Source organism: Anabrus simplex, chromosome 1, assembly GCF_040414725.1.
Source record: "Anabrus simplex isolate iqAnaSimp1 chromosome 1, ASM4041472v1, whole genome shotgun sequence".
NCBI lineage: Eukaryota > Metazoa > Arthropoda > Insecta > Orthoptera > Tettigoniidae > Anabrus > Anabrus simplex.
This window is the reverse complement of record NC_090265.1, coordinates 712,106,315-712,317,602: the sequence shown is the minus strand read 5'-3', so window position 1 is coordinate 712,317,602 and position 211,288 is coordinate 712,106,315. Positions and strand designations below refer to the sequence as shown.

Below are 211,288 nucleotides of genomic sequence, written 5' to 3'. Positions count from 1 at the left end.
CCTTCCAACTCCTAGGCCTTTCCCATCCCATCGTCGCCATAAGACCTATCTGTGTCAGTGCGACGTAAAGCCCCTAGCAAAAAAATAAAATAAAAAATTGGAAGATCGTCTTTCATCGCAATGAATGCTAAATAGATTGCCTCTCATCGAAAGTAGTCTAAATAAGTCTGGTTTGCGAGGGAGACCGTGACGTAAGTAATACACTCATGGTTTCATGTCGAGTATCCTGTAGCTGGCTTCTACCCCAAGGTCAAAGGTTCAAACCTCACTGTGACGGTATATAATGTTTATTATTTTCTTCACGTACGGTCATTTTACTCGTTCTGCCATGAAATCACTTTCTCGTTATGCTTTTCATGTGTATTTGGATCGAGTTAAAATAATGGTCGACTTGCAGTGAATACCAGTCCCATGGTTTGTGCCAATGTATAAACAGTCCTTTTTTCCCTTGCACATGCACAATGTCTACTATCTGGGACTTCGACCATTCATGCCATTACTTTTTATTTCTAGTACTGTATACGATCATGGACTACAGCACCACCCATCAAGACTCGGAGGAGAGAACAACAGCTTGCAAGCCTAACTAAACGTACACAATCCTTATCTCTGTGTCTATCCCTTAGTCCTGTTTCTTGATGCTGGGTGGGGATGATGCGAGATGAATTTACACAGCATGTTTTATGGCTGGATGCCCTTCCTGACACCAACCTCAAGGAGCTAATGAAGATGAAATGAATGATGGTAAGTTAAGGAGGTGGAAACTATCTTCTTTTTCTTCTGTGGCTTCTTTGGACCACTGCAGTCAGTCATTTTCTGGTCATCTTCTTCGATAAGTTTTATTTCTGAATTTGTTTTTTAAGTTTTTTTTTAATCTTCTGTTTTGTTTTGCAAATCATCCCGAGCTATTTGTAATTCTTTCATATCCAATCTAATTTCCTTAATCCATCCTACTTGTTGCTTTAGAATCCAGAGTTTCTATATACTTTTTATTGGTAATCTGGTTTTTGGTGTCCTCATAATGTGACCAAAGAGCTCTTCTTCTGTATAGTATCTGTGATGGGCTCCATTTTATCTCTATAAATAAAATTTACATTTTGTTTGTGCTGTATGGAAATTATACCATTTTGTAATAGGATCAACACAATGACAGGTCATTCATAACACCGTTCATTTTCTAAAAAGTCATGCAACTCTTTGTAAACCTCTCACCTCATACTGACTTGTAGTTTATAGTGACGTTGCTTGTGTAGCATTTGCAATGTTTTCTCAAGTTTTTTAGCTGATGGTCGATGTTGCTAATGATGATGATGATAAGAAGAAGAATGGTGAAGCAGTACAAGCAATACCATATGTACTGTAAGTACACATTTGCAAATGCAAGTCATGATGGGGTCTACAACTTTGCACAATTATGAATATAATTAATCCTTGTCAGAAGCTCAATAGCTGGATTTAGGCATCAATAATAACATGATAATAATAATTTTGAAAACCCATGAGCTAGGGAAGCGGCTGGGAATGGAGAAGTATCCATGTTAGGTACAAAGGTAACACAAATTGGTCAAAAATTGTAGTTCAACAAGGAAGCAATAACATGCATTTTTGAACTAGCAAGAAATACATCAACAAAGAGGACAGAATTTCAAAGTAAGTTCTGAATGGCAAATATGTAAAACAAAGTACAAACAAGTTACTGTATTTAAGTGAATAATCCCTGCATAATTTTTTTTTTTTAATTGAGGCACGAAATTGGGGTGCAGGTTTTATTTGCATCAATGTTGGCATTTAATTTTTTCAAAATTTTTTCGCCGGTGGGGATTATTTGCGTAAATACGGTAATTTTAATTTAAATTCATCACATACAAAGCCAGTTACAAAACAACCTGTACACTAACAAAGATATTTAAAAAATGGATGGTTAACTTTATAGAAAATTCCTTTCAAAGGACTAAAATCACAAAGGCTGAAGAGCTATAAACAGTTTAAATAATTCGCAGAACACTACAGTGAAGAAAGGGAAGGGAAATAAGGCAGTTGTTTGGTGAGAGGAACCATCCTTCAAAGAACTGCAAAGACAAAATTAGAAATGAAGAAAACAGGAAGGAGACTGGCATCAAAATGCCTGTTACCAAGCTTTTAGGTAGATGCAGGCTGCAATGGTTTGGGCATGTTATAAGAAATTACTTTGAGAGAAATGAAAGGGGAGAGGCCAAGGAATCGATGGATAGGCACAATGAAATTAGAGGCTGGCAAGAGGAATTTCAAATGGGAGGACATAGAACAGAAACTATATTTTGACAGGAAGAAGTGGTGAGCGCTTGTACACAGCACCTGGGAAACTGGAGTTGGAAAATGATGATGATGTATTAGAGTTGAGGCAGTGCAGGAATGAGTCGAGTAGGTTTGCTTCATGGTGTCACAGGAGAAAGATATCAACAGTGATCCTCCACCAAACTAGGGGCTGCATCTTTCTAAAAGCTCGGTAACAGGCGTTTTGATGCCAGTCTCCTTCCTGTTTACTTCATTTCTAATTTTGTCCTTCATGGTCTTTTGGTTCATTGTTCTGATGAATTTCATTTCTGTTGACTGGATTTTACTATTAGCCCTGTTATGTAGGGTACATGTTTCGAGTCCATAGTGCGAATTGGAATGAAATAGGATTAATTTTGCTGTCTGGGGTATTCTATCATTCCCACAGTAGATTTCTCACTTGAAAATAAAATTGAGGAGCTTTCCGAGTCCTATTAGGTATTTCTTGGTTTATTGTGTTATCTTTTGGAAAGATTCTTCTAAGGTATTTGAAGTAAGAAGCAGATTGTAACAGAATTCCCTCCAGAAAAATGTTTGAATCTGTGCCTTTCCTCTTGATAGCCATTTTAGCAGTTTTCTTTTGGTTGCAAACCAATATGATCTTCAGTCCTCTTACTCTCCAATTGCTGTGTCCATTTCAGTTGGCAGATCCGACACTTCTGTACACTACAGGTTATAAATTTCGTTGTTTTTTTTTTGCCCATATTGAAGATCTACTTATGATACAAATTCTTATTTCATTAATTACCACCTATTCAATACATGATAAGCTAATGAGGACTTACATATTTATTAAATTGTTACTATTCGGTAATATTAACAATTTAATAAAGATGTAAGTCCTCATTAGCTTATTATGTATTGAATAGGTGGTAATTAATAAAATTATAAGAATCTGTATCACCTCTGTACATGTCAGACTTGCCAAAAATCAGCAGTTTTCACCCATATCATATGAAATGGTGTCTCCCATTCAGCCTTGCCATCCGAGGCAGTTGGATTTGTTCAACCCCTAAAGTCCATGCCTCCTATAATGACAACCTGAGAAGGGCCTTTACTGCTAGGTGTTACCCCACCCAGCTGGTTAACCGCCAGATCTCTGTCCCCAGATTCTCTAAGCAACTTAACTCCATACTTTTCATAATTACGTATCGCATTTTAAAACAAGCATTCAATCTTCTCTCACACCTTGCACCTGTGATCTTTCAAAAATCCCTAGTCACATTCAGGCACCTTTGTAACCTTCAGGGCCGATAGTATAAACATCATTGCCTAGAGATCAGTTTTAATCTAAGTTCAGAAAATGATCTAAGATCAGACCGGTGTTGTTTTGTATAACACTGATCTAAGATCAACTAATCGAAGTTCAGTTTTGATCCCAGTTCATATGTGAGCGCTTGGCAACAGCGCAAAAACAGCTGAGTATCGCAAGTCACGTTAAGCAGTGTGAATCTCTTTTCCTTCGTATTCTGTGTGCCGAAAGAAAGAAAGAGAGAAAGAAAACATGATTGAAATGAAGCAGGAAGAGAACCGTTCTAATTTTCCAAGGAGGACAAGGATGCCCTAGTTGAAATAATACCAGGTGAGTTGGCCGTGTGGTTAGGGGTGCGCAGCTGTGAGCTTGAATCTGGGGGATAGTGGGTTCGAGCCCCACTGTCGGCAGCCCAGAGGATGGTTTTCCTTGGTTTCCCATTTTCACACCAGGCAAATACTGGTGCTGTACCTTAATTAAGGCCACGGCTGCTTCCTTCCCACTCCCAGGCCTTTCCTATCCCATCATCGGCATAAGACCTTTCTGTGTTGGTGCGACGTAAAGCCAATTCTAAAAAAAACCATGTGGTAACTTCACTCTTAGCCCCATACTGAGACAAGGGAACCGTCTTTACACAGCCCCAAATGTTCTTTCTATTGCTGACTTGGTTGCGTCATAGGCTCGATTATAAGCTCGCTCTGCAGCTTTTTTGGCATGAAGTACCGGTACTAGAGTCAGCAGGAGCCATTATTTCCCAGGAGTAGGCCTATGCCTTCTGGAATATCTCCTGTTTCGAATTGAGCATGCACTTGTAAATTAATGAAGATATTGCTATCATGAGCAGATCCTAGCCATCTTGCTACGATATTTAGGAACCTGAGCTGAGCATCACAAATAACTTGAAAATTTCAGGAAAACCACCCATGACGATTCCTATAAACTTCTGCGTTATCACCCTCAGAAGATATTATAGGTATGTGGGTACAATCGATAGCACCTAGAACACCGGGGAAGTGTTATACATCGAAAAAATCACTCATGATTTTCCTCGCGTCAATTTGTTCGGAAGGCGTGTTGATAAACTCGTGTTTCAGTGCAGCAGTAAGATTAGATACACGATGAATGGCTCTGCAGACTGTCGCTGTGTCTACATGCAGTAAATCACCAACGACTAACTGAAAACTTCCCGTGGCATAGAATCTCATAGTTCGCAATAACATGTGCATTGGAGTTGGTAGGTTTAACTAGAATATCACGCAACCGGAGTTCTAGCTCTTCCACGCTATCTTTTCCCAAGAGATCCCTCAGTTTAAACTTCTTATCACTCAATTCTCTCATTGGATTTTCTCTTTCACAGAACACACAGGGAGCCCGACAAAATTAATCATTTTCATCATCAGAAGATATATCCGAGAAATCAGAGTAATCACACATCTATAAAATGCGAACGAGATAAATTAATAACGTAAGCAATTTATCGAGGTTATGTTATAGAATTATTACATTACACTGCAGTAAAAGAAGCATAATATTGCCTATATATGGACTACAGCTATAGCTAGCATTGTTTGAGGTTAGACTTCAGTGTATTTTTTTACCATTTATCGTAACAACACAGGTAATATCTTATTAACAATCAGCTGTTCTTGTATCTCAAGTAGAAAACAACTCCTTGAACTAAGATCAAAGAGTTTGATCGGAGAAATTTATCCATTACAAGTTACGAATCTCATTATAAAGTTGATCCTAGTTCAGTGCGAATTGATCTCAGATTAACGATTATACAGTACAAATGTCCGAGTTTTGTGTGAACCAAAATCAATTTCATCTCTGATCTAAAATCAAACGGTTTATACAATCGGCCCTAAGAGATATAAATTTCATTGTGAATGGTCCGTATTGACCTGTGATTACAATTAAAATTAAAAGTACAATAGTTCCACCTCTTCAATACAAATTCAAGTAAAGTGGGTTAATTTACAGAAGAAACATTTATTAGGTACTAGTTTCGACCCATTATCCGGGTCATCATCAGCCAAAAGCACAAGTTGCGCAATGTATCAAGTAGTCCATAGAAAGTGTAAAAAAGTCACAAAATCATAGTGGATTTGGCACTATAAAGATGAATAAGAAATAGTCACAATTATGATAATGCATAAATTAATGCTCTTAGCTGTCGTTGAAGGAAGAACTCAAGATGATCAATATGGATGTCTAAGAATCTTGAGATTTTAATTCTTTTGTAATGAAGTTCTGACAGCTTGTGCTGCGATGTGTTGGACATATTGCATAACTGATATGATGTGAAAGTCACAATGGTGATAACAGTTTCAGATTATGGATAAAATGCATAAATGAATGCATTTAGTTACCGTAGAAGGATCAATTTAATATGATCAGTCTGGATACCAAAAAATATTTTGAGTTGTGTATCACTCGTTATGAAGTTCTAACAACTGTGTGTCATCAAAGGTAGTAGTGGTGTTAGGAAAACAATTTACGCACATGTAGTGAACAATGTAGAAAGATGGTACAGTGATGTCATTCAAAGTGATTAAAGTCCTTACAAAACTGAAGGTAAAAGTAGCGCCTGAAAGTCGAAATATTTCTGTGATGTAGATGGAGAAGATTCACAGCTCAATTCAGAAATAAGTGAAATAAATAATATTGTTAGTAATAAAAGCCAAATTAGTAAAGGGGGAATGAAAAAAGTGGAATAAACAAATAGAAAAAATAAAAATATGTAATGTGTAATATGTGACTTGCCTTGCGCTGCAATGTGTTGGACATATTGCATAACTTATTTGACGGAAAGTATGAGTAAGGAAGATAAGGAAGGAAGGGGGAAAAAAATGGGTAGGACAGATCGGAGAGGAAGGGCTAATTTAAGGTGGGGGTGAGGTAATTGTTGTTGCTGAGGACTCCCTGTGGGTGGCAGACGCAGACGAAGAATACACCCACAGTATCCCCTGCCTGTTGTAAGAGGCAACTAAAAGGGGCAACCAAGGGATGATTGTATTAGAACCATGAAACTACTTGTGATTAGTACCCCCACGCGGGGAACACCATGGGTCGCTTTTACTTGTGCGTAGTACCACTGTGTTGGATACCAAATAGGTTTGTGATTAGTAGCAACATAGTGCGTTGCCGGCTTTTACAGTACCTGTGGTTATTAGCAACTGAGTGCGTTGCCGGTTTCTACAGTACCTGTGATTAGTACCACTTTAGGAGCGACACCATGGTTCTGGCTTGCCTATGATTAGTACCCACTATATGAGGAACACCATGGGATAGTGTGGGTCCCTGTGGTTAGTAAACGTATGTGATGATCACCGTAGGTTTGCGTTGCCTGTAAATGGCGCCGCAATGTGCGAAACACCGTAGGTTTGTATTCCATGTGCAAATTTCATTACCTGTGAGTAGTACCATACTATGTGGAATGCCACAAGTCTACGCTAATTTTCATTAGCATCGCAACATGACAAATACCATGTTTCTACTTTCCTAGCGATAAGTACTATTTTGAAGGGGCCGATGACTTGGATTTTGGACCCCTTTAGACTAAAAGCATCATCGATTCAGTATTATGCTATAGACTCAGTCCCTTGGTCAGTAATACTATTGTTTCATGTCACTTTCTGTGAATGTGAGACTTTGTGAGTCGGATCCACTGATTGTTTTAAATTCATATCCATCCATTCATTCTTCAAACTCACGTTTTCAATTCTGGTCAGTGGAGGTTTTTGGACTTTTAATTTGCCATCCCATTTCGTCTCATTTAGTACCATTAGCGGCCGATGACCTAGATGTTATGCCCCTTTAAACAACAAGCATCATCATCATCATCATCAATTGCTGAGGAAAGGTGCCGTGAATTGAATGGAAAATCTATTTTAGATTAGTTAAATTAAAATTTCTAAAAATAATAATCAGGAGGTCAAATAGAATGTTGGTTTTCTCAGAAATGACATTTAGGTTATAGTTTGAGTTGAAATATTGATCTAAATGTATGAAACAGTTTTCTGTTATATCAAGTAGGGGGCCTTTGTTTAATATCTTCAGGATTTCCATATCTTGTTCTATGTTAGTAAAATTATGGTTGTAATCTTGCATGTGTTGACCTACTGCTGAGAATTTATCTTAGGGCATTAATATATTCTGAATATCTTGTGTTGAAACTTCTCCCAGTTTGTCCAACATATGAAAAATTACAATTATTACACTTGGTTCTGTAAACTTCTGATTTTGAGAATCTATTAATTCTGATAACAGAAGTGGAATTGTATAAGATGTCTGCATTTTTATTATTTGTTTTAAAAGCTATTTTTACATTGTGTTTTTTACAAATGTTAATCTGTCCTATTCACATCCTGCACCATCAAACCACATTTGATGATTGTTTCACAGTTAAAAGTCGAGCTGGTGAGCATATCCAGCAACTGTATGAACTACGGCCTTGGCACTTTCTTTCTCTACAGCTGAATATGCTTATCCTGTGTGGGTCAATTCTATCCATTCCAAGAGAGTGGATATTGCTTTGAACGACAAGTGCCTTCCAGTTTCTGACTGCCTCAAACCAACAAACATCAATCCAACGCCAAGTAACAGCTAAAATTGAGAAACTCAAACAAGAGGTGAACAACAGTCATCCTCTCTATGATCATGAAGTAGTACAACAGTGTCTCAGATCACAGAGGATTTTCATTTAACAACACCAGGCCAGCAACAGTCCACACTATCTGACTGGAATCAGCCAAGAGAACGAACTCCAGCACACACTTTGCAAATCTTGGCCTGTCTGGAAGACTTTGAACAGGATAAGAAGTGGAATGCCCAGAACGAAGGCTACACTCTAAAGATGAGGTTATACACAGAATGCTGACTGCGACTATGGTGCAATTCAAGATCTTGAGCATCTATTTCACTATCCAAACTGCCCTGTGGAAACCCAACTTGAAGACATTTTTATAGTCAGTGATAAATCTATTATGGATGCTTCATATAAAGCACTTTCAAAATTTGAGGATACTTGGATACGATCATCACTGTCATCATCACCATGTTGATAGTCCTTAAATATTTACCTCCAACTTCCCAACCTCTTGCCCTTAGAGATTGTGAGGTTGGACATCAACTGCTGCTCACAGGTCTAGGAAAGCATTCAGCCTTACCATTAGATAACCACTTATTTGTTCCATTCTCTTGTTTGTCTCTCTCCCTGCTCCCATTACCTCAACCAGCATCTACAACAGAGGTGCTCACGCTGGGCATTCTTTCCCACAAGCGCCCAGCACTGTAAGTGGGCGGGCTGGCGACGACGAGCGTATGCTATTCAACCACTGTAACGTTGTGGCTATGTCAGGCCGTGAAAGTTGGGTGAAGTTCTCCCAGTCACTCTCAATCACTGCGATGATGTCCGAGTTTGAAATGGAGGCAGAAAATAATGAAAGAAAGAGGGCAGAAATCCACGTCATTTTCAATTTACGTTGTAAAAAAAAATTACTTATGTTCATTGCAGTTTATGTATTTTGACTGGATATGATAAAAAGTTAGGCCTACAGCCTCAAATAGTTTTATAATGTACATTATGAATTACAATATTCACTATTACATAAGAGGTGCTTTAAAAACAGTTCTAATATAATACAGAGTTAAGGTAGATAAGCTGTGGCTTGTGATTGTTTAGGTTTAAATGATCTGATATACTCACCAACAATCCAATCATGCTTCCTGTATTGTTGTTGTACTTTAATCTTGTATTGAAACTCCCCTCGCTATTTAGAGGCTAGCTATTATCACCGGATGCCTGTTAAATTTTAAATACTATTTTCAGAAATCCAGTGAAACGGGAAAGTCACACAACACTACAGCACTGTGCAAAAAAGCATTGTTGCAGTATGTAATTATATTACTTTTTGCGTAATGAATATCAGAAAATTTCCATTTTAAAAAATGGAAATACTGCCATTGTCATCCAAGGAATTGTAAATTGTAGCTTGAATCCTGTACGTTTGTAGACAGTAACACAAAAATTATAATGTGTCAGTTTTCTTTGAATGAATAAATATAAGGAAATAAAACAGACTGTTTATATCGAGTGCAGTATAAATCAAACCGGAATATCTTGAAAAGGTCAGGTTTTCACAATTGAAATTGCCTAGAGAGCTTAAATGGTTTCAAAGTCAGTTTTGTTCCGGTTATAAAGTTTTATTTTAAATAATCTATCCCAATCAACACTTCACTGAATAGTGGAGGAGAGCTTCATAATCACAGTCGAACGTCACTGCTCCCTCGCTTTACTGTAAAGCGTGTTTGCTTTCTCGCTTCATTGTAAAGTATGGTTCTTATGTAAGGTGCCCTCATTTATGTCACGCCAGCCCGGCCACTCTGGGCTAGCCTCAACGGGTACCCAGCTGAGCACCTCTGATCTACAATGACCAATATCATTATTATCGTCCACTGACAAATGGTGCAGCCAAAAATGTTGAATCGATCCATGTCTTTCTTTTGTGTGTATACTCTATCCACGCATACCTGCACGATAAGTTGCTGCTGTCCATTCAGAGTACAGGTATGTATTGCAGCTTGGTCTCGGTACCTTCTGTGCTTCCTGTGGCCATATGTGTGCACAGAGGTACCTGAATATGTTATCATTACAGCACTACCTCACACCCATCCACTTGGAGCGTTTTAGTCACACCCGTCTTGACTATGTCATTTCTATTTTCCATAGTGAATGTAACATCTTTCTTATTCATTCAAAATAATGAAAGCTTTAAAAATACTCTTGAAGCCTCCAATACAGTGATTTGAAGAAAAGCAGGTGTCCCGAAAAAGCACTAATCACATTCAGCAGTTAAAGAAAGAGAATGTTAAGGTCTGAAGTTGTGTTCTTCCATGATGTCTCAAGACTAAAATACCGCCCTATGATGTAGACGTCTGTGTTGTGCGATATCCATTGTCAGCCTAGTGGAATCTGTGGCCTTTTCATCGGCAGCATCTGTTTGAATGTTCCTCAATATTATTTTTAAAAACTGTTCTTTCCCTATGAGATAAGCTTGAAAATGTGTAAAATTAAAGATGATAGTTCATAGGTACTGTACCATGAATTTCATCACCCCCCCCCGGATTCTATGTCTCATATGTCACTCTTATTTTGTGGGCTATCTGAGCTTGCCCTTGTCAAGATTTGCTATCATTAATTGTGCCTTACATTTGAAGTGTTACGCCATTTAGTTAATTTCCTTATGCATTATTGTTCCTTCCGCAATTATGACTACAGAATAAAGGGATTTTATCCCACTCTGCAGTACTCCCTTCCCCTTACTTCTCGCTTGTGCCGCTTACCTCGATGCTCCGTGGTTATAGGCCCCTCCCCTCTTGGGTGACCAATGAGAGGCAGCGCGCTATGCATATTTAGTGAGGCTCTGGCCTTGTGATTCTTCCTTCGAACATCGTGTCATGAGTTGACTCTGCTCAGTGCATTGCGCGAGCTCCCTTGCTTGAGGCTTGTTTCCCTATCCTAAGAGGCATGGAGGTAAGATCTTGACTCTGTTTGAAAGTAAAGAGATAAAGGGGGATGAAAGGAGGAATTTAGTTGAACAGTAGTATGTGTATTGTTTAAACATGTTCTGGAATGATCTAAGTGCCCCATGTAAATTTGGCATTTTATTGCATCTGTCATTCCGTGACTAATATGCGTGTCAATTCTGGAACTTTAATATTTAATCTATGGTAGGATGAACTTGCTTCGTTAATTGGGAGTTTGCCATGCAAGTCTGTTGGCCAAATTCTATTGTTATAGGTGATATATGTCACTAAGTGGCCTTTGAAATTGCATGCCAAAGGTTATTTGTATAAACTTCTTGAAGCCGATGGGACCCGGCTAAGTCGTGATGAAGTTATGATGTGCGGATGAATTGTAAAGCATCAGAGCTTTCTGGACCCCCACTCTCCGGGGTTTTAAATTCTTTTCATTTAATTAGGATACCTGCTTCCTCACTTTTCTCTTAATGTGAATTAAGCATTTTTTGTGTAATGAGAAGAGAATTGTGGTAGGGTTACGTACTTCAATATTTATTGTTACTAGTCCAGAACTACCTGGTGCTCGCCCCGAGCATTAAATGTTGGGAATTTCTCTCCATGAGATTGTTAAATAGGAGTTTTATATGGGGCAGGAACCCTTTTAGTATATTGTTCGTTTTCGGTTCAAGAGACCCGGTATCTTAGTATGTTATTCATATGTTTTAAATCATACCTTGCTATTCTGCTTATTGGAATAAATAGTCAAAGTGAAGCAAGTTTTGGCTTTACAAGTTTAAATAAATGTGTGTGTGTGTGTCAAACCTTATTCTCGAGCCTTGGAGTAGGCCTACAGATCTCCGGCTCCTTCATCTTACTTAACGCTGCCGATGAAATTCCGGTACAAAACTGGTAGCAGAGTGTGGTTGGGTCTGACTAGGCTTTTTTGGGTCCGAACTCTAAAAGTTTTCCAAATTCTGTTTTGCTGTTAGTGTTATAGGATGGCTACTCAAGAATTGGCCTACGCAGTGTCCTTGCAAAAAGAGGAACTCTTGTATGAGTTGTCAATACGTGATTTAGAATTGAAGGGAACGGTCAAAAGTGACGAACTTTTATTGAAATCTAATTTAAATTAAGTCATTTCCGTGCCTTCTTATACGGAAATCGAGGTTGCGAGTTCGGTGTCCCTGATTGATGCTAATTTGTCCAATATTCTGTCTGTTATGGATTTCTTGGAAACTGATATAGCTTCCAGCCACCAGCTAAAAGGGGTCCAGGGTCGATTGACCCATTACTTGCATCGAAAGGAGGATTTGCTCTCCCTAGTGCTGAAGGAAGGATTTAGGAGTCAAGTGGAGTCGTTAAATACTAAAACGGCTAAGCTTTTGGAGAAAATTGAAGCATGGCTGGCAAAGGTTACGATTAAAAATAAAACCGCCTTTCCTTCTAAGATTCCTGTAGAAGATCAGTTAAATAAATCTATTGGTAGCATTGAGTTAAATGGGCGGTCTTGCCTGAGCCGCAATACTTTTTCCTTTAGATAATCCTCCCCAGGGTCAGCCCCCGGTTCAACAGCTTTCTGTGGTCCCTCATTTTTGGAGTTTTTCTAATTTGCCTTATCCGTTAAATCTGATGTTGAAAGGAGCCTCTCGTTATTCCGTAAATTCGGCAAGTGAGGTAGTTTCATTCCTCCATTTTCTGGTTGAATTTCAAGATCAGGTTTTGGTTTGACTCACGCTCAGTTTTTGCAAATAGCTTATCGTTATGCTACGGGAGTTCTTCCTGGTAAAATAATCAGCGCTATAACAGGACAAATTTCCTTACATCAGTGTCATGCACACTTGTTGACGCATTTTATTCCTGCCTGTGCCCTCAATTCTTTGGTTCAGAAATTTTATTCTAGGGTGCAACGCTTAGATGAAACCCTATCGGAATTTATATCAGATATTAAATTTTATGCTAGGGTCTTTGCCCATCATTATACCGAGGAACAGATGGTCTCAACTATTGTAGAGAGAATTTCCCCGTCTTATCGTTCCTGTTTGTTTTGTTGCCCAGCCTCGTAATTTCGGTGAATTAGAGGTGATGGTCGTATCTGTCGAAGGGGATCGTCATGCCGATTCCCTTCGCCCTGCGGGTGTACCTTCCCCTCTTAATATATCTGTCTCTCCCTTAAGGAAGTGTTATGCTTGTGTCTCGCTTGATCATTTGCGCAACCGGTGTCCTGCGCGCTCCTCGAGTGCACAAATGCCTAACTTTAGTTTTAATGCAAGGTTTCAGCCTAATGCCGTTAACATGGTATGTTTTCGGTGTGGGATTTCTGGACATTTGGCGAGGCATTGTACTGGAGTAGCGGGTAGCAGCTGACTAGATAAGAAGGCGGGGGTGGTTGGTTCCTCAGGTCCCTCTCCGCCGGATAATTGTGAAAATCATTTTCCTCTAGTCTGTCCCCAGTTGGTTGCCCTGCTGAGTGTTTGAGGATAACAGCCGAGGTTCATGGTTTCGCTCCTTTAATTAAGGCGGAAACGAACAATGAATTGGCCTCCGCCCTTTTGGATTCTGAGAGTATTGTTTCGCTTGTAAGTGAGAGGTGGTTTATCTCGCATAAATCTATTTGCACATTTCCTGATTTCGAGCCCGTTTCCTTGTCATGTGTGTCGGTTAATTCACCTAGAATTGAAGTTCTGGGCGTTTTAAAGGCAAAATCCGAGTTTCTAATTCTTGGAATCTTCCCTTATTCGTAGTAAGAAATTTGTCTTGCCCCATTATACTTGGGTCAAATTATTTTATTACTCTGGCTTGATTTTAGATATGCAGAATAGGTTCTGCTGGTTCAAATTTTGTGAAATTTCCTTTGCATATCTTTAATTCTGCTTCCTTGTGTCTCGCCTTTATCGGAGTGAAATGGTATCGGATCTTAGCTATGACCCGAGGAGCAGGCGGAGTGCATTAGGAAGATTTGTCATATTTTCCCTGATGTGTTGTCACGTGATTTGTTAGCAAGCGATGATAGTGGTTAATATGCCAGTTATTTTCGGAATAAGGTACCCAACCCTCCACTATACAGCAAGTCAGCAGAGTTAATCACGCGCACTGGGCCGTGCTGTGGGGCAAACCCAAAAGGCAAAGTCGTGGTAGGTACATGGACATGGAAAGAACAGGGAAAATAAAATAGCCCCTTTTCTTTTGGAAACAACCAAAGAGTTTGAAGCTATGCATTTTCAAAACTGACAACAAGATAAAGGTAAAAAGTTACATTTTTTTTCTTTTGGTAATACTAAGAAAAGCAGAAACTGTATACAAGATACAAGACCAACAAGCCCATTCAATGGAAATTCCAAGTAATATCTAAGCACAATAGTGATCCTGACTAGAATTTCTGCAAGCCTTTTCATTATTTTTTTTATTATTTCTATTATCTTTTTTTTTGTTACGATAGGAAATAACATGCTTGCGTCACACTAGAGAAATGCACAGAAGGGTCAAAATCTGAAAGGAAGGTACATAATTTGAAGGGACGAACACTGATAATAATACCTGGAGTATACATACAGAGTGAACAATATCTCAAAATAGTACAAGGGTTGTCGAGGAACGACTATATGGATCCTCACAATTCAAAGAAGTAGAGTAATAGTACACATCGGCCAATTAAAAGAAGGGACCGAAGCAAAATGAATATTGGCACACACTATATATATATATATATATATATATATATGTGTGTGTGTGTGTTTTTGAAACGACTAGATCAGCACCAACGTTGACAAAAAATGATAAAATGGCAAAAGTTAAAAGAAGTTGAGGATTTGTGAGCCACAATTTTTTTTTTGAATCCCATAATACAATCTCAATTAGCATATACTCAATCGTAAAAAAAGGTGTTAAAAGGGGCATAACTAATTAATGACAGATCAGTAACAATCATTACCACTTTTTAACTTTTGGTCCTTCACTTCTTTCTTTAAGGTTCAAAAGGGAAAAAGAATGGAAGGGGAAAGAGAAAGGATGATAAAAGTCCGCGCACTCAAAGTCCTAGACAGTTCCCAGAAAATACACAAGATTAAAACGATCTACGCGACACCCATTATTAAATTCAAAATTATGTGTCCATAGCTGAAGATACTTCCGCAACACTTTGGAAATATTATAAAACTTTCAGGGCTTAAAATAAGTCGAAAATAGCAAGTCCATGTTTGAAAGAGAGAGACTGAAAATAGAGTTTGTTATGTCAAGCCAGAAGGGCAAGACCAATAGCTGAAATATTTAAAAGTTTGTATGCATGTCCTTTGCTCACCCACCTCATCGTAGAAAATCCAGTTCGTAGAACAGCAGAAGTACAGACCAGCTGTACAATGAAAAATTAAGCCCTCCACACTAGAATCACATCATATCCCAACTCGTCACAAAGAAGATCAAGGTGAGCTTATATAGGCAGAGAGTAGCGATCACCGAACATGCGAGAAGGCCACTGATCTCTATACCTGGATGGCTGGTAGCTTGGGTAGCAGTAAGCCGAATAGAAGATGACTGGCGTCGTAAGATGGCAGCGAGCGCATGGTGCAATAGACCACGAGGAGCGCGCTTGATTTGTTTATGCTTAGTTCAGTGACACCAGGCCTCTTGATTGTAGTTTCACGAGTGTTCTGTGCTGTGTTATTGCAAAGTAAATAGTAGTGTATTTTACGAATTTAGGTTCGTTGCCTTGTAGTATGCTTGTGAATTACAAGATTAAATTTAAATATGTACGGTATGTGTTTATCTGAAATATGAATGAAGAAACATTCTACGGGGTATTAACATACCGCAGTGTTCAGCTTATGGATGTACAAACAGAACCGATCAGCAGAAGGAGAAATCATTTCATCGGGAGTTTTAATAATAATGTTATTTGCTTTACGTCCCACTAACTACTCTTAAGGTCTTCGGAGACTCCGAGGTGCCGAAATTTAGTCCCGCAGGAGTTCTTTTACGTGCCAGTAAATCTACCGACACGGGGCTGTCGTATTTGAGCACCTCCAAATACCACCGGACTGAGCCAGGATCGAACCTGCCAAGTTGGGGTTAGAAGGCCAGCGCCTTAACCGTCTGAGCCACTCAGCCCGGCTCGGGGAGTTTTATACTGTACATAAGAATCTTCCTAGGGTAGTGTTTTGAGTTTTAGGTTTATTGTATCTTATTTCGCATATTCCGGGAGCAAAATGGCAATTAATTTTTGTAGGTTTCCTTTCTCGAGACCCGAACATCTAAGATCATCGATTAGGAGTATCACGCGGGAGAATTGGGAGCCTTCTAAAACAGCTGTCCTCTGCTCGGATCACTTAGAGGAAGACTGTTTTGATAGAAATGGACAAACTGTACACCTTAGAAGTGATGTACAGCCAACTGTTTTCAATTTTACTGAACATTAACTGCAAGTAAAGATTTATATTTTTTTCTCATAATTCAACTGACGGTTTCGATGAAATAATTGACGTGACCTTATAACAATCTGAGAAAATTCCAAATTAGCAGTGGAGAGAGGGTTCCTCCTCTGGATTGGAGGAAAACTGTGCCTCCAGGTCAGATTTTCCCACTGCCAGTTTAGTGAATTGAGATTTTCCGACTAAACGGGTACTCCTAGGAAACGGATTAGATAAAAGGGCACCGTTTTTGCCCTGGGACTCTCCCCTATTCCGATCCTCCCCGCCGAAAAAGGACGAAGAGTGTTCACGGATCACGGCTGTTTGCGGCTTGGTCGTTCCAGGAACTTCGGACTTTTAAATCGGCAGCGGTAGTACCCATAGCGTAGTACTGTTCGTTGAAAGTGAGAACACGTGTGGTATTTCATTTGATTGAGTATCTCAAATGATATCGCGTCATTCCTACTGACGTCATTGTAATGACCTATGTTCATTTCAGTTGGAAAATCCACTAGGGCAGTCTTTCTGAGTAGTGTGCACATTCTATCTACAGTTATTCACAAATTATGCAGTGTTATTCAACTAAGATGTTCACACCAGATATGTCGTGATCAGTTTAATATACTGACATTCGGTTTTCACTTTCGTTAACGGTATTAAGGGGTTCATAGTTGAACATACAGTACTTTTCCAGGCTTTTGACAAAATGTATTGGCTCACACGTTTTCATATGAGAACGTTATTTCACGCAATAACTGCCAATGATATACTACAGTATACTGTAAACTTATCGTTCTGATATGAAAACGTGTGAGCCAATACACTTTCTCAAAAGCCTGGAAAAGTACTGCATGTTTAACTATGAATCCCTTAATACCATTAACGAAAGTGATAACGGAATGTCAGTATTTTAAACTGTTCGCGACTTATTTGGGGTGGACATCTTTGCTAAATAACCCTGCATAATTTGTGAATAACTGTAGATAGAGTGTACACCTACTTGGATACTAGAGGCGTGCATTATTCGAACTTGAGACAGGGAAGATGTGCTTTGCTACATATGCATCCCCCATTACATATGAGTGGAACGTGTAATCTAAAATGCCCGACTTTGCTCCAATTCTTTCAGCAGGGATGATGGGCAACGCTCTCGAGACCGATTCTCGTGTGCTGCGAGCTTTGCGACGCGACGTCCCAGTAACTACGAGTGTAAGCTTGATAGATATCATCAGCAGTTCTCATATGGAAACGTGTGTGGCGATAAATTTTGTCAAAAGCCTAGGAAAGCTCTGCATGTTGAACTATGAGCTCCTTAATAGCATTAACGATAGTGAAGACAGAATGCCAGTATCTTAAACTGTTCACGAGTTATTTTAGGTGGACTTCTTAGCTGAACAACCCGTATAATTTGTTAATAACTGTTATTAGGATGTAAACCTGCCTGGATGCCTCACAATCGTTGTTGGCAGGGAAGCTTCTTGTGATTCAGACCGGGCCAGAGGTGTTCTGTGACTATTCCTCTTCATTTATAATATGTGTTTTTAAGTGTCTGATCATCCCAGAAGTATTTCTGCCGATGTACCGGTATTTTACTTCTTTTGAATAAACAACACTGCGGGCTGTTCTATGTGGCATCTCTTCAAAATAACCGACATCCACGACTTGCGTTGCGTTTCGGACTTCGTCTTCAAGTTGTCGCGTACAACTATAGACAATTTCACATGGCACCGTCATATATCGAAGTACCTAATTATGACGCGAATACTCTATAACATTGTAAGGAATTATTTCCTTCGTCACCAAAATATGGGTAAACACAAGCAGTGGTCATAAGTTATAGAATGTGGGGTCTGATATCGATGTACACCTATCTGTCGAAAGAATTGGAACAAACTGAAGCACTTTAGATTACACATTTAACTCATGCGTAATGGTGGTTGCATATGGAGCAAGGCGCATCTTGCCTCGTCTCGAGTTCGAATAATGCACGCTTCTAGTATCCAGGTAGGTGTACCTACAGTAGCCGTCAATTTCTGTATTTAGCTTATTCATTCGTGTACCTACCACTGCGTACAATGCGAGAATGCGTATCCTGTATAATTATGTTATACTGCGTCAAAATAGACCTCGGTAATAATGAACGCCATAGTCGCTTATTGACATGTATTTACAAAATGGAGAAGGCATACTCGGCACAAACAACATTCAGCTCTGACTATCTGTACAGTAGGCTTACGACACTGCTTGCCGCACAATGCGGGGCAACGCTCTCGAGATCTCTCGAAATTTCTCGCGGGAAATAGTGCCTGCGCTAGTCTCAAGAAATCTCGAGACCTAGTTTCAGACTGCCCATCACCAATTGTTATGTGGTTCTATAGTTATGCCCATTAAAAAATCCTGATTTATATGAAAAACACTCCCAATATGTTTGTACTAAGGTCGACACTTATAAAATATGGTAGTCAAGCACGTATAAGCACTACATGTTTGATTCTAACAAGCGAAATTATGTACAGGAAACGCCAGTGATAACAGGAAAAACACTCCTTCACAGTTGATCTTTTTGACGATGATTGTGGGCTTCTGTATGATGACCAGTAAAAGATAGTTTTATAGGAGAAACACTCGCGGTGCTTTTATCCGTCAGACAGAACAACACGTATTGATTCTGATGCACATTCATGCATGGCACTATAATATTTATATCAAAATAAACAAAAGGTTGTACAGAAAACACGAGTGGAAGCGGGAGCGTGTGATCCGCCTGGACGGGAAGAACGGTACTGTGTATCACAATGCAAGTTTTGAATCGTCAAGAAAGTTATTGATCGCAGCAATCGTAGCAGGAGTCGGATTATATAGCAGACAAGAAACACTAGTTCGGAAAGGGTGCTTCAGACTAGCGAGTCGGCGCAAAAGTGTCTGGCTTGCGGAATGATGTAATGGACATCTCCACCTCGGTCGCCACATGCGCAATTAGGTAGGTTGGTAATTTGAAATCAATGATTATATTGAGGAGTGAACGCATGATTGAATCATAAGCGGATAATGTTAGTAATATGTCGACGAGAATAAGTTCCTTTCATAAACCAAGGTTTTTGAGAGATAAGGGGTTGTAATTGATATTAAAATCGTCCTCTTTCGCAGTGTTATGCCGCTCTGCTTGCCAGGCATGATATGCGGCATCATTTAAAAGTGGAAAATAATTTGTTGGAGGTATGACTACACGAAGAGGAGGTGTTGAAAGTCTAGCAGCACGTGTGGCGAAATAATTTGCCTGCTCATTTTCGAAGGTATCGGTGTACCCGGGCACCCAAACTAATATTAGATACACTTCGGGTAGTTCCAACGTATAGATTAGATGTTTAACATTATAGAGATACCAGATTGGAGAGAGGGAGAGAGAAGATAGAGATGGTAACACACTTAGGGAATCAATACAAATGGTTGGTTTGGAGGAAGCATGTTCTACCAATACAATCAAGTCCTCTCGCTCTGCGCTAAGCGTTGTGGAAAGTAATATTCATGTAAAGGAATCAAGAAAGCGTTAGCGTAATACACTGACTGACAGAGCAAATGCAACACCAAGAAGGAGTGGTTCGAAAGGGATGAAAGTTGGGGGAAAAACAGAGACGGCACGGACGAATAATTGATGTTTATTTCAAACCGATATGCAGGTTACACAATGCGCACGGCATCGACTCAGTAGGATGTAGGACCACCGCGAGCGGCGATGCACGCAGAAAAACGTCGAGGTACAGAGTCAATAAGAGTGCGGATGGTGTCCTGAGGGATGGTTCTCCATTCTCTGTCAATCATTTGCCACACTTGGTCGTCCGTACGAGGCTGGGGCAGAGTTTGCAAACGGCGTCCAATGAGATCCCACACGTGTTCGATTAGTGAGAGATCCGGAGAGTACGCTGGCCACGGAAGCATCTGTACACCTCGTAGAGCCTGTTGGGAGATGCGAGCAGTGTGTGGGCGGGCATTATCCTGCTGAAACAGAGCATTGGGCAGCCCCTGAAGGTACGGGAGTGCCACCGGCCGCAGCACATGCTGCACGTAGTGGTGGGCATTTAACGTGCCTTGAATACGCACTAGAGGTGACGTGGAATCATACGCAATAGCGCCCCAAACCATGATGCCGCGTTGTCTAGCGGTAGGGCGCTCCACAGTTACTGCCGGATTTGACCTTTCTCCACGCCGACGCCACACTCGTCTGCGGTGACTATCACTGACAGAACAGAAGCGTGACTCATCGGAGAACACGACGTTCCGCCATTCCCTCATCCAAGTCGCTCTAGCCCGGCACCATGCCAGGCGTGCACGTCTATGCTGTGGAGTCAATGGTAGTCTTCTGAGCGGACAGCGGACGCCGGGAGTGCAGGCCTCCTTCAACCAATCGACGGGAAATTGTTCTGGTCGATATTGGAACAGCCAGGGTGTCTTGCACATGCTGAAGAATGGCGGTTGACGTGGCGTGCGGGGCTCCCACCGCTTGGCGGCGGATGCGCCGATCCTCGCGTGCTGACGTCACCCGGGCTGAATCCTGGACCCCTCGCACGTGCCACATGTCCCTGCGCCAACCATCTTCGCCACAGGCGCTGCACCGTGGACACATCCCTATGGGTATCGGCTGCGATTTGACGAAGCGACCAACCTGCCCTTCTCAGCCCGATCACCATACCCCTCGTAAAGTCGTCTGTCTGCTGGAAATGCCTCCGTTGACGGCGGCCTGGCATTCTTAGCTATACACGTGTCCTGTGGCACACGACAACACGTTCTACAATGACTGTCGGCTGAGAAATCACGGTACGAAGTGGGCCATTCGCCAACGCCGTGTCCCATTTATCGTTCGCTACGTGCGCAGCACAGCGGCGCATTTCACATCATGAGCATACCTCAGTGACGTCAGTCTACCCTGCAATTGGCATAAAGTTCTGACCACTCCTTCTTGGTGTTGCATTTGCTCTGTCAGTCAGTGTATAAAAATATTGTTCATATTGGTCCAAGGTGGCTCAATAGTAATATTATCGTCTCAAATACCGTAAGCCAAACTCTTCATTCCTCTCCCTCCTAGGCTTTTATCTATCAGCGGACGACTGGTTTCAATTTTTTGGCAGATTTCAGTAAAAGAGCATGGCGCATTTGAAAAGAGTACCTGTATTTATATTTATTTTTTGCTAGTGGCTTTACGTCGCACCGACACAGATATGTCTTATGGCGACGATGGGACAGGAAAGGCCTAGGAGTTGGAAAGAAGCGGCCTTAGCCTTAATAAAGGTACAGCCCTAGAATTTGTCCGGTGTAGAAATGGGAAAATACCGAAAACCACCTTCAGGGCTACCGACAATGGGATTCGAACCCACTATCTGCCGGATGCAAGCTCACAGCCGCGCGCCCCTGAACGCACGGCCAACTCCCTGGTATATTTATATTCGTTGATATCATCTCCAATAATATTTAGTATGGCCTCCTCAATATTATGCATTCCAATCCAGAGAGAATGGGAGAAATATCTAATAGCGTTCTTTTCTTCGGACAAAGTTGTAAAACCAGTCGGTTGAAACAAGACCGACTAGAATATATCAGACCGTAATATCGAAACCAAAACGGCGGACGACGTGGGGGCAGTAACTGCCGACCCGATGAACGTTAGGGTAGCACGCAATAACTTAATTTCGATGATAAACCGACTACTCTTCACGGTTTTCAGAGATACCGTAATTTAGTCCGGCAGGTGTTTTTTACCTGCCAGTAATTCTACCGACACGAGGCTGACGTATTTGAGCACCTTCAAATACCACCGGGCTGGGCCGGGAGCAAACCTGCGAAGTTGGGGACATAAAGCCAGAGCGTCAACCGTCTGAGCCACTCAGCCCGGCGTCACATAAAATTGCTTTCGTTGATGCCACTGAAAACGCTACATAATACCTAGTTCCATCCACTAGAAATTACGAAACTATCTCGTATATATTTTGCCAACGGTGGTAATTTAACATGATAAATATAACATCATCAAAAAAGATCTGTGTTGCACCTATGAAAACGCCTCGTGAAAAACTACTCATCACATATAATAAACTAGAATCACACATATTCTACTAGAACAAGTGGAGAGCCCCACAGGAAATGAGGACAACAAGCCGATTATTTAGAAATTCTACTTAGTCAAATAACGTTTTCTCTTAAGATTTCACTTCGCTGGATAGATGGAAATACATTTTAAAATTGTTAAAATGATATTTATAACATCATTTTGAATGTTCAGAAATAATTTAAGGTTCGAAATTCTTCAATTTATTCACTCTCATGAGAACTGTGAAACATAACATGTTGCCCTAGTTTCGAAATGATGGACAATTTCTAATGTTCAGTTCCAAATGAAAGGGCAGTACACCCTAAATTATTATGCTAGCCCAATGAACGGCCCTGATGATGTTAAGCCTTCCTTACTGGAAAATCGCAAACCATATGTTTAGCAGCACTTCCAACAATGATGGTAAACTTGGTAATGAAATGTCCAGGTACTAAAAATATAATAGGATTTTCCCCATTGAAGAATATGAGTATTAAAAACTCGTTTGGACTCTAAACAATGATGTCCTTAACCCATATGGACCAGCTTCAATATGGTGTAGACTGCTTGATAACATATATCCATAGCATGAATCGGAAGGCATTGATAATAAAAAACCCCTGCTAATCCATGCAAGTCAAAATTTCATCTGTGTAACAGTGTACAGATTGCTCCATCGGTCACACTATAAGTTTTGTTATACCCCAAGATCCAGCCAAACGTTTCCGCAAGCAAGCACAGATTCTTGTAAAATACAATTTCATCTACTGTAAATCACGCGACACTTTGAAGAACATAGACACTGGCGGAACATCACCATATCAATTATCAGCTATCTAAATTAATTTTTCGAGGAATATGAATAGGTTCCCCATTTAGAATTAGAAAAAGTCGTCCCTAACGTCAGACTTACACTCAGGGGACATATACACACGACTGTTTTGTAGAAATATTCACGATGTATGTTCCTAATCCACTTCTCTCTTATGTTTTATTCCTTAGAAAACTTAAGAGGCATTGTACACTGTACAACTTGAGAGGCTGGATTATCGCTAAGGACTGTCGTTGGAAGTGTTAGCCGGCAGGCATCTACGGTACAACGTGTATGGCAGCAGTGGTCAAATGAAGGTACCCACACTCATAGACCTGGCAAAGGCCCAGCGCGACAGACAACTGTAAGAGAGGATCGCCGCATCATTCGGATGGACCGGATGGAACCCCATGCAACAGCAGCGCAAATTCGAGCAGCTGTGGCACTCCCACGTTACACAACAAACAGTTGGTAATCGCCTGCGTGCGGCTGGCTTACGAGCCCGTGTCCCTGCAGAAGGTATTCCATTGACCCCACAACAGCGACGTGTAAGGCTGGCCTGGTATCGAGGAAGATAGACGTGGGTCGACGAATGGCATAGGGTCGTCTTTAGTGATGAATCGCGCTTCTGTCTTGCCCGCAGTGATCGCCGGAATCGTGTGCTTTAATGTGAAATCACAATTAGTGCTTATTGAGGGCACTATGCCTGCTCGACAGTACGTTGGTAGGGTACTCAATCCAGTGATTATCCCTATGATGGCGAACATTGCTAATGGGATGTTTCAGCAGGACAATGCCCGGGTTCACACTGCACGCATCTCCAGAGAATCTCTCCACGACATCCCAACCTTAGAATGGCCCGCCAGATTCCCGGACCTCAGTCATATTGAGCATGCGTGGGACATGATGGGTCGACAACTGGTCAACCGTCCTCACCCACCCACAACTCTGGAATAACTGACCCGTGCAGTGCAGTAAGCATGGGCCACAATTCCTCAGGAAGCGATCCAGGGTCTTATTGACTCCATGCCTCGACGAATTCATCAATGTATTGCAGCTCGTGGTGGGCACATCTTGTATTGATTGTTTTCCAAACTTGCAGTCAGAGGGACCTGAAATTGTAATCATCGAAGCACAACCGAACACTCGGCCTACATATTCAATTGCAGTAATGTTGCACCACTCCTTCTGGGTGCTGCAATTTCCAGTAAACAGTAAACACGGATACGAACCAACCATATATCTCTGATTTATTCTAACCACAAAACGTTATTCTAAGTTTCTAAAATCGTTGTCCAAAAACAAAAATTAGAAGCCCGCCTGCCATAATGAGTATTTCAATAAATAACAAAGGTTAAGTGAAAAATTACGCTATTCTACACGATACTAAAATGGTATACACAGTCTCGATAACGATACGTGTATTAACACAACCACAGTTTCACTTTAGCTGATTTCAAAAACACATAAACAGTTATCGACAGCATCACTCGAAAGCACAACTGTTAGCCTAGGCCGTGTGCTATAATATATTAACTGGCAACGTGCAACTCGGATCAGCCCCCTCAAGCGCAGGGGATAGGGAAAAAATGCTCACGACTACCTGGGATTGGCTTAAACAAGAGGCGTGTACTGGTTGCCATACAAAATGCCATATGGAACTACGACGCTGCAAGCTGTCGGAACTCGTTAAAAATGATCTGGTAACGTGAATATTGAGCGCCAAGTATGTACAAGACCATCTTCAATATATCAGAACCAACGAGCTAGAATAACATAGAGAGGCGGAAGCGCTACCTGGGTGATCCTAATAGAACGAACGTCCGCCATGTTTCCTGTTGTCACACAAGCAAGGGGGCATGGCCTTTAAATGACGAAAAGTGTAGAAAATGCGCATTTTATAATCGCTGGGGAGAATTAAAGTCCGTTCCGAAAGCTTGAAGCATGAAAGCGAATACCGCCACTTCATCATATTGCGGCACGAGGCCAACATCACGATCAATTGATTTTAGGGTAGTTCGAAATCATCGCACAGTGACATACGGATATTCCTCGAAATCGGAACAAGAGCGTTACCCTGCTTGGCTGTTGTGGTTAAGCGTAAATTAGAATAAAAACGATGGACATAAATATTTATGACAGGAAACCTTAAAATTTTACGGACCTATAATAGGTTACAACTTCATTCTGTTAATATTTTTAAAATTATTGCATCCTCATGAGTACTGAGTTCCTTTCTTAATCTGTTTACCCTCCCGGGTTGGTTTTTCCCACGGACTCAGCGACGGATCCCACCTCTACCACCTCAAGGACAGTGTTCTGGAGCGTGATACATTGGGTCGGGGGATACAACTGTGAGGGAGGGCTGCACCTGCTATGCTGAACAGGGGCCTTGTGGGGGGGAGGAAGCGGTCGTGGTCTTAAGTTAGGTACCATCCCGGCATTTGCCTGGAGGAGAAGTGGAAAACCACGGAAAATCACTTCGAGGATGGCTGAGGTGGGAGTCGAACCCACTTCTACTCAGTTGACCTCCCCAGGCTGATAGAATCCCGTTACAGCCCTCGTGCCCCTTTTCAAATTTCGTGGCGGAGCTGGGAATCGAACCCGGGCTTCCAGGGGTGGCAGATGCTCACGCTAACCAGTGCACCACAGAGGCGGCCCATGAATACTTTACCGCAATAATCGTTTAGTGTAATTATTTATTATAATATAGAGGGGATATCATGTTTCTCCCATTACCATATCATACTGGGATTACTAGCTTGAAAGTTGTCCATTATGAAGTGTGGCGTAGTTTTAAAAACCAAGGCAACAGACATCTACAATAAAGGCTGTAAGTTATACATTTCAAAAATAGCAGTTATTAAATTAATTTCGAATGGCTATTTCTAGCCGGGTGCAGCCCTTGTAAGGCAGACCCTCCAATGAGGGTGGGTGGCATCTGCCATGTGTAGGTAACTGCATGTTATTGTGGTGGAGGGTAGTGTTATGTGTGGTGTGTGAGTTGCAGGGATGTTGGGGACAGCACAAACACCCAGCCCCCGAGCCATTGCAATTAACCAATTAAGGTTAAAATCCCCGACCCGGCCGAGAATCGAACCCGGGACCCTCTGAGCCGAAGGCCAGTACGCTGACCATTCAACCAACGAGTCGGACAAAAATAGCAGTAAAATGCTGTGTTTATCATACTTGGTGTACGTTTGAACGAAAAAAGTGATTTTTTGTGGTTACGTTTTCTTAGTGGTGGGCGTTCCATTTCCTTTATTTGTAAATGTGAATGAAAATTAAATAGGGCTGGAAATGTACAGAGCATAAGCAACTGAATTGAGTGGGATACCATTTATCTCTTTTCGCCCTCACAACGCATTGTTAATTCATTGTTCTTTAAACGAAATCTGAAACAAAATTCGACAAATAATTACCGTGGCTATCCGTACTTTCGCTAAGTAAACAATAAAATGGATTTAATTACAAACAGAAATTACAAAAAGGAATCTCGGCTATAATTCAGTAATACTTACTTAAAGTACGATATAGCCTTGGTTTTATTACTCCGATTAGTACAACCATACGCTGAGCTTACGGCTGGCATTCTTGAAAGCGAGAATCTATCTTTTCACTTCTTAAAACTTAGGGAATAAATTGGCATGCACGATCTCCCTGTCACCTCAACATATGCTCTCGCGCCAATTCGCTTTGTTTTGACAACCGTTAACATGGCTGCCCCTTATCAACTTGCTTCAAGCAGTGAGCGCTGATGTCAGGTATACAGCCCCTCTATGATATTCTAGCTCGTTGATCAGAACTTAATGCCGCTATCGATATTAGGTAAAATGGCGCTGCGATCGGTTCGTTCAACTGTAAACGTGAGCATGTGCGAAGCGTCAGCTTAGTTTCTTCTGTTAGTTTGCTTGGATTAAAAAACCTTTATGTAGCGATGTTCTTATTGAAATGTGGTTTTAAAATTAATATGATATACCAGAACCGTTTCGTTCGTGTTGTGTGCCTGCATGTAAATCATATTAAATCAGACGCACTCACAATCAGATCATGTGTACTCATCGTGATGATTTCGTAGTTACAAATAATTAATTAGGGTACTTTAAACATCTGTGTAATTAGTACACAACTAATTTTCTTACAAGGCCTATGCGTTAATTGTGTTTGGTGTCGACATTTGCTCTATATCTGCAGATGGATCTCCTTATTTTGTTATTTTAACTTAAAGCGATATATTGAAATTTGTCCGTTATTATTGTCAACTTAGCAATTCATTACGATAAGTAGAAGATTATGGATCACAGGTATGTTTACATTCAACCGATGCGTCGGCCGTGTTGATTTTGTATTAAGGTATGATACTATTTGAGATATAGCTTCCGTGGCTCATTTAATTTCATCTGTCAATCATTAATCATAGGCCCAGAGCAGTGCGACAGGCTTCGGCAGCCGACACGATTCCTATCCTCGCCGCAAGATGGGGGCTTCATTCATTCCACCCCTGACCCGGCCATTGACTGGAAAACAGGTTAAAGGTTTTCATTTTCACAATTGGAGATGGTTTTGGTATTTCCTAGCAGTTTGGAGAAGGCGGCCCTGCCTGTTGGTATATATGTGTGAGCACGAGAGTTAGTAGTTGGTCAGTTTTAAGGAAGAAATTCAAGTGTAAGCGTTTTATGTACCGATACTTAAATCCTCTTTTAAATAAACTATTCATTTTAACATGGCAGTATAGTGTGCTTAAACAAATGGATTATAGTGTCATTGGTTATTTTAGAAAAGTATTATTTCGTGAAGTTGAACATGGCTGACATCACTGTACTGGTGTTCGATGGCGAGGATTATGTGAACTGGAAAAAACGAATAATAATATATCTTATGATGAAAGAATTTGTTAAAGGAAAATTAAATTGGTGGACTTGAAATACAAAGACGGAAGCGAAGGTGCAAAATGCAATGTATTCGACGCTGAGAGAAGATACAATACAAGAAATAAAGACCAGTTGTGTTATGGATGCGGAAAACCAGGACATTTCAAGAGAGACTGTCATCAGGATCGAGCGAATGTTAGAGGTACGTGGAAACGTGGTGGGCCGTACACAAGAGACAGGCAAGCAGCAGAGGAAATTCCAAACATCATGGAGGTTATAACAACGGGCAGTGGAATAGGAGTAAGCAGTACGGATTAAGAGACGGCCGGTATCAAGGTGGCTGAACTTACCAGCAGAGCGAATATGGTATGAGAAGTGTTGTGGCATTGGTTAGGTCAATGGCGGCGCAAAAATGAAATTGACTTAGGTAATAAAGATCACAAACATATTAATTCGTTACTGGACAGTGGATGTGTACCGGCTCAAGAAATAGCCAGGACAGAACAATACATGTCAATGACCCGAAACCAACACACAGACTAATAAGAATAACACCAAAAACAGAATCTAGTTCAACTTCACTTGGCCTCAGTAATTTAAGTGAATACAATTGTGGAAGTACCCATAAAATTAAATTGAAGTAAAAAGGCCTGGATATATTAAGGAAACTAAACATTTGACAAGTTACCGGCAAGAAGAAGTATTACAAATGAGAAGTCAAGGCCGTGTAAAGTGAAAAGAATATCTTTAATGAATTTAAAATAAATTAAAATTTCAAGTAACCAAATAGGCAGCGATGATTATAGAGATGGTTCAAATAATTAAAATTATTAATTGAAGTTAGCAATAATCAGTAAGCAACGGTAACTTAGTACAATTTTTACAGATTAAAATGATTAACGAGGGTGCAAAACAATTAATGCATAATGCAAACCAAATGCCTTTTAAAATCATAAATAGTTAATAGGAAGTTTCCTTTCTAAAATAGTTAACGCGACTTTGAACTAACAGGTAATAAACCAATTAAGAATAATTTTGATATTATATATTCAGTTGATTGGATAAAATTTAAGTTGAAATCAAAGATACCGTTTAAGTTCTGACCTTACTGATAGTTGAAATTTGTTTCAACATAGTAAATCTTTCAAATTAGATTAATTAAACACATAATTCACAGTAAGACACTCCCTTGAGGTTATGACCTAATATTATAACGAAAAATGGCATGTTTCCAACTTAAATATACCTAAGGAATCACTAAATTAATGATGATAATCATAACAGGCTTTTAAAACTAGGCCAGACCAACAAAAGTACCCCAGCAAAATGAAATACCACCCCATAATAATGGGGTGAAAAGAAAAAAATTAAATGGTGTATCGCTTCTAGAGCCGGGAGTGTCCGAGGACAGTTTCGGCTCGCCAGGATCAGGTCTGTCGATTTGACTCCCGTTAGCGATCGCGCGTCGTGTTGCGGATGAAATGTTGAAGATGACACATAAACACATCTCCCGCGCCAGCGAAATTAACCATTAATGGTTACATTTCCTGACCCTGCCGAGAATCGAACCCGTGTCTCCTGTGACCAGAGGCCAGCACGTTAACCATTTAGCAATAGAGCCGGACGGGTGAAAGAACAAAACACTGATGTGGATCAGAATCATGAGTGGCAAAGGATAAAGGAAAATACAAGAATTAGGAGAATCAAATTTCTACATACCACGGTAATAATTATAATTAGTAGGAATTACAAATTAACTTGTTTACATGCATCATCATCTGATAGAAGAGAAAACAAAATCTTCGTTTTTGAACTTAATATAAAGTGACTGTGGGAACGATATAACAGATACACGAGGAAGAATAAAATACACAATTCCAGGAGGAGAAGAATAAGGAGGAGGAGAATAAAACCACATATAATAAAAGTAAAGAAAAAATAAGGGAACGGAGGGGTAAAGGGTGAGAAAAACAACCGAGAATGCAAAAAGATTAAGGGCGAAAACACAGCAAGATACCAAATCAAAAACAACAGGAAAGAAAAGAAGAAAATTAAGTCAGGAAGAAAAACAATAATTAGAGTCATAACAGGGGGATACATAAGAACCCACAACCAACAAGAATAAGAAGAAAGATACCACAAAAAGGGAATTAAGAGAAAATGCTGAAACTCAAACAAGATCCACAATTAATTAATAAGACTTTTAGAGTTAACTTTACACTCATACGTCCACATATTCGTGATCCCAAGATCACTTTAATTACTTTAAAAATGAAAGTGTCTTCACATTGAAGTTAGTATAATTAACAATTTAGTATAATTTATATAATATTTGAAGTGTGGATTCGGATAAACGTACGATGCGCATTCAAGTTCTAAGGCCTCCGATTTTTTTCTCCAGACTGGAAAGAAATAGAAACATGTGCATTGTTTTAAAAGGAGCCCGCGTTCGTTGTCAAAACGTCACAGAGATGGCAGCACTATACGACAGATGGATTTTTAGCGCCAGCCGCGAGAATGAGAACTGTTTTAGATACTTAAAATGGCGACGTTTTCCTTACGTGAACACCGTGCAATCATTCGTTTTTTGAATTTGCGTGGTGTGACACCAATTGAAGTTCATCGACAGTTGAAGGAGACATGTGGTGATGGAGTTATGGATGTGTCGAAGGTGCGTTCGTGGGCGCGACAGTTTAATGAAGGCAGAACATCGTGTGACAACAAGCCAAAACAACCTCGGGCTCGCACAAGCCGGTCTGACGACATGATCCAGAAAGTGGAGAGAATTGTTTTGGGGGATCGCCGAATGACTGTTGAACAGATCGCCTCCAGTGTTGGCATTTCCGTGGGTTCTGTGCACACAATCCTGCATGACGACCTGAAAATGCGAAAAGTGTCATCCAGGTGGGTGCCACAAATGCTGACGGACGACCACAAGGCTGCCCGTGTGGCATGTTGCCAAGCAATGTTGACGCGCAACGCCAGCATGAATGGGACTTTCTTTTCGTCGATTGTGACAATGGATGAGACGTGGATGCCATTTTTCAATCCAGAAACAAAGCGCCAGTCAGCTCAATGGAAGCACACAGATTCACCGCCACCAAAACAATTTCCGGTACCGCCAGTGCTGAAAAAATGATGGTGTCCATGTTCTGCGACAGCGAGGGCGTAATCCTTACCTATTGCGTTCCAAAGGGCACTACGGTAACAGGTGCATCGTACGAAAATGTTTTGAAAAAGAAGTTCCTTCCTGCACTGCAACAAAAACGTCCGGGAAAGGCTGCGCGTGTGCTGTTTCACCAAGACAACGCACCCGCACATCGAGCTAACGTTACGCAAACGTTTCTTCGTGAAAACAACTTTGAAGTGATCCCTCATGCTCCCTACTCTCCTGACCTGCCTCCTAGTGACTTTTGGCTTTTTCCAACAATGAAAGGCAATCTCCGTGGCCGCACATTCACCAGCCGTGCTGCTATTGCCTCGGCGATTTTCCAGTGGTCAAAACATACTCCTAAAGAAGCCTTCGCCGCTGCCATGGAATCATGGCGTCGACGTTGTTAAAAATGTGTACGTCTGCAGGGTGATTACGTCGAGAAGTAACGCCAGTTTCATCGTTTTCGGGTGAGTAGTTAGTTAGAAAAAAATTGGAGGCCTTAGAACTTGAATGCACCTCGTATATTTTACTAGTTACGTCAGAAAATGATATCCTGATATCATGTCCAGAATAAAGAAGAAAAATAGTTCATTTGATAACTATTTAGATGCAATAAATGTATACTTGCTCCATCCATGTAATAATTTTCGTAAATTATTTCAAGTGAAAATGCATTAAAATTACTATTCGAAGGTTTACTTGTCGAAAATAACTCCTTTTAGATGGTATTAAACAAGTAGTTTTATGGCTTCATCGATAGCTTGGGCAGGCAACATCACTGAATATGTCATCGTTGCACTTAATGAGTTGAGCTCGAGTTAATATCTTCTTGAAGTCATCCATCGAATAGTAGAATTACAGATATAGATATGGTTACTTACGTCTGCCAAGATTAAAATTAAGGACGCTAATCCAAGTATGAACTATGTCACTCTTACCAGCACGGCATAATAATGTCAATTTTAAATATTAGGAAAGTCGTATCATAAACTCATTATCCACCTCATACATTCAGTAATAGTTTCCATTAGGCTTTTGAACTGACAATAAGAGCTCGACGAAGACCCAGTGCAGTGGATTCGGTCAAAACTAGCGAAAAGAAAACTGCCAGGAACTGGACTCGGGCCTCTTACAGATAAAAAAAACATATAAGAGATGCAAAGAAACAAAAACACTACAGTAATAAAGGTAAGAACTAAATTGATTATGGAGTAAAAATCAAAAGAAAATAGTATAAGTAAAACAAGGGGACCAAAAATCAAATAGGTAATATAAATAAATAATATGTGGCCCGTGATTAAAATACACCAGACTCAATGACAATAGTATCTTCACACACGCTTACCTTCGTAAAGGACGTGACGAAAAGTTCGGTATAAGGATTTGGCATCTATATTAATTGGTTGAAGAATATTAATTTAGGTGGGTACAAAACATTTCTTTGTAGCACGTCAGGTCAAGACAGTCATAAGTTTAGAGAGTAATAGCATCATATAACATACTCTCATTCAATTCCTCAGTCAAGACACAAAGACTCCCAACAATAAAATCACGTCCCCAGAGAATACAATCACATAAAGTAAAAGGAGCATAAAATGGGAGAAGAGGGAAGGGTGCACCGAGCTCTTAAAATTCAACCAGAGAGAAAAACGGGAAATGGGGCGGTTACCATGGTTTCACGCAAAATAACAATAATGTGGAAAGGCACCCCTCAAGGAATAAAACATATTAAACTAGAAAATAGGTAAGGAAAGCTAATGACGGCAATGTGAAACGAGCAATAAATACATTAGGCACAAAAGGTATCACGAATAAAGCGTCAGAACCACCTACGCTCACACAGAGATCAAGGGGTCAGGTCGTCGCAAATAAAGGGATCTATAAGAGCGTCAACGCACAGCACATAATAAAATAAACAACTGCTCTCGAGCTCAGACAATATGAACCAGAAAGTGGTCCATCAAAGAGACGAAGTGTCTCCAACACCGAAACACACAGAAGCAGGCAAATCGCGTAGTTAGCTTGAACTCATACCAAGTCTATGAAATGGACATGAATTATACAGAACACGCGATAAAATAATACAACATGAGCTCAAGCGGAATGTTAATGAAGCGACCTGAGAAAAATGTCCCTGCCGGCACACAACAAACAATCACATACACACACACATGAATCCGTGTTCCCTTCAATTCACAAAATAAACATATTGGATCAGTAAAAGAAAATCAAGGCTAACACACGAATAAATTAGAAAAAAACACGAAATGAGGGAAGTCTTTCTAACCCAACTAAAAAAAAAGATTAAAGCAAAATAAATACCTTGATTATATAAGCAATTAACATTCACATAAGGTCGAAATGTGTACGAAGACATCTTGAATTTCTTAAAATATCGTTTATATGCCACAAAGGCAACTTGGAAATCCAGTCCTTCTATCTTCTCAAGTCAAAGAAAATCTCCCAACCACCGACCAGAAAAATAATCCAACAAGACGGGGCAGAAAAGAAATGCTTTGACCTATCCTATCGTATGAGATGCCATCTGCCGGAATAGGGAAAGATTACATAGTAACTACACATGATGGGAAGCACAACATGTGTCACCAAGGATACACAGGCGTATACATAAATCTTGAAGTGCTGACTCCAAGCGAGTACGCCTTAGTTTGCTCGCTCGACCAAGAAGCAGCTTCTGCAAATGCGCGCAAGTATACATTGGATGCATATGCGCAGGAACGTAATAATCAATAATCACATATTTGAATAAGTTGAAAGTGTAGAATGGCATTAATTAAACTGTCATAGCAAATAGGTATTTTAAATAAATGATAGTTTAAGAGAAGTAGTTTTCCCCAATTACGAGTTAAATACGTTCCAAGTAAAAGGGTCTCTCTTATGCAAGTTCCAGTTGTAAAGATCATGTTGTAAATAATGGCATGTATATTTCGCGTGAATAAGTGAATAAGCCTGTAAACTCATGTCCTCATCCCGAGGTTGTGCAGCTCTTTTCAGGCACACCTCCAATGGAGGTCAGTTGCATGAACCATTTCAACCACATACCAGCCCTCCTACCATTCTTAAATTTGTGGCAGTTCAGGGAATCGAACACGGGCCACCGAGGACGGCAGCTAATAGTGCTAACAATTACGCTGCGGAGACGGACAGCTATGTTGATTAAAATTTCATCGTCATACGACGTAATCGTTAGTACTGGAAAACGCCATTCCTAAAGATGGCGGCTAATGTGAGTAAGTGATGACTGTTGGCTGTGTCTAACGTTACTGTCTCTTTTCAAGTGAAGATCTCAACACAGCATGGCTATAGGAAATGCAAGTGCAGCTTATCGCCATCTCTCTGGCTCTATGAAAGGTCGAATCATGGACATGAAGAATATGGGAGCATCATACCAACAGATTGCGCAAACAATTGGCTGTAATGCAATGAATGCAGAACGAGTAGTGCGGAGATTGTCTCAGAACAGAACAGAACAGAACAATAGTGTGACATTAACAGCAGGCACGGGTCCTTCCGTAAGTACTATACGACGTGAATATCGTAGGATTGCTTATCTGCCTCTGACGAAGAGACGGATGACAACACCTGAAATCCGGGCATAGATTACTGGCAAAGTGTCACTACAAACAGTCAGGAACACATTACTGGAAGCTGGATTGAGATATCGAGTTGCCATGTGTTGTTTACCGCTGACACCAAACCACAGGCAAGTGAGTCTTGTATGGTGGTAGAACCAGAGTCAACTGGGCCATCGAGCGGTATTCTGTATGTTCAGCGATCAGTATGCATTCTGTTTGTGGAGATCAGATCGACGTGAACATGTCCGTAGACGACCTGGTCAAAGGTCGCAGGAAGAAACTATCCTCGAAGCACATACCCCTCCAACTACTGGAATTACTGAGTGGTGAGTAATTGGATAAGGCAACAGGATGGTTTTGGTACTTATTGAAGGGAGACTAAATGCTCGTCAGTATGTGGCAAGAATCGTAAACCCTGTTGTCATACCCTTCGTGACGAGGGTACCAAATTGTATATACCGGTACCTACAGGATAATGCATGATCCCACACTATAAATAAAACCAGAAACGCCTTTTGGAATGTATGGATCATTGAGTAACCTGCCCGGTCCACTGATTTGTCACTGGGATGTGTTGAGAAGACGTATACTGTCATACCAGCTTCCAGCCAGCCATCTTCATGAAGTGAAAACATGTGTTTCAGGCTCCCTCAAGATAATATTAGGGGGCTGTTTGCTTCCATTTCACACCGAATACAAGAATGTATTCGTGCCCGTGGGGGTCAAAACTCATACTGATGACGACGGTGATGGACAGTTCCGAATGGGTTTAAATTTTTGTCATTTAATACCGGTTTTGCCATGAACATCTCCACAAACTTTGATAAATATCGGAGTGGTACTTCAAGATGTAAAACTTTCCATTTTACCTAGTGTATAACGAGTTATTTTCCAGTTTTATGATATGATTAATCATATTGCAATGAAAAATGTATTTTATGTTCAAGACATGATTAGGAATTTGTTTATATATGCTAAAATAACAGATAATCACATAATTGTATCTACAGGAAATGTTTAAGAAGATATTGATAAAGATAACAGGCTAATTGCAATTGCTTTGTAAGAAGTTAGGTTGTACAAAATGACAGGTAACATAGCGTTTTTAAGAAAGAGGTTAATGTAAATATTGTTTGTAACAAGGATGGTAAGACGGTGAAAGAAGATTACATCGCATACTGAGTCATGTAAATGTTAACTATCAAAAAATTGTGTGTAAAAACAATTAGCAGATAGATTACCCGAAAATGTAGATTCAGAATTTATGAAATGTAAATTGTAAAAATGTAAAATAAAATGAACGGTTCCTATTTTTGTAAATAATAGAAGCAGACCAAATATATTTTAGAAATGTTTTACATTGATTAAAAAGGGTTTCATTGAATGCTCGGTGTGCATAGGGAAGATACTTCTTAACTTTTATTTATGATTATGATAAAGTAGCTCTTGTTTACACTATTAATCGAAAAATCAAGATTATGACTGTTTTGTCGAGTATGTTAGTGCAATTGAAAATTTGACAGGAAGGATTATGAAGAAAGTGAGATGTGATAACGGAAAAGATTAATTAAATTCATACATTTATCATTATGTAAAGGAAATGGGAATTGTTTTAAATGTTTGACTTCCCTATGTACATGAATTCAAAGGACAGCTGTCACGGTGAATGCTAGCTGAAGTGAAAGTAGATTGGAGAGGTTGGCCTGAAGTAGTCTGTGTGGCCTGCGTGTACCTTTAAAATATAACTTTGGCTAATACTGTTGAAAGGAAAACTACCTACGAAATCTTGTGTAAAAAACAAATGGTAAACATCTAAGTTATATGGGAGCAGGTTTATGTGCGCGTACCAGAGCAATTAAGAAAATCAAAATGGGATCGCAAAATTGATATGCATGGCCGGAGTACACAATAAGGCCGTGATTGTGGAGATCCCACCACGACGCTTGGAGTCAATCCAGTGACTTATGTGTCCGTAATTTGTAACGTAGTGTATTTGTCTAACATAGTGTATTATTATATTTCGTGTTGTGTGTGAATTAACTTGATGGCATTGTTTTAAATTCAGGCTGTACTGAAGATATTTTATGTGTCATAGTTTAAAAATGTATCCTACACTCTATTTGGTATCCTGGAACGAAAATAATTTACGGCAAAGGTGAGTTTTGTAATGTTGCAGTGGTTCGAATCCCACTGTCGGCAGCCCTGATGATGGTTTTCCGTGGTTTCCCCACTTTCACACCAGCTAAATGCTGGGGCTGTACTTTAATTAAGGCTACGGCCGCTTCCTTCCAACTCCCAAGCCTTCCCTATCCCATAGTCACCAAAAGACCAGTCTGTATCGGTACGACGTAAAGCCACTAAAAATAATGTTGCAGTATGTATAATAGTGACAATACACATCGTTCTTAAGGCCATATTTTGTTTGTATTGCAGCAGTTTAAAATGGCAACATGATTGTGTGTTTTATTTTACGTTGCACATGTATGACAACCACAAATAAAGCTGGGCTTAATTTCAGATTGCAAGGCATTTTTTCAAACTACAGCAACTATGATTCTAATCAATGAGGATACATTTCAGTATTCAGATTACCTAAGGATGATGCAATGAACCCTTCGTTGTATACATTGGCGGAACATGCCGGTCCATTGGTACTCGTATCAAAGAACACGAACGTAATATTCGTCTCAACCAACTAGACAAATCGGCAATAGCTGAGCACGCTCTGTCGTCGAATCATGATGCCATGTTCCAAGATGCTCGAGCTCTTACCCACACTAGACACTATAGGTCCAGGATTATACGGGAAGCTGTGGAAATACGTAGAAATCCTAACAATTTCATCATGGACACCGGCTATCAATTAAGTAATACCTGGTTGCCAGCCATTAAGAATTTACGTAGGTAGTTCCCTTCCCTGTTCTTTCACTAATGTTATTTCGTCTCGGTTTTTTCCAAATTCCTACGTTCCTCGGCGCCAGATGTCTCATTCCAGGCTTGTGTCTATATTATACACCTGTCAAATTCATATATTACGTTCACACGTTATGTGAACCGCTTAGTTTGATGGTTCAGTCAGCTTCCGCTTCGTTTTTGCCACGTGCTGGGAGCCATCTGATGGCGACTGAACGTACCATTTCCACTTCTATTATAACGTCTAAATGTTGAAGTGTCGTTGTTTAGCAAGCCTTTCTCGTGGACAGTCGAGATTTCATCTGAGGACACAGGGCACAGTTCCCTACGAAATATAAAGAATTTCACCTTATTTTCTTGACACGGCATAAGCCCAAAAGACTACAGCATCAGATAAAGTGTGTTAGTTGAATAAAGCATTTTTATGGTTTACTAGAAATTTCTAGAACGTGGTATGATTTTTTGAGGAATTTTTACGAAATCTAGGTTTTAACAGATTTGAATTTGACCATTGTCTGTAGACTTAGATGGACATGATGTAATTGATTTAAACATGTTTGTTGACGACCTATTCATTTGTTGTAGTAAAATGAAGAAAATAGAGAGGATTAAGAATATTTTGTCAAAGCAATTCAAAATTAAAAACGTAGGACAAATGAAATCTTGGAATGTATATAGAGTACAATCTTAGAGTATATGTTATGAGTTTGAGTCAATAAAATTATACCAATTCTTTGTCTTCAAAGTATAAAATTGTGGACTCAACGTTATATTAAACCATACTGTGTCATGGGTTTAGGGCCATTATTTAACGATTAATTTATATTATATATCATCACTGAATCTTGAAGGAGAGAACGGCAGGAAGCGCTCATTAGTATTCCGGAACGGACCACTCGCGTGTATTCACAATCTGTGGTATGGCAAGAGAGAAAGAGAGAGAGGAAAGCGTTATTGCCAGACAGAAAAGTACAACTCGGGGGTTTGCCTATCACCATGGCAACAAGAAGTATTGGGAGAATTCAGGAGCATAATGATACGAAAACTAGTCGTCAATGACGCCAGCAAGCCGATTTTTGCGAAGCTGAAATATAGAGAAATTGTTATTTAATTTTCCAAGTGTCTCTAGGTGATAAAATCCTGTAATTATAATCTAGCTAATTAGTATTCATATTCTAAAGAACCGTGGGAATAGTAGGTTGCTGTATAATACTCGTCACGTAAGGCTATACACTAAAAGGCAAATATCGCTGACCTATTCTGTTTTTTGATGGCTCATCACTGCTGTCAACGTGACTATTTACATATTGAAATCACAAGACATAACCATCAACAAACTAACCTCAATGTTTCAATAGTGTAGGTTCCTTTACCGAAGTAAATTATAACAAATTATCAATCAAGATGATCATAATTAAGTAGGTTTTCAAGATTAATGAGGAATTAAGGAAATACACACACTCTCCCACACCCTGTCAATATAATGTTATATATTTATGCCTTTATTTTGACATACGCATTATTATAACCGTATACTTCAGTGTTTGCTTTATGTAAATATTTCAGCTCCCTCCTTGAAATTTGCTGCTACTTGTCGTACTGAAGAGAAACCTTGCTGTAATAATACACATACGCATTTATAGTACATGTCAAAAAGAGTACATAAGGTCTAAGTATGCAAACCGTACAAAAGTCGTGACAAGATAGGGTTAGGTTAAGTACATTTTTTTTTACATTTTTATATTTACATACATTTTTATTCACAATCAGTATATTACATATACATACAAAGGTAGTATAAGATACAATGTGAATCCCACATAAGGTAAACTTGTGTGTGGGCTTCAAAAATACAATAGCTAGATTATGTACATCATGGCATCTAGTGAATATCATTTACTCCATTAACATTTTGGTGATATTAAATTAGAGTAACTTTATGAACTGTTTTTCTGTATTTGGTGTAATACGCCTAAACAAGAAGCTGGAAAGGAGGGGCATGGGTTAAGGAGAAGGTTGGTTTCTTAGTAGAGAGGAATAGTGTGCTCGTTGATTTAAATATTATAATGGAAATTTATAAGTTGATCTACTTTGTAATAATTGTTAATGAGCCAAGTGAATAGCCTTTTCTTCAATGTATTCTGATTGCCACTGATCACGTCCACAGGTAATGCATTGTATATCCGTGGTCCTAGACAACTTAGATTTCTTTGTCCAAGTAAAGTGTTCCGGCGTGGTATACTTACTCCAGTTCTGTCTTGCAACCTAGTGCAAATTTTTGGCTTGTGTTCTTTGCAGAAGAGCTTTAAATTTTTATGCATGTATAGGGTCACTGACTGTACAAATAGCTGCCGTATGTTAAGTACCATGCTTTGCTGGAACAGTTCGTATGTTGGAAATATCACTGGCTTTTTGTACATGACTTTCAGTATGTAGTTCTGGCATGTATTTACCTGAGCCAAGTGTGAATCAAGTATTCCACCCCAACTGTTAATTCCATATTGCAGTTGTGATTGAACTAAGGCAAAGTATACAGACTTCAAGGCTTTTGTTGAAATAACATTTCTAATTCTGTAAAATATATAAATAAGTTTCTGAAGTTTAATGATCAAATTTGATGCATGAAAATTCCATTTCAGATAACTATCTATAATTATCCCTAGGTATGAAACATGTATTGATTTCTGTAAAGTATAACAGTTGCAGCTTTCAGTATTTTTGCAAGTTGGTATGTGGAGTTTTAGTGTTTTAGTAAGGTTGAAACTTTTTTTTTCATTTGAAATGAACTGAGCTGAATTGAGGAGGTTATCGTGCTTTCCTTTTTGGAGGAGCTCTTGCAGATTTTTCTTGCTTCTTAGACATCCTAATCGAATTATCTACGTAAGTATTGGACCCAACGATCTAGAAGAACATCGAGAGACGGAAGCGCTGCCTGGCTGAAGCTAACTAAACGAACATCAAGGATGTTTCCAGTGGTCATACAAGCTAGGATGCGTGGTTCTCGAATTATGAAAAATGTTGAAAATACGCCTTATAGACTCACTGGTGCAAAATTAAAGACCGTTAACTGAAAGCTTGGAGTATTATAATCACGGAGTGTAAATAGCGCCACTTCATCAATGTTGCGGCACGAAGCCAGCATCACGATCAGCTCGCTGCAGGATAATTATAAAAGGATATCCCACAGCAAAAGGAAATATGCTTTAATTATGCCCAAAACTGTAACACTAGTGGTTTTACCAATGCGGCAGTGGCAATTCGTAATTCTCGCAAATCACGAAATAAACAATATCCGGGGTGTCATACAGTGATATAGTGTCATACGAACAGGCCACGTAATCGTAACAGGTGCGTTACTCTGCTTAACTGTTGTTGTTAAGCGTTAATTACCAAAATAACCGTGGACATAAATGTTATGACGAAAATATTTATAACGATTATTCTTTATTTCTTACAGTGTAGAGTACACATACTTATTTTCTCTTTACGGTGTCGTACTGGCGTTAGGTTTTTTGCTAATTGTTTAAAGTCACACTAACACATCGAAGTGTTTCGTTGATGGAGAGATGAGAAAGGGCTAGGATTTGGAAGATGACAGCCGTGCCCTTATTTGAGGTACAGCTGGTGTGAAAATTGGAAACCATGGAAAGCCATCTTTAGTGCTGTCGACGGTGGGATTCGAAACATTTAAATCCCAAACGCAAGCTCTCAGCGCCCTCTGTGAGAGGGGATGGTAGAATAATTTTTTGCTACGGGCTTTACGTCGCACCGACACAGATAGGTCATATGGCGACGTTGGGATAGGAAAGGCCTAGGAGTTGGATGGAAGCGGCCGTGGCCTTAAATAAGGCACAGCCCCAGCACTTGTCTGGTGTGAAAATGGGAAACCACGGACGAACATCTTCAGGGTTGCTGACAGTGGGATTCGAAACTACTATCTCCCGAGTGCAAACTCAGAGCTGCACGCCCTAACCCCACCGCCAACTCGCCCGGTATAATTACATAGAAGTACGGCATGATTATGTAATTAAAAATAATTTAGTATTTGAATACTCATTAATAAACTAACAGACACTAAAGAGACTGCCAGACTGATGAATGCGCGCGACAAGCGGGTAAATTATAACTCAGTGGCCACGACCTCGGCAAACAATATATATACCCCTACTACCCTTCCTCACAACACAGGCAAAGTCTCCATTATTTGCCGTAGTGCTATACAAATTGGTTACCGGCGACGAACAGCATTTTGTGCGTATTTCCGTCAATAATTATGTTAATAAGTAAAGAAAAGAAACGAAGGAATTAGCAGATAAGATAACAAGGTTTGTACAAACAGCTTTTTAAAATAATTCCTAGTTCCAGCTGGCTGAAGTGGAATGAAAATGTAATGTGTTCTCAACAAAGAGGACGGGGGGGAGCGACTGTCCCTCCTCGCCGCACTCCCTAATCGCCGCTACTGTTTGTATACACACCAAAGGTGTAGAAAAGGAAATCTAATAACTTATTTATTTATACACGTGTAGACATTCCACTCGATGGAAGAGTTGCATGTATGAAACAAAAACTAATACTGTTCGGTGAAGTACGTATGTAGAAGGCATACGTCTGTTTGGAGCTTCTGTTGCATTCCGACCAGATTGTCCAGATTAAAATAATGTCTGTGTATTCACCGCTGCTGATCACATTAGCTACTGCCGATATGCAGACAGCAAATATAGTCCGGCTGTAACATACACCAGCCTAGAACTATGCTGTCGAAAACGATGTTTACTAATGCAAGGGGTGCATTCGACGGGCAGCGCTGAGTAACATGCTGCGAGTGTGACTCTGTTTCTTATCTCTTCATATTCTGATGTAACCTGCCCGCTGGCAGTAGTTCTCCTGTTAAAATCAGTTGGTAGACACATCACTTATGCATGCCGGACATCTATAAGTAGAAAGTACGGCGTCCGTGAGCCACCTGGTATATATATATGCACATCTTACAACTGTCAAAAAACACGTGGCTTGTCAAAAAAGCACACGGAAATTTTCAAATTGCCCGCCACCACGTGCCTAAGGTGCTAGCTATTAGGATTTTGCTCCGTCAAGATGCCAGCACGATTCTCTCTTGTTTAAAGATGACCGCTGACAGCTGTCAAAAATCACGTGGCTTTATTTACAAACAAGGCCACGTGGAATTTCAAATGTCACGCGCCCACGTACCTAAGTTGTCACCCATGACGATTTAGCCCCGTCAAACAAGAGCACGTGGTCGTGACGCCACGGTCACGTGGTCATGACGTCACGAGGCTCAATGACCTCGGTTGCTGACGCAGCATAAAAAGTGCTGACGAGGTGGATTGGGACGTACCTAGCCGCTCTACTCACTGTCTTCGTGGCCAATATCCTTCTTAGGCAATTGCCTTCATTTTTTGAATTGTTCGACCCCTTCCATTTTGCCCTCTGTGTTCGACGCCTTCCATTTTCCCTCTGATTGGTGTTATTAGAGAATTGTTTACTTGATTTCTGAATTTTTATTACAACAATAAGCACCACCACAACTCTAAAATATTTACTTAACATTGTTGCTAAGCGCATGTTGTTGATTTATTACACATTCCTCTCAAGCATTCAGATTGCGTTATGGCGTTATTAATAGCCTACTCCTTGTCTTTACGGATATCTGGTGAAGACTTTCATCCCCTATTTTGAAGATATTCAATTTATAGTACCGATTGTCAAGTAGCGAGAGAGTGGATTTAAGCCTGCGACTCATGAGAGACGCTTTTGTTGAGCTTAGTAATAAATCATTAATAGGTCTGTTTGTCAGAGAATGTTGTTACATTTCGTGCCGGGAGGTACACCTCTACGCCGCACATTTAAATTTTGCGCCAATAGAACTCCTCTACAGGAGAAACACTGAACTTGGAACTAGATCTACTCAAACTTTTCCTCAGAAGATGTCACTACCGTAATGTTTGTATTGTAAAGTTTCCAGTACTGTGTGATTTTCAACTTGTTTTGTTTTCCGTTCATCAAGAAGTTTGGACATTCTCTCATAGACGTCACCACTAACAAACTCTGATCATGCACCCTGGTGCGAAGTGAAGGAACCTTTTTGAAGAAACTTTGTATTCATAAATTTTATCTTTACTAAATTTCGTAAATCCATTTTGGGGTTGGCAATTGTTATCTTTTCTTTCCGCTAGTTTTGAATTTAGCCAATCAAGAATTTCTGTCATTAATTTTCAACCAATCCCGTGTTTCTTTTTCGATTTTGAGTGTAACTTTTTCATTCACCAATAAAATTCTGTGGGTGTGTCTTGATTATTCACGAAAAGTCTCGAACCTTCCCCGAGGATTTATATACTGCGGGTTTTTACGGCTCTTGGCCATTTTGATCAACATCTAACTTAGTGTGTGTGTCAAGCAGGAGGCAGGAGGTGCCTCTTTCTTCAAGCAGCAGGTCTTCAGCAAGCTATTGGCCAGTTAGCATCTTATATCTTGCTAGCCCCGCAGTTTAACCTGAGGGAAAGGTCTGAAACCTTAAATATGTAACCTACTTCTCTATAAAGGTAATTCTCTGCCGGCTTATGTAAAAAGTTCATAAGATCTTTAAGTGTAAATCTGGGATAGATAGTGATGCACCCTCTCGAGCTCCCCTTCATTTGGTTTGAGGTGACTACGTTTGGTAAATGCTTTTCTTCCTTTCCGTAATTTGTTAAATTTCTTTATTATATGAGTCACCTCCATAGTTTGGGAATAACCCCTGTTTCAGCAGCCTAGTCTCGTTGGCTGAACGGTCAGCGTACTGGCCTTCGGTCCAGAGGGTCCCGGGTTCGATTCCCGGCCGGGTCGGGGATTTTAACCTTACTTGGTTAATTCCAACGGCACGGAGGCTGGGTGTATGTGTTTTCTTCATCATCATTTTATCCTCATCATGACGCGCAGGTCGCCTACGGGAGAGAATAGAAAGACCTGCACCTGGCGAGCCGAACCCGTTCTTGGATATCCCGGCACTAAAAGCCATAATACATTTCATCGGCCTAGTGCCTTTTAGGTTTTAAGAATGCATGGAAATTGGGCCGGGAGGTCAAGAAATTGCAGTCTGGAACAACCTCGTCTGAAGAAAGGAAGAAAGCACACAGTGAGAAGATGAAAGAAGTGGCAAGATATAGCAGATATCTTGGATTCAGTAGGTCAATTGGACTGTCTCGCGATTGACGTATCTAAGGCATTTGATAGGGTAGATCATGGGAGACTACTGACAAAAATGGGTGCAACTGGACTTGACAAAAGAGTGACTAAATGGGTGGCTATGTTTCTAGAAAATAGAACTCAAGGAATTAGAGTAGGCGAAGCTTTATCTGTCCCTGTAATAATTGAGATGGGAATTCCTCCAGGGAGTATTATTGGACCTTTATGCTTTCTTAAATATATCAATGATATGTGTAAAGAAGTGGAATCAGAATTAAGGCTTTTTTGCAGATGATGTTACTCGCACAGAGTAATAAAGAAATGACAAGATTGTGAGCAAATGCAAAATGGCCTCGATAATGTTGTGAGATTGACAGTAGGCAATGGTATGATGATAAACGGGGTTAAAAGTCAGGTTGTCAGTTTCACAAATAGGAGAAGTCCTCCCAGCTTTATTTACTGCGTTGATGGGGTGAAAGTTCCCTTTGGAGATCATTATAAGTACCTAGGTGTTAACATTAGGAAAGATCTTCCTTCATTGGGGTAATCTCATAAATATGATTGTAAATAAAGGATACAGATCTCTGCACATGATTATTAGGATATTTAGGGTTTGTAGTAAAGATGTAGAGGAGATGGCATATAAGTCTCTGGTAAGACCCCAAATAGAGTAAGGTTCCAGTGAATGGGGCCCTCACCAGCATTACTTGATTTAAGAATTGAAAAAATCCAAAGAAAAGCAGCTCGATTTTTTCTGGGTGATTTCCGAAGAAAGAGTAGTGTTACAAGAATGTTGCAAAGTTTGGGCTGGGAAGACATGGGAGAAAGGAGGCGAGCTGCTCGACTAAGTGGTATATTCGAGCTGTCAGTGGAGAGATGGTGTGGAATGACATCAGTAGACGAATAAGTTTGAGTGGTGTCATTAATAGTAGGGTTGATCACAATATGAAGATGAAGTTAGAATTCAAGAGGACAAATTGTGGCAAATATTCGTTTATAGGTAGGGGAGTTAAGGATTGGAACAACTTACCAAGGGAGATGTTCAATTAATTTCCAATTTCATTGCAATCATTTAAGGAAAGGCTAGGAAAACAAGAGATATGGAATCTTCCACCTGGGCGACTTCCCCAAATGAAGATCAGTAGTGATTGATTGATTGATTGACTTAGGAAATCTCACATCAGGTAGATGCTTTGCGTGGTCCATTAGTGGTTAATAGGAATAAATAAATGAAATGACTACTACTACTACTACTACTACGTGGACGTGCTGCTATTGAATGGCTGGTGTTGTTTAGTGCTCCGCGTATTTGCTTAATTAAGTGGTGTTTTAAAGGCTGTGTATGGATAAAATATATTGCGATTATAAGTGGAAATGCTGGCCTTCAGAACGCGGTATTATCTCTCTTTGATGAGCTAAAGAGGCATCCCTTTTCTGACAAGGTAAATAGGTCATTTATAATCCTTTAAATGATTTAAGGTTATGTTCTCAAAGAGAAAAGAGAGTAGAGGTACTGAGAATAGCAATGTCAAATCCAAAGAGGATGAAATAGATGCAGAAGACCAGAGATACTATGTCGGATGAGGAGCTGGACGTAACTATGGAACTACAGAGTACGAAGACCACAAACCAAAGAGTAGGATTAGAAGAGATGCGACTAGAAATTGATAAGTTAGTCAAGCATAGTGAAGACTTATTAACATTAGTTAAGATGACTCCTAATACCAAAGCGGAGATAAAGAAAGGTATTAAAGAAATGGGACAAATGGCAGAAATCTTTCGTAGTCGTTCGTGGGAATGGGAACAATTTGATGTGAATGAAGATCCAAAAGCTAGGAGTGATTTGGAACAGGGCACTACATCCAGTAAGAAAATAACCCGTGATGTTGGGACACAGGCGCAATTCAGTGACAGAGTGCTAGATATAGAGCAGACCCTCTTGGAAGCTACATGCCTGGACGAGTTTGCGAAGCTATTGGATAAGGAATGGCCTGACTGTGTTTACAGTAACACGCGCGTCATCTCTGGAAATATATGGAAATTGACTGATTGGGATATATCAATGATTGTAAATCCCAAACATCTTACAGAGGAGGATGGAATTATGAGAAGCATGAAGAATATGCATACCGCCCCTCTGACTTGCTGAACTCTAGTCTGGAGGAAGGTAAGGCGGAATTCCTGCGCACTGTTACGCAAACCTACACGAATCGAGGAGGAGAGCGGGAGAAGCTGCGATATGTGTATGTAATACCATATTCATTTAATCAGGATGGAGTAAATGACCTGCAGAACCTGTATTCATGTCTCACCCACTGGAGAGAGATAATTGAGACTCATGCAAGAAAGAAGGTGCTGATAACTATCCAGGATACCCTTGATCGGAATTATATAAGGAAAATCTTGGAATGGATGTTTCGTAAGAGTGATATTGAAATAGGACGCTTAGAATCGGGTAAAACACAGGTAAAACAGGCTGTTTCTGTGGGATTAACATCTAAAAAGAAATCCTTTAATGATAATACTCAGGAAACAGTTATGTGCAAAGCTGCGGGCAAAACGTACGCCGAATTACTTAAAACAGTAAAGGAAGGAGTAAACATAGAAAAAATTGGCGTCAAAATAAAACGAATAAGGAAAACAGCAAAGGATGACCTTATACTTACTGTAGAAGGCAAAGGAAAGGCTGACGTATTACAACGTGGGATAACTATAAACGTCAAGGAAATAGAGGTTTCAACAAAAAGGAAGGAGGCAACAATTCTAATGTACGGTATGGATCAGGATTTAAATGAAAATTATCTTAGAGCAGCACTCTCCTTAGAAGCTGCTGTTGAAGAATCTCAGATCGATATTACGTCCGTAAGACCGGGGAGGTTCGGAAATCTGAATGCTACGGTAATCTTGCCAACGGAACCATCGAAAATACTGTTAAAGAAAAAGAAAATAAATGTGGGATGGGCAACCTGTATGGTGAAGGAAAGAGTCACAGTTGCAAGGTGTTTTAAATGTCCTGGATTTGGATATAAAGCGCCACGCTGCAACGTTAAGGATGATCGGTCACGGAGCTGTCTAAAATGTGGACAAGAAGGCCATTTGGAGAAGGATTGTGGGAACATTTCGTTTTGCACCATGTGCCAAGTGGAGGGCAACCGCTCAGATCAAATGAAATGCCCTACTTACAGGAAGCTAATATTAGAGGCAAGGAAGTTGAATTTAAACGACCAGGCGAATCTCATGAGGAAATCCGACAGTCATGACATCATGTATGCGACAGCCTTGCAAAGAAAGTAGACTTAGTGCTTGTTAGCGAGCCAAACAGAAGGCGAGTAGCTGAAGGTGGTTGGTTCACGGACAAAAGATGTGATGTAGCTGCATATTTTTTAAATGATAAATTGGAGGTGCTACGTATAAGGGCAGAAGAAGGATATTTGTGTATTCAACTTCAGCAATATCAGATCTATTGTTGTTATATCTCTCCCAACATCCCTTTAGAAATTTTCAAAGCTGAAGTAGATGCAATAGTTCAGGACTGCATGGCGTCAGGTATTGAATCTATCATTCTCGGAGACCTAAATGTCAAGTCGCCTCTGTAGGGGGCTCCAACTGAAGATCGTAGGGGAGAATATTGTGCAGAATGGATAGCGACCCTAGACTTGGTGGTTCATAACACTGGAATCTTACCAACTTTTTCTAGAGGGAACTCAGAGTCTTTCATAGACGACACCTGCTCAACGCAGGGTATAGCATCATTCATTGTTGACTGGGAAGTTATGGAAGATGAATCTCTCAGCGACCATCGTTTTATTTACTTTCAAGTTAAGGGATCGAAGAAGCTTAATGATATCACGAAAACGGCGTGGAACTATAATTGGGAAACTTTAAGATTACAATCGAGTGGATGTCACAAACTGTAGATACAGTGCAACATACTCTAAAACATGTAACTGCTGTTCTTAAAGATGCTTGTAGGACCAGCCGATTGAGGGGATCAACAAAATATAAAACACGAGTCCCTTACTGGTGGAACAATGAAATAGACATGCAAAGGAAAGATTGCAATCGCAAGAGACGAATTCTTACAAGATCTAGGAAAAAATCAGCCAGGTCAACTTAATACAATTAGAACCTCACTATAAGGCATCTAAGAGGCAACTAATGAAGCTAATAAAGGATTCTAAGAGAAATCTCCGGCAAAAGCTATGCGAAGATCTAGACAGTGATATCTGGGGGCGGGATATAAGATAGTGACCGGTCGAATAATCAACAGTGTACCAGTTCAGCTCCCAGCTGATAGAAGGAAAGCCATAGCAATGGAGTTGTTCCCTTGTACTAATGACAGACTTGAAACGGAATCAGATTTTTGTGTTGCAGTACCGTTTACTGTGGTTGAGTTACAAGAGGTAGCACGCAATATGAAGACTGGTAAGGTACCAGGTGTAGATGGAATCCCACCAGAAGCCATCAAGTATGCAGTTGAGGTGGCACCTGGTTGGATCTTATCAGTCTTCAATGATTTATTAAAAAAGCGTGAATTACCCGATGAGTGGAAAGTAGCCAGACTAGTGCTGTTATTGAAGGCAGGGAAACTATCATTAGATCCATCAGCGTACAGGCCACTTTGCTTATTAAACACCTTGAGCAAACTTTACGAAGGATTGATTAAAACTAGACTAGAGAAAGAACTTGAACAACAGGGAGGACTTTCTTCGAACCAGTTTGGATTTAGAAAGGGTAGAACCACAACCCAAGCTATTGAGAGGGTGATTCAAATACAGGCAGAAAGCAGTGAGAAATGGGCTGCCTTGATAATGCTAGATGTCGAAAATGCTTTTAACACTGCTTCTAGGAGCATTATTTTGAGAGAACTTCGTAGGATGAACATTTCTCGGTATCTACAACAAATAATCGTTAAGTACTTCAAAGGACGAAGAATACGATTTCATGAGTTAGAAGACCTTGAAATGAGTGCTGGCGTTCCACAGGGATCTGTCCTAGGACCCACCTTGTGGAACATTCTATATGATAGTGTCTTACGCCTGCAGCTGACAAAAGGGACAACATCTATTGGTTATGCAGATGACCTTGCAATAGTGGTAATAGCAGAGAATGTAGAAGAACTGACCTTTCGAGTAAATGAATCACTGAGACGAGTTAACCTTTGGATGGTAAATAATAAGTTGAGATTGGTTCCACATAAGACTGAGGCTGTAATTTTGAAAGGTTCCAGGAATTGGAAAAATGTCCGTTTCTTATTAAATGATACAGTGATTATCCCAGGAAAGTCTGTACGATACCTTGGGGTTCTTATTGACAGGAATTGCACATTTGGTGCACATGTGCCAAAAGGCAGAGAAGAAGGCATCGGCATTAGCCAGACTTATGCCTAACATCGGGGGACCCAGAACAGTTAAGAGACAGATTATGTGCTCTGCAGTATATTCCATTTTACTTTATGCTGCACCTATCTGGCACAATGCACTCAGGAGGAAGATTCACCGAAGAGCTATGGAAAGAGTACAGAGGAAAATGCTGCTCAGAGTTACCTGTGCATATCGAACTGTTTCGACAGCAGCTTTACAAGTTGTAGCTGCCAGTATTCCCATTGACCTCCTTGTTGTAGAGAGAAAATTTTCGCATGAAAGGGGTGCGACTATATCTGCTGAAGAAAAGAAAGCCTCGAGGAACCAACTCTTACTAGACTGGCAAGACCGATGGGATGGCACAACCGATGTTGGCCAATGGACAAAAAAGCTAATACCCAACATAGGAGACTGGCTTAAATGTAGACATCGGCAGGTAGATTACTATCTGTCGCAGATCCTGACAGGACATGGAAGATTCGGCGTATACACCATGAAGATGGGAAAGACGCAGGGAGATGGTTGTCGGTACTGTTCTGAAAGGGATACAGTAGAACACTCTTTTTTCTACTGTGTTCGATGGGATGAAGAACGAAGGAAAGCCTGCCAACAACTTGGCCGACGACTCACGCCAGGGAATCTGGTTCAGATTATGTTAGAGAGCTCGTTTTCCTGGAACACACTAAAGGCAATGGCGACAAGCATTATGGGGATGAAGGAAAAAGAAGAGAAAGGAAGAACTTAATAATATACATCACTCCATTCTACCAATGGCCGTAGCCGTGTTGAAACACCGGATCCCGTGAGATCTCCGAAGTTAAGCAACATTGGGCGTGGTCGGGATTTGGATGGGTTGCCACGCGCTGTTGGTGGGGGTAAGGGAATGGTGGAGCGGAAAGGAACTGGCCACCCAGCCGCACGTAAACTCCGGTTCAGGAACACCTCTGCGGAGGATTGGACCTGCCTTCGGGCAGAATATCCCTTACCTACTCCATTCTGATGTCATGCCGACAAGCAGTTCCAGAATGGGCTGAGTGAAGAGGGCAGGGGTTTTTAGTTGGTGGAAATCCAACTCCCACACAGAGTGGTGTCTTTAAAAGATTTTCCCCTGCCACAACCAAAAAAACCTACTACTACTACTACTACGTATTATTGTTCACGTATTATTGTGTTCCTGATAATATTAACTATTTGATTAAAATATCTTGAAATAAAGTTCTTCGCTGAATTCTGGTATGTTGCAGTTATCTTATGGACTAGAGTACTTGCTGTATTGGCAATAGTCCGTACATTTAAGTTTTGTATTGAATATAATGTTCTGTCAAAATTTCCCAGGAATGTTTAATTTTTGGTTATTTTCGGGTTTAAAGGGATCGAAATTGAGTTATTTCAAGGAGGCAGATTCGTCAAGGAGCATCAAGGAGTGTTAAACATGTTATCGTCGTAGCCTTGTGTTTGTTTGGCAGTTCGGTTGCGCTATCGATTCGGTAGAAAAGTGTGGGAATAATAATAAGCAGTGCTTTTCGGTATTTGCATATGAAATTGCCGATTGTCTGACGAGTATCTTTTTTTTTTTTTCTTTCACAATTGGTACTTTTGATTCACCTTGATTATGTGTTGAAGATTCTACTATGGCATCAGCTTTGGAACAATTTGTTAATAATGTGCGCACACTATCTGCTCAAGGTAAGTATTGAAAGTTGTGGATGTTGTAGGTTAGTTGTGGAGAGAGACAGACCTTTTTGGGCAACTTTAGGACGTTGCGGAGTGTTCGTTCGGGAGAGACTTGCATTGTGTGGATTATTGTAGGTTTTTATTTATAGGTTAGGTTGCAACTGTGTGAATTGTGGGTAATACCCTCAAGGTAGACTCGTGGTTATTCTTCATAAACCATTTGGGTTATTTTTCTCTCTATCTAACCAGAAATAGCATTTAAACGTGATCGTGTTCAGCTGGTGAAGGATTAACTTCAGTTTATGGTGGTACTGGAAGGTTTATGCCATTCCTTAATTTTTGGGTCTAATCCCCCTGTGGGTAGAGGTAGTAGAACACATCCATAAGACAGCCCGCTTGTCGTTGGAGGTGACTTAAGAGAGTGACCCCTAGGATCTTTCAAGCATGGATTGATGATCACTATGCTTCTAGTGATGTGTAGAGTTTGAATAAGCCCCCTGCACCTTAAATTACATTGTAGTGAAATCTGGCCTTGTGTTACTCGTAGGGCAGATGTGGTTATTATGAATGCTAGGGACATACTAATCTGCCCAAAGAGGTAGGGCCTATATTTAGTTTTATTACCTAATATCGTTAATCATGCATCATCATCTATACTTTCTGCTCCTACTACCATAGCAATTGGTTTAAATTTTATGCAGTATGACATGACTGCAAGAAACTAACAGAGATAGATTTTTGTTACCAAGCACCCTGACCCGTCAGACCAATAATTTTTTTTGTCTCTAACCAGATTGTGTACAGACCAATAATGAAAAGCTGTAGTCCCATTTAAAAAAAATTATATTCTTCATGCGCCCCTATGTCTTTGTGTTTCCCACATGATCATAATGACCATGTGTGCGCGGTTATGCAGTTAACAGTTTGTTGCAAGTAATCTCATGTTACCTCTGGAGGTGGAGCACCTGCAGACTAGGAACAAAAGGTAATCCTGCTATAGCAAGATGCCTGCACTGCAGGTGTTACATCTAGCATATAGTCTGTGCGGGTCTGGTAATACTTGAACTGGTTCGGATGTTGGAATCGTACAAGAATAATGTTTTACAATGCCTGAAGTACCAGAGAGGAGAGATCCTTCTGCAGTGTTTGCTAGGGACCCATCAACATGCCCCAAAGTGTGTTCTTTTATATAGAAGAATTAAAACCAAACAGACTGAAAATATAAAATGCAGACATTTTCTTTGTTCCTATCGGGTTGCTGTGATGGAAGCGGTGTTGATATTGCCTACACTAGAGCTTGCATGACATGGGGCCACATTGTTGAAATTGGGTGAAAATAAATAGGCACCAATTCACATTTAATTGTCCAGACCAATCTCTGTCATAAAACAGGCAACTTTCCCTTCAAGTGACTCTTTTCTATGGCTGCGGTGCATGCTGTTTGCATGGCAGGAAAAATAAAGTCATTTAGTAGCTCTAACCTGTCTTTCATTTTTGTCACAGACCAATCTCTGTCACAAAACACTGGTCTCTTCGGCGCCATACTCCCTTCAAAATGGTCTTTTCTATGGCCGCAACGCATACTATCTATGGCTAGAATAAAAGGCATTTTGTAGCTCTTACCTATCTTTTGTCTTTGTCATTCATCTTTTGTGTTATATAGTAGCTATGCTTAATGCCGTTTCAGTGCTTTATGAGAATAAAAGGCATTTTGTAGTTCTTACCCATCTTTTGTCTTTGTCATTCATCTTTGGTGTTATGTAGTAGCTGTGTATAATGCCCTTTCAGTGTTTTATGAAATCGTCTGAGCCATCGCCATGTTGGATCTCTAACCTGGATTTCACAAATCGTCAACCAAAGTTTTACCGGAGGTCTTATTCAAACTGTACCTTCACACTGTTTTGAGTTACTAGTGTCAGGCTCCTCATTATCTTTTTATCTGACCTCCCTAGTCAACTCATGTTCTCTTCTGACTCTGATGGTATTAGTGTAGGTTTACGTAGCCTGTGGAATCATCAACGCCCTTTATTTACTGAACCTTCTTCTTGAAAGGATTAGATCTTTTTCATTTTACTCTGATTAGTGTTAAGAGGGAATGGTTATCCAGTTGTGGTTAAAACAATAATCACCACCACCATCTTAGGGTAAAAATCCAATGAATTCTAGTGGCAAGTTCCCTTATTTTAGTTTTCCTGAGGTCCTTACACATTCAGGGAAGGAAAATTCTGTGATAATATGTTTGGTAACTTGTACACCTTTTACATACTGTCATGCTATTCTGCTGTTTATATCTTACATGCTCATATTTAATCTGTAGATGATCATGAAGACCCTAACCATTATCATTTAGGAAAACAAGTGCTATCAGTCTTACTGCATTATTCCCTGAAATAGTCCTCTGTGTTTCTTGTTATTCCTCCCTATGTATGTGGTGCTGTGCGTCATCAAGCATCAATGTTACACCATAGTTTTTCCCACTCTTCCGTCACTCCGCTGTTTTCCATCCAGGATGTTGAGGGCAATGGTTTTACATGGCTGCCAATATACAGTAGTGTACACTAACTATATATGGACAAAGGTTACTGTTAGTTGTAAGACCCCCAGGGCAGCCCGGGCACGCTAATGACCCCTGTTCTGTGCTTGTTAGTGTCAGTGCTATTTGCTGCTGGAGAAGAACTACGTTGACAACTCCTTAACTTGTGCAAATCAAACTTGATGGCCATTGTAATGTTATCTAGGATTTTGTATTGAAGATAGTATTGTAGGAGGAGTGACCTCTATTATTATTATTATTATTATTATTATTATTATTATTATTATTATTATTATTATTATTATTATTATTATTATTATTATTTGCTGTACGTTGCACTGATACAGATAGGTCTTATGATGGAGTAGCCTCTTATATTCATGATGGAGTAGCCTCTTATATTCAAATAGATTCCAGAACTTAGTTGAGGTATGGTTTGTCAGTTGCATTTGAGATCATCCCTACTGAATTCACGTAAATTTTACCTTACAGTGTGTTGTTTTGGTAGGTAACTTCCGTGAGTTGTGTGAGCTGCTCAACAAGTCTACGGAAGTGCTGATGAAGAACGGCCAACACCTGGACAATGTTCTGGAGACTTTAGACTTACAACAACATTCACTGGGTGTGTTGGCAGTATTGTGCGTCAAGTTTTCCCTGCCTGTTCCAACCGCCACACCTGACCATCACGAGTTGCTTTTTGCTCAGGCACAAGAGTTCATCACAGGCTGTAATGGAGAGCAGGTCCGCTTTGCACCTGACACATGTACGTATCTGTATGCTGTTGACAATGCTATTTGTTCCTCTGGTATTTCTCTGTTTCAGATCATTCTTCTGTAATTTCTTTGATGTTATAACTAAGCTACCCAGGCCCGGTTTCTTCAACTCTGTGTTAAATTTTACTTAACAAATGTTAACTAACAATTATTATTAATTTTAAAGTATCCAGTTTCACGAACACATTTCCAACATTTGTTACAAAACGATTATTAAAGACAAATTAACACATTTCCGTAAGGTTTCTGAACGCGTTTGGCAGTGAGCATCTTTTGTTTCTTTACATAAAGCGCCCCTATTGGTGTGTTGAAATAGTATTTTGTCACACAGACATGTAGTTCACATTATTATAGGTTATGGTTAGCGGAGACCGCTGAGACGTAAACATGTCAAGTAAGAGGCAACAAAAGCATTATGATGATGAGTGCGAGACAAATGTTGTTATAGTTCTAATTTCAAATTATGCTAGAGTGCTTAAAAAATAAAATAACGGAGTGTTATCACAACATTCGATTTAGCCTATTATAGGAGTGCAATCTAAGGCCCTACATCACTGGGAAAATGTGATAATTGATATGTTTTGGATGATTTTCAGGCATTCTCTTATTGCGGGGAAAATAATGTAATGCCTTGTTAATGCTGCAATGGCAGCAGGAATTCTTTGTGGATTCTACACACTCTTTTCTTGCACTCGTAAACATAGTGGCCTATAGTTACAAGTCTCAAGCATAATATGTAACAAGTAGAGGCCAGACCCTGCAGTTAACCGATTTCACCGAGGTTCAATGTACCTGTGGGGAGACACTCAACAGTAACTCGTGTATAAGTGTTGAAGTCAATACGCTTTCGTTTTCGAAAAAATGAGGTCAGATGTCATTACACAGAATCCGCTTCGGACAAAATGGAGGTGATAGAAGACTAAAAGGCAACCTAATAACTTCTGAAAAATTGATGAATCCCCAATTCCAATGCAAGGCATATACACTTGGGAGTTACATCACAGTCAAACGGAGTGGTGGCATAGTGGTCACCGTACTTGTCTGCGAACCTCGTTGACGTGAGTTCGAGTTTCGTCGCAGCTATAATTGCTGTACAAAATAAAATTATATTTGAGGGAATGTTACTTAAAAATTGGAACAAAAATATTATGCAAATTGCAGTACACTTTATTTTCTACCTGAAATTAATATAGGCCTAAACGTTCTCAGAGTTACTGCTGGATCTCTTTCTCTCTCTCTCTCTCTCTCTGTAGGCTATATATATATATTTGAGGTAGAAAATAAAGTTCCACTGCAATTTGATGATTACTTTATTCACATTTTTACCTTCACATTCTCTGAAATAATAATTTAATTTATGCAAAAAAAAAAAAAGTATAGCTATGGCGGGACTCAAACTCTCGTCGTCATGGTTGGTAGACAAATACGATGACCACTTGGTCACTGCTCTTCTTCTCTGGGTTACAACTCTTCAAGTATATACGCGTTGCATTAGAATCAGGGGACTCATATTTTTTTTCGAAAATTATTAGGTTGCAGGCCTGACAAGTTTAAGTAAAATGTGTTCGTATTTTAGTATTCTACCACCTCCACGTGGTCCGAAGCGGATCCTGCCTCGTGACATTTGTCCTCATTTTTTTTTTTTTCCGAAAACGAAAGCTTATTGACCTTGACCATTATACACGAGTTACTGTTGAGTGTCCCCCAATAGGTACATTAAGCTCGTTGAAATCGATTGGATGCAGGGTCTGACCCCTCCTTGTAAAATCTATAAGCACCTGCTGCACTGGAGAGACTGATAAGTTTCAATCTATCAGTCTAGTACTAGTACCTTGTTCATTATGGCTTTGGTAATTAGAAATATTTCTTCTGACAACTCTAAAATACCGAGCTCGATAGCTGCAGTCGCTTAAGTGCGGCCAGTATCCAGTATTCGGGAGATAGTAGGTTCGAATCCCACTGTTGGCAGCCCTGGAAATGGTTTTCCGTGGTTTCCCATTTTAATACCAGGCAAATGCTGGGGCTGTACCTTAATTAAGGTCACGGCCGCTTCCTTCCCACTCCTAGCCCTTCCCTGTCCCATCGTCGCCATAAGACCTATCTGTGTTGGTGCGACGTAAAGCAACTAGCAAAAAACAAAAAAAACTCTAAAAAGTTGTTATATCTTAGCACGGGTCGTCCTTTGCCTTCTTCAGTTTACAAATAGTCTTCATACAGCAGTAAAGCTTCAGACTTATGTCTTCTACTTGCCTCCATTTTGAAATTTTAGTAGCTGTTAAGAGGTATAACACAGAGGTGGTGCCAGGTTAATTTAACCCTCAAACACACGCGTATGGGGTGGAATCCACCCCAGGTCATTTTATTTCCTAGCGAAATGTACAAATAACTTTTCTGTGCTCTCCCCGCTCTTGTACCTTTGTGGCTGGATCCCCGCAGAAAGAGTCATTCTTCACATAATCTATCTAAAAATCTCCAATTAATATAGTAATTCATATTTTACAGTACAATTATATGTGGGGTGGAAAGCACCCCCACGCTTGTGTCTGCGTCCTAAGATATGGCGTGTGTGCTTGAGGGTTAACACGAGTATTAAAAATTTGTTAGAGTTAACAATTCTTGACGAGATGACCATTTTGTTAAATTATGTGTTAAGTCTCTGGGGAGACGTAGGCAGAAAACATGAAAAAATCACAATTTCTTTTTATTGGTTTTCTTGAAGGTATATATCAAGGAGAATATAATCGCAAAATTTTACATTGATATTCGAACTACAAATAGCATTAAAGATTAAAGAATCATGCACTGCAGTATGACACGTCCACTACTCAGCCTCTGTGGCAGTACGAGATGTCCTCTTGCACAGTTCTGACAGTTAAACTTCTGGCACCGGGCGAGTTGGCCGTGCGTGTAGAGGCGCGCGGCTGTGAGCTTGCATCCGGGAGATAGTAGGTTCAAATCCCACTATCGGCAGCCCTGAAAATGGTTTTCCGTGGTTTCCCATTTTCACACCAGGCAAATGCTGGGGCTGTACGTTAATTAAGGCCACGGCCGCTTCCTTCCCACTCCTAGCCCTTTCCTATCCCATCGTCGCCATAAGACCTATCTTTGTCGGTGCGACGTAAAGCCCCTAGCAAAAAAAAAACTTCTGGCAACAATTTATAGAAGGCCAGATATTTTTTTCCTTCTTGACCAGGCAGTTGTAGAGCCAAGCCAGCATGATATAGAAGGCTGTGGATGACAAAGGACTTCATTCAATAATTGTGTGTGTATGTGAGTTTTATAATTGGCGTAATTCAGTGGTTTAGTGATCCCTTGGTGTAATTCAGCGCTTTAGTGATCCCTATATCTATTTACACAATGCCTAGGATTTGTAAAGTGTATAAGAAGTAATAACAATCACATATAAACAACACAAAGTCAAGAAGACATGGTGAGGTTAGGGACAGACCTGAAATTGTGAACCTGGATTCATCTGTAAGTTCTTCAAAGCAGAACGTCGGAGCAGGCCTTCTCCCAGAAGAAGAAAATGATGGAGGAAGGAGTGGGTTTAGAATTATTGATATTGTATTGTTAGCAGAAGTAATACAGAAAGCTTGCAGGTATTCTGCTTGTGGTGGGAAGGTGACTTCGATGGGTGATGAGAAGAGAGAAGGTTTAGCATGTACATTACACATTTTGTGTGAAAATTGCAACAGTGATATACCTTTGAAAACACCCAAGGCCAATAACAGAATTTATGAAGCACACATTAGGTTCGCTCATGGCCTAAGGTGTGTTGGTCTTGGTAGAAAATGGGAACTTGTTACGTGGTATTATGAACATGCCTGCTCTAACACCAAGATTCGCTGCTATGAACATGTCACTTTTGAATGCAGTGGAAGAGGTTAGAGAAGAGAGTATAAAAGTAGCAGCTAAGTAGAGGAGCAGAGCAGACAAGAAAGCAGCAGAGGATGCTAACGAAGAAGAGGAGTACGGTTATGGGCAGTATGAGGAGAGGTGTACTCTTGAAACTTTATTATGAAAAGTTTTCTTGGATTTTCTGAATTTCACAGTTTTCATACTTTAAGTACAACTATCTCAAGAACTACTTGATGTAATTTCATAAAATTTTGAACACAAGTCATCCAAGTATATATGAAGTTTGAAGTGGAGTAGAATTTTAATATGTTGAATAAGAAAAAACTTATACATTAAAATATTTTTAAAAAACTAAGAAAAAATTTCCATCAAGTGCAAAAAATTACAGAAAATCAACAAAAATATTTAGGAAAGAGTTACTGCACTGTAAAACCTCTATGCTTGTGTAGATTATTAACATATTTTGAATTTGAAATTTGAAGTCATATCTTACTCAAAATGTGTACCGAAAGACAGTGGCGTATGAAAAAATTAATACTTCAATAACTTCAGAGAAAATTATCACAGTGTTCCTTAAACATACACAGCAACTCACTAGGTCATTTTTAATGAGTGTACCGAATTTCAATTAGATTTGATGAAAATTGTGGAAGATATGTGTAATCAAACATGTGACTGTAATTCTGCCTACGTCTCCCCTTAACAGCAGAGTTAACACTTAACATTCGTTGAAGAAACCGGGCTCCAGTATAGAATTTAGAAAATTTAGAAAATACTTAACCTCTAGAGACCCAAGGCCAAATGTAGACATTTTGAAAAACATGTATTTAATGGGTTCTTAGATAATAAAATATGACAAATCTGCAAAAATAATATTGTAGGTGGGGGAGTTATCTTTTGGCCATGAGGGCCCTGGGGGTTCTGTGGGGAAAGATTTTGACATTAACTTCATTTCTTTTCTGTTCAGTTTGATCTTAAGGGGCAGAATATGACATGCCTGTAGAAGCAGTATTTTTTTGGAATATTTTGGAGAGGGGTTCTAGTTTTGTTTGGTTGTATCAGATATGATACGGAGGTCGAGTCATAAGTCATGGCAAATATTTTTTCCCTCACGAACAGGAGACAACACGGAAAATCTAAGATGTGCATTTGGAAATGTACGGTATGTACTTGCGTATGATGCCACTAGATGGTGTATGTAAACAACAGTGTGGGTCAAGCATGCCCCCAAGTTCAGTGTGTGAGTGAGAGCATCACAAAATGGAAGTCGGCAAGCGGGAGCAACGAACGTGTATTAAAATAGCAGTTCTCCACGGCAGAAATGCTCGTCCATGCCACGCAGAGCTGTGGGAAGCATTAGGTGTGCATGCCATGCCCTATAGAATAATGGTGAGGTGTGTGGAGACATTCAAACGGGGTAGAGTATCAACTGCCGATTTGCCTCGCCCAGGCCATCTAGTTTCCATGGACAAAGATCTACGGATAATGGTGATCGATCATTGTTTACATGAGGACAGGTGCTGGACACTTGGGTGATTATTTCGAAGGTCTGTAACCAGTGGAGACCTGTCCTTTGTACGTAGTCTTGTGTATTTGCTGTCTATACCATAATAAAACAATGTTTACCAATGGCCTGTGTTCTGTCACTTTCCTACGAGAATCTCCTGATGTCAGAATTTGTCTTCAGGCACTATGCATAAGTACATGCCCTATATTTCCAAATGCATATCTTAGATTTTCCCTGTTGTCTCCTGTTCGTGAGAAAAAAAAATAGTTGCCATTACTTATGACTTGACCCTCGTACATCCAGGACTATACCAAATTTTGACATTTTCACTGTGCAGCCACAAGTTGCACTAATTGTCTGAGCCTAAAAAGGATGACGTATCATGTACGATGCATAGGGTCACTATAGGTTAAGGGTTTTCATACACTGACAAAAATACATTTCAGAAAATACTCTATCTCTGCAACAGAAATGACAGATTTTCTTCAAATTTTGGCTATATGTACTTTATTGAACGTATGTATGGTGTGTGAGGGAAAGAAAAAATGATAGAGGTACACAATTTCCCATTACACAGTTTAGGAATGTGAATCATAGAAATCTTGCCTCATATAACATGCAGAAATTCTAGGGACCCACCAACTTGACCCAGAAATGTGTTTATTTCTATACCAAAATAATGGAAATTGTGCAAAATTTTCCATACATTCTGAGTGAGGAGCTGCTTCCATTGGCTTCAGTTTATTAAATGTGTCATCACTCCCAGAATTCAAAACAGAAAGATTTCTTTACCTGCCACAGACTGTCCAGAAAGTGCACTGACCAATAATTAGTGTTTGCACCTCAGAGTGTTTAGTACACAGTTACTTTACAAAATACTAGGTTGTTAAAATTCTCAGCACTAAGCTTCGATCACTTTGGGGGGTGAAATACATCTTTGCATTTAGTGAAAAGACGCCCTTCAGTTGCACTTGAAGGGAATTTTAAGAACATCCTCAGCTGTGATGGATATTGCAGGATAAGTATGTCGTCTTTGGCAATACTGGAGAAGTACGAAAGTACAGTTATCCCTTGTTACAATAGCATACTTCGTTCAATTTGCAGTTAGCACAATAAAGAAGGTGGCGTTAAATCAAGGTCACGTTTTAAAACAGTACGTGTGTGATGGAGAGGGATAAAAGTAGAATACAAGCAATGGAAATGAAGTTTCAAAGGTGTAGAGTAGGTTTAACCAGAATGGATAGAGTAAGAAATGAGAGAGTTCGGAATATGGTAAATGAGGTACCCTTACAGGAAAAAGATAGAAAAATCAAGGGTACAGTGGTATGGACATGTTAAGAGAACGGGAGGAGGGAGGATACCGAGAAAGATGTTAGAAATGGAGTTGAAGGGAAGGAGACCTAGAGGAAGACCGAGGGACAGATGGCTGAAAGGTGTAAAGCAGAACATCGAGGCAAGAGGAGGGAACTGGACGACAGTGACAGAAAGAGAAGTGGTGAATGGACAGAAAACAATGGAGAGGCTTATTTCAAGCAGACCCACCCTGTGGTTGGAAACTGCTCCAGATGATGATGATAGCGATTCTCTGGAGTAGTATTAAGCCATTAATGGCTAGAGAAAATGGTTTCGTCTAGATTCTTTGAAATTGTAATAAATAGTTGCAAGGTCAGTTGTGATGTAATAGGAGCAAAACATTTTAGATTTTTGTAACTCCAGAATAATGACCCGTAATGACAAATACCTAGGGAATACAAGCCTGGACATGGAGATTAGCAAGAGGGTGCAACAGGGTAATGTATTCTACCAGAGTGTAAAACACCTTGTCTGGAATAAGGAAGTGTAAAGAGATAATGTACAAAAAGTACTTTATTGCGCACAAGTTGTGCAGTATTAGGATAATTAATCAATACAGAGGTCTATGATTGATTTCACACGATTTTTACACGACAGTACGTGATATCGGTCACAATGTTTATCACAGAGTTCACATATGCACATCGAGTCCGGGTCGTGGTATGTCTTCGACCTACAGATTTTGTGATGGTAGCCATGGACTGCCATGGAATTTACAAAATGTCTCACTCCTGGTTTGTGCCGGTCCATGCTCTGTTCATCATGGCCTCTGAAGAGTAGAACTCTGGCCATATCTCCTTTTTCTTCTCCCTCCTCTAACCGCAGTTTCTTCCAGTTGTCTGTACAGGGCAGATTGAATTTCCATCTCAGGTCCTCTATTAGAAATGTTTCTCTCGCGAGTTCGTACGCTAGTCTTGACTTGGTGTACTTTGAAATTCCGAGGGCTGCTTTCAAGAATCTGGCTTTCACTTTTTCCATTCGTATTAGGTCTTTATAGCTTAACTTTTCCCATGTTATCTCTATTCCGTATGTTAGAATAGGAACGATTTTGGCTTCAAAGAGGGCTATAACTGTTTCCAGGGAAAGTTTGCTTAATGGCATGATGTCGTAGATGGCTTTGGTTGCGGCAGCTGCTCGTTGTGTTGTGAATTCTGAATGAGCGTGCTGTTGTCTGGACCGTTACGCCCAGATATTTGAAGCTGTTCGTAGTTTGTAGAGGTTCATGTTTGAGGTAAATTTTGTCCCTTGCGGATAGGCGTCCTCCTTTCCTGAAGACCATGTGTACTGTCTTTTCTGCGTTTATTTGCAGTCCGTTGTATTCAGCCCATGTTCCTAGAGCATTTATTCCTTTCTGGAGTTCGTTAGTATCGTGAGAACCCATTACCATGTCGTCTGCGTATATATAAATCTTAAGGGACGGAGCGGAAGTTCTTATTGCTTGGACCACGTCATGTGTGGCTACGTTGAACAGAAGGGGACTAAGGGGGTCTCCTTGTAACACTCCGTTTGTCTGTATAATTTCTTGCGAGGTTGTTACGTTGTCTGAAATTATGATGGTGTTTTTACTCAGGATGTTATGTAGCAAGACGCTTAGTTCCCTGTTTTGTTCCACCATCTGTTCTAGTTTGGCACATTTTAAGGTCCTGTTGAGATTGTCGAACGCTTTTGTAAAATCGACAAATACTGCGTGGAATTTTCCTTTTGGGAATCTTATATCCTCCTCGATGTCGTCTATGAGGTTTTTGACTGCCTGTAGGGTGCTTCGGCTTTTCCTGAATCCAAATTGTTCCTCTGGGATCTTGTTGTCGATTTCCTCTGTTAGTCTTATCTGCACAAGATTCGTCAGAATTTTGAGAAAGTTGTTCTCTAGCGCGATTCCTCGGTACGAGTTTGGGTCAAGTGGTTCACCTTTTCCCTTGTATATCATTCTAATTTTCGAGGTTTTCCAGCTCACCGGGATTTGTCCTTTATACAGACGTAAGTTCATCATGTTCGTGATTGCTGGGATTAAAACTTCCGAGGCTGCTTTGATGTGCTCGTTAAATATCCCATCCAGGCTTTCTTGTTTTTCAATGTTGATACAGTGTTTCTAATTTCCTCTGTTGTAAATCTTCTGATGTCATCGTATTGTCTTGTTATTTCATGAGCTTCGTTGACCCTTTGTTGGTTTAGGATGTTCGTGAAGTGAGCCTCCCAAATTGGCATCACTATTTTCTCCATTGTCTGTGACTGTCGTGGCTTTAGAGCAATGTAGGGGTTTTCGTTTGCTCTTCCACCATTCTTCTAGCCTCAAGTTCTGTGAAATCGTCTCGTTTCTTCTTTAGAAGGTTTTTATATTCTTTTCTGAGTCTGCTATATGTGATCAGGTCGTCCTGATTTTGAGTGCGTTTGGCCACGTGAAGGGCTGATATGACTCATGTTGACTTATGTGGCTGAGACCTGGACAATGACAAGTAGGGAGGAGAGAAGAATTCAAACCAGTGAAATGAAAGAAATACCTAAGAAATATGATGGGTAAGGCAGATTGAGAAACAAAGGTGAGAAAGGAGGTTGGAATGGAAAACCTAAATGAGAGAATTGATAAGAGTAAATTAAGATAGTTTGGACATGTAAAGAGGATGGAGGAGGAAAGAATACCAAAACAGATGATATAGGTGAAGTTTGAGGGAAGGAGACAGAGAGGGAGACTTAGAACAAGGTGGAAATTGGGACTGGGACAAAATGATGGGAGAGGAGGAGGATGATGATGATGAATGACCCATATGATATATCATGGGCATTAACAATATCAGAAATGTCTTGCTCAATAATAAACAAGTAAATTATTCACAATTATGTATTTATTACTCCACTAATGTACGTTTAGCCTCATTTAAGATAGTAGTGGACCCTACTGTGTGATACATCTTTTCAGTATGGTTAGCAGCAAAACAGTGTTCAGGTCCTAGGTCAACATTGCATTGAAAATGAAATTCGGTGCACTTTCCATAATATGCATAGTGCCAAGCAATCCAGTTATTCAATCGTATCTGATAGCTGCCTAACTATGGTTTCTTCCTTTAGGTGTTAGAGGTTTATACAGCCTGTCTTTGGGCCCCACAAGCAGTGCAGCAACAATTCTCTGGGAGAATTCTAGCAGAGGAAAATCATCAGGGAATGCTCTATACAGCATTCATTAAATTGACTCTAGACCTATTGAGATAGAACCTGAAGAACCAGGCGAGTTGGCCGTGAGGTTAGGGGTGCAGAGCTGTGAGCTTGCATCTGGGAGATAGTGGGTTCGAGCCCCACTGTCGGCAGCCCTGAATATGATTTTCTGTGGTTTCCCACTTTCCCACATGCAAGTGCTGGGGCTGATCCTTAATTAAGGCCATGGTCTTTCCTTCCCACTCCTAGGCCTTTTCCATCCTATCGTTACCATAAGACCTATCTGTGTTGGTGAGATGTATAAAACAAATTGTAAAAAAAAAACAGACAGGCCAGTATCTCTTCTTGGAGCATTTCCTCATTCTCTATAGGCCTTTCAATTTGTCCATTAGGTCTTCAACTTCCATACCTGACATAATGTACGTAAATGCCATATAATCCCGAATGCCATCCACACTTTTTTTCCCCAAAATATTGGTTCTAAATCTTGGGTGCGGGTCGTATTCAAGCCGTTCATTCTTGTAAATATTTACTACATTTACATGGAGTATTGAAATAGATTGGAATATGGTTACCGTACTCAATATACCACATGTAAACAACGGACATTCAGATCTTATTGTGTTTTAGTTGCGTTCTAGAAAACAAGATTGACTTTTTCTCAGTATGGTTTCAGTGGCATGTAAACGTGAAATGTAAGGTAATGAAATACGGTAAATCAAAGAATGTGGGGTAAATATGAAAGCCGCTGCTGCGGATGCTTGATCGTCATTTCTTTCACAAGTGTTCCTGGCATGCTGGGTGCGCGAATAGCTGATCTCACGGGATAATGTACTTAGCGAGAGTCGAGACTGTTGGTTACGGAAGTCTACCTAGCTCACATTCGAGTTCCGTATCTGTTCCGTGAAAGTGCTGTCTCGATAGTAAGCGATGGATTCAAAATGGCGTCTGCGGTCATTTCTGTGCGTGAGAAACTTAAAAGTTGTATGCGAAGCTGAAATATATGGCAATCGTGCCGTTGGCAGAAAGTACGATATTGATGAATCGTGTATTTGTGATTGGCGGAAGAAGGAAAAACTTCTAAAAATTAACGGTGATCGCAGAGCGTTCCGCGGGCGGAGTGCAGTGTTTCCAGAAATTGAAGAACGACTCCATAAATTTGTGATAGAAAAACGTGAGTTAGGATAAGGTTTTCTAGTGAAATGTGTCAATTGAAAGCACTAGAGATCTCAAAAGAACTCAAAACACAGGGTTTTACTGCAAGCTGCGGATAGATCCGAAACTTTTATTGGAGAAAGGGATTGTGCATTCGGAGATGCACGTCTATTTCACAACGTCTCCTTGGGGCGTATGGAGAAAAATTTTTTTTTTTGCTAGGGGCTTTACATCGCACCGACACAGATAGGTCTTATGGCGATGATGGGATAGGAAAGGCCTAGGAGTTGGAAGGAAGCAGCCGTGGCCTTAATTAAGGTACAGCCCCAGCATTTGCCTGGTGTGAAAATGGGAAACCACGGAAAACCATCTTCAGGGCTGCCGATAGTGGGATTCGAACCTACTATCTCCTGGATGCAAGCTCACAGCCGCCTCTACGCGCACGGCCAACTCGCCCGGTTGAAGAAAAATTAGCGGCCTTACAGTGTCACATTATTCATTTGAGGAAGCAGAATTATTATTATTTGCTGTCGCAAATTGGGAATGCTGACCAGACACCTGTCTATTTTGAAATGCCGTTGCAAAATACAGTGGATACGAAGGTTCTAAAAGTGTAACCATCAGAACAGGTGGTAACAAAAAGCAACGATGCACGGTAATGCGCGTATTAGCGGATGGAACCAAACTCCCTCCACATGTGGTTCTGGAAAGGAAAACCCTTCCGAAAGGAAACTTGCCGTCCAGTGTTCATGTTAGAACACGAGTCCGGCTGGATGGACAGTGCGTTAGTTGAGGACTGGATGAAGTGTGTTTGGCAAAGTTGCCCAGGAGCTTTGTTACAAAAACGAAATATGCTTGTGTTGGACAGTTACAGAGGACATACAACTGACGCTGTAATAAATATGATGAGGAAAGGAAAAACCGATCTTGCGATAATTCCTCGAGGACTCGCTTATATTCTAAAGCCGTTGGATGTGTGTGTGGACCGGCCTTTCGAAACTGCAATGAAACGTTGTACACCGATTGGATGTGCTGTTGTACACCGAATGGATGTCCGATGGTGATCATGCGTTAATACCAACCGGACGAGAGAAGAGGTCTGAAGTGGGACTAATATGCAGCTGGATCAAGACTGTATGAGAGCACATTCCCAACGATCTAGTGTCCAAAAACTTTAAGAAATGTGGAATTTCAATTTCAGTGGATGGTAGTGAGGACGGCTATTTGTGGAAAGATGCCAGCGACGAAAGTACCTATGGCGAAACTTCAAATGATGACGGTGAATTCTGAATGATCTGAGTATTGGACTGATTTTATTTACGATTTTTGTGATTCTTTTATTAATTGTAAGATGTAAGCCGTTTGAAATTATATTTATGGTATATTTGAAGAAAATGAAATAGGTACATAAGTTATTTGATTTTTTTTTTTTCCGTATTTTGCCACCTCAAATTGTGGGATACTGACAATCGAAGAAGTAGGCAATCAAACAGGTGAAACCACAATACCGCAGCCCAAGTCCTTGACTGTCAGCGCGGCCACCAAAAGATAAGAGGCGCCTCCCAGTACGAATCACGCCAACTATGGAGAGAAGGGCCTCGATAAAACACAGAATGGGGAAGCGAATGAATCTGGATGAGGCCAATAGGTCAACGACCATAACAGAGGGTGGAAGGAGTATGGGGTAAAGCTGTTCACTATAATGACACTCTCCGTCACACGTAAAAGACCAAAATTTATTATAAGGAAAAAAAGAAAATAAGTAGGGTGGGTGGTGCAATTCAAATATCCAAACAAATTAAAAACAATTAAGTTTCCAAAAAAAAAAGGGAAACTAATGACAAGGCTCATTTTCAGAATTACTACCAATCGTAGTCACCATACCAACAATTAAAAACAAATTTTTAAAAATTCAATAATATTTTCCAGGTGGAATTAACATCAGTTTGACTTAGAGGTTCATTACAATTTACTGTTCATTACAATTTGCTTGTTCATGTTCAAACGCTTTTTTCTTTAAAAGAAGTTAAAATAATGATAATTTTCCAAATCATTAATAACTTAGGTGCATATAATTGGGGTACGTGCGCGTCCCAATAAAATTACCCAAACAATTTACCAAATGTTTTTGAACAATTAAAAGCCAACAGGCACTAAAACAATAAATTATTACATGTTTGAAATTCCTCAGTGAACACGGAAGCGTTTCAAATTAAAACATTTAACCACATCCCCTAACAGACCGACAATGTCCTCAAGAAACATTAAGGAAGGCAAAAAATAAAATTAAGAAAGAGCCCACATCAAAAGAAAAACAATGATTGAGAGAAGGAAATCAGTAATAATAAGGTAGCACAAAAAATAGAAGCAATTAAACCTCATCTCCTGACCCAGTTCATCACATCAACAGCATAGGTACGCCACACAATTGTTGCAACACTGACCAAGCTGCGATAATACAAACTAATCAAATCGTTTTCAGAAAACAAAAGACAGAACATAATCCAACAATGCAATAAAATGGAGTGTAGCTTTAGATCAGCAACTATTAATCAAAATTTAAAGAAAGGAAAATAAAAAATAATATTATTAACCCTTTGGATGTCGACCCATAATAGGTCATCATATGCATAGAATGCCAAGCACGTTTCAATGGATTTTGCATCACTGTATAAAATATTTTATTTACGTCTCAGTTTAAAAGATATGGAGGTATAATTTGGTATGTGAGCTTGATATACTCCAAGGAATATAAACATGTGACTTGCATTTCAAAAAACTAAATTTCGTGGAATAATGTGCACAAAAATATTATTATTTTTATTTAAAATAAGGAAAAACATAATTTGAAATTAATTAGCACATTTTACACTAAACCCAAAGTGACTAAGTGAAGATATTTAATCTTAACTGATATCTGGGATCATATATACCAATTTATTTTGTTAATTTAGGTCTACTTTACAATTTATAAACTAATTTACAAACACATTGAACATGTGGAGAGAAAGACACGAACAGTGTAACCTGTCAACGATTGAATATTTTATGAATTTTTGGAGAGTAATAGTTATCATTTGAGAGAACTGTGTCTAGTAGCAGTATATGTTACTACAGAACAGTTCAGAAGATCAGAACAACATACAAAATCAACTAATAGTGTCAGAAATGAAAGTGTAAAAAACAGACTGAAATATTCTATGGGCGGAGCATCAGATTGAGGTAGGCCTACGTGTTTAGGCCCTGGGATTTGATAAAAATGGTGGGGATGGACAACATCACTTTCAGGGAATCTGCATTCAGTCCTTAATCATCTAATTCACTGTCACTGTCATTTTCATTAGCACTGTCACTATAACTCTTTGACATTGCACGAAATGTTGTAAGCCCATTAGCCAATGGCACGGCTCCATCATTCTCTGGTGCGCTACCTGAAGACCCCAAAAGTATCATAATCAACACTTTCGATAAAATTAGAGTCGCTTACATCTTCAGAGCAACCAAAACGTTCCTCAATTTCTTCAACCGAATTAGGCCTACGTGACAACATGCCTTGTTGTGATTATTGTACTATTTACAACTTTACTACGACCTAAATAAATTGCTAGGTAATTATAACTGCAGTAGAAATAATAATAAAGTTAATATATTACGATAAATAACTCAAATGCGTCAATTAGAACGTAAAATTATTGAAAACAAGTCACAACAAGCGGCATAAACAAACAAGGAAGCTGCCATTTTGGATCATAGATGTCAAGCGCTCACAGATCATACACTCGCAATCGACGAGTAAACTAACAGAAATGAAGCTATGTCAGTGCCATCTAATGACATAAGAAGGAATTACAAACATTCTACCTTCTTTCTACTTGATTTGTGACGCAATCTAGCGCCTTACTACATAACTACACCACTTATAAGAGGGTGCCGATGGAATCGGCATCCTGGCATTTTTCGTACAGAATGTAAGTGCCGATGCATCGGCATCTTGGCACTGTAAGAGTTAAGGGAGAATATTAATTTAAAAAGAAAATAGAATTAAATTCAATTCGACCCAAAGCATGCTTCAGTATTCACTTGGATTTAAAATCAACATAACATTACATTAATCTTAAAATTTCAGACACTCTTAGTAGGGTGACTATACAACCAGACTACATAGATTGTAAATACTTTTCCATTTGGTTTCTTTCCTTTCCACGGGGAAGAATTTTAAATTAATAACAACAGATACAGTGATTTAACTTGTCACAGCTCCTGTTAAAAGAACAGGTCGTTTTAAAACACCGGTTCTCGTGACGTAGGAGTATGTCCTTTCAATTAAAATTATACTTTGCCCGAAAATAACATAACAGCTTGGGCATGGTTAAATCTTGCGGAATCAGTAAATTTCAACCACAAAATGTTCACTCAAAAACTTAATATGATCGGATGGCGAACGGTATCTTCAGTCAAAAATAAAATATAATTAATAATACATCCCGATCTGACATTTTGGATTTCGTTCACAGAAAGCTTGACGAAGCCACTCTCCTCAAACTCGCTGAGACAATTTATATAACATATAAAGTTAGACTTACCGAGGTGATGAGGCCTTTTCACATTGTCAAGATTTTAAATCTTTTGTCTGTGGCGACATCCATGTATTGAGGCATGCTTTGGTGTGAAGGGAACAGTTACTTTAAACTTTTAAAATAAGAACTCCACACAAATACTAGTAATTTTCTATCATCCGCCCACCACTAACAACAATTTAATTCACCACGAAAGCTCGCATTAGGGTGGTCTGAACACACACACAGACCGTCTGTTAGCCATTGTAACAGAAGGCTGTCGCCGAGACATCCTTACTGAAGCAGAGATGGCCACCAACAAAAAATGGTACCAGCAGCTTACACAAGGGCGCGCTGTGGACAACAGTTAACAGTCGAGTCGCGCGCAAACCAATACCAACTTCGTAATAACAAAGCTCCATGGAATATCCAATGGTGTTGCATCAGCCCACCGTTATAGTACAATTCACACCAATAAGAATCATAATTGTACAACAATTAGTTATCGCAGAGTTCCGATCCATTGGGCAAGATTAAACAATAGTTTTCATTCACCTTTTCTTATAAATTCCACACAAACAATTTCTGGTGTGACGGTAATTTCACATAGTCCTGATAATTATACCGCTACAGCCTCACGTCCCAAAGGCACACACCAGAGTAGGGTAAGTTGAGTTTGAATACATAGGTAGATACATGTAGTGACTAGCGAAGCATGACGGTTCACACACATAGTTGATTCAGAATTGAAGCATCACAGGGCAGGTACTCATAGAGATGGAAGTTTTAACGGTCTTTAGCCTTATGTTGTAATGGCAACAGCACAAAGTCAATGTCGTTGACAGGATTATTTTGTGACACAGAAATGATGAATATGGTGGGGCCAGTACAATGTTCATACTGCCGAGTAGATGTAGTTTAAACACAGTCGATGCGAGCACAGGCAATGGCTACAGTCATACAGCATAGTAGAGTAGGTAATCTAGCCCAAATTTCAGCACAGATGGTGGAATTTACATAACTAAATAACGTGCGCACATTGCTGACGCTTATCAAAGGGATAGACACACTATGAGTAATACGAGTACGTAGCACCGGGGAACATCAATTGGTCACAAGACATGCATGCCCTCAGACACTGTTCATTAATGTCAGTTCACCCCAGTATTGTTAACTATTCGTGAAATGCCTTAGATAACACAGAGTTCAAAATTTTCGCTACACTATACCACAAAAAAATTAACTGGACTTATATTACTATAACTACAAGAAGTTACAATATTGTATTTACAATTTATAACAATACACTGTACCAAATTAAGTTCGGTTAGCACAGGTGCAAGCTTTTCACTCTCATACCAATGGGTTACAGAGAAGCAAGGAAGTCTCGAAAACTAGTACATGTACACAAATCCCGAGAGAAATACACTCTTAACCAGTTGACACAGTATCTCTAGTCGAGTACAGTAAAAGTAATAGGACACGGTAGCACGTTCTCTGGAATCGCCCGTGTGATTACAAAGTAATCAACCACGCTCTGCTACCACTCACTTTCTGTGGCATACTGACAATCGAAAACTCTCTGTGGCATACTGACAATCGAAGAAGACAATCAAACAGCTGAAGCCACAACACCGCAGCCCAAGTCTTCGGCTGTCAACGCGGCCACCAAAGAGATAAGATGCGCCTCCCAGCGCGAATCACGCCAACTACGGAGAGAAGGGCCTCGATAAAACACAAACACAGAATGGGGAAGCGATGGAATCTGGGCGAGGCCATTAGGTCAACGACCATAACAAAGGGTGGAAGTAGTATGGGGTGGAGGAATTCACTATAATGACACACTCTGTCACACTTAAAAGACCAAAATTTAATATAATAAAAAAAGAAAATAAGTAGGGTGGGTGGTGCAATTCAAATATACAAACAAATTAAAAACAATTAAGTTTCAAAAAAAAAGGAAAACTAATGACAAGGCTCATTTTCAGAATTACTACCAATCGTAGTCACCATACCAACAATTAAAAACAAATTTTTAAAAATTCAATAATATTTTCCAGGTGGAATTAACATCAGTTTGACTTAGAGGTTCATTACAATTTACTGTTCATTACAATTTGCTTGTTCATGTTCGAACGCTTTTTTCTTTAAAAGAAGTTAAAATAATGATAATTTTCCAAATCATTAATAACTTAGGTGCATATAATTGGGGTACGTGCGCGTCCCAATAAAATTACCCAAACAATTTACCAAATGTTTTTGAACAATTAAAAACCAACAGGCATTAAAACAATAAATTATTACATGTTTGAAATTCCTCAGTAAACACAGAAGCGTTTCAAATTAAAACGTTTAACCACGTCCCCTAACAGTCAGACAGTGTCCTCAAGAAACATTGTCTGTTAGGTCATCAGCCCAGAGGCTGGTTGGATCCTCAAATAGCACCACCAAAGGCTATGCAGTTATAAGGAAACCACAAAAACCAATGGCAGAGCCCAAATGAGGCGTACTGGGCAATAAGGAAGGCAAAAAATAAAATTAAGAAAGAGCCCACAGCAAAAGAAAAACAATGAATGATAGAAGGAAATCAATAATAATAATAATAAGGTAACACAAAAAATAGAAGCAATTAAAACTCATCTTGTGACCCAGTTCATCACATGCAACAGCATAGGTATGCCACACAACAGCGAATGTCAGCACATCTCGAGTATTGTTACAACACTGACCAAGCCGCGATAATGCAAACTAATCAAATCGTTATCAGAAAACAAAAGACGGAACATACCCCAACAATGCAATAAAATGGAGTGTAGCATTAGATCAGCTAAGGAGGAAAATTAATTTAAAAAGAGAATGGAATTAAATTAAATTCGACCCAAAGCATGCTTCAGTATTCACTTGGGTTGAAAATCAACATAACGTTACATTAATCTTAAATTTTCAGATGCCCTAAGTAGGGTAACTATACAACCAGACTACATAGATTGTAAATACTTTTCCATCTGGTTTCTTTCCTTTCCACGGGGAAAGATTTTAAATTAATAACAACAGATACAGTGATTTAACTTGTCACAGCTCCTGTCAAAGGAACAGGTCGTTTTAAAACACACTGTTCTCGTGACGTAGAAGTATGTCCTTTCAATTAAAATTATATTTCGCCTGAAAATAACATAACAGCTTGGGCATGGTTAAATCTTTCAAAATCAATAAATTTCAACCACAATATGTTCACTCAAAAACTTAATATGATCGGAAGGCGAACAGTATCTTCAGTCAAAAATAAAATATAATTAATATTACATGCCGATCCAACATTTTGAATTTCGTTCACAGAAAGCTTGACGAAGCCACTCTCCTCAAACTCGCCAAGATAGTTTATATAACATATAAAGTTGGACTTACCGAGGTGATGAGGCCTTTTCACATTATCAAGATTTTAAATCTTACGTCCATGGCGACGTTATCCATGTATTAAGGCATGCTTCGGTGTGAAGGGAACAGTCACTTTAAACTTTTAAAATAAGAACTCCACACAAATACTAGTACTATACGTGAACCTTTTCTTGAGCCCTGAGCTCACTAGTGCTGAATCGGTGGACCTCGGTTATCTTCGACAACCATATTGGCAACTTTTGAAACACAAACTATGAATCGCTTATTCATCGCTTTGCGATATCTGGCGTACACTTTACGAACTAGTACTGTTGTTTACACAGCAAAGCCAAACTTTATAATTCTTGCTGGTAATAAGATTTGCATCTAGAAATGTTATATAATGTTAAATAATGTATGTGTGACACAGTTGTTGACATAAGATAATAAATGTTTAGAAAATTCATATCGTTCGATCATATTATCGATTCAATTCAGATTTCATTTCTATCCAGTTGGCAGTATAACCAGAACCCGCAATGCTCCCTCCTTACTCCTCACCCCGTAAAAATCGGGCTCAAGAAAAGGTTTGCGTATAGTAATTTTCTATCATTCACCCACCACTAACAATAATTTAATTCACCACGAAAGCTCACACAGACCTTCTGCTAGCCATTGTAACAGAAGGCTGTCGCCGAGACATCCTTACTCAAGCGCAGATGGCCACCAACAAAAAATGGTACCAGCAGCTTAAACAAGGGCGCGCTGTAGACAACAGTTAACAGTCGAGTCGCACGCTAACCCATACCAACTTCGTAACAACAAAGCTCCACAGACTATCCAATGGTGATGGATCAGCCCACCATTATAGTACAATTCACACCAATAAGAACCATAAATGTACAACAATTAGTTGTCGCAGAGTTCCGTTCCATTGGGCAAGATTAAACAATAGTTTCCATTCACCTTTTCTTATAAATTCCACACGAACAATTTCCGGTGTAGCGGTAATCTCACATAGTCCTGATAATTATACCGCTACATGATTTAGGGCGCGGGTCTTATTCGGTGGTGGATGGTATTTGGGATTATACGGTATTGATACTGATTACTCATTTTCTCTTTCGCACTCAAATGTATGCAAGTTTCCAAACCAGGTACTTCAGGTGTCCAAATGTTGGTTGATATGGTAACTTGAGCATTGTCATTCCATCTTACTGAAGTAAGATTAATTGCTCGTCCTGAAAGGCATAGCAACTCCCTGTTGATGCCTTCTTCAGATTGTGTAGTGGTGCTTTTCCAATTCAATCTGCCCTGATTATATCTTTGTTTTTATATAATTAAAATAAATGCTTATCAGACCAAGAAGTATTGTGAGGCAACAGCCTCACAGAAAATGTAGTCATTCCTTGCTAGTATTTTTAAACCAATGAGCAGTACTGTTGTCTGTTTATGGCAGTGTTGCGTGTGGCCCACAGGAGTACTGCTGTCTACTTACTTTCTCGAAGTTTGCTCCTGAACAGTACCGCCGTCTATTCACTTTTGATGTTGAATGTTTGAAATTGTTTCCTGACATCATACTGGCGGATTTTTAGAACAAAGTTGGAGGATGTTTGACATGTTCAACAAACTTTATTCCGTATTTTATCACATCTTGTATGTTCTGTGATGAAGTTCTAATTTATGACGCGATTGTGCTACAATTTATAACACCTGGGAACTGTTTCCTGTGAGTGCATTGCATGAATATTCCTGGACAACACACATTATTTGTCCTTTCCCTCATCTCTGGTTTCCGTAGAGACAAATACTCTCTGATAGAAAACAAATACACGTAATGGCGGGATCAAATCAAGGATGCGAACTTGCTACGGAAGATATAAGTAATATTTCGACTAATGATTAGTCTAGTACAGTATAAAGATAATTTAAAAGTCACCACCTTATCAGTACATAGATTTATTTACTTCAAAATTGGTAAATTAGGTCAAGACCGGTTTCGATCCCTAAGGGATCCCGACAGGCAGCCACGCAGATTACATGGTCTCAACATTTAACATTCATTATTTTACAACACATAGAAGTCTCTACGCTACAACAAATGTGCAACTTTACCAAGACTCACGACATTTCAAACGCACTCCATTTCACAATAGTCACCCATTCAACTAGTAACGACACGCGAAAAGAAGGAAAATGTTTTCATAACAACATACAGAATCTCAAGATAACTCCAACAACAGCAGCAGCTTACAAAATTGCAACAAATACTATACTACAACACGTAATTCATTTGTAAAAAGAGGCAAAGCAACATAGTATAAATATGTATTCGGTCCTATTTATATAAACATTTCATACATTTCTAACTGACCAGTTATATCAGATTACAATCTCACAAACAGTAACAACCCATAGTACTGTTGTTAACCTATGTTAACCCTATCTTACGTTTGAAAAATGTGCACATATTGCACTACATATTAGTACTTTTAATGTAAAGAATTTATTTTAATAAGCTACCATATACCAATATTTTAGTTATGAAGAGTTCATTTTAACTAGATCATCCCATGCTTGTACCTAAGAAGCGGCAAAAATAAACAATATAAACAAGGGATTGAACCATTTCCCATCAGACTAACTTTAAACATTTCCAACTGGCCTTCATATTAGACCACAACTTTACAAATGGTAACAAACCATAGAACTAATGTCAATAAATGTAAACCCCATTTTAATATATAAAACAAGTACAGAAGGTACCACATACTTGTATTTTAGTATTAAGGATCTATTTTAATAATGTACTATATACCAGTATTTTAGTCATGAAGAATCTAAATTAACAAGGTTATTCTATGTTTTTTCCATTTGACCGAACTATAAAAAGTGAAATTTCATAACTTATATATAAGAATGTAATTAGGCTATTGGCATTTCAAAAAAGCAAATATACAGTGACATACCTCAAACAACGGTATATTTTTTTAAGATCCTACAATAGTCTCACTATTATCAATGTGCACAAATGCAAGAATAATTTTATTCTATACTTTGTAATATAAATTGTAATATGATAACATGTAAAAAACATGTACTTTTAACCTAAAAAATGTACACACTTTACCATTTCAGTAAGCAATATGCCAGTGTTTTCATCAAATAGATAAATTATATTGAATGTAATAATTTTGACACTGTATGTAAAGAAGTATAGGACCTATATATGCAATAATTTAGACATAGTGAGCCTATAAATCTCACACATATGTTTTCAAACTAAGATGTACCCACCAACATTCTAATACAAAAAAAAAAATTTTTTTTGACTCAATTGAATTAACTAAAAGATTAATATTTTACATGTGATGTTTTTGTAAATATTTTTTTTATATGTATGTCAACTGAAGATGATCCCTTAGGGATCGAAACTGGTCTTGACCTAATTTACCAATTTTGAAGTAAATAAATCTGTGTATTGATAAGGTGGTGACTTTTAAATGAAGCTAATAGATTATAATAACGATTAGTCTGACAATGAAATTGATATTCATGATAGTGATTGTATTCTGTCGGATGAGAGAGAAATTGTTTATTGCCCGAAAGATGACAACACTGAAATTGAGGACGAAGTGCAGCGCTCCGCTGTCCCAAAGAAGACTAAGCTGTTCAAACCAAAGGAAGTGGAGTTCTGTAGGCAGGTTTCTTGCTACACTTTCTGCTCATTTTGATCCATCAAATTCAGGGTTTAATGATAATCTTCATTTGAACGATAATGACAATAATTCAAGACATGAAGTGTCAATTTTCAAAGAATTTTTTGATCGTAATATTATGAACTTGATAGTGTCAGAAATGAACTAGTATTACTTATTTGTTACTGAAAATGCGGACGTAAAGGAAAAGTCTTAAGTTACATGAGTGGCAAGGCATAACCGTAGAGACTCTATCTTTTCCTGCCAACATTATTGAAGATTGTGGCTGAGTGAAGAGCATGAGAATAACGAGCACCTGTAAAGTGTGTATCAACTAGTGTCAGATCGAGACTTGCGAGTGTATCTGTGGTGTGATAATAGTGTACGGTATTTCACAACTACTACACAAGTGACATTATTCTGATTAACCAATAAACCCGAGTAATTTGAGAAATAAGGAGCACATAAACAACTCAGTGAAATGAGCGCCTGCGAAAAATGTGCAGTCGACTTGGGTAGGGCTCCCAAGGTTCAGTGCGTGGCATGTAAAAAGTGGTACCACAAGAAGTGTACGAACAGTGTAAACAGATACATGGAGTGGACTTGCGATAAGTGTACAAGACATGAACCAAGTAACAGTGTGCGGAAATAAACATCATTGACTACCACTAATGCCCCCTCTTTAGACAGCATTGTCCGCCTCCGTAGCGTAACGGTTAGTGTTATTAGCTGCCGTTCTCGGGGGCCCGGGTTCGATTCCCGGTACTGTCAGGAATTTAAGACTGGCAGGAGGGCTGGTATGTGGTTGAAATGGTACATGCAGCTCACCTCCAATGGGGGTGTGCCTGAAAAGAGCTACGCCACCTCGGGATGAGGAGACGAGTTTACATTTTAGACAGCATTTACGAATTATTGAAAGAGTTAACTGAAGAAATGAGGCAAATGAAGGAAGACCAGAAGACTCAAGAGACAGACTTAGTTAATTCCCTTGAACTGTGTCACAAGAAATTAGATGATACTGTACTTCTGATTTCCAAACAACAAAAAGATATGGAACAGTGTTTTCAAGATAAAGAAAACCTCACCCAGGAAAATCATCTTCTGAAGGATCAAATAAAATCCTTAGAAATCCGTGTGGGGGAAGCTGAACAGTATATGAGAAGGAATACCATTGAAATACATGGGATTCCGGATATACCTAATGAATTTGTTCTCGACACGGTAAAGAAAGTCGGGCGTGCGTTGGACATAGAACTTAAAGAAGAAATGGTGGATGCTTGCCATCGACTCCCTAAGGCACCAAACCAGAAACACTGCGGGATCATAGTGAAATTTGTAAGAAGAACGGACAAGGACCACTTCATGGAGCGGAGGCGAGTGAAGCGAAATCTCTCCAACAGACAACTTTCCTGGTGACAACATCATATATGTAAACGAGAGTCTGTCCCCTCAGGAGAGGAAGTTGTTTGGGTAAGGAATGGTATAATTAAAATATGCACAACCCAAGGGTCTGGAGTCATTGTTATCAATAACTAGGATGACCTATGTAAATTGTAATTGTAATGGTGAAGAGTAGGCTTTCCATTTATTACCAGAATGGAGAAGAGTAGGCTTTCCATTTATTACCAGAATGGAGAAGAGTAGGCTTTCCATTTATTACCAGAATGTACGTGGTCTTAAGACTAAACTAGATGACTTAAATGTAAACATTCTTGGTAATAATTTCAATGTTATAATGCTCACTAAATCGAGGCTAGATGCTAGTGTCTATGATAGTGAGGTCTGTTGTAATAAGTACAAAGTATACCGTGCTGACAGAGTAAGGGGCTCAACGGGACGGGGAGGTGGGGTAGTCATAGCAGTTAGAAGCGGATTAGCTGTCCACAAGGTTGAGCAAACAACGGAACACTTCGAGGGGTTATTTCTGATGGTAAATATTCGGGGAAAGGTCTGGTATCTAATTAACGTGTACGTACCTCCAAGTGCAAAACTAGAGGTTCATTGTGAGGTATTTAGGTCGATGGAATCTCACTATGAACTAATGGATAGTAATGTAATCATTACTGGCGACTTTAAAATACCAACAGTAATTAATGAAAACAGTGACTTAAATTTAACGAGACAAACCCAAGAACTAAAAAACTTCCTCAGTTCACACGACTTGAATTCCTATAATTCCGTTCCCAATAGTAATGGTAAAACTTTGGATTTAGTATTCGCCAGTCAGACAATAACGAATGTCACCTGTAAAAAGTACACTGATCCGCTGCTACCTAGGACTCCCATCACCCCGCCGTAGAAATAGAAGTACATATCACTCCATACCATGGAAACTGCAAAAGGGAAGCTCAAAATATTTATAATTTCAAAAAAGCTAAATTTGAACACTTGTTCACAGGACTAAGAGATCTTACTTGGGAAGACCTTTACGGATGCACTGATGTAGACAAAGCAGTAGCCTGTCTTTTTTCTAAAATTTACGCAGTGTTAAATGAGACTGTTCCTAAAAGCGGCTCGTGGAAGGTCAGGACATACCCAATTTGGTTCACGGAGAGCATAAAACAAAAACTGAAAGAGAAAGAATACTACCGAAAACAGAAGCACCTTTCAGAATATTACAATAGGCAATTTAAAACGTTAAGGTCCGAAACTAAGTCTGCAATTAAATCCTCATATAATGATTATATAAAAACTGTAGAGCAGGATATCACTGATAACACCAGAACCTTTTGGACATGGGTAAAGAATAAAAGAAAAAACAACAATAATCGCAATACCTATGAATACGACTCTAGAGTATTAGATAATGATAGGAACATTACGGAAGGGTTTACAATGTATTTTCAGTCTGTATATTCCCAAGATAGAGCTCAGTATAACATTCCAAACGTTCCATCAGGAACCACTGGTAATATCCACATTGACAGCATTACTGTAGAGGATGTTGAACTAGAGTTAAAAAAGCTCAAGCCAGTCTTCCACGGGACCAGATCAGATACCGCCATATGTTATAAAAGGTTGCAAAGATGTACTGAAATATCCTCTCCTCTTTATTTATAACTTAATTCTCAAAGCATCTGTATTTGCCACAGTACGGAAACTCTCCCGAGTATGTCCTGTGTTTAAATCGGTAATCCAATGTTAGTAAAAAACTACCGACCAATATCAGTTATTTCAGCTATAGCCAAGGTTTTCAAATTTATATTATATCGTAGACTCACATTCTATACAAGGCCTTTAATATCAGTCCAGCAACATGGATTTATTCCAGGACGATCTGCAGTAACAAATCTCATAAATTTTACACAATCAGTATCCTCAGAACTTGATAGAGGTGGCCAGATAGATGTAGTATTTACTGACTTCAAAAAGGTCTTTGACAAAATTGACCATGACATTCTCCTAAAGAAATTAAAAATGCTTGGATTATCTTACCCACTTCAGATTACGATCTGGCAGTTAATTCGATATCATGTAATTCGAAGTCCGATTTTTGCGTCCCAACGACTTCCAATTAACGAGGTTTTACTGAAAAATTACACTCATGAGCAATTGCATTACAGATACCTGGCTAATAGTGTGTAGCACCCCCTTTCAACTTGATGGCAGCAGCGCTGTGACATGGCATGGACTCAACGAGACAACGGAAGCAAGCATTGGGGAGCCATACTTATTCAGGATCACTGCATGGCTTCCCATAACCCACAAAGATTGGTCATCAGAGCATGGTTCAGAGCGCTCACATCCCTTTCAACAGCATCCCAGATGTGATCAATGGGACTGAAGATAAGAGGCTCTATGGGGGCCAGACAAGCATCTTCACATCCGTGGAGTGCTCACTGAACCAGTCTGTGGCCGCAATTCAGGAGCGATAAGCTGGAACATTGTCTTGCTGTAGGTACATGTTGTCTGCAGGATGCTGGAGGTGACCAAACAGGTGAATATGATCTGCCATTAGGTTCCTGTAATGCTCACTGGTGAGCGACATTGTCAAAAATACCGGGGGTTATATTTCATCCCATATAAGGATATCACCACCAGCCTAAACTGTACCATGCTGGCAAGAGGGGGTCTATTGCCTCACGCGGTTGATGACGCACTCATACGCAGCCATCGGCGTGTACCAGCTCCTACCTAAGAGATAGAAAGGAGTATGTGATTTATCAGAGAAACTCGTCCAGAGAATAGCCTGTAAATTCAGGAATAGTCTAGGGCTGTAATCTAGGCCCGTGGATGTTCCTGGTGCTAATCAATGACTTACCTGAACGAATAAAATTCTCGGACTCTCTCATATGCTGATGACTTTAAGGTATTCAAATTGATTGTCACCATTAACGACTGCGTACTTCTCCAGGCTGACTTAAGTAATTTACTACAATGGATGACTGAAAATCAACTATATCTAAATGCAGAGAAATGTGTATCCATGTCGTTCACTCAAAATAAAACGTGTATTTCCTTTAACTATAAACTAGGTTATGATGACCTGAAACCAGTAAATGAGGTTAAAGACCTCGGGATATTATTAGACCGAGAACTCACCTTCACCCCACATATACAGAAGGTAGTTGCTGAGTCATACAGGACATTAGGATTTGTGATGAGGAATGTCAAATCCTTTAAAAGCCTAAAAACCTGTATACACCTCTACAGCTCTCTCGTCAGGCCCAAAGTAGAATACGCAAGCTTTATATGGAATCCAGCAAACAAAATATATATTGCACAGATTGAAAACATCCAAAAGAGATATTTAAAATACTTGCATTTCTAAAAAAAAAACTGTAATTATCCACACATAGCATACAACGAACTTCTCCTAAATTTTGAAATAGAAAGCTTGGAACTGAGGAGACAAAAGGATGAGATGAAGTTTCTGTACAAAACTGTAAACTCTATTATTGACAACCCTGACTTTTTATGCCTCTTGAGTTTCCACGTGCTCCGCTTTAATGCGAGGACAAATGTAACTTTTCGTAATAAAATAGAACAAGTGCTCACAAAAACTCCCCACTCTACAGGCTATGCAATGTCTACAACAGTGCAGTTCAGAAAAATAATTCTTTAGACTTCTGTGTACCTAGACCTGTTTTTACAACAATTCACCATCTCCGTGAAAACTCTGTAATGCTGATTTGAACCAAAAAATGTATTATAAACATTCTACATTAAGCCGTATCCCATAAATGTAATTATAAGTGTCAGAACTAGAAGAAAATAATAGTTTAGATATGAAATTATGATTTTTATTTTTTTATTTTCCTCTTTCATGTAAAGATTAAATTAGATTAGACGTGAAATACTGTCCCTTTCTCATTGTAAATATAATATTAGAATAGTTTAGGTATTAGGTTATTAGACTAGTTTAGATACGAAATGTTTTTATATACTTGTTTCTTGTAAGGATTAGATATGTAATATTATTTATTTCTCAACGTAAATATAATATTAAAATAGTTTAGATATTAGGATATTAGACTGATTGAAACATTAAAAAAAAAAAAAAAACACGTGTAAACATTTGCCACTGTAATTGGGATTAGAAATCCTGTAATGTGCAGTAGATAAATAAATAAAAAATAACTGTTTTGTTGATGGGGCATGTGAAGAAAAAAATGAAAAACTATTGGTCAACAAATAAATTGTTCAAAACTCCGATGTTCGGTAAAGTGACCACTCTTGGACAATTTCTCCCTCCTAAAGGCTGCTTCACTTTTCTGACAACAATCTACAACACCTAGATGACAGACTTTACAAAATTAGGCCTATTTCAGAGAGAAATTCTGAGCTGTATTCTGTCCCAAAATATCTGTATTGATGAGAGCCTGGTTGCTTGGAAAGGTCACCTAAAATGGAAACAGTACATTCCATCAAAGCGACACAGGTTTGGTGTTAAGATGTTTATATTTTGCGACTGTGAAACTGGGTTTATTGCTTATTTTATTGATTATACTGGAAAGGATGCACCTGGCGAGCCAAACTTGTCCTCGGACACTCCCGGCACAAAAAGCCATACGCCATTTCATTTTTTTACTGGAAAGGATATGGACATTGAACACGACGAAAAACTCGAGTGCCTGGGTCAGTGCCATATCCTAAAGTTATTTTGATCAGTGAAACCGTTGAAAAAACAAATCAGTGTGTTGTAAAGTTTACAAACTTAATCACGTATTGAGAGTAGACTTAATTATATTTTTGTCAATTTTACTATTCCTTACATTATATATATGAGCAAATATATGAGTTGTATGATTGATTCATCCATTTTCTACGCCACTGATTTAAATTAAATTCAAGGTATCAGTTATATATCTAAGTGTAAATTATGTAAATTTATTAATAGAGAAAAGTTAGAATCAAAATAATTTAAAATTAAGAATTCAAAATTTTCAAGAATAAACTCACTCCTGGTGGCCCGTGAGTGTCACCAAAACTCAATGATCAAAAGATTAAAATAATTCTGACGGACACAGGAAATAAAACTGATACCTACACTTTACACTTACTATGTAGTCCTCTACTCTCAGCTTTATTCATATTGGGAAATTAGATAAGCCCACATATACTGGATGTATGTCCAACCCTTGTTCCGTATCTCTTCGGGGTTGGGTATGAGGTGAGGTGAATCTACGTAGCGAGTTTTTACGACCTGATGCCCTTCTTGGCTTCAATCTCATCAGAGGAGTTAATGAGATGAAATGAATGACGTAATATATGATAGTAGGAAGGAGAAGGAGCCTCCATATAGAGTGCCACAGAGAACATTTGGACATTCCCTGGAGGCAACAGCTTATCCTTCTAATCCAGACAGTGGACAGAAAACCGACACCGTGGTAACCAGGCAACCAGGCAACCAGTGTTAGTCATCTTCGTCCTCACATTTTTACCATGTGCCAGAACTCTGCCTTGTATATACAGTAAGTACAAATAAATTTCTGCTGTCTTTGAGTGGTGTTTTGTCTAGGTCACAGCAAAGCCCCTTACACATGGTAATGGCAGCAGAATTTTTCTCTTAATATCTTACAAATCTTACACATTCTTTACTTGTTCCCCTCTTAATTAGCCTCTTACGACGTGAAGGGGGTACTCCTTTCACTCCGCCCACAGGGGAGATAAGAGTTCCGATAAATCATGTCGTAAGAGGCTAATTAAGAGGGGAATAACTAAAGAATGTGTACTTGCTCTTTCGTCTTCTTAGCTCAAGAACATACCCATGATTCTATGATTTTCTGTGTAGCCAAGGAATTTACACATCTTTTTCATTAACTTGGTGGTTGGCTTTTATACTGGACGGGACAAATAATAGCTAATGTTGGGTAGTTTAATAATGTTTTTCTGTCTATTTGTTGGAGCATCATGGGACCTGTACATAGAGAGACTTTCATGAAACTTGATTTTTAAGTTTAGGATAAGGGCGAGTGGGAGCTATAAGTTGTTCAGAAAAATTCAGCACGAGGAGGGCTTCAGAGGGGGCCTAAAACATAAAACTCAATGTTTCTCTCTTACAGTTGGAAGAAAGAAATGCTCATGATAAAACTGATTAAGAATATTAAATAAACTTTTTCCTTCCTTTTTTCCTAATACAGTGAAAAATAAGGAAAATGTCTGTAGCAATTATCTGAAAGTTTTGAGTCCAAGAGTCGGTAACTAATTCTGTGGAGAATTGCTAATATTAACCTGTACGTGGTTTTTAGAAAGGAAAAGATCAAATGCAAAAAAGATGAAATTGCACAGGGCCAGAGAGAGCCAGGAAATGAAGTCATCACGACAAGCCGCTGACAGGGAGAGGCCGTCCACCCTCGTGCCTCAGACGACTGGTCGACAGAAATGTAAACATGCACATGCTAAGTGATAGTTCTATCACCGTTGTATATTGTAGATTTTTCAACGGACTGAAAAAACCTAACAGTTACAGTATAGGTTAACAAAGTTGAAACTGAAGAGAAATGGCTTCTACTATAAAAATAAATATTTTTAAAAACCTGTCGTCATTGTGTTGTAATGCACGACAGTTGGCTACGTCGGATCGTAAGAGCGGATAGATGGGCTGCAGTGCAGCAGATCACTCACGAGTTGAATGCTGGACAACAACAGTGTGAGCAGCCATTCCTCCTCGCCATAGGGAGCAAGCCTCAAATGAGGGTATGTCTGCTCATTACCCGTCACAAGAAAAAAATGACTTAGATGGGTAAAGGAACACTGCCAATGGACACTCAAAGCATGGAAAAAAGGTCAGCTGGACAGATGAGTCGAGGTACCAGTTGGTACACGCCGATGGCTGCGTATGAGTGCGTCATCAACCGCGTGAGGCAATAGACCCCCTCTTGCCAGCATGGTACAGTTTAGGCTGGTGGTGATATCCTTATATGGGATGAAATATAACCCCCGGTATTTTTGACAATGTCGCTCACCAGTGAGCATTACAGGAACCTAATGGCAGATCATATTCACCTGTTTGGTCACCTCCAGCATCCTGCAGACAACATGTACCTACAGCAAGACAATGTTCCAGCTTATCGCTCCTGAATTGCGGCCACAGACTGGTTCAGTGAGCACTCCACGGATGTGAAGATGCTTGTCTGGCCCCCATAGAGCCTCTTATCTTCAGTCCCATTGATCACATCTGGGATGCTGTTGAGAGGGATGTGAGCGCTCTGAACCATGCTCTGATGACCAATCTTTGTGGGTTATGGGAAGCCATGCAGTGATCCTGAATAAGTATGGCTCCCCAATGCTTGCTTCCGTTGTCTCGTTGAGTCCATGCCATGTCACAGCGCTGCTGCCATCAAGTTGAAAGGGGGTGCTACACACTATTAGCCAGGTATCTGTAATGCAATTGCTCATGAGTGTAATTTTTCAGTAAAACCTCGTTAATTGGAAGTCGTTGGGACGCAAAAATCGGACTTCGAATTACATGATATCGAATTAACTGCCAGATCGTAATTCAGATGTACCAACCTTTGCGAGTCACAAAGTCTTAACCTTGATTTACAGTTTAAACCTCTCAAATGCCATGAAAAAAAATATTCCAAAATGTATCCATCCTTGCACGGAAAGTACCCAAATGCTCTTAAAACATCGTGGACCAGGCGAGTTGGCCGTGCGCTTAGAGGCGCGCGGCTGTGCGCTTGCATCCGGGAGATAGTAGGTTCAAATCCCACTATCGGCAGCCCTGAAAATGGCTTTCCGTGGTTTCCCATTTTCACACCAGGCAAATGCTGGGGCTGTACCTTTAGTAAGGCCACGGCCGCTTCCTTCCAACTCCTAAGCCTTTCCTATCCCCTCGTCGCCATAAGACCTATCTGTGTCGGTGCGACGTAAAGCCCCTAGCAAAAAAAAAAAGAAAAAACATGGTGGCTTACTGAACTTTCCTATGACGAGGGGAGAAAGTCTAGCTTTGGCCTGCATTAAAACACAGTACAGTGACTATCCTTGTACGATTTCCCGCCATGATACTTGTCCATGGCCGTCTTGTCTCGTAATTCAAAATGCCAAGTCTTGTCATGTTAAAAAGTATTCTAAGACCCATTAATGCATGCAATCACCTTGATTCTCAGTTTAAACCTTTTAAGTGACATGGAAAACACTATTTCCGAAATGCATCCAACAAGTTGCATTTACATTACCGTATTCAATAATGCACTTGTATAAAACACTGGCAAACATAACCTCACACAATGAAAAAAAAATTTGAAAGATCAGGACAAATTATGCTGGCTCTCCTGTGCAAATGCTCTATCTGTTGGATTACTGTACCGTTTGCATTTTTAGATGCCTTGTAGTTTCACGGAAATTGCCCGACACTCTTAAAACATCGTAGCTTATCAAACTTTCATATGACAAGGGAAGGAAGTCTCTCACTTCTGTGTGCATTGCAACACAGTACAGTGACCCCTACCCTTGTGCGATTTCCCGGCTGGCACTTCTCTCCTTTAAAACCGTAAGTCCGTTTGGGCTTGGCATTAAAAAATTAAAAAAAATGCAGTTTCATCGGCACTGACAATATTGTTCGGTGCGTATGAATTGATTATATGAGCCACGCTTTTTTGCCAACTGTCGGCATCGCCAGTGTTTGCGGATTATGTTTCTCCTCACACTGCCTGCTACGTGATATTGTGGCGTTTCTTAAAACGCTGATTACAAAAGAATTATGATTTCACTCGAACTTAGCACATATGAAGCACACTGTAGATACACCGTAGTGAGTGAAAGTGTGCAAAGCTACCCCTGCATATTCTGGAAGACACGTTCTTTCATGACGCAAAGAAATGTTGAATTTAAATTACTTGTAAAATACTATTTTATTAAAGTGTAAAGACAGTTTTGAATTAAAAGTCTGAATTTTGGTAATGCGACCGATGTTGTTCGAATGACGAATTATTCGTATTTCGAATTAAACAATTTAAATAACATGGAAAATCATACCTCATGTTTCCGGGAACGAGGGCTTCTTCGAATTAGGCAAGATTTTGAATTAACCAATTTCAATTTATCGAGGTTCTGCTGTTTTTTGTAACTGACATTTCAGTGGTATTGCAGCACCCACAATCTCTGAATAGCATTGAATAAAAGAATGAGTTCATTGCTGATATCTCTTCAAGCTGAAGAAGTGATTGAGTGAGGAGAGGTATTTGGTGACATTTTACTTTTGCTTCTGTGATCGGGGGCATGACTTTGAAGGCCACATTTTGTGACCGCTGTTCTGAAGCTGTAAACACCAATGCACATTTTCCTCTGTAGAAATTATTGTCTGTTTCTTTGAGCTTGTCTATGTCAACAATCATTTAAATTGTCAAGCTTGCTCTCTTAGAAACAATAGTGTAAAGTTTAAATCTCAGATTAAGCAGAATAGAACAAGTACTTCAAAAATGCTATTGACAGATTAAAACATATTTCAAATATATAGTTGTTTGTTGTTTTAACCTTGCTGCAGTAGATTTCTTGAACAATGTTTTCAGAGAAACAGATGTATGGTCCTTGTTTTTCTATATACAACCTGGATGTGAATCTGGTTGCTATATAAAAGTACTTTAACACATTTGTGGTAACTGTACATTAGCTGCTGTATAAGAGTGTAGCACCTTCATTTTTGTTGTTACTCTGTTCAGATGCAGAGCTCTGCCACCTGCTGACACATAGCCTAGTAGAATTGAAGTTGCCCCTGCGAGGTATTGATCTGATGAGGCGAGCCATTCGCAAGATCCAGCTGTTCGACTCGCAGCTCACCTCTGTACATGCTGACCTGTGTCAGTTATGCCTGCTAGCCAAGTGTTTTAAGCCTGCCCTCGAGTTTCTTGACACGGACATCACAGGCATCAGTCAAGAGGTTTGTTACTTTAACTCAGTCTAGGGCTGGGTTTGCTTTAGCATCACTCAATGTTCAGGATTAGTGTGATTGCCATTGCTTTATCCTGTTTGTATTGACCTTCCTTAGTCCACTATATAATGTTTGTATGGTTGTCAGGGTAAGATTTTAATTTGATAGTGACCTACAGTGGTTGGTTTAGAGAGCAATTTCCAACTCTCTTACAGTATTCTGTAGTATCGTGTATTGCTTGAAAATTCTTAATTTTCAAGGTACTGATCCTATCATTGTCAATGGCCTTGCTGTTGCTGAGCTGGTTAAACAATTATGTACCAAGCAAGTGGCTGCTTGGTTTGGGTCACGTAGCTGTCAACTTGCATTCGGGAGATAGTGGGTTCGAACCCACTGTCGGCAGCTCTGAAGGTGGTTTTCCATGGTTATTTTCACACGAAGCAAATGCTGGAGCTGCATTTTAATTAAGGCCATGGTTGGTTCCTTCCTGATCCTAGCCTTTTTGTATCCAATCATCGTCTGTGTCGATGTGACTTCAAGCAAATTATGTATTAAAAAAATGTGTAGCCTTCACGTTATGAATAATATAATTTGATGCATAGCTAGTGCATATAGTGAAGGTCACTGTGTAGGCTACTTTGACCCACAGGCACTTCCAGTGAACTATGAGAGACACATCAATCTTGATAATTGACGCATACTGTAATACTGGATGCAAATATTCCTTAGGTTGACCTTAAACATTTTGTAACCGATAACTGTCAATATGGATCACAATGAAATTTGTAATGATTGAAAGTATATTTCACATGTTATTTTATTCGAATTGTGCAGTAGAGTCCCACTAATCTGAACCCTGATAATTCAGAAACTCACTTAGTCCGATTTTTTTCAAAAAATAATTTCCTCTACGTCGCACAGACACAGATAGGTCTTATGGCGATGATGGGATAGAAAAGGCCTGGGAGTGGGAAGGAAGCAGCTGTGGCCTTAATTAAAGTACAGCCCCAGCATTTGCGTGGTATGAAAATGGAAAACAACGGAAAACCATCTTGGGCTGCCGACAGTAAGGTTCGAACCCAATATCTCCCAGATGGAAGCTCACAGCTGCGTGCCCCTAACCGCACGGTCAACTCGTTCGGTAATCCAGACTAAAATTTTTGAAGCACCACGGTTGTAATGGCAATAAATAAAAAAATGTATTTCTGAACAATTACAATTATTGTTATTATTTTAATGTATGAAATCAGTATAAAATAATATTGCACTCTATATTCTGGTAGTATTTTGAGGTAGAAATCGAATTAAAATAATGTAATGAAGTTCATAGTGATTGGTTAAACAGAAATTAATAAAACAGCACCCCATAAATATTAGTCACTAGTTTTTTTGTTTTTTACAAAGTCATTTATTCCCGTGTGGTGATTACACATCTATCTTCATAGTTACAACATAATGCTGGATTTCAGAAGAAATTTTTGATAATATGAAAAGACTCCAGTCCCAGTTAGTTTGGACTAACAGGACTCTGCTATCGTACTGTACAAGTGTGAAGGATATATTTTAGTACATATTCCCTGAAGTACCACAGATAGATATAGATGTTTTGAGGTTTTTTTTTCCTGCATAGATTTGGAAAGATTGTTATTGTCAGGAATTAAGATCAGTGAAATTATTTTGTATCCACTTTTTGCAGGGTGGCCAGTTTGACGCAAAGTACTTCCTGCTCTATTATTACTATGGAGGTATGATATATGCAGCGCTTAAGAACTACGATCGTGCCCTTTACTTCTTCGAGGTGGCCATTACGACACCTGCTATGGCTGTATCTCATGTCATGCTGGAGGCCTACAAGAAGTACATCCTTATCTCGCTAATTCTTCTAGGGAAGGTTAGACTTATTGTGTGTGTTAAGAATGTTAAACCTGAATAAGTTCCCTTGTCCTCAACTAATTTTATGCAGAACAATCGCTGTAAGGCTATTTTTATCATTATAGTTTGATGGTAATTTAAACTAGTGTATAATTTCTCTAACACTAAGAGTTCATCATCATCATGATCATCATTTTACAGTTCCAGTTTCCCGGGTACTGTTGGCGAGCCTCTTCCATTCTGTCTTATTGAGATACGTTCTGTTAGTGGGTTCGAGCCCCACTGTCATCAGCCCTGAAGATGGTTTTCCGTGGTTTCCCATTTTCACACCAGGCAAATGCCGGGGCTATACCTTAATTAAGGCCACGGCCGCTTCCTTCCAATTCCTAGGCCTTTCCTATCCCATCGTCGCCGTAAGACATATCTGTGTCGGTGCGGCGTAAAGCAAATAGCAAAGAGATACGTTCTGTTGTTACTGACGTCCTCCATTGTCCTTCCCCGATCTGCAATGTCCATTTTTATGATGTCCATCCAGTGGGTTCTTGGTCTTCCCACCATCTGTTTCCCTGCCACGTGTCGCTCCAAGTTAACGTGCAGTCCTTGTTGGCTCCATCCTCTTTACATGCCCAAACCATCTCAGTCTGGACATGCTGATCTGATCTAACAATGATGTACCAATCCCAGCTTCCTTCCTAACCACATCATTCCTCAACTTGTCCAGTTTGGTTTTTTGAATTGTGGACCTAAGGAGCTTCTCGGATGCCTGCAACCTCGATGAGTCTTTCTTAGTGAGGGTGTAGGTTTCAATATGATAGGTTAAGAATTGGTATGAAGTACTGATTGAACATCACCAGCTTTGATTTTGCTGGTACTTTGGGATCCCAGAGGAGTGTTCGTACTTGCTGGTAAAAGTGAGAGCTCTTCTGCACTCTATTTGAACCTCCTTTGTGGCTAGTGTATCTCGAAATATTACACTGCCGAGATATGTAAAGCTTTCCACACTTTCTAGTGGATGGTTTCCTAGCATGATGTTCGCTGGTTGTCCCTCTCTGTTTATTGCCATCACTACTGTTTTGAGTTTGCTTATCTTGAGATTGAACTCCTGGAACTTAACCTTCCATTCATTGAGTCTTGACTGTACTTGTTCCTCAGTCTCTCCCCAGATCATAACATCATCAGCAAAGGCCACTGCATTTAGTTCACCAGAGGTTTTCTTGATGTTCTTCGTTATGTCATCCATGGTGGTGATACACATTAATGGGGATAGTGCACTGCCTTACTGGACTCCACTTTCGATCTTGAACCAGGATGAATGTCTGTCACTCAGTCGCACACAGCTGGTACAGTTCTCATATGGCATCTGAACTTTCTTCACCAGTCCCCCTGGCACATTCCTTCTCAGGCATTCCCATATCTTCTCTCTTGCAATGCTGTCATATGCCTTCTCAATGTCAAGGAAAACCATAAACTGATCTTTGCCTTTTTCCCAATATTTTTTCCATTAACATACGGACATTGAAGATTAGGTCTGTTGTGGACCTGTTAGGCCTTAAGCCATACTGTTCCTCTTCAAACTGTGGCTCTAAGATGACTCGCAATCTGTTCTCTAAGTTTTTTTTCAAGAATATTAAGCCCATGAGTTAAGAGTTAAAACTGCTATATAATGCTCTGCGTCAGTTTGTTGTGAGGTAGAGAGAGAAGCCTTGTCCAATGGCCATTAGTAGACTTTTTGTGATTCTTGTGAATGTATAAAACATTACTCATTGACAACAAGCTCAACTGCTTGTGTAGAAAATTAGCCAACGTCACCTGATCAAACCCAGTTGGAGCAAAGGCCCCACCACCACCACCACCACCACCACCACCACCACCACCACCAACATTTCCTTCTGTGTTCTTCTATCTTGGGCAGTTCTCAGTTTTAAATTTAACTTGTATGAAGTAGATGTGGGAAATGGTAGGATTTCTCATAAGCACCGAGTATGTTGATGTGATAACAGAGTGACATTGTTATAGGTTTCTCACAGCTGCAGTTAGAACAAAGCTTGTGGTTTAAGAAAAGAAGAGAAGTTATGACTTTGTGGTTTAGATTCAATGTAAAACTCTTAGTTTTGTGTCTATGATCACATAAGCCTACAAGCCATCTTTTGCCTTTGGGTGAAACATAAGGAGAAGATATAAATCATTTAGTTCATTTTGGAAGTTTGGATAAGACTGTGAAATAATGCAAAGCCTTTCCATATTTGAGTCCTTTGTCATCATTTCTTTTTCTCCTCATTGGAAGACATAATTTATAATGACATGATTCTTTTGTTCAGGTACAGAACATCCCCAAGTATACTTCGCAGGTGGTGGGGAGGTTTATCAAGCCCCTGAGCCAAGCGTACCACGATCTGGCGAGTGCGTACGGAACCAACAACTCCGACGAGCTTAGGGCAGTGTTCGGCAAGTACCAGGAAACGTTTGCCAGGTAATGGTGTGATAACTCATGCAGTAATCTGTTACCGTTAATGACGACAAATTGTCCTCAAGCAGAAAATGCCCGCCGCTCGTTACAGTTGTAGATTTTTTGCAGTTTTGTTTTGTTGAAACGTGCATTGTCTTTTACTGAATGTTCTGGGGAAAAAAGTACTTTTCTTGACATACTAATAAAATGTATTTGTATCTTACCTGTACATGTTGAGTTTAGTATGTTATGCTTCGGTTCCTTTGGTTGTGGCTCGAGGGAGATAGGGTCACCTTCCCTGTTCTTCACTTGAGTAACTGTTGTCTGGCGCATCCACATTGCGAGGGTAGGTATCCTCCACATTAGTAGGCCAGTGGGAAGGAGTGCGCTGTCGCCGTTATTGTTTATTATATTGATGAATGAAATCATAAAGCATGTAAAACAGTGTATCAGTAGTGATGAAGTTAATGCTTTGGTGTTTACAGAGATGATGTGGTGATTTGGGGAAAAGGAGAAAAGGAAGTACAAAGGAGACTGGACATTTCGAATGAAAATCTGAAGGAGTTTGGAATGGTAATTAGTAAAAGAAAACTGTAGTCATGCACGGTGGGAAAGAGGAAAAGAGAAGCCAAGTGAACATAGAGAACGGGTAGAGTATGTAGAACAGTTTACATATCTAGTTAGCATTATTAATGGAAGTACAGTAGAAGTCCGCTATAGTGAGAATTCATTACAGCGAAAAATTTACTCACTATAGCGAAAAGTCGTTATATCAGATTTTTTTAAAAGTCTGGAAAACCCCTATACACATTAAAATCGGTATGAAACGGCAATCAGTTTGTTCAAAACTTGCGTTTTCGCGGATGATACCCAAACTACGGCTTACTTGTTTGACACTATGTGAAAGTGTATGTTTAATTTCATCCAGGGCAGCCCTGAATGCAATACAACTCCCACTTTTTCCTTCAAAAAATTTAAATCAGGCTTAAAAAGTACTTTATAAATTCATATGCATACCTTTCTTGTACAGTACGCATTGTTAGACTATCTTTGTCTTCACGCCAACTCCGAACACTGGCTTTAGTTATGCTGTATTCTCTTGCGGCTGCATAATTATTCTTAATTTTCACGGGTTTAATAACCATTAACTTAAGATTGGCATCATATTATCGAAAAGAACCCGTTGATAATTTGCCGCCAATATCTATTCCACGCCTCTCTACATTATGACAATCCATCAGGAAAATATTCATGCTGTCTATAAAACTGTTACTTTTACTCAGCGTCAGCTACAACTGGCCACTACACGCATATCTCGCTTGTCGGATTTGGCCAACTTCAGCGGCTAGCAACGTATAGGCCTAATTGATTATTATTGATTGATTATTATAATAGAGTATAGAGATAAAGAAGCGATCATAATGAATAAGAAAATTAAAGGATTGAAAGGAAAAATCAAAAACAATAACATTACAGTAACCAAAGCGGGCAAAGGCAACACGATCATTCTAATGAATAAACAAGAATATATTGAAAAAACAGGAATTTCTAAAGAATGGCAAGTTTATTTTAATTAAGAAAGATCGGACGAACGTAGTTCAAAAGAATTTAAAAAAGATGTTGCAAGAAGTAGCATTTGTTATGGACTCAAAGGAAGTGAATAGTCTAATAAATATGAACCCAGGAATGTCCACCATGAGAGCATTGCCCACAAGTATTCTTAAGAAAACATTTTAAATTCACATCGGAAGCAATAATCAGTAATACAAGCGAAGAAGTACTGGGAGGACCGCAAAGCCCGAACAATCCCTTCAAAGAGACCTGAACGACGGACTGACTAAAGTGATCCTATGTGGTCATAAAAGAAGAAGAAGAAGAAGAACAAGGTATATTGAAATGAAAAAAAATTACACAATACATAGTCTCGATGTTAAAGACATGTATTCCAACATCCCCACATCTAAAACAATAAATAATGTCAGAAGGAACTTAACAGAGCATAGCGGTTTAAGTAAAATAGAGATCGAAGAATTTATAACATTGTTAGAATACGTATTAGAGAACAATTATTTCGGATTCAACAACAAAATATACAAACAGGAAAAGGGATTGGCTATGGGTTCCCCGGCGTCGGGTATTCTAGCGAATATTTACATGGACTATGTGGAATCAAATAAAATAATTGAGAAAATTAAAGGATTAATTAAATGGTTGAGATTCGTGGACGATGTGTTCATTATCATAGATGAGAAAGAATTAAGCCCGATAGAAGTATTAAGAAGGGTGAATGAAATAGACAAAGATATCAAATTCACAATGGAATCAGAGGAAGGAGGATCGCTGAAGTACGTGGACTTCAAAATAACGAGAAATGGTAGAGGATTAGAGTATCAGGTTTATAGGAAAGAAACGACCATTAGCACTATTATTAGGAAGGACTCCAATCACCCAGGCCAACAGATGAAGGCAACATTTTATAGTATGATCAGCAGGGCACTTAAATTTCCCTTAGAAAGACAAAAAAAGAGATGACCACCATATATGAGATCGCGAAGAGAAATGGATATATGAAGAAATATGTAGATAAAATAAAGGACAAATTAATAAATAAACAGAAATCAACCTTGGACAAGAAAAGAAAGAAAGGAAGAATGTTGTGGTAATAACATTTCATAATAGACACTCATACGGAATAAAAAAGATATTTAATAAAAAGGGCATTGATGTGGCGTTTAAGACAAACAACAATAATAAGAGAATTTTATTTAATTTGCATAAGGTTAATAGATCCAACAGGTTTAATAAATCAGGAGTATATTGCATCAAATGCCAAAATTGTGGGGGAAAATACATTGGACAATCAGGGAGGAGTTTGGAGACGAGATAGAAGGAGCACATGAATGCAGTGAGACACAGGAGATTCTCAGCAATGGGAGAACACATGGAAGAACTCAAACATAATTTTATGGAAATAGACAAAGATATGGAAATACTGCACACGACAACAAAAGGAAAATTAATGGACGCTCTAGAGAAAATAAATATATATATTGATCAGAGAAACGATAATGAAAATAACTTAAACGAACCACTGAATGAAGAAAATGCGATGTACCGATTGGCATACAATCATATAAGAAGAGAGAGAAAGAGGGAGCGAAAGAAATAGTTCCGGTCATAAGTACGCGCCCCCTCGATCCCCTACATTACATAACCGGCAGTACAGCGACAGGTAGCAGGCGAGCCTAACAAGGTCATTGACAGCAGAGAGCAGAACACGTTTGTTTATGCAAACTAGTACAAGAATACTTCGGTCAAGGTTAAATTTTGGCAACCAGTCGAGCTGAAGTAAGTAAATATAATTTTCTCTAATTATCTGAGATATCGTCCTTTTATAAACACATCGCTGAAGGTTAGTTTGTTGGTTTATTATTTAAAGGAGTTTTACGGTTAAAAAAGCGACCAGCATGGTCATCGCGTAACCAGTAAGCAGATTGACAACAAGGAAGGAAGGAGGATATATTGTTTGGGTTCAGACCAATATCACATCATTTTAATTTTTGGATAAATTAGATGGAATGAAGTAAGTAGGCCTAAATAATTTCTCCAGACATCTGAGTAGCCGTCTTTTTTTGCAAAAGGTCTCTAAAGTTAGTTTGTTTGGTTTATTTATTTTAGGAATTGGACGAGATTAAGAGAAGATATTCTGATTTATGAGAGGTCTAGAAAATTATAGCAGACTAAGAAGAAAGAAGAGAGCAGAAACATTTTAAAAGGATAACTAATTTTATAGATGTTATTTATTATTTTACGAATTGATATTTATTATTTATGATTTTACGATTTTAGGATAAGGACTAATTTATAGATGTTATCTATTATTTTACAAATTGATTTATTTAAAGATTTCCACTAAATGACAAGTAAATGTTAAATTTAGACACGAAGAAATATTTATTCTTTCAGATGTACATAAGGACATAAATTAACATATAGAGATTAATTTAATAGATTTCATTATTTAGGAAATTTCCAGTAAAATCTGCAACAAATGACATAGTAAATAGGAAAGGTGAAACTAAGAGAAATTGTTGTAACAATTTTCAAAATTCATATATACTTGTTATATTATACCATTGTACCATAGTCCAAGGATCAATTAATGTTTGGCACCGCTGAAGAAGAGAGCGGTGGCTCTCGAAATATGTACATGTACAGTAATTAAATAAAGTAAAATGTATAAAGTATTGACAAGGCGGCGAAAATATTTTTTACAGAAATTTGTATAGGCCTAATCGCGAGCGTTGAAGGTCAACGAATGAGTTTACTGCGCCGTGGTACGGTTATTTCGCCCTTGCGTTTTTCGAACACATACCTCACAATTTCATCTTCGACTTCTTGAATCATTTTTGCGGGCCACTGAATGCATTTTAGGAGCTATCTTTGTCCTCACGCTAACACCGAATATTGGCTTTAGTTAGGCCTATGCCGTATTTTCTTGTGGCTGCACAGTTATTCTACATTTCAGATAGTTTAATAAACGTTAACTGAAAAATTTACATAATATCGACATGAACCCGTTGAAAATTTGCCGGCAGTACCCGTTCCATGTATCTTTACAATACGACGATCCATCACGAAAATATCCCCACTGTCTATATAACTGAATTTTACCAAATGTCAGGTACAGTAGACGCTTTATAACTCTGCCACTGAGCCGTGGCCTTTCTAAGAATTCGAAGGCTCGCATATTTTGATGCCATTCTGCAGATTTGAGAAACTTTTTTATAGACTCTAATAGAAAGTCATTCTCTCTTCGCTATTTCCCGAGATCAAGTGACGTTATCCAGAGGCACTGTACAACCGGTTGCCGTGGCTAGCGAAGTATACTAAAGAGGTGGTCATTTGTCAACGAGTTCTATGTGTGCGCACGCGGGGGTGAAAAAAGCAGCGCGGTTACTGTTAGGCCGCGAATGCAAAACGACCCTTGATTTTTCATGTGAGATTCTGAGAAGTAAACATCGTCTTGGATTCGGAGAAATACGGTATCACTCTAGAGGCTTCAGTGGCAAACATTTTGGTTTTCTTCTTCAAACGGCGTCAGCTAACCTAACCATATGTGTATCATGAAAACATTTCACACATGTAGAGAAAAATTTACATGGGAATAGCCGTTCCGAAATTTAACTAGCGCGAGAAAATATCAACTATCCTCTGAAATCAGTGATTTACTTTGCCATATCTTGAGGTGCATCACATTTGTACTTAATTTCAGTATATAACATTAAAATTAAGAGATCGTTTACTTCAGCCTTTATTTTTAACGAGTTAACAACTGCTATCGGCCACGTTATTTATGCATTTGTTAAGAAAACGTGTTATCCTCTTTCATTTTGAATTTTCTATAGAGAACAACAGTTGACGGGTATTACTAGAGTAGAACGCAGCCCGGAAGGCGGTTTCGTTGCGCAGAGAGAGATAGAAGTATGAGGTGCGGTGATGCCAATGTGGCTACTCATAACAGCATGTATGTGTAAACATTTTTTCATCCAGTTATATTTTTAATTCCAAAGCGATGACCTATATTTTTCGTGGGCTTAAACGTTTCCTAAAAGTCCAAATTAATTTTTAACATCAAACTCCGCGAAAGTGTTGAGGAAAATTTTCGAGATATTAAGGAAGGTAAATGTATGAAAGGCGAAGGACAGAGAGCATAACAACATGAATGTGTAAACAGTTTTTCATCCAGTTATATCTTGAATTCGAAAGCGATGACCTATATTTTTTGTGGGCTTAAAAGTTTCGTGAAAGTCTAAATTAATTTTTAACACCAAACCCCGAGAAAGTGTTGAGGAAAATTTTCGAGATATTAAGGAAGGTAAATGGACAGTCCAGTTTCAATGCCGTAGGATATTCGCCGTTTTTATACATATCAAATATTGTTGTACGCAGAACATTTTTAATGAAATCATCGAGGACCGTCACTGGCTTCTTGCTCTAAGGGTTCTTCTCTGGCGACCTGAACACCGCATTATTTTTATTTCCGAAGCTTGTTTTATCCTCTGTACAGTTTGTAGGCCGATAACACACGCGAGTGCTGTCTTCTTTTGAAGTGTGGCAACATGGCGTTCCTCACCTTCTCCGGCTATGAACGCCTGCTGCTGCATGCTTACCAAATACAAATACACTTTAATATGCTATTTCCTTCGCTTGTCGACGGAATACTTGTCTTTTTGCTCTTCCTGGATCTATCGTACACACGCAAATAGTTCCCTACATTCGTTGATTATGATATTTACAAATAAAACTCGAAACATTCACTCGTGACCCGCACAAACAAGCACCTCTTACTGAAATGATTCTATTGGCTCAGCGGAAAACACATCATACTACAAAGCGCGCGAATGTTACTGCGCAACCCTCTTCAAACCGCCTTCTGGGCTGCGTTCTACTCTAATCGACTCCAATATCTCCTTTGAATGACGATAAGAGTGCTCGCAAATGCACAGAGTTAGAAAAACTATATTGCACCGAACATGATCGGGCGCATTTTGTGGCAAGCGCTTCAGTTTTCTTATTCAAACAGTGTCACTTATCATAACGTAACTGTACTATACGTATGATAACATACTTCCAGCGCTAGTAGAGAAATGATAAATTTCTCGCTTTAAATTTAAGTGGTAATAGCCTTTCCATACCTAATTTTAACCAGACGCAAGAAAACTAACCTGTAAAATAAATGATGCACTATGCCATATCTGAGGTGTACTTCATTCTTAACTCCATTATTTAGCATTAAAATTAAGAGAGTTTATTCAGCCTTTATTTTTAATGAGTTAACAATTGCTATCGGACATGTTATTTACGCACTTATTACGAAAACATGTTCTCTTTCATTTCGAATTTTCTTTACGTAACAACAGTTGAAGAGTATTACTAATCGACTCTGACACCCCCTTTGAATGTCGGCGAGAGAGCTCGGTAGTAGACATAACGGAAAAACTCGCGCCCGCTTAATCGCTCATAATAATGGATGCATCAGTGATATGGTTCTCGCTGTAACCGAAGGATGATGCACAGTTTAATATAGGACTTCCGAAGGGACAGACAAAACTTGTCGTTACAACGGGGTTATCGTTATATACCCTACTCGTTATAGCGGATTTCTACTGTAATGAAATCAACCCTGAAATTAATAACAGACTAAGTAAAGGTACAACATTTTATCATCAAGTCAGAGAACGTTTATGGGACGACAATGTACCCAAGAGAACGAAATTAACAGTACATAGATAGTATTTCATACCAATTGTAACATATGGACTAGAAACGATGGTAACTAATGAGAGACAATATAGTAAGATCCAAGCAGTAGAAATGAAATTTTTAAGAACTTTGATTAAAAAGACAAGAAGAGATAGAATTCAAAAATATTAAAATAAGAGAACTAAATATAGAACCGTTAGTACAGAAGATACGGAGAGCAAGACTGAGATGGTTCGGACATGTAAACGGAACGGGTAGTAAGAAGGGAATTGGAAAGAGAAGTTAAGGAAAAGAGACCAGTTGGAAGACCAAGAAGAAGGTGGATGGATCAGATTTAGAAGGACATTAGAGAAGCTGGATTGAATGAGACAGAGACAATGGAGCAGGAAAAGTGGAAGGACAGAAAGGAGTGTAGGAGGCTTGTTAACCACAGCCCGGCGACTGGAGTGGGACATTGATGATGACGATAATGATGACTATGATGCTTTGAGAAAGGGGCTGAAGCACAAGGGCATATTTTCGCAGGTGTTGTTCTTACATCTTTCCTAACACCTATTTTTGGACACAATACGCATTGCTGGCTAGCATATTTTTTCTTGTCTGTGTTGTATGGAATCTTGGAGATGAAATGTCCCTTTTAGCCTAAAGGGTGAGGGTTTTGTTGATTTTTTTTGCCTCTTGTGTGGATAGAGTATGACACATGGTGTTGTTACGTCAGGCCGTGCACTATTGAAAGATGGAAATAGAGTAGTAGTAACCTCTTCCACACACAATTACCAGACTGTTGAAAATAGCCATGTCCAATTTGTGAATGAACAATTTCTTACATCACTTCACAGTTTTCCTTATAAATGGATATGCACATCACTTTTGATCTACTAAATTTTCACCCCTCCCCCTATCCCATATTCTGATTATAATCATCCACCAAATCAGGTTTGAAAATTGGTAATTTCATGATGGGATCAGTCTTCCATGTATCCACCTTTGCCACCCTAGAATGACAAAATGGACACTATTCTTCTATCACTCCATAACACATACGTGAGAGTGGGTAATTGCTCGACTTTCATTTCTTCTCTCCATAGATTTTTGGCATTACCATTTATTGGTTTACGATTTCTTGACAATATCCATCAATATAGTTAGTGATATAGAGTTAAAAATATCAGTGTCTACCCATTTCTGAATCCTACTTTTTGGAGCTAATTTTTCCTTTGAGATTAGATTTTCCTGCACTTTTTCCTGATATGTGTCTGTGGCTATCAATTTGATTAGTTCATCATCAAAAAGAAATTAAATTTTGTTAGGCAAACTGCCAACAGTTAGTCCTGTGCATGTTTGAACACCCACTATTTCATCAGTGTAACAATGAGGTTTTATGTTCAAGCCTTTGTTGTCTGCACTCCACATGACTTTTCCCTCGACCCTGCAGGAAGATATTGATCTCTTTCGCTTTTACCACTTGAACTAACAGCTTCTCCAATATAGTTTTCGAAATCGCTATCACCAAAGCTGAAATCAGTATCGCTGTCATTGTCTAATACATCTTCAACAAAGTCCATCGTAATTTCCATACCCCTAGTATTCGCTAAGCGTCGTGAACTGCTTGGCTTGTTGAAGCTATAGTTACAAGGACTAGTGATCCGAATTAAATATTTAAGGCATATTATTTGTATAATCTTGTGGGCTATTAATAGTTTTCTATATTTTTGTTATCTCATGTGCAATTTATAGGTCTGTATCTGTATAACAAGATAAACAGATGCATCACACAGCATCTGCCCGCATTTGTAATTCATATCAAGATACTCGCCAGCACATCTGATTGAGAATGAGGGAATGATATTGCTGATATTGAACACTATGTGGGCTGCTTTCATAACGTAAGGGGAAATGTCTGGCCGTGTAGATTGTACACTCTGAACACAAATTTCCAACTGCTGTTGGTATTTTCTTGCAACTAACCTAAAAAAAGAAAAACTTCTGATATAAAACTATAAATCTAATACCTCAAGTATTAACGTAATAAATTTTCAACTTTCTAAGTACATGGAGGAAAGATTCTCAATCACTGTAGTTTTAGTTTCATAAAAAAACCAGTGATATGATTTGTTTTCCAATTAAATATACAGAGTGAAATCACAAGGCTTGTTGGATAATGTGCTAGCACTAGTGGGAGATTTAAATGACTAGCAGTGAATGGGTTAATAGGGATGGGACAATGATATTGTGATACTCATAATGAGTGTGCTTCTGAAGTTCTCAGTCATAATACTATTAATACTTTGTCTCAGAGGAAAAACTGCCTACACTGAAGTACATCTTAGTAAACAACTGACACTACTAAATTGTGAAATAAGTATGTAGAATTTAATTTCTGATTGAATTGGAAGCAGATATTATAACATGTTGATTGTGTAAGGCTACCTTAAGCTGGGGGTGAATCCAATAAAAAAAAACCGGGCGAGTTGGCCGTGCGCGTAGAGACGCGCGGCTGTGAGCTTGCATCCGGGAGATAGTAGGTTCGAATCCCACTATCGGCAGCCCTGAAAATGGTTTTCCGTGGTTTCCCATTCTCACACCAGGCAAATGCTGGGGCTGTACCTTAATTAAGGCCACGGCCGCTTCCTTCCAACTCCTAGGCCTTTCCTATCCCATTGTCGCCATAAGACCTATCTGTGTCGGTGCGACGTAAAGCCCATAGCAAAAAAGAAAAATCAAAAATACAATTTTTTAAAATTTTACTATAGTTAAATCACAATAAAAATGTCAATTATTATTTCACTATATATATATATATATACTTGTACATGTACTATATACATACTTGTAGAAAACAGATGAAGAACGACGACAAGAATGTATGGATGGAGTACAAGTATAAAAAAATACATTGGTCTAAAATCTCTGGATTCGAAGTTTGGACATCAACTGGTGCTTACTGGGCGAGTTGGCCGTGGGGTTACGGGCTTCCGGCTGTGAGGTTGCATCCGGGAGATAGTGGGTTCGAATCCCACTGTCGGCAGCCCTGAAGATGGTTTTCTGCAGTTTCCCATTTTCACACCAGGCAATTGCTGGGGCTGTACCTTAATTAAGGCCACGGCCACTCCAACTCCTAGGCCTTTCTTATCCTCTCGTCGCCATAAGACCTATCTGTGTCGGTGCACCGTAAAGCCACGAGCAACTAGTGTTTAGGTCTACGGAAGCACTCGGCCTTGACATTAGTAAACTGTACTTTTTACCATCCTCTTGTCTCTCTGTCTCCCTACTTCCTTTGCATCACAACAGTGTCTGCTTGTCAACAATGATCACTAGCAGTCTTTTTCTATTCTCCTCTGATGAAGGCTGCAGCTGAAAAGTTTAGACGCATATCTCTCTTTTATGTGTTCTCTCTTTGTATGTTCTCTGCCACTTCTCCCCATCTGTTCCCCCCCCTCTCTCTCTCTCTTGTTTTTTTTTTTTCTTAGCTTTATTACCTGAGCATTTACTTTTTTGATGTTTCGGTATATGAATTACTTTTCATAAGGTTGGTGTACAGAAAAATATCCGGCTGTAAATTGGGCTTAAAGTGCCGAGCCCAGCTAATTGAGAAAGGGCCAAGAAGAAGAAGAAGAAGAAGAAGAATTCCTTCTCAGTCTCAACATCACATGGTGTTGAACTGGGCTTATAGTAAGACGCAGGCTACTCAGTCATAACAAATACCAAACTAGATAGTGTTGCCCCAGGGTGGCAGTGTGTAAGCCATCCACAAGGACTATTTAGCAAGTGGAGACACACATCTCTAGTCCACTGTCACTGCATTGTGCTTAATACAGGAGTGGTCTACTAGCTGGCCAGTGTCTTGGAGAGGTATGAGCCCAAACACAACACTGGGGTGAATCACTGCTTATTTTTATGATTGAGTAAGCAGAAGTTTTTGATATGGTATTCTCAATCAGAAGAATAAACTGAATGTTTCCTTATGGGAACTTAGTTTTTTAAAATCATGGCTGTTATATTTTATGAGGAGTGAATGGATGGCAAATATGTAAATGGTTGTGTATTATTTGCCATTTCCTAACATGTTGCAGGGACAAAAACACTGGCTTAGTGAAGCAAGTGCTCGCATCTCTCTATAAGAAGAATATTCAGAGACTGACAAAGACTTTCCTAACATTGTCGCTGTCGGACGTGGCGAGCAGGGTGCAGCTTGCCAGCCCATCTGATGCTGAGAAGTACATTCTCAACATGGTGAGCCTCTCACTGTATTACTAGACTATATTGTGCTGGAGTGGACAAGTTGCTCACCTTACGCCTGCTTATTTCAGATTGAAGATGGGGAGATATTTGCTACCATTAACCAAAAGGATGGGATGGTGATATTCCATGACGATCCAGAGAAGTACAACAGTCCAGGGATGTTGCGACGTCTGGAGGAAGAGGTAGGATAAATTCAGTTAAAATTGACTGTTTTTCTGTTCTGTTTACAGGAAGTTAGATCAGTAGACATTACAAGGAGCTCGATAAAATCTTTTCCCTCTTCTCTTTTCCTATGTTTTCTGGCTTAGTTCTTATCCTATACTACCCAAATGAAGATTTATCAAGATGAAGCTAGGAAGCAGAAACGAGTTCTTCAGGGCTGAGAAGAAAAGGCTGTTGAAGAATGGGGTTTGATGAGGAGGGAGCCTACCCGTTTGAAGAAAGCAATTTGAGGTTTTATCTGTTGTCCCTCCTCAAGATACCGATTTGTCAGTTTATCCTGTTATGTTTCTTTCTATACATAACTTGATTCGTAACTTGTTTGATCTCTTTCAACTCTTAAACATATACTTGTGTTTCACTCACTGCTTTTGTTTCCATTCTAAACAGTGTGATTACTAGGGACTGGATGTTTCATCATCATCATCGGTCTTGCTTTCTGTATCTTCTGTACTAACGGTTCTGTATTTAGCTCTTTTCTTAAAAATTTCATTTCTACTGCTTGGATCTTACTATCTTGTCTCTTATTAGTTACTATCGTTTCTAGTCCGTATGTTACAATTGGTATGAAATACTGTTTATATAATGTTAATTTCGTTCTCTTGTGTACATTGTCATCCCATAAAAGCTCTGACTTGATGATAAAATGTTGTACCTTTACTTAGTCTGTTATTAATTTCAGGGTTGATTTCCATTAATAATGCTACCCAGATATGTAAACTGTTCTACATTCTCTAACTGTTCTCCATCTATGTTCACTAGGCTTCTCTTTTTCTCTTTTCCACAGTGCATGACTAATGTTTTCTTTTTACTTATTACTATTCTTCAGATTTTCATTACAAATGTCCAGTCTCCTTTGTACTTTCTTTTCTCCCTTTCCTCAAATCACCACATGATCTGCAAATACCAAAACATTAACTTCATCACTACTGATACTCTGTTTTACACGTTTTATGATTTCATCCATCTATGTAATAAATAATAATGGTGACTGCACTTCCTTGCTTGAGACTTTTTTTTAAATAAAGTGTTTCAGAGTCACCACTCCCCACTTGTACCCTGCTTTTATTCTCATGATGCAACATTTTTATCTTGTTAATTAATGATTTTGATATATTCCTTTTCAGTAGGCATTCCCATACATGTGTCTTAACTATATCATAAGCTTTTACCAAATCCAAAATTACGAAGATGTTTTTCCATTGTCGTTCGTACTATAAATATGTAGTCATTTGTTGATCTGTGCGGTCTAAAGGCATATTGTTCTTCGTCTGTGTTTCTGTTATATCCCTCAGACTTTTGTCTATGACTTTCTCCATTATTTTTAGCCCATGTGATAATACTGTAGGGTTATACATCTATAATTTTCACATTTCTTCCCATTTCCTTTTTTGAACAGTGGTACAATACTTCCTTTTTGCCAATATTCAGGTATCCTTTCATCCTTCCATATGGCATTGAGGGTTCAGTATAGCTACTGTAGTCCACTGCTTCCTGCTGCCTTAATTGTATCGGCATTGAATTCGTCCTTTCCACTTGCTTTACCTTTAGTCATTGCTTTCACTGCCCTTTCAAGTTCCGACCATGTTATTGGGTTCTCTTCTTTTTCTCCGTCTATTGTTTCCATTTTCTTATCTCCTTCCTCCGAGCAGTCATCCTCATGATAAAGTTTTTCACCTGAAGACCCTTTTAGTCGTATACTATGGATCCATCTTCTCTCTCTAATGCCTTGATTTATTTTCGATTTTATTACTCTGTATAATAGTTTCCAATTTCCTTGACTATCTTGCACAATTTTGTTGGTAAACTCTCCCCAGCATTTCTCCTTTTCTTCCTTGATACTCCTCTTTACTTGTAGTTTTATTCTATTGTATTTCACATGTAACCTTTCTATTTTATTATCATCCCTCTGGTTCCTTTTTTTTTGCTTTACCTTATCCATTTCTTTCTTCACCTTGTTCCTTTCATTTATGTCTTTTTTTAATTTTGTCTGTCCACCACTGTGTCTCCTTTCCCTTAACCCTTGCTTTTGTTTGCCTGGATGTTTATGACTTAAAAGTGTTAGAAATATGCAAGCATTTATGACCATAAAAGTATTAAAATATGCCAATAAATATTACTTAAAATTTTTTTGGCAATTTTTTGAAGTCAAAATCTTGCTGCTGTTTTAATTTAAAATGCAGGTATACTTTTAAAATCAACCCAGGCTGTTCACTGGAAAGTCAAATACTCAGGCAAAAACTAAAGTACTTCGGTCATATCATGAGAAAACATGATTCACTGGAAAAGACCTTAATGCTGGGGAAGACTGATGGTAACAGGAGAAGAGGGCGACAACGGATGAGGTGGATTGATGACATCAAGGAAGCCACGGCTCTCAATTTAGAAGACTTCGGAAAATTGTATACGACAGGAAGAAATGGCGCACTTTGGTCTATGGGGTCACGGAGAGTCGAAAGCGACTAAACGACTAACAACAACAACATTCAGTAATAATAAATAAGTAATAATATTAAATTTTTATTACATTTTGAATTTATTTAAAAACTCAATCCAGAGGTCTCTCGACTCTGCACAGAATGATATAAATGTCACATTTTGATTGGCAATCAGGAAGAATTACAATAGCAGATTACATACATTTTAAAGTTGTGAAAAGTTTTGTGTTTTCACGCAACATTGACTTGTAATGGGGAAAAGGCCGCTCAACATCGCAGGATGGTTTGAGGCATATTTGAAATACGTCAGATCGTTAAGAGTTCAATTGACACTCTCCTTACTGTCGCTTTCTATGCATGTGTCTCTATACAGCTTACCCTCCTAATTCACATACATATACATAATTGTAGGAAGTTACAGACAACAATTAGGAGATGTGAAAAGTCCATCTTTGAGACGAATGCAAGCAGGTATGCAAAAATGGAATTAAAAAATATAAAAATATGACAGAAATAAAAAATTTATGGGGAAATATGACCACAATATGGAACATTACCAGAAAATGATAAAAAACACTAAAAAAGCCAAATTATGACTTTATATGACCCATGATAATTGCGTATTCGTAGTCACCGTGGATAAATTCATGCTTGTATTTTTAATGGAAATAGTATAAAGAAATAAATTACATGTCTTAAACATGATGATTACAGTTCCTCCTTGTTCAATTATTGACAAAGTGTTTATCATCTTGCACTTCAGATGGCCGTGTGCACAGACCTGGACCGCAAGATGCAGTCCATGGAGGAAGACATCATGGTGAATCCTCAATTTGTGAAGAAGTCGTGTGGAGCCCAAGAAGATGATATTCCTCCCACCACCACTCAGGGGTCCAAGATCAGTACCTACTCCATGTAGCTTGAGGTACTGTATATTGTGAAATATGTTCAAAAGTTTTTGGTATAATATTTTTCACAAGTATTTTGTACCATCAAATGGGGCGATTTCAGACACAGAGGTGGTTTCGGACATTATGGTAGATTTGCCGTATTTTGTCGCGTAAGAACGAGCCGCCGGTGCATTGCACTTCCGCGTGCGTTTCAGTTTGACCTTAAGGTTATGTTTCCCACGTTCTGTGCCTTTTATTACGAATCGACTTCATACTTTGGAAAATTTCCCGTGTGCACTGGCATTGTTTAAAGTTCATACATTATTATTAAGTGGATACTTTCGATTGTTGCAGTCGGAAGGAATGCATTATAACTATGGTTCTTAGTGAGATCAACTGACTGAAGTGTTTATAAATGATTGCTGTGGAATTTTGGTGTGATTTAGTGAAAAAAAAAGTATTTTACGCACATTTTACTGAAAATTGAAAGCAGTCTGGGTGATTTCGGACAATGCCTAGAAATTATCAGAGGCAGAAAGAAGCTGCTTCGAGGGGTAATTATGAACCAAAATTATTAGAAAATGCCGTACGTGATATTAAAAGTGGCAAGTTGTCTTATAGGAAAGCATTTGATTTATATGGTATGCCTTGGTCCACCCTACAAAATAAAGTGCGGAATGTGCATCCAAAAAATGGGAAGAAGGAAATGCTCAAGGAAGCTTGTCATCCTCCGGCCATGTTCCAACCCAACACAACCTGCTACTTCCCGCCGCCGCAAATAAAATGTTCTTCCTGCAAAGTCGATTTTTGGCAGTGACTTCCGCCGAGATGAAAGCAGTGCAGAAACAAGTGATGGCGCTGGCAGCAGCAGTGAAAATGAATGCGATGAAGCACACAATGAATGTAATGACGTTCTGGTGTTGCAAGAAGAGGCTTTCCTTGTTGCAGATTATAAATAGAAGTTAAGGAACAAAGAGCATACAGGCAGTATTTTGGCCTGGCCTGAAATATTCCATCAAGGGATGTGGATGACAAGTACTTGCCCATATACAGTCAAACCATGTCAATTTGAAGTCGTTAGGACTCAAAAATCGGACTTCAAATTACGTGATTTCGAATTAACCGCCAATTCGCAATTCAGAAGTACCAACCCTTGCCGCGTTACAAAATATTCTAAGGCCCGTTACTGCATGCAGTTAACCTTGCTTCACAGTTTATACCTTTCAAATGTCATGAAAAAAGAACTATTTCCAAAATGTATCCAAGAAGGTGCATTTACAGTATTCAAATAATGTACTTGGATATCTCACTGGTAAACATAACCTCATGCAACGAAAGAAAGAAATAAAAAGCACGATTCCAAGACGAGGAGAAATCTATGCTGGCTTCCATGTGCAAGTGTTTTATTAATTGGATTACTATACTGTATACATTTTAGATGCCTTGTATTTACACAGAAAGTACCCGATGCCCTTAAAATCGAACTTTCCTATGACTCTATCCTTGTACGATTTCCTGCCATGGCAGTTCTCTGGTACTTCAGAAACGTAAACACTTGCCGCGTCACAAAGTATTCTAAGACCCATTAATACATGCAATCACCTCAATTCACAGTTTAAACCTTTCAAATGCCATGGAAGAAACTATTTCTGAAATCTATCCAACAAGGTGCATTTACAATGTTCAAATAGTGCAATTGGATAAATCACTGACAAACATAACCTCACACTACTAAAGGAAAAAAAAAAAATCGCACAATTCAAAGACGAGGATAAATTATGCCGGTTCCCCTGTGCAAATGCATTATTTTTTGGATTTCTGTACTGTTTGCATTTTTAGATGCTTCGTACTGGCATGGAAAGTGCCCGGCGCCCTTAAAACATTGTAGCTTATTGAACTTTCCTATGACAAGGGGATAAAGTATCTCGCTTCCGTGTGCATTGCAAAGCACTACTATGACCCCCATCCCTCACCCTTGTGCAATTTCCCGGCTGGCAATTTCTCGTTTAAAACCATAAGACGGTTTGGGCTCGCATGAAAATAAAGCAATACAGTTTCACCGGCAATGACAATATTGTTCGGTGCCTACGAATTTATTATATGAGCCACGTTTTTTCATCAACTGTCGGCATCGCCAGTGTTCGCGGATTCTGTTTTCCCGCACACTGTCTGTTCTGTGATATTACGGCGTTCCTTAAAAGGTTGAATACAAAAGAATTCTGATTTCATTCAACTTAGCAATCGTGAAGCGCACTGTAGACCCACCGAAGTGAGTGTAAGTACGGAAAGCTACCCCTCCACGTTCCGGAACGCGCGTTCTATTATGACGCGGAATGGATAATTTTTGAGTTGAAATTACTCTGTAACATACTATTGTTTTTAAATGTAAAGGCAGTTTTGAATTAAAAGTCAAAACTATATCTCATGTTTCCGGGATTGAGAGCTTCTTCGAATTAGGCGGGATTTTGAATTAACCGATTTCGAATTATCGAGGTTCTACTGTAAAAACCTGCAGGAAAGTGTTCGTGTTCCCTAACATCCCTGCTGAGGATTAAATAGCTAAAGAACAAATTTTGAAAATACTTCCAGTCCAAGTTGAGAAGAGAGGAATATTTATTTTCAAAGAAAACGTATTTTAGCTTCATAGGCCGTGGCAACTACATGTTTATTGTACCGACCTTTTTTTTTGCTCTGAGATTTGTATCGTTTGTAAGAAAAATTATTAAGATTTCTCAGTAGGATCTCTGTACAGTTTATAACTATTAATATTTCAATTTAGACCGGAAAACTTTACATTTACCTTGTCAGAAAAAAAAAAAAGATCGATCAGTAACACATTTCATTTATCATCATAATGGTTTTAACCGGCTAGTCATATTTTGGACACCCTCAGAACACTTTAAATATCAAAAAACTAAAGCAAAAAGGACGAAGAATTGAAATTAAGGACTATTTGTCCAAAATCATCTAATACTTTTGAAACTTCGGACAGCGGTTTAAAATGCATGTGCATCTGAAATCACTCCAAAGTACAGGGTGAATTCGGATACTACTTTTTGTTTTCTCAGGAAAACCTGCGTTGGTGTGTATTTTTTGTTTGTAGGGTATTGCATTAATTGGTTATATTCCTCATTACTAGGATGATAAACAGTACAATTTAAGATTCCCTTCGTGAGTTAAGAAGAAGATAACCTCAGAACCGTCCGAAATCACCCCGTTTGACGGTATATTACAAATTGTTCACCATGTCCAGCTACAGCCGCTACTGCTCTATATTATCATCCCTGTGCTTCAGCATGACTGATGAACACAATATCTCAAAGGGCACCAACAAACTACACACTGAAGTATGTTCTCTGCATTGTAATGCATGAAAACTATTGTCTGGCTCTAGTTTTTATAGCACCTCTCTTTTCATCCAACTTCTGTAGTTGTTCTTTTCCAAAGGCTTCAGTTGGAATGTGAATCTTGCGTTACCACTCAGAGCGCTTGCTTGCTAGCTAGCTAGCTAGCTCAGCACACTCCAGCTTGCAGTGACTCATGTTCAGGACAACTTTACAACATAGCTTTTGTCTCCTAAATTATTTTTTTCCCCATCGTGCAGTTCAGTTTTGTTCAAATCATGAACATTTATTGTTTCTTTTGTTAAGATTGGAGTTAACTGTATTGAGGTTCAGTGTAGAGGATCTTCTTTGGCACACCATTTTTGATTCAGACCACTTGTCCTGCCCTATGCAGTTCATTCTTCAAGAGAATAACCTTTCAAATTTACCTGCTAGAGGACATTAGTATTCCTTGCATATTCACTCCACTTGGTTCGAACAACCGACTGAAGTTACTCGTCCACGGTGCAACTAAAATGGCATGCAACTTCGATTTGAGCAAGAAAAGTTCAGAGGCTTCGTGTAAACAGCCATGCAATTAGAAAAGTTGCATGAGCCACTCGAATTCTGCGCAATTTCCAAGTTGCGTGCAATGTCAAAAGTGGCATCGTGTATACAGAGGAAGAGAGGAACTTGCGCCATCTGAAAGTGGCATGAAAAGTTTAGATCATTTTTGTGGCACAACTTTCTCATGTGGTCGCCTGCGGTGGCACTATACTGGTGTTTGAGAGGTTCACACTCGGGATTATATTAAGGTAAGTACGTCCTGTATATTCTTTATTGTTAATGTAATATAACCATGGCAATAAAGTAACGTTTGTATACCTTTAAGTAGTCTTATAGCATCACAGAGTTCAGGTATTACATGTTTGTCGGTATCTGGAATATTTATTATTTATTAAGAAATGCACACAAGTTGTGTATATATGTTACATAAGTTATGTTTTACACCGCATTTTGAGTGTACACATTTTAATTAAGCACAAAATCTACCAGAGGTATTACTCGTTTTTTACAAGTGGTCATGTGGTAACGATCACAAGGTTGATCACACAACTCACATATACAGTTATTCCCGGGATCGTGAAAACGCTTGTTCTTGCATACTTTGTGGTGGTACCTACACACAGCTATTGAAGTCACCAGGTGTTGGAGGTCTTGACTCGTGTTGGCCTAGGACCTATTTACCATGGCTTCTGTAGTATAAAAGTCCAGCCAAATTTCTCTTTGTTTCTTTTGTCTTTAAGGAGCAGTTTATTCGACCTGTCGGTAAATGGGAGTCTGTCGGTAAATGGGAGTCTCTCGCGAGCTTGTATACTATAGGTGGGCCGGTGTAAGGTTGCACATGACAGCTGAGCACAATGTTGGTCACACTGCAATGGCGCACAAAGCGATGTTGCCGCCACAACAACAGCTGACTGCACGACACGTGAGTTTTTAAAAACACGGGAGAAGTGTTTTTAATGTCATCGAGATGATACACAGTACAAATGAAATTCGCCGACAAAAATCAAACTTTCAACTCACTGATTATTCATCACGCAAAATGATACGAGATAAATAGGCTATACTATGAAGTTCTTATTATCGCGATGTTAGAAAATACGAAATCGGCCGACAAGAATCTCACTTTAAATACAACAATAAATGTTAGAATAATACACACCGGTGCTAACACAAAAGGTTTCAAGTAAAGTCTGTAAAATTTACGAAAATTCAGAAACCTTATTTTCATACCTGATTTACTCCGCCCCGCAATACCCTCCAGATCACTGCCATCGTTACCGTCGCCTTCGTTGTCATTGTCATCGTCGTCTAGGCCAAGGATCATGTAAAAGATCATCAACTCCTGACAGTCACTGATGATGCCATGATTGTATTGCCATTGCCAAGTTAATGAATGTTGTGACATGGCTAATTTTCTTCATCCACAAATCCGCATCCATTCAAGCAATAATCTCACGGAACAGTCCTTCCACTTCAGTGATTGTGAAGGACTTGCTATTAGTGCGTACGTTATGTTTTACTTCACCTTATACCGTACCGGTACCAACTCAATGAGGTTGAAGTGACTGTGGTATGGCAGCAAACTAATAACCTCGTGCCCTTGTTCCTTCGCTACCTCGACTAATTTAGTCATACACATATGCGCTGGGATATTTCTTTACTGCAGCCGTTCCACTAACGGTTCTTTACGGGCGCTCGAAGTAGGGGTCTTGTCCATTATTACGGAGTGGTAAGGTGCATTGTCCATAACAATGACAGAAGGGACTGAGCTGTAATAATCGTACTCCTGTCTTCGTATTGCATCAGCCTGGAAACAATTCCTGTTACAGGAGATAGCTTCATTCGTTTCTTTCCCATAGTGCTGTGAAACAAGTCCCTACTATCAGCCCCGTTTCCGCTACTGCTATGTATCCCAGCCCCTTTTTACTTCTGTTCTTGGAGGCGAACACCTCTCTGAATAACAGTACGCTCTGAAAGCCCAAATGTTTGACATATGCGTTCCACAACATGATCTGCAGGAACAGAGAGACGGTTGTATAAGCGTACGAATTTTCTCTCCCTCTCGTAAAACTCGCGAGTTCGCCGCACTAATTCTAATGGCTGACTATTAAGGCACACTCTGCGGCGCAAAGAATTATCACTTCACACTTTATGACTATGTTGCCGTTTCCGAGACATCGCACTGCATCCGTTAAAAGTAAAAATTTACAATTATCTCTCAATGAAAACAAAACTTTCATGAACGCGCGAATCACACCTGACCACGTGCTAGCGGCGACAGACAAAATGGCAACACTTCAATATAGTAGTCACGCTAGTTATAGATGGCACCACCCATATTGCCAACAACAATCAACTGAAAATAGTTCGTATTTATTTTGTGGCTTCCTTAAACCTTATAACATTTTTAAAATGCTCATATTTGTGTAAGCAAATAAAAGATTATAAGCACTATACAGAATTAAATACGAATTAACGTGAATAAAATGTGTAACTCTATCTGACATAAATAGTAGTAGATTGGTGATTCTGATTGACGGATGGCGTTCTTCATTTCATTTTTGTAGTGGTGCCAACATAACTTACAACTGTCAAGTGCAACCTTGTGCCTGCCCACCTATAGCCTCGACTTTGTGTGTTTCGAAACACCTAGAGCGGCTTTCAAGAATCTTGATTTAACTGCTTCCAAATTCATTAGATATTTTAGACTTACCTTATCCCAAATTATATCTATCCTGTATGTTGCGATGGGAACAATTTTTGCGTTGAATAAGGCCATAGCAGTTGTTAATGATAATCTGGATAATTCTTTGATGTCAAAAATTGCTCTTGTGGCAGATGCTGCACGGATTTCACGTGTATTCTGAAAGATCTGGTGGTGGTTTGCAGAGTCACTCCCAGGTATTTGAAGCTGTTGACTGTCACGAGAGGTTTCAGTCCTAGATATATCCTGTCTTCTGCAGCTTCTTGACCTCCGTTGCAGAATGTCATCTGTACAGTTTTTTCAGTGTTAATTTCCATTTTGTTTTCCTGTGCCCACTTCTCAAGTTGGTTTATGGCTCTTTGCAGGTTGTAGGTGGAATTTGATCCAATGACCATGTCATCTGCATATATGTAGATTTTTATATCTTCCGTCTCTTGTCTAATCATCTGTACGACATTGTATGTGGTGACATTAAAGGGTTGGGGTCTGTAGGATGCCGTTGGTCTGAGTTATTGTTTTTGATGTGGTTACGCCATCTGTGATCTGAATGAAATTGTCTGTCATCATGTTATGGATCAGTGCAGTGAGCTTATTTTTCCCTGTTATTGTTTCCAGCTTTGAGATTAGGATACGTCTGTTTACTGTATCGAAAGCTTCGGTATAATCTACGAAGATTACATGGAATTTTCCTTGAGGATGCCTTAATGTATCTTCTATATCATCAGTTAAGTTGTTAATGACGTGGAGAGTGCTCCTGCCTTTTCGGAAACCGAATTCTTCTTCCGGAATCCTGTGTTCTACTACCTTAGCAATTCGCTTTGTGATAATGCTTGCGAGTATCTTCAATATGCATTTTCCCAGGGCAATTCCCCTGTAGGAGTTCGGGTCCACTTGATTGCCTTTCCTCTTAAATAGTATCTTAATTGTTGAGAACCTCCATATTTCTGGTATGTTGCCCTCTTTTAACTATAGGTTTAACATATCTGTGACTGCTTGAAGTAATAAGCTAACTGAGCCTTTGATATCGTCCCCACTCTGGCAAACTAGCGAAAGTGACAAACTAGGGAATCTGTACTTCTGAAGTTTTGGTGTAGATTTTATTGGTTAAATATTGTCTACCCTCTGACAAAGTCTCACATCTGCAACTCGCCTTATGCCTAACACACGAAACCAGTAATTAAATATAAAAATTGATTTGACGTGAGTAATCACTTCTTTCAGCTCCTCTAACGTTTTGACAATTTGCAGATTCGCTAGTTTGCCAGAGTAGGGACGATATGTTCATTATCAGGAATATATACATCAATGATTGATAGCTGTCACCTGTAGCAAAACAAATTGTAGGAAATTACAATAAGCTAAAAGAAATGATTCGTTATGTGTACTGTATAAAATCCATAGGCTATTTTTTTTTAAATCGGCTTACCTGTTGGTAAATATATCAATATCAACACAAGGCATTTCATTAGTGATATTGATTTTCTCATTAGCGCGTCTGTCTTTTGTATCAGCGGCACTACTGTTCTCGATAGTTATTCAGAATCAGTCGCTGACATTCAAAGGACAATCTTGTAGAAGACTTGGTCTCCCATGTACAATTCCTTTAGCAAGTTATGAACAACTCCACAATATTCAAGACCTAAAATCCATTCCCTCACCCAACACATCTGTTTTGCTCTTTCTCGTCTTTATTTTCATCGCCATAATAAAACTAGCGATAAGCAAGCCGCCGATAACACCTCGCCAGAAGACATGCTTGCTACTATCAACACTCACATCCGCTAGAACAGCTGACTAGGAGAGTTGCATGCGAGAAAACTTGCGCCACTTAAGTAGCGTGGTGTAAACACTAGGTGCAACATTTCTTTGGGCGCACAAGTTTTCGTGTTGCACAACAAGAAAGAAGGCAAACTTGCGTGCTGTGTGTAAACAATGTGTGCCATTTTTCTTGCGCAACACAGAAGTGGCTTGCAAGTTTTGTTGTATCGTGGAAGAGTACCTTGAGGCATCTGGAATTTAACTGTTTGAACTTCTTAACATGACATCAATATGCACAACAGAGTCTCTAACTCACACAGGAAAGTTTGAAGAACAGCAGTCTTGCATACCGCCTGTTTGGTATGTAACTGGATATCATGGGACGGACTTCAAATTTTCACCACCAGTATTGGTATGTTTAAGTCGGCTTTTCATTGTAATGGCCCCTTGCCTCGTATTATTGTACCCAAACAGCCTTCACAGCTGATATTGAGAAAATATACTGCCAAAGAATGGTTCATCCGAAGCATTGTCTTTTAGTGTGTATTTAATGGAGAGAACATCCTCAAAACGATCTTGAAGCATAAACACTGTCACATATGGTAAATCCTCAGCGTCATTTCTAGACATAAGGTGTCTCCAGCAGGTAGTACTTGAAGCATAAGAATTCCCAAAAGCAGCTTCAGTCCTCCAAAGTGACTAGCAGCTTCAGTTTTGGGAGGATTCACATTGTAGGAGTGGTGTTTGGATAACCCTGAGTTCTCGTAATCGTCTCCAGAAAATTTACTCTTTCTGCTGGTTTCACCAAGCTTCGTCCTAATATGCTTGACGCTGGTCAAAAATGATGACCCATTTCTTTTTGACGCTTCGTCAAAATCTTTTACATTTCATTATTACTAGTGAGCTGGAATAGACGCTCCGTTTATTTTGACATGATCCCGCATTTCAAAACAATGTTGTGAGCAATACTGAGGCGATATATAGAGTTTTATCATTCGTTCTGATTGCCATTTCTCAATTAATAATTGAAGTACTGAGCCGTGGTTGAAAATAGACTTGGTTTGTAATTTAATTTTCTGTTATAAGAGTGGTCTCAAAAATTGAAGATAATAATAACAATAATAATAATAATAATAATAATAATAATAATAATAATAATAATAATAATAGTATTTCGTCAAAGAAAAGAAGATCCAAATTTTCTGAAGACGAGAAGAGTTTGTTCGTGAATCTTGTTGCCGAAAGGAAAGAGACAATCAAAAACAAGAAAACCGATGGCATAACGTTACCTGATAAAGAGAAAGCACGGATAGAACTTGCAAATTGTTTTAATTCTCATGAATTTGTTTGTAAAAGGTCAGTGAAAACAATTAAAAATATTTTATGACAACTTCAAAAGAAGGGCTAAGCAAAAAATATGCCAGGATAAGGTGACTATGTTCAAAACCCCTTCATTAGACCAAACATCATCACAGTTGCTAGAAATAATCAGGGACCAAGTAGAGCCTCTTCCCAACAACTTGGATAGCGATTCTACATACATAGGCCTAATCGCATCCAGTAGCAACACTATTGAACCATGGAATGTACTGGTGACGTTTGAAGAAGAACCTCGATAATTCTAAATCGGTTAATTCAAAGTCCCGTCTAATTCAAAGAAGCTCTCGTTCCCGGAAACATGAGATACCGTTTTGCATGTTATTTAAATTGTTTAATTCGAAATACGGATAATTCGAAGAATGTCGGTCCCATTACCGAAATTCAGACTGTTTTTTCAAACTGCCTTTATCTTTAAAAAGTTTTTTTCAGAGTAATTTCAATTTAAAATTTATCCGCTTCATGATAGAACGAGTCTTCCGGAACGTGCTGGGTAGATTTCAGTATTTTCACTCACTTCGATGTGTCTAAAGTGTGCTTCATATTTGCTAAGTTTGAGAAAATCGTAATTCTTTCGTATTCAGCGTTTTAAGGAACACCATAATATCACTTAGCAGGCAGTGTGCAGAGAAGCAGAATCCACAAACTTCGGCGATGCCGGCACTTGGCGAAAAAGCGTGGCTCATATAATCAATTTGTACGCACCGAATATTGTCATTGCCAATGAATGAAACTGCATTGTTTATTTTAATGCCGAGCCCAAATGGACTTATGGTTTTATAGGAAGGAAGTGCCAGCCGGAAAATCGTACAAGGGGTGTCATTGCACTGTGTTGCAATGCACACGAAAGCGAGAGACTTTTTCCCCTCATCATAGGGAAGTTCGATAAGCCACGATGTTTTAAGGGCGTCGGGCACTTTCCGTGCAAGTACAGGACATCTAAAATGCATTCACTGTAGTAATCCAATGAATCAAGGACTTGCACAAGGGAGCCAGCATAATTTGTCCTTGTCTTTGAATCGTGCGTTTTTTTCTTTCGACGTGTGAGGTTATGTTTGCCAGTGATTTATTCAAGTGCATTATTTGAATAATATAAACGCACCTCGTTGGATACTGTACCAGTAAAGTAGCCCGACTTTATGAATTGATATTAAAGTTAGCACGAAGTTGGTCCCAGGGCAATTCTGGGTGGTTTCTAGCTAGGGCCTGGTACAGGAGGCAGGGTCCTATCTACAAGAAAAATTGTAAATAGATTGAATAATAGTTTTTTTATTCAGAAAATGCATTTCAAAGTGCACAGCACCTTACTGTTGATAGTCGCTGTCTTCAACATCGCCTTTTGATGACCCGTGCTCCCACTTCACCAGGCTGAACAGGGCTGGAACACATTCTGGAAGTTGCCAATATTACGTTGAGATAAGGCCGGAACACCCAGGTTGGTTTGATATGGGTTTGAGTCTCGAACTTTCGACGTTCAGGACGTTCTCCGACGATGTTGCGGGGGTAATCACTCGTCACCTAACTTATACGAGTGTCCAGAATTACACAGTGCCCTGACACTTCAGTTTAACAGCACTGTTTCCTTTAATATGGTTGGGATATGCCGTCGAATTCACTCTTAATCTTGTAGATAGAATTTAAGAGTTCATGAATAGAAAGAATGAAACTGAAAATTGTTCACGCACTCGGCACAGTTCGTGGTGATTTTCCATTAAATAAAGTAGCACTTGACATTGAAAGAAATTTATGACTGCTCTAGAGTTTATCAAAGACACTGCTGTCAGTCATGAAACAACACTAAACACTTTGACGAAGAAATAAGGTTGTAATGAAAAGTACAGTTCGTTGTTAGGCACACTTGACATTAAATAAAATAGGTGACTGTTCGAGAGTTTATCAGAGACACTGCTGTCAGTCACACACAGATAATTTACACACTGTTCCGAAGAAATAATACACAGTTCTGTTTGAATTGGATAAAAAAACACAGTTTGTATTCACAGTGAAACACTAGTGTCGCAGTACACGATTATACTTTTATCATGGTAATCATTTGCAGTAACATTCATGGGAAAGTTCGAACACTTTCATAAATACTCATGTCTGTTAAAGAAATTATGCTGACTGAGATTTGAAGAAAAAATGTCACAGTTAATAGTATAACATAATAGTGTCACACTGAAATTAATGATATGTTTGTTCAGAGATTAAGTTCTGCTGACTGATATTTAAAAAGAAATATCATAGTTCCTAGTATATCGCAGTAGTGCCACATTTAAATTAATATTGGTTCGGAGATTTTCACACAGGCAACGTGGTAATAAACTCAGTTCCACAAGAACGAAAGTAAGTTATATCGAGAAGTTTCTACATGCGCACAGAATATAAGTTATACTTTACTGTTGTCACCTAAGTCCAATACATGACTTGTCATAATCAGAGTTCCAACACACGCAAAATGTGCAAGTTCAACACGCCTGTCAGAGGAAGTCCTACATGAAGACTTTAAATAATCAAAAATAGCCTCTGTCAGCACTTCAATGAACACTGCAGCTTGGAGAGTCAGGCTGGACACTCAGCTATGACTGTGTCATCGGGTCTAGTGAGCTTAGCTTATGTTCAGTTTGGGACTCCTACGTCGTCATATAACGTGATCTCTTGAGGCTGGTTGTCTCGCGAATCCCTCAATGGATATACTTGAGATTCACAATTTGAGACGTTTATGTTATCCTCTTCAAAATGACGTATCGCTCAAGTCGCTGCAATTACTATTAGAGAAGTTTTGAATTTTTTTCAATGGAATGTTCACGAAGGCGTGACGTTCATATCCAGAACATACCGGGCCATGCAGGCTACACGTGGCTTCAGGCGGGTAGTCTATACTGTCCCTGCAGCTACGTCACACGCACAGCAGTCACTGGCTCGCCTGCTCGCTCCTCCGAACGTAAACAAACCAAGTTCGCTCAGCACATCTTGCGTGACGAAGTACAATTAACAGTAAAAAAATTCAGCATGTACAGGTCGTAACCGGTACAATACATTTCGGAAATAGATTTTTCCATGACATTTGTAAGGTTTAAACTGTGAATCAAGGTGATTGTGTGTATTAATGCGTCTTAGAAGAATATTTTTTTGTGATGCGGCAAGGGTTCGCATTTCTGAATTACGGGATAAGTACCATGGTGGGAAATCGTACAATGATAGGTGAGTCACTGTACTGTGTTCGAATGCAAACAGAAGCAAGAGACTTTCTCCGCTCGTCATAGGAAAGTTCAATAAACCACGATGTTTTAAGGGCATCAGGTACTTTCTGTGCAAGTACAGGACACTGCACTTAGTTCAGTAATTCAATAAATAAAGGACTTGCTCAGGGGAGCCAGCTTAAATTTCTCCTTGTCTTTGAATCGTGCTTTTGTTTTCTTTCGTTGCATGAGGTTATGTTTTTCAGTGAGTTATCCAAGTGAATACTGTATTGTGAATTTGAATACTGTAAATGCACCTTGTTGGATACATTTTGGAAATTGTTTTTTCGATGGCATTTCAAAGGTTTAAACTTCGAATCGATGTTAATTGCATGCAGTACAGGTCTTAGAATATTTTTTGATACGGTAATCGTTGGCATTTCTGAATTAAGAGTTGGCAGTTAATTCGAAATCCTGTAATTCAAAGTCCGATTTTTGCGTCCCAACGACTTCGAATTAACGAGGTTTTACTGTACAGAGATCCTTTTCTCTACCAGTGAAGAAACAGTCCCAAATACAATCCATGACCTTCCACCATCAACTAGCGGGAGCAAGATATCGTGGGCATCAAGAAATTTAAGAAGACAAAAAAAACAGAGGCATTGAAAGCCCATGAAAAAGTTATTGAATTGACGCATGCAAGAATTAGACATGCTGCAATTAAGGCATAATGAAGAACTAGCCTTAATACACATGAAAAAAAGAAACTGAAAAAATTAAGCAAGAAAATGAAAAACTGAGATGATGATGATGCTTGTTGTTTAAAGGGGCCTAACATCGAAGGTCATCGGCCCCTAAGAAAAACTGAGAACTGCACTGCTAGAGGCAAAACTTTCCTTTTATTTGAAGAAACAATAGACTAAATTTAAAGCTGTCCCAAGGTTCCATTTGAAATATAGTGAAAACATATCTGTAACCACTTTTAATTAATATTTCACACTTCTATGAATTTATTCACCTATAAACTTAAGTAACATAAACCTATGACCTATTAGTACCTAACAAACCTAGTCACATTGAATATTGCCTGTTGTTGTTTGAGTCATCAGTCCATAGACTGGTTTGATGCAGCTCTCCATGCCACCCTATCCTGTGCTAACCTTTTCATTTCTACGTAACTATTGCATCCTACATCTGCTCTAATCTGTTTGTCATATTCAGACCTTGGTCTACCCCTACCGTTCTTGCCACCTACACTTCCTTCAAAAACCAACTGAACAAGTCCTGGGTGTCTTAAGATGTGTCCTATCATTCTATCTCTTCTTCTCGTCAAATTTAGCCAAATCGATCTCCTCTCACCAATTCGATTCAGTATCTCTTCATTCGTGATTCGATCTATCCATCTCACCTTCAAGCATTCTTCTATAACACCACATTTCAAAAGCTTCTATTCTCTTTCTTTCTGAGCTAGTTATCGTCCATGTTTCACTTCCATACAATGCCACGCTCCACACAAAAGTCTTCAAAAACATCTTTCTAATTCCGATATCAATGTTTGAAGTGAGCAAATTTCTTTTCTTAAGAAAGCTCTTCCTTGCTTGTGCTAGTCTGCATTTTATGTCCTCCTTACTTCTGCCATCGTTGGTTATTTTACTACCCAAGTAACAATATTCATCTACTTCCTTTAAGACTTCGTTGCCTATTGTGTGCTATAGAAAACATTAAAGTGTGTTCTTGTTTATATAATATTAGTGATTTATATAATATTAGTGATACAGAACTTGTGTGTTTTAAATTGATTCCACTTTGAAAGCAGTGTCTTAATGGAAATTGTTTTCAATGATTCTGTTCCGATTAACAACTGGAGGACCATCTTGATCATCTAAGCCAGGTACATTAATTTCCTCGAAGACTAAATAATTCCTGTTAAATCATCTTTTTTCTTCTAGGTAAGGATGGAGTTCTTCGTCTTTTGGGGGTCATCTTCCTTTGTTTGCATAGCAATATTATGTAGCACAGCGGTAGCCACTACGGCAAAGATCTTGTTACTGTTGTTTTTAAACCCAGTGATAATGCCGGAAATCTCCTTTTGCATATTCCATAATGTTGTTCAGCAGTGTTTCTTGTCTTAATATGGGGCTCTGTTGTAGTTTTCCTCGCCTTGATTTTGTGGATTTAAGAATGACGTAAGAAGAAAATGTGTAAGTCGATATACATTATCCCCTAGGAGATGTCCTCCTTGGATTCTTCCCGTCTGAGATTTAATTCTTATTTCAGAATTATCAAAAATAAAACTGTCATGAACTGATCCAAGCCATCTAGCAACAATACTCCTTATTAGTAGGGACCTGAAAAAATCACTTTTGTGATAAATGCAAATTTTAGAATCTTGTATTGAATCCAAGCCTATGGTAATTCTAATGTGGAATAAAATAATTTTTATGCATAAATAGGTGTGACAAAATGTGAATCATGGCCCAAAATGCAAAATTAGTATGAATATGCGATTTTGGTGCGAATTCTGCGAAAATGTGCTATTTTACTGGTGAAAACAACAAATTTCGACAAAATCGTCAGAAATACTCAAACTCTACTTCCGATCGATGAAGAAAAGTAGCCGATTGATTGCTGCTTGCTGACTTTAATCGATATTTACAATGGGAATAGCAAGGAGAATAAGATCTGTATCGATTATTATTGAAATGAAAATTGAGTGTCACGGAAATAATGAGATAGACGCAGCGTTGTTTTCCTGTTGTTCAAAATTGAAACTAGTGAAGAGTAGAATGCCGAGCGATCGTTTAGGTTACGGGGCACACGACAAAAACTGCGCACGAAACGGCTCAGCAATATGCAAAAGATGGTTTATATGCCCCAGATTCAGCGACCAATTGTAATTGTCGAGCTGGGTGGGGAAAAAAAAGATAACATTGTGAAACATGTTAAATCTGAAAAACGCATGGGTAAGCAACGCGATAACAAAAGTTCAAGCCCTGCTGCTTGTACGTCTCAGAGAAAGCAATCTTCTGTGCTTACACAGTTAGATAGTTGTAAACGACGAAGACTTTCCAGAGATAACTTCTCGAAATGCACAGTTGAAGTATTTGGCCAAAGCAAATATACCTCTGGAAAAGCTGGAGAGCAAAGAGCTAAGAGCCTGGATTACTGAGTCTTCAAATGAAGAGCTGCCATGTGTGAGAATTCTATGTGAAGTATATTTACCAGGTAAGTTTCGATTTAATTGATCGGGTACGGTTTAGGTATTACGACATCGAAACCATGCGTAAAATTGAAGGATACTGAATTTGAGTGCGATTTCCATATCAAACTATCTTACCCGTGCCCAATTGATCCGGTAATTTTAAATTAATTTGTTATAATTTGAGGTCTTTCTTCCTTTCTAGAAGTTGCATCTGACCACCAGAAAAGAACAATAGAGGCTCTAGTGGGGAAGAACATCAACATACTCTGTGATGAAACTACAGATAGAATGGGCCGTTGTGTTTTTATCATCATATTCCAAGTTCCAGCTGGATCGAAAAGAGAGTTGCACATTGTTTCTGTGATGGAGGAAATGCTACAAACTGCTCTCGTGCTGTTTTAGAAGCTCTGCGCAGCTGTAGTGTACCATATGATGCAGTTAAAGTGTTTGTTAGTGACAGTGCTGACAGTGCCCCGTACATGTCCCGGTGTTATGAAACATTAAATATGGTCCAGGGGATCATTTAATGCATGTAAAGTGCTGGGTACATAAGATGAGTTTGGTTGTCAATAGTTGGGTCGCAGTGATAACAGATTTAAATCATGTCGTTGCGATGGTAAAGTCTACATTTTTAAACACAAGAAAGCAAAAATATAATTATTTACAATTCTTAACATCAAAGTATGGTGCTTCAAAGGAAGCAAAGCTTTTTCCTGCACCTGTCATAACCCGATGGAAAAGCTGATTTCAGGCTGTCTTCTATTTGAGTGCTTACTTTACTGATGATGTTACATTTTTCAATTTGTCTGACATGAAAGACATCAACAACTGTGGTATTAAGTACCTGGCTGATCCGAGTGACCAAGAAGTGAATAGGTTTCACTTCCACATGGTTTTTGTCGCAGATCATGCAGCTGGATTGGTTGACTTCCTTACTGAACTTGAAGGGTCTCTGTATCCTACCTCTCATCTCCTTTACCCCAAACTGCATAACCTTGACACCAGTTTTACCTTCATTTGTGAGGGGAATTTTTCTGCGGCAACTAATGATGCTGTGATTAAGCTCACTCCCCTACAGCAGGCTGCATGTAGAGACACATTTGTCAAAGCTGCTCATTCTTCACAGTGCAAGCTAGCCACATTGAAAGCTAAAGACCCAAACCATACGCATTTTGTGTCAATTTCTCAAGCTTCGTATCCAAAAAATATAATTTTGAATAACACTAATAGATTAGATGAGGATGAGAAATTGTTTGGAGTAACAGATCTCTCATGAAACGATAACCGGTCTGGTTACTGTTCTCTGAAACATGCATTTCAAACCCAGATGAAAGAAAGTGAAAAATGTGATGTCATGCTTGCATTAACTGCAGTTCAGACAGAGTTCAACATATTTGCTAAATACTGTCTTGAGTTGTTGTGGACACCAACGAACAATGTAGATAGCGAGTGCGTGTTGTCTCATTACAACACATTGGTTACGGACAGACTGTGCAATTTGTAAAAAAGCAATGCCGAAGTACTGACAATGCTTTCGTTTGAACAATGAATTTGTATTGGGTGTGAACCAAGGACAATAATTGCACTTCATAAACTTGGAATCGTTAAAATTAATAATACTATGCGATTATTTTAATTTAGTAAATAGATGCTAATTTTGGAAAAAATAGATGCTAATTTTGAAACAAATAGATGCTAATTTTTCAGGTCCCTACTTATTAGTAAATTAGCATCACGAAGAGTCTGTGCATTAATTGAAAAATAGGACTTTCTGTTGTGGAAAACTTCTGCATTATGGCTACCAGGAGACAGTATATGTGTACAGTCGATGGCACCTATGTATTACGCCAGGGAAGTTGTTTATCATATAAAACTCTCAAATAACTGAACGAGCTTCATCACCTTCAGGAAAACTCACATATATGGGTCTCAAGGAACCAATTGCTTCAGAAAATTTCCTAATATAGCGACAAATTGTTGATTTAGATACACTATTCATATCTGCTTTTACCAGTTGAAAAGAACCAGTAGCATAAAAACGTAGAGTTAAAAGTAGTTATTGTATGGGTGTTAACGGACCGTTTCTATTAGTAGGATATTCCGGTATATTTTCAATTTGCTCTAAAAGTTTTAGTATTACTCTCTTGGAAAAACTGTACCAAACTGAAGTCATCCATTGAGAAGAAATGAGCATTATGGTCAGGAATTGCACGTTCATGTCCCAGATTTTCCAATAATTCTATATACATTATGGTAATTCAGCATCAAAGTCGTCTCCCACATTGTTACGAAGAAAGACTAATTCAAAATAACTTCACATTCAGCACAACTCCAACAATCAACACGGCTTGGTTACTTAATACACCAACTGCCAAATTCTCTACTTAAGCTGATACAGTGTACAGTGTTTGTTAAAAATGAAGCCATGTTTTCCAGTGTTGACTTAGTTAAATGTAGCAAAGGCTTTTCAGTCTGTCAAACACATAGCAAATACAATGTAAATTAAAACACTAAAAGCATATCTGTAAAACACACACTAACATACAAAGAATGACATGTTTCGTTCTACAAGAACATCCTCAGATTCTATCAAATCACTTAAAATAAGCTTATATATGTACAGTATTGTTTACGTAGCGTAAACTTGTCAATGATAGAGAGATAAGTGATAACACGAAACAGTAATGACAAAAATAAATTATATACAATTATAATATAGTGAAAAACTTACGTATTTATCTAGCCTGCCGATGTTAAGTCTGTTTTCACCAAACACTATTTCAGGACTGTGGTCATGGAAAGTTTGTGGTGAGCCACGCTGTGCGTGGAGGGGGGAGGGCAGGACAGGGAGGGGCCTAGTAGATCGATGTGGATCTCTCCTATTGGATGATAAAATCGGGTAGACTATAGAGTGGAGAGGGGGGGGGGGGGGGAGATGTAGGGCGGAGCGGCTGGAGCGCTGTGGAACTTTCCATCAACATTGGAGGGGGGAGAGATGTTATTGACCTATTTCATGTTAATTGTACCTGTATGTAATATGGATGAATGTAATTATTGTAATTTTTTATTATTTATAATAGGTGAATGAAGTACGGAACGGTATTATTATTATTATTATTATTATTATTATTATTATTATTATTATTATTATTATTATGAAAAAAGCAATTCACCTTCCGTCAACATTGGAGAGGGGAGAGAAGTTATTGACCTTTTCCATGCGAATGTACCTTTATGTAATATGGATGAATGCAAATTAATAATTTTTAGTTGAATAAAGTAAGGGACGTTATTATTATTATTATTATTATTATTATTATTATTATTATTATTATTATTATTATTATTATTTACGATAGAAGCAATTTAAGGAGTAGGTGTTGTCAGATATTATGCGAGTAGAGCAAATAGGGGGGAATTATTTATATGTGTATTATTATTATTATTATTATTACTATTATTATTTACAATAGAAGCAATTTAAGGAGTAGGTGTTGTTAGATATTATGTGAGTAGAGCGAATAGGGTGGAATTATTTAAATGTGTATGCTCATTCAGGTTATTGGCATTAGTATTTTTTGCGACGTAAATTTCTATTGCTTCTTTTATATTCAAAGATTTACTTTTATTTTCGAAGTGTAAAATTTTTAGATCAGTGTTGATGTCTGTGAAATGGTGTGAACAGTCGTAGATGTGCTCCCCGAAGGCTGAATGCCGATTATATCTGATCGCGTTTTTGTGTTCTTTGTATCTTGTATGGAAATTACGTATTGTTTGACCTATGTATGTGGCGTTGCAGTTAGGTTCTTGGCTCTTGAGTTCATACACTCCTGACTTTGAGAAAGGGTCCTTTTTGTTTAAGTTGCACCTGCTGAAGTGTCTCTGTAGTGTGTTATTCGTTCGAAAAGCTACTTTTAAACCTTGTTTCTTGAAAATGTTAGCTACTTTGTATGTGTTATTGTTAACATAGTTGAGAACCACGTAGTTTTCTTTGTCGTGTGTGGTGCTTTCCGGCGACTTTTCTTATGTTTATTTAAAAGTTTATCCACTGTGCCTGGAGGATGGTTGTTTTCTTTCGCGATTTGTTTAATTATTTGCATTTCTTCATTGAAATCTGTTGTGCTCATTGGTATGGAAATAGCTCTATGTATCATTGTATTCAGTCCTGCTAATTTGTGTGTGTATGGGTGGTTCGAGTTGTTGTCAATAGTGTGTGACGTCTGAGTGGGCTTTCTGTATACCTTGTAAGATAGGTTGTCATTATTCCTGTTGATTGTGATGTCTAAATAGTTTATTTTCTTGTTATTTTCTGGTTCCATTGTGAAGCTGATGGATTTGTGTATAGAATTTAGAGTGTTTAATAACTGGTCTGCATTAGTGACGTCATTATCATATATGCATATGACGTCATCCACAAATCCAGGACCTACTGAATTCCAAAGTGTATAAATTTTTACAACACAGAGCACCTTATTTGTACTTTTATTCCAGACTTCTTAGTATGTATTATTTACTTGTATTAATTTTTACTCACCTGCATCACACGTAATATCTCTCATTTTCATTTGCAACATTTCAACCACACTTCTTATTGTAAATTAAGATTCTTGCCGTTTAAAAAACATGTTTTAGGATTTCACCATACATTGTGTATGTTTTAATATGGCTGATGATGACCCCGATGAGGGTTGAAACTAGTCCCATGTAATGTAAATATTGTAAATACATCTTAGTATTGAATAGGTGGAAATCTCTATTGTGTTATAATTCATATGTTATTCTCAGTTCCCGTTTAAAAAACATGTTTTAGGATTTCGCCATACATTGTGTATGTTTTAATATGGCTGATGATGACCCCGAGGAGGGTTGAAACTAGTCCCATGTAATGTAAATATTGTAAATACATCTTAGTATTGAATAGGTGGAAATCTCTATTGTGTTATAATTCATATGTTATTCTCAGTTCAATATGGACCAACAACATTAAATCATAACCCTTGATCAGCTCAGCTTGGCTTGACTCGGATGGTGTAGTGTGCTGAGAGCGACAAAGTGTTCGGTGATAGACGGCTTGTTTATCAGTGAAATAGATAAGCGCAAGACAACAACATAATAATAATAATTCTGATTTGTTAGCTGATGATGACCAAAAAGGGTCAAAACCAGTACTGATGTAAGTCTATATTTACAATAAACAGTATTGATAAGGTGGAATCAGTGTAATCAGTCAATACGGACATGAAACTCGTAAATAATGATACGAAAGCCAACCAGGCAAAACGTAATACATATAAAAACTCATAAATAACAAAAGCAAAGACTTCCAAAAATCTGTTTCAATCGAACTGGAAACTTTCACATTTTTTCTTAGCTGTGACGATAAAGCCAAATGCTTAATTTGTGGGACAGTAATTACGTGATCATCAAAAAAATCTGTTTTTCAATACAAAGGCTTTGATCAAATTCTACGAGAATTTGTCGAAGGAATATTTTCCTAAGCTGCATCGAGAAGCAGCTAAGATTATCTGTATGTTTGGTTTCACATGCTTTCCTTCTGTTTTGACTTGTATGAAAACTAGATTGCGTTTCTGGGGTGTCAATTAATTACCAGTCATATACGAAAGCAAGCCCAGAAGTCGCGGATGACAAGCTCCATTCACTGAAACTCGGCTGCGTGATATTGACGAGACGTTTCAACGTAAAGGGAGGAAAGGTTAACAGCAATAAACAGAAGAGACTAACGGAATTTTTTTTCCCAAAGATGTTAACGGAGCTATGTTTCTTGTTTCACTGCTGTATGTACTGTATCCTGTCTTCTAAAAAGTTACTATAATAAGTGTTACAATTAAAGTGACGCCGTAAAATATAGTTTCTTTGTATAAGTTTTTAAGTACTGTTAAAAATAATACATTCAGTAAAAGCCCGTAGAATACATGATTGAAATAATAACATTAAGTTATTTACATATGATTCAATTACAGTAGAAGTCCGCTATAATGAGTACCGCTTATAACGAGAACCCCGTTATACCGACAATATTTTGATGTCCCTTCAAAATCCCTATATTAAACTCTGTGTTATCCTACAGAGAGGGACCTATCACTGACGCATCCGTTATTACGAGCGATTAAGCGCGCACAATTTTTCCGTTATCGATATTTATGCACCCCAGCGATTATCATGCATGCAGTCGATTATCTTCCTATCGTTTCCTCGCTATGTCCACTAGCGAGTTCTGTCGTCGACATTCGAAGGTGATGTTGGAGTCTATTAGTAATAACCGTCGACTGCTGTTCCGTAAAGAAAATTTGAAATGGAAGAGAACATATTTTAGTAATAAATGCATAAATAACATGTCCGATAACAGTTCTTAACTCATTAAAAATAAAGGCTGACTAAACAATTGCTTAATTTTAATGCTAAATACTGCAATTAAGTAAAAATGAGATACACTTCGAGATATGGCAGAGTGCATAATTGATTTCACAGGTTAGTTTATATTTTCTCGCATCTGGTTAAATTACAGAAAGGTTATTATCATGTAAATTTATAGCGAGCAGGTTTTATCGTTTCTCTAGTGGCGCTTGAAGTATGTTTTCATCATATATATAGTATGGTTAAGTTAGGATAGGTGACGCTGTTTGAATAAGGAAACCGAAACGTTTGCCACAAAATGCGATCGTTCATCTTTGGTACAGTATAGTTTTCTCACTATGTGCATTTTGCAAGCTCTCTCGTCAACATTCGAAGGCGATGTTGGAGTCGATCAGTGTTACCAATGACTGCAATTCTCTAAAGAAAATTCGAATGAAAGAGAATAAGAAGTTTTTGTAATAAATGCGTAAATAACGTGGCCGATAACAGTTGTTAACTCGTTGAAATAACGGCTGAAGTAAACAATCTCTTAATTTTAATGTTATATACTGAAATTAAGTAAGAATGTGATACACCTCAAGATATGGCAGAGTAAATCACTGATTTCAGAGGATAGTTCATATTTTCTCGCGTCTAGTTAAATTTCGGAAAGGCTATTCACATGTAAATTTTTAGCGAGGATAACTCATTTCTCTACATGAGTATCAAATATGTTTTCATGACACATATACGGTTAGGTTAGGTCACGCTATTTGAAGAAGAAAACTCTGGAGTACCGTACTACCGAATTTCTCTGAATCCAAGACTACGTTGGTTTTCCCCCCCTCAGAATCTCGTGCGAAAAATCAAGGATCATCTTGCATTCGCGAACTAACAGTAATGAATACCACTGGCAACTGTCGCGGTAACCACGCTGCTTCTTTTCACCCCCGCACGCGCATTCTCACACAAAAATCGTTGGCAATAAGCGACCGCCTCTTTATTATACATCGCTAGCCATGACAACAGGTTTTACAGTGCCTGTGTGTAACGTTACTGGATCTCGAGAAATAGTGAGGAGAGAAATGAGATTCTATTAGCCTCTACAAAAACGTTTCTCAAATCTGCAGAATGGCATCAAAATATGCGAGCCTTCGAATTCTTAGAAAGGCCACGGCTACTCAGTGGCAGAGTTATAACGCGTCTACTGTACCTGACTCTTAGTAAAACTAAGTTTTATAGACAGCAAGAATATTTTCGTGATGGATAATCGTAAAGATACGTGGAACAGATATTGCCGGCAAATTGGCAACGGGTTCTCGTCGATATTATGCCAATTTTAAGTTACCGGTAATGGTTATTAAACACTCGGAAATGTAGAATAATTGTGCAGCCGCAAGAAAATATGGCGTAGGCCTAACTAAGTCAATATTTGGCGTTAGTACGAAGACAAAGATACAAAAAATGCATTCAGTGGTCCGCAACAAGGACGCTTTAAAGAAGTTGAAAATGAAATTTAGAGGTATGTGCACGAAAAACGCAAGGGCGGAAAGGCTATACCGTGGCGCAATAAACTTGTTCGTTGACCTTCAACGTCCGCAATTAGGCCTATACATTGCTATCCGCTGAAGTTGGCCGAACCCGGCAAGCGAGACGTGCGTGTAGCGGTAGCCGGTTATATCTGACGCTGAGTAAAAGTACCATAAAAGTTTTTATAGACAGCAAGAATATTTTCCTGACAGATTGCCGTATTGTAGAGACGCATGGAATAGGTATTGCCAGCAAATTTTCAACGGGTTCTCTTCGGTATTATGATGTCAATTTTAAGTTAATGGTCATTAAACCCACTGAAATAAAGAATAATTGTGCAGCCGCAAAAAAAATGCGGCGTAACGAAAGCCAATGTTCGGCGTGTACAAATTGTATAAAAATGCATACTGTACAACGGAGGCATTCATATGATTTTACAACGCACTTTTTGAGCCTGATTAAAATGTTTTTGAAGGAAAAAGGGGGATTCGTCTTGGATTCAGAGAAATAAGAAACTGGTTTTTTTTTTTTTTTCAGAATTAAAATAAACATACACTTTCACATAGTATTGGATTTTGAAAAATAACAAACAAGTAAGTTGTAGTATGGATATCATCCGCGGAAAAGCAAATTTTGAACAAACTGATTACCGTTTCATACCGATTTTAATGTATATGGGGGGTTTTCCGACTTTTATACAAAAATTGGATATAACGGCAATCAGTTATAGCGAGTAAATTTTCCACATTACACATTCACTGTTGTGAATTCTCGTTATAATGGACTTCTAGTGTATATGCTATACTTGCTCAAAAATGGTATTCTGTATAACTCGAAATTTCAGTAACTCGAAATATATTTTTTTTTAAATATTCGAGATATCGAGGTTCCACTGTATTTATATCAAACCGGCATGTAACAAAATGCATAATAGTTTCCTTTATTAGAATGTAAACTGAACGGATTTTTTTTTTTTTTTGCCATAACGTGAAGAGAAAATATCAGAAACTGTCATCGACACAACTCCCTGAAATACATTCAACTCATTAAAATGATGAAGAATTAATAAAAATGCACTGAAATGCACATACAAAACACAGATGCAAGACCAAATTTCTGAGTAGTCATAGGGTCTCAGGGAGACGACCATCACACATTACAGGTCCGAAGTAGGGGCTTCCAGTTTCACCCACAACCTGCCCCCACCATCCATATCCCATCGCCGCTGAACTTTGGAAGAAGTGCCACTGGCATGGATTTGTTTAGGGGGATCTCAGTTTGCCAGGAAGTGACCCGCGCACTGTGATCTCGGAGCCTTGTCCTGCGGCACGTATGGAATGAGACATGCAGGATGAAACACCAAGACTGCAACGAACTGCCGCAGACTCAAAATACTACTGAAGTTCGCCTGGTATGACCTCTTCTGTCTCCACGTCCGTTGGGAATCATGAGAGTAACTGATTCCTCCTCCACTCGTTTTGCCATTGGGCTAAACACCTGTGATGGATTCCAGTGTCATTTCCTACACTGAGGGGACCATCAACCTACCTGAAGGAGCTAATCTGCCCAAAGCCGTTAGGGAGTCGAATCATTTACTGCCGCCTGACACTCTGCGTTCAGTCGCTGGCTGTAAGGACTTACTTAATTGCCGTAGCGGAATATCTGGCCAGACAGTACCACTTAACTATTAAATCTATAAATAACTAAAGCTATTGCAGGGCCTTTCAGGGTGCATGCGCCAGTGCACTGCACGGTGCAAGGTGCAGGAGACGGCTTCACTAGGTTCACCAGAGTGCAAACCTCCACTCCTCTTTCCCTACATCTGTCTCACCTGTTCGGCCTGTTTCCACCTTCTTCACCTTCCCTGCTTATTCTCCCCTCACTGTGAAATGTTTTATGTGCGGTGAGCGGAAACACTCTGTTGTGTAGGACAGTGTTACCGGTGCTAAAAAAACTCTTCTTTCAATTTGGTTTGAGCAGACAATTTATCTTCTCTAGTTCTTCTCTTCCTTTTTTCTTTGCAATTATACCAGTAATGTCTGGAACAAGGGATCGGCTGACAGTAATTCTGAGAGCGTTCAGGTAATGTGTGTGGTGATACTTAAATTACATTTCGCATCTACAATTGTGTTTAAAAAACGTATTAACTACCGTATAATCTCGAATACCACCCTTATTTTGAAAGAACAAAATTCTTAAAAAAGCCAGCGAGGCTTTGCCAATTTTCCGATCACTAGAAGTTTGAGTTTTTAGGTTCCCGTCATATTAGTTCCCAGCTTCACTGTAACCCTTTCTTTACTTGTTAACTGGTCCTCACAAATCACAAATGCCATATTGCACCGTTAATGTTGCACAAAATTCGAGTTACAGAGTATTTTTTGCTTCAAGGAAGGAAATGTTTGCTTTGAGAAATAAATACACATGAAGAATAGGACAGACGGCCGAAAAAACTTCGAGATACTGAAAATTTGAGTAATGGAGGTTCAAGATATCGAGGTTTGACTGTATTATTATTCGTATGTATGTGTCATAAAGGAGAGCTATTAAGTACATTTTCTTGTAACCATTTTTATGTTAAAGATTTTAAATTTAATGGTCAATTCACATTGTAACTGTAGATATGTATGCCTTTTATCCTGATCTTTTTTTTCATTTAGACCGTGGCGCAATATATGTGATGAAATCCAAGAATTAAAAAATCTTCCTATTTTTAATTTTGGAAAGTTGGCAGCTATGATTTTCAAACATTTCCACAAAAGTTTACAATTTTTTAAATCCTACATTAGTTTCGACAGACAGACTGGAAAACTCCGCACGGCTTTATTTCTAACCTGACAGTTCGCAAACCACACGAGCATCGCCTTACCTATGTGCTCTACTGCTGCGAGAACAGCTGACACAATATGACTGGGGCACATAGCCCATGGAAAATGTATTCTACTCAGAAAAGCTAATGAATCATGAGTGAAAACAAAAACTACACTAACAACGTCTGTGGTGAGTGAGGAAATAAATTACTCACAGCTAAGGGATAGCGCAGGAAGTAGGTTATGGTCTACTAAGGAAATGATCCACTGATCTCAGTCACCTTCTTGCCACTTCTTTTTCCGAACTGCATTGAGACATGCTATACACAGACGACCTAGACACACTAACCAATACACGGATGTAAATTAAACTGCAGCTACACTGAACTAGTCGTTTCCGAGTATTTAATTTCTTCCAATAAATTCACTTCTGTCTGTGGATGTACTTTCGATGGTTGAACGGACCAATTCTAGCTTGGATTAAGTGTCCACACAGATTGCACAGAATTGTTGGAGGTGGGTGTGGTTTTGCTGCAAGGAGTTTTTGTGCTTCCCTGCTGGTCTCTTCACATCTGCATCATTCCCCTTTGACAGCAGCAGGGATGGTCCGGCACCAAATTGTACGGTCTCGAGCAAGTGTGTCGCAGGTTTGTGGATCTTCTTAGTGTGCTTAAGCTGGTCCTTTTAGTGCCTCATGGGGGCTCCATGAGTTCTGGTGCCAGAACAAAGTTCACCGTACAGTATTTGGTGTGTAAATCGGGTATCACTCATCTGATGGACTTGCCAATCCATCTAAGCTGATGACCAATGATGAACCACAGGTCACCTACGGGCGTCAAATCGAAAAACCTGCACCTGGCGAGCCGAACATGTCCTCGGACACTCCCGGCACTAAAAGCCATACGCCATTTCATTTTACCAATTATGAACGATTCTATGCTCTTGGAATGCGCTTTCTCAAGAACAGCAGTGTTGGTGATATGGCCTTTCCTTTTGATCTTAAGGATGGATCAAAGTTTCTGTTGGTGGAAACGCTCAAGCTTTTTCAACTCACATCGGTAAAGGGTCCAAGTTTCACAACCTTACAGCAATGTTGTGATGAAAACAGTGTGGTACATCATGAGTTTTGTCTTCACAGTTAAGTCTTTATTCATAAACAGTCTGTGTGATAGATGTCCAAATGCTGCATGGGCAGCACCAATTCTCTTCTTCACATCTTGCTCACAGTTGCAGCGCACACATAGGATACTACCCAAGTATGTCAAGTGGTCTACCTGCTCCAATGGAGTATCTGAGTTGGAGATGTTGGTGGAATGTTTGATGATGATGATGATGATGATGATGATGATGATGATGATGCTTGTTGTTTAAAGGGGCCTAACATCTAAGGTCATCGGCCCATGGAAGGTTTGTGCCAGGGCCTTGGTCATTTGAACATTAATGGTGAGACCAAAACAGTCGCTTGCACTCTTGCAGCGGTTAACTGACTTTTGCAGTTCCTCTGGTGTGAGTGTACGTGATGCAGCATCATCTGCATACAGCATTTTGCTTACCTCTGTAACCTGGGTCAGCCTGTGGGAGCAAAGTCTTGCTAGGTTGAAGAGCCCTCCATCGAAATGACGCCTAACCTCCACACCTGGGTTGTTTGTAGAAAATTCATGTAGCATAGCAGCCAAATATAATGCAAATAGCGTTGGAACAAGCACACACCCCTGTTTCAGTCCATGAAATTCATCAGAGATCCTATTCTGATGGCAAACCTGTCTGCTCATGCCATCATGGAGGGCCTTAACCAGATCAACAAAACGCTGAGGAGAGCCAAAATGTTTCAGTACCGTCCACGTAGCAGGTCTTTGAACACAGTCAAATGCCTTTTCCAGGTCATAGAAGACGAAGGGCCGAATTCATAGTCAGCAATTATACATGAGTTTACATTTCATACACAGCACTTGAAGAGCACACTCATTGATACAGTATCACTGGAAATGTGGCATTGCTGTATATTATGCCCATGCTTCCTGGATAGTGTAGTTCTGGCTACCAAATAGTAGGATGATCTATTGTGTTTTGTTTATCAAAGGATATCGCACGACCGGGCACAAATTTTTTAAGGTTAAAAGATCACCTGTATTGTAGTTGGTTATCAGAATGGATAACAAAACAACGAGCTGAGATGGCATCTGCAAGAACTTGTGTCAAAGTATATGCACATAATAGAGAACGAGTAGACCAACGCAGTTTCTCATCAGAATATGAATGATGTGAGAAAAACTTGTTGTGGACAATGCAAACTATGAAAATGCCTAGAGTCTAATTTTCTTCTTAATATAATATGTTTATAGTTATCCAGACCGTGGTTCAAATCCCGGTCACTCCATGTGAGGTTTGTGCTGGATGAAGCGGAGGCGGGACAGGTTTTTCTCCGGGTACTCCGGTTTTCCCTGTCATCTTTCATTCCAGCAACTCTCTCCATTCTCATTTCATAGCATCTATCAGTCATTACTAAATCACTTTGGGAGTGGCAACCCTATCATACTAATAACCTATATCTGCTTCATTCATTCCATCCCTGACCTGGTCACTGACTGGAAAACAGGTTGTAGGGTTTTTTTTCTTTTCGTAGTTAGCCAGGTACTCGAATCTATACAAATATTCATCCAAATGTAGAATATCTAGCCTTACAACGCTTTTAATGGCTTGAAAAATATGTCCATAGCCGTTACATTGTAATAGGCCTAATTACTTCCCCAATAAAATGTAAATACAGTAAAACCTCGTTAATTCAAAGTCATTTTGACTCAAAATCGGACTTCGAATTACGTGATTTCAAATTAACTGCCAATTCGCAATTCAGAAGTACCAACTCTTGCCGCGTTACAAAATGTTCTAAGGTCCGTTACTGCATGCAGTTAACCTTGATTCACAGTTTATACCTTTCAAATGCCATGAAAAAAGAACTATTTCCAAAATGTATCCAAGAAGGTGCATTTACAGTATTCAAATAATGCACTTGGATATCTCACTGGCAAACATAACCTCACGCGACGAAAGAAAAAAAAAAAAAAGCACGATTCAGAGACGAGGAGAAATCTATGCTGACTCCCATGCGCAAGTACTTTATTCATTGGATTACTATACTGTATGCATTTTAGATGCCTTGTATTTACACAGAAAGTACCTGATGCCCTTAAAATTGAACTTTCCTATGACTCTATCCTTGTACGATTTCCCGCCATGGCACTTCTCTCGTACTTCAGGAATGTAAACACTTGCCGCGTCACAAAAGTGTTCTAAGACCCATTAATACATGCAATCACCTAGATTCACAATTTAAACTTTTCAAATGCCATGGAAAGAACTATTTCTGAAATGTGTCCAACAAGGTGCATTTACAATGTTCAAATAATGCACTTGGATAAATCACTGACAAACATAACCTCACGCAATGAAAGAAAAAAAATCACACAATTCGTAGACAAGGATAAATTATGCTGGTTTCCCTGTGCAAATGCATTATTTTTTGGGTTTCTGTACTGTTTGCATTTTTAGATGCTTTGTACTGGCATGGAAAGTGCCCGACGTCCTTAAAACATTTTGGCTTATCAAACTTTCCTATGATGAGGGGATAAAGTTTCTTGTTTCCATGTGCGTTGCAACGCACTACAATGACCCTCATCCCCGACCTTTGTACGATTCCCCGGCTGGCACTTTCTGCTTTAAAACCATAAGACCGTTTGGGCTCGCATTAAAATAAAGCAATGCAGTTTCGTCGGCAATGACAATATTGTTCGGTGCCTACGAATTTATTATATGAGCCACGTTTTTTCGTCGACTGTCGGCATCGCCAGTGTTCGCGGATTCTGTTCTTTCGCACACTGCCTGTTGCGTGATATTACGGCATTCCTTAAAAGGTTGAATACAAAAGAATTCAGATTTCATTCAATTTAGCAATCACGAAGCGCACTGTAGACCCATCGAAGTGAGTGTAAGTGCGGAAAGCTACCCCTCCACGTGCCGGAACACGCGTTCTATTATGACACGAATAAATTTAGAGTTGAAATTACTCTGTAACATACTATTGTTTTAAACTGTAAAGGCAGTTTCGAATTAAGTCTGAATTTCGGTAATGGGGCTGACATTGTATTTCGAATTAAACAATTTAAATAACGTGCAAAACTGTATCTCATGTTTCCGGGAACGAGAGCTTCTTTGAATTAGGCGCGATTTTGAATTGACAGATTTCGAATTATTGAGGTTCTACTGTAGTATGTTTTGATGTGCGATGCCATAATTTCAGAAACTTCTGATATAATCTGGCATACGATTGGTTGACTAACCTGATATAATTAGCACAAATCAACCTTTAAATGGTAGTAATGCAACATGTTCATTTTTCTTATAACTCCATAGACCTACAGTCTTGATAACTATCAACTTGTAACACGTTTCCAATTAATTAAGCAAAATACTGGTAATGATGATAGTGATGATAATAATAATAACAATAATAACCTGAAATTAAGAGGTGGTGGCATAAAATCTCAAAGCGAGTCCTCTAGAGGTTATGTTCACTAAATCAAAGGAACGAGAATATTCATAACTCTCCTTTACTAAAACGAAACCTTGTTTAAATTGTTTGTCACATTACATTTCGACAGAATTTTCCATCTCTACTGTGTGCACAGAAAGTATTCTGTGAATGAAATGCAACATATTCAGCAAAATCATCCTCCATCTTGCTGCAACATAAGTGTGTCACTTAAGTGTGTGTGGGAGGTAATATGAAATGAAACCTAGCTTATAAGGGGCACTTATGTATAAGTGCTGTCTATGAATTCGGCCCTAAGAAGAGAGGATTCTGTTGCTCTCTGCATTTTTCCTGAAGTTGCCTTGCACAGAAGATCAGATCAGTTGTGCCTCTAAGAAGTTCGAAACCCACACTGGGACTCTGCAAGGACTCTCTCAGACATAACCTGGAGGCGGTTAAGCAGCATTCTTGCGAGAATTTTACCTACAATAGAGTGTAGTGATATATCGCAATAGTTACCACAAACACTGCGAAACCTTTCTTGAAAATTGTAATGATAGTGGTGGTATGTTTTCAATTCACTGGGTACCTCTCTGACTTCCCAAATTTTGAGGATGAGAGTGAAAATTCTCATTTTGAGTGACTGACCACCACCTTGAATTAACTCTATAGGGGTATTATCTGGGCCAGATGCCTTTCTGGGTTTCAGACGATTGAGAGCTGCACTGAATTCTTGGTAAGTTGGCGGAACTGCCCTCCATGGTTGTTCGGGCTGCTGAGACACATCACGAAGAAAGTCTTCCATCAGCAGTGGAAGGACGATTTAGAAGGGTTCATAAATGCTCCTTCCAACGCTCCAGGATTTCATGGCTGTCAGTAAGAGTGGTCGAGTTATCAGCACTTTTATTCTTGTGTAAAGTTTCTCAGGTCCTGTGCATCACATAGTTTCTGAAGTTCCTGAGCTTTCTGTTGCCACCACATATTCTTTTTTCTCTTAGCTTTGTGTGACACATTCTTTTAAGTTCTAAAAAATGTGCTTTCTTTTTGTTGGAGGATGGGATAGATAGGCTTCCCTTTTTGTGTTGATGAGACATAAAATTTCCTCATTGTAGTTGTCAAACCAGTCTTGTCTCTTCTGCTTTACAAAGCCAATGGTTTCCTTGGCTGAGTTTGTAATTATCTTCTGCAAAGGGTCCATTCTTGCTGAACATCATTTGTGCTAACTGAACATTGATCATATTCTGAAATTCTGTGGCAAAGGATTCGTCCTGAAGTTTAAATCTGTTAAACTTTCTTCTGGTCAAGATTTGGAGATCCCTAGATGGTTTAGGGCGTATGGAGATTCTGAGTTGGCAACTAGAGTTTGTGATCAATCTGACAATCATCAATATTTCTTGCTGTTCTGGTAATAACTATGTCCTCCTATCACAGTGCGTTGTAATGACATAATCAAGAATGTGCCAATGCTTGGATCGAGGATGCATCCACGTGGTCTTGAAGAGGTTAGACAGTCCAAACAGAGTGTTGGTGATGAAGAGTTCATGTTCTGCACACAGACTGAGAAGCAATAGTCCATTTGCATTATAATTGCCAACTCCTTGCTTACCTATCTTTTTTTTTCCATAGCAGATTATCTCTCCCAACTCTGGCATTAAAATCGCCAAGGATTAAGAGCTTATATGCAGATGGTACATTGGTGATGGTTGTGCTCAGCTGATTGTAGAACTCACCCTTTACATCATCATTAGCATCTAAGTTTGGAGCATCTACTACATGAACACATATGAACAATTTCATTCTTAAAAATTGCAATAGTATCACTCCAGAGATTTCTGTGGCAAACTTTTCAGTTTTCTTATTTGGACAGCAGCACCAAACCTAATTTATCCATATATGTATCATCAAAACCTATGATAAACCTTTTTGCTATAAATTTACATGGGAATACCCTTTCTGAAATTTAACCAGAAATGAGAAAATATAAACTAACCTCTGAAACCAATGATGCATGAAGTTATTGCTTAATTTCAGTAGACAGCATTAAGGTTAACCCTAGAAGTGCCGAGTATTTTTCCCTAAATGCCAGGCCATTTTCGTATGTATTACAAATTTATGTTTTTAACAAATTTAAGCGGGTTTAATGCAGAAACGTTAGACATGTAGCACGCCATATTACTCAGAAAGCTTTATTTAAGATGCTTGTATAAGTATTAGATCATTTACTTGCTTATCTGGTGCGTATCAGGTGATCAAAAATTTGGAAAACTAAAAGAAAGTGTTTTTCATATTTTCAAGTTCACCATTAGTAATAAATAACCACATGTTTTAAAAAATCACTATATACACAACACGCAAAATTTCTTCTAGTTTTTAAAAATATTAAGTTCTCAAAAGTTAAAAAAAAAAAAAAAAAATCGCAAAAGAATTAAAATTTCCGAGCTGCACACAGTTCCGTCAGCCGCCGAGCACTACTGGCAGTCATTCTCGGAGAGTTTTCTTTTCCTCTCGTGCCTCATAGGCCTCCAGATATTTATGATAGCACTATTTATTAGAATGGCAATTTACTTTTTCATTTCGGTGACAGTTACATCAAACCAGGTTCGCATACGAGAAAAGGCCTTCATTTCTCCAAAATATCTTTTAGTTTCTTTTTTTGCCGCATAGTCATTACTTTTGTTCATCAAAAGCTTCCAAATCAAATCCGTAAAGAACAAGCAGAAATACATAATAGGTGGACTGTTTCGGGGCGGACAGATCAAAATGCCAGTATCCCTTACGCGGAACTTCCCGGAAATATCGAACTCCGGTTCAGGTGGATAACTCTGCACCACTTTGGTGTTACGGAAACAGTATCATACAATGAAACGTCGCAGGCCTACTCTCTTCATCGGAATCTCTTTCAACTTCAGATTCTGGAATATATTCTTCTCCGCTCTTAGAAGAATCATCAGCTCAGCTGGAAGAGGAAGCATCCCAATCATCTTCAAGAACTTCGTGAATATCACTTGAATCACGTAGCTCATCATCCATGATGAAAGTTTGCACTCAAAAGAAACAGTTTAAGAATAAACTCAATCTGTTAAATGATAACGAAAAATATTCACAGAAACTAGCAGGAACAGCGAGCGAGCACGAAGTTACATAGCAACTGAGACGACAGGGAGATGAGGAAAGAGTAGCTGAATTTATACCTACCCTGACCTTGACTGAGTCATTTCCGCGTAGTGAGGAATGTGTGATGGAAGACTTGAAGCTTCCTCTTCAATGTTGTACTTATTAAAATAGCGTAAGTGAAAGTTAAATGATGTTATGACTGATTAAGCGAATGCATGTACTATGCGTCGCACGTGCGACGTTGGCTTTCTAGTGGCACACTATTGAGTCGCAAGTGCGACGTTTGGCAGTTCTAGGGTTAAACAGTTGGTTACTTCAGCCTTTAATTCTGAGTTAACAACTGTTATCGTCCACATTATTTATGCATTTATTGCTAAAACGTTCTCTAGTCTTTCATTCCAAATTTTGTTTACAGTACACCAGTTGACGGTGTGAATGCCCTTGAGGTTTTACACATAAAATGTGCTCTACTCTTGGGTGGTGACCACTTTATAATTAACTGATTGATTACACATACAATGAACAGAAATTCTAATGCTTTGATTGGTAATGGGTGCCAGCTACAAATAAATGTAACTATTAAAGAGTGAGAAACTTGACTTTCTGAGTGTGGGGTAATAAGCTTACTTGACAGCATAACCTGTAATAGGTTTTGGGAAAAGTATATTGTAATTTGGTTCCAACCTAGAATTTGGGATTACCTGCTTTATCATAAAATAAAACAATGAACTGCACTTGATACTAAAAAAAAGTCTGAAATTAAAATGGAATGCAGGTCTAGGTATTAAATTTAAAGTACACATGGCCGGACATTTGAAATCTTCGTACAGGAAATTTATCCCTCACTGGTTCACATTACCTTGGACACTTTTAAGTGTTGTTGTGACATGTTTCTTGCAACTGGCATCAGCTGTAGTTAACTCAGACCTGATTTGCTGACCTACCCTCTTATCGGTGATTCACCTTCACCAATGAAAGACCTCTCATTACCACGACCTATTTATTAAAGCATACTGCTCAAACAGTCAATTTCAGACGTTGCCCATTGTACTGTTAGTCTCCAGTTACTTCTCACAGAAACTGTGCAAGTCGACTCAACTGACGAAACACATCCCAATCATCTAATACGTCTGAACACTCACTCTGGGATACAAGCTGTTTTATCATCTCTCATTGCCACATGGTTCATCCCTAAGCCATGGGTAAATCAGACCGTGACCTCATTCAAGCCAAGATTAAAAGTATTTCCTCTCGTGTGCCAATAGCCACGTGCAAGGTAGGACCGTATGGCTGTTCCTTATGATAAGACTTCCCTGAGAGCACTTCCTGCTTCAAAATGAACGCAATGACATAGGGTGAACCTGTAGTATGACCACACTAAATGTAGCTATATTTCACCACCTAATGCAACTCCTTAAACCTTCGTTCACATAATAAATTAACATCTTACAGGTAGCAGCAAATCTTGCCATGTACAAATTCCCTTAATTGTAACGCACACATGCGTATTGTACATAGTAGATGAAATGAAGCGAATGATAAATAATTAATAGAGAAATTGGATGACAGAACTGAATACAAAAAATAACATTTAATAATAATAATAATAATAATAATAATAATAATGAAAGATGCTGAGGAATGTTTGTAATGGGATGTGAACGGTTACGACGGGTATTACTAATCGACTCTGACGTCGCCTGTAAATGTCACGGAGAGATGTCGCTATTGCACATAGCAAGAAAATGATAGTGAAGATGATCGATGACATTCAGTATAATTGCTGAAGTGCATGGATATCTAAAATAACAGACCTTTATATTGGTGTTATAAATTTACTCATTCGGGACAAGTATTTTAGGTTCCCTATGGAATCAACAACTGATGCATCAGTGTTAGGGTTCTCACTATAACTGAGGGATAATACATAGTTTAATATTGGAATTTTCAGGTGACAGAAAAAAAAAAATGCTCCATACTCGCTATAGTCGACATTTACTGTAATTTGGTTACTGGAAGCATTGAAATTAACGCACTTGAACTTTGCAAATGCTGTATAAAATACTTTTGAATTCCCTGTTCATCCGTTGATGCAGAGAAGTTTTATTCAGCTGTTATTAAGAACATTTAGAACATGATTGGAGCTTTTGAAATATCTATCATTCTGCAGGTGAATAGTTGAATTACAGTTAACTTTACGATGCGATGATGGGATAGGAAATGACTATAAGGTACAGTCCCAGCATTTGCCTGGTATGAAAATGGGAAACCATGGAAAAACCATGTTCAGGGGTGCCAACAGTGGGGTTCAAAGCCAACTTGCTTGGTGGTGCATAGTTGGCTAGTGTCAGGTTTTTACATGGGTAGTATTGTAAAAAGCATGTATCTGAAGCATAGATCAACAGTGTTGCTCCTACTTCACACTACTATGAATGTAAGGGGGGTTTTCCCGGTGAATTTTGGGACGACTCTAAAAATATTCTGTGATATGGGTTTTTATACAAAGGAATAGGTTCTGACAAGGTAGGAATGATCATATAAGTATTTTATGATATTGCATTGAGTGTTATATCATTTTCCTGATGCTTTATTAATTATTTTCTCTAGAAATTACATTTCTGTTCATCGCCAGTCATGTATATTACAACCTCTGTAACTTTAAATTCCCATAAGCTGCACTACTAAGGAAATTGCTGAACTAAAAAGAGAACATAGATTTAGCAATTTTTCTACTAGTAAAGCAGTTATTGCAAATTGTATTTAATGGTAACTCTAAAGAACTAGGCTTTTTATTGTCATAATTTTGCAAAAGGAATAGGCCTTAGACATCACTGGCTGGAAGTAGAAGACAGTTTCTCCTCCATGCTTGCAGCTACATCTTTGACTTCTTTTAGGACAGTGTCTATGATAGACTGCATATTTTCAGTACCATCAAGTAATCTCACATTTGACACGCACCGAAGCATTTCTCGTTTATGTCTCTCGTACTCGGGCCACACACACAGTTCGAAAAAGCCGGGCACATCAGGTGGATCATAGGTGCGGATCCTACGACGGGCCCAGCACTGTTCCTTATTGAGAGTCAGATGATATTTGAGGTGGCACAGCTTGGCTATTGAGGAGTAGTTGAGCACCAAGAAGCCCTCGACAATTAGGATCGACACTTTGGAAGAAGTTTCTGATAGGATACTCCTAATTTTTTGCCACATTTTGTCCATGTCAAGAGCAGTCATGATCTCCCAGTTAATGTGGTTCAGTTCTGGAATCCAAGTGTGTTTTTCACTGTCCTTGGGCAGGAAGTAGTCATCCTGACACACAAGGTGGGAGTCTGGTAAGGCAGCATGGAGAGCTCGTGCTAGGGTGGTCTTACCCCCACACGTCACTCCCGATACACCCACTACCAACCACATGATTCACGTTTGAGGGTCCACAAGGTAAAGGTCATTAGACCTCCAATGAAACAGAGCCCCATGAAGGCAGGGACAAACAGTGCATACCATACAGGAGGAAAGAGGTTGTGAATCCCATTATCACTGTCTGCAAATTGTAATATTAATACCCACACTGTGTAATAGATGACGAAGAGGCTACAAGCTGTAAGGATAAGTCTCCCCAAGGTGGCATCATTCATTACAGAAGTATTCCTTTTCGAACTTTTCAAAGTCTTCTTCAGTGAACACGGATTGGTCTTCTAATGTGCTCTTCTGATTTTCTTCTCTTTGGGATTTTATTGCCCTCGCAAGGATCTACAACAAGCAGAAACATTTTTCAGTGATTATAAAATCACTTGGCTATACTGCATCATGCAGACATCTTGATTTTATTTAAATAACAATAAATAAATTCAACAGAGTATGAAATAAAATATTGTATGTTACACAGGTGAAAGTGCTTCACGTATTAGTTGCAAAATCCAGCCGAGCATGAACACCACAACTCGTATGTAAAACACTTTCTTTCTCTAGAGTCTGTTATCAAGGAAGAATTCCTAAGAATTGTGCATTATTCATTAAAAATAATAAAGCAGAATTCTGTTACCTTTTTAGCTATGTCTTGTTCAATATTAGTGCTCAGCTGCTGTAGATATTGTAAGTTTGGCTCGATATTATCCACATTGCTGCGTAGTCTCTTACGAGCCTCCTCCACCGTCATACCTACAAATAATATTTCACAAAAATTATTGTTTGCAATCTGAATACACTAGTCATAACAATGAATTGTGATGAATGAGCAAGTCCATTGTTTCAGAGCTGAAACCATAAATCAAAGAAAACTGAAAGGTAATGTTTCTTCTTATCAGCTGTTATCTATCACTGTATTTTTGAGACAGTTTAAAGTGAACTCCACTTAGTTTTACAGGTCTGTGGCCTCAGCTAATGGGAGCTGGTTTCTTGTTTCAGGAAGAGGCCAGTGGCAACATCTCAAGAAAGACTTCACTCTAACAATTTAAAGACAGACCGTTTCCTTTGTAAATAATATACTAATAAAATATTTTGTGTCATGTCTTTATTATATTAATTTGTAAAATTTACAGTCTCTTTGTTACTGCAGAACAAGAGCCCATGAAAACAAAAGCTAAACCACCTTTGTTGTTTAAGTGGCTTGTCTTCAATTTACTAGTAGTTAACCACACAAATCCTGGTCCTATTTTAACTTCCCTCAATCAGATGTATTCATATTGCTTTGGCTCTTTGAACTTGCTGTTTATTTAACTCTACTGAATTTTCTCTCAACGATCTACACCTCTCAGTCATTAGGTCAGTCCACAGTAATTTTTCATCACTGTGCTACACAGTAGTTCTGGATTATGAGTGAGTGTGTATGAGAGAGACTAGACAAAAGCAGCATCAAACCAGTTTGCGAACTATCCAATGACAGTATGTATCAGGATTGCCTGGTTTAAAGAAAAAAGAAAACCACAGTGGTTTTTAATAATAATAGTTTTACATCCCACTAACTACTTCTGCAGTTTTTGGAGATGCCAGAATTTAGTTCTGCAGTAGGTCATTTATGTGCCAATCTACCGACACGACGCTGATGTATTTGAGCATCTTCAAATACCACCGCACCGAGCCAGGATCAAACCTGCCAGGTTGGGGTCAGAAGGCCATCGTCTCAACAGTCTGAGCCACTCAGCCCGGCAATTAATTTTTTAAAATTCCTGTTATTTTTATAGTACTACTTCCCAGTTCTATTACTGGAACAACATTGTTTAAACTTAATCAATTTTAACAGTGTACTGACTGCCACTTATTCATTGTTAGGCCGGTATGCAGGCAGTGTCAGTTCATAGCCTGGCTCTGAACAAATACTTTAATATGACAATACCGGACAGCTTGATAGTACTGCTACCTACATGGGTTGGTGTGACCAGCTCTTCAATAACATTTTGCCATCTGAATGATTCTTGGCGCACTGCCGTGTTGTTTATAATTATCAGTGTTTGTCACTAAATAATCTTACATTGCAGTTATATTCCAAGAAAAGTGTTATGCGCTGAACAAATTACCCAGCAACATAATGGGCATGGGAACTGATAAGGACCGCAATGTTAAAAAAAGTAGGATGACCTCTCATTTGTGTTGAGGTTACATTCTATGCCCCTTATATTAAGAAAATCAACAAAATACTCTACTGAAATGTTATTGGGACGTAAAACCAATAATATTAATAACTATGGAACTCTAGTACCAGTATACTCAAACTTGAGGGTAGACATTGTTAAACAGTACTATAAATTTCACAATCAAAAACTTGTGGGCCTGTACCGTAATGGTTATCACGGTAGTCTTGAAATTGAAAATTGAAGGCCGTGAGTTTTAAATCCAGTCACCTTTTTTTTTTTTTTTTTTTTACGGTTTTCGGAGATGCCGAGGTGCCAGAATTTAGTCCCACAGGAATTCTTTTACATGCCAGTAAATCTAACTACATGAGGCTGACGTATTTGACCACCTTCAAATACCACCGGCCTGAGCCAGGATCAAACCTGCCAAATTTGGATCAGAAGACTATCGCATCAACCGTCTGAGCCACTCAGACCGGCGTAAGAAAATTATTTCAGTGTATTATTGGCATAGGCTTGAGTACAGTCCAACCAATTTAATACGTGTGATGGTAATTCTTCATGCATAAATTTGTGAAAGAGACTAAGAAATTCTGAACACTTCTTCCTTGTCAGGAACATCGTAGTTCACTCATGTAACCCCAATATGTGTTACACAACGTTGTATATATTATGTATTTCTGTCTTCAGAAGTAAAACAGAAAATTCAAAGTATAACTTAAGCAAGATAGCAGCATGAGGCGAGTTCCCTGTAGAGTTAGGGAAGATCGGCTGTACCGAAGAAGTCAATAATGGACCAAAACTCCTGTTCCTTAATTACAGCTTCTCTTTCCCAAAATCTTTATAAATCATGGATGTTGTTCAGTTATCTGACCCCTCTGGCGCTTTGGCTGAATGATACCTTCATTCTTTGGAATGTTGGACCTCTTTCACTTCCCTTCTGATTAGTGTTAATAGAGGATGGCTGGCCAGTTGTACTTCCTCTTAAAATAATCACCACCACGGAATGGTCAGTGTACTGGCCTTCGGTTCAGAGGGTCCCGGTATGATTCCCGGCTGAGTCGGAGATTTTAATCACGTCTGTTAATTCCTGTAGATCAAGGGCTATGGGTTTGTGTTCGTATTCATACGCATCTTCAAGTATATACAACACATCACACGAAAAACCACCACAGAAACACGCAATAGTGAGTACGGTGTATATCACACCACATGATTGCTGTTAGGGAAGGCATCTGGCCGGAAAACTAGGCAAAGTCCATACAAAATCCTGCATTAGGTAATTGAGAAAAGGCTAGAAAGAAGAGGAGAGAGTAGTTGTTAAATATTTCCCCCAGAGGCTGGGTGGATCCTCAAATTCTGCTTTATAATTTTTAAGAAATATCGAAAGGCACGGCTAACATAATGCTCGTTTGGAGGTTTATAAAGGAGGCATTTCATATTTTAAAATTTCATTCTTTATTATTATGATTTTTCAATTATTTTAACAAAAATATTTCCAATGAGTGTAGTGCATTCCTCTCAACTGTAGCATAGACAAGTATGCAGTTCACACCAACACGTTAGATGTCACCACCATCACTGTTCGCACTTCACTCAATGCTGTTGAGATAGAGCTGTCCGGTATTGGTGTATTAAAGTATATGCTCTGAACCAATGCAGTAAAATGAGTGGTAAGATAAGAGTTTGGCTCTCATTTGATGAGATATGAATCAGAACACCAAGTACAGAAAATGATAATGATTTAATTTTGATACTAATAATTAATTCCTTGTCTAGTTTTCTCACAATTTCAGTAAATTTGCTTCATTTCTTTCATGCTTTTTCTTTAACTTCTAACGGGAATATTCTAACTGCCTAAAAAGCAAGGTTCTAAAAGTATTTAACTTAATAGGAATTTATTTACAGTCTTATTTAAATATTTTACCATTTTAGGTCTATTTGTTTTAGTAAACAAATTTTAACCAAAGAAATTAAAAAAGTTATTTATACTTTAAATATTATTCCAGGAGATTAAACATATATTGAGGTCTCACAACTTAGTTTGCTTCATCACCTTTCAACCACTAATAATACTTGATAATGTTAATGTATTCTCTGTTTTCCAGCAAGTAGTGCATTTGCAAGACATTAGCTGCATTATCAGCCATAAGTTAACACGAAAATAATTTCAACTCTTCATATTTATTGATGCAGCTGCTGACCACCCTCAGGTATGGGATATGGATGTAGAATAACATGACACGCAAGGTCATCCACACCAGACAATAGAATTACTGTATATGTTCAATTTCTCCAAACTACAGGTTTATGAACCATTCCATGTTGAGCCTGCAGTCCTCCACGGAAGCAAGAAGATTCATATCGTCATTTTTTTTTGCAAGTTGCTTTATGTCGCATCGACACAGATAGGTCCTATTGCGACGATCATAACATGTAATAATAGCAAGGAGTTTGCCATTAAGGAAATTCTGCAGGAATCTGAATAGGTAATAGTTGAAAGGGGGCAATGTCCCAAAATACAGTAGGGTGAATGCGGTAATACATCCCAGTCAAAATTTTGCACCGTCCAACAGGTCGCTACTGACATGTGGTCTAATGTCGTGATGGAAGACGACTCCTTCAGTGTTTACCAATTCAGGTCTGATAATGATGCTTGTTGTTTAAAGACACTTAACATCTAGGTCATGCCTCTAATGGTACGAAATGTAATGACAATTTAAAAATCCAAAATTCATCCACTGACCAGAATTCAACTCACAATACTGAGAGTTAGAAATTATTCCAAAATCGATCCACTATCAAGAATTCAAAGAGACAACAATTAAGAACTTAAAACAATCAGTGGATCCGACCTGCAATGACCCACCTTCCCAGAAACTATCTTTAAAAAAAAATAGTAGTACTGACCAAGTGACTGCTTCCAGAGCACAATCCTGAATCTATGATGCTTGTTGTCTAAAGGAATCCAAAATCCAGGTCAACGGCCCCTCATAACGGTACTTATCGCTAGTAAAGTAGAACCATGATATTTCTCATATAGCAGTACTAATAAAAAGTAACAGACTCATAATGTTCCACACCTTATTGTACTAGTCACAAGTAATAAACGTCTCACAGGTAACACAGACCTATGGTGTTTCTTACATAACGGCACCACTCATATAAGTGTAGTAATCACGGGCACCAGTATTTCCATGGTGTTCCTCACATAGTAGGTAATAATTACAGGCAACACCCAGACCCGTGGTGTTCCTCACATAGTGGGTAATAACACCAGCCAACATGATTTTGCGGTAAAATAGAAAATATGTAATTCTTATGGAAATCGCTGCCCTGATTCCGAAAATGATGCTTTTTTTTTTCCCTATCACGTCTAGTTTTGATGCAATTCAGTGTTTTAGTATCTGCATGAATTTGTAAGATGTAACGTTGAGAGATGTTCTTGCGCAACTTTTTTTAGAATACAATTATGTGATTTGATTTGTTATTGTTTGCATTTTATTATAGGTTTATTGCTGTCTAAATTTTCATTTTGTAGTTGGGGGTTTCCTGGTAAATTCATAACAAACTCCCCCAGGTACGCAATAGACCGCAAGGTAAATAGGATTGAAGATAAGACAGTTGAGCATTGTCTTTCATCCTAGACCACTTGAATAAACATACGTGTTAAAAGCCCCAGCCCTTATGCATTGTTTATGATGGACTAATAAAGCAGTTTCCTTTCAAAGATAACAGTCTGAAAGTATTATACTCAAGAAGTTGAACTTTTATTTTGTACGGATGTTTCAAATCTTCTACGTCAATTGGGAGAGAAAGAGTACGATCCTAGTAACTGGCGTGTTTTTATTGACTCTTCCAAAAGAAGTTTAAAGGCTGTTTTGCTTCATAATACAAATGTTCTGGCATCTGTACCACTTGCACACTCCACAAAAATGCCTGAAACATACGAGACCTTAAATTTGATGCTTGAAAATATTAAATATCACGAGCCTAGGTGGCAACTTTGCAGTGATTTGAAGATCATTGGATTGTTGCCGCGACAACAAAAAGGCTATACAAAATTTTCCTGTTTCGTATGCGAATGGGATAGCAGGGCACGGGATAAACATTGGGATACAGTGAATTGGCCAGAAAGGAAACAACTACAACCAGGATCCAAAAATGTCTTGAATGTAAGTCTTACTGACCGTGAAAAAATTCTACTTCCACCCTTGCAAATCAAATTAGGATTGATGAAACTGTGTGCACTTGCGTCTCGGACTGCAAGACAGTGTTCCTATATGGAGTACCTTGACAGTGTCTCGCGATGACACAGTGAAGCATTTCTGTCACGGACTACAAGAGAGGCAGTGTTTCATGATGGCGTGGTAAAACATGCATCAGGCTTCACAGCTAAGTAGGGAGGTTCATATATAAGTTCAGTTCACTGAATAAAATGTCTGATGTTCTGATAACTATAAAAAATGAGGTTCATGAAATATTTAATGAGCAAATGTACAAAATACAATATGATAAATAGATTATAAAAAGGTTTAATAGTACTATTATATAGTAATATTATGTGTTTGCTGCTTCTTCTTCACTAAGCGCTTATAATGATGATACTAGGATCAGTTTTACAGTTAAAAGCGCACAAAAACAATAACTAATTTGAATAATTATAAAATGATTATGTAATTTAAGAAGAGTTCAAAATAGGTATTCTATTTACAATAACAAACTTAACATAATCCAGTTACAAAAGTATTGTAAAATACTAGTCTAAGTAAATGAACTTGAATACACAAGAACATTGTTTATCCAGATTAAGTGGGACCGGAACTGATCCGGATTATCGAAAATCTAGATAATCCGGAAAAACTAAAGAATACAGTACATTTTATACATTTATTAACATATCTTCTACAATAATACGCTTTTCTACATTTACGACTGTTTTACATTTGTGTAGCATCTGCGCATAGCACGATCACAAAGACATTTTACTAACAACAGTTCTGCCGGTGTGGTTTCAGTCTAGGATTCTAAATAGTCCATCAGTTTGTCCAGCTGCACTGTTGCCTCTTTACAAGTCATTGATTCTTCTGATTGAGCGCCGGCATTGTCAAATTCACTATCAGTGTATTAGTAGTGCGTTGCATTCAGAAGAGCGTGGATTCGAATTCCACTTCAGCCGTCCTGTGGGTGGTTTTCCAGTTTCCCATTCTCAATTCCAGGTGAATGCCGGGATGGTACCTTTGATAAACCAATTACTTCCAATTCCTGTCCTTAACTATCTTTGGCGGAAAAGACATTCAAGAAGAGTCAACCCTGTAAAGGAAATATTGTACAAGCAAAAATGAATTATTATTATTATTATTTTTGATCCGGATTAATGAGGGCCAGATAAATGAGGTTATTTTGTAATTATAAAATGAGTAATGAAATCCAAGAAGAGTCCAAAATCGGAATGTTATGAACATAGTTGCTTTACGTCACACTGACACAGGTAGGTCTTATGGCGACGATTAGACAGGGAAGGAAGCGGCCGTGGCCTTAATTAAGGTACAGCCCCAGCATTTGCCTGGTGTGAAAATGGGAAACCACGGGAAAACCATCTTCAGGGCTGCCGACAGTGGGGTTTGAACCTACTATCTCCCGAATACTGGATACTGACCGCACTTAAGCGACTGCAGCTATCGAGCTCGGTGTTATGAACATTAACAAACAACCTAAACTAGTTACGAAAACATAGCAAGATAGTTAATAAACTAAATGAACTAATTTGACTGATCATAAAATGAGGAATCTAAGAAGAGTCCAAGGTTGGTGTTATATGTAAAGTAACAGACTTGACCAAATCCAGTTTAAAAATCTACTTCAAATTGAAGTTTAATATAATTGTCAGAAATTTTACACTTGACTAACTGGAAGCTTCTTTCTGTTATACAACTGTTGTTTCTGTTCATGTGGTACAACACACAAAGCAATCTCACTGCTTTGAAACAGTGAAGCACTGATATAATACCAATATAAATGGTCCGTTATTGGACATAAATTTTCAGCTAACTCATTCCTGGTTGCCAGCGTTTCATCCTCGTGTGCTAGGTTGGGCTCATCAGTTGGTACCTAGCACACCTACCAAGACACTGGCTAGCGCATACCATGGAGGCCACTGCGTAGGCTACTTGGTAAAGAGACAAAGTCTCTCATAGTGCATTGGCACTGCTGGTGGCTCCAAGTAGCCTATGCAGTGGCCTCCATGGTATGCACTAGCCAGTGTCTTGGTAGGAGTGCTACGTACCAACTGATGAGCCCAACTTAGCACACGAGGGCGAAATGCTGGCAACCAGGAATGAGCTGAAAATTTGTAATGTCCAATAACGGACCATTTATATTGGTATTATAAATTTACTCATTTGGGACAAATATTTCAGATTCCCTATGGGAATCAACATCTATATCAAGCACTGATATGCCGAGGCATTGAGACAGCTGATTGCGCCGGCTCAGTGTTCTGAAGAACACACACTTTTTTTAAATACTATTCGGCGCGTCGACTTAAGAAGATCTTTTGCCCCTAAGAACACACACACTAGCCAGCTCTACCTGGTAGGAGCTGGACAAGGGGAAATGACAATGATGAAGATGACAATTGGTATTCAGCCGTCAGAGAGTACGTAGAGAACAACTCGCACCTTTTCACAGACAACATCATAGACCTAAAAATTTTACACATCGGAAATAAAAGCAAATCTTTGAGCATTAAAGGAGTCACATAAATCTACATCACAAAAAAAGCTAACCAAGCCAACCTCAATGACCAGATGAATTTAAAATATTCCTCACTCTTTGCACAACCTAATTTCTGAACAACATTTAACATTTTTTTGCATTAGCACATGATGAATTACGCAGGAGGTTACTCTGATTTAAATGTCTGAGATGTCCGTTAGGATATTTGTCATCATCATCAATGTCCCACTCCAGCCTCCCGGGTGTGGTTAACAAGCCGCCTCCACTCCTTTCTGTCCTTCCACTTTTCCTGATCCATCCACCTTCCTTGCCATCTTCCAACTGGTGTCTTTCCCTTAACTTTTTCTAATTCCCTTCTTGCTACCCATTCCTTTCCCATTCTTTTTACACGTCTGAACCATCTCAGTCTTGCTTTCTGTACTGTACTAATGGTTCTATATTTAGCTCTTCTCTGATTTTAATATTTTGTCTTGTCTTTTTAACCGATGTTCTTAAAAATTTCATTTCTTCTGCTATGATCTTACTATCTTGCCTCTTATTCGTTACTGGCGTTTCTAGTCCGTATGTTACAATTGGTATGAAATACTGTTTAAATAATGTTAATTTTGTTCTCTTGTTCTCTTGGGTACTTTGTCATCCCATAAGAGCTCTCCGACTTGATGATAAAATGTTGTGCCTTTAGTCTGTTATTAATTCCAGGGTTGATTTCATTACTTCCATTAATAACACTACCCAGATATGTAAACTGTTCTACATTCTCTAACCATTCTTCGTCTATGTTCACTTGGCTTTTCATTTTCAGAGGGCATGACTACAGTTTTCTTTTTACTAATTACCATTCCAAACTCCTTCAGATTTTCAATCCAAATGTCTAGTCTACTTTGTACTTTTTTCCTCTCTTTCTCCAAATCACCACATCTTCTACAAATACCAAAACATTCACTTCATGACTACTGATACTCTGTTTTACATGTTTTTTTAAAACAATGATTTCATCCATCAATGGGGAGCGCGGAAGAAACCTCCACGTGTGCAGCCACAGAATAAATTGTGCAGTTAAGTTTGATTAAGCAGACTGTGACTGACGGTGCTCCCTGGAAACGGTAGAGAGTGCACATATCTACTGGCTAATTCTTCCATTCCAGAAGTGTTGAAAGATGATTCTAGAAAGGTCCTTTTCAAGACCACAGTTGTGATTATTTCTATAAACATCGAAGGAATGTCCCTTGTAAAAGAAGAACTGTTGCAGTATTTATGTAAGGAACATGGCTGTGATGTCTTTTGTGTACAAGAAACCCATCGAGACAATAATCAGAGCAGGCCAAGAATTTTTGGCATGCGTTTAGAGAGAGACCAAATCAACAGCACGGAAGTGCAATATTTGTCAAATCTGGTATAGCGGTCCTATCCACTGATATATCTGACTGTGCTGACATAGAACTCCTTACAGTTGAGTTAAATCATTGCACTGTTTCCTCTATATATAAACCACCAAATTCTGCATTGCACTTCCAGAAACCAAGGAATTTCGACAATCAAGCCGTGCACATTGTAATTGGTGACTTTAACAGCCAAAGCATTGTCTGGGGATATGAACATGAGAATGGAGATGGAGAAGCTGTGCTGGAATGGGCTGAGACCCACCAGATGCTACTGTTACATGATGTTAAACTTCCTCCTTCTTTTAACAGCGGACGTTGGCAATAAGGTTAATACCCTGATCTAATCTTTGTTAGCGAAGAAATTGCTCAGCAGTGTATAATAGAAGTGTGACGGTCCAGAAATAATGTGTCACTGCTCCAACTGCTCCAGTGACACGACTGGAGCAGTGACACGTTGCCGGTCCAGTGACAAACCGGTCCAACCACAGATGGAGCTGAGGTGCATGGCATAGCATGCAGAGCGCGGTGACACGCTACTGGTCCAGTGACAACTGGTACAAGCACAAATGGAGCTGAGGAACATAGCACAGTAGGCTTACGTAGTCAGCGGATGCATGATTTGCTCTGTTCTTCGATTATGTCATGATCACGCCTGTCTTATCTGATTCGATAATGGCACACTGGTGGTAGATTGCAAGAATCGAAAATATTTTTTATCTTCAATTAATAAATACATATATAATAATGTTATTGGTTTTACGTCCCAATAAGTACATTTACGGTTTTCGGAGATGCCGAGGTGCTGGAATTTTGTTCTACAGGAGTTCTTTAACTTGCCAGTGAATCTACTAATAATAATGTTAAGTATTTTTTTTTAAATGTAAACGTTACAATTAATCCGATTACTTTTACCCAGTTACTTCCCAACTAGGAAAATGATAATATTTTGTGTGCAATTCTTCCCTAAGATTCTGACATGTGAATGACCTATAATGTTTAGAAATCGCCCATGATCATTTTGAAATATCTGACGTTTTAAAAAGTTTTCAGTGTTGTGAATTTAAAATGTTCATTGATCATATTCGCCAGATTAAATGATTAGTTATAGTATTAAAAGTGACGTTTAACTATATTTTAACTATGTTAAGAAAAACAGCCATTAATAATAATCACAATAATATATTATTATTAGAATAGTTTTAATGCTCAAGTAGATTACTGTGGATTTCTTTCGTTCGCATGAAATATTGAACACCATACCGGTATGTCTCCATCCTGTTCTTGTCACAACCTCCCTAACGGTACGGGACGATGACGGCTGTGTCACTAGACCGTTTGTGAATAGCAGTAACAACACTTCCCGGTACAGCAAACTGCGAGTCACAGCGCAAGACCATCATAGTCTGGTCACAGTAGCAGACAGCAGTGGACCGGTAGCAGCAAACTGCGAGTCGCAGTGCAAGACTGTCAAAGTAGCAGTGGACCGGTAGAGAAGAGGATCCTGGAGCAGGTTGTCACTGCTCCATTTAGAGAATAGGTGACGCGTACCTGTACGCCAGTACCGACACACCTCTAGTATATAAAGAACATCGGCACCCCTATACCACACACGCAGCACAGACCCGTCATGTGTCAGGTATTTGCTGCGCTACGTCCCATGAGGGTACCTTTCCGGAGGTGATATAATTTTAAGAAAGCAGACCGGAACAAGTTTACTGCATATCTGGAAGATGCTGTATCTGATATAGGTATTTCCATGACTGCCTACAACCTGTTTGTAGATGCAGTGAACAAGAGCTCCAGAGAGTCAATTCCCAGAGGTTGTTGAATGAATTATGTTCCTCGTCTCAATCAAAATTCCTCAGCTATGCTGGCTGAATACATTGATCTATTCGAGACTAATCCCTTTAATTTATAATAATATAAGAAATTTATTTTAACTCAACCTATTCAATACAGTACAAGATGTTAACGTATTAGTTGAAAATCGTTGAGACATGTTTTGCTCCTTCTGTGGGGCATCATCAGTCATATCAAATACCTCAAAATTCTACCAGATGTCTGGTTGGAAATAATAAAAATATGTTACCTGAGTGAATACATTAAAAAACATTTACAATCTTATCATTAACAAAATATCAAAATTAACTAAACAGCGTTACACTAGTGAACACGATGAAGTTTCACTCAAAACAAGGCCGTCCTATTGTACAGTATTGACAATAATGGTAGTTAAAGTCTTATTTGGTGCTAAGGTCAAAGACAGTTTAAATTTTTTTTTGTACAAATGTTGAGAATGAATGCAGAATACATATAATTGCAATTTACTGTATGTGTATTTTACATTGTAAAATAATGTGGAAAAAACATTCCAAATTTGTATTAATATCCATGGAAGAAATTTTTTTTTTAATACCAGACCTCAATATTACGGTCCTGGTGCATTCTAATCAGAAATGGCTTCAAGATGTGAAATTTTGTATGCGATTTATGATCAGCTAATGTAAAAATTTTTGCATTACGTCGTAATTCAACTTGGATGTTTATACTGACTAATTATATTTTAGACTCAAACAAGTTTGTCGAAGTATCCATGGGCTAATCACCTCCGTTGGACACTCTCTATGAAGACGGAGTGCCTAGTGCATGTAAACAACAGTTGATATTGGATTCAGAAGGGAGCAAAACATGTTTCAACGATTTTTAATGATGTTTAATTAATACATTAACATCTTGTACTGTATTGAATAGGTTGAGTTAAAATAAATTTCTTATATTATTATAAATTAAGATACTTTCAATACGGAAAAATTATTTTCATTGTTTGTAACTAATCCCTTTGGCAAACAGACTGTGCAGAAAGGTCTAGAGTTGACAACAATGTTAGCAGAAGATAAACAAAATCGTTGGATATCTACCCTTGAAGAGCTGGACATGTCTAAAAGTAGACAGAAAGCCTGGCGACTCTTAAAGAGGCTTAATAAGGACTTCACAAAAGCCCCTGTACATGTCAATCTGTCCCCAGATGCCATTGCTCATCAACTTTTGCTCAATGGAAAAATAGGGGGTTATATGAATCGAGTTAGAATAGAACACCAAATAGATAAGGAGTCTAGCAACCTCACTAATAATAATAATAATAATAATAATCGTATGGCCTCAGCTACCGTGTGCAGACATTTCAATTTGACGCCATCTGGCTGTCTGCTCGTAAATTTCGACGTTCCGTTTTACTCCAAGCCCCCACTAGATGGCAGACCGAGTAAACCGAAACTCTCTTGGGCGTCTATGGCTGAGATTTAATGAATTTTGTCGGGTAAACACCAAATGTGTCACCAGAGATCTTTTACATGCCGACATCGTACGATATGGAGTGTCGAATGGACTTTTTTCCGCCCTTCAAAAATTCCACTACCTCTGCCGGGTTTGAACCCGCTATCTTGGGATGCGGAGGCCGACACTCTACCGCTGATCACCCTAGAAGAACTAGAGAAAGCTATAAACAATTCCAAATATGGCAAGGCTACAGGTCTGGAATTATATGAGTGTGGAACAAATAAAACATTTTGGTTCCAGAGCAAGGAAGTGGGTTGATTTTTTAAACAATTGCCTGCAGAGTAAACAGATACCTAAGGTGTGTAGGAAGCCTCGAGTGATGGCTATTTTGAAACCAGGTAAGGATCCATTAGATCCTAAGAGCTACAGGCAAATATCATTACTTTGTCACCTATATAAGATATTTGAGAGGATCCTACTTGAGCGCTTCACATCTGAAGTAGATCAACATCTTATTCCAGAACAGGCGGGCTTTAGATCCGGAAGGAACTGCACTTCACAGGTGCTCAATTTAACTCAGCACATAGAGGATGGGTTTGAAAGACGTAAAATTACAGGAGTGGTATTCGTGGACCTTACAGCAGCGTACGACACAGTGCATCATAGAACTTCGATCACCTAGCTCTATAACTTCACCAGAGACTATGGTTTCACGAAGATTGTTGAAATTCTCCTGCAGAATCGCCGGTTCTTTGTTGAGTTTCAAGGAAAGTGCAGTAGGTGGAGGGATCAACAGAATGGACCTTCCTCAGGGCAGTGTCCTCTCGCCAATCCTCTTTAACATCTACACGAATGACCAGCCAAGGCCTTCCTATACAAGAAGCTTCAATTATGCCGATGACCTGGCTTTAGCTGTCCAGTGCAACGACTTTCAAACCACTGAAATGCAGCTCTCAAATGCACTTAAGAAACTTTCAGTGTACTATCAAAAGAACCGGCTACTGCAAAACCCGACTAAGACCCAGGTGTATGCATTTCATCTTCGAAATCGAGAAGCTACTAGACAGCTGTGCGTGATGTGGGAGGGTAAGCAACTGAAGCATTGTTTTACACCAAGGTACCTGGGTGTCACTTTAGACCAGACCTTAAGATAAAAGAAACACTGTGTTAACTCTGGACAGAAAGTCTCAGCCCGAAATAACATCCTCCGTAAACTTGGCTCAAGCAAATGGGGAGCCCATCCAACTTTGTTCAGCTCTTGCTCCGAGTTTCTCTGCAGCTGCGTATGCATGTGCTGTATGGTTCACGTCAGCCCATACGAAGCGGGTGGATGCAGCCCTTAATGAAACATGTAGAATAGTAACTGGTTTTCTGAAACCTACTCCCACTGACACTCTCTACTGCTTGGCTGGTATTTCTCCTCCAGATATTCGGTGAGAAGTGTTTGCAAGGCAAGAGAGGTCGAAGGTGGATCTCACAAGCAACCAGCCGTTTATTTGGACATCGACCTCCACCCAGAAGACTGAAGTCCAGGAAAAGTTTCCTCAATGTCTCCAAGGCTCTGGATAAACCAACAAGAACAGCACATTGTGATATGTGACGAGCAAAAATGGAGCATCTTTCTGAATCTCCACCCCCTGGTCATCATTTGGATTGGACAACCTGGAAGGCAATGAATTGTTTGAGGAGTGGAGTAGGTAAATCCAAGGATAACCTAAAGAAATGGGGTTATCTGAAAGATCAGTCAGACTTCTGCAATTGTGGGGAGCAACAAACTACCCAACACCTGTATGACTGTCAGTCCTGCCCTATTCGTTGTACACTTCAAGACTTGATTCAAGCCACTGAAGAGGGAATTTCTGTTGCCCATTTCTGGGCAGACATTGTGTGAAACATGTTTTGTGACATAAAATGTACTTTGTTTTATTTGTATATAATACCTTATTTATATTTTAAGTTTTTTCAACTCTGACACAAAATAAATAAAAATCCATCAATATAATAAACAATAATGGCAACAGTGCACTTGCTTGAGACTTTTTTTTTTTTTTGCATAAAATGTTTGAGTCACCACTCCCCATTTGTACACTGCTTTTAATCTCATGAAAAAATGAAAACCTACAATCTGTTTTCCAGTCATTGACCAGGTCAGGGATGGAATGAATGAAGGCCCCCATCTTGCAGCGAGGAAAGGAATTGCGCCAGCTGCCGAGGCCCGTCACACTCCTCTGGGACAATGATTATGCTTTTACTCTCATGATACAACATTTTTACCTTGTTAATTAATGATTTTGGTACATCCCTTTTCCGTAGGATATTCATATGTGTACTAAATTCTCTGAATTTATACAGGATCTTTGCCATTCAGGACATTTCAATGGGTTTTTATTTATCACTAAAAATAAGATCTTACAAGACATTCTAACTCAATTTCATACTTTTAGTTACTGACTTACATTTACTCCCTAATACACAAACTACAATTATTATAATAATAAAACAAGTACAGTTCCATGACAGGCGTAGGCATTACCAAAAATGATGTAACAAAATTTACCAGTAAACTAGCCAGCCTATTAAATGCTCGTTGAACAACCCCAATTTAATTTCTAGAACAATTTAAAATACTATTATAATAGTATTAATAAAAACTCAAAGTACGTTTTAATGTAGCCATTGACGTAATAGAAAACTTAGCCCTCTGGCCTGATTACTGTTGACAAAAATATGTGTACTCGAGTTCGGAAGTTGTTTATGAAATAACCAATAGGCCTACAGAAAATCTAATTCCACAACTATTTTGTTTTATTTCGCATTAGGTCATGTAGGTTTCAAATTTTTAATTTATATTGTAATATTTTTTATCGCAGGTGGACCGCAAAAAGCGGCCTTTTTAAGATTGTTTCAACCATGCGTCAAATTCAAGACAGTATTTCTCCAAAACCAACACCAGACTCAGAGCCAACAGAAGGGCAGCAACCAACACAACAGTAGATAACAAATAACTTCCACTTACATAAAACATTATTTCTGCATCTACTGACATTTTCTGGCAAGGTTTCAGCCATTTTTATTACCTACCGGTGCTAAGGGCCACTTACAATTTTTCAACAGATGCTTCTGTCTCGCTGACGAATTTCATCAGCGGCCTTGGAAAGATTGTATTCATGACAATCAAGCTTATGCTTGTGTTCACGCCCTCATGTCGTTGGCTTTATATTATTACCACTTTGGTTTTCCACTAATATTTTATATGAACTGTTTTTAATTAGAATTTTAATAGAAGAAGTTTTAGTCTCCGACAAGATTATAGTTTAATCATAAGACAGTTTTCCATTAGCATCTTTATATATTGTATCATTTTTCACATTGTTATGTTTCAAATTTTAATAACTGACTAAACTTTTAACTTCCACTTTTAATTTAGTTGTATTGTTGATGATTGTGTTTAGGCTGAAGATGTCCTTAATTGAGGGCAAAACATGTCGCATATAACTAAGAATCTATTTATGTAACCACTATAAGTGAATATATAAGTATTGAAGAGGTGGAACAAATTAAAACACCTTTATTATTGTAAAAAAAAAAAAAAAAGAAAAAAATTCAATACGGACCTAAAATGACGCTTATAACATGTAATATAACATGTAACATACCACACTTAGTTGAGCAGCTCGTCTACTTTCTCCCAAGTCTTCCCAGCCGAAACTTTGTAACATTTTTGTAACGCTACCCTTTTGTCGGAAATCGCCCAGAACAAATCGAGCTGCTTTTCTTTGGATTTTTTCCAGTTCCTGAATCAAGTAATCCTGGTAAGGGTCCCATACACTGGAACCATACTCAAGTTGAGGTCTCACCAGAGACAAATATGCTCTCTCCTTTACAACCTTACTACAACCCCTAAATACTCTCATAACCATGTGCAGAGATCTGTACCCTTTATTTACAATCATATTTATGTGATTACCCCAATGAAGATCTTTCCTTATATTTATACTTAGGTATTTACAATGATCCCCAAAGGGAACTTTCACCCCATCAACGCAGTAATTAAAACTGAGTGGACTTTTCCTATTTGTGAAACTCACAACCTGACTTTTATCCCCGTTTATCATCATACCATTGCCTACTGTCCATCTCACAACATTATCGAGGTCATTTTGCAGTTGCTCACAATCTTGTAACCTATTTATTACTCTGTATAGAATAACATCATCTGCGAAAAGCCTTATCTCCGATTCCACTTCTTAACACATATCATTGATATATATATAAGAAAACATAAAGGTCCAATAATACTGCCTTGAGGAATTCCCCTCTTAATTTTTACAGGGACAGATAAAGCTTCACTTACTCTAATTCTCTTAGTTCTATTTTCTAGAAACAGAGCCACCCATTTAGTCACTCTTTTGTCAAGTCCAATTGCACTCATTTTTGCCAGTAGTCTCCCATGATCTACCCTATCAAATGCCTTAGATAAGTTAATCGCAGTACAGTCCAATTGACCTCCTGAATCCAGGATATCTGCTATATCTTGCTGGAATCCTACAAGTTGGGTTTCAGTGGAATAACCTTTCCTAAACCCAAACTGCCTTCTGTCAAACCATTTATTAATTTTGCAAACATGTTTTATATAATCAGAAAGAATGCTTTCCCAAAGCTTACATACAATCTACGTCAAACTGACTGGCCTGTAATTTTCAGCTTTATGCCTATCACCCTTTCCTTTATACACAGGGGTTACTATAGCAACTCTCCATTCATTTGGTAAAATTCCTTCATGCAAACAAAAATCAAACAAGTACTTCAGATATGGTACTATATCCCAACCCATTGTCTTTAGTATATCCCCCGAAACCTTATCAATTCCAGCTGCTTTTCTAGTTTTCAACTTTTGTATCTTACTTTAAATGTCATTGCTGTCATAGGTAAATTTTAATACTTCCTCAGTATTGGTCACCTCCTCTATCTGGACATTATCCTTGTAACCAACAATCTTTACATACTGCTGACTGAATACTTCTGCCTTTAGAAGATCCTCGCATACACACTCCCCTTGTTCATTTATGATTCCTGGAATGTCCTTCTTGGAACCTGTTTCTGCCTTAAAGTACCTATACATACTCTTCCATTTTTCACTAAAATTAGTGTGGCCACCAATTATGCTTGCCATCATGTTATCCTTAGCTGACTTTCAATTTCCTAGTAAGTTCCTTCAATTTCTTCTTACTTGCACAGCCATTTCTAACTCTATTTCTTTCCAACCTGCACCTCCTTCTTAGTCTCTTTACTCCCCTGTTATAATATAGTGGATCTTTACCATTCCTTACCACTTTTAAAGGCACAAACCTATTTTCACATTCCTCAACAATTGCTTTAAACCCTTCCCAGAGTCTGTTTACATTTTTATTTACCGTTTTCCACCGATCATAGTTGCTTATTAAAAACTCCCTCATGCCTGTTTTATCAGCCATATGGTACTGCCTAACTGTCCTAATTTTAATCTCTTCCTTTCTTTCACATTTATTTTTAATTACCACAAAATTTATATTGGGTACAATGATATGGATCAGTTGCTGACCAATGCAGGGAAAGTCGTGCCGTACCACGCTTCACTCGAGTTTAATCTACTGATTACAAGTTACATGTACAGCAATGTTTACTTAAAAGTTTCCTCCAGTATTTAATAATTACCTGTGATTAGCACTGAAACAAATGGTATTAAAATGTCATGAAAAACATTTCCCATCAGGGTTGCTTCTTCCTTTGCATTACGTGAAATTTTAAATAAAGTATCAAAATATGCTGTACTGTTCATGAAACCATATTAAATTGCCTGGTTTCCTGCTACATAATGGTCCTGTACTGAGAGAACAAAAACATTGTGCAACCAGAATGAAACAGACTGTAAGTGTAGCAAGCAGTAATAATTGATCAGAAAAGCTCACCTACAAACAGGAAAAGAATACTGTAGCTACCTAAGTGGATCTGATCAGATACATCTTCATCATCCTCTCCCGAAGAATTGTATTAAATAGAAAAAAGGTATTTTGAATCAGTGAACTATAATACTCAAGTAACATTGCTTCAGATAGAATGACAAAACAATAGCTCCAGTTGTCCACTGTAATGGAGGCTGATAGTTGCTAGCCTTCTCATTAACGTTTTGAAGGCATTTGATAAGATTGACTTTCACTGGAAGTTCAAAGGAATAGAATAAGTGGGACTGTTCTTTCACAACTGAAGTACTGCTCTTGCAATGTCTTTAGACTTAGCCATTCTCAAAGAATAATACATAATTGAATCATTACTTGTTAAAATGCCTAAGTCCATAAGAGACATAAAAAAATGCTTTTTATCAACCGGTCAATTTTGTTCTTATAAATTGCACTATTCTCATGATTCAACCTGTAATGTATAACATGTAGGATATAAGTTATTTAATTTTAATGCAATTTTACATACAGATTAAAGTGTTTAAAGTACACGGACTTAAGTCCTTTTAACAATTTATTCTTGAATATTGCTAGTATCTGAAACCATACACATGTAAATAGTTTCTTTACGCCTTTTTTAGAATATTAATACAACTGAAGTGACATGCACACATTTTACAGACATGTGTCAAATGGTAAAAGTACTTATTAGGTTCATACAAAATGTTGTCATTTGCAAGATATTAAGACATCGAGAGCTAACTATCTGAGAAGTCATGAGCGTGACAATATTATTTCATTAGTCTTCGTCACTAACATCAACCTCTCTGTCTTCAGTGTTCCACCGCAGAATCTCCTGGTAAAATGTGTCTTCTTCTGTACCACAAGGAATGTATGGTAGCACCTGTTGAATATCAGCTTAGTGGGTTTTTTTGTTTTTTTTTTTTTTTTTTTTTTTTTGATGGAAACCCTACCCTATGGGTATGCCAAAGTCTTTGGAAGAACTATTGCCTGTGCAAGTCTGGAAGTATGACAAACAGGACTGCTGATGTATGGAGAAGTAACTACGCAACCTTTCATACCTGCAGAGTACTTGAACTCCATGTACTCTGTACGTTTGAAGCTTATCTTCTCAGAATGTTGGGTAGAACGTTTCATGGTTTCCAGTGATGTTTTCTTAAATCCTATTAACACTTCATCTCAGAAAAGCATCTTCAATATTATGCTTCAGGATTCCAGGACTAAAGTTGTTTTAACATAACATTGTGTATTGAGGTCTGTACACCTTGTATTGACACTTAGCTCAAAATCGCTAAAAACTGGACTTAACCCCTCATGACTCAACCACAGACTGTTAAACTCTCAGGATCCAGTCAGCAAGCCTCTGTGAATTAAGTAACCTCCTCCAGAATCCTCAATTTACAATGAGCTCCGTGGCCTCATCTAATTCCACACTCTCTTTCTTATCAAATCATTAAAACACAAGTCTGACCTCCCATGAGAGCTGGTTTATACATAGCTTCATCCACTCAGTTTATTTCTATCTACCGAGCAAGTGGCTGTGCAGTTTGGGTCACGTAGCTGTCAACTTGAATTTAGGAGATAATGGATTTGAACCCCACTGCCGACAGCCCTGATGATAGTTTTCTGTGATTTCCTATTTCCACACCAGAAGAATGCTGTGGCTGACCTTCATCAAGGTCATGGTCAATTCCTTTCCCTCCTGGCCCTTCCCAGTGCCACTGTCACAATAGGACATACCTGTGTGGGTGAGATATAAAGCAAATTGTAAAATAAATAAATACTAGGGGACCCGTGTGAGAAATCTCGCATGTTCATAAAGTATGTGGTGGAGTAGCCCCCTGGTGAAATACTGGTAAACTAAGGAATACACAAATCAGTCTTACCACTTAATGTAATCTTTGATTTTTTAATATTTATGGTTCCACTTGAGCGGAAGCAAATGCAAGTGCATTATTATACTGACAAATGTTCTGGAAGCATTTTTGGTTTTACTATCATTCTTTTCTTAACTGATAATTACAGCATATTATAATGACATAAAACACGCGTCCCAGTGGCCAAAATGTGAAGTGGACAGCAATGATGGCGCGTATTTTCCTACAGCAACAGTATTTGCAGGTCAGACACTTCGTACACTTTCTTTATACTCATTATCGATATTTATGAAATGAGAGTGCAATTCATCACTGCTAATGTCTATTCTCTTTCCTTTGAATGCTCATTTGTCATGATTGGTTACTTCTGAACACCGCAAAAGGGATCTATACCACTGAAATAATATATATGATTTATATAACAGATTTAATCTGCTTATTCTGAGAACCCTTCTGTGACTGTTCTCAACTGTTTGTTCCAGCAATCATTCTCGTTATTTTCATGTCCGTTACTTCCAACTTAATAAGATACCTTGAGCCCGCCCAGCTTTTCCTCTTATAGAAGAAAATCAATCTGTAGACAGACTGATGTTAAGATAATAATAATAAAAATGTTATTGATTTTATGTCCCACTAACTAATCTTTTGACAGCTTTTGGAGACACCGAGGAGCCAGAAATTTGTCCCGCAGAAGCTCTTTTACACACCAGTGAATTTACCGACACGAGGCTGACATATTTGAGCACCTTCAAATACCTCCAAGCTGACCCAAGATCGAACCTGCCTCAACCGTCTGAGTCACTCAGCCCGGCAGTAAAACATAATCCCGTTTCAGAGCCCACTTATTTCTTATTCATACCTGCCAACTTTACAAAACCAAAAATCAGGAGATTTTGATATGAAAATCAGGAGAAATCAGGAGATACATTATTGCTCAAAACTGCTTATTCTGCGTCTAGCACAGTACAGCACTATGATATATTTATAACACTTATTGTCTCAAAGCCCGACTGTTGCTATATGAGGCTACAAGGCTAAAAATTACACATCTCTATTCCCTCACAGGAAGTATGTGAGTGAGATGATCGGTCTCTGATAATATTTCCAAAAATAGCATGAAATCATACTCCACACGTGTGAATCAGTCATGCTCTTAGATGCCATTACCGGGCGAGTTGGCCGTGCGCGTAGAGGCGCGCGGCTGTGAGCTTGCATCCGGGAGATAGTAGGTTCGAATCCCACTATCGGCAGCCCTGAAAATGGTTTTCCGTGGTTTCCCATTTTCATACCAGGCAAATGCTGGGGCTGTACCTTAATTAAGGCCACGGCTGCTTCCTTCCAACTCCTAGGCCTTTCCTATCCCATCGTCGCCATAAGACCTATCTGTGTCGGTGCGACGTAAAGCCCCTAGCAAAAAAAAAAAAAAAAAAAAAAAAAGATGCCATTACTTAGCAAATGCATAGATTAATATATTGCATCAAGCTTCCGTGCGATTATACGAAGCGCAATACTGTCTGTATCAAATAACTAGCTGATGTACTCGTGCTTTGCTACGGAATTTTCAGAAAGACTGTCCTTACAGTTTTCCCAACTGAAGTGTCAACATAGGTCATTACAATGACGTCAGTACGAATGTTGCGATTAAAAGCAACGCTGTCATATGAAATATTCGAAAAAATGTAAAACAGTACATTTTCTTACTTGTAACGAAAATAACACGATGTCGATCTAACAGTTCAAAGTTCCAGAGCTAGAATGACCAGGACGCAGACAGTCGTGAACACTCCTGTGTAATTATTCCATTTAAGTGTGCACACTGCTCATTCCAATCACTGCCCCAGAGTAGGGATTGAATAGCTGGAATACTATGCTGATCCAGTGTGTTACGTACCAGTAGTATTAGAAAATTTATGAACCAGAGGAATAGCATGCTAAAGAAGAGCGAGATCTAACTTCCCTGTTACTTTCCGCCAATATTCGGGCAGGCTGTTATACTCAATAACAGTACGCAGCAGTAATCCCATCTATCGGAGATAAATGACAGAAGAATACACAAAGCACATCACATCAAACAATGGCCAATGTAATGTTATTGTTGATCAATTTTATGAGCTTTCTATACTGCAGGCCTTCACATTTAGTTTTCTTCTGACTCTGTGATATTAGAGCATCTAATGTAAAGTGAGTCCTCCTTTCTTTCATGACTCCCTCTTGTGTTATTATTCCAGCGATCGTTCCTTCATGACTTTTTTCTCATTCTTATAATCATCTTCACAATTTAATTTCAGTTTAGTCGGTACACTAAAACTGAATAAGACATAAATAATCGGAAATTGTATTCTCTATTACTTAGTTACGTAGTAATTTTCGATAGACTAAGATAGGTAATAAAAATTAAATTTCTGGCACCTTCCCCTAAACTACCATTTCGAACAGGGTGAATAAAATTATGTATAGCATAGGCTGTAGTTCCTTATTCCCCGACATAACATACCGATTTTCATTAAATTCTGTTCTCCCATTTTCTCGTACCTCGGCGCTTATATGTGCTTAGCAACAAAAATCCAAATTCATGAATATCTCTTATCATAGCCGGTATGTATAAGACATAAACGATACGAAATTTAATAATAAATAACGTTAGTTATATAGTATTTATCAACAGGGCCAATAAAAAAATATAAATATTTGAGAATTACATCTTAGGCCTTCCCCTAAACTACCATTTCACTCGGCGTGAATAAAATTATTTATGGCCTAGATTGTAGCAACTTATTCCCCGACTTTATATACCGTTTTCATTAAATTCTCTTCGACCGTTTTCTCGTGATGGGCGTACATATGTACATACACACATACATATATGCATACAGACAGAAATTACGGAAAATTAAAACTTGTATTTCCCCTTGTTACTGCGGTCACGGCCGGTACGGAGATATTCTTTTTTAATTCTGAGCAATGTGCAGACAAAACTCTCTATTTATATTGAGATAAAATTAGAATTTTCTCCAAATGGCTCCTAAAATCTCTAGAAAAGTCACTAGTCGTTATCATTGAAATTCCGTCACTAAATTACTAAAAAAGACTCCGTATATAACAACTAGTCTCTAGAATCGTCTAGACTGATGTGAACGAACACGAAAACAGCACGCGAGAACGAGAGATTGACAATCGATATACGCGTCGCGATATACAGGTTTCAATAAGCATCGCACATTCGCGCACATTTCGCGCATTAATAAACGTCGATATTTCGTTTGAAAGTGGCCAATGAGCGAAGGACTTCCGGCCACTGGCGTAAAAAAAAAAAAAGCTGAAACAGCGGGATTTGAAAACAAATGTCTGAAGTTTACCAAAAAATAAGCTAAAATCGGGAGAAATAATAGAATAATCGGGAGGCGGGAAAAACTGTCGAAAATCGGGAGTCTCCCGCCTAAATCGGGAAAGTTGGCAGGTATGCTTATTGTATGTGGGAGTGCACTGTATTAGCTTTGCTGCATCTTAATTCAATTTTGGTTACTATACGACCATCCCAGGAGAATGATCTACCTGTTCCTGTTTTGTATTCCATACCTCACATTCAATCCTCCTAGGTTCCTTCCCTAATGTCATCAAATAAATTAATGATCAAATACAAGAATGATATGGATGATATATTACGATGCTGGCTGAAAAACAGGTTAATTCGTATGTTTCTACCACCAAAATCTTGGGTCTCTTTAGATCCTCACGTTAAGTGCAACAGTTTGATGGGGGAGAAGGAAAAATTTGTATGGTATGGTACTTACTGCTTGCAATTGCTACAAATGTTAGAAAGCTAATGATAGGGGTGAAACGTCAAAGTAACAGACAAAGAGCAGTGACTAACTAACATGCATCAGAAATTATACGTATCTAAGTTTTAAATCTGTTCAGAATTTTGTGTATGGTTTTGATTGATGAACCTCCAGCCAAAAATTTTTGATCTGTGTAATGCTTTTAATTTTCTGTTGAGTGCGTTGTTGTACCCTTCTTTATTCTCATTTTTCTCATTCTGTATAGGGTTAGCTCTCCTGGATCCCAATTTCCACAGCTTATAGTTTGGTACGTGTACTCTCTCTTTCCTCAATACATTTGAAGACTGTTGCTTTCTAGTACCTTTTTCCAGTCAGCGAGCATGTTCTGCAGCTCTTTGGGGGTTTCAGATATCAACACAATGTTGTCTGCACAGAGGATATTCCATAGTGTGGGCCTCTGCACTTTCTTGGTAAAATACGTCATATAACCAAGCTGAATTAAAGAGAGCCAGATAGGACCAACTTCTCCACTGAAGCAAACAAAATTACTGTACTGACAACGTACATATGTTAAGACATGCAACAAGAGACACTGCAGCACTCTGAACCCTGGATAGTCAAGCTACAAACCAGCTAAAACCAAACAAGACTGGTTTATACGTAACTCAGTTCTGCATAATTCTGTTTTATAGATACGTTTCTGTAGGTCTCAGCAAAATATAACTTAGAAACACGTTAATTAAACCTCATTTGTACGTAACCCATTTATATGTAATTCGGTCGCATAGGCAAAACAAGGGGGCCAAAAATGAAATAGATAATATTAATCATACGTGGCCCATAATAAAAATACACAAGATTCACTGTTTATCGCACCTTCACACTCATTTACCTTGATAAAAGACGTGATGAAGACATTCATTAAATGAAGGTCTTAGGAGACGCCAACCATAAGTTTAGGGAGAGGGAGAAACAGCACATTATCATAACATTCTCCCTTGCAATTCACAAGGCAAGACATAACGCTCTCAACAATAAAAATCCACGTCCCTCGAGAATACAAGATCATTGAATAAAAGACCTTAAAACAGGAGAAGAGGGAAGGTTGCACCGAGCTTATAAAATTAAAGCAAAAAGAGAAAAGGGGAGGTTACCATCCTTTCACACCAAATAACTAAGATAAAATGAAAACGCATCTCGTAAAGAATAAAACAAATTATACGAGAAAATAGGTAAAGAAAGCCAATGACGGCAATGTGAAACAAACAATAAATACGTAAATTAGACACAAAAGGTATCTTGGATCCAACAGTCAGAACCATCCACGTTCACACAGAGAACATAGAGTTTAAGTGGCCAAATAAAGGGACGTGTAAGAACGTCAACACACAGCACATAACAAAATAAATAACCGCTCTCGAGCTCAAACAGAAAATACGAACCAGGAAGTGGTCCATCTTAGAGAGACGAAGTGTCTCCAACATCAAAACACACAGGGACAGGCCAATCGCATTGTTAGCTTGTATTCATACCACACAAATGTGGTGGACATGAAATATACAGAACACGCGATAAAATAATAGAACATGAGCTCATGCAGTATGTTAAAGATGCGACATGACACACAGCAAAGAATCTCATACACACACACACACGAATCTGTGTCACCTTCAGTTCTTAAAACAAACATAGGCGGATCGGTAAAGGAAAATACCAAAAGAAGCGTGTAAAAGCAAAGTTAATACACAAATAAATTAGAAACACACATAATGAGAGAAACCTTTCTAACCCAACCATGGTGAGCACAGAATGAAGCAATAATAAAACCAAGAAAAGATTAAGGAAAAATAAATACCTCAGATACATAAGCAATTAACATTCTCGGAAGGTCAATATATGTACAAAGACATCTTGAATTTGTTAAAATATCTTTTATATGCCACAAAGGCGACTTGGAAATCCAGTGCTTCCATCTTCTCAAGTCAAAACTCCCCACACAACAAACCAGAAAGATAACCCAACAAGATGGGGCAGAAAAGAAATGCTTTGACTTATGCTAACGCATGAGATGCCATCTACTGGAATAAGGAAAGATTACGTAGTGGTAACAACACATGATGGGGAAGAGTAACAGTTCACAATAGATAGAAGAGTTCGCTAGGAACGTGAAGTCTTCAGAACAGGCAAACGAACCATAAAATGATATGGTGCGATTGAAAACCAGATACATTAAAAGAATCACAAATACAAATTATATTAACTTTGAACCAAACCCGCGACTGTATTTCAGCATAAATGCACACGTCGGGATATATGGCGTGGATCGCGGCTAGGAAAGGCCAGGAGAACACAGCCTTGAACTGGAAATGACCCTCATTATTGATGAATAAGGATATGAACCTAATACTACAGCAATAATATCCAAATTAAATTTAAGTGGGGGTTTATTGATAAAATAACATTGAAACAGAAAACAAAGTAAGGAAATTAATAATTAAAAGATAGTTAAAGTATTCTAAAATAAGCATACCTTGTTGAATGAAACTCTCAACATCATTGCATGAGCACGGCGTTATTACACACTCCCAGATAAAAATAAAAATTACCAGAAGCTCACCGCCCCACATACAATTTTGTTACATCATGTACCAATATTATTTCAATTTACACGCAGCAACTAGGTCGTTCTTTTCACAAGATTCATTTTGTTCATAGCGAACGCGTCTTTATACACTCCACTGTCCACACAACAATAACCATACCTCATCAAAGCCTCCACGTATCAAGGAGAAAAAAAGAGCAGGTAATAAGAATACGTTAGATAATAACCCCCACAGAGAGAAACATCCCTGGACCAAAAAGCAAAATATAAAACCCAAGGAGGAACGCAGGCATGCTCATAGCTCAAATGTATGAACGTAAACAAACATAGCGGCCTCACAGGCAAGCCATGGCCAAGATCAAGACATGGTAAAAATAAATAACACTGTACCAAGAACCAACATAAGGTACAGAAGCAAGATTAAAAATGAAAACAGAACTGACCGATACATCGTCTTTGCGCTCCCCTCGCTCACGGACACAAACATTCACACATTTGCCAGTATCGGCTTGCAATATGAGCGGCCGCTCCAGTTAATAAGGTCGAACACCAATTAAATTAACATGACTCACCTGGTCACACACAACAGGTCACGCACATACCAGGTAGCAGCGTGCACAGTGCAAAACAATTTAACAATGGGATCGGAAGGAATCCCGTACTCAAATCCATCGTGTCACGCGCCCCGTACGACAAGAATGGAACTTTGAGTCGACACGGAGGGTTTACATACATTTGATGGTGAAATACCATACGACGCAGTGCACAGACATTGAATCAATCAGAGACCCAGTTACCAACATCTCATAATCACAATAACGACAGACACACATTCCATTCATGCTGTGGGCCAAAAGACGCATATCAATCAGCTATAATTAAATCGCAAAAAACCCACGAGATAAACATAGACTCAAAAAACCAAGATTAACGTACCTGTAATATGAATAATTAACACAATAGGAAGGATGCTAGTATGGGCTAAGTTTAAATATATTAAATACCCATTTGTAGCATAGGAACTCTATTCCCATCTGCGCAGGTTCCATTGTTAATTCATCTCACATAAACAAAGCAAAGATTCGCTTCAAAGAGATAATACTACTTGTCCCATAAAAGGAACGATCTTCCTTGTTTATAACAGAGTGCTGCCCTCTCTAAGACATTGATAGAAACAATAAGTCCGTTCAACTGAGGCCGTTAGAAGCCATTTACACATGAGAAAAGTCATATTTATGAACATGACATTAAAGCATAGTTAAACTTACATCTCTGAAATAATGTCCTTAATCTTATTCCTGAAAAGAGAGAAAATTATCTTAGTAACATCTAAATCTGACTTGTAGTTATACGTACACCAAGGTGAAGAGGAGATTTTACACGTAACTCAGGTTGAACAGTATGTAATACTGCGGTGCTATCAGCTGGTATCCACAACTGCTATACTTAAACAAGAACACTTAAACATCAACAGCAAACCTGAAGTAGTGAATGATCCTCATATTAGTGCAGTCAGAGATTATAACGCCATCAGTAATTATCGCTCCTCTGAGCTGCAGATAACTACTGACGACAGATGGAAGAGTGTTAAGAAGATCCGAAAAACTCTACGACTGAAGGTACAGGGTCTTTTCTTTTGGCTGGCTTCGAGTGTCAGGGTGAACATGCACAGAAGGCAACAGCGCGGCCGGGTAACTCATTTGCCGAGAGATATATTGCTTCATGACCGGCTAAGATGATCTAATGCAGTATGGTAGTGATAACCATTGCTTCACAGCAATAGTTTACTTTAACATCTGGTATTGGTAGCGTGTTCATTGTGTTCGCTTTAAAATAATGTCATTTCTGTACGAATACAAAAGTAACGTATGTTTAAGATGTGATTTATATAGTATAACAGCATGTATTTATTGTGTTGTGTTATGCGAAGCATTCTTTTTATACAGACTGCCGCTTTAGATTCATTTGCAAATTTTGTGGCATCCTCTCTCCGCATAGGAGTACGGTACGTAAATTAGTAAAGAGTTCCACACCACCGGGTTCATTCTTAACAAGAAATCACACAGGAGGGAAAAGCTTGACGAAATAGCTCTCTTGGAAAGAACTCAACAAAATCCCTGTAGCGTCTTGCCGTACAAGCTAATGTGTCATTATCTTTTGCCCACAAAGCAACAAAACTGTTAAAAGCCAAACAGTACAAACCCACCCCTGCCCAAAATTTAAGACGACCTGACAGTTTCGCTAGGGTTGCTTCAGTCAGTTCACGATGGGTATGTTGACCCAGAACTTTTATTTTGTATTGATGAGGCATAGCTACATTTAAAAGGCTATGTAAATAATCAAAACAATTGCTACTGGTATGCAGAAAATCCCCACCACTTCATGATGTGAAGATAAGAGTATGGTGCACAAAAAATGCTCGCAGCATTATGGGGCCAATATTTTTCTGTGAAACAATAAATGCCGATTGATATGCATACCTCATTCTCAGACCATTCTTTCAAGAGCTGATGGAAGAAGAAAGGAGTAATGGTTATTTCATGCAAGATAATGCGATGGCACACACTGCTAATCGGTCTATGGAGGCAATACAGGAAATTTTCGAAGATCGTATGGTTAGTTATCCCTCTAGATCTCCTGATTTATATCCCTGCGGTTATTACCTGTGAGGGATACTGAAGGGAAAAATGTATGTGAACGACCCTCACACAAGAGAACACTCCACAAGTTATAAATAACATCACACGGGGTGAGATATGCCGAGTGTCTGCAAACCTGTTGACAAGGTGTCAGGTGTGTTTGACAGCTGAGGGACAACATTGTGAACGTCAAATGTAATGCCAGGTAGGATTTATACTAATAGTTTCACTAGAAACGGCTTTCTACAAGTGTGAATTGCCGCGATGTAGTGGGGAGGAAAAGCACGCATTAAGGCAATGCATCTGTGAAAATCCTAAAATCTACAGTTTTCATCCTATCACCTTAGAATTTTGATCATTTAAAGTCAGTATCAGTATGATACAACATACAAAGTTTCAAGTTTCTTTCATTAACAGTTTTTGAGATATTCATAAATTTATCAATATTTTTAACACATTTTGATGTATTTATAAAATGCTCCTCATGCCAAACGGCTCAACAGATCTGGCTTAAAATTTAATCTCGGTTTTAAAAGACCAATATAAAAGAAGTGATGTGTGGGTTTTGACAAATTTTTAATTACACGGAAAGGAACAAATTATTTCACATAGGCATTACTTTGTAACATATAGTAGAAGTCCGTTATAGCGAGAATTCATAACGGCGACAAATTTACTCGCTATAACGGATTGTCGTTATATCCGATTTTTAATAAAAGTCGGAAAACCCTTCATGCATTTTAAAATCGATATGAAAAGGCAATCAGTTTGTTTAAAACTTGCGTTTCCGCAGATGATATCCACACTGCGGCTTACTTGTTTGTTATTTTTCGTAATCCGATACTACGTGAAAGTGTGTGTTTAATTTCATTCTGAAAAAAATATAGTACCGTATTTCTCCGAATCCAAGATGAACCCCACTTTTTCCTTCAAAAAATTTAAATCAGGCTCAAAAAGAAGTTTGTAAAATCATATGAATGCCTTGTTATACAATAGGCCTACGCATTTTTAGACGCCGAACATTGACTTTCGTCAAGCCGTATTCCTTTGTTTCCTTTTGCGGCTGCACAATTATTCTTTATTTCCGCGGGTTTAAGTACCATTAACTTAACATTGGCATCATAATACCGAAGAGAACTCCTTGAAAATTTTCCGGCAATACCTATTCCATGCGTCTCTACAATACAACGATCCATCAGGAAATTATTCTTGCTGTCTATAAAACTATTACTTTTACGCAGCGTCAGATATAACCGGCTACCCCTACACGCACGTCTCGCTTGTCGGGTTCGGCCAAATTCAGCGGCTAGCGATGTATAGGCCTAATCGCGAACGTTGAAAGTCAACGAACGAGTTTATTGCGCCACGGTATGGCCATTCCGCCCTTGCGTTTTTCGTGCAAATACCTCACAATTTCATCTTCGACTTCTTTAAAGCTTCCTTGTTGCGGACCACTAAATGCATTTTTGTAGAGTACGCATTTTTTTTTAACTCTTTGTCTTCATGCTAACGCCAAATATTGGCTTTAGTTAGGCCTATGCCGTATTTTCTTGAGGCTGTACAATTATTCTACATTTTCGAGTGTTTAATAAACATTAACTTAAAATTGGCATAATATCGACTAGGACCCGTTGAAAATTTGCCGGCAATACCTTTTCCACGTATCTTTACAATACGACTATCCATCACGAAAATATTCCTGCTATCTATAAACCTTAATTTTACTAAGCGTCAAGTACAATAAACGCGTTATGATTCTGCCACTGAGTAGCCATGGCTCTTCTAAGAATTCGAAAGGTCGCATGTTTTGATGCCATTCTGCAGATTTGAGAAACACACAGGCACTGTACAATCGGTTGTCGCGGCTGGTGATGTGTAGTAAAGAGGCGGTCGTTTATTGTCAACGAGTTCTGTGCGCGTGAAAAGAAGCAGCGTGGTTACCGCGGTAGTTGCCATTGGTATCCATTAACTTACTGTTAGGCCGCGAGGCCCGCGAATGCACCAACCCTTGAGTTTTCGCATGAGATTCTGAGAGAAAAAAAAGTCTTGGATTTGGAAAAATACGGCATCACTCCAGAGATTTCTGTGGCAAACACCTCGGCTTTCTTCTTCAAACAGCGTCACCTAACCTAACCGTATGTGCAGCCTATCATGAAAACATATTTGAAACGCATGTAGAGAAATTACCTCCTCGCGAAAAATTTACATGTAAATAGCCTTAAGCAGACGCGAGAAAATATGAAATATCCTCTGAAATCGGTGATGTACTCTGCCATATCTTGAGGTGTACCGCATTCTTACTTAATTTCCGTATATAACATTAACATTTAGATATCGTTTACTTCAGTCTTTATTTTTAACGAGTTAACAACTGCTATCGGCCACGTTATTTACGCATTTATTACGAAAACGTGTTACCCTCTTTCATTTCGAAGTTTCTTTAGAGAACAGCAGTCGATGGGTATTCCCTACTAATCAACTCCAACGTCGCCTTTGAATGTCAACGAGAGAGCTCGCAAATGCACAAAGTGAGAAAACTATGCCGTACCGAAGATGATCGATCGCATTTTGTTGCAAACGTTTCAGTTTTCTTATTCAAACAGCGTCACGTATCCCAACCGTATTATACGTATGATGAAAACACACTTCAAGCGCCAGTAGAGAAATTATACCTTTCTCGCTATAAATTTTCATAATAGCCTTTCCGTAATTTAACCAGACGCGACAAAATATAAACTAAGCTCTGAAATCAATTAAGCACTCTGCCATATCTCGAGGTGTATCCCATTCTTATTTAATTGCAGTATTTAGCCTCAAAATTAAGCGGTCGTTTAGTCAGCCGTAATTTTTAACGAGTTAACAACCGTTATCGGACACGTTATTTATGCATTTATTACGAAAATATGTTCTCTTTCGTTTCGAATTTTCTTTACTGAACAGCTGTCGACGGATATTACTAATCGACCCCGATATCGCCTTCGAATGTCGACGAGAGAAATCGCTAGTGCACATAGCGCGGAAACGACGCCGAAGGCAATCGATCGCATACAATATCATCGCTGGGGTGCATAAATATTGGTAACGGAAAAAATCGCGCGCGCTTAATCGCTCGTAATAACGGATGCGCCAGTGAGAGGGTTCTCGCTGTAACCGAAGGGCGGTACACAGTTTACTATAGGAATTTTGAAGGGACAGAAAAAAGGCATCGCTATAACGGAGTTCTCGTTATATGCCATACTCGCTATAACGGACTTCTATTGTATTTTATGATGATCATGAGAAAAAACTAGATTGCCACTGAATTATTGCATGTTTTTTTTAAATTTGCACATCAGTTTGTTACTAAGTTGTTTCTGAAACTATCCTAGAAGTTCCAAGTAGATTGGTTGAAAATTGTGGCATGAGGAGCATTTTGAATCTTGACAATTGCTGGAAAATAAATTCTGAGAAAAATGAGATTGAAATTTTAGAGATGAACAATAGTCCAGTACCTGAATCCAGTTGACTTAAAACTCCCCAGCACCATATGTTGGACCCTCTGCTGCCTTCTTCCTGACATCACTAGCAGTTTTTGAGAGTTTTAGTTTCCTTTAGGCTGTTTTGAACCCTTGTCGCCCAGACACTCCACTGTGGTTACTGTCCCTCATTACACTAATTTTCTGTCCTGAGCTGCTAACTTTATCACCCCTAACACTAGCTTTTAGTTTCTCACTAGCTTTACAACCCATGTTGAATTCAGCAATTGCTGATGTTACAGTAATCTCCAGTTTTTTCTTTGACACGAACACTTCCTTCGGACACTTAGCCCAAATTACACCATGCAATGATTCATTCGCATTCTGTGTTTTACCTACTGTGCAGCGCTCTAAAACCTCATTTGAAGCAAGTCTTTGATACACAGGTATTATTTTACATACTACCTGTGGAGTCAGTGTAGTCTTCATGTTGCTACTGTCATGTTTTGGTGGGTCTTCTCCAGCAGCTAGACCTCGGTTATAGAAGCACCATGACTCTTTGCTGAAGGGACACTTAAAATGTTGAGGCTTCTCATCGGTTGACATGCAGTGGTACAGTGTGGCATAAACAGCTGATTTCATCTGCTGTACATTAGGAATATTCTCCTTTATAGCACTACGATAGTAGTTACCTAACTTCACTATTGTTTCTTCTTTGATATTGCCAGGCTTTTTACCACCCAGTGTCACCCCTTTTACCCTCCACTCACTCACAATGTTTTTTAAGCCAGTCTTCAATCTTTTAGAAATATGATTTAGGCACTCTTCTTTTTGATTAGAAATGTCTGGACCATACACTGCCAGTTTTTGGAGATGATTGTGGGTTTTGGCATCTCCATCTGACAAAGCTGATATGTACCTGAACTTCTGCATATCCACAGAACGTTTCCACAAAACCGCAGCAGCTGCCATCTCCATAGCATTAGAAGAGCCAGTAAAATTACACTCACATTCCCCATCTGAATATGATTTTCCTACCACAGTCTGAATTCCTCACTTCCCTCTCCCAGGATTTTTCTGTTCTGTCACATGCACTACAATACCTGGACAAAATATGAAAATCTATACAAGGCCTGTCAACACATCAATGACAATTCCAATTCCATAATGTGAGGTATGGCCACGTTTGTGCCATGTTCCATCATAGGAGACAGAAATATTTATAATTTCCTCATCTCCAAGGCTGGGATTTAGTTCAAGATGGGCTTGTCGCTCAACTGTGTAAGACAACTTTAGGACTTCTTCTTTAATTTTTATATTTTCCAGTGATAGGCTTTCTACATGAGCACTGTACGTAGAGGAACTCATTGCTGGTAAACCCATAACCATAGCAAACTGTTCAATTGCTGCAAGTCCCCTACCTATATGCAGAAATGCATTGACCATCTTATGGTTTACTTCAAACGGGGGCCTACTAGACTCATCAGGCTGAATCCTAGGGCTGGTGTATAATTCACTACAAATGACAGCACAGTTACCACATTTGCTCACAAGTTTCTGAGCAAATCCCATTGAATGTTTTATCTCTATGGACAAGTGTCCTTGTCCACATGTAGCACACACACATCCCTTGAATATGTCTTTCCACAGACTACTGTGGACCATTACATATGTATGTTCACTTACCAACACATCATCTTCACCCTGTAGGAGACTGCTGAACAGTGACAACTTTCTACTGCTGGAGGAGGAGGATTCTTTAGTGGATGAATTAGGTGCACATTCCCCAGGTACAATATTTGGTGTGGGGATTTTAACTTCCCCTACTTGATCTAGTAACCTAGTACTTACATTCTTATTCCTGTTATAAATGGCATTTTTTACTTTATCCAACACTTTACTAGGACGTTTCTTCCTGCGATGACAAGTCTCAATTCTTCTTCCCATTATGTACACTGATAATTACACAACCTCACAAACTAAGTTGCTTGCACTAAGTAGATCCTGTTATTGTTTATGGAACATTTACAACACACATATTACAAATATAACATTTAAGAAATTACAGAAAAGCAGAGGATGCCTAAAACACGAATGATAAACTCAAAACACGAGATCACAACTCTTTGTTTACATTCAACACATGGACAAGCTCCATCACTGAAATAAGCGCCAATTCCACTCGATATATCGATAGTCCATCAGAATAGCCAACAAAGATTCACAGGAACAAAATTTCTTACATTCAACCTGCGCGCTCAATTCAAAATCTTCGATAAACAAAACGAAAGATATTCATGAGAATAGTGCCGATGAGCGGCAACGCCCACTTGTGCCGGGTCATTTAAATGGCTGCTAAGGGCTTTAAATGGCCGATATTTAAATAAAACAAAGCGCAAAAGGAAAGTACAAGGCTTAAACATTATAAAGACGTAAAAAACTAAAAATTGAATTTTTTCATAATTTTCACAAAATTTCACCGATACATTGCCTTAAACCAGCTAGCGAGGGAGTGTCATTGCGCCAGCCGTACCGTGTTCTGAGTGGTGCTGCGGAGCGAGCCAATAAAAAAGACCCTGATTTCATGCTTGGAATAACTACCTGCACAAAGAGAGAGGAGTTCCATTATTCGCCAAAGTACCCCATCTGCAAACTCATGGGTGATGAAATGAAATGGGCTATCGTCCTCTGAATGGAGAGACTTGTAAAAATGACAGCTATGGTCATCCCAGTGCACACTCTACCTGGATGTTCTACGAACACAGGCCACTGCAAAGTGTATGAAACTCTACCCCATATTCTTGGGAGATGCCCTCAGGGAGACTTATTTCGCATTAAGCGTCATAACACCGTGATATCTTTATTAGCGAGCAGTCTCAAAGAAAAAGAACCTTGAGATTGATGAAGAAGTCCACTGTGTAGCAGAAGTTGATATAACTGCCATCAATCGGAGACAAAACAAAGCAGAAATCACTGACCCTATGATAAGGTTTGAGACCATTCCCTAGCCAGATGACGTAGATAAAGAAACCCCATTCCATTGAGCCTACAGCATCGGGAACATACGAGTAAAAGGACTGCCTCTGGGTGTTAAAGGGACCATCCCCGGAAATTCTGTCGAATGGCGGCAATCTTACAGACTGGGCAGAAATATTCAATACAAAATTGCTACCGCGATTATAAAATTCTCAGTGGCAATAATGCGGAACCATTTGTATGAAAAACGCAGTATTTAATTTCCTCCTGACAGCATAAAAGTACATTATGCAACAAGCCTATAATGGCAATAATTAAGACACAAGTATGTTTATAAAACGAGCGAAACAAGTGTGATAATTTCAATACAAGTGTCTTAATTACCATTACAGGCGAGTTGCATGCAACTGTTTATGCTCGACGATAATTATAACTCTATATTTTAAATATTCATAAATTTCTATTGAGATGTCGCTTGTCAGTTGAGTTCAATGAAAAGAGCGCATGCGCTGGGTTACTGATTTTCTGTGAGTGGATCAGAGACCTTGACAATGTCATATGTTTTCAAAGCTTTGATTGGTTATCATAACTTAGCTTTATTTCAAATACAAATTGTTTATTGTACAGTTGGTGAAGTGAATTTGCGGAAATGTGCCGTGTGGTTCTGGAATATTGGAAGTAGAAGGTGCATTGATGTTAATATGTGTGACCGACATGTTTGATTTTGGAAACAAGTGTGAAGCTAGTGCACTGAGCACAAGTGCGATGCTATCCTTACCTAATTGGTCAAACAGTTGTATCATAGTGAAAATCTGAACTCTGATTTGTGGAGAACCTGTATCATAATGCAACTTGAACTATAACAAGCCTCATTAAGATTCAGTTTTCTGGTATACAATATTTCGGCATCGTCGAGCATAAAAAAATTATGTTCATATTCTTCAGTACATTGATATTTCTTTTCAAAACCAACAATTCAATTATTTTTTTTCAAAGAACGTGTGAGCTATTCTATGTCCTTTAGCACACGTATTGTGTCAGAATAAATTAAAAAAACAGTGACACATGCCACTTGAACATTTTGAAAAAAATTACAATTATGAATACCATTAATACAATCAGAAAACAAACTTAAATATTTTGCTAAATGAAATAAAAATCGATTTAAAAATCATGAAAAGTATATGTTATGAAAGAGTCCTTCTGACTGTGATCTCATCCACAATGATATGCAGTTGAATCAGATTTTATGAACATCTTAATGACTTAATGGACACCTGTGAAACACGATTATGAATATATATATGCATATGTAATTGTATTCATAGCCCTGTTTCACAGTGTTCCATTAAGTGTTGTTGCTTGAGCCATCAGCACCTAGACTGGTTTAAAGCAGATCTCCATGCCACTCTAATACTGTACTAACCTTTTCAATTTCTACGCAACTACTACATCCTACCTCTGCTGGTCATATTCATACCTTGGACTACCCATATTGTTCTTACTGCGTACACTTCTCTCTCTCTCTCTCTCTCTCGATAAAAAACCCACACACAAGAAAAAAACTGAACCAAGTCCTGAGTGTCTTATAATTCTCTCTCTTTTTTGTTGTCAAATTTAGCCAAATCAATCTCCTCTCTCCAATTTGATTCAGTATCTCTTCATTCATGATTCAATCTATCCATCCCACCTTTAGCATTCTTCTGTAACACCAAATTTCTAAACCTTCTATTCTCCTTCTTTCTAAGCTAGTTATCATCCGTGTTTCACTTTCATACAAAGCAAGGTTACAGACGTAAGCCTTCAAAAACATCTTTCTACACAGTACAAGTTCTGTCAGTACTTTCAATGCTTTCAACTAGTAAATAAAACTACACAAACCCATTCTTCTTCACTTCGAATCACCCATCTTTGGGATACATCAGGTCAATAACTTCTTAGATGCTTTTGCTCTTTTTTTTCTCCCATAGTTCTTCATTCTATCTGATCTCCTTTTCTCCTCTGGTTTCTGAATCGGTTTTCTGGTCTCGATCTTAACTTGGAACCTCTTAGCTTTATATTTGGTCACGGTCTTGGCTGTACCATTCTTTAAGATGACTTAGGTAATCTTAAGATCCTTTTCCACTTCCTTAAACCAATTGGGTTAGCTTTCTTTTCACAAAGATCTGTTTAGTTAATCTGTCAGGATTCATTCGGAATATGTGTCCACAGAAATCAATCTTCCTTTTCCTCATGGTATCCAAGAGTCTCTGTGACTCAACGTAGAGGGCTTCGTTTCTGTAGAAGACTTTGTTATTTTGGAATTTGGGACACATGACCTTCCTAAAAATTTTCCTCTCCTTGATTTCCAATTTCTCCATTTGCCCTTTCCTCCCCATTAATATACTCTGAAAAAACAAAAAAACAAAACCAAAAAAATGCTACAGAATGAACATACACTTATTTGAAATGACCACCATGTGTAACAACACAGCAGCCAAGATGTTGAGCCCACTCGTCAATAGCTGCACAAATTGTGTCCAGTGGAACTGGAATTTCTTTGATAGCTGACATGATTGATTTTTTAACATCTCAATACTGTGGGGCCGTTTTTGACATGCTATTACCTCAAACTTCTGCCAAAGAGAATAATCCAATGGACTGATGTCGGGACTTCCGCTAGACCAGTCAGTAACAGCGATGAACCGTAGGATATTGGCTGCCGACCACTGCTGCGTTGTTTTTGCTTTGTGTGCAGAAGCGCTATCCTGCTGAAAATTCCACGATTTCCCTTCAAACACCATGGAATTCATAAGTGGTATCACCTTTTCCAACACTGTCAGGCAGACAGCTGCAGAAGTCTTTAAGCCACCTTCATAAATATGCACCTCCGATGCTCCCCGCTGGGAAACCGTCCATCATACCATGACAGAAGCAGGATGATGTCCATGCTGCACACCATGGAACTTTCTCTCTTGCTTCCTTGGAGGACCATGCATACGTATAATCGGTTTGTTTGTTAAACAACTCTTCCACAGTGAATAAGATATCACGATACTGGCTCCCCGCATATGTCGTTAACAAAGCCTAGGATCGAACGTGGCGTATCTCCTAGAATTTTTTAGTTGGTAAAATACCTTTTGTATCTTTTATATGCACCAAAACGTAAATCATCCTTCAAAATATGTGACATACTTCATGGAGATATCTTCATCCCTCGAGAAAAAATTGTTTGTTTACGCCGCAAAGGATTGCATCCAGTCCTTGCATGAACAGCATTCACAGCTTCTTTTCTGTGTACACACCTAGGATAGCCCGATCTGACACGATCAACAGGTGCCCCCATTTGTTTAAACCGTGCTATTGTCCGAAACACAAATGGTTCATTGGTATTGAGAGTTTTCAGCATAGAAAAATTTCCTTAGCTCATTTTCCACAACAAAAAAACACCAATACAATGATACGATTCTCATACACTTCCCATTCCATCTATCACTGCTGCCTGCTGTTGGCACACTGCAAGCTGATTACTGGCGGAGTCGTGAAGGTGACCTTGTGAGCGACATACAGCGTTGCCACATTTCTTCATTCACAATTACCATATTACTCTGCGTTTAGATTTTACTGACAGAACTTATGACAGTACTGTGTAATTCCTATATCAATGTTTGAAGTGAACAGGTTTCGTTTCTTCAGAAAGGCCTTCCTTGCTCGTGCTAGTCTGCATATTATATCCTCCGTACACCTGCCATCGTTCATTTAATTATTTTACTACCGAAGTAATAATATTTACCTACCTCCTTTAAGACTTCATTTCCTAATCTAATATTTCCTGCATCACCTAACTTCGTTCATTTGCACTCCATTACTTTTGTTTTCCTTCCCCAAGACTCTGTCTGTACCAATCAGCAATTTCTCCAGATCAGCAGACTCAGATAAAATAACAATATCATCGGCAAATCTAGGGTTTTCATTTCCACTCCTTCAATTGTGATTGCGTTTCCAAATTGATCTTCGATTTACTTTACCACTTGTTCTACATAGACACTGAAAAGGAGGGGGGACAAACTGCAGCCCTGTCTCACTCATTTCTGGATTGTTGCCTCTTTTTAGAAAGCTCTCGATTTTTATCACTGCAGACTGATTTTTGTACACATTGAAAATCATTCTTCTTTTTTGATGGCCTATCTGATCCCTATCACCTTCAGAATCTCAATTAGCAGGGTCCAATCAATATTATTGCATGCCTTCTCTATATCTAGGAAAAGTTACTCCAATGAAGCTCAACTTGTAGGATTCCAGCATGATATAGCAGATATTTTAGATTCAGGAGTCAGGAGGTCAGATGGACTATCGCAATTGACTTATGTAAGGCTTTTTTTTAAGGGTAGATCATGGGAGACTAATGGCAAAAAGAAGTACAATTGAACTAGGCAAAGTATGGACTAATTAGGAGGCTATACTTCTAGAAAATAGAATTTAAAGAATTAGAGCAGTATTTGTCTGTTCCTGTAATCATTAAGAGGGGAATTTCTCAAGGCAGTATTATTGGACCTTTATGTTTTCTTATATAGATAAAAAGTATGAGTAGGGGCATGATTTTTTCCACATTAATTTATGTTCGATTTAGTGAAAAGGAAACAATTTTTGACTTATTTTGTGAAATATGGCTGACCCCATCGCTTTAATAATTTCCTAAAAATAATTCATGAAAATTTTAATTTGTGAGAAACAATACTGACAATCATTCATAGTCACTAATGTAATCTTGATAATAATAATATAGCCCTAATCAGGATATAACAAATTACCCTCTCAACCTACATGGCCACACCATTAAGGGATTTCCTAGAACGCTAATACAAAGAGATACTTCTGCCAAAATGAGAAATCCCTATTCTGTCGCAGTTTCCTTTCACACGTGGTTTTGGAATACAATTTTAACATTAGTTTCCACGAGTTTCGCTGCAGTTTTGCACGTAATGCAATATACATAAATTTTGCTTTAAACTGGCCTTGTCACTTTAATTCACAAAAACAAAATCACTAATTTCTTAACCAGAATCGTATGATTCGTTAAGATATCTCAAAATCGATTCAAAATATTTTTTGCAACGTTTATCGTTACTGTGAAAATATCATGCCTCTAGGTATGAGTAAAGAATTGGAATCAGAGATAAGGCTTTTTGCGGATGATGTTATATAAGTTACAAGATAGTGAGCTACTACAAAATGATCTTGACAATACTGAGAGTAAGCAATTGTATGATGGTAAACAAGGTGAAAATTCAGACTGAAAGTCACAAAGAGGAAAAGTCCTTAGTTTTAATGACTGTGTTGATGGGGTGAATGGTCCTTATGGGGTTCATTGTAAGTACCTAGGTGTTAATGTAACAAAAGATCTTCATGGAGTTAATCACATAAACAGTATTGTAAATAAAGAGTACAGATCTCTGCACATGGTTACAAGGGTATTTAGGGGTTATTGTAAGGATGAAAAGGAAAGGGCATATAACTCTCTGATAAGACCAGAACTAGAACATAGTTCCAGTGTAGGGGACTCCCACCAGATTTATTTGACTTGAGAACTGGGGAAGATCTAAAGGAAAGCTGCTCGATTGTTCTGCGTGATTTCCGACAAAAGAGTAGGGTTATGAAAATGTTGCTAACTTGGGGCTGGGAAGACTTTGGAGAAAGGGGATGAGCTGCTCAACTAAACAGTATGTTCTGACCTGTTAGTGAAGAGATGGCGTTGAATATTAGTAGATGAATAAGTTTGAGCGGTGTTTTTAAAAGTAGGTAAGATCACAATGTGAAGATAAAGTAGGAATTCTGGAGGAAATATTGGGGCAAGTATTTGTTTATAAGACGAGGAGTTAAGGACTGGACTGGAGTTATTTACCAAGGGAAATGTTCAATAAATTTCCAAATTCTTTGAAATTAAGTAAAGATTAGGTAGCAACTGACAGGCAATCTGCCACCTGGGCAACTGCTACCTAAATGTAGATCAGTAATGATGGATTGCAATTCTACTAAATTGAAAAGGAGCAGAATACGTACAGGAAACCTGTTTCCTACGTATAATATCCTCATTTAATATATACGCTTCATCTTTCAGCTTGGAAGTGAGTTATCCTCTTTCCAAGGATTATCAACTAGACACAAACAAGTTAATAGCTCAGCATAAGACCCATACTACTATGAGGCATGTTTTTTAAGTAAGGGCTGTTTGAAAATAACTACACAAGGAAAGATAATTTTCAAACACCACATTTGTTTACAGTTCTACATACTTTACTTTATTTTTCAATATAACCGCCAAGTTTGTTTAAACACTTATCATACCTTACAACTAAGTTTTGAATACCCTCTTCATAGAAACTGGCCGCCTGCTCCGATAACCAAAACACTTCATCTATGATCTTCATTTCCGTATTGACGAATTGCACAATTAAAAATAAGAGAGGATTTCCACCGATCAATACTTATTTTATTACATATATTAAACTACAGGACCGGTTTCGACCTCATATACAAGGTCATCTTCAGCTGAACCATACATACATATTTATATAATGAAGCTATGATTAAGATTGTGTTGTTAAAGGAATGCTATATGATGATGATGTACATTTAGTCACATACAAATGTCATTCTGTACAATATTGCAACTGTATGTCTAAGATATTATGTTGAAGGTCTTAAAATTAGTGTATAAAATATGTCTTTACTTAAACTAACTTATATATATATATATACACACAAGATAAATACAATATATAAAAACACTTCATGCATATGAACATTCGTTCTTGCTTGTTGGTCAATACATCGACTAACTTCCGTATTTAAGTCTTATTTACAGTTGTACACTTCAGCTGCTTATTCTTGGAGTTTGTAAAATTGCATGGATAAAAAGTTTTGTCTTCCTGTGTATATGTGGGATAAAACACATTCAATTTTAAAAAGGTGCCAAATGTATGGATGAAATTCAACTAAAATATGTTCAGCTCTGCTGTGTGTGTTGCCCTTTTATTGGAACCAATTCATGTTGTCCTGTGGCGTCCGTAAATTTGGATGACGTTGGGTTCAAAGTAGTGGCTCCTTTCCCATTTGTAGCTGTGCAATGATGTTATGTTTATTGTTGTTGGTGTAGCCGAGTTGTGTTTGACGTGCCCCTGTCCAGGCTTTTTATCCATGCAATTTTACAAACTCCAAGAATAAGCAGCTGAAGTGTACAACTGTAAATAAGACTTAAATACGGAAGTTCGTCGATGTATTGACCAACAAGCAAGAACGAATGTTCATATGCATGAAGTGTTTTTATATATTGTATTTATCTTGTATACATATATATATGTTAGTTTAAGTAAAGACATATTTTATACACTAATTTTAAGACCTTCAACATAATATTTTAGACATACAGTTGCAATATTGTACAGAATGACATATACGCCAGTTCACGCTAAGACGTGCCCCATTTGTACGTGACTAAATGTACATCATCATCATATAGCATTCCTTTAACAACACAATCTTAATCAAAGCTTCATTATATAAATATGTATGTATGGTTCAGCTGAAGATGACCTTGTATACGAGGTCAAAACCGGTCCTGTAGTTTAATATATGTAATAAAATAAGTATTGATTGGTGGAAATCCTCTCCTATTTTTAATTGAACCAAAACACGGACGCCATGATCTTACGCTGGGACAAAGTCTATTTGGCCTTCACCTTTACAGGCGAATGTGTGCATCTCCATTCCATGTTCTGTTGATTCGATTCCGACGCGATATATGAAACTCATGTTTCCTGTTACGATCTGACTCAACATGTCATTACCCTCTTCGGCATAACGAGTCAAAAACGTGACCGATCTTTTCTTTTTTTTTCTTTTTGTGGTCCTCCATTAGGAGTTTAGGGACCCAATGGGAGCACAGTTTCCTAAACTTTAGGTTTTCAGAAACAATTTTGTAAAGCACTGACCTAGACACGTCAGGGAAGGCATTTGAGAGAGCTGTTATTGTGAAGCATCTGTTCTCATGAATTTTTGCTTCAACTGAAGCCACCAAATTGTCTGATCAGTGATGGGTGACTGGAGCGGGCCTCATCATGGACAATGTCACGGTCATCTTTGAAGTTTTGTACCCACTTACGCACTTTGCCTTCACTCATAGCATTAGCACCATACACTTCGCAAATCTGTCTGTGGATGTCTGCAGCAGACAAGTTCCTTGCCGACAAAAACAGTACCACTGACCGAACCTCGCACGGGGCGGGCGAGTCGATAATCTTGAATATTTGAGCAAGCACAGAACTGTACAGGTTAGCAACAGAGCTGCAACCGAGCACTGTTGTTCCCGAGGCATGCCAGCACACGACGCACGTGCTTGTTGCGACGCGCGCAAACTGCTAGTGTCTACAACAAAATGGCTCTTACCTAAACAACACACCTTGTATTTTTTTTGTTTGAATTTCTTCCAAGTGTAAATGCCATCTTCATACATTTTAGGCAATGGTGATAAAGTATGCACCATGTATAAATCATTTTCAACACTCACGGTTCAAGAGCATTTTAGCTTGTTTGCTAATTCAATCACATGAGCAGAAAAGGATATTTAAATGGAATCACATACAGTATAACAGTATTAAAGTATTCAAACATCTATCTAAAACAAAATGACTCTCCATCCATACTTCTAAATGTACCCACTTCTGCTGTTCTTACCTGTCCTTCGGCGAACCTTTCTCTTCTTCTTGTCAGCAGAACATAACTTCTTCTGGCCTGTATGGGAATAACAGTCTCATGAGAAAAGAATTATGAGTGAGCTGTATGACAGAGAAACCCTTCTAACTCGAATGCAAGCACATAACAACCGGACAATGATATGAATCATGTCTGAGAACTTCAGGGTGTAACAAAGATACGGCCAAACTTTCCTCCTGCGTAAAAGAAGAAGAAATGTTATATAGCACGATGACGGAGTGCATTTTGAACATTTCATGTTATGCTGGTACGTTCTGTTCCTGTATGTTTTCCATTATTAATGTACTGTGTAGAGTTGTAGAAAATGAGTTTTAACATGTAAATAAAGCACTGAGACACATGTCAACATATTTTCTTCTTCTATGTGTGAGGAAAGTTGTCCTGAAAGTTCGTCCGTACCTTACTGTTACACCGTGTATAACACTGCATCTATACAATGTGCGTCAAGGGGTAGCGGGCAGTGAAGTTACAACTATACAGACGGGAGGATCCAAAACAGGTGCACAATGAGACAATGGCAAAAAGCGAATACAAAATTATAGAAAGAGGAAATACAGTGCAAAGGAACATTGGACACGTGGCACTGGAATTTATGAATTGAGGATGGTTATCCAATTGTCATCTCCATACAGGAGGAGAAGAATCTCGGTTTCAAGTGGAATGGAGTGGTTAGCTCCCACCAATCAACCTGCTACTCATTTCTGGTAATGATGCTTGATATTTAAAGGGGCCTAACATCTTGAGTGATGAAGTTCCAATGGAAAGGCTCACAAAAACAAATGCATGAAAAAGAGTCATCCTGTAGGAGAAACAAAAACTAAAATAAGAGCGGCTACAGATGACAGTGAAACGGGCTTCTGTTTGGGCAATCTAAGACATATTTTTAATTAATTTTGATGGGTAAACACCAAACGAGATCCATTATACACTAACACAGTATAGCATGGAGTGCCGAAGGTACTTTCTTCTGCCCTTCAAAAATCTGGCTACATCGGCTGGTTAAAATCTTGGGGTCTTGAGGCCAAAGCACTGAACCCAGGAGTTGCAAAGATTGGGTTTTGCCAGTGTAAGGAACATTTGAAAGAATATTATAATGCAAAGTACCTTCATTTTTTCTATTGGTGAAGAAATTTATTATTTCAGTTTTACTTAAATATTCTTTTAACTCCACTTTATGTTTAATGAAGCTTAACACACACTGAAAGAGCTTATTTTAGATGTCTAAATCCGTTTTTAGGACTAGAATACCAACATTTACCTCTCCATTACTAGGCCTAAATCTGCACCCTGTTGTCACAGGCATATTTCCCGAGGAGGAAATAATGAGACTAAATTATTAACATCCATATATTAAGAAAATACACTTCTGGTCTTTATGAAAAATTATCATGACCAGTCAATACCAATTCATTGTATTAAATTGAAGAGCTTCAGGACTTATCGTGCACAGAAATTCAGTAAATCGTGAAGTCTTGAAACCTTGCAAAATGCAGGAAAACAGCCTGTTTTAATCATATCTTCCAAAATTACGAATACAGCCTGATACAGTAGAAAGACTGTACTAGCTGTGTACAAATTGGGGAAGGTCAATCATCATGGTTTGAGACCAAGAGTGTAGTTTAGCAAGGAAGTGCACTGTCCCCACTACTCTTCTTCACTGTTATGGACAATACAATTAAGAACATTGAGGAAAAGTTAGGTGAACTGAATGCAGTGGCCTTTGCTGATGATATCATGATTTGGGGTGAAACAGGAGAGGAAGTACAGACCAGACTCAACATATGGAAATCCCAGTTCTAGGAATATAACCTCAACATCAGCGAGACCAAGACAGTGGTGGTGGTAGTCAACAGAGTACGTTCAGCAAGTGTAAAACTAGGAGACCATCAGCTAGAGTGTGTGGATAGTTTTCCTTACCTTTGACGTGTAATCTCCAGTGATAATTTGGTCAGAAAGGAAATTACAAACAGAGTGCAAAAGGGATCAGAATTCTACCAACAAGTAAGAACACTTTTATGGGATGACATGATTCCAAAACCAGCCAAACTAATGATGTTTAACAGCAATTTCATACCATTATTGACCTATGTTATTGAAGCGTGTATCCTCACAAAGAGAGATTCATCTATACTGCAAGCATCATAGATGAAATTTCTTAGATACACCATCCAGAAGACCAATATGGACAAGTTAAGAAATGAGGAGGTGAGGAAAAAAGCCAGAATAAAGACATCCCTATTAGACCGAATCGGCACATCCAGACTACGGTGGTACGGGCATGTGATGAGGATGGAGCCTACAAGAACAGCCAGAATAAATTTGGAAAGACAGGTGGATGGGAAAAGATCTGCAGGAAGACCTAAAACCTGATGGATGGACATGATCAACCCTCTCGGTTCATCTAGTTACCAGAGGATGGACAGTGGATGATGTTCTCCATGAAGTTGTATATGGACAGGAAGAAGTGGAAGAGGCTCATTAACAGTACCCGGAAAACTGAAACTGTACAATGATGATGATGTGATGAGAGTAGAAATGATCACAGAAGGCAAGACAGGAGGAAAAAGAGGATGCGAGCCGAGAAGATTACCCTGAGTGTGGAACCTCCGACAGTGGTACGACATCCATGATACCGGTATGCCAACTCTGATACAGGCAGAGAAATGTAGGAAATTTTACTCTAGGCTGGTCGCCAACCTTCTGTGAGGAGACTGCATCAGAAGAATTATCGTGCATTCAGCTATTAAGTTATATTTAAGGTGTTCCCAAATGAAAACTGTGTTACAACAGAGATTATTTAGTAAATAATTGAAAGGAACAAACAAATGGGTATGCAAATAAAGTCATATACAGAAAGATAAGAACATAAAAAAGAACCACTTAATAGGATTATTTCTAAACAAAGGTCCATGGATGATAAAAGTAAGGTTGTAATTTTTTATTTAATTTTATTCGACAACTGAAAAAGTAATAACAGAACATTTCATATATCAACAATTTATGCTTCAATTTTAGAAAATGTCATTACAAAATGAAGAGATTAAAGGAAAGACATTACACCAATACAGAGTAATAATATACTAAAATACATATGGCGGAGCTTTGGTATCTGGTTTCGATGCTGGATTCATAGAAAAATAATGTTTTATGATACCAGAAGTAGCAGAGATGGAAGACCCTTCGACGCTTACCAGGGAGCCAGCAACCTATCTCAAAAAGTATTCTTACTTACATAAAAGAATTAAAACAGAGACAGCCAGAATGTAAGAAAGTGACCATTTTCTTTGTTGCTAATGGCCAGCTGTGATCAGCTGCGACAAAGGCAAAGTTTGTATTGTCTCCGGCAGAACTTGCATGATGTGTGGCCCACAGGATTACCACATTTAGTGAAAATAAGAAAAGCACGGAGTTTGAAACAGACTTGGCAGCTTCACCAGATGTTATTCACAGCCAGTACATTGAATCCCCGGCACTAATGAAAGTAAATCATTATCATTAATTCAAATTTTGTCCAGTGTCGAGGCCAAACTCCGTCACAAAACAGTGAGACCATACTTCCTTGATCCCTGAGGCTCTTTTTTATGGCTGCGATGCATACTGTCCACATGACAAGAGAAGAAAAGGCATTTTGTAGTTCTAACCTATTTTTCATCTTTCTTGTTATTCAATAACTGTGCAAAATGCGCTGTCGTTGGCAAGCTTGTTCAGTACATTGTGAGATCATGGGGGAGATCGCTAAGTTGGATCTATAACTTATATTTCATAAACCGGGAACCAAAGTTTTACCACAATCCATACCAGGCAAGAAATATAAGACCACAAGCCGAATTTCAAATCTTATTCTTTAATAAGTTCATCAGAAGTATGTACTGTATTTCCTGGACACAGACAATGTCAAAGGTGTGTTGTGTGTTTGAGTCATCAGCCCATAGACTGGTTTGATGCAGCTGTCCATGCCACCCTATCATGTGCTAAACTTTTCATTTCTACATAACTATTGCATCCTACATCTGCTCGAATCTGCTTGTCATATTCATACCTTGGTCTATCCCTACTGTTCTTACCACCTACACTTCCTTCAAAAACCAACTGAACAAGGCCTGGGTGTCTTAAGATGTGTCCTATCATTCTATCTCTTCTTCTCGTCAAATTTAGCCAAATCGATCTCCTCTCAGCAATTTGATTAAGTATCTCTTCATTCATGATTCGGTCTATCCATCGCACCTTCAGCATTCTTCTGTAACACCACATTTCAAAAGCTTCTATTCCCTTTCTTTCTAAGCTACTTATCGTCCATGTTTTACTTCCATACAATGCCACGCTCCAGATGAAATTCTTCAGAAAAATCTTTCTAATTCCTATATCAATGTAAGTGAGCTAATTTCTTATCTTAAGTTAGCTCTTCCTTGCTTGTGCTAGTCTGCATTTTATGTCCTACTTACTTCTGCCATCGTTAGTTACTTTACTACCAAAGTAACAATATTCATCTACTTCCTTTAAGACTTCATTTCCTAAATCACCTGCCTTCGTTTGACTGCTCTCCATTACTTTTGTTTGGACTTACTTATTTTCATCTTGTACTCCTTACCCAAGACTTCATCCATACCATTCAGCAACTTCTCGAGATCTTCTGCAGTCTCCGATACAATAACAATATCATTGGCAAATCTCAAGGTTTAGATTTCCTCTCCTTGGATTGTGATTCCCTTCCCAAATTCCTCTTTGATTTCCTTCACTACCTGTTCTATGTGAACACTGAAAAGGAGGGGGGGACAAACTGCAGCCTTGCCTCACTCCTTTCTGGATTGCTGCTTCTTTTTCAAAGCCCTCGATTCTTATCACTGCAGACTGATTTTTACACAGATTGTAGATAATTATCCGTTCTCGGTGTCTGATCCCAATCACCTTCAGAATCTTAAATAGCTTTATCCAATCAATATTATCAAATGCCTTTTCTAGATCTACGAACGCCATGTACATGGGCTTGTCCTCCTTAATTCGATCCTCTAAGATCAGACGTAAAGTCAGCATTGCTTCATGTGTTCCTACATTTCTTCTGTCAAAGGTATATTGTAATAAAATCCTAGACAGGTATTCTTATAGACTTGCTTGTACTTTTTACATTGATTTGAAGGATTCTGGGAAGCGGGCTCAAAGGCCTGGTTGGCTCTGAAAAGGGCTGTTTTAATTTGACATCCTTTGTGTGCTGCATGCCAAACCAATCAATAAATCTGACAGCCACGTGTAGACTTGTGGATGGGCACCACGAGCAGGAACCAGTTTCCTCCATCTGTGATTTCAAGAAACATACACAATCCATCTACCATACCGACCATGAATGTTCAAAGAGGTGTTTCCTGGATCAACCTAGGACTGACGTCTTGATTGCCATTATGTGGCTGGATAATCTGAAGTAGCCACTTTAAGTTAACATTGTTTAGTTTTTGTTTTATAAGGGTATTATAGCCATAAGCTAAATAATGAAAATCCACAGCCTGTTTCCGGGCGGGTCAGGAATGGAATAAATGAAGCTTCAATCTAGTGGTGAGGATAGAAATTGTGCCGGCTGCCGAAGCCTGTTGCACTCCTCTGGGGCAATGATTAATGAATGACAGATGAAATGAAATGATAATGGAGTGTGTTGCTGGAATGAAATATGACAGGGAAAAGCAGAGTACCCGGAGAAAAACCTGTCCCACCTCTGCTTTGTCCAGCACAAATCTCACATGGAGCCGTAAGCTAAATAAATACATACATACATACATAACTGATAAGACATTATTTAAATATTCATTTGCACTTGAAGTACATTTATATGAAATACAATTTTCACTTCTGAAGAATATAAGTCCAGAATTGAGGGGCTTGGGAGGAAATAATGGTAAGGGACACGGTATGTTTAATAGCAACCACAAACTTGTCAATGTTGTGATTCACTTGTAGTTGCTATTAAATAAGAGAGAGAAATAAAAATAGATAAATAAAAGAGTGAACAATGGAAGGGGACATGGCATGTTTAATAGCAATCACAAGTGAATCACAACATTGAGAAGTTTGTGCTTGCTATTGAATATGCCATGTCCCTTTCCATTATTTACTCCCAAGCCCTTCATCAATTATAATACACCACATGCATCAAGTAAATCTACATTCAGCTGGGAATATAAAACACAATCGAGTGTTTAGCAACATATATGCAAAATCCATAAGAGCTTCATGCACGAAATCATCTCATATTTGCTACTCCGGTTATTTTAATCTAATGGCTGAATAATTTGTACAATCTGATAGCAACCTGTTACACCCCACTTAAAAAAAAAAAAAAAATCATGATATTAGCATGATTAATAAACAACCATAACATCAGCGTGAGCCACTTAATTTTCATCTTGTGATCATATACAAAGCTAATAGAACAATACTAATACATGGAAGTAGACTTTGAATACCAGTACTAACTCCAGAATTCAATGTACATTTATAAAACACTTGTAAATAAATATTTTTTTAAGAATGCAAAAGAATTTATAAACAATTCATACAAATCAATATACAAAAGAATGAGATACATATTGTTAAAGAAAATTCATGAGATGTAATAATAAAAAATTACACTAGCCCCAGACGAAACCTCACAGAGTAAATGGGCATAATGATATTATGGTAAAACTTAACTAACGGGGGTGTAAAAGAGTGTTTGGGAATCCAACATGGTGCAGCTCAGACAACTTAATAACACACCACACAAAGCTGCCAGCTTCGGCGTTGCTAGTGACAAGACCAACAGTCTGTATTGGCTAGACCATCGTAAGTGACATGACTATTGGTCTGGGGGCAAGCAAAGGAAGTCAGGGGACTTAAGCCCCCGGGTTAGATCTGCAAAGACCAAACGAGATGGCTGTACAGTTTAGGTCACGCAGCTGTGAGCTTGCATTCGGGAGATAGTGGGTTCGACCCCAATCGGCAGTTCTGAAGATGGTTTCCTGTGATATCCCATTTTCACACCAGACAAATGCTGGGGCTGTCCTTTACTTAAGGCCACTGCCACTTCCTTCCCTCTCCTAGCCCTTTCTTATCCCATCATCGCTATAAGACCTATCTGTATGGCGCGACAAAGAAAAACTGTAAAATGATCTGCAAAGCAGCTCACAGGCCTCTAGTATACCCTGCAACAGTACTGGCTAGTGACAAGTCCAGGTGTGCGAGTCAAATTGAACTCGCCGTATTTGCTGTGGTAGAGTGCAACTCGCTGCCCACTGCTGTTGCTCCAGGGAATGGAGGGGAAGTGGGATGTATGATGGATGGAGATAGAGGTAATGTTCAATGTGAATGTACAAGTTTATTTGTTTGAGTCATGCAGAATGCAGTCCTTGTCTCTTACAGACAATATGCACAGTATTAAGCAGCCATAACTGCACACTCACTACAAGAAAGCACAGTAATTAAGGCACACTTGTCAGTCAAGGAATGCACGTGATCATTTCTCCTCTCATCTGTTGGTCTCAAACACTATTTATTACTGTAATGAACATGCATGAAGACACATCTCTTTCGCCACACTATTGTGCACTCCGTCACTCACAGCACTGTAAAAGGAATGAAATACTGAACAAAAGAAACAATACCCCCCAATGGTTGATTAGAGTAAATCTTCAATATTCCTCCTTCCTAATTCGATCTTCACATTAAAAAAAAAGTCCATGGGAGTTTAGTCAGCCAAGCGCAGGGGCCATTTAAGTGGCCCACCACGGCCTACCCGTCTCCCTGGATAAGGATCATTTTAGAGCTGTGGAGCGCCATTACTACACAGCCACATTTGCTGCCAAATACCGAGAGGAACATCTTCCAATAATCAGGCAGTGGTTCTACCGAGAAATGGTAGCAATCTTCACCTTCAGGTAAGGAGGAAAGATATACGGACCAAGTAAATAGTCACCAACAATACTGGCCCAAATAGCGACACAAAACAGAGGCTGAAATATGCGACTACTGTAGATATCCACCCTCCTTTATGCAGTCACCTGTCAATGGACAAGAAAGTTGAATGATGAGGTTGGCTGCAACTAGAATGCCAGACGCCATAAATCAGTACGGCTCCTCTCCCGTTGCCAGTTGCTACGTCATAGGCTTGGTGCATATCAGTCATTTCTTCGTTGGTGTACCGAAATGGAGCCATACACACCAATTCATACCACGAACTCAGTTGCTAATATGGACAAAAAAACTGTGCGTATACTGCCTACTGGGGCTGGGAAGTGCTGCGCTAAACGAACCAGAAACTTGTGCATTCGCACTGTACATTATGTCTCAGTCTATCATTCTTAGTTCTTTATATAACATGAAGAACATCCCTAATTCTATTATCAGCGCAATTTAGAAGGAAAAGGAGGCACCTTGATGATACAAAATTTTAAGGTCACATACAAGAAAAATGTTGACACAAAGAGACAATATTCTCCAGTGATGGGAGGAGTTTTTGCTAAATTAATCAAATTCAAACACCTGGAGGAAGAGGAGGAACACAAAGAAATGATGGAATAAAACCAAAATGAAGATATAACAATGTTGGAAATAGAAAGAGCTATAAAGAAGATGGGAAGTGGCAAAGCATCAGGTGTGGATGAGGTGGCTACAGCAATTATAAATGCAGGAGGACCAGTAGAGTTACATTCGATATATATTTTGAGTACTTTTCACACTCATCTTCTTGATTTGGGAAACTTGAGAAGTACCTGACAACTTGAAGAATGCTACCATCATCACTGTCTTCAAGAATGGCAATCATAGTGTATGTGGGAACTACCGTGGTATATCACTTTTGTCAATTGCAGGTAAAATTCTCACAAGAATTCTACTAAACCGGCTCCAAGCTATCTCGGAGAGGATTTTGCCCAAGTCTCAGTGTGGTTTCCGAACCTCCAGAGGCACAACGGATATGATCTTCTGTGCTAGACAACACCAGGAAAAATGCAGAGAGCAACAGCAGCCTCTGTATTTAGTTTTCTATGATCTGGAAAACCTTTGTAGTTTTCTATGATCTGGAAAACCTTTGGTTGGGTACCAAGATCTGCTATGTGGAAAGTATTGAGACATTTTGTATGTCCTGAACGTTATGTGGAATTGGTTCAAGCTCTTCATATGATGGCATGTTTGGACAGGTTCTTCATGGTAACTCGGTATCAGATTCGTTCCCAATCACTCATGGATTGAAACAAGGTTGTGTGCTTGCTCCTACTCTCTTTGCACTGTACATGGCTGCCATGCTCTATGAATCATCTGCAAACAATTTAGGCATGGAGATTAAATTTCGTTTTGATGGAGGCCTTTTCGATCTGGCAAGACTTTGTCCACTAAGACGTACTCTGGTTACCTGAGTGACAGAACTGCAGTATGCCGCATCTCCTGCTCTAACACCTGCAGAACTACAACAGTCAGTCAACTGTTTTAAAACTCCATGTGATCGCTTTGGTCTTGCCATTAATGCGAAAAAAACAAAGGAACTTGCACAACCTGCCCCAGGATTAACTTTTCCTGAGTTCAGTTATCTCCATCTTAGACACAACACTGGAACAGGTTGATCACTTTTCATATGTTGGAAGCATCTTGTCTGAACGGTGTACCTGCGAACAAGACGTTGACAAAAGAATTGGGGCTGTTCATGCAGAATTCGGACAGTTAATCCACAGAGTCTTCATGACTAACGACCTAAAACTGCATACCAAACTCATGGTGTACAAAGATGTTGTCATTTCCACGCTGCTGTATGGCTGTGAAACTTGGACACTGTCGCCATGATTATCAAAAAACTTGAGCGCTTCCACCAACAGAAAATGAGATACACTTGAATATTAAGTGGGAGGACTATGTGACCAACACGGCAGTCCTCGACAAAGCGCAGCTAAAAAGCATTGAGGCAACAATCATTGCTCATCAATTGAGATGGTTAGGCCATGTTCAGTACACGAGTGATACCAGGCTTCCCTGCCAAATTCTTTAGGGTGAACTTTGCTCTAGCAGTAAGCCTCATGGAGCACCTCTTAGGCATTTTAAGGACCAGCTGATACACATCATGAAGACAACTGGTATAAATATACAGACATGGAAAGAATGTGCTGTGGACCGTTCACTGTGGCAGAACACTACATCCACAGCTGTCAACTTGTTTGAAAGAGAATGCCACAGACATCAAGAGGCCAAGCAACAAGCAAGAAAACTCCATCAATTACAACCCCACCCTCCTACATCCATCCAGTGCGATTTGTGTGGGCGTACTATTTATGCCAGGATTGGTCTGTTTAGTCATCGCAAACACATCCATAACCTGAGTTGAACTGCTCAACGTATGCAGGAAGAAGTTATATTAACTCGGATCGAGTTATAGCTGATGACGATATTTTGAGTGATATGGAAGAAAAAAGAAGTACCAGAATATTGGCGGGAAGGGTCTGATAATCCCAGTATTCAACAAGATCTTCGATTCACAACCCGACCCAAAGACAGGAAACGGTAAATGCAGAATAAGATTGATTAGATACACCCTGTAGGTTTGCAAATTTCTTGTGAACATACTTCATGTATGTTAGCTTTGAAATTTGCCTGTTGTGTCATAATTATGTTCATTAATAGTAGAAATATAAAATATATGGTTATACATAGTTTTCCATTTGTAAAAATTAAGAAACATACTTTTCTTTCTATAAACTTTTATTTGTGAAAAATGACTTATGAGTGGTGCATTATAAATATGTGTACTGGACCTTACATGCCCTAAACTATCAAATTTTAGAACCTTTTTTCTAAGTTCACATGCCCCACTGAACCTTTTGGCACTGCCCCAAGAAGGCACGCTGCACACATTGAAGAAATCTATGGAATAGACTATTGCCAAGTGACAAGACCATTGGTCTGGCTAAAAAAATCTGCAAATTTTATTCTCCTACTTAATACATTCACATCGCAGACACATCCAGCACACATCATGACATATTCAAACTTCACGGTTTAGGTATTTTCACAATGTGGCAGCCCTATGGTTCTATCTGACCAATAGGAACATTGCATATAAACTGACATAATCTACATTTCAATTTTTCTAAATAAGTAAAAATACTGGTATGGTGGGTCTCTGACAAGCATAAATCTGCTATTTAAGGTATCTTTTCACACCAGTTTTCACAATTTTCTTCTTCCAAAACATGCATCCCCAGTAAAGTGTGACAGACATTACAGTGCATGCCTTGTTAATAAATTATGAAAGTTTATTGTACTGATTGTTTGTGACAATATGTTCACATTTTAAATCAGTACTGTAAATTATATTGCATTTCCTATTTTCTTATTAAAGTCTGATAGGTCAAAAGAAATTACAGTACACATACAAAGTATAACATAATACAACCTTATATCTAACTGAAATGAACTGAGTTATTCTGAATGTACTTTGCTAATATCTTCATACTCTACATTATCTACTACCCTGCCCTTCAAGGGGCCAGTTGCAATCTCAATAGTAACAGAGTAACGTTCTGAATTAAGCGATTTGAGAGTAGCCACACAGCCCCTATATGCACCGTTAACAACCCTCACTGTTCTTCCTACAGCTGGAATGACAGTCTCCAGATGTGCCTGGTCAAGTTTCAGTCTATCTCCACTATCAAACATCTTCACAAGAGCAACATACTTGCTTGGAACATCAATGACCACACCCTTGTGTTTATAGTACTTGTCTCCTAATGATTTGGCTATAACTTTTACCACAATACCTTCCACAAGCCAATAATCTTTGCGATTCACTTTTTCTTTCTTCGACTCTTCTTCCTGTATAATATCATCCAGAGCAGAACATTTTCTCTTCTCTTTCTTCTTCTCACCACTACCTTCCCCATCCTTCAGTCGAGCAAGGCCACTCTCTCGTTTCTTGCCCAATATCACAGGTGGTTCTACTTTCTTCTTCACAGCAGCAAGGTTCAAATTCACAGTTATTTTTTCCTCTTCATTTTCTCTAACAAGTTCAGTGTAGTTTGGGGTATCACTACTGTAACCTTGTTTACCCCTCTCAATTTGCTGCTCAATGAATTCCATCAACTTTTCTTGATCATCCTTGTCCATCTTCTGTTTCTTTACCATTGCTTCTTGTAATGCAATAGTTTCTGGATCACGGTCAATGTACTGCACAAACCACCCCTTCTCTGTTTCATCCACAACACACTTCCCCTCCCTACCCAGCCATTTTACAAAATCTGTAAGCGTCTCCCATTGGGTGGAGTTCATGTGAAGATGATGACGTTCAGATATATAATCCTGATACACTCTATTAGCATGCACACGCTTAGTACCAAACTGGCGCTTTAGTAATTCTAAATAACCATCTGAAAACTCCCTTGAGAACTCGTCTATATACTTTTCAGCATTATCAGCAAACAACAACAGCTGCCGTTGATGGGACTCGGACATCATATGACATTTAAAGCCATTCTCGTCTCGACATTGCTTTTGACACATTTGGCAATACCAGCGAAGTTTTTGAAGACCTTTAGCCTTGATCTTGTTGGCAATATACTTCGGAGTTCCGACTTCGTGCTTCCCCATTGCGGAGTAGTTTTAAATTGCTGCAAAGGAAAGCTATGGTCATTCGGACTAAACGAGGTATGGTATGCCCAATATACACAGTTACATAACTATATATAAACAGGTAACACAAAAATATGATACATTACATATATTTAGTTACGGTAGAGTTATTATCTAACAAAGATCATGAAATACTAAAAAAAAAAATTGCCATAACCTTTAAAAGGAAATCTCACCTTTATTCACTGAGTCCGATTCTAAAAGTTCCAAACTTTTACGAACTAGTGAACTAGACATTACAATACTCTATCACGATCAACTATTAATACCTTCCACAGCACATTATTTGCAAGCAAAATATTACATGATTTTCGAAAGTATTTCAACATCTACGAAGCCTCAAAGAGTATAGTATACGACAGGACACCAAGGATGTCAAAGAAAATTTATATGAATAAGCATGATAATGACAAGAAAATAGAGATTCATGGAGATATGTGCGAATGGGCTAAAACAAAAAACTACTACTACTACTACTACTACTACTAATAATAATAATAATAATAATAATAATAATAATAATAATAATAATAATAATAATAATAATAATAATAATAATTTCATAGAGCAACAATTTGTGTATATAAAGCGATAACATGTCATTTTAAGCAAAAGTCTATTATAAGCATATTTCTCTTAGAGCATTCCACAACATGGTAACGAGGACAAGTCATTTCATACAGTGCACACAAACCGTTGCTTTCGCTATTATATAAGGCTGGGAAATGAGCCATGAGAAGTGGGATCACCGAATTTAGTTTCCAGTTCTCCCGCTAGGATCGCCTTTCTTAGACACAAGTTTTGAATGTCTACTTATGTTCAGCATGGATTTTGTGACAAGTGCTTGTGGAAATTCGCTATTATATAGCCATTTATGATACTTACGGAGAAACCACATGTTTTGAATGTTGCTCGTGATCCATTTTTGTTGTAGTGCAAATAATCCCGTCAATATGATATTAACGTTGGAAAGTTATTTACATCAGTATCTTGAAGTTATGAGTCGTCGTCGTATGAACCCACAGTCAACACGAATTTATAGATCTAGTGATCTACATATTTCCAAAGGTGTTTTAAAGTGGGTGGGAAATATATAGTCAGTTTACACTCACGTAAAAGCTATTATCGGTACATAAAATGTAGTATTTGTAAAGGGTCTCCAGTTCAGAGTCACCATTTGAATCTTACATCACTGCCTAGCCTAACTTTAACACTTTTCTGTTCAAAAGTTTTCGGTCCAGATTCGGAATATTTTAGCATTTTGATGAAACATTCGTTGCAATATTGTCCAACAAAGGCTTGAGTAATTTCTGCAGCAACAATAGTGGCAATGTTTCGTTATTGCAGGTCCTGCACATGAGTTCCCTTAAAAACCTGTCTTTCAGGTACTGGGTACAGATCGGTAGATAGTGTTTTCTTGGGAGATAGGGTACTGCTTCAATAACAAAATCTTAACACATTTGTATCAAAGCCCTGAAGAAAGCGTGAGGGTACCTTAACCCTCCCCTGTCTTGAAAACGGATTAAGCATACTGCAGGACTATCAGTTGCAGGTAAGGATATTATCCGTAGACAACTATCACAGCTAGTTTCTTCTTCTGCTACATGTATCAAATATCCAGCTATCATTGCCAGTCAAATTGATGACAGAGTAACTACAGATTTTGTAAACAGAAAAAAGTAATTATCACTGCTGAGTTAAGGATCAAATCATTTGTAAGCACTTTTTAAAATGTTTGCAAAATTAGCCTGTAGATGACCTGTTGGGCAATAATATGCAGACCTTTATAGTGTTCTCTCTGAATTTACACTTTTGTTTACAAGAAGCCTGAATCTGCTCAATCAAGAAATTTGCTTTCAAAACACCTTGTTCAGTTAGTACTGTAATTTTATTAAGTTGACTGCCAAGTCCATGTATATTCTTTTCATGTTTGAGTTGATGCACCCTTTCTTTTAAAGTGGTAATAATATTTGTCTGCTTTAATATAAGTGCTATTTGTTTTCTACATTTCCTGGCTATTCTTTTCAGTTTCAAACCTAATTTAGTGAAGGATAGTTTATGTTTAATAGAACACTGTGTGCCTGTGGTTTTATATAATGGTTCACTGATAAGTACAGGTGGAGGGTCATTCTCTTCACTGGCTGTAGATGTGCTTGGTTCCACATGAAGTTCAATATTCTTGTAGGGTTTAGCTTCATTTCCCACTTCTAAAGCCTTCTCTTAAGTGGTCTTCTGTATATGATTGTGTTGGTATGTGTCCGGTAAAGTATTGAAATATGGATGGAATGACGTTCGGAAGTAGAATTTTTAGTGCTGTGCTTACACTATAATCTGAGTCCTTAAAATGCCTACTGCAAACAGTGGAATGTACACTAGGTTTCCACAGACATCCCAGTCTATTTTCCTGACGAGAAATTGCCGAACACTATTTAGTTTTAAATTCCTCGTTTTTCGGAAATCTATGAAATGAAATACCACACCCTTATGAAATCTTTGATTTGTAATAAGGAACACTACAGTATACCATGTTTTTTAAATTTATCCGATGTTCACATTACGTAAATAAGGTCATTAATTTCAAACACTCAATTATAATCACCTGCACTAGCACAGAAAGCTCATAAAATACAAAAATACGTCTTGACACGCTCGTGAATGTCGTGAATTTTATGTATAAGAAGTGCGCACCTAGCGGCAAAACGATGCATTTCGAAAGCCCGAGCGGGAACCAGTTTCACGACCAGCGAGGCCTTGTATTTCCCAGCCTTGTATAATAGTGTAAGCAACGACACAAACACACTATTATCGTCAGATTCAAGAAAGATCCTAGTTTTGCAAAGTTTATAGTGGTATCCATGAATTGCTATAGAATTGATAAAATGTCGGTGATTCTGGTTTGTATTAGTCCAAGTTCTATTCGTCATTGCTTCAGTCAGAATTCAGGACAAATATCATTCCTTTTGGCCAATCTTTCATCCAAGACTTTCTTTCAATGTTCTGTATAAGGCAGAGCGAGCTTGAATCTCAAATCTTCAATTAAAACATACCATTGAAATATTGACCACTAGGGTATGAGAGATCATGGTAACCATTTTCTAATCATCATGAATGGGCCCATGTCAGAATACGACTGTTGAGTGGAGGAAGCAGTAACTACAAACGACATCATACAGAAAATATTACTGTAAAATACACTTGCATCTAAATCACTCGACTTTTCGAAGCACACAGACACTGGCGGAATATCACATTATCAATGATATTCTATCTAAATTAATATTTTTCGCGGAACACGAATAGGTTCACCGTTTGGAATTAGAAAAAGAGACATCCCTAACCTCAGGCTTATTCTTAAATGATGTATACACACTACAGTTTTCTCATCGATTTCAAAATAATCATGGTGTATATTCCTAATCAATTTTTCTCTTAATGTTTATTCAGTATAAAACTTAAGAATAGTTGTATGAGAGCATTGCCATACTTACCGACTAAAACCTGGTTCACAACACTATCAAAACACTTTACCACAGTCTGCGTATAATTACAGTCCTAAGTGGCCACTGACGCATATAATTATAAATACACTCGCACATATATATTCTACAAGAAAACTAACATTTACAGTCAACTCCCATGAAATTACACCGACTGCATACGATAACAACAAACCAAAACAAATCCACATCTGACATGTCAGGCTACTCGATTCGCCATTTTTGAACGATCGAGAGTAGCATTAAGGCAAAGTCTAATATATACAGTCGCGAAGCTCTAATAAGAGCATTATCGATAGAAAGCAGAGATTTGGAGTGACTTTTACTCTACTGACGCTATGATCATCAGAGAATGGTCAGTTTCCAACTACGAGTTACGTCATCATGATACTAGATTTGCGGTACATGGCTTTCACCATAAATTTTTCCGCACAACGAAGTTTCATGCACCTACCGTGAACTGTGTACGCTCTCTCTGCCATAATACTTGTGATCGTTACCATCTCGATAAGTGCCCGAAGAGGAAATCTTTGAAAGAATTATGCGACTAGTTATTTATTCTTTATTTATTATAACATATGGCCGTTGGCTGCAATAAATTATATTAGATGGAGCGACACTAGCACCTCTAGCGGCGAGGTAGAGGCAACTTGCTAGCAGACAATAGGGAACGAATTACCACTACAGTCTAAAATGGTCATAACTTCTGAACCATTCATGCAAATACTGTCCTGAAAAGGTTGTTGTATTGTCTGCGCACATTTTCTGGATAGATTTACACCAAATACAGTAGAGACAATACGCGACACATACGGATTTAGCCTTGCTAAAATGGGAGACAATTCGACGGTGGCGCTCCTAGTGACTTGACCTGAACTAATCGCGCTAAATTCAAATATCAATGGAAATGTATATATACGGAAATGGATAAATAAATTACGTCTAGAAAGAAAATGTTATTGAGATATTAACTTCGATGTTGCTAAAGCAATTCTATATAACCGAATGAAGAATTATTTAAAAGGTTATTATTCAAAGACTGAAATTAGACGTAGAAACAAGATGTGAAATGGACTGCTGTGAAATGGCTTGATCTTTCATTTATGCATTACCTTTTTAGCTTTAGCATTCCTGTCTGAACTCTTACGGTTGGAGTTGTCTTTTTTCTCATTTAAAAACATTGTATCATCACATTAAGGCACTTGTCAATAAAAATATCGGCACATTCCTACACATATGATGCAATGAATTAACATTTAATAGCTGGACAATTTTCCTCTTAACATAAAGCCTACTGACAGAAATAAAATCTATAAAATCCCGGCTTTAATCGGAGAAGAGGGATAAAAGAAAGAAAAGTATGAAAATGTTGTCCATAGTGATGCTTTGAGGAATATTTACGTTAATACCAATATAATGGTCCGTTATTGGACAATTTACGTACAATTAAAGTAAAAATGTAACATGCACTTGACTGTATAGTCGAGGATTTTTAAAGTCGCTGGCCTGGAAATGATCGGAACAGATCTTATAATTCTTATATAAGCGTAACGTCCCTTCTTTCTTGTACACCTCATGCAAATCACTTCTGTGACATTTCAAAACCCACAGATCACACCTACAACAACACAACGGCATTGAAGGTTAACTGCTGCACTATACAATAAAATATGCGTATTACATTTTAAGCCAGTTAAAACATGGCCATGGGTCGAGCAGGTCAGAAGATTATAAAGTACTATAAAAATCTCTGTCACTGGAAGAATATAATATACGCAAACACAATATCACTTACATTTTCTTGTCACGAGCGAACCTGAAGAACGAGCGCGCATTCTCCTCTACTTCATAGTTACTGCAGCCAAACACAGCACATACCTTTCCCCTCATGTTGAGAGGAGATATCAAGGAATGATACACGCTACTATTTAATTATGTCAACTCACTGAAAACGCATAAATAACACCAAAAACTTCACACAAAAATACACGTGCTCTTATGGCAGAATGAGTAGTTTTCAGGTCTATTCGCTAGAGAGAGCTCCAATAGCTGTCCCTCGATTTCTCGCTCAGTGTCTCGTATTGTCTCTAAGGCCCCATTCACAATGCAAACGTAACCGTAAACTTAACGACGTAACGTAACCGTAAAATTAACGTAAAATTTGTCGTATTCACAATGGAGGAACGTAACATTAACGTAAAGAGTACACAGCAGCCAATCAAAACACTGCCATGTTATTTAGTACGGAAGTCAGGTTTTGGGCTATCTCGCAGTTTTATATTTCAATAACTCGATGGAATCAAACAACGTGGTAGCGGAATCCATATTACTTCAAACATCTATTGCTTTGCTCCTGGGAGCTGTGTAGGCCTACGGTACCTGAAAAGGCGATCTAAACAACGGTGCAGAAAATGGGTTCATCCCTTGAATCAAAGAAGGTTATCTCAGGGCGATTTCGGTAATCTACTGTAAGAAATGACCCTCATCAGTTCGTTTTGGACATGCGGATGAAACCTGAACTGTTTGCCTTTCTTACGATTTGCTTCCCCTTTTGTAATAAAAAGAAATGTAAAAGGTCTCCTTTACCGACATCTATGACCCTATCTATCACACCCCGATGAGATATTTGGATCTATTTGTTTGGATGATATCGTTTTCGTAAACTAGTAGTCCGTCATAATGTTAACAAATATACAGGGACACTGTTTTATTTATGACAGGGATATTCTCTTGTCCGTTTGCCAGCGCTGCGAGCTTGTCTCCCGCCATTTATTGTCAGATTTCATTACTACAGGATATTAATTTCCACCTACCTGTATTATTTTTCGGTACAGCATATTTGTAATTCTTTTTCCTTCTATCATACATAGCCTATACACAAAGATTATTTTGAAAGAGAATTACAACTGTTTCGTCGAAAGAAGTCATTATATCGTGCACAACACAC

The 211,288-nt window shown here is 38.7% G+C and overlaps 2 protein-coding genes across 4 annotated transcripts; one reads left to right on the top strand and one right to left on the bottom strand.

The window, feature by feature from the left end:
* Positions 1-51,493: 51,493 nt before the first annotated feature.
* On the top strand, positions 51,494-147,803 carry CSN3 (COP9 signalosome subunit 3). Of its 2 annotated transcripts, none has more exons than XM_067136017.2 (9): positions 51,494-51,690; positions 55,173-55,427; positions 89,192-89,409; positions 91,097-91,291; positions 93,591-93,742; positions 105,058-105,217; positions 105,295-105,408; positions 108,647-108,808; positions 147,620-147,803. In XM_067136017.2, the coding sequence occupies exons 2-8, from the start codon at positions 55,223-55,225 to the stop codon at positions 108,800-108,802; spliced, it is 1,200 nt and encodes a 399-aa protein (XP_066992118.2). In that variant the 5' UTR covers positions 51,494-51,690; positions 55,173-55,222; the 3' UTR covers positions 108,803-108,808; positions 147,620-147,803. The 2 variants fall into 2 exon arrangements, with proteins under 2 accessions (XP_066992118.2, XP_066992117.2); XM_067136016.2 differs by lacking the exon at positions 51,494-51,690 and adding an exon at positions 51,715-52,143.
* Positions 147,804-153,786: 5,983 nt separating this feature from the next.
* kin17 (kin17 DNA and RNA binding protein) lies at positions 153,787-205,203 on the bottom strand. 2 transcript variants are annotated; one of them, XR_011017548.1, is made up of 3 exons: positions 205,021-205,203; positions 192,176-192,232; positions 153,787-154,095 (listed from the first exon to the last, which is right to left on the bottom strand). XR_011017548.1 is itself a non-coding variant. In XM_067136018.2 (2 exons), exon 2 carries the CDS (start codon positions 204,800-204,802, stop codon positions 203,639-203,641), a length of 1,164 nt encoding a protein of 387 aa, XP_066992119.1. In that variant the 5' UTR covers positions 204,803-204,822; positions 205,021-205,203; the 3' UTR covers positions 203,119-203,638. The 2 variants fall into 2 exon arrangements, 1 of the variants encoding a protein (XP_066992119.1); XM_067136018.2 differs by lacking the exons at positions 153,787-154,095; positions 192,176-192,232 and adding an exon at positions 203,119-204,822.
* Between the last annotated feature and the right edge of the window lie 6,085 nt (positions 205,204-211,288).

Bases quoted from the DNA above. Each gene is read 5' to 3' on its own strand.
- kin17 (XM_067136018.2), bottom strand. From the start codon at position 204,802: ATGGGGAAGCACGAAGTCGGAACTCCGAAGTATATTGCCAACAAGATC.
- CSN3 (XM_067136016.2), top strand. From the start codon at position 52,089: ATGGCATCAGCTTTGGAACAATTTGTTAATAATGTGCGCACACTATCT. The intron at 55,428-89,191 runs GTACGTATCTGT...TACTCTGTTCAG, and splicing joins CCGCTTTGCACCTGACACAT to ATGCAGAGCTCTGCCACCTG. The intron at 105,218-105,294 runs GTGAGCCTCTCA...TGCTTATTTCAG, and splicing joins AGAAGTACATTCTCAACATG to ATTGAAGATGGGGAGATATT.